Genomic DNA, 284,411 nt, shown 5'->3' on the forward strand with positions numbered 1-284,411 from the left:
AAGATGCCCTGGGCTAGGGCAGTCTTGGGAAGAGAGTGAGTCAAGAGGCTTGGTTTGGCTTTTTCTTTTGGCTCTTTTCTCTCTCTGCAATATTGATCAAGTCAAAACTCAAGAATAAGAAAGACCCAACTCTTCCAGACCTCCCTATGCCCTGCTCCTGCACCCCCCGAGCCAGCCTGCTGCCCTCTCAGGCTTTTTCTCTGTAAGAGGTGAAACTTTTGGCTGCTCTGAGCCACAGGCTGAGCTTTTTCGGCTGGCTAGGGGTGGGCAAGCCAAGCGCCAAGCTTACCCCGGGGGTGGCATCCCCCGAGCTCCCCCCGGGGGTGGCATCCCCCGGGGAAGAAAGCTGGGAGGTGCAGCCCAGCCCTTGCAGGGTGCTGCCTGTTTAGGTGACTTTTTCCTCCCAGAAGCAGGTCTCTGCTGGCTGGATTTAAGAGCCCCAGCAGCTGTCGCTTGCCTTGGCGCACAGGAGCCGGAGCAGGGCAGGGTGGGCGGCAGAGGGGCAATGGGTGTGAGTCGCCTGTGCGTCCCGCATGGGGCCCCGCTCCTGGGAAGGGCGCTGGGGCTGTGCTGCTGGAGACACCCTTGAGCAAGCGTTTGCTTGGCCGACAGCCCAGAGCAGCCAGCACCTCCCCGGGGCCCCCGGGCGTGCCCGGCCCGGCCCAGCCTGCCGGGCCACGGAGCCGCCGAGGCATTGCCTTGCCCCGACCGGGCTGGGGGGCACAGCTCTCGGCCGGGGCTGAGCTCCTGGGGAGGTGTGGGAGGTCTGGCTGCGGGGGCTAGGGGCACCCCTTGGGCGCTCCGTGTTCACAGCAGCCTGTGCTCGGCCTCCTTGGCCGTGCCCTGTGCCCGGGGGGTGTCCTTGGCAGGGCAGGCTGCGCCGCGGGCGGGGGCGCGGAGTGGCTGCGCTGCGGCACAGCTGCTCCCCGGCCCAGCTGCTCCCCGGCCCAGCTGCTCCCCGGCACTGCTGCTCCCCGGCACTGCTGCTCCCCTGCACTGCTGCTCCCCGGCACAGCTGCTCCCCGGCACTGCTGCTCCCCGGCACAGCTGCTCCCCGGCCCTGCTGCTCCCCGGCACTGCTGCTCCCCGGCACTGCTGCTCCCCTGCACTGCTGCTCCCTGGCACAGCTGCTCCCCGGCACTGCTGCTCCCCGGCCCAGCTGCTCCCCGGCCCTGCTGCTCCCCGGCACTGCTGCACCCCGGCACAGCTGCTCCCCGGCACTGCTGCTCCCCGGCACAGCTGCTCCCCTGCACTGCTGCTCCCCGGCACAGCTGCTCCCCGGCCCAGCTGCTCCCCGGCACTGCTGCTCCCCGGCACTACTGCACCCCGGCACAGCTGCTCCCCGGCACTGCTGCTCCCCGGCACAGCTGCTCCCCTGCACTGCTGCTCCCCGGCACTGCTGCTCCCCGGCACTGCTGCACCCCAGCACTGCTGCTCCCCGGCACTGCTGCTCCCCGGCACTGCTGCACCCCGGCCCAGCTGCTCCCCGGCACTGCTGCTCCCCGGCACAGCTGCTCCCCGGCACTGCTGCTCCCCGGCACTGCTGCTCCCCGGCACTGCTGCTCCCCGGCCCTGCTGCTCCCCGGCACTGCTGCTCCCCGGCACTGCTGCTCCCCGGCCCAGCTGCTCCCCGGCACTGCTGCTCCCCGGCCCTGCTGCTCCCCGGCCCTGCTGCTCCCCGGCACTGCTGCTCCCCGGCCCAGCTGCTCCCCGGCACTGCTGCTCCCCGGCCCTGCTGCTCCCCGGCACTGCTGCTCCCCGGCACTCCTGCTGCCTGGCACTGCTGCTCCCCGGCACTGCTGCTCCCCGGCACTGCTGCTCCCCGGCACAGCTGCTCCCCGGCACTGCTGCTCCCCGGCCCAGCTGCTCCCCGGCACTGCTGCTCCCCGGCCCTGCTGCTCCCCGGCCCAGCTGCTCCCCGGCCCTGCTGCTCCCCGGCACTACTGCACCCCGGCACAGCTGCTCCCCGGCACTGCTGCTCCCCGGCACAGCTGCTCCCCGGCACTGCTGCTCCCCGGCCCTGCTGCTCCCCGGCACTGCTGCTCCCCGGCACTGCTGCTGCCTGGCACTGCTGCTCCCCGGCACTGCTGCTCCCCGGCACTGCTGCTCCCCGGCCCAGCTGCTCCCCGGCACTGCTGCTCCCCGGCACTGCTGCTCCCCGGCCCTGCTGCTCTCCGGCATTGCTGCACCCCGGCACTGCTGCTCCCCGGCACTGCTGCTCCCCGGCACAGCTGCACCCCGGCACTGCTGCACCCCGGCACAGCTGCTCCCCGGCACTGCTGCTCCCCGGCACTGCTGCTCCCCGGCACACCGTATCACACAGTATCATCAGGGTTGGAAGAGACCTCACAGATCATCAAGTCCAACCCTTTAGCACAGAGCTCAAGGCCAGACCATGGCACCAAGTGCCACGTCCAACCTTGCCTTGAACTGCCCCAGGGACGGCGACTCCACCACCTCCCCGGCACTGCTAGGGACGGGATCCCCGGGCGCGGCTGGCTGAGACGCGGGCGCATCGCCCCAGCTCTCCGCTCCCCACCCCGGCCTGCCATCCCCTTCGCTGCGTTTCTGTGCTGCTGGGTCCCCCTCCCACCTCCCCGTTCCCACCCCTGCTGCCCTGCTGTTGCGTTTCTGCCCATCCCCCTGCCTTGCAGCACGAACACATCACAGCACTGCCTGCCCCAGCTGCTGTCCCTGGCTGCTCCCCAAGCCAGGTGGAGTGAACTGTTTGGTTTGTCCAGGCACTCTCCAGCCTGGCTTGAACTTCTCTGCTGAGGTGAAACCCCAGGCTCTGCTCACTGCTCCCTGGGATGGGACAAGGAGCAATGGGTGGAAGCTGCAGCACAGGAGGTTCCAGCTCAGCACAAGGGGGAATTGCTGGAAGGGTCCCACTGGCACAGGCTGCCTAGAGAGGCTGTAGAGTCTCCTTCTCCGGAGCCTTTCCAGGCCTGTGTGTGTATTCCTGTGTGCCCTGAGCTAGATTGTGTGGTCCTGCTGTGGCAGGGGGGTTGGTCTGGATGAGCTCTTTGGGTCCCTTCCACCCCCTGCTATCTTGTGAGGCTGTGAAATGCTCATGACCAAGCAACATCCACACCAGGTGCTACCGCCCTCATCTTGCACAGCTTGGTGGACTTCTCCTCTTCCCTTCTGCTTGCTTTCCTCTTCAGCTTCCATGACTGTTCCATTTCTCCTCCCCACCCCTCAAATAATGTTTCCCTTGGATGGCTACCATCCCTTCCCACTCTTCTTCAGGCCTCCCATAGGAGACATGTCCTGCACAAACAGTTCCTGAGTTGCCACTTCTCTGGGCTAACAGCTCTCAGCTCTTGATGGCAAACCTGTTGTCCTCTGCAGAGGCAGGAACTGTGAGCACCTGGAGACCCTCTGGGCTTGCTGAGACATGAAATCAGGTTCAGCAGGGTTAAAAAGGGGCTCAGTTCCTTTCTCTTCTCATGACCTTTGTTAATGACTTGGCAGCGTCGATTCTGTTGCTCCCTCAAGAGCTTCCAGATTTTGAATGTAGCTTCTAGAGAGCCTGAGAAGTGCTGGCTGCAAAGGTCATCTCCAGCTTCCTCAGGTGTTTGAGAGATGGATTCCCCACCAGGGCAGGACAGCCTTCCCTAGCCCCCTGTGTGCTCCTGCAGCAGGCAGGAGGCAGACTGGCCCAGGCTGTTAAGCTGTTCCTTTTTGGATGTCTCCTCCAGATTGGGCTTTGCTGCTATGCCAATAAAAACTTGCCCTTGTTTGTTAGGTTTCTACCTTGTTAGATTTCACCGCTCAGCAGCTCAAGCCCTGCGTTGGGGATTTCCCTCCATCTGCATCTGGTGGTGTCCCACTGCCCTGTGCCACCCCCTGGGCATGTCCTTGGCACGTCGCAGCGTGAGGTGGTGGAGTCCCAGCGCAGCAGGGGCTATTTATACCTCCCCAACACTCACCACAACAAAAACCCCTTTCCTGAAAGGAGCCTCAAGTCCCAAACACACCAACAAGGTCACATCCTGTAGCACCTCCCATGCCTGGCCCTGTGCGCTCAGAGCGTGTTGGCACCCTGCAGAGCCTTGCAGCAGGGCTCCCTTTTGCTCCCTACCTGCTTGCTCTGCCTTCCAGCGGGCAGGGATCCCTCGCAGGGAATGGAAAACAGCCTCCACTCCCATGGGTGTGGGGTTTTGCCTGCTGCCATGCCAGCAGCAGACTGTCTATGGGAACACGGATGGTGCCCAGCACAAGCTCCAGGTAATTAATGGTGTTTCTTTGAGCTCAGGTAGCATTTATACCCTTGATTGGTATCACCAGTGATGAAGATAACAGTCCCTGCCACAACTGCATGAGAGTTAAAGCTAGGATATATTTTGCTCCTTGGCTGAACATGGACCTAAACTGCTCACACTTGCTCTCCCCAGACTAAACCATCCTCTTCTCCTGACCTCAGGAGAGGCCCTTACATGCTCACCTCTGGGCTTCTGTGCCTGGGTACACTCCAGACCTCCCTCCCCAGAGCAGCTGATGGGAGCAGAAGCTCAGCTATGACACAGAAAAGTCCACCACGATGATCCAAGGCTTGTCCACCACCCCCAGTGTGGCTGCAGTGGGGCACACATCATTTTCCTGCTGCTCCATGAGGAGCAAAGTCCTCTCCCACTCTGTCCTGCCCCAAGGCAAAACAAAAGGAGGAGAGGAGCTGCTCCAACCCACCGTGGTTATTTTGGCCTCTAAAGTTGTGGGGGGGGATTTTTTTTTTCCCTTGCTGTTATTTAGTGAGTTTAATAAGCTGAGGGTTTGCCACGGGGAGCAACTCCCCTCACCCCCGAGCAGTTTAATTCGTGTAGAGGAGAGCGAAAAGGGGGGGAAAGCAAGAACACCTCTGGGGGAAATACAGGGTTGGGAAATGACTCTGAAGTGCAAGCAGAGGATTGCCAAACCCACACGTTTCAAAAAGCATGAATCAGTTCTGCAGGAATCACAAGACTGGTGGTCTGAGTTTCAACTGGGAAATCTGGGCAGTGACTGAAGGGTATTTCCCTGCCTGTTTGCAGTGCTCTGGGGGAAGCTGCATGCCTGCTGCGGGAGAAAGTGCTGACAGGCTGCAGCCCAGGCTGAAACGTGCTCAGAGGAGCTCATCCTCATGGCATCACAGAGTGGTAGGGGTTGGAAGGGACCTCTGGAGATCATCTAGTCCAAGCCTCTAGCCAAAGCAGGCTCACCTAGAGAAGGTCACGCAGGAATGCACCCAGGTGGGTTTTGAATGACTCTGGAGATGGAGGCTCCACCACTGCCTGGAGAAGAGGAGGCTCAGGGGTGATCTTATTACTGTCTACCATTACCTGAAAGGGCATTGTAGCCAGGTGGGGGTGGCCTCTTCTCCCAGGCAACCAGCAATAGAACAAGGGGACACAGTCTCAAGTTGTGCCAGGGTAGGTCTAGGCTGGATGTTAGGAGGAAGTTCTTCACAGAGAGAGTGATTGGCATTGGAATGGGCTGCCCAGGGAGGTGGTGGAGGCACTGTCCCTGGGGGACTTCAATAAAAGCCTGGATGAGGCACTTAGTGCCATGGTCTGGTTGACTGGCTAGGGCTGGGTGCTAGGTTGGACTGGATGAGCTTGGAGGTCTCTTCCAACCTGGTTGATTCTATGATTCTATGGTTCTATGCTCTGGACAGCCTGCCCCAGGGCTCCAGCACCCTTAAATTAAAGAAGTTCCTCCTCATGTTTAGATGGAACTGCCTGTGTTCATGTTTGTGCCTGTTGCTGGGCACCACTGAAAAAAGCCTGGCCCCATCCTCCTGGTGCCCACCCTTGGAGTATTCATGAACAGTCTTTTCTTCTCTGGGCTAAACCCCCCAATTCTCTCAGTCTTTCCTCACCACAGAGCTGTTCCAGTCCCCTCAGCATCTTTGTAGCCCTTTGCTGTACCCTCTCCTTTTTGACTCAAGAGCCCAGAACTGGGCACAATACTCCAGATGTGGCCTCACCAGGGCAGAGCAGAGGTAGATGAGAACCTCCCTCAACCTGCTGGCCACGCTATTCTTGAAGCACCCCAGGATGCCATCAGCCTTCTTGGCCACAAAGGCACAGTGCTGGCTCATGGTCATTCTCCCCATGCCAGAGACAGTCATCCCTCCCTCCCAGTCCCCTAAGCTTGCCTCTTGGAAGTGTGTCCCCAGCAGCACTGCTGCTCCCTCACAGCCCAGCTGTGCTGCCTGGAGTGATGGCTGAGCCCCAGTGCCCATCTCACCACAGCCACTTGCAGCAGGGGCTGTCTTCTCCCCATGCATAGGTGCTGAGCAAGCAGCAGCTCTGCTTTGTCCTGCAGGCTTTAACAAGAGGGAACCACCACTTTGAACAGCTCAGAGATGTGCATAGCCTGGGCCAGCAAACCAAAGCAGCATTGCCCAGGACAGAAAGAGCTATCCACAATGCCTGTTTTAGAGGAACACAAATGGCTTTACACACTCTCCAAGAGCTCTCTATAGCACAGAGCTCAAGATATTTTATCTGGGGGCTTCCCAAAACCTGGAAAGGAGAGTGCCATGGCCACTTTCCTCAGTGCTAGGCTGAGTTGCCCAGTTTGTTGGTGCCTGAGCCCCCAGGCAGAGCACAACCCTTACCCACACCTCCAAATATGGCTGTGCTGGCAGGAGAGGGAAGCTTCCTCTGTCTCCTGCTTCACTTGAGGGCCTCTAGATCTGTAGCTGATCTAAACTGCTGTTGCCCAACCAAGCCTTGCAGAGTCAGCTTTGGTGCAAGTCCTTTCTTGCCTATCCCTCTGGAGTCCCTCAGCCACAGGCAGCACTGCTGTGTTGGTCCTTGCAAGCTCTTTGGTCATGGTGCAGCTGCTCAGCTGTAGCTGTCTAAAGTGGAGGACCAGCAGGATGATCTCCATGAGAGAGGACTCCCAAGGTTGATGGCCTGTGGACACCACGAGGTGGTCTTCCCAAGCCCAAGTGTTGCCTCCCTGCACTGGACCAACCCTTCTGCTTCAGCAAAGCCACTGCCATCCTCGAGTGTTGCAGGAGCACATCCACCAGGAGTCGTGGGGAAGCACGGGGAAGTCCCAGGCTGCCTGGCTCTTCCTGAGCTCCTGGCAGGCAGGCAAATGACCTGTGGCAGGGAGAGGATCCAGGAGACAGAGGGAATGGAAGAGCAACGAGAGAGACGCACTTGTCCCAGAGCTGCTGAGGCTGAAGTTGGCAGTGCACCTGCTTGGCTGCGGGGTGGAGCAGCGAGGATAACCTCCCAGCCTGTCTCCTTCAAAGCCTGCTGTGGTGTTTTGCTCCCCAGCACTGGCACCACCCGCCCGTGGCAGAGGAATGCAGGTGACTTCCAAGCCGCCGGGCAGGGACAGCAAGCAGCGGGCGGCGAAACCACTGCTGGTGTCGAACAGCTCTTGCAACGGTAGCTCATGAGCAGCAGCTGGCTGGCTTCCAGGGCAGGAGTGACTCACAGCTGCTTGATGGCTACCTGTGAGCCACCAAGCCCAGCTCCAAGCAACCTGGGGCTGGCTGCAGCAGTGTCTGCTTCCTGAGCTGGGAGAAAGGGAGAAGCTGCCTGGCTCCCTATTGATGAGCATCTCCTGTTCCACTCTCGCCTTAGGTTGGAGGTAATTCCAGTGGCACCACACACTTCCTCCTGCTGCTTAAGAAGCCAGTGTGGGAGTATCCTGGCCTGAAGGACCAGGCAATATCACCTTGACCTGCAAGTGAGGCATCTACTTCAAAGAAGAGGTGAGAACGAGGTGTACATGCACAGCCAGCAGCCGCAGCAGCACTGCTCAAGGTGCCTGCTTGCCTCCTTAGAGGCCCTTTATGTGGCAGCTGGTCTCCTCTGCCAGTAGAAATGCACCCTTGCTAGTGGCAGGCAAACACGGTGTGTGCAGCTCAGGACAAGCTGAAAGAGCACAATGAGCCCAGCACCTGTGGAGAGCCCAGGGAAGGAGCACCATGAGAGCCCAGGACAGACCCTGCCATACCCCAGCACAGCTCTCACTTTGATTCCTCTTCTCCCAAGTCTCTCTTCAGTCACAAATCTCTGATGGGGAGAGAGCAGACCAGGAGAAGTCCTTCCTAATGTTCCCTGGGTCACATATGGTACAGCAGCCAGCAGTTGATTGGAGCAAGGTGGTGAGACTTTGGCTGCTCCCAGACTGCCTCTGTGCTGCAGTGGCTGCAGAGGGGGACTCTTGGCTCCCTCTTCACTCTCAGTGCACAGTGGCTCTCACAACCCTCTCCTTCTTGCTACAACAGTGCAGCCCATGTGGGCCATGCTTCCTAGGAGGTCTGCCAACACACACACACACACACACACATGGGCTGTCCTGGTCCCTCATGGTGCTAGCTCCAGGGTTAGAGGATGTGGAGGTCCATGGCAAAGCCATGGCTGCTGTTCCTTGCCAGCAGAAGCTGTGCTACACCTGTCTCCATCCAGGTCAGCACAGTGAGCACGCTCCTGATCCATAGGGGGTTCCCACTCTGCCTTGGATTCAGGAGTGCACAGGGCAGGGTGCAAGGCTTAGCCTCCCAGATGTCTTAGCTCACATGGCCAAACCCTGCTTGCTCAGCTTCCTGATGTGACTTCCCACGTCCAGATGCTGCCTGCACCCTAGCTGGCGAGGTGCTCCCCACAGCCCCCTTAAGCACCTCTCCCAGCTGCCTTTCCCCTGGGAGCAGCACACAGTGCTCCTTCTGGGCCTGGGAAGATCAGCCCACGAGTGGTGCTTGAGTGCTTTTGCTCATCCCAAGCTCCCCATCAAACTCTTCAGTGTGTGCAGGCTCTGGGAGAGCTCTCAGGGTTGTTTGGATGAAGAAATACCTGTTTGGTTTTAGCTACATGTGCCTTTGACCTGCTGAACTCTCCTCTTTTGACAGGGAGGGATTTCCCTCCCCTTTCACTGTGAACTTCCACTGCTCACAGGGGTCATTTGGCTTGGGCAAGGTGGCCTTGGAGGAGGTGGCTCCATTCTTGAGTCCTCAGTAGGGCTGACTCTGTAAGACTGGATCTGCTGCTCAGTCCTGCTGCTGCAGCAGCCCTTACCCAGCTAAATTCAGCTGGGGGAATTCCACCTGTAAGACCTGCAAGTAAGGGCAGAGGCATCCTCTGCCTTGTCCCTGTCGAGTTTCTGCTCCCCAAGGCCTTGCTTTCCCCGTTGGTAGCTCCTGCATGCAGCAGCAAGCCTGCTCCCCATGTGTTTCACTGGAGCTGGGGTGCCCACACATTTTTTCCATTGTGAACCTGGCTAGGTCCCTGCCAGCTCATGCAAGCAGCTATTGTTAAGCTATTGAGTCATGCCCTGAGCCCACGCCCAGGCTTCAGCACATGGCAGAAACACCACTGCTGGTCTGGCTTTGGGGTGCTCTGCCTCTGCCCAGGAGGCTGGCAGCAGTAGAGATGCTCCAGATGGGATAAATGTGGCTGTTTTGGTGGGTTCCCAGCTCCCAGTAGGAGAAACTTAATGTGGTGCAGGGGAGCCAGCAGCTTGGTCCTGTGCTGGACCATAGGCTCACAGGATGTTAGGGGCTGGAAGGGACCCAAAGAGATCATCCAGTCCAACCCCCCTGCCAGAGCAGGACCATACAATCTAGCTCAGGTCACACAGGAACACATCCAGACAGGCCTGGAAAGGCTCCAGAGAAGGAGACTCCACAACCTCTCTGGGCAGCCTGTGCTAGGGCTCTGGGAACCTTCCAGCCAAGAGTTGATCTGGAACCTCCTGTGCTGCAGCTTCCATCCATTGCTCCTTGTCTCATCCCAGGGAGCAGTGAGCAGAGCCTGTCCCCCCCCCTCCTGACTCCCAGCCCTCAGATAGCTATACACATTGATTAAATCCCCTCTCAGTCTTCTCTTCTCCAAACTAAGCAGCCCCAGGTCCCTCAGCCTCTCCTCATCAGGCAGTGCTCCAGTCCCATCATCATCCTCATAGCTCTCTGCTGGACCTTCTCCAGCAGATCCCTGTCCCTCTGCAAATGGGGAGCCCAAAACTGAAGACAATCCTCAAGAAGAAGTCTCACCAGGGCAGAGTAGAGGCAGAGGAGAACCTCCCTCAATCTGTTTCTCTGCTGCTGGAGCTGGTTGCCTGCTGGTGCTGCTAGAACTGAGAACCCCAGAATCACAGTAACATTCCAGTTGGAGAAGCCCCTTGGGAATCATCAAGTCCAACTCTACTGTACAAACTTCACCCCTAAACTATATAGAATCAGTCAGGGTTGGAAGGGACCACAAGGAGCAGCCAGTTCCAACCCCCCTGCCATGCCCAGGGACACCCTACCCTAGAGCAGGCTGCACACAGCCTCAGCCAGCCTGGCCTCAAACACCTCCAGCCATGGGGCCTCAACCACCTCCCTGAGCAACCCATTCCAGCCTCTCACCACTCTCCTGCTCAACAACTTCCTCCTCACCTCCAGCCTCACTCTCCCCACCTCCAGCTTTGCTCCATTCCCCCCAGTCCTGGCACTCCCTGACAGCCTCAAAAGTCCCTCCCCAGCTTTTTTGTAGCCCCCTTCAGCTCCTGGAAGGCCACAAGAAGGTCACCTGGGAGCCTCCTTTTCTCCAGCCTGCACACCCCCAACTCTTTCAGTCTGTGCTCACAGCAGAGCTACTCCAGCTCTCTGCTCACCCCAGTGGCCCTAAGCACCACATCTGCCCCAGAAGTCTCCCTGCCTTTCCTCATGCACCTCACCATGAGCAGTGCAGCTATCAGAGCTGCTTCCCCCACCGCTGGTGCTGCCTCCTCCTGAGCCTCACCTGACAAGTGGGATTTAGGCTTCAGTTCCCCTTTAGGCAGGCTTGCTAAACTCCCAGACTTCAGCAATTAGGGGCTTGGAGAAGTTGATTGTGGGGGGCCCTGGGGTTTTTTTTTTGTTCACATGGTCACTTTGGGCTGGCAGCAGCCTCTTCATTTTATCCTTCTTTGCAACCACCTCTTTTCCATAGGCAGCCAACACACCAGGCATGATTTCAGAGGAGGGAAAGATGAAAATGAAAACCAAAAACCCCCAAAAGGCAAAGAAAAAAAAGAAAGAAAGAAGCCCAAAGGAAAAAAAAAAAAAAATCAAACCCAAACCAACCCAAAGTGAATTACTTCAAGTTTCTAAGGCTAATACTTTCTGGGGCTAGTATGCACAGGCCTGGGGCCTTCAAGATAATATAATCTAATGCTTGGAGATCCCCTGATGAAAGGCACTATATATGCAAAGTGCTTTATAAACATTAATTAGTTAATGTTGAAAAGTTTGCCCAAGGCATAAAAAGAAGAAAAAAAAAAGAGAAAAAAGCTCCCCAAAATTCCCCCTTCCCTCCCTCCAGTCCCTAACTAGGCAAAGTTAATGATTCTGTGTGTGCAGGCTTAGAGCTTGGTTTAATTTCTGTTTAATTCTGGGGAGGTGGAAGCCTTGGATGTGTTTTCATAGACATTCAGGCTTCTGCAAGGCTTGGTGGTGTGGCTGCTCCTCCTCTTGCCTGGTGTAGACTTCATGGATGAGGACATCTCAGTGTAAACTTGGCCACTGTGCTGGCAGGAAAAGTGCTCAGGCTCTACTGGCTCATCCCTTTGTAATCATCACCCAACCAACTATCCAACCACCCACCCAACCAACTATCCAACCAACCAACTGCCCAACCAACCACCCACACAAGTATTCAACCAACTACCCAACCAACCACCCACCCAACCAACCAACTGTCCAACCAACCAAGTACCCAACCAACCACCCACCTAAGTATCCAACCAACTACCCAACCACCCACCCACCCACCCAACCAACTACCCAACCAACCACCCACCCACCCAAATATCCAACCACCTACCCAACCAACCACCCACCCACACAACCAACCAACTGTCCAACCAACTAACTACCCAACCAACCAAGTACCCACCCAACTATCCAACCAACCACCCAACCAACCAACCAACTATCCAACCAACTACCCAATAATCCAACCACCCAACCAACCTACTATCCAACCACTCACCCAACTATCTGACCATCCAACCAACCAACTACCCAACCCACCACCCAACCAAGCAAGTACCCAACCAACCAAGTACCCAAGCAATCAATTATCCAACCAATCAACTACCCAACCACCCAACTATCCAACCACCCAGCCATCCAACCAACTATCCAATTACCCAACCATCAAACCACCCAACCAACTATCCACCCACCCATCCAACTCATCAACCATCCAACCAAACATCCAAACAATCAATCAATCATAGAACCATAGAAGAGATCTTAAAGATCATCTAGTTCCAACCCCCTACCAAGACACTAGAAAAGGTTTCTCAAGGCCTTGTCCAACCTGCCCTTGAACAACACCAGGGAGGGAGTATCCATGACCTCCTTGGGCACCCTGTTCCACTGAACCATCCATCCACATGTCCAACCAACTAACCAACCATCAAACAATTCATCCATCCATCCACATGTCCAACCAACTAACCAACCAACCTTCCAACAATTCATCCATCCATCCATCCATCCATCCACATGTCCAACCAACTAACCAACCATCAAACAATTCATCCATCCATCCACATGTCCAACCAACTAACCAACCAACCAACCTTCCAACAATTCATCCATCCATCCATCCATTCACATGTCCAACCAACTAACCAACCAACCATCCAACAATTCATCCATCCATCCATCCATTCACATGTCCAACCAACTAACCAACCAACCTTCCAACAATTCATCCATCCATCCATCCATCCATCCACATGTCCAACCAATCATAGAATCATAGAATCAAGCAGGTTGGGAGAGACCTCCAAGCTCATCCAGTCCAACCTAGCACCCAGCCCTATCCAATCAACCAGACCATGGCACTAAGTGCCCCATCCAGTCTTTTCTTGTACACCTCCAGGGATGGTGACTCCACCACCTCCCAACCATCTATCCACATGTCCAACCATCCATATGTCCAGTCACCCATCCACATGTCCAACCAACCAACCATGCATCCATATGTCCAACCAACCATCCATCCATCCACATGTCCAACCAATCCACCAACCAATCCATGTGTGAAGGTCTCTGCAGTGATACTTTCATTCCAAGCCACCATTCCAAAGGCTGGGGATCCCTGAGCACAGGACAGCTGGTTTGAATGTTGTCACCACACCATGTGTCACCATGTAACCTAGGCACAGACAATGCCCTGGTTAGTCACTGCAGAAGGAGGGCAGCTGGGCAGTCTGAAAGGGGCAGCATGAGGTGGTGTATAAAAGGCAGCAAGTTCTGCATTCAGGGCTGTTTTATCTTCCCTTCATCAGCCTTGCTGGGGAGCATTCAGCTTCCAGACAAAGCTGCAGGGGCTGCTTTCTGCTCCCATCCCTGCTTGTCTGCTGGCTGCTGTGCTCCTGGCTGAGTGAGCAGAGCCAATGTTTCACCACAGTCCTTCCCACTCCTGTCAGAGCACCCTGCTCACCCCATGGTGTGCAGAGCATTGAAGGGCTTGGCTTGTAGGCAACCCTTTCCCCAAAAGAGCTCCTTTGCATTCCTTACAAAGCTCTTTCACACTCTGTTCAGTCCAAACCACTCTGCACCATGCATGCTCCTAGCAGCTTGTCTGACTCCCTGCTGTGTCCATCAGCAAAAGACCAGCAGGCCCCTTGACCTGTGGCCAGGATCTGTGACCACCTCTCACCACTCTCCTCTGAGGCTGCAGGGACAGCAGAGACCCTGAGGGGAGGAGAGCTGAAGACAAACCTCCTTGAAAGGAGCTCTTTGCCCCAATCTGTTGTCTTTGACTCCCAAACTCAATCTCCTTAACACTGGGCAAAGTCTTCATGGAGCTGGAGAAACTTTCAGCTGAGGGAACTGGGATTGCTTAGCCTGGAGAAGAGGAGGTTGAGAGGAGACCTCCTTGCTCTTTACAACTCCCTGAAAGCAGGTTGGGGAGAGGTGAGGTTTGGTCTCTTCTCCCTAGTATCAAGTGATAGGATGAGAGAAAAAGGCCTCAAGTTGCATCAGATGAGGTTTAGGTTGGACATTAGAAGAAACTTCTTCTCTGAAAGGGTTCTCAAAGACTGGCACAGGCTGCTCAGGGAGGTGGTTGAATCCCCATCCCTGGAGGGATTTCAGAGAGGCAGAGATGTGTTGCTGAGGGACATGGTTTAGCCCCAGCCTTGGTGGTGGTTGGACTGGATGTTGTTAAAGGTCTTTTCCAACCAGAAGGATGACTCTGTGAGCTGTTGAGCTTCCACTCTTGTTGGCAGCTCTCTGTGCTCAGCAGGTGAATGAGGAGGCCACGAGTCCAGTGCATTCCCAAGGACCCAGCATCAGTGACAGCCTATTTAGCATCAGTGACAACACTTGATGGACTCCTGGGGAAACCAAAGGCTGCAAAGGTTTGTCCTGGGCTAGTCCAGCTGCTGCCAGCTCCACGCACAGTTAGGATTGATCCAAGAAGATCCAAGTCAGACAAGCTGTGCTGGAAGAGCTTTGCCTGCACATGAATCCAAGACCAAGCTAGTGACTGACACAGGCAGAACCAAGTAAGCTCTGCTTTCATCTCCTGCAGTTAAGGATGCTTCATTTTAATCCTGTGTCAGTGGGGAGGAAAAAAACAGTGCTGTGAAGGCCTAGTAAATGAATCATGGCACTGGGCACTGTGATCAGCACATCCTGGCCAGGAGCAGGACAGACAAAGCAGCTTTCCAGCACTGCAGACTGCTTTGTGCCATCATTTCAGAGTGATGCTCCTGCCAGTCAGGCATGCAGCAGCGCAGTTGTGGTGACTCCAGATCGCCAAGCGCTTGCACCACTGAGGAAGAATCAAAACATGAAATATTCAGCTGGTTTTGATGAGTGACTTGAGAACTCCTGCAGACCTCTGATCTTCCAAAAGCAGCTCTCAGACAGCCTGGCTGCTTTCAGGTGCATCGTGCTGGGCAGCTGCCAAGGCAGCAGCTGCAATCACAAAGCTGCACGGAAAAGCTAGATGGGAGGCTGAGGTGGAGCAAACTGTCTCCAGTGCTCTTGCTCAAGTTACTCATCTTTACCTCCTCTGGTTTCAAATTGCTCTGCAGAACTGTTTGCTTCTCCAAGAGATAACTCAAGAGTCTGGAGAGCAGGTCCCATGAGCAGAGGCTGAGGGAGCTGGGGTTGTCTAGGCTGGAGAAGAGGCTGAGGGAAGACTTCCTTGCTCTCTACAGCTCCCTGGAAGGAGGTTGGAGCCAGGTGGTAGTTGGTCACTTCTCCCAGATATCAGGTGATGGAATCATAGAATCATAGAATCAACAAGGTTGGAAGAGACCTCCAAGCTCATCCAGTCCAACCTAGCACCCAGCCCTATCCAATCAACCAGACCATGGCACTAAGTGCCTCATCCAGTCCCTTCTTGAAGACCCCCAGGGACGGTGCCTCCACCACCTCCCTGGGCAGCCCATTCCAATGCCAATCACTCTCTCTGCCAACAACTTCCTCCTAACATCCAGCCTAGACCTCCCCTGGCACAACTTGAGACTGTGTCCCCTTGTTCTGTTGCTGGTTGCCTGGGAGAAGAGGCCACCCCCCACCTGGCTACAATGCCCCTTCAGGTAGTTGTAGACAGCAATAAGGTCACCCCTGAGCCTCCTTTTCTCCAGGCTAAACAGGCCCAGCTCCCTCAGCCTCTCCTTGTAGGGTTTGTGAAAAGGCCTGAAACTGTGGCAGAGGAGGCTTAGGTTGGGGATTAAGAAATACTTCTTTGCTGCAGGGGCTGGCAGAGGCTGCCCAGGGAGATGGTGGAGTCCCCATCCCTGGAGCTGTTCAAGTGGCCGTGGCACTTTGAGACGTGGTTTATTTGCCACGGTGCTGTTGGTTTGAAGGTTGGGCTTGATGACCTTAGAGGCCTTTTCCAACCTCTGTGATTCTATGAACAGGAAATGGAAACCATGAGAGACCTCTTTTGTAGTGCAGCAGGCAAAGCCTTGATTTTCCTGGGATTTCCTGAGCGCTCCAACCCTGCTTAGGCTCCCACGACAGCAGCCAGCACAGGGATCTGTTGTGTGCTCCCAATTCCACCCCAGCAAGGCATTTGCAATGTGTATTAGGACAAAGGCTCCTCGGTGAGCTTTTATGTGTAGAACCTCCCTTTCCCTCTGCACCGAAGCAGACATTTGCTTTGATTTAGTTATATGAACAGAAAAACCACCCAGCCAAAATACCTTAACTTTGCTTCGGGATATCTGGAGCCAAAACATGCAGAATTCTTGCAACACAAAGTCTGCTTCTCTGGGCTTTGCTGCTTTGAGAGGGGAAAGGAAAGGAGGAAAAAGGAGGGGGGGAAAGGGGGGCAAGGAAAAATGGTGACAAGAAGAAAGGGGGAAAGGAAAGAAGGAAAAAGGGAAAAAAGGGAGGGAAAGGGGAAATGGTGACGAGAGGAAAGAGGAAAAGGGAAGAAGGGAAAAGGAGGGGGAAGAAGAGGGGTAAAGAAAATGGTGAAAAGAAGAAAGGTGGAAAGGAAAGAAGGAAAAAGGAGGGGGGGAAAGAGATGCAAGGAAAAATGGTGACAAGAAGAAAGGGGGAAAGGAAAGAAGGAAAAAGGGGAAAAAGGGAGGGAAAGGGGAAATGGTGACGAGAGGAAAGAGGAAAAGGGAAGAAGGGAAAAGGAGGAGGAAAAAAGAGGGGTAAGGAAAAATGGTGAAAAGAAGAAAGGGGGAAAGGAAAGAAGGAAAAAGGAGGGGGGAAAAGGGGGCAAGGAAAAATCGTGGCAAGAAGAAAGAAGGAATGGAAAGAAGGAAAAAGGGAAAAAAAGGGAGGGAAAGGGAAAATGGTGACAAGAAGAAAGAGGAAAAGGAAAGAAGAAAAAAGGAGGGGGGAAAAAAGAGGGGCAAGGAAAAATGGTGAAAAGAAGAAAGGGGAAAAGGAAAGAAGGAAAAAGGAGAGGGGGAAAGGAGGGCAAGGAAAAATGGTGACAAGAAGAAAGAGGAAAAGGAAAGAAGGAAAAAGGAGGGGGGGAAAAGAGATGCAAGGAAAAATGGTGACAAGAAGAAAGGGGGAAAGGAAAGAAGGAAAAAGGGAAAAAAGTGAGGGAAAGGGAAAATGGTGACAAGAGGAAAAGGAAAGAAGGGAAAAGGAGGGGAGAAAAAGAGGGGCAAGGAAAAATGGTGACAAGAAGAAAGAGGAAAAGGAAAGAAGGAAAAAGGAAAAAAAAAGGGAGGGGAAGGAAAAATGGTGCCAAGAAGAAAGGGGAAAAATAAGGAGTGACAGAGAAAAAGGGAAAAGAGGAAAGAAAAAGAGAGAAAAAAATTTGAAAGAATAAAAGGAAAAAGAAAAAAGGAAAAACAAAAAAAGGAAAAAGATAAAGGGAAAATATGGAAGGGAAAAGAACAATGAAAGAAAAGGAAAAGGGAAAAGAAAGAAAAAGAACAAAAGGGAGAAAGGAGGGGGGAAGGGAAAAAAGAAAAAAGGAAATAAGAGGAAAAATATGGAAGGGAAAAGAACAAAAATGAAAGAAAAGAAAAAAGAAAAGAAAAGAAAAGAAAAGAAAAGAAAAGAAAAGAAAAGAAAAGAAAAGAAAAGAAAAGAAAAGAAAAGAAAAGAAAAGAAAAGAAAAGAAAAGAAAAGAAAAGAAAAGAAAAGAAAAGAAGAGAAAAGAAGAGAAAAGAAGAGAAAAGAAGAGAAAAGAAGAGAAAAGAAAAGAAAAGAAAAGAAAAGAAAAGAAAAGAAAAGAAAAGAAAAGAGAAAAGAGTTACAAAAGGGAAAATGAAAACAGGAAAAAAGGAAAAAAAGGGGGGAAAGAGGAAAAAGATAAAAGAAAAAAAAAAGATGAAAAATATGGAAGAGAAAAGAACAAAAATGAAAGAAAAGGCAGAGGGAAAAGAAATAAAAAGAACAAAGGGGGAAAAGCCAAAAGAAGAAAGGAAAAGGAAAAAAGGAAAAATAAGGGGGAAATAAAAGGAAAAGAAAAAGAAAATAAAAGAAAAAGGGAAAACAAAAGGAAGAAGAATTAAAGTGAGAAGAAAGTTATTAAGAAGACCTACAGCACTGTGGTGTCCCAGCATGGCCATGGCCTGCCCCAGCCTCCTGCTGCCAACTACGGCAGGCTCCAGGCAGCCTCTCCCTGCTGACACCACACAGGCTGAGCCCCACTGAAAGCAGAAACCAGCTCCTTCCTTTTCCCCATCTTCCTCTTTTCATCTCCATCTCCATCTCCCTCCTTTCAGCACCACCTCCCCTTTTCACAGGATGTCAGGGGTTGGAAGGACCCAAAGAGCTCATCCAGTTCAACTCCCCTGCCAGGACAGGACCACACAGTTTAGCTCAGGGCACACAGAACACATCCAGACAGGCCTTGAAAGGCTCCAGAGAAGGAGACTCCACAACCTGTGCCAGGGCTCTGGGACCCTTACACTCAAGAAGTTCCCCTTGTGTTGAGCTGGAACCTCCTGTGCTGCAGCTTCCATCCATTGCTGCTTGTCCTGGCCCAGGGAGCAGTGAGCAGAGCCTGTGCCCCCCCTCCTGACCCTCAGAGATGTATGAACATTTATTAAATCCCCTCTCAGTCTTCTCTTCTCCAGATTGTGCTGAGCTGGAACCTCCTGTGCTGCAGCTTCCATCCTTTCCCACCATCCCTGCCCCATTTTCCCCTTGCCCCCAAGCCCAGAGCACCTGGGTGCTGTTGGAGTCTCCTCCCGCCCCAGCTGTGGCCACTTTGCCCTCCCTGCCCACTCCCCTTTATAATCAGCTCAGGAGGGGCAGAAGCCCCAAGCTTGCCCAACTGGGCAGAGGGATCCTCCTCCTGGCATCGCTGGTGAGTGCCCCTGGTGCACACTGGGTGCATGGTGGAGGGCATCTAAAGGCTGGGGGGCCTGGTGGCCCCCCAGTGTTAGGGACCATAAAGACTTGCTGCTTGCTGTCACATCACCCATGGGTGCTGCTGGGTCTCCTGCCTTGGGCTGAGCTGCTCTCTGCTCAGCTGCTGCTCTCTGCTCACCTGTGCAAGCATAGAAATGCAGGAATGAACCTGGGGAATGTTCTGAGGAGCACTGAATGAGCACAGAGGGAATGCCTGAGAATCCCTAACGAGGAGAAGGGAGCAAAATGCAAATCTCCTTTGCACTCTTTGGTATCAGAGTGGCTAAAACTCTGCCTTGTTTTGTACCCAAGTTAAAGCTGGCTTTACTCAGCACCAGGTGAAATCCTGACTCAGTTACGCCAGGTCAGGGCGTTACAGAGTCATAGAATGGTTTAAGTTAGAAGGGATCTCAAAGCCCATCCAATTCCAACCCCCCTGCAGCAGGCAGGGACATCTCCCACTAGAACAGGTCACTCAAGGCCTCATCCAACCTGGCCTTGAACACCTCCCTGGGCAGCCTGTGCCAGTGTCTCACCACCCTCACTGCAAACAACTTCTTCCTAACATCCAGTTTCAGTCTCTGCTTTGCCAGTTCAAACCCATTCCTCCTCCTCCTGTCCTTAAAAGACCTTGGCAATAGTCCCTCCACAGCCCTCCTTTGGCCTCCTTCAGATACTGGAAGGCCACTCCAAGGTCACCTCAAAGCCTTCTTCTCTCCAGGCTGCAGACCTCCAGCTGTTGTAGCCTGTCCTCATAGCAGAGCTGCTGCAGCCCTCTCAGCATCTTCATGGCCTCCACTGCACTGGCTCCAACACTTCCATGTCCTGCTTGTGCTGGGGGCTCCAGAACTGCCCCCAGGACTGCAGGTGGGGTGTGAGGAGAGCAGAGCCAAGGGGCAGAATCCCCTCCCTTGCCCTGTGCCCACACTGCTCTTGCTGCAGCCCAGCACAGAGTTGTGTCTGGGCTGCACTCACACTGCAGGCTCCTGTGGAGCTTTTCATCAGCCCAGACCCCCAGGTCCTGTTCCTCAGGGCTGCTCTCAGCCATTGTGCACCCAGCCTGGAGTTGTGCTTGGGATTGCACCCACCCAGGTGTAGGACCTTACACTCAGGTTACTGTGATTCAGGATTTTACTTGATTAAGCTGCTTAGCAGCCAGAGGCTCTTACAAATTGTTGTCTGAAGCCATGTGTGCTTCAGCTTCCCCATTAGGCAGGGTGAGAGTTGATGGTCACTCTAACATCACCCATGGGTGCTGGCTGGACCACAGAGTCAGGTGATAGAAGAGGAAAGGACCTCAAAGTTGCACAGAGGGAGGTTTTGGTTGGAAATGATGAAAAACTTCTTTGTTGCAAGAGTGGTCAGGGATTGGCACAGACTGCCCAGGGAGGTGGTGGAGTCACTGTCATGGAGGTGTTCAAGAAATGTGTGGCCACAGCACTCTGGGGCTTGGCCTGATGGCCATGGTGGTGTTGGGTTGCTGGTTGGAGTGGATGATCTGGGAGGGCTGCTCTGACCAAAACGGTTCCATGGTTCTATGCACTCCTAAGGCAAAAGCTAAGGCCATTGAAGTGCTGCCAGCTAACAGCAGCCCTGCCCTTGCACATCACCTCTCAAACACATCCAACACCTTCACTGCTCCAACAGGCCAGAGCAAGAGCAGAGTGACAGAGCCCTGGATCCTCGTGCCCTGGTTCCTCGTGCCCTGCCCCATCAGGGGCAGCTGGCAGCTCTTGCTGGTAAGTGCTGGGGCAGGCAGAGCTGTAATTGCTGCCAGGTGAAGAGCAATGGCTGGAGCTGGAACACAGCAGCACAGCCTCTCTCCTCCCTCTGCCAGCTCCCCCTGCACCCAGGCTCATCCCCAAAGGCCAGGATGACATCAGAAGCCCTGTGGTGGTTTGCCTTTGGGCAGCAGCCAGTAAAACTGGTTGCACCTGGCGTGTGAGCTGAGGTAATTGGTGTGTTCTTTTCCTTATCTCATCCTGAATATTCCCAGAACCTCCCATTTTTTTCCAGCCCTTTTGTTTCTCAACAGCAACCAAAAAGATAATGTTTACATTGGAATCAAGAGTGGGAGCCTGCAGATCACATCCCAGAGAGACACAGGTGCCACAGAGTGACAGCTGCAGAAGGGATAAGCTGGAAATGGGAACCTTTTCCTAGTGGGACACTTCCTGCTGACCAGAAGAGCTTTGAACTGCCACCATTTGATAAGGGATCCTCATCAAACCCAGCTGCTGCTCCATCTTTTTTTTGTTCCCCACTCCTGAGATGGCTCTGGGGTCATTTGTCTGTGCTGGTTTGCAGCTGAAGAATTAAACCCCGTGGGAATGTGCTGGGAGCACAGTGTGGGAGTCTGCACACCAAGGCTGGACACAACCAGGGCTATTCCCAGGGCTGCTTTGCCAGGGTGGCCATCCCAGGTGTCGTGGAGGGGCCATGGGCTCAAAAATAGGCTTATTTATGCCTTACCTTGCCTGGATATGTTTTTCTGCTCACACCAGGGGTAAATGTATTGAACAAGCACAAAGGGGCACAACAGACCTGGTGCCATAAAGCCTGGCATGCCCAGGACCCCTGATTGTGTGAGCCCCCACACACCCAGCTCATGCCTGCCTAGTGTAAGGCTCCTGTGATTCCCACATTTGGAAGGTCCAGGCCTGTGGCTTTTGCCCATTATGGTGAGGTTTGGCTGCCTGCCAACCTGATTGGCCATTCTAGTGGCCAAGGGGCCAGAATTCATGGCCCACAGTTAATGAATGGGGGTGCACAGCTAAAGAAGGTGCTTGCTCCCCCACATTGCTTGCTGCCTGTCTGTGTGCTCACTTGCAGAGCTCACTTAAGCCTGCCTGTATGTTTGTGGAGCTCAGACTCCTGTGCAGCAGTGCACCCTGTTGCATGCCCACTGCCTCATTACCTGGTGGGTGCCACTGGCACGAGCTGCCAGGAGCAGACCCACTTGTGAGCAGCCAGCGTTAGAGCATGCTCAGACAGCACAGCATCCTGCCTCTGCACCTGAGCTCCTGCCTATGTACCCCTGGAGAGAGCATCCAGAAGAGTCCAGCAGCACAAGGTCAGAGACTGTTTCCCCTGAAGCCAGGAGGATTCCAGCCTCAAAGGCCACAGGCAGAGACCCTGAGGAATTGGACACTCACACAGGCTGTGGTGCAGCCCCGGAGGGTGATTATTGATCAAGCAGGAATTGTGAGCAAATGCTTTGATGCCTCTGTAATTTCTATTGCCTCCTGCCATAGAGCAGAAAGAGCTTTCAGCCCACCTGCTGGGCCAGCAGTATATGACCCCAAGTGGCATTAAGCCACAGGGAAGATCCTCTCTCTGTTTAATAGTTAGAATGCATGCTAGTCATTAACAAGTTGCTGTTTGAGGTATTCCTATAATGCCCTCCATGACTGTGTAGATCCATGTGAATATTAAAGTTCAGTGGTTGGGGGTGGTGAGAGTTGAAAATATTGAAGTTAATAAATATATGTTTTGATAAAATATCCTCTTGCATCAGTTAATTTCTCCCCTCCACCACGATTGGTGTAGATGGCAGAATACCTCTTCCCAACACCAGGTTATGCAGAGGTTGAGTGAACTTCCCTGTGGGCACCCCTTGCATTGGTCATAGAAGCACAGAATGGTTTGGGTTGGAAGGGACCTTCAAGATCAACCAGTTTGAAAGCCTCCCTCCAGCCCAGCTGGCTCAAGGCTGCCTCCAACCTGGCCTTGAACACCTCCAGGGAAGGAGCATCCACAGCCTCTTCTAGTGTCTCATCATCCTCACTCAAGTATTTAGAATGAGGAAGGCATTTCAGGATGTCCTTAGCCATTGCTGTGGTAGAATCACAGGATGGTTTGGGTTGGAAGGGACCTTAACAATCATCCAGTTCCAGCCCTGCTGCCATGGGCAGGGACACCTCCCACTCTAAACCTCATCCAAGCTGGCCTTGAATAGGTGTTCATCATTCATAGCACCCACAGCCTCCTCGGGCAGCCTGTGCCAGTCTCTCACCACCCTCACTCTAAAGAACTTAGAATGAGGAAGGCATTCCAGGATGTCCTTAGCCTATGGTAGAATCACACAATGGTTTGGGTGGGAAGGGATCTTAACCATCATCCAGTTCCAAACCCCCAGTCATGAGCAGGGACACTTCCCACTCTAGACCTCATCCAGCCTGGCCTTGAACACCTCCAGGGAGGGAGCATCCACAGGCTCCCTGGGCAGCCCCTGCCAGTGTCTCACCACCCTCACTGCAAAGAATTTCTTTCTAATCTCCAGTCTAAGTCTCCCCTCTCCCAGCTTCAATTCATTCCCTCTCATCCTATCACTCCCAGCCCTTTCCATATGTCCCTCCCAGCTCTCCTGGAGCCCTTTCATGTACTGGAAGGTTGCCTCAAGGTCTCCCCAGACCCCTCTCTTCTCCAGGCTCAGCAACCCCAACTGTCTCAGCTTGTCTCTACAGGAGAAGTTCTCCAGTTTTCAGATCATCTTCATGGCCTTCTCTGGGCTCTCCAACAATTCCATGTCTTTGTGCTGAGGTCACCACCAGTTCTCCAGGTGGGGTCTCATGAGAGCAGAGAGAACTTTGCTGGCTGTGGAAAGCAGAGCCACAGAATAAATCCTGCCAGCAAAAGCCATTTCCTGGCATATCACTGCCTGTACATGGTGGAGCTCTTGGCCATTAGCTGTGTGCATGAGTGGCTTCAGCCATCAGAGCTGTTGGGCTGGGCTGGCTGCAGCATGTCTGCAGGACACACATGCTCAGAACTGCCACCACAGCCAGGTGGAGGAGTCTGTAAGCTGGGTGATGGGACAGACACTGCTGTCTTGCCTGAACCAGCCAATGGCATCCTGGGCTGCATTAGGAGCAGTGTGGGCAGCAGGACAAGGGAGGTTCTTCTGCCCCTGTGGTCAGCACTGCTCAGGACACACCTTGAGTGCTGTGTCCAGTTCTGGGCTCCTCCATTCAAGAGAGATGTTGAGGTGCTGCAAGGTGCCCAGAGAAGGGCAACAAAGCTGGTGAGGGGCCTGGAACACAAACCCTATGAGGAGAGGCTGAGGGAGCTGGGGGTGTGCAGCCTGCAGCAGAGGAGGCTCAGGGCAGAGCTCATTGCTGTCTACAACTACCTGCAGGGAGGCTGTAGCTAGGTGGGGTTGGGCTCTGCTGCCAAGCACCCAGCAACAGAACAAGGGGACAGAGTCTCAAGTTGTGCCAGGGCAGGTCTAGGCTGGATGTTAGGAGGAAGTTGTTGTCAGAGAGAGTGATTGGCATTGGAATGGGCTGCCCAGGGAGGTGGTGGAGTGGCTGTGCCTGGAGGTGTTGAAGCCAAGCCTGGCTGGGGCACTTAGTGCCATGGTCTGGTTGACTGGCTAGGGCTGAATGCTAGGTTGGACTGGATGATCTTGGAGCTCTCTTCCAGCCTGGTTGATTCTATGAAAACATCTATGAGCTGCCCCTGGAAGGAAATTGGAAGGCACAAACTATGTTCCCTTTCCTTCCAAGCATACAGCTGATAAATACAAGCACAGCAGGACTGGCCATGGTGCCTGGCAGGGCCTCCTTGCTCCATGCTCTGACACACAGAAGGCAAGATGCTGCCTCTTTCATCTGTGCCCCAAGGGAAGGTGTCTGCAGTGCAGAAACATTGCTCTTCCCCACTTCTCTGGAGATGGGAGGTGCTGGAAGTGGGATGTTCAAACTGGAGGTGAGGTGGAAGTTGTTCAGCTCTGATATGGGGACAGGCTGAAAGAGTTGAGGCTGTGCAGGCTGGAGCAGAGGAGGCTCCCAGGTGACCTTCTTGTGGCCTGCCAGGATCTGAAGGGGGCTACAAAAAAGCTGGGGAGGGACTTTTTAGGCTCTCAGGGAGTGCCAGGACTGGGAGGAATGGAGCAAAGGTGGAGGTGAGGAGAGTGAGGCTGGAGGTGAGGAGGAAGTTGTTGAGCAGGAGAGTGGTGAGAGGCTGGAATAGGTTGCCCAGGGAGGTGGTTGAGGCCCCATGGCTGGAGGTGTTTGAGGCCAGGCTGGCTGAGGCTGTGTGCAGCCTGCTCTAGGGTAGGGTGTCCCTGGGCATGGCAGGAGGGTTGGGACTGGCTGATCCTTGTGGTCCCAACCCTGACTGGTTCTATGATTCTAAGTGCTTGTGGCCATGGTGGTCTTAGGCTGATGGCCAGACTCAATGATCTTAGAGGTCTTTTCCAACCAAGCCTGTTCTGTCACTCCTCTGCTTCTATGAGCAGCTTGGGAAATCTGGCCAGAGACAATCCCAGGCACTTCAGTTTAGGTCTCTCACTTTGGAAGGCTTTAAATGGATTTCTCCCTGCTCCTATGGAAATCACTGGTGAAGCTTCCCACTGAAGCTGAGCTGGATCCTCAGTCTGCAAATCCTCACATATTAAGAGAGAGAAGAAAATGCAGCACATGAAACAGAAAAGGGAGCCTTTAACCTGCTGAACAAGGCCAGGACACAAATCTGGTGGTTATGTTAAACAGCCCAAATGAGCATTATCCAAATGCACAGGATTAGAGGAGAAGAAAGAAAAGAGGTGACTGGAAAGAGGTGATGAAAAATGGGCTAAGGGAGGAGAAAGATGTGAAAGGTGGGAAAATGCATGGGAAAATCCACTCCAGGATGAGGGAGAAGCCAAAGAAGATGTGAAAGGAGGACACAAGGTTGGTTTGAAACGCCAACTGGGATGGGCAGTTGGTCATTGACACCAGGGTCTGAGCCCTACTGATCACAACAAGGGAGTCCCCAGGGGAGTACTGCCACATGCAGGGAGGCTGGAGAAGGTCTGAGCTGTTTCTGGTCTCTGTGGCAAAAGATGTGGGAGTAATGGGGGCAGGGAAGGGACAGAGGAAGAAGGTCACCTTGTCAGGGTCACCTTGCTAGATGTGCCCCAGGGACCAAGCCTGGGCAGGTGCTGCAGGAGCTCCTGCTTTTTTCTTGAGCTTTAGGATTTCCTGCAGGACTCAGGAGCACAGAGACCAGTGTGGACAGGGCAAACCCAGGTAGATCCATCCACCACGTCCCTGACACACATCCCCCTGCTGCTCCCAGCACGGGGGTTAGCGATGGCCTGGGCAGGTGGGTGAGGGGCTGCAGCGCTCTGCTCTCTCTCCACTGGGAGCCAGGGGGCTTGGGATGTAGCTGAGCTAATCCAGGAGGGCAGCTGTCCCCACAGCCCCAGAACTCTCAGGTACCCCACCCCATTTCCCCCTAGTTTTGCCACCTGTGTGACAGCACAAGTTGCCACTTGGTCATCAGGGTTTAAACCAGGGCCATGGACCAGGGGATTGAGTCCAGCATCAGTAAGTTTGCAGATGACACCAAGCTAGGAGCAGCTGTGGAGCTGTTGGAGGGTAGGAGAGCCCTGCAGAGGGACCTGGCCAGGCTGGATGGGTGGGCAGAGGCCAAGGGGATGAGATTGAACAAGGCCAAGTGCAGGGTTCTACACTTTGGCCACAACAACCCCAAGCAGCACTACAGGCTGGGGGCAGAGTGGCTGAGAGCAGCCAGGCAGAGAGGGGGCTGGGGATGCTGGGAGAGAGGAGCTGAAGAGGAGGCAGCAGTGCCCAGGTGGGCATCAGAGCCAATGGCATCCTGGGCTGGCTCAGGAGCAGTGTGGGCAGCAGGACAAGGGAGGTTCTTCTGCCCCTGTGCTCAGCACTGCTCAGGACACCCCTGGAGTGCTGTGTCCAGTTCTGGGCTCCTGAATTCAAGAGAGATGTTGAGGTGCTGGAAGGTGTTGAGAGAAGGGCAGCAAGGCTGGGGAGGAGCCTGGAGCACAGCCCTGTGAGGAGAGGCTGAGGGAGCTGGGGGTGTGCAGCCTGCAGAAGGATCTGAAGGGGGCTACAAAAAAGCTGGGGAGGGACTTTTTAGGCTCTCAGGGAGTGCCAGGAGTGGGGGGATGGAGCAAAGCTGGAGGTGGGGAGAGTGAGGCTGGAGGTGAGGAGGAAGCTGTTGAGCATGAGAGTGGTGAGAGGCTGGAATGGGTTGCCCAGGGAGGGGGTTGAGGCCCCATGGCTGGAGGTGTTTGAGGCCAGGCTGGCTGAGGCTGTGTGCAGCCTGCTCTAGGGTAGGGTGTCCCTGGGCATGGCAGGGGGTTGGGACTGTCTGCTCCTCGTGGTCCCTTCCAACCCTGACTGAATCTGTGATTCCAGCATTCATCAATAAACAATGGAGATGTGAACAAGGTTCTTTATCTTCTGTTTCTTCCCCTTTTAAATCAGAATGGCAATCCCAGACCTTTCCTACCCTAGAGCTGTGCCACTTCTTGAACCTGGCATCTTGCTGTGGCAGTAATCCATGGGCACCCACCATTGCATATGGATGCATAAAGAGCTTTCTGCTGCTGTTGGTGCTGCATTTGCTGCCTGCCAAAGCAATTATATACATTTGGCAATAAATTCTCCTCACTGAGCTGAGAACCTGCTGTGGAAATTGCTCACAGTTTCAGAGGTGGGGGTGGGGAAGTGGCCATGGAGTGGGATTTTCTTTTGAAGCATATTGAGAACACAGCAGAAGATGAGGTGGAGCCTTCACTTGTTCAGAGCTGGGATTAAAAAGAATCAATATTTAGCCCTCCAAGCAGTAAACCAAACCAAACAAATCAGGAAGAATGAACCTTGGGGAGAAGCTTTCGCTGGTGTCTTCTCAATGCTCTTCCTTTAGGGATCTGAAAAGGTCCTTAGGGATCTGAGAAACATAACCAGCAGAACGAGGCAGGAGATTCTCACCCTCTGCTCTGCTCTGCTCAGACCCCACCTGCACCACTGCCTCCAGTGTTGATGCTCCCAGCACAAGAAGGACATGGGACTGCTGGAGTAAGTCCCAAGGAGGCAGTGAAGGTGATCAGAGGGCTGGAGCATCTCCTCTGTGGGGACTGCCTGAACAAGAGAATGCTCTGGGAGACCTTAGAGCAACCTTGCAGTACCTGAAGGGGGCTACAGAAGAGCTGGGGAAGGACTTTTGGCAAGGGCTGGGAGTGATAGCATGAGAGGGAATGGCCTGAAGCTGGAAGAGAGGAGATTTAGACTGGAGATTAGAAAGAAATTCTTTGCAGTGAAGGTGATGAGACACTGGCAGGGGCTGCCCAGGGAGCCTGTGGATGCCCCCTCCCTGGAGGTGTTCAAGGCCAAGCTGGGCTAATGGGAGCTGTCTCTACCCATAGCAGGGGGATTGGAACTGGATGAAGCTGGGGTTGTTTAGCCTGGAGAGGAGGAGGCTCAGGGCAGAGCTCATTGCTGGCTACAACTACCTGAAGGGAGGCTGTAGCCAGGTGGGGTTGGGCTCTGCTGCCAGGCAAGCAGCAAGAGGACACAGCCTCAAGCTGTGGCAGGGCAGGTCTAGGCTGGATGTTAGGAGGAAGTTGTTGTCAGAGAGTGATTGGCATTGGAATGGGCTGCCCAGGGAGGTGGTGGAGTCTCTGTGGCAGGAGGTGTTGCAGCCAAGCCTGGCTGGGGCACTTAGTGCCATGGTCTGGTCAATTGTTTAGGGCTGGGTGCTAGGTTGGACTGGCTGAGCTTGGAGCTCTCTTCCAACCTGCTTGCTTCTATTCTATGATCTTTAAGGTCCCTTCCAACCCAAACCATTCTGTGATTCTACCATATCAGTGGCTAAGGACATCCTGAAGTGCCTTCCTAAATCAGGGCCCCAGAGGAGAGCTTTGATGCCCCCCAGGTCTGCCTTTCTTACAGCTCTGCCTGCTCTCCAGCCACACTGCCATGTAATGATGAGCTGCAGCTTCACTCTTGGTGAGTTCCTGTGAGTAATACTTTAAATATAGTTCACTACATCCAGCTCAGCTCTGGCCCTTGGTGGCTTTCAACCCCTGCCAGGGCTGATTCCCTGTTCCATTCCCTGCTGACAAACAATGCTGTAAAATTTCTCTCTTGCTTGATTGAAACAAGAGGGCAGGATTAAACCCCCAGCTACTGGAGCGAGGGGAGGAAAGCAGAACAAAGTGATGTCTTACTTCTGTGAAGCTGCAGGACAATTGTGGTGCTCCAGTGTAAACAGGGGAACTTCAGAGTGACACTTGGAGGAAGAAATGCATTTGTGGTCTCTCTGGATCTCTGAGCAGTGCAAGGAAGCATGAAAGCCCTCTCCCTGCTGTTTCTTATTCTTCAGGCAATGCAAGCAGTCTGTTCTCTTTCTGAAGCTGCTTGAGAGGCTCTGGTTTTATTTAGGCTTGTGTTTCATGAGAGTTCCTGGATGTCACTTGGGAGAAGAGCTCTTCCTGCAAGCCAGCATCAACCTGCCCTGTGAGGAGAGGCTGAGAGCTGGGGTTGTGCAGCCTGGAGAAGAGAAGGCTCAGGGCAGCACCATGCCCCAGTACATGAAAGGTGTGTGCCAGCAGGAGGGAGGCTCCCTTTGTGCAAAGAGTGCCATGGCAAAGCCAAGGGGTGATGGGGACAAGTTACTGCTGGGGACATTCCCCACGGGACTGCAGGGGAAAATGCTTCAGTTGGAGGTTGGGATCATCCCCCAAGGGAAGCAGTGGAGTCCCCTGCATGGACCAGCTGAAGGCACAGGGTGGTGGGACAGCTGAGGGCACAGGGTGCTGGGCTAGCTGAAGGCACAGGGTGCTGGGCCAGCTGAAGGCACAGGGTGCTGGGCCAGCTGAGGGCACAGGGTGCTGGGCTAGCTGAAGGCACAGGGTGCTGGGCCAGCTGAGGGCACAGGGTGCTGGGCCAGCTGAGGGCACAGGGTGCTGGGCCAGCTGAAGGCACAGGATGCTGAGCCAGCTGAGGGCACAGGGTGCTGGGCCAGCTGAGGGCACAGGGTGCTGGGCCAGCTGAAGGCACAGGATGCTGAGCCAGCTGAAGGCACAGGGTGCTGGGCCAGCTGAGGGCACAGGGTGCTGGGCCAGCTGAAGGCACAGGGTGCTGGGCTAGCTGAAGGCACAGGGTGCTGGGCTAGCTGAAGGCACAGGGTGCTGGGCCAGCTGAAGGCACAGGGTGCTGGGAGAGCTGAAGGCACAGGGTGCTGGGCCAGCTGAGGGCACAGGGTGCTGGGCTAGCTGAGGGCACAGGGTGCTGGGCTAGCTGAAGGCACAGGGTGCTGGGCTAGCTGAAGGCACAGGGTGCTGGGCCAGCTGAAGGCACAGGGTGCTGGGCCAGCTGAAGGCACAGGGTGCTGGGCCAGCTGAGGGCACAGGGTGCTGGGCCAGCTGAAGGCACAGGGTGCTGGGCCAGCTGAGGGCACAGGGTGCTGGGCCAGCTGAAGGCACAGGGTGCTGGGCCAGCTGAGGGCACAGGGTGCTGGGCCAGCTGAGGCACAGGGTGCTGAGCCAGCTGAAGGCACAGGGTGCTGGGCCAGCTGAAGGCACAGGGTGCTGGGCCAGCTGAGGGCACAGGGTGCTGGGAGAGCTGAGGGCACAGGGTGCTGGGCTAGCTGAGGGCACAGGGTGCTGGGAGAGCTGAGGGCACAGGGTGCTGGGCCAGCTGAAGGCACAGGGTGCTGGGCTAGCTGAAGGCACAGGGTGCTGGGCTAGCTGAGGGCACAGGGTGCTGGGAGAGCTGAGGGCACAGGGTGCTGGGCTAGCTGAGGGCACAGGGTGCTGGGAGAGCTGAAGGCACAGGGTGCTGGGCCAGCTGAAGGCACAGGGTGCTGGGAGAGCTGAAGGCACAGGGTGCTGGGCCAGCTGAGGGCACAGGGTGCTGGGCCAGCTGAAGGCACAGGGTGCTGGGCCAGCTGAAGGCACAGGGTGCTGGGAGAGCTGAAGGCACAGGGTGCTGGGCCAGCTGAGGGCACAGGGTGCTGGGCCAGCTGAAGGCACAGGGTGCTGGGCCAGCTGAAGGCACAGGGTGCTGGGCCAGCTGAGGGCACAGGGTGCTGGGCTAGCTGAAGGCACAGGGTGCTGGGCTAGCTGAAGGCACAGGGTGCTGGGCCAGCTGAGGGCACAGGGTGCTGGGCTAGCTGAAGGCACAGGGTGCTGGGCCAGCTGAAGGCACAGGGTGCTGGGCCAGCTGAAGGCACAGGGTGCTGGGCTAGCTGAAGGCACAGGGTGCTGGGCCAGCTGAAGGCACAGGGTGCTGGGCCAGCTGAAGGCACAGGGTGCTGAGCCAGCTGAAGGCACAGGGTGCTTGTATCAACACAGCTCTGCTGTGAGCCAGACTGAACCTGATGATCCTTGGGGTTCCCTTCCAACCTGGCATTCTGTGACTTTCCTTTCCTTCTCTTCCCAACACCAAGGTGTGCTCAGGCTCTGCCCTGCCCTGAGCTTCTCTCAGAACCCAAGGGGACCCCAAGGTAGGGGAGCAGGCAGACGTGGAGTGCATCTCATTTGATAGAGAGGCAGTCCTGTGTCAGTGCCAAAAAGGACTGTTTCTGAAAAGCTCTGCATTGTTTCTGGGGTTTGGGTCTTTCTCTTCCACCTTCCAGACATGTTAAGCAAGACAGAGGAAGTGCTGGCCAGCCAGAAGATGGGCTTTGGAAGGAATGTGCAGCTGATGGCAGGGTGAAGGAGCAGCTGTAACAAACCAGGCTTTGCAGCTTGTCTCTTCTGTTTAATTCCCCTGCACAACTACCTGAAGGGGCATTGTAGCCAGGTGGGGGGTGGCCTCTTCTCCCAGGCAACCAGCAGTAGAACAAGGGGACACAGTCTCAAGTTGTGCCAGGGGAGGTATAGGCTGGATGTTAGGAAGAAGTTCTTCACAGAGAGAGTGATTGGCATTGGAATGGGCTGCCCAGGGAGGTGGTGGAGGCACCGTGCCTGGGGGTCCTCAAGAAAAGCCTGGATGAGGCACTTAGTGCCATGGTCTGGTTGCTTGGCCAGGGCTGGGTGCTAGGTTGGGCTGGATGAGCTTGGAGCTCTCTTCCAACCTGGTTGATTCTATGATATGATATGCACACAAGGTGCCTGACCTGTGTGTGCTGCACCAGCAGCAGGCCCAGTTCAGTTGTGGTTGGTTAAAGAATGGGAGCAATGAAGATTATCTCCTCCTCCTCCACACCTTTGAACTCATGTTGCCATCCTTCTCTCACTCTGGCACACTCAGACCCATCTGCCAGTCACTGCCCCATAGGTATGCTTCGCTTGCCCTCATCTCATCATTCCAAGGGTTTGCCATCTCAAACCTGTATCACCAAGTGGCATACAGTGACAACAGAGGTGCTCCTGATCCTACATGCTTCACCTCTGACCCAGCTGGGAACTGATTCTGATGGCTTCCAGCTTTACTCTCCCACATTAGGACCCTTCCCTGTTCACATTGTGCTCTGTTCTTGCCTCTCTGTGTTGCTTTTGGAGATACCCAAGACCTGCCTGGATGTGTTCCTCTGTGATCTGCTCTGGGTGCTCCTGCTCTGGCAGGGGGTTGGGCTGGATGAGCTTTGGAGGTCCCTTCCAGCCCCTGCCAAATGCTCTGTTAGACCTAGGGGAAAGGCAGCTGTGTTTGTATGTGGTAGTGGGGAGGTGGTGAGGCTACACATGGCAGCTGAATGTGGTGGAATTGCTCTGTCAATGAGCCTGACAGTCACTGTCCAAAGAGGAGGATTTCTCCCTCTCTGGTCACAGAGTCACAGACTGCATCGAGTTGGAAGGGACCCTCAAAGTCATCTTGTCCCACCCCCCCTGAACTCAGCAGGGACACCTCCAGTTAAAGCAGGCTGCCCAGGGGCCAAGTCAAATATGACCTTGAATGTCTCCAGGGATGGAGCCTCAACCACATCCCTGGGCAGTCTGTTCCAGGCTTTCACCACTCTCATTGCTCAGAACTTCCTCCTGATGTCCAGCCTGAATCTGCCCTGCTCTAGTTTCAAACCTTTGCCCCTCATCCTATCACTCTAAACAGTCTCTCCTCAGCCTTTCTGCAGGTCCCTTTCATCTCCTATGAGAGACTGAGGGAGTTGGGGCTGTTTGGTTTGGAGAGGAGAAGGCTCTGAGGTGACCTTATTGTAGCCTTTCAGAATCTGAAGGGAGCTACAAGAAAGCTGTGGAGGGACTTTTTAGGCTCTCAGGTAGTGATAGGACTGGGAGGAATGGAGCAAAGCTGGGGGTGAGGAGATTCAGACTGGATGTTAGGAAGAAGTTCTTCAGCAGGGGGCTGGTGAGACCCTGGCACAGGTTGCCCATGGAGGTGGTGGAAGCCTCATCCCTGGAGGTGTTTGAGGCCAGGCTGGCTGAGGCTGTGTGCAGCCTGCTCTAGGGTAGGGTGTCCCTGGGCATGGCAGGGGGGTTGGAACTGGCTGCTCCTTGTGGTCCCTTCCAACCCTGACTGACTCTACAAAAGGAGCAATTCTATTCAGCTAAGGAAACACAGCTCTAAGGTCTCCCTGCAGCCTTCTCTTCTCCAGGATGAACAGCCCCAACTCTCCAAGCCTGTTCATAGCAGAGGTGCTCCAGCCCTCTGATCATCCCTGTGGCCTCCTCTGGACCCTCTCCCACCAGGACTGAACCAGAAGACACCACACCTGTCAAACCCTCCATGTCCCATGCACTGCATTTGATTATTGGGTGGATTTCCCCCCCCCTCTTAAACACAGTTTGCTTCATGCATCCTTGCCAGCCTTCAAAGTGCTGCAAGACCTCTGCTTGGAGGCAAACCAGCATGGCACTTGGCCTGAGCTGGGAAAATATGCTTCAAGTCTGCATTCAGAGGGCAGCTGCAACATCCTGAGGACAGTGCTTTGTGTTTGTAGCCTGAAAGTATGTCACAAACATGAATAGAATTAGCTGCTCGCTCTCCCCCCCTCCCCTCCCTTCCCCTCCCCTTTCCCTTTCCTTCACCCTCAGTCCTCTTTACCTTAGGAAAAAAATTATCCCCTTCCAATTACAGGGCCAGTTAAAATCAATACAAAGGTGGGAGCAAACAGATCATTTTTCTTATGGAAGTAACTGTTTTCATTAATTTTTCATTAGCCCTGCTTTTGCTGTGCTATCCATCACCGAAGGAGCTGGTATGCACTAGATTACATTGAGGTTATCTTCCATGCTTCCAGGATTTAGGAGATATTGCCTGATAAAGCTGTGAGCTTTGTGGCTTTAACTTGCAGCTATCAATAATGCATCAGAGGAGGGTTTGGTTTTTTTTTCTGCACAGCAGCTGCTCCTGAGCCAGGCAGCTCAGTGCCAGAATGCAGCCCAGCTCCGGAGCAGCTCGTCTGAGGGCTGCCACTGAGAGAAAGAGGAGCAGATCATAGAAACATGGAGTGAAGCAGGCTGGGAGAGACCTCCAAGCTCACCCAGCCCAACCTAGCACCCAGCCCTGGCCAAGCACCAGACCAGGGCACTGAGTGCCCCAGCCAGGCTTGGCTTCAACACCTCCAGGCACAACAACTCCACCACCTCCCTGGGCAGCCCATTCCAATGCCAATAACTCTCTCTGCCAACAACTTCCTCCTCACATCCAGCCTAGACCTGCCCTGGCACAGCTTGAGACTCTGTCGCCTTGTTCTGTTGCTGGCTGCCTGGCAGCAGAGCCCAACCCCACCTGGCTACAGCCTCCCTGCAGGTAGTTGCAGGCAGCAATGAGCTCTGCCCTGAGCCTCCTCTGCTGCAGGCTGCACACCCCCAGCTCCCTCAGCCTCTCCTCACAGGGCTGTGCTCCAGGCCCCTCCCCAGCCTTGCTGCCATTCTCCAAACACCTTCCAGCACCTCAACATCTCTCTTGAACTGAGGAGCCCAGAACTGGACACAGCACTCAAGGGGTGTCCTGAGCAGTGCTGAGCACAGGGGCAGAAACAGCTCCCTTGTCCTGCTGCCCACACTACTCCTGAGCCAGCCCAGGATGCCATTGGCTCTGCTGCCCACCTGGGCACACTGCTGCCTCCTCTTCAGCTCCCCTGCTGGCCACACTTCTGCTGCTGCAGCCCAGGCTCTGCTTGGCTTTCTGGGCTGCAAGTGCACACTGCTGGCTCCTGTTGAGCTTCTCCTCCAGCAGCACCCCCAAGTCCCTTTTCTCAGGGCTGCTCTCCAGCCTGGATTTGTGCTTGGCATTGCCTCATCCCAGCTGCAGGACCTTGCACTTGGTCTTGTTGAACCTCCTGAGCTTGGCTTGTGCCCACCTCTGCAGCCTGTGCAGCTCCCTCTGGATGGATCCCTGCCCTCCAGCCTGGCTGCTGCACCACACAGCTTGGTGTGGGCAGCAAACTTGCTGAGGCTGCACTCAGTGCCTCTGTCCATGGCACCCACAAGGATGCTGAACAAGACTGGTCCCAGGACTGACCCCTGAGGGACTGCACTTGTCACTGGCCTCCACCTGGCCATGGAGCCATTGGCAGCCACTCTTTGGGTGCAGCCATCAAGCCAGTTCTGTATCCATCCAGTGGTGCACCCATCAAACCCATCTGTCACCAGCTTGGAGACCAGGCTGTGGTGTGGGACAGTGCCAAAGTCCTTGCTCACGGCCAGGTAAATGCCATCAGCTGCTCACCCCTCATCTATTCATTACATCAATTAACACAGGAGAAGTGAAATGAATCTTGTTTCGTTTGTTCTTTCTCCCTTACTTGAGAAGAAAAAGAAATAATCCCAGAGGTCCATCAAGCCTAAGGTGGTTGTGGTGTTTCTTAAAAGCCAACTGACCCACCTCAGTGCCTTGGAGCTGCTGGGGTAGCTTGCAGCTCTCAGCTTAGTCCCCCACCTGCCAGCAGCACCTCTCTGAGGCACTGCAGGAGGAGCTGGAAAGGGGCTGGTGGTTGATGTGCCTCTGGAGGCACAGCTTGCCAGCCTGGTGGGTGGAAACTGAGCCTCTCCAGCCTCCCCACCTGCAAGATGAGCTTATTGCTACCTCCTTCCCTTACATGCTTTAATTGAGGGTTTGTACAATGCTTTGCTGAGGCCAAGCACTTCTTTAGGGCCAGAATTACCACACCTGAGCTACCCAGGCACAGCAGAAGCAAAACAAACCTCCGGCACTGGAGGAGGGGAGGGGAAAATGCCCAGCTGCTTCTGCTGTTTTCTGGGGGGTGCCTTTTGACTGTGAGCCACCCAGAGCTGAAGTGCAGGGAAGGGCAGCAGGGATGAGTGGAATCACAGCTGCAGATCTCCAGGACTTGTGGCCATGCTCTGCTTGTTTTGTCCTTTGGCTTAGTTCCTCGGAGGTTAATCAAACGAAGCAGCAAGCACCCACTGATGGTCCCTCCATAAGCCCTCTGGTTTGGACTGGTGCCAGAAATGAGTGCAGTTGCCCAAGTTTAGGGGACTTTAGCACATGCAGCTTTCATTGCAAGCCACTGCCCACCTGGCAGGTGTGGGATTAATGTAACAGTGGTCAATCAGTGGACCAGCTGCAAGACAACTAACTGCAGGGAGGCTGTAGCCTGGAGAAGAGGAGGCTCAGGGGAGACCTCATTGCTGTCTACAACTACCTGAGGGGAGGTTGTGGCCAGGGGGAGGTTGCTCTCTTCTCTCAGGTGGCCAGCACCAGAACGAGAGGACACAGCCTCAGGCTGTGCCAGGGGAGATTTAGGCTGGAGGTGAGGAGAAAGTTCTTCCCTGAGAGAGTCATTGGACACTGGAATGGGCTGCCCGGGGAGGTGGTGGAGTCGCCGTCCCTGGAGCTGTTCAAGGCAGGACTGGACGTGGCACTTGGTGCCATGGTCTGGCCTTGAGCTCTGTGCTAAAGGGTTGGACTTGATGATCTGTGAGGTCTCTTCCAACCCTGATGATACTGTGATACTGTGTGTGTGTGATACAAGCCCTTGGCCAAACTATCTGAGTCAGAGTGGACCTGAACATTGTGCAAGAGGAAAGAATGAGAATTTGCATATCAGAAGAAGCAAGGAGACAGGTCCTTTGCTAGCTGATGAATAGGCCAAGGCTGTCCTTCTTATCTGATGAACATGCTAACTGCTGCTCCACGGGAAGCAGATGTGGCAGACAAGAATTTAGATTGGAAGAAGAGTCGGGTTTTGCATGTGATAAAATGACTAATCAATATGTAAAGATGTTCAGCCTTCTGATGCCTTCTGACAAAGTATATAAGTCCTGTATGTTGCCTAATGAAGTCGGAACTTAGCTTGCACCAAGCTGCCTCCCCATCCCTTGGTGGCGGCAGGCAGGCTGCTGCCCTGCCCTCCAGACCGCATGCTGACAGCAGCAGGCGAGCCCAGCCTGTGCATGCTCCTCGGGACAGTTAATAGCAGCACTGTCAGGCCACAGCACAGAAGCTGGAAGAGCATTTGGGGTTGTAGATGAGATCATTTATCAGTCCAGAGACAAATCTCCCTCTTGCTATTTCTCCCCAGACCACTAAGCCAAAGATGCCCTCTAAGGACCAGGGGATGGAGTTTGCTGGGCTGGGGAAGGGAGCCAACTCCTCATGCACCTCAAAGGGCACAAACCCAACTTGTTCACAGGAGTGAGAGCCTCTCTGGCAAGAAAAGCTCATGGACACACAGTTCCAGTGGGACAGAGAGAGGAATCTAATCACACTTTCTACATGACAGGCTGAAGGAGCTGGGGTTGTTCAGCCTGGAGAAGAGGAGGCTCTGGGGAGACCTAATAGCAGCCTGCCAGTACCTGCAAGGGGCTACAAGAGAGATGGAGAGAAACTGTAAAGGCCTGCAGGGACAGGATGAGGACAATGGCTTCAAACTACAGAAGAGCAGATTTAGATTGGATGTTAGAAACAGGTTCTGCACCATGAAGGTGGTGGAACACTGCAACAGGTAGCCCAGGGGGGTGGTTGAGGCTCCATCCCTGGAGATATTCAAGGTGAGGGCATCTTGATCTAGTTGAGGATGTCCCTGATGACTACAGGAGGGGTTGGACTGGATGAGCTTTAGAGGTCTCTACCAGTCTGGACCATTCTATGCTGCTATGACTTTCTTAGATGATCTTTGAGATATCTTCCAACCCACTCCATGGTTCTTCCTAGGTGATCTTTAAGGTCCCTTTCAACCCAACCCATTCTGTGTTTCTTTCTAGATGATCTTTAAGGTCCTTTCCAACCCAACCCATTCTGTCTTTCTTCCTAGATGACCTTTAAGGTCCTTTCCAACCCAACCCATTCTGTCTTTCTTCCTAGATGATCTTTAAGATCCTTTCCAACCCAACCTATATTTCTTCCTAGATGATCTTTAAAGTCCTTTCCAACCCAACCCATTCTGTGTTTCTTTCTAGATGACCTTTAAGGTCCTTTCCAACCCAACCCATTCTGTCTTTCTTACTAGATGATCTTTAAGATCCTTTCCAACACAACCTATATTTCTTCCTAGATGATCTTTAAGGTCTTTTCCAACCCAAACCATTCAATATTTCTTCCTAGATGATCTTTAAGGTCCGTTACAACCCAAACAATTAAATATTTCTTCCTAGATGACCTTTAAGGTCCTTTCCAACCCAACCCATTATGTGTTTCTTCCTAGATGATCTGTAAGGTCCTCTCCAACCCAAACCATTCAATATTTCTTCCTAGATGATCTTTAAGGTCCTTTCCAACCCAAACCATTCAATATTTCTTCCTAGATGATCTTTAAGGTCCTCTCCAACCCAAACCATTCAATATTTCTTCCTAGATAACCTTTAAGGTCCTTTCCTACCCAACCCATTATGTGTTTCTTCCTAGATGATCTCTAAGGTCCTCTCCAACCCAAACCATTCAATATTTCTTCCTAGATGATCTTTAAGGTCCTCTTCATCCCAACCCATTCTATGTTTCTTCCTAGCTGATCTTTAAGGTCCTTTCCAACCCAACCCATTCTGTGTTTCTTCCTAGATAATCTTTAAGACCCTTTCCAACCTAACCTATGCTTCTTCCTAGATGACCTTTAAGGTCCCTTCCAACCCAACCCACTCTGTGATTCTTCCTAGATGATCCTTGAGGTCCCTTCCAACCCAACCCATTCCATGGCTCTATGATTCTTCAGACCTGCAGTAGAAATACTGTATTTGTCAGAAGCAAAGAGCAAGAGAGACAAGATTATCATAGCTGTCAGCTCAGTGACACTGGCAGCTGCTCACCACACCACACCACACCTCTTCTGAGCCTCCCTAAATCACATTAACCTAAAATTCAGCTCCTAACCTGGGTTTGGGCAAGTTCACCACGAATAAGGAGAGCAAAAGATGGGCTCTGGGCCAGGATGTCTGACTTTGGATGAGAATGCATTTCATTATTTTAGGGGCACAGGAGTCAAGAGCATCTTAAACCAAGAAATGTGAACCAAAAGCAACTAATCACAGCTTGAAGGAAACTTGGACTTTCCCCCATCTTTCAGGAGATATCTCCCTTCTGAAGCTCAAGCTTGCACAAACAGAAGACTCTTCAGCAGGCTGGCACTGGGCTTTACCCTCATCATTGATGTCAGCAGCCTGGTTACCAGCTGGCAGAGCCAGCTCAGCTAGCAAGAGGATGACCTTCTGTACTGTGTGCTCCCATCTTCTTTTGGGAATCATAGAATCACAGAATCATAGAATCAACCAGGTTGGAAGAGACCTCCAAGATCATCCAGTCCAACCTAGCACCCAGCCCTAGCCAATCAACCAGACCATGGCACTAAGTGCCCCAGCCAGGCTTGGCTTCAACACCTCCAGGGACGGTGCCTCCACCACCTCCCTGGGCAGCCCATTCCAATGCCAATCACTCTCTCTGCCAGGAACTTCCTCCTAACATCCAGTCTAGACCTTCCCTGGCACAACTTGAGACTGTGTCCCCTCGTTCTATTGCTGGTTGCCTGGGAGAAGAGGCCAACCCCCACCTGGCTACAATGTCCCTTCAGGTAGTTGTAGACAGCAATGAGGTCACCCCTGAGCCTCCTCCTCTCCAGGCTAAACAACCCCAGCTCCCTCAGCCTCTCCTCATAGGGTTTGTGTTCCAAGGGAAGGGCAGTAGGGATGCAATTTCAGCAGTCTGAGCCTCAAACAAGCCATCCCAAATGCTAAGTCAGTTTTGGGGTCTTCTGTATCCACCTCAATGAGGGTAGCAGCCAAAGCCAACAGAGGGACCTGAAGAAAGGCATTGATTTTTGGTGGGGGTGATCCCTCCAGACCCTCAAGAAAGAATAAACCCACTCCAGCTGAAGCCTGAGCAAAAGCAACTGGTCTGTGGGCCCTCAGGATGTCCTGGTTTCATTTCCTCTGTAAATAAACCTCAGGCAGCAGGGATGCTGCCATACAAATACCAGTTGTCCCTAGAAATAATTCATAATACAGGATTCTGCAGTCAAGAAATGACAGATAGAGAGGGGAAAAAATGTTCTTATTTCTCTGCAAAACTGACCACTGGTCAAGAAAAAATTGCTTTTCTCAGCACCCAACATCAAACCTTTACTCCTTCAAGGCCTCCCCATTAAAGGACAATGCACCTGACAAGTCATTTGGAGGAGGGTGAGGGGGAAACCTTTCATTAGTTTAGCAATCAAGATTTAAAGGTTGGTGCAAAATAAAGCAGGCAATGTTTTGCTGAGGAACAAAAGGTTTGATCTTCCAATTGAAACCAACTCTTCAGGAAGAAAAGGAGTTGAGCAGGTGGCTCAGCTTGTCCCTTGTCAGAGCACAGGAGGTTCTCCCCACTGGGATTTTAGGTTCATAGGTACATAGATTGGCTTGGGTTGGAAGGGACCCTAAAGATGATCCAGTTCCAACCTTCTGCCATGATCAGGGACACCTCCCACTAGAAAAGGTTGCTCAAGACCTCACCCAACCTGGACCTGAACACCTCCAGGGAGGTTGTGGAGCACAGAAGCACATCCCTGGGCTACTGTGTGGAGGTCCCAGAGGTGAGGCTCCACCTGGAAGCACAAGGAGGGTGTCAGCAGCAGTGTCTGAACCATCAGGGAGGTGGCTGAATCCCCATCCCTGGAGGTGCTGAAAAGGTGCAGAGCTGTGGTGCTGAGGGCCATGGTTTAGCTCCAGCCTTGGGTGGGCTGGGTGAGCTTAAAGGGCACTGCCAACCAAAACACTTCTGTGCCTCTATCCCAGCACCTTGCACTGGTACCCAGATGCTCTCAGCTCACAGGGGCAGGCATCTCTTCCAACATTCCAAACGTCATCCCACTTCCAGCCCTTCAAAGCTCTGTTACCATTATTTACATCCCAGGGTTTTAGCTTCCCATGGAAACTCCCCACCAAACTGTGGGCAGTGTGAGCAAGCCTTTGTTTGTTTGGGAAGAGGACCACTTGCTGCTAATTGAAAACAAAGCCCTTTCAAGAGGGCAGCTGTTTCAGCACTCCCAATAGACAAATCATCACATTGAAGGGCCAATGTCCCACTAATAAACCTTCACATTTTGGAGCCTCCCCCCCTCACCCATTTCCACAGCTCAGTCCTTTCAAAACCACTGAGATGTTGCTGCCACAGAGTTATTGAATCACAGAATCATGGAATCAAGCAGGTTGGGAGAGACCTCCAAGCTCATCCAGTCCAACCTAGCACCCAGCCCTGGCCAAGCAACCAGACCATGGCACTGAGTGCCCCAGCCAGGCTTGGCTTCAACACCTCCAGGGACAGAGACTCCACCACCTCCCTGGGCAGCCCATTCCAATGCCAATCACTCTCTCTGCCAACAACTTCCTCCTAACATCCAGCCTGGACCTGCCCTGGCACAGCTTGAGGCTGTGTCCCCTTGTTCTGTTGCTGGGTGCCTGGCAGCAGAGCCCAACCCCACCTGGCCTGGGAGCTGTAGACAGCAATGAGCTCTGCCCTGAGCCTCCTCTGCTGCAGGCTGCACCCCCCCAGCTCCCTCAGCCTCTCCTCACAGGGCTGTGCTCCAGGACCCTCCCCAGCCTTGCTGCCCTTCTCTCAACACCTTCCAGCACCTCAACATCTCTCTGCAATGGAGGAGCCCAGAACTGGACACAGCACTCAAAGTGTGTCCTGAGCAGTGCTGAGCACAGGGGCAGAAGAACCTCCCTTGTCCTGCTGCCCACACTGCTCCTGAGCCAGCCCAGGATGCCCTCTGCCACCTTTTATGAAAAGCCAGGAACAAATGGCAGCTGATGGTGGCTCTTGTTAGTTATCAGGCTCTAGTAAAAGCTTGTTACATGTCATTAACAGTTTCTTTTTATTTTTTCCTTTTTTCCTCCTCCTTTCTTACATAAAGAGCAAAGTGTCACCAAAACTGAGTGGCAGGTCAGCACCATTGTGTCAAGGGAGACTTCCACACCAGGAGGAACACACAGTCAGTGTCTGGAATATTGCATCAGAAAAGACTTTGGAGGCAAGGTGATGGTTGCTGGTGCATCTTAGGTGGTGAAAGCATCAACCTGTGATGGATCCATGCAGCAATATCCTGACGTGGTGCCTGTGGGCTGAGATCTCAGCAGCCCTGAAGCAGGCAGCTGCAGAGGTGGCCTCGGGGAGACACTGCAAGAGAACAACTGGCAGGACAACTGCCACAGGACATGCAAGGTCAGACTCGATGTGGCCCTGGGCAGCCTGCTCTAGTTGGAGGTGTCACTGCTGGCAGCAGGGAGATTGGCCAAGATGACCTTTGGGAGTCCCTTCCGCCCTGTGAATCTGTGCCATGGACTTACCGCCTGCTGCCAATGTGCAGCTGATGGCACAGCCCAGCCAGGGGCTGCCCATCTCACTCTTGGGCACAGGGATGATATAAGTTCAAACGAGGGAAAGGAACAACACTGACAACAGAAGTGCTGACACTCACCAGGCTGCAGGCTCGGGAAGCTGAAGCTGCCAACCCCTTGGTCAAGAGAGGGGCAGGCAGCGATTCACTGCTAGGCTGCAGGTTACAGAGCCAGCTGCTGCTCTTTGGTGAGTTTCCTTAGGCTGAGCTGGTGATATTTTAACCTCTGACCAACAGCCTCTCTCCAAACCAGGGCCCAGGTTAGCAAGGGCAGTGCTGAAGGAAGATCAGCAAGGTGCAGCACAGCAGAGAGCTCCCAGCATGGTGCCTGCTGCCTTCAACTCGCTCCACCACGCTCTGCCTGCTGGCGCGGCCACCGCTGCACCAACCAAGCATGGTGAGCTAAAGCCCAACCTCTCTGCTTCCCTCTTGGTTTAAACCAGACCCTCAGTATTTTAAACAGAGTTTATTGTATTTAATACATTATAAAACTGGGAAAAAAAAATGGTAGGAAAGCAGCAGATTCAAACCAGAGCATCTTTACCAAACAGTTGTTATTCTGGCCCCCTTGGAAACCAAACCAAACCAAACCCAAACATGAAACAACAGCAACACAAAAAACCAGAACAGAACAAAAAAAACCAAAGCAAGAAAACAAAACCCCAAGGAAACCCCAAGGAAACAAAGCCCCCAAGGAAACAAAGCCCCCAAGAGAACAAACCCTCAAGAAAACAGAAACCCAAAGAAAACAGAAACCCAAAGAGAACAGAAACCCAAGAAAACAAAACCCCCCCAACCCAAAAACTCCCAGAAAACAAACCCCCAAGAGAACAGAACCCCAAGAGAACAAAGAACCCTTGGAAACAAATGTCCAAAGAAAACAAAAACCCCCAGAGAACAAAACCCCCAAAACCCCCAAGAAAGCAGAAACCCAAGAAAAACAAAACTCCAAGAAAAGAGAAACCCAAGAAAACAAAACCCCCAAGAAAACAAATCCCCAAGAGAATAAAACCCCAAGAAGACAAAAAAAAAAACCCCAATAAAACCAAAATCCAAGAAAACTGAACTCCAAAAAAACCAAAAACCCCAAGAAAAAAAAAACACCAAGAGAACAAACAAAAGAAAACCCTCAAGAAAAGAACTTCTCAAGAAAAGAACTTCCCAAGAAAACAAAACTCCCAAGCAAATAAAACCCCAAGAAAACAAAACCCTAAGAAAACAACACCCCAAGAGAACAAATCTCTTTAAGGAAACAAACACTCCAAGAAGACAAAACCCCAAGAGGACAAATCCTCAAGAGAGCAAAACCCCAAGAAAACAAAAACTCCAAGAAAAGAAAACCCCAAAAGAACAAAACCCCAACAAAAAACAACAACAACAACAAAAATCCCCAACAAAACAAACCCCCCAGAAAACAACACCCCAAGAGAATAAAAACTCCAAGAAAAAAAAAAAAAAACCAAGAGAACAAAACCCCAAGAGAACAAAACCCCAAGAGAACAAACTCCCCCAAGGAAATAAAGCCCCAAGAAAACAAAAACTCCAAGAAAACAAAACCCCAAGAGAGCAAAGCCCCCAAGAAAACAAACCCCCCCAAGGAAATAAAACCCCAAGAAAACAAAAACCCCAAGAGAACAAAAACCCCAAGAGAACAAAACCCCCAAGGAAACAAAACCCCAAGAAAACAAAACCCCAAGAGAACAAATCCCCCAAGAGAACAAATCCCCCAAGAGAACAAAACCCCAAGAGAACAAATCCCCAAGAAAACAAAACCCCAAGAAAACAAAACCCCAAGAGAACAAATCCCCCAAGAGAACAAAACCCCCAAGGAAACAAAACCCCAAGGAAACAAAACCCCAAGAAAACATAAACCCCAAGAAAACAAAAACCCCAAGAGAGCAAAACCCCAAGAAAACAAAACCCCAAGAGAACAAATCCCCCAAGAGAACAAAACCCCCAAGAGAACAAAACCCCAAGAGAACAAAACCCCAGGAAAACAAACCCCCCAAGGAAACAAAACCCCAAGAAAACAAACCCCCCCAAGAAAACAAAACCCAAAGAGAACAAACCCCCAAGAGAACAAAAACTCCAAGAAAACAAATCCCCAAGAAAACAAATCTCCAAGAAAACAAAAACCCCACGAAAACAAAATCCCAAGAAAACAAAAACTCCAAGAAAACAAAACCCCAACAAAAAAAAAAAAAAACAAGAAAACAAAACCCCCAGAAAGCAACACCCCAAGAGAACAAAAACTCCAAGGAAACAAAACTCCAAGACAGCAAACCCCCCCAAGAAAACAAACACCCCCAAGAAAATAAAACCCCAAGAAAACAAACCCCCAAGAGAAAAACACCCCAAGAAAACAAAACCCCAAGAGAACAAACCCCCAAGAAAACAAAACTCCAAGAAAACAAAACCCCAAGAAAACAAAACCCCAAGAAAACAAAAACCCCAAGAAAACAAAACTCCAAGAAAACAAAACTCCAAGAAAACAAAACCCCAAGAAAACAAAACTCCAAGAAAACAAAACCCCAAGAGAACAAACCCCCCAAGAAAACAAAAACTCCAAGAAAACAAACCCCCAAGAAAACAAAACCCCAAGAAAACAAAAACTCCAAGAAAACAAAAACCCCGAGAAAACAAAACCCCAATAGAACAAATCCCCCCAAGAAAACAAACCCCCAAGAAAACAAAACCCCCAAGAGAGCAAAACCCCAATAGAACAAAACCCCCAAGAGAGCAAAACCCCAAGAAAACAAAACCCCAATAGAACAAAACCCCCAAGAGAGCAAAACCCCAAGAGAACAAATCCCCTCAAGAAAACAAAACTCCAAGAAAACAAAAACTCCAAGAAAACAAAACCCCAAGAAAAAAAACAACTCCCTCCCCAAACCCCCCAAACAAACAGACCAAAAAGCCCAACCAACCCAACCAACCCAAGCCCCAACCAAAGCACCTAAAGCCTCATTCCCAAGAGAAGTGAAGCGTTCACATCTGTGAGGGCAGACACAAAGTGTCTACGTTGCGAATCTCCGTGGCCTCACTCCCAGCTGTGGTGGATGGTGGTGGTGGTGGTGGTGGTGATGGTGGTGGCCTCCTGACCATCCACCTCCAAAGAAGACAGCCCCAAACCTCCCCAGGCACAGCGAGTCAAAAAGGGGGTGTGTGTGCACACAGCACAGAGTGGATGAGCTGCTCGAGGCGATGTGGGCTTCGCATCCCCCCACCAGTGGCGATGGCTTTGTACCTGAGGGGAGGTTGTGGCCAGGAGGAGGTTGCTCTCTTCTCTCAGGTGGCCAGCGCCAGAACAAGAGGACACAGCCTCAGGCTGTGCCAGGGGAGATTTAGGCTGGAGGTGAGGAGAAAGTTCTTCACTGAGAGAGTCATTGGACACTGGAATGGGCTGCCCGGGGAGGTGGTGGAGTCGCCGTCCCTGGAGCTGTTCAAGGCAGGACTGGACGTGGCACTTGGTGCCATGGTCTAGCCTTGAGCTCTGTGGTAAAGGGTTGGACTTGATGATCTATGAGGTCTCTTCCAACCCTGATGATACTGTGATACTGTGATACTGTACGCCCTTAAGTGGACCCCAAGTCAGGCCTAGGGCACTTCATGGCATCCAACTCACCTCCCACTTTGCTGTTCTTGCATCCCCTGCCCCTTGCCAACCACATACATATATATACCTATATATGTCCAGCCATACATAGACACCCTTAGCTTTTCTAGCTCCGTGTTTGTGTGTTCCCTTTCACACCTCGAGGCCACTAAGAATTATTACGACCCATTCATTACGATCCCTACGAGTTCTCAGCACCACTGCTCCAAATGCTCCCACACGAACTCAGGTGTGCTCTCTAGGTTTGATAGAAATGTGTCTTTTATTCAATTTTCATTCCAGGACTTGTTTGGAGTCCAAACTGCAAAGTGAAACGTGGTTCCCAACCCCACCCCTTTTCTTTTTGTCTTTTTATTTCTGTTTTTTCCTCCCTTTCTCCTCTTTTTTTTTTTTTTTCTCCTTTCCTTCCCTTAGTTTTTTTTTTTTTTTTAGCTTTTTTTTTTTTTTTGTACTTTTTTTTTTTCCTCTCTTTTTGTTGGGTTGTTGTGGTGGTGTTTTGTTTTTGTTTTTTGCATAAAGAAAACATGTCCATTTCAGTCCAGAGGCTCTTGCTTTATCCGAATGACGGAGGGTGCGCGAGACGTCCGTCTGAGTTCTCGCCTCAGTACGTATTCACTGAACTGGGAAGAGTCCACCCCACCTCCACAGGAGCCAACAATCTCAAACCCTCTTTGCTGTAACCTCTCAAGTACCTGCAAAAAAAAAAAAAAAAAAAAAAAAAACCAAACAAAAAACACACAAAAAAAAGAGGAAATCAGCATCTATGAATTGGTAACCAAACCGTTTCCCACCGGAGCGCGACGAATGGCCAAGGGCAGGGTTCTGCACTTTGGCCACAATAACCCCAAGCAGCACTACAGGCTGGGGACTGAGTGGCTGGAAAGCAGCCAAGAGGAAAGGGATCTGGGGGTACTGATAGATAGTAGGCTGAAGATGAGGCAGCAGTGTGTCCAGGTGGCCAAGAGAGCCAATGGCATCCTGGGCTGGCTCAGGAGCAGTGTGGCCAGTAGGACAAGGGAGGTTCTTCTGCCCCTGTGCTCAGCACTGCTCAGGACACACCTTGAGTGCTGTGTCCAGTTCTGGGCCACTCAATTCAACAGAGATGTTGAGGTGCTGGAAGGTGTTTGGAGAAGGGTGACAAAGCTGTTGAGGGGCCTGGAGCACAAAGCCTATGAGGAGAGGCTGAGGGAGCTGGGGGTGTGCAGCCTGCAGCAGAGGAGGCCCAGGGCAGAGCTCATTGCTCAGTGGCCCCAACCCTCCGCCTGTGCCCACGGGGAAGGTGCTGCATCCCTCTGCCCATGGCAGCGGCTGTTTCGCTGCAAGCCTGCAGCTGCCGTTGTGGGCCAGGCAGGCGCAGGGAGAGGACAGGTGCAGGGAGAGGGCAGGTGCAGGGAGAGGGCAGGCGCAGGGAGAGGGCAGGTGCAGGGAGAGGACAGGTGCAGGGAGAGGGCAGGTGCAGCCGGAGGACAGGCGCAGAGAGAGGGCAGGTGCAGGGAGAGGGCAGGCGCAGGGAGAGGGCAGGCGCAGGGAGAGGGCAGGCGCAGGGAGAGGGCAGGCGCAGGGAGAGGGCAGGTGCAGGGAGAGGACAGGCGCAGGGAGAGGGCAGGTGCAGGGAGAGGGCAGGTGCAGCCGGAGGACAGGCGTAGGGAGAGGGCAGACGCAGGGAGAGGGCAGGTGCAGCCGGAGGACAGGCGCAGGGAGAGGGCAGGCACAGGGAGAGGGCAGGTGCAGCCGGAGGACAGGCGCAGGGAGAGGACAGGCGCAGGGAGAGGGCAGGTGCAGGGAGAGGGCAGGCGCAGGGAGAGGGCAGGCGCAGGGAGAGGGCAGGTGCAGGGAGAGGGTAGGTGCAGCCGGAGGACAGGCGCAGAGAGAGGGCAGGTGCAGGGAGAGGACAGGCGCAGGGAGAGGACAGGTGCAGGGAGAGGACAGGCGCAGGGAGAGGGCAGGCGCAGGGAGAGGGCAGGCGCAGGGAGAGGGCAGGTGCAGGGAGAGGGCAGGTGCAGCCGGAGGACAGGCGCAGGGAGAGGGCAGGTGCAGCCAGAGGACAGGCGCAGGGAGAGGGCAGGTGCAGCCAGAGGACAGGCGCAGGGAGAGGGCAGGTGCAGCCGGAGGACAGGCGCAGGGAGAGGGCAGGTGCAGCCGGAGGACAGGCGCAGGGAGAGGACAGGCGCAGGGAGAGGGCAGGTGCAGGGAGAGGGCAGGCGCAGGGAGAGGGCAGGCGCAGGGAGAGGACAGGCGCAGGGAGAGGGCAGGTGCAGGGAGAGGGCAGGCGCAGGGAGAGGGCAGGCGCAGGGAGAGGGCAGGCGCAGGGAGAGGACAGGCGCAGGGAGAGGGCAGGTGCAGGGAGAGGACAGGCGCAGGGAGAGGGCAGGCGCAGGGAGAGGACAGGCGCAGGGAGAGGACAGGCGCAGGGAGAGGGCAGGCGCAGCGAGAGGGCAGGCGCAGGGAGAGGGCAGGCGCAGCCGGAGGGCAGGCGCAGGGAGAGGGCAGGTGCAGCTGAAGGACAGGCGCAGGGAGAGGGCAGGCGCAGGGAGAGGGCAGGCGTAGGGAGAGGGCAGGCGTAGGGAGAGGACAGGCGCAGGGAGAGGACAGGCGCAGGGAGAGGGCAGGCGCAGGGAGAAGGCAGGCGCAGGGAGAGGGCAGGCGCAGGGAGAGGGCAGGCGCCGGGCACAGCGCAGCCGGGCGGCAGCTCCCCCCCGAGCACGCCGAGCGCTGCCCTACCTGGACCGAGTTGAGGTGGCAGTAGCCGTTGAGCGGGAAGCGGATGACGTGCGTGGAGTCGTGGTTCCAGCCGGCGTTCACCGAGTTGCACATCACGTCCCCGATCTCCGGGAACACCTCCTCTATCAGCGACTTGTCCCCGCTCAGGGTGATCCTCTCGCCGAGGTCTGGGGCCACTCGCACCACCAGGCACTCACAAGACTTGGAGAAGCGACCACTCTCCCGGTCCTGTTTCCACCTCTCCATCTCTCCTAGCATGGGCTGCAGCTGGAAGTACTTCGCTTCTTCATATAGCAAACTGTAGTCCTGAAAGACACAGCAGCAATGAGGCAAGGGGCAAAAGCACTCAGGGGTGACCACATTGCTGTCTACAGCTACCTGAGGGGTGGTTATGGCCAGGAGGAGGTTGCTCTCTTCTCTCAGGTGGCCAGCACCAGAACGAGAGGACACAGCCTGAGGCTGTGCCAGGGGAGATTTAGGCTGGAGGTGAGGAGAAAGTTCTTCCCTGAGAGAGTCATTGGACACTGGAATGGGCTGCCCGGGGAGGTGGTGGAGTCGCCGTCCCTGGAGCTGTTCAAGGCAGGACTGGACGTGGCACTTGGTGCCATGGTCTGGCCTTGAGCTCTGTGGTAAAGGGTTGGACTGGATGATGTGTGAGGTCTCTTCCAACCTTGGTGATACTGTGATACTGTGACACTGTGATACTGTGATGCTGTGATACAGTGGCTGCAAACTGGAGCAGAGAAGGTTTCAGCTCAACATGAGGAGAAACTTCTTTACAGTGAGTGGGAGCAGGCTGCCCAGGGAGGTTTGTGGAGTCTCCTTCTCTGGAGACTTTCCCAACCCACCTGAATGCATTCCTGTGTGCACTACCCTGGGTGATGCTGCCGTGGCCAGGGAGGTTGAACAGGATGATCTCTGGATGGAGGTCCCTTCCCACCTCTAAAGTCCTGTGATTCTGTCATCCATTACTACGCACAGTGTGGTGGGGTCAGGAACTTCCCCTCCCCCACTATTGGTCCCCCAGACCAGCTCAGATGGCTTGGAACTAAGATGAAGCTCTGTTTACAGCAAAGTTAATTTACAAGCATATACAGAATCACTGAATCACAGAATCAAGCAGGTTGGAAGAGACCTCCAAGCTCATCCAGGCCAACCTAGCACCCAGCCCTGGCCAATCAACCAGACCATGGCACTAAGTGCTTATGAGGAGAGACTGAGGGAGCTGGGGTTGTGCAGCCTGGAGAAGAGGAGGCTCAGGGCAGAGCTCATTGCTGACTACAACTACCTGAAGGGAGGCTGTAGCCAGGTGGGGTTGAGCTCTTCTGCCAGGCACCCAGCAACAGAACAAGGGGACATAGTCTCAAGCTGTGCCAGGGCAGGTCTAGGCTGGATGTTAGGAGGAAGTTGTTGTCAGAGAGAGTGATTGGCATTGGAATGGGCTGCCCAGGGAGGTGGTGGAGTCGCTGTCTCTGGAGGTGTTGAAGCCAAGCCTGGATGAGGCACTTAGTGCCATGGTCTGGTTGACTGGCTAGGGCTGGGTGCTAGGCTGGACTGGATGAGCCTGGAGGTCTCTTCCAATCTGGTTGATTCTATGATTCTATGATCCCTTCCAACCTCCAAAGTTCTGTAATTCTGTGCTCTGTTAGCCAAGATTAGTGGAAGATTATTACAGCAGAGTGAAGAGGAAACAAATGGAGAAGCATCCCAGAGCAAAGTGGGACAAATCATTTCTATCTTGGCTTTTTATCCCTCTCAGCAAACCAATGGATGATACAGACTTCATTGTTATTTTCTTTTCACAGCATCTCATAAAATTATTCCAATCAGCCTCAAACCAGCACACACAGCTGAGACAGAGGCACTGCTAAGGCACAGCCTAATGCCAGCTGGGCACTCAGGCCCCTCCAGACCTGCAAGCCTTCAGCCATGCTTCCTAAGTGCTGTGGAGGGAGGTGTCACAAACTAACAGTGCAGGCAGCAATCGACCACCAGCCATGGTGAGCAGATTCCTCAGGGGAGGGGGAAGCTGTGCTTGCTCAACAGCCTCCTGCTTTGGAGGCTAAAATCTCTCTTTCCTCCAGATTTTCTCCCCAGGGTGATGTCACAGAATAATGACCTGACCGAGCAGATGGAACAGAATTCAATCAGCCTTCAGAAAATTCATCACCAGGATCCCTCTCTACTCCCAGCTAGGCCAGCAGGCACTGGAACAGGTATCAGCATGCAAATGAGGGAGCCTGAGATGGTTCTAAGTGTAAAATGATTCTGGTATTTGCATAATGAATTGCAGCTATGGCTGCAGTTTAAAAACGAAGGGTTTGGTATTTAATACCTCCTCGTTTGCCAACAGTATTGTTTACAACACTGCCTCCCCTGCCAGAGCAGACAGGACTCATTCTGAGCAGAGCCAGCACTGAGGTGCCTTAGAAGTGATTGGCTGCAAGCAGCATGGCTTCACCAGGGACAAATCCTGCCTGACAAAGTGATGACCTTCTATGAGCAGGTCACAACATCCATAGTTGAGGGGTGAGCAGCTGATGGCATTTACCTGGACCTGAGCAAGGCCTTTGGCACTGTCCCACACCACAGCCTGGTCTCCAAGCTGGTGACAGATGGGTTTGATGGGTGCTCCTCTGGATGAATACAGAACTGGCATGATGGCTGCACCCAAAGAGAGGCTGCCAATGACTCCCTGGCCAAGTAGAGGCCAGTGACAAGTGCAGTCCCTCAGGGGTCAGTCCTGGGACCAGTCTTGTTCAACATCTTTGTGGGTGCCATGGACAGAGGCACTGAGTGCAGCCTCAGCAAGTTTGCTGCCCACACCAAGCTGTGTGGTGCAGCAGCCAGGCTGGAGGGCAGGGATCCATCCAGAGGGACCTGCACAGGCTGCAGAGGTGGGCACAAGCCAAGCTCAGGAGGTACAACAAGACCAAATGCAAGGTCCTGCAGCTGGGTTGGGGCAATGCCAAGCACAAATGCAGGCTGAGCAGGGAGTGGCTGGAGAGCAGCCCTGAGGAGAGGGACTTGGGGGTGCTGCTGGAGGAGAAGCTCAGCAGGAGCCAGCAGTGTGCACTTGCAGCCCAGAAACACAACCAGAGCCTGGGCTGCAGCAGCAGAAGTGTGGCCAGCAGGGCCAGGGAGGGGATTCTCCCCCTCTGCTCTGCTCTGCTGAGACCCCACCTGGAGTACTGCATCCAGTTCTGGAGCCCCTGGGACAAGAGGGCTGTGGAGATGCTGGAGAGTGTCCAGAGCAGGGCCAGGAGGATGCTCAGAGGCTGCAGCAGCTCTGCTGTGAGCACAGACTGAAAGAGTTGGGGCTGTGCAGGCTGGAGCAGAGGAGGCTCCCAGGTGACCTTCTTGTGGCCTGCCAGGATCTGAAGGGGGCTACAGAAAAGCTGGGGAGGGACTTTTCAGCATATCAGGGAGTGCCAGGACTGGGGGGAATGGAGCAAAGCTGGAGGTGGGGACAGTCAGGCAGGAGGTGAGAAGGAAGTTGTTGAGCAGGAGAGTGGTGAGAGGCTGGAATGGGTTGCCCAGGGAGGTGGTTGAGGCCCCATGGCTGGAGGTGTTTGAGGCCAGGCTGGCTGAGGCTGTGTGCAGCCTGCTCTAGGGTAGGGTGTCCCTGGGCATGGCAGGGGGGTTGGAACTGGCTGCTCCTTGTGGTCCCTTCCAACCCTGACTGAATCCATGATTCTATGATGATCTGGGCTCTTGTCTGCTGTCATTAAAGGAAAATAATCATTAAAAGCTTTTTATCATCTTGGTTTTATCTGCTCTTAAAGATCATTTTGAAAAGGTTTTGGATAGAGAAAACCAATCCATGAGACTTAGGGAGGACAGAGGAGGAGAATGGTGAAAGGCTTGGAGCACAGCTCTGTGAGGAGAGGCTGAGGGAGCTGGGGATGTGCAGCCTGCAGAAGAGGAGGCTCAGGGCAGAGCTCATTGCTGTCTGCAGCTACCTGAAGGGAGGCTGTAGCCAGGTGGGGTTGGGCTCTTCTGCCAGGCAACCAGCAACAGAACAAGGGGACACAGTCTCAAGGTGTGCCAGGGGAAGTATAGGCTGGATGTTAGGAGGAAGTTGTTGACAGAGAGTGTGATTGGCACTGGAATGGGCTGCCCAGGGAGGTGGTGGAGTCTCTGTGGCTGGAGGTGTTGCAGCCAAGCCTGGCTGGGGCACTTAGTGCCATGGTCTGGTTGATTGGCCAGGGCTGGGTGCGAGGTTGGGCTGGCTGAGCTTGGAGCTCTCTTCCAACTTGCTTGATTCTATGATTCTATGACAGCAAAGGAAGGGCTCCTAGCAGTCACTGTGGCCCTAAACTACAAAGAATCACAGAATGGTTTGGGTTGGAAGGGGCCTTAAAGATCATCTAGTTCCAGCTCCCTGCCATGGGCATGGGCACCTTCCACTAGACCAGATTGCTCAAGGCCCTGCCCAACCTGGTCTTCAGCACCTGCAAGGAAGGGGCATCCACAGCCTCCCTGGGCAACCTGTTTTAGAGTCTCACCAACCTCCTACTGAAGAATCCACTCTACATAATCTTGTGCTTCTTTTTCATGGTTCACAGATTCATAGAATGGATTGGATTGGGAGAGATCTTAAAGCTCATCCAGTTCCAAGCCCCCTTCTACATAGGCAGGGACACCTCCCACTAGAAGAGGTGGCTCAAGGTCTCATCCAACCTGGTCCTGAACACTTCCAGGGTGGTTGTGGAACTTAGAGGAGATTGAAACTGGATGTTAGGAAGAAGTTGTTTGCAGTGAGGGTGGTGAGACACTGGCACAGGTTGCCCAGGGAGGTTGTGGTGCACAGAAGCACCCAATCTTTGATCACATTGGGTGCTTCTGTGCACCACAACCTCCCTGGAGGTGTTCAGGACCAGGCTGGATGAGGCCTTGAGTGACCTATTCTAGTGGGAAGTGTCTCTGCCTATGCCAGGGTGGGTTGGAACTGGCTGAGCTTTGAGCTCCCTTCCAACCTAAACTATAAAATCAAACCAAAAGTCCATCCCCCATCCCCACCCTCCCTCCTCTGGGGCTCTGCTCCGCCTGTGTGCCAGACACAGTCGGCAGGCACGCACAGAATCCCCCAGCTCCACGGAAATCTCACCTTGAAATCATCAGGAATGAGGAGTTTTGATGTCCTTAGGAAATTCAGGATGTATCTGAACATCTGCCCGTCTCTGTCGATGAAATAGTGCTGCTTGAGGCTGTCGAGGACGATGGGCTCCGTGCCGTCGAAGAGCCGCCCGATTCTGCAGGGGACACAAGAGGTGAGCAGCAGGCTCGGACCAGGCTTGGCTCAGCAGCTGCTCAGACAGCCCAGTGCTGCAGAATCTCCTCCTGCCCACCTTGCCAAAGCAGCTCTGGGACTCCTCTAGAGAATCATAGAATCAAGCAGGTTGGAAGAGACCTCCAAGCTCAGCCAGCCCAACCTAGCACCCAGCCCTGGCCAACCAACCAGACCATGGCACTAAGTGCCCCAGCCAGGCTTGGCTTCAACACCTCCAGGGACAGCAACTCCACCACCTCCCTGAGCAGCCCATTCCAATGCCAATCACTCTCTCTGACAACAACTTCCTCCTAACATCCAGCCTAGACCTGCCCTGGTACAACTTGAGACTCTGTCCCCTTGTTCTGGTGCTGGTTGCCTGGCAGCAGAGCCCAACCCCACCTGGCTACAGCCTCCCTTCAGGTAGTTGTAGTCAGCAATGAGCTCTGCCCTGAGCCTCCTCTTCTGCAGGCTGCACACCCCCAGCTCCCTCAGCCTCTCCTCATAGGGTTTGTTTTCCAGCCCTCCAACCAGCTTTGATGCCCTTCTCTGGACACCTTCCAGCACCTCAATATCTCTCTTGAACTGAGGAGCCCAGAACTGGACACAGCACTCAAGGTGTGGCAGCAGAGCTGCTGCAGCCCTCTGAGCATCCTCCTGGCCCTGCTCTGGACACACTCCAGCATCTCCACAGCCCTCTTGTCCCAGGGGCTCCAGAACTGGATGCAGTACTCCAGGTGGGGTCTCAGCAGAGCAGAGGAGGAGAATCACCTCCCTGGCCCTGCTGGCCACACTTCTGCTGCTGCAGCCCAGGCTCTGCTTGGCTCTCTGGGCTGCAAGTGCACACTGCTGGCTCCTGTTGAGCTTCTCCTCCAGCAGCACCCCCAAGTCCCTCTCCTCAGGGCTGTTCTCCAGACAATCCCTGCCCGGCCTGGATTTGTGCTTGGCATTGCCTCATCCCAGCTGCAGGACCTTGCACTTGGTCTTGTTGAACCTCCTGAGCTTGGCTTGTGCCCACCTCTGCAGCCTGTGCAGGTCCCTCTGGATGGATCCCTGCCCTCCAGCCTGGCTGCTGCACCACACAGCTTGGTGTGGGCAGCAAACTTGCTGAGGCTGCACTCAGTGCCTCTGTCCATGGCACCCACAAAGAGTGGTCCCAGGACTGACCCCTGAGGGACTGCACTTGTCACTGGCCTCCACCTGGCCATGGAGCCATTGACAGCCACTCTTTGGGTGCAGCCATCAAGCCAGTTCTGTATCCATCCAGCTGAGCACCCATCAAACCCACCTGTCACCAACTTGGAGACCAGGCTGTGGTGTGGGACAGATGTCCCTGCCCATGGCAGAGAGATTGGAAATTGATGATCTTCAAGACCCCTTCCAACCCAACCCAACCCAACCCAACCCACTCTGATACAATGCAAATACACTTTTCAAAGCCACCTCTCAGTACCACTCACTCTTTTCTCCTCAGATACTTGTTACTGCCTGCCCTGTGCCAGGCCATATAGCACAGATTCCTGCTCACTAGGTGGATGAGCAACGTTTCTGTCTAGCAGGGATGCAGCCAGCATTTAGAATGAATTTTCCCCTCTACTTAAGCATGCCAGCTAAGAATGCCAGGGAGCTCACACACCAAACACACGGATCAGGCTGACTCAGTCATTACTGCAATGGAGAGTGGTAATTGGTTTCTGCAGCATTTCCCTAGTTCTAAATTACTGCCATAATTACATATTTTAAACCTCTAGGCTTTTTGTCTTCGTTTTATTAATTGTTTAGGAGAGGAACAAGATAATATCAGAGGATGGAGCCTTCTGACAAAACCATCGTGCTGACAAGAGCGCAGAAGCATCCCAGGAGAGCTACCTGGGACCTGAAAGGCTGTGGCTTGGTGGCTGGAGCAGTGCTGCCTTAGCATTTAAACCCAAGGAACTGCAAAGTCCCAATCGATCTGCATCCCTCCCCAGCAGCACTTTGCATGGCACAGCAGCACTTTCACATGCTAAAAGAGCTTTGGAAGAGTAGAGCCTCAGCAGAGAGACTCCTGTAAGCAAAGGCTGGGGACAGAGTGGCTGAGAGCAGCCAGGAAGAAAGGGAGCTGGGGGTGCTGGGAGAGAGTAGCTGAAGAGGAGGCAGCAGTGTGCCCAGGTGGGCAGCAGAGCCAATGGCATCCTGGGCTGGCTCAGGAGCAGTGTGGGCAGCAGGACAAGGGAGGTTCTTCTGCCCCTGTGCTCAGCACTGCTCAGGACACCCCTGGAGTGCTGTGTCCAGTTCTGTGCTCCTCCATTCAAGAGAGATGTTGAGGTGCTGGAAGGTGTTGAGAGAAGGGCAGCAAGGCTGGGGAGGGGCCTGGGGCACAGCCCTGTGAGGAGAGGCTGAGGGAGCTGGGGGTGTGCAGCCTGCAGCAGAGGAGGCTCAGGGCAGAGCTCATTGCTGTCTGCAGCTCCCTGAAGGGAGGCTGTAGCCAGGTGGGGTTGGGCTCTGCTGCCAGGCACCCAGCACCAGAACAAGGGGACACAGCCTCAAGTTGTGCCAGGGCAGGTCTAGGCTGGATGTTAGGAGGAAGTTGTTGTCAGAGAGAGTGATTGGCATTGGAATGGGCTGCCCAGGGAGGTGGTGGAGTCACTGTGCCTGGAGGTGTTGAAGCCAAGCCTGGCTGGGGCACTTAGTGCCATTGTCTGGTTGGTTGGCCAGGGCTGGGTGCTAGGTTGGACTGGCTGAGCTTGGAGCTCTCTTCCAACCTGCTTGATTCTATGATTCTATGATTCTATGATTCTATGAAAATGAAATCCTTCTTCCTATTCAGAAGGGGAGAAAAATAATGTAGGTTCCATCTTCCTACACAGATTTGAGATAATATGGACTCAGATCTGGTGTCATTGTTCTTCTCCTAAGCTGCATTTGCTACACCCTTCAAGAGATGGGTTCTGGAGAACAGATCTGGTGAGGAGCAGCTGAGGGAATTGGGGTTGGTTAGTCTGGAGAAGAGGAGGCTGAGGGGAGACCTCATTGCTCTCTCCAGCTCCCTGAAAGGAGGTTGAAGTGAAGTGATTGCTGTCTTCTCCCTAATAACAAGCGATAGAGCAAGAGCAAACAGCCTTCAGCTGCACCAGGGGAGGTTTAGGTTGGGCATCAGAAGAAATTCCTCTGCTGAAAGGGATTTCAAACACTGGCAGAGGCTGCCCAGGCAGGGGTCTGAATCCCCATCACTGGAGGTGTTTCAGAGAGGCAGAGCTGTGGTGCTGAGGGACGTGGCTGAGCCCCAGCCTTGGCAGTTGGAGAATGGTTGGACTGGGGTGATCCTAGAGGTCTTTTCCAGTAGGGATGATTCTGAGAGGAGACCTGGGCTATGCCAGCACCTGGGCAAGGAAGGATCTGAGTCTTCACCCTCCAGCCCGCTCCCTGCACTCTCTGGGTGCACAGTGCCAAGCTTGGCAACTTTGATCTGCACTATGGTCTGAGTCAGTACCCTCCCTGTCACCCCCAGCTCTGCTGCCACTCCTGCTTGGGCTCACACTGCCAATGCAGATGCTTGAGAGGCACCAAGAGATGCTCTTAAGCCATGGTTATCATCATTTCACCTCCCAAGAAAGGCTGGAAAATGTTTTTCCCCATCTCCTTCTTGACAATGTTGCTCAATGCTTGGCAAGAAAGAACTCTTCCATTGAAAGCTAAACTAAATAAAACAAAACAAAGCAAAACAGAAGCAAAATACAACCAAATTAAAGGAAAATAAAGAAAATCAACCAAAGCAAAATGAAATGAAAGAAACCAAAATGAAATGAAAGAAAATAAGACCAAAGGAAAGCAAAAGAAATCAAACCAAAATAAAATGAAATGAAATAAAGCAAAATGAAAGAAAATAAGACCAAAAGAAAGCAAAATAAACCAAACCAAAATGAAATGAAAGAAAATAAGACCAAAAGAAAGCAAAATAAACCAAACCAAACCAAACTAAAATGAAATAAACCAAAATGAAATGAAAGAAAATAAGATCAAAAGAAAGCAAAAGAAAATAAACCAAACCAAAATGAAATGAAATAAAGCAAAATGAAATGAAATTAGAGCAAAAGAAAGCAAGATAAAATAAACTAAACCAAAATGAAATGAAATAAAGCAAAATGAAAGAAAATAAGACCAAAAGAAAGGAAAATAAAATAAACTAAACCAAAATGAAATGAAATAAAGCAAAATGAAAGAAAATAAGACCAAAAGAAAGCAAAATAAAATAAACCAAACCAAAATAAAATGAAATAAAACAAAATGAAATGAAAGAAAATAAGACCAAAGGAAAGCAAAATAAAATAAACTAAACCAAAATGAAATAAACCAAAATGAAATGAAAGAAAATAAAACCAAAGGAAAGCAAAACAAAATAAACCAAAATTAAATGAAATAAAGCAAAATGAAAGAAAATAAGACCAAAAGAAAGCAAAATCAAATAAACTAAACCAAAATGAAATGAAATAAAGCAAAATGAAAGAAAATAAGTCCAAAAGAAAGCAAAATCAAATAAACTAAACCAAAATGAAATGAAATAAAGCAAAATGAAAGAAAATTAGACCAAAAGAAAGCAAAATAAAATAAACCAAACCAAAATAAAATGAAATAAACCAAAATGAAATGAAAAATAAGATCAAAAGAAAGCAAAAGAAAATAAACCAAACCAAAATAAAATGAAATAAGCTAAAATGAAATGAAATTAAAGCAAAAGAAAGCAAATTACAATAAAGAAAATAAAACTAAACAAAATAAAATTAAATAAATCAAAATGAAATGAAAGAAAAGTAGAGAAAGCAAAATAAGATAAAGAAAATAAAGCAAACAAACAAAGGAAGAAAGAAAATTAAATGGAATGAAATAAAACAAAAGCAAAAGAAAGCAAAATAAAACAAACCAAATAAAACTAAACAAAATAAAATGGAATAAAACTAAATGGAATGAAATAAAAGAGAAAGCAAAATAAGATAAAGAAAATAAAACTAAAAATAAAATGAAATAAACCAAAATGAAATGAAATAAAAGAGAAAGCAAATTAAATAAAGAAAATAAAACTAAACCAAATAAAATGAAATAAAACTAAATAAAATGAAATGGAATTTAAAAAAATGAATTAAACAAAACTATTAAATTATTATTATAATTATAATTATAATTAAATAATTAATTGATATAATTAAATAATAGATTAAATAAACCAAAATGAAATGAAATAAGATAAAATAAAATGCAGTATAATAAAATAAACCAGAATGAAGTCAAATAAAATAAACCAAAAAGAAATAAAACAAAACAAAATTAAATAAACCAAAATAAACTAAAATACACCAACATGAAATAAAATAAAATAAACCAAAATGAAGTAAAATAAAATAAATCAAAATAAAATAACATAAAATAAACCTAAATGAAGTAAAATAAAATAAATAAAAATGAAGTGAAATAAAATAAACCAAAATGAAGTAAAATAAAATAAACCAAAATGAAGTAAAATAAAATAAATCAAAATGAAGTAAAATAAAATAAACCAAAATGAAGTAAAATAAAATAAACCAAAATAAAATAAAATAAACCAAAATGAAATAAAATAAAATAAACCTAAATGAAGTAAACTAAATTGAAATGAAGTGAAATAAAATAATCCAAAATAAAGTAAGATAAAATAAATCAAAATGAAACAAAATAAAATAAACCAAAACGAAGTAAAATAAAATAAATAAAAATGAAATAAAATAAAATAAATAAAAATGAAGTGAAATAAAATGAACCAAAATGAAGTAAAATAAAATAAATCAAAATGAAGTAAAATAAAATAAACCAAAATGAAGTAAAATAAAATAATCCAAAATGAAGTAAAATAAAATAAATCAAAATGAAGTGAAATAAAATGAAGCAAAATAAGATAAAATAAAATAAACCAAAATTAAATAAAATAAACCTAAATGAAGTTAAATAAATCAAAATGAAGTGAAATAAAATAATCCAAAATGAAGTAAAATAAAATAAACCAAAATGAAGTAAAATAAAATAAATCAAAATGAAGTAAAATAAAAGAAACCAAAATGAAGTAAAATAAAATAAATAAAAATAATATAAAATAAAATAAACCAAAATGAAATAAAACAAAATAAATACAAACAAAATAAAATAAACCAAAATGAAGTAAAATAAAAGAAATCAAAATGAAATAAAACAAATCAAAATGAAATAAAATAAACCAAAATGATGTAAAATAAAGTAAATCAAACTAAAATAAACCAAAATAAAGTAAAATAAAATAAACCAAAGTAAAATAAAATAAACCAAAATGAAATAAAACAAAATAAAGTAAAATAAAATAAAGTAAAATAAAATAAACCAAAATGAAATAAAATCAACCAAAATGAAGTAAAATAAAACAAACCAAAATGCAATAAACCAAAGCAAAGCAAAGCACAATAACATAAACCAGCAGGCAAATGGATTGCCAAGCAGAAAGTGCTTTGAAGGAGGCTTGTACAAAGGAGCTGGTAATTATATGCAAGATTGAGCTAAATATCAAGGGTAAAGGATAGGAAGCTGCAGTTCATTTGCAAGAAAATGAAGAAAAAGCACTCCTGAAATCTTTAATTAAAAGGAACAGGATGGAATTTTCTGTATATAAGGGGAAAATTAATGTCCCCTGGGTCGAATGTGTGACCTCCAATGGGTAATAATTAATGTCTATGGCTTTAAGTATAATATTCCACTGCCAGAAATGGAATGCTTCAAGGGCTGATAGAATCAGAGAATTGTTGCAGTTGGAAAGGGCTTCCAAGCTCATCCCAGCAGCACCATGGCCACCAAACCATGGCCCCAAGTGCCATGGCCACAGCCTTCTGCAGCACCTCCAGGGAGGAGGACTCCACCACCTCCCTGGGCAGCCTCTGCCAATCCCTGACCACTCTTGCAGCAAAGACATTTTTCCTCCTCTCCAACCTAACCCTCCCCTGGCACAATTTCAGGACATTTCTTCTCCTTCTGTCACCTGATACTAGGGAGCAGAGCCCAACCCTCACCTGGCTCCAGTCTGCTTTCAGGGAGCTGTAGACAGCAATGAGGTCTCCCTAGAATAAACCTCCCCAGCTGATATTAGGGAGCAGAGCCCAACCCTCACCTGGCTCCAGCCTGCTTTCAGGGAGCTGCAGAGAGCAATGAGGTCTCCCTAGAATAAACCTCCCCAGCTGATATTAGGGAGCAGAGCCCAACCCTCACCTGGCTCCAGCCTGCTTTCAGGGAGCTGCAGAGAGCAATGAGGTCTCCCTAGAATAAACCTCCCCAGCTGATATTAGGGAGCAGAGCCCAACCCTCACCTGGCTCCAACCTCCTTTCAGGGAGCTGCAGAGAGCAATGAGGTCTCCCCAGAATAAACCTCACCAGATGATATTAGGGAGCTGTGCCCAACCCTCACCTGGCTCCAGCCTGCTTTCAGGGAGCTGTAGAGAGCAATGAGGTCTCCCCAGAACAAACCTCCCCAGAACAAACCTCCCCAGCTGATATTAGTGATATTAGGGAGCAGAATCCAACCCTCACCTGGCTCCAGTCTGCTTTCAGGGAGCTGTAGAGAGCAATGAGGTCTCCCCAGAACAAACCTCCCCAGAACAAACCTCCCCAGCTGATATTAGTGATATTAGGGAGCAGAATCCAACCCTCACCTGGCTCCAGTCTGCTTTCAGGGAGCTGCAGAGAGCAATGAGGTCTCCCCAAAATAAACCTCACCAGCTGATATTAGGGAGCAGAGCCCAACCCTCACCTGGCTCCAGCCTGCTTTCAGGGAGCTGCAAAGAGCAATGAGGTCTCCCCAGAACAAACCTCCCCAGCTGATATTAGTGATATTAGGGAGCAGAATCCAACCCTCACCTGGCTCCAACCTCCTTTCAGGGAGCTGCAGAGAGCAATGAGGTCTCCCCAGGACAAACCTCCCCAGCTCCAATCAGCTGCTCCTCCTCAGCCCTGTTCTCCAGACCTTTCCTCAGCTTGGTTGCCCTTCTCTGGACACACCCCAGCCCCTCAATGTCCTTATTGTAGTGAGGGCCCCAAACCTGAACCCAGTATTCAAGGTATGGCCACACCAGTGCTGAGCACAGGGACACAGTCATGATACAAGCAGAGGGAAAGCCAACTGCCAGCCAAGGACTTGGTCTTAGTTTAAGGACACAAACCACAAGCTTGGCTTTATGGGGAGCAAACAGCTGGACATGGAAGAGATCTATGATTTACTTGCATAAAAATCTGTGGAGATGCTTCACTTTGCAGAGCAGCACTTCCAGAGCAGTGCTTCTGCACCAAAATGCTGACTTCATTGCTGTCTAGGTCTGCCTGAAGGGAGGTTGTAGCCAGGTGGGGTTGGTGAGACTCCTGGAGCACAGCCCTGTGAGGAGAGGCTGAGGGAGCTGGGGGTGTGCAGCCTGCAGAAGAGGAGGCTCAGGGCAGAGCTCATTGCTGTCTGCAGCTGCCTGCAGGGAGGCTGTAGCCAGGTGGGGTTGGGCTCTGCTGCCAGGCACCCAGCAACAGAAGAAGGGGACACAGCCTCAAGCTGTGCCAGGGGAGGTCTAGGCTGGATGTTAGGAGGAAGTTGTTGTCAGAGAGAGTGATTTGCATTGGAATGGGCTGCCCAGGGAGGTGGTGGAGTGGCTGTGCCTGGAGGTGTTGCAGCCAAGCCTGGCTGGGGCACTTAGTGCCATGGTCTGGTTGCTTGTGCAGGGCTGGGTGCTAGGTTGGGCTGGATGAGCTTGGAGCTCTCTTCCAACCTGGCTGATTCTATGATTCTAGGAAAATCAAGCATGGGGAGATGACATTGCTTGAAAGGATATTTCAGATCCCTCAGAAACAAAATCCTGCTTCTCAAGCATAAAGACACAGTGAGGCTGCAGCAAGCCCTGCACACAGTCTAAGTGTTTATCACTCTGCTCTCTCAGGGAATAAATATTTATCCATGTTATTATAGAGATAAAGAGAAAGACTTCCCTTCTGCATGTTCTGCCCCAGCTGAGAATGTGGGAAAGCAGCAGCAGTTAGGAACAAGATGGCAAATATTAATGGAACAAGTCTTGCACAACTTCCTTACCACTAGGAGAAAAAACCTGACCTGGTTCTGTAGATTCAGTGGGGAAGAGCTAAAAATTCTTCCCTTTTGTAATCAGAGGGATGCAAGGGACATGGAAACAAGCTGAGAGAGCTGGGGCTGTTCAGCATGGAGAAGAGAAGGCTTCAGGGAGACCTTAGAGCAGCCTTTCAGTACCTGAAGTGGGCTACAAGAAAGTCAGAACAGGACTTTTGACAAGGGCTTGTTGTGACAGGACATGGGGCAATGGCTTTGAGCTGGAAGAGGGAAGATTGGTTTGGGTTAGAAAGGACCTCAAAGCTCAGCCAGTTCCAATCCCCTGCCATGGGCAGGGGCACCTCCCACTAGAACAGGTTGCTCAAGGCTTCATGCAACCTGGTACTGAACACCTCCAGGGTGGTTGTGGAGCACAGAAGCACAGAATGTGATCAAAGATCACATTCTGTGCTTCTGTGCTCCACAACCACCCTGGGCAACCTGTGCCAGTGTCTCACCACCCTCAAGCTGTGCCAGTGCCTCACCACCCTCACAGGAAAGCTAAGTGAAGACACCCTGGAATGATCCATGAAATCCCTTAGGAAAACAGCAGCCAAATGAGCTCTGGATATGCACCCAGCAGATACCCCAATGAAGAAGCATGGAGGTGCTGCATAAGCAGCTCTATGGCATTGCTAACTCTGCCCCTTTCCAGCATGGTCCTTTGGCAAATGGGCAAAAAACTTCATGTCCCACTTCATCTATATCACAGAATCATGGAATGGGTTGGGTTGGAAGGGACCTTAAAGATCATCCAGTTCCAACTACCCTGCATGGGCAGGGACACCTCCCACCAGCCCAGCTTGCTCAAGCCTTCACCCAACCTGGCCTTGAACACCTCCAGGGAGGAGACATCCACAACCTCCCTGGGCAACCTGTGCCAGTGTCTCACCACCCTCATTGGAAAGAACTTCTTCCTAATCTTCAGTCTCCTCTTGAACACCTCCAAGGAAGGAGCATCCACAACCTCCCTGGGCAACCTGTGCCAGTGTCTCACCACCCTCATTGGAAAGAATTTCTTCCTAATCTTCAGTCTCCTCTTGAACACCTCCAAGGAAGGAGCATCCACAACCTCCCTGGGCAACCTGTGCCAGTGTCTCACCACCCTCACTGCAAAGAACTTCTTCCTAACATCCAGTTTAAATCCATTACTCCTCATCCTGTCATTGTCAATAGTCCCTCCCCAGACGTCCTGTAGCCCACTTTAGATACTGCAAGGCCACTCCATGGTCTCCTTGAAGCCTTCTCTTCTCCAGGCTGCAGAGCCCCAACTCTCTCAGCCTGTCCTCAGAGCAGAGCTGCTGCAGTCCTCAGAGATCACACTGGGTGCTTTTGTGCTCCACAACCTCCCTGGGCAACCTGTGCCAGTGTCTCACCACCCTCACTGCAAACAACTTCTTCCTAAGCTTCAGTCTCCTCTTGAACACCTCAAAGGAAGGAGCATCCACAACCTCCCTGGGCAACCTGTGCCAGTGTCTCACCACCCTCACTGCAAACAACTTCTTCCTAAGCTTCAGTCTCCTCTTGAACACCTCCAAGGAAGGAGCATCCACAACCTCCCTGGGCAACCTGTGCCAATGTCTCACCACCCTCACTGCAAAGAACTTCTTCCTAATCTTCAGTCTCTTCTTGAACACCTCCAAGGAAGGAGCATCCACAACCTCCCTGGGCAACCTGTGCCAGTGTCTCACCACCCTCTCTGCAAAGCTAAGTGAAGGCAGGTTCTGTTATGCCATCATTGCACTGCTGTGGCTATAGGAATGCCTGTTTAAGACTCTGGGTGTGAACAGACCCAGCTGGAATTGGCTTCTGCTTCTTTTTTTGGTCTGCAACTTTTTAGTCTACATTGTCCTTATTAATTTCTTTTCATTTTCTTTTCCCCAGCGCTCAGAGGCAATTTGCATAAGAGCCCATTATAAATTAGATCTCTTTAATGGTAGGGCTCATCTCATGGCTATTTAATTTTACTCCCTTGTATGTCTAAATTACATCATTTTGTACTGTCCCCTAGAAGCTAAGTACGGCTGAGGAGGTGCCCACACCAGGGAGAGCTGCTCTCCTATCTGTAAGGCTTGTGGTGATAGGACAAGGGGCAATGGTTTGAAACTAGATTTAGAGTGGACATTAGGGAGAAGTTCTTTACTATGAGGGTAGGGAGACACTGGAGTGGGTTGCCCAGAGAAGGTGTGGACACTTCACAGCATTGTACAGCATCTACAACTACCTGCAGGGAGGCTGTAGCCAGGTGGGGTTGGGCTCTGCTGCCAGGCACCCAGCAACAGAAGAAGGGGACACAGTCTCAAGCTGTGCCAGGGGAGGTGTGCTGTGTCCAGTTCTGGGCTCCTGAATTCAAGAGTGATGTTGAGGTGCTGGAAGGTGTCCAGAAAAGGGCAGCAAGGCTGGGGAGGGGCCTGGAGCACAGCCCTGTGAGGAGAGGCTGAGGGAGCTGGGGGTGTGCAGCCTGCAGCAGAGGAGGCTCAGGGCAGAGCTCATTGCTGGCTACAACTACCTGAAGGGAGGCTGTAGCCAGGTGGGGTTGGGCTCTGCTGCCAGGCAAGCAGCAACAGAACAAGGGGACACAGTCTCAAGCTGTGCCAGGGGAGGTCTAGGCTGAATGTTAGGAGGAAGTTGTTGTCAGAGAGAGTGATTGGCATTGGAAGGGCTGCCCAGGGAGCTGGTGGAGTCTCTGTGGCTGGAAGTGTTGAAGCCAAGGCTGGCTGGGGCACTTAGTGCCATGGTCTGGTTGCTTGTCCAGGGCTGGGTGCTAGGTTGGGCTGGATGAGCTTGGAGCTCTCTTCCCACCTGCTTGATTCTATGATTCTCTGATTCTATGACTGGGTTAGAAAAGACCTCTAAGAGTCCAACTGTCAACCTAACACTGCCATGGCCATAAAGCCATGTCCCAGAGTGACATGCCCACATGTTCCTGGTGAGGAATAGCAGCAGACAGCAGGACAGGTTGAGACTGTCCTGCTGGAAAGCAGCTCTGTAGAGAAAGACTTTGGGGTCTGCATGTTCTGCATGGGCAGCAATGTGCCCTTGTGGCCAAGAGAGCCAATGGTATCCTGGGGGGCATCAGGGAAAGTGTGGGCAGCAGGGTTAGGAAGGTTCTTCTCCCCCTCTACTCTGCCCTGGTGAGACCACACATGCAATACTGTGTCCAGTTTTGGGCTCCCCAGTTCAGGAGAGACAGGGACCTGCTGGGGAGGGTCCAGGGGAGAGCCACGAGGATGAGTGGGGACTTGAGCATCTTCCCTATGGAGAGAGGCTGAGAGCCCTGAGGCTGCTTGGTCTGGAGAAGAGAAGGCTGAGAGGAGATCTGATCAGTGTGCACAAATATCTGAGAGGTGGGGGTCAAGTAGCTGGGGCCAAGCTCTTTTTGATGGTCAGCAGCAATAAGCCAAGGAGCAGCAGCTACAAACTGGAACAGAGAAGGTTTCAGCTCAACATGAGGATAAATTTCTTTACAGTGATGGTGACAGAGCCCTGGGGCAGGCTGCCTAGAGAGGTTGTGGAGTCTCCTTCTCTGGAGACTTTCCAAACCCACCTGGGTGCATTCCTGTATGAACTACCCTGGGTGATGCTGCCTGGCAGGGGGGTTGGACTGGATGATCTCTGGAGGTGCCTTCCAACACCTAAGGTTCTGTGATGCTTGAACACCTCTAGGGATGGTGACTCCACCACCTCCCACTCTCTGACCACTCTTTTAGTACAGACATTTTTTGTAATCTCCAACCTGGACATGTTCAAGGTGAGGCTGGATGAGGCTTTCACAGGCTCACAGGATGTCAGAGGTTGGAAGGGACCCAAGGAGATCATCCAGTCCAAGCCCCCTGTCAGAGCAGGACCACACAATCTAGCTCAGGGCACACAGGAACACATCCAGACAGGCCTGGAAAGGCTCTAGAGAAGGAGACTCCACAACCTCTCTGTGCAGCCTGTGCCAGGGCTCTGGGACCCTTCCAGTCAAGAAGTTGCCCCTTGTGTTGAGCTGGAACCTCCTGTGCTGCAGCTTCCATCCATTGCTGCTTGTCCTATCCCAGGCAGCCCACAAGTAGTATCTGTCCCCCCACTCCTGACTCCCAGAGCAACTTGGTGTAGTGGTAGGTGTCCCTCCCCATGGCAGGGGGTAGGAACTAGATAATCTTGAAGCTCCCTTCCAACTCATTCCATGACTCCATGATTCTGTCCTCTGCAAGCACAGAACGAGCAGGCTCCTGTTCATTTTCCAGAGGCCAGTTTCAGCAGCAAGCAGCAAGCCACTCTTCCTTCTGGGAGTCCTGACATCCCTTGGATGGCAGAGCAGCTGAACACCTGAGCAATCCTCCTAGCCCTGCATTGCAGGAGCTGGCTCATAAACATGATCTACCAGAGCACATTTGCAATTTTCAGGAACATCCATTATGGAAGCCACATTTCAACCCTGTTGTAATCTCTTGCTCTCAGTGCTATTATAATTTGTTCTTATCTCTTCCTCCTTACATTTAATTTAAGGTTTCATGTCCATGAGTCTCAGGAATTTCTTGGCACAGGCAGTTCCTCCTTTGTATCAGGAAGAGGCATGAATACAATGGTTATAAAAGCAAAGGTAACAAGGAAAGGGGGAGGGGAAAGGTATTAAACCCTAAAATCTCATTAAAGCTTTAACAGCAAAGGTATTTAGACAGGAGCCAGGATGACACAGAGCAAGAGGGATGCAGGGGGTGGTGGTGGGGGGAGGTATTAAACCCCCATTCCCTAGGAGATTTAAAAGCCAATGTTAGGTGGGCATTGTAAAGAAGAGATAAATCCCAGATACCCAGCAGAAGCCTGTCAAACCTTTGTGCAAACGTTTGCTGAAGATTAAAGAACTGAATCATTTGCATGGAGATTGTCTGCAAAGGTCTGCAGGTTGGTTCTGGGGCACAGAAGGGAAAGGAAAGGTAAGGGGTGAGCTCAGAGGGCTGGTGAAGCATTTAGGAGGGATTGAGATGGAGGAGAGGTGGTGAATGGGCTCACGAGGAGTGTGTCCAGCAGATCTAGGGAGGTTCTCCTCCTCCTCTACTCTGCCCTGCTGAGACCTCATCTTGAATACTGTGTTCAGTTTTGGGCTCCCCAGTTGAAGAGGGACAGGGATCTGCTGGAGAGAGTCCAGTGGAGGACTATGAGGATGATGAGGGGACTGGAGGGCATGGCTGATGAGGAGAGGCTGAAGGACCTGGAGCTGCTTAGTCTGGAGAAGAGATTGAATCAATGTTTATAACCATCTCAGGGTTGGGGGTCAGGAGAGGGGATACGTTCTGCTCACTGCAGGAGGAGACTCCACAACCTCTCTGGGCAGCCTGTGCCAGTGCTCTGGGACCCTTACAGCAAGGAAGTTCCCCCTTGTGTTGAGCTGGAACCTCCTGTGCTGCAGCTTCCATCCATTCAGCCTGGAAATGAGGAGGAAGTTCTTCGCCATGAGAGTGGTGAGACCCTAGAACAGGTTGCCCAGGGAGGTGGTCAAAGCCCCATCCCTGGAGGTGTTTAAGGCCAGGCTGGATGGGGCTCTGGCCAGCCTGATCTGTGGTGGGGTGCCCTTGCCCATGGCAGGGAGGTTGGAACTAGATGATCCTTGTGGTCCCTTCCAACCCTGTCTGATTCTGTGATTCTATGCTTCTGTTGTTCCTTGTCCTATCCCAGGGAGCAGTGAGCAGAGCCTGTCCCACTCCTCCTGACCCCCAGCCCTCAGATAGTTATAGACATTGATTAAATCTCCTCTCAGTCTTCTCCAGACTAAGCAGCCCCAGGGCCCTCAGCCTCTCCTCACCAGGCAGTGCTCCAGTCCCATCATCATCCTCCTAGCCCTCCACTGGACCTTCTCCAGCAGATCCCTGTCCCTCTTAACCTGAGGAGCCCAAAACTGAAGGCAGTCCTCAAGATGAGGTCTCAGCAGGGCAGAGGTGGAGGAGAACCTCCCTGGCTCTGCTGGACACACTCTGCTTAATGCCCCCCAGGCTCCCATTGCCCTCTTGGCCACAAGGGCACATTGCTGTGCCATGGATGCTCTCCCCCAGCACTGCCAGCTCCCTCTCCACAGGGCTGCTCTCCAGCAGTCACCTCCCAGCCTGTACTGCTGAAGTTTATCCTCCCTCCCTAGGTGCAGGACTCTGCACTTGGCCTTGTTGAACCTCCTTAGGGGGATGTTCAATGCCTCACTCCCAAACTTGGGACCATCATTCAGGCAGACCCAAGCAGCCCCTGTAGAAGTGCTGACAGGTTAAAAAGGAGAGAAGGAACGAGCTAGCTGGGATGGGATGTCAGCAGCTGGTGAGTCATGGCCAGAAACCTACACACGTGGGCAGATGGCAACCATCTCCCACATCACAGCATGGCAGCAAGGGTGAGGCCAGCAGAGCACTACCCCCAGACTGTGGGTGACGGGCACAGAGTTTCTGTTTACCATATACCTCCTCTCTCTGCTCTGCTCTGCTCTGCTCTGCTCTACCAAAGAGATACAGACAGATAAGGGGAACAGACTGCAACCCAAAGCTGCATCTTTCCACAGGAGGCTGGCCAGGCTAAGTGCTTTCAAAGCCATTTCAACACCATGGCAGCCAAACCTCCAGAACCTCGAGGTTGCATTACAGGCTTCACAGGCTCACAGGATGTTAGGGGTTGGAAGGGACCCAAGGAGATCATCCAGTCCAACCCCCCTGCCAGAGCAGGACAATGCTATCTAACACAGATCACACAGGAATACATCCAGAGAGGACTTGAAAGGCTCCAGAGAAGGAGACTCCACAACCTCTCTGGGCAGCCTGTGGCAGGGCTCTGGGACCCTTACAGCCAAGAATTTCCTCCTTGTCTTGAGGTAGAACCTCCTGTGCTGCAACTTACACCCATAGCTCCTTGTCCTAGGCTTCAGATGTGGCTGTCTTCTTGTTCTCTCACCCCAAAGCAAGATCCTCATGCCCACAACTCCCATCATAGAAACTGAATCATAGAACCAACCAGGCTGGAAGAGACCTCCAAGCTCATCCAGTCCAACCTAGCATCCAGCCCTACCCAATCAACCAGCCCATGGCACTGAGTGCATCACTTTTGACAAGTGAGGTTCCTCCACCTGACATTGACACTTCCCAAGACATCACATCTGTCCCTGACCCTCACAGTGCTGCTGTCTCTGGATGCCAAGCACTCCCTCAAGCTCTCTGGCTACCACAGAGAGCTATCTCCAGAAAACCTAAGCCTTGCAATCACCAAATTGGCTCTTTCAACCAAGCCACTATCTAAGGTGCGCTATCACAGCCCCTCTCTTCCTCTAGGACCTAAGACACCTCCCTGACAGACCTACTTGGAATGCCAAGTCAAGGAGAGGTGGAGCAGGAGAGGATGCTGCAGGTACTTGTTGCTGTCTCTCATCCTGACAGGCAGTTTGCTTCAGCCACTCGTGAGGACATCAGGGAAGGAGCAGCTACATACCATGGGCTGTGTCCTCTTGTTCTCATAGAATCAAGCAGGTTGGTAGAGAGCTCCAAGCTCAGCCAGCCCAACCTAGCACCCAGCCCTGGCCAATCAACCAGACCATGGCACTAAGTGCCCCAGCCAGGCTTGGCTGCAACACCTCCAGCCACACAGACTCCACCACCTCCCTGGGCAGCCCATTCCAATGCCAATCACTCTCTCTGACAACAACTTCCTCCTAACATCCAGCCTGAACCTGCCCCAGCACAGCTTGAGGCTGTGTCCCCTTGTTCTGTTGCTGGTTGCCTGGCAGCAGAGCCCAACCCCACCTGGCTACAGCCTCCCTGCAGGCAGCTGCAGACAGCAATGAGCTCTGCCCTGAGCCTCCTCTGCTGCAGGCTGCACACCCCCAGCTCCCTCAGCCTCTCCTCACAGGGCTGTGCTCCAGGCCCCTCCCCAGCCTTGCTGCCCTTCTCTCAACACCTTCCAGCACCTCAACATCTCTATGGAATGGAGGAGCCCAGACCTGGGCACAGCACTCAAGGTGTAGCCTCACCAGCACCGAGTCAAGGAGAGCTGGAGCAGGAGAGGATGCTGCAGGTACTTGTTGCTGTTTCTCATCATGACACACATTTTGCTTCAGCCACTCATGAGGACATCAGGGAAGGAGCAGCTACATACCAGGGGCTCCCCTGCACACCCACAGTCCTATCTGCCTTACACTGCCCTCTCTCCTTGCTCTTCCTGGCCAGGCTCACTCAGTGCCAAGCAGAAGGCTGCAAGCTTTTAAAACCTCACATCTCCTACCCTGTTTGCCATCTTGCAGCTAAGCCCTTCAAACCTCCCTCATCTCCCAGAGCTTATCAAACCCACTGAAACCCACGGAACACTAAATCAATTCTCCACACAAACACTTTTTTCCCCCCTTCCCCCTTTCTTTCTTTCTTTTCACTTCCCCTTTTCCCAGCTCTGCTTTCTGTACCCAAATTTTCTTGGCAAAGATAACACAGGAGGGGGAAAAAAAAAAGAGGTGAATGAACAAATATTCTCTTTGCCTGCCAAGATAATTTCACTAAGCTGGAATCCGATTTCACTGAGGTATGTTATTTATGTCTTATCTTGAGGGAAGCTGCCTATTAAGTTAGCAGCAAGTGTGTCCTTTTGCTTCTGATATGCTTATTAGCCAGTGAGCAGCAGTCCCTCTAAGTTATTAGGGTGCAATGGGAAATTAATTGGCTAATAACTTTGGAGCTCTGTTTTAATCACGTTGAAGATGGTCAGGGCTGCTCTAAGTGCAGGTAATGGAGGATAGGAGCAGTGTTTAGTATCTGGTATCAGAAGGCAGAAAGGAGGCAAATTGGTGGATGCAGAGAATCCCAGAGGTCACCTGTGTGGGCAGCAGGACAAGGGAGGTTCTTCTGCCCCTGTGCTCAGCACTGCTCAGGACACACCTTGAGTGCTGTGTCCAGTTCTGGGCTCCTCCATTCCATAGAGATGTTGAGGTGCTGGAAGGTGTTGAGAGAAGGGCAGCAAGGCTGGGGAGGGGCCTGGAGCACAGCCCTGTGAGGAGAGGCTGAGGGAGCTGGGGGTGTGCAGCCTGCAGAAGAGGAGGCTCAGGGCAGAGCTCATTGCTGTCTGCAGCTGCCTGCAGGGAGGCTGTAGCCAGGTGGGGTTGGGCTCTGCTGCCAGGCAAGCAGCAACAGAACAAGGGGACACAGCCTCAGGTTGTGCCAGGGGAGGTCTAGGCTGGATGTTAGGAGGAAGTTGTTGTCAGAGAGAGTGATTGGCATTGGAATGGGCTGCCCAGGGAGGTGGTGGAGTCTGTGTACCTGACTTGGAACACCTCCAGGGAGGAGGCATCCACAACCTCCCTGTGCAATCTGTTCCAGTGTCTCACCACCCTCATTGGAAAGAACTTCTTCCTCAGTTCCAGTCCAAGGCTCCATCCAACTTGGCTTGGAACACCTCCAGGGAGGAGACATCCACAGCCTCCCTGTGCAATCTGTTCCAGTGTCTCACCACCCTCACTGGAAAGAACTTCCTAACACCCAGTCTAAATCTCCCCTCCTCCACCTTAAATGCATCCCCTCTTATCCCATCCCTACAAGCTCTTATTAAATGCAGAGAAAGGAAGTGCTGCTGAACCCCTTAGCTGCTAACTCCAGAGGCTGTGTCCCCAGAAAGCAGTCCCCAGAGCAGAAGGAATTACTCCCAAGCATCTCAACTAGGGGATGTTTAAGGTCCATTCTATGACTCTAGGAATCCCCACTCCCCTGCTCCAGGTAACCACCCACAAAAGCCATGTACAAAGTTGGTGCCCTCCTTCTCCAGTGCAGTTCACCTCAGAGAACAACAACCTGCTGCCCTTAGCTTCTGCAGCCAAGCCTGGAGAACAGACTGACAGGCTTCAACCCAGCTGCTGAACTGGGGCTTAGCCCATCACAAGAGAACCTGCCAAGGAGGGTGGAAAGGATGTTCAGGCTGCTTTTTGAAAGCCCTGCAAGAACAAACAAAGTGAAAACCCCAAAGCCAAAACCCATACAAAGGATGCCATTAAGGTAGTCAAAACAAGCTTCACAAGTTAATAAGATGTGGCAGATATTAAAGGTGCTCTTGCAACTTTCATTTGCAAGCCTCCCTCTGCATCAAACACTTCAAACTTGGTCTTTGATGACCTGCTGGTTTCCCACAGCACCCTCAACTCAGCAGCCAAGTTGCATGTGCACAGCAGCAGACTGTGCCCACAGGAGCTCTGTTTTGTCTTGGGGGAGTAGGAGAAGGTCTGATGCATGAAGGAGGAGTCACAGGAAGGGAACACAGGTAAGGCAGGTGGGAGCTGCCCTGGCTGAACTGAGTCTGTCCGAGGCAGTGCCAGATGTCCTCTGCAATGCCACCACCATGCATGCCTGCCCCACTGCTCTGAACTCCTCTGAGGGGAGCAAGGAGGTACTAGAGCAAGGAATGCTGCAGACAAAGCATGCAAGAACAGGACATGGGACTGCTGGAGCAGGTCCAGAGGAGGCCATGAAGCTGATGAGAGGGCTGGGAAACCTCCCCTATAGGACAGGCTGAGAGAATAGGGACTCTTCAGCCTGGAGAAGAGCAGGCTCCAGGGAGACCTTAGAGCAGCCTTCCACTTTGTACAATGGCTTTTTACAAGGGCTTGCAGGAATGGGCTGAAGCTTGAGTAGGACACATTTAGATTGGAGGTTAGGAAGAAATTCTTTTGAGTAAGAGTGGTGAGACACTGGCAGACACCTCCAGAGAGAGTGATTTGCACTGGAATGGGCTGCCCAGGGAGGTGGTGGAGTGGCTGTGCCTGGAGGTGCTGAAGCCAAGCCTGGCTGGGGCACTTAGTGCCATGGTCTGGTTGCTTGGCCAGGGCCGGGTGCTAGGTTGGACTGGAGGAGCTTGGAGCTCTCTTCCAACCTGCTTGATTCTATGATTCTATGATTCAGCTGCTGGCTACAGAGCACCTGAAGCCTGTTGACAAGACTCCTATGGGATCTTCCTTGTGGAAACATCAAGTTCTGCCTGCTCTGCAATAGCAGTGGGCTCTTACTCTCTGCTGGTGGCTTTGGCAATGAAGGTAGGGTTGGGTTTGGGTTACTTTTTAGCATCATTTCAGAATTCACACTCTAGGATTGCTCAGTCCAAACCATTTGCCAGATAAGCTGCTTGGCTCTGGACTGCTTCAGAGATAGGCTCTGAGCCCTTGGGATCTTCAGTCACAAGAGCACTCGAGAGAAGCCCTCAATGGTCTCCCCACAGCAAAGGCTGAGGTGTCAGCATCAGCAGCAAGATGCTGTTAGAGTCTCACCTGGGTTCCTCTGGAGGAATGGAGGGATGCAGCAGGCATTTTACACATCAACTCACAAACCAGTTTTGGGGATGTAAGAAAGGAATGATGGAAGTGTTGAAGCCAAGCCTGGCTGGGCACTTAGTGCCATGGTCTGGTTGACTGGCCAGAGCTGGGTGCTAGGTTGGCCTAGATGAGCTTGGAGGTCTTTTCCAACCTGGTTGGCTCTGTGATTCTGTGTGGGTATTGTGAGCACAGAATTTGCTCTGAGAAGCACAGGACCATGCACTGCTCTTGTCTGGGTTAACTCAAACCCACATCCATTACGATTGCACTGCTGCAATTCCTAGCGTGGACACACAACTGTGCCTACCTAGGCAGGCATGTTTGTACCTGCAGAAGTCTAGCCTGGAGAAGAGGAGGCTCAGGGGAGACCTCATTGCTGTCTACAGCTACCTGAGGGGTGGTTGTGGCCAGGAGGAGGTTGCTCTCTTCTCTCAGGTGGCCAGCACCAGAACAAGAGGACACAGCCTCAGGCTGTGCCAGGGGAGATTTAGGCTGGAGGTGAGGAGAAAGTTCTTCCCTGAGAGAGTCATTGGACACTGGAATGGGCTGCCCGGGGAGGTGGTGGAGTCGCCGTCCCTGGAGCTGTTCAAGGCAGGACTGGACGTGGCACTTGGTGCCATGGTCTGGCCTTGAGCTCTGTGCTAAAGGGTTGGACTTGATGATCTGTGAGGTCTCTTCCAACCTTGGTGATACTGTGATACTGTGAGACTGTGATACTGTGATAGTGTAAGTCATTCCCACACATTTACATGTGTAACTGCTGCCATGCTAGAGGTTGAAATGGTTTAAGCAGCTCAGTTCCTACCTCATTAACCAAATCACTTCACACAGAACCTGTGAGCTAATCAGTCAGGAGGACAGGAAAGTCCACCTGAAACAGCTCTGAGCAACATATACTGCTTGGTGCACGGGTCAGAAACGCTGCAGCCACACCTTGCACATTCTGGGGTGATAAAAAGCAGAGAGATAACATTATTTCCATCGATGAACTCTACCGTACACAAAGCAGCGGCTGCATTGTTCATCAAATGAGCTGCTGTCGTGGTGCAATCATCCCTGCAGCCATACCAAACCCAGCAGGGTGTCAGCTGCAGGAAAAGAGGGAGAGCAGGAAGGAAGAGAAGCCAGATGCAGCACAGAGGCCAGGCAGCCCCACAAAGCGTGGTGTAAGGAGCAATTCATCCCGGTTTGTGGGCACAGAGGCTGCCAAGTGCAGCCAGGGAAACCCCCAGGAACACCACAGGGCAGTGCTGTGTTACATCCTGGTGTCTCTTGCACACAAGGGCCAGGATGGCATTCAGCTGCCTAGACCCAGATGTCTGGTGCCACTCAGGATGCTTGAAGGGACTCCTGAGGGGCTGGAGGATGGCACAGGGACACTTACTGCAGGCTGATGCTCTCCTGGAGCAGCCAGAACTGGTTTGACAGGAGGGTTGGACTTGGTCTCCAAAGGTCCCTTCCAAACTCTACCATTCTGTGATTATGCTTAAACATTTCTGTTCCACTTTACTTCTGAGCTCATCTGCTCACAGCTTCCTCTATCTAGGCAGGAGCCACACATGGATACAGCTGCCTCTGCCTAGGTGATTGTATCCCCCCACAAGATGAGCAGAAACTGTACTGAAACCCATAGGACTGATTTGGTTTGGAAAGATCTCTAGGGTCACTGAGCTCAACCCAACACCACCACAGCCACTAAACCATATCCCCAAGTGCCATGGCCACAGGTTTCTTCAACACTTCCAGGGATGGAGACTCCACCACCTCCCTGGGCAGCCTCTTCCAACCCCTGACCACTCTTGCAGCCATGAAGTTTTTCCCCATCTCCAACCTATCCCTCCCATGGCACAATTTCAGGTCATTTCAGGAACACACCAAGCCCAAGCCAGCTGTGTGCTCCCCTGAGTAAAGAATCAGGTAGCTGTGCTAGGAGAGCTGCATGGTTGAACAAGGAGCTCCTGAAGGAATCTCAGGGAAGAAGGAATCTTACAATCATGGCAGAAGGGATTGGTCACTTGGGAGAACTATAGAGATGTAGTCAGGGCTTGTAGGAAAGCAAGAAGGGAGGCCAAAGCCCTCTTGGAACTGGCAAAGGAAGTACAAGAGAACAAGAAAGGCTTCTTCACATCCATCAGTAGCAAAAGGAAGCCCAGGGAAGGTGTGGGGCAGTGCTGAGCCAGGAGGCAGCCTGAGAGCTGAGGGTGCAGAGAAGGCAGAGCTGCTGAATGCCTTCTTTGCTTCAGTCTTTACACCTAAGGCTGAACTCCTCCATGGACTCCAGACCCTGGGTGAAGGAGAGGAAGCCTGGAGGAGGGAGTGCTCCCCACTGGTCATTGCAGACTGGGTTAGGATCAGTTACACACATTGAACATTCACAAGTCCATGGGCCCTGATGGGCTGCACCCAAGGGTGCTGAGAGAACTGCCTAAAGTTATTGCTCTGCCACTCTCCATCATCTTTGCCAACTGGTGGCAGGCAGGAGAGGTGCCTGAGGGCTGGAGCAGAGCCAATGGCACTGCAGTCTTCAGAAAGGGCAAGAAAGAGCTTCCAGGAAACTCTAGACCAGGCAGCCTCACCTCCAGCCCTGGAGAAATGGTGGAGTGGCTCCTGCTGGAGGGCATCTCAAGGCACTTGGAAGAGAAGAAGGTTATCAGCAGCAGTCAGCATGGATTTACCAAGGGGCAGTCCTGCTTGACTAACCTGAGAGCATTCTATGGTGCCATAACTGAATGGGTAGATGCAGGGAGAGCAGTGGATGTAGTCTACCTTGGCCTCAGCAAGGCCTTTGACACTGCCTGCCAAGGCATTTTAGTGAGCAAGCTGAGGCAGTGTGGGATGGAAGAGCAGACAGTGAGGTAGGTCAGGAACTGGTTACAAGATAGAGTTCAGAGGGTGGTGATCAATGGTGCCAGGTCCAGCTGGAGAGCTGTGACCAGTGGTGTCCCCCAGGGATCAGTGCTGGGGCCAGTCCTGTTCAACATCTTCATCAATGCCATTGATGAGGGCACAGACAGACAGACAGAGTCTGCTCAGCAAGTTTGCTGCTGACACCAAGCTGGGAGGCTTGGCAGAGACAGCTGCAGGCTGTGCTGCCATCCAGAGACCTGGGCAGAGAGAACTGGGAACAGAGGAACCAGATGAAGTTCAACAAGGACAAGGGCAGAGTCCTGCACCTGGGGAGGGACAATAAACTGCACCAGGACAGGCTGGGAGGTGACTGCTGGAGAGCAGCCCTGTAGAGAGGGTCCTGGAGGTCCTGGTGGCTAACAAGTTACCCATGGCACAGCAAAGTCCCTTGTGGCCAAGGAGGCCAAAGGGATCCTGGGGTGTATTAGGAGGAGTGTGTCCAGCAGATCAAGGGAGGTTCTCCTGCCCCTCTACTGTGTCCTGGTGAGTCCTCATCTTGGATACTGTGCTCAGTTTTGGGCTCCCCAGTTGCAGAGGGACAGGGATCTGCTGGAGAGAGTCCAGCAGAGGGCTGTGAGGATGATGATGGGACTGCAGCACAGCCTGATGAGGAGAGGCTGAGGGACCTGGGGCTGCTTAGTCTGGAGAAGAGAAGACTGAGAGGGGATTTGATAAATGTTTATAAGTATTTGAGGGCTTCCAGGATTGGGGGGTGGGGGGGCACAGGCTCTGCTCACTGCTCCCTAGGACAGGACAAGCAGCAATGGGTGCAAGTTGCAGCAAGAGATTCTGCCTCAACACAAGGGGGAACTTCTTTGCTGTAAGGGTCCCAGAGCCTGGCACAGGCTTCCCAGAGAGGTTGTGGAGTCTCCTTCTCTGGAGCCTCTCAAGGCCTGTCTGGATGTGTTCCTGTGTGATCTGTGTTAGATAGGATTGTCCTGCTCTGACAGGGGGGTTGGACTGGATGATCTCCTTGGGTGCCTTCCAACCCCTAACATCCTGTGAGCCTGTGATTTCCTCTTGACCTCATACTAGGGAGAAGGAACCAACACCCACCTCATTGCAACCTCCCTTCAGGGAGCTGTGAAGAGCAATGAGGTCTCCCCTCAGCCTCCTTTTCAGAGCAACCAGCCCCAGTTCCCTCAGCTGCTCCTCCCCAGCCCTGTTCTCCAGACTGTTCCCCAGTTTTGTGTCCAACAGACTCTACCAGTGCCCTTCCCTTGGTCTCACATCAAGAGAACATCAGCCTTCATTACAGGAGAAAAAACCACAACTGCTTCAGAAAGGAAACAGGGAGCAAGGGTTTGCAGTGCTGCTAAAGGTGTAGAACCTGTAACACTTTCACCTTCCAGCATTTTATGCAACTGAGGCTCCCCCCAGACAGAGGAGATGACTTCTGAAATGCAGCTTTACCAGACTCATAGACTGGTTTGGGTTGGAAAGGATCTCAAAGACCATCTAGATCCAATCTCCCTGCCATGGTCACTAAGAGCTCCTCAATCACTGAATTGCTTTGGTTGGCAAAGACCTCTAAGGTCATTAAGTCCAACCATCACCCCAACCCCACCATGGCCACCAAACCATGTCCCCAAGTGCCATGACCACACTTCTTTGCAACACCTTCATGTTTCAGGAGCAGTGTGGTCAGTAGGACAAGGGAGGTTCTTCTGCCCCTGTGCTCAGCACTGCTCAGGCCACACCTTGAGTGCTGTGTCCAGTTCTGGGCTCCTCCAAGCTCAGCCAGGCCAACCTAGCACCCAGCCCTGGCCAACCAACCAGACCATGGCACTAAGTGCCCCAGCCAGGCTTGGCTTCAACACCTCCAGGCACAGCCACTCCACCACCTCCCTGGGCAGCCCATTCCAATGCCAATCACTCTCTCTGACAACAACTTCCTCCTAACATCCAGCCTAGGCCTGCCCTGGCACAGCTTGAGGCTGTGTCCCCTTGTTCTGTTGCTGCTTGCCTGGCAGAAGAGCCCAACCCCACCTGGTTTGGCAGGGGAGTGGGACATGATAATCTTCGGGGGTACCTTCCAACCCCTCACCACTCTGTGACTCCCTGCACCTTTCACATCTGCCCTGCTTCCAGGACTGCCATTAGCCAAGAGAAGGAAGAAGGATTCACACCTCTGATTTTGCTACTTAGCATCTTCATAGGACACAAAGCAACCCCCACAGAAGCCAAACCCAAGAGAAAGTCACAGCTGCACCACCTCTGTTTCCACAGCAATGCTTTATGCCTTGCCAGGACACCAGACAAGCAGAGACTCCCAACAGCATCCACAGGCTCACAGGATGTTAGGGGTTGGAAGGGACCCAAGGAGATCATCCAGTCCAACCCCCCTGCCAGAGCAGGACCACACAATCTAACACAGATCACAGAGGAACACATCCAGACAGGCCTTGAAAGGCTCCAGAGAAGGAGACTCCACAACCTCTCTGGGCAGCCTTTTCACCCTTCCTTTTCTTGAGTATCTTGAAGGCAGAAGCCCAAACCCCACCTGACTGCTGCTTTTATTTCTACTTCTGAAGAGAGGAAGTCAACACTCACCTGGCCCCAGACCTTTGCAGCATCCATTCATCCTCAGAGCTCCCCTACAAACCCAGGGCAGAAGTGGGGAAGCACAACTGCAGCCCTCCTGATGAGTTTATCAGGGTTAACTCTTAAGCAAGTAAAGGCTGGGATGAAAGGCACAGCCCAAGGCCCAGCACAGCAAGACAGCAATATTAGGAAGTGGAAAAATGAGAGTGTGTGGAGCCTCCAAACATGCCTCAGCTACAGAAAAGCTGCAGGGTTTTCTCCTCTCCCTTTCCTGTGTCTTAGATCTTCCACGGGAGAAGAGAAGGAGTAAGGAGGCATCTGTCCTGCCACCAGTCCCCTCTTCCTAGCATAACATCTACCACCACTTCCCCCTTGTCTATCTCCTTCACATAGGATCACAGAAGGGTTTGGGTTGGAAAAGACCTTAAAGCTCATCCAGTTCCAACCCTGTGCCATAGGCAGAGACCCCTCCCACTAGAACAGCTCACTCGAGGTCTCATCCAACCTGGCCTTGAACACCTCCAGGGAGGTTGTGGAGCACAGAATCACCCAATGTGATCAAAGATCACATTGGGTGATTCTGTGCTCCACAACCTCCCTGGGCAACCTGTGCCAGTGTCTCACCACCTCTAACCTGTGCCAGTGTCTCACCACCCTCAACCTGTGCCAGTGTCTCACCACCCTCAACGTGTGCCAATGTCTCACCACCTCTAACCTGTGCCAGTGTCTCACCACCCTCGCTGCAAACAACTTCTTCCTAACATCCAGTCTAAATCTCTCCTCTGCCAGTTCAAACCCATTCCTCCTCATCCTCTCATTACAAGCCCTTGTCAACAATCCCTCCCAAGCCCTCCTGTAGCCCCCCTTCAGACTGAACCCCCTGAGAAGTTCCCAGGCTAACTGCTCAGCTGCTGGATAGCGCAGCTGTACCCACAGCACCAAACAGTTGTGGCAACAGCTCCAGAAGCTGAGCTCTGAGGCTAAAATATGGGAAATTAAGCCCCATTTTGTTAAAGCTGTGAGCAAAGCAGATTCTAAGAGCAAAAGTGAACCAACAATAGCTTTTGAGGCTGGGCTAAATTAGCATCGTGGCGTTATCTAATCTCTCCCCAGAAGTCAAGCATTATGACTAAACCCTTCCAACACAGAGCCTGAAATTTCGATGTCAGAAGTATGTCCAATTGCATTTGGCAAGCCTTAGCCATGAGAGAGGCTGATGATAATTGGATGAGTATTTGAAGTGCTTCATTATTCGTGGAGGAAGGCTAGGTAAAAAGGGTTGTGTTCGTCCCAAGACACTGCAGGGTGTGCGTGATTGGGTAATCACCAATTAGGAATGTTGACAGCACTCTGCCTTTAGGATCAGCCTGCCCAAGAAAGCACCTGGGTGGATGTTGTTGTGCAAAGGCACACACCCATTGCCTGCTGCTTAGTTTATTTAAGCAACCCTTTCAGCAGGGGAAAGGGAGGACACCCCCAAAGGATGGGCATTGATGGCTCAGGAAGTGCTGCTTCTTTGCTCTTCCCCCCCTGCCCTCCAACCCCACAGGGGGGTTTGTCTCAGTAACATTTCTGATGTGTTGGTGCTACTGGTTGTTGGAAACAGAGAGTGGCTCAGCTTGGAAGGGACCTCAGAGATCACACAGTATCACAGTATCACAGTATCACAGTATCACAGTATCATCAGGGTTGGAAGGGACCTCACAGCTCATCAAGTCCAACCCTTTAGCACAGAGCTCAAGGCCAGACCATGGCACCAAGTGCCACGTCCAGTCCTGCCTTGAACAGCTCCAGGGACGGCGACTCCACCACCTCCCCGGGCAGCCCATTCCAGTGCCCAATGACTCTCTCAGGGAAGAACTTTCTCCTCACCTCCAGCCTAAATCTCCCCTGGCTCGAGGTGAGGCTCATCTATTCCAACCTCCATGCCACGGGCAGGGACACCTCTCAATTAGATTCAGCTGCTGAAGGACTCATCCAATCTGGCCTTGAATGTCCCCTAGAGGAAGCATCCACAACCTCCCCAGGCAACCTACTCCTGAGTCTCACCAGCCTCATGCTGAAGGACTTTTTCTTCAGACCTTGCTCTCCTTCAGCTTCAAACCATTGCCCCTTGTCCTGTCTCTAGACACCCTTATGAAAAGTCCCTCTGCAGCCTTCCCACAGGATCCCTTCAGCTGTTGGCAGGTAGCTGTAAGGTCCCCCTTGAGTCTTCTCCTCTCCAGGCTGAGCTGAAATTGGATTTATTTCCTGGTTTACTGTATATAATCTACTGCAGGACAACATCCTTATGGTCCAGGATGGCAATCATAAGGATGTAAAGCAGCACCAACAGCAAAATATCAGCTCCTGGTCACATAGTCTGAGGGAAAAAAACCCACTCTGTCCTTAAACAAACACTGCAAACTCAGACCAACAGAAATCAAAGCTCTTCCCTTCCCTCTGCTCTAAACTGTTGGCACAGGCATGCAGGGAACTGAAAAACCTCAGTGCTTAAAACCTCACAGTTCTGACACCTGCTCACAACAACCAGAAACTCAACATGATAGAGCTCATGATAGAGCAAGGGAAACCTTCCCAACCTCCCCAGACAGGGCTAGATGATACAAACACTGAGTTCCCTTCCCTCCAAACAAGGCTAGAATGCACTGATGGTCCCAAACATTGATTCTCCTTCCCTCCAAACAAGGCTAGGATGCACTGATGGTCCCAACACTGACTTTACTCCCCTCCAAACAAGGCTAGGATGCACTGATGGTCCAAGCACTGCTTCTCCTTCCCTCCAAGCAAGGCTAGAATGCACTGATGGTCCCAACACTGACTTTACTCCCCTCCAAACAAGGCTAGGATGCACTGATGGTCCAAGCACTGCTTCTCCTTCCCTCCAAGCAAGGCTAGAATGCACTGATGGTCCCAACACTGACTTTACTCCCCTCCAAACAAGGCTAGGATGCACTGATGGTCCCAAACATTGATTCTCCTTCCCTCCAAACAAGGCTAGAATGCACTGATGGTCCCAACACTGACTTTACTCCCCTCCAAACAAGGCTAGGATGCACTGATGGTCCAAGCACTGCTTCTCCTTCCTTCCAAACAAGGCTAGAATGCACTGATGGTCCCAAACATTGATCTCCCTCCCCTCCAAACAAGGCTAGAATGCACTGATGGTCCCAACACTGCTTCTCCTTCCCTCCAAACAAGGCTAGGATGCACTGATGGTCCAAGCACTGATTTCCCTCCTCTCCAAACAAGGCTAGAATGCACTGATGGTCCCAACACTGAGTTCCCTTCCCTCCTTTTTATTTCCCTTATCATCACAACACAAAAGCCAACCTGAAAGTTTTGTCTTCTGCTAGAAACCAGAGCAATTTGGGAGGAGATGCCCAACAGGGCTTCCATACCTACAAAAGAACCACTCCAAACTCCTCTTGAACCACTTGCCTGTTCCAAACATGTGAAATATGAATTCAGTTTCTTATAAGCAGCAACACATCATTTTTTTTCCCCTGTTGTTTCTGCAGCTCTCATTTTCTGGCTTGTATCCTATTTAGCCTGTCCTGTGGCACTGAGAGCAGTGCAGCATTTCCTCTGAGCCCCCCCTCCCCCTTGCCTTGCCCTCTCCCCCTCCATGTATCACAGAGGATGATGTTTTGATGAAGCATCACACATGGCCCTCAAGATAATGGCTTCAATGGGAAACACTTAAAAGATCATTTTTCTCTCTTGTATTGACTGCTTGTGCTGCTCTGAGCCAGGAAGGGCTTTCATTTTTTATGTAAGCTTTAAGACCCTGAGGGCTCTCTGAACTGCTCACCAGGGATCGATTTTCAGGTGGGGAGAAGGGGCCTGGCAGACCCTTAGTGTTTGGAGCACCTGCAGTGTGTCCAGAGCAGGGCCAGGAGGATGCTCAGAGGCTGCAGCAGCTCTGCTATGGGGACAGGCTGAAAGAGTTGGGGCTGTGCAGGCTGGAGCAGAGGAGGCTCTCAGGTGACCTTCTTGTGGCCTTCCAGCATCTGCAGGGGGCTACAAAAAAGCTGGGGAGGGACTTTTTAGGCTCTCAGGGAGTGCCAGGACTGGGAGGAATGGAGCAAAGCTGGAGGTGGGGAGAGTGAGGCTGGAGGTGAGGAGGAAGTTGTTGAGCATGAGAGTGGTGAGAGGCTGGAATGGGTTGCCCAGGGAGGTGGTTGAGGCCCCATGGCTGGAGGTGTTTGAGGCCAGGCTGGCTGAGGCTGTGTGCAGCCTGCTCTAGGGTAGGGTGTCCCTGGGCATGGCAGGGGGGTTGGAACTGGCTGCTCCTTGTGGTCCCTTCCAACCCTGACTGATTCTATGATTCTATGCTTCTTCCCCTTGCACGGCTGACAAGGTTGGGCAAACCTACACCATGCTGCTTCCTACTTGCTTGGGATTTGTGGTGAGAATTCCCACACAGTGTGATAGAGCCAGTAAAATCAGGAGTGGGGGGGAAGGGTTTTCAGAAGCAGAATAATCACTGCTGCTACTGCTGGAGATAAACAGCACTGGGAGCTGCTAAGCAAAGCAGTCCCTGGCACTGGGGCAGGAAACCACTGCCCCGTGACAAGGGTTTAACACCCAGAGTTTGTTGCAATTACATCCAGGCAACCTAACAAAACAAAGCCATTGGATGGCACCAAATATTTCCAATTCAGCATTGCAACACTGATTTCCTAATGACAGCACAGAGGAGACTTGTGGGGTGTGGAAGGAGGCAATCCATCAGTTGCTCCCCAGTGACACACTCACGGCAAGCGCTGGGCACTGCACTTTCTGCGCCACCGCCAGTGACTGGGAGCCATTTCTTAGGCAAGGAATGCAAAGGGCTTGGGTGTGGTGCTGGGAGATGCTGCTTGTCTCTCCCCATCTTCCTCCTTGCAGCAGGAGCTGAAGGCAAGCCACAGGTTGCTGTGCTAGGACTTCAGTCCCCCCCTGACTGGCTAGGGCTGGGTGCTAGGTTGGACTGGATGAGCTTGGAGGTCTCTTCCAACCTGGTTGATTCTGTGATTCTATGATTCTGATCCATGCCTGTGTCATGTAGCTGGGGACAGCTCTACCTGCAAGGTGCCTCACATTAAAAGGGTTTTTACCCTTTGACCCTGGGCTGTGTGGGAGCACAAGCATGGGGTGTAATTAAGAGGAATGGGGTTTTTAATGGGTGACTTAAAGAACAATTAGATCCACGTTTGACTGCCAGTCACACTTAACATGAGAACCCCACTGGGGTCTAAGGGGGAGAATTAATCATAGAATCAAAATTGTTTCATCATCATCATAGAATCATCCTAGAACCATCACAGAATCAAGCAGGTTGGAAGAGACCTCCAAGCTCAGCCAGCCCAACCTAGCACCCAGCCCTGGCCAAGCAACCAGACCATGGCACTAAGTGCCTCATCCAGGCTTGGCAAGAACACCTCCTCTGGGCCACAGAGACTCCACCACCTCCCTGGGCAGCCCATTCCAATGCCAATCACTCTCTCTGACAACAACTTCCTCCTAACATCCAGCCTAGACCTCCCCTGGCACAAATTGAGACTCTGTCCCCTTGTTCTATTGCTGGGTGCCTGGCAGCAGAGCCCAACCCCACCTGGCTACAGCCTCCCTGCAGGTAGTTGCAGGCAGCAATGAGCTCTGCCCTGAGCCTCCTCTTCTGCAGGCTGCACACCCCCAGCTCCCTCAGCCTCTCCTCACAGGGCTCTGCTCCAGGCCCCTCCCCAGCTTCATTGCCCTTCTCTGGACACCTTCCAGCACCTCAACATCTCTCTGCAATGGAGGAGCCCAGAACTGGACACAGCACTCAAGGGGTGGCCTGAGCAGTGCTGAGCACAGGGGCAGAAGAACCTCCCTTGTCCTGCTGCCCACACTGCTCCTGAGCCAGCCCAGGATGCCATTGGCTCTGCTGCCCACCTGGACACTGCTGCCTCGTCCTCAGCTCCTCTCTCCCAGCACCCCCAGCTCCCTCTCTGCCTGGCTGCTCAAGTCCATCCCACTGCAGTTAACACAGCTGTGCTCATCTACCTCATCCTCATCTTATGAACACAACTGCTCTAATCTTTTCTCTTACCTTCACCTTTTGAGCCCCTCACAAAGGGAGAGGTGATTCATGGAAGCACAAGGGCCAGTGTCTCTCTCCTCCACTGAGTGCCTGCTTTGCAGAGCACAGCAGTGTGCAGAAACAGCAAAGACTGCTCCTCTGGAATGAGCCTGGGTACCAGATGGGCACAGCTGAGTTAGCTAGAAGCAGGATAAACGAGTCCAGGTGGAGCACTGCTGCAGATTGCTCTGAGCACCTGAGCCAGGCCAGTGTTTGCTGTACAGCACTGTGCAGTGCAAGGACAGGGTGGGAAGGTGACTGTGAGCCCACTGCTTTCCTAAAGGATGCACCCCTACAGAGCATGCCACAGTGAGTAACTACGAGCTCAGCTAATGCTCTCCAAGTGCTGCAGGAGCCCCTCGGGTCTCTGAGGCAGTCACTGAGGTGCTGGAGCAGCTCCAGAAATGGCAAATGAATCTGGTGAAGGGTCTGGAGCACAGGGCTGGTGAGGAGCAGCTGAGGGACCTGAGGTTGGTTAGTGTGGAGAAGAAGAGGCTGAGGGGAGACCTCATTGCTCGCTAAAGCTCCCTGAAAGGAGGTTGCATTGAGGTGGAAGTTGGCCTCTTCTCCCCATTGAGAAGTGACAGGACAGGGAGAAATGGCCTCAAGTCACACCAGGAGAGGTTTAGGTTGGACATCAGAAGACAAATCTCCCCCAAAAAGGTGCTCAAAGACTGGCACAGGCTGCCCAGGTTGATGGTTGAATCCCCATCCCTGCAGGTGTTCCAGAGCGGCAGAGATGTGGTGCTGAGGGACATGACTTGGCACCAGCCTTGGTATAGTTGGAGAGTGGCTGGATTGGATGACCTTGATGGGTTGTTTCCAACCAGAACAACTCTATGATTCTATGGCAGTGCCTAGAAAATTGTCCAGACAAGGTCAGAGACAACAGTGCTGGAGGAGTCCTACAGACCCAAGCTAATGCACACACCACAGCTGATTGGTGATTCAGAGACTCAGTGAGAGAGACCAACACCAGTGAGACTCAGAGCATCCTTTCCACTGATGTCAGGATGAGTGGAAGCATCATCTGAGACAGTTCTAAACTGTGCTGCCTGCTTAACTGCTCAAAAAGAGCTCCCCATAAACAGCAGGCAGAACCCCAAGGATGTATGGGGGGAAAGAGACAAGCAAGAAAGTAACATGGCTTGAACTGGACAGGTTAAAAATCACTTGTGAGCTCCTTCCAACAGGGACAGGGAAGTGTAGATGAAAAAGCAATGAAGACACAGCAATGAAAGAATCCAAGTGACAGGAGCAGAGTTGATGCTTTGAGCAGAATGGGTCCAGAAGAAATTTATTCAAGGACAGGAGTCAGAGTTGTAGAGTAGGGGGAAAGAAAGACTGAGAACAAAAGGCAAAGGCAAAATAGCTCTTGGCAGGTGACATCTCTCTGCTTATGGCATTTCAATGATCTGCAGCCCAGTGAGGTTAGAGATGTCCACACAAGAGGACCTGGTGGCACTCCCCTGGCCAACACCAAGTGCAGGTGTTACGTGCACTATGAGTGCAGATAACCTCTGGCTCCTAAACACTTCCCACCATGGGGCTCTTCAGCCTGGAGAATGCTTGGAGGAGACCTTGGAGTGGCCTTCCAGGATCTGAAGGAGGCTCCAGGAGGGCTGGGGAGGGACTATTGACAAGGTCTTGTAATGACAGGAGGAGGAGGAATGGGTTTGAACTGGCAGAGAGGAGATTGAAACTGGATGTTAGGAAGAAGTTGTTTGCAGTGAGGATGGTGAGACACTGGCACAGGTTAGAGGTGGTGAGACACTGGCACAGGTTGAGGGTGGTGAGACATTGGCACAGGTTAGAGGTGGTGAGACACTGGCACAGGTTAGAGGTGGTGAGACACTGGCACAGGTTGCCCAGGGAGGTTGTGGAGCACAGAAGCACCCAATGTGATCAAAGATCACATTGGGTGATTCTGTGCTCCACAACCTCCCTGGAGGTGTTCAAGGCCAGTTTGGATGAGCCTTTGAGTGGTCTGGGCTGGTGGGAGGTGTCCCTGTCCATGGCAGGACAGTTGGAACTGGATGATCTTCAAGATCCCTTCCAACCCAAACCATTCTGTGATTCTATGAATCCACTTTCTAAGTGATCAAAGATCACATTCTGTGCTTCTGTGCTCCACAACCACCCTGGAGGTGTTCAGGACCAGGCTGGATGAGGCCTTGAGCAACCTGTTCTAGTGGGAGATGTCCCTGCCTATGGCAGGGGGTTGGAACTGGCTGAGCTTTGAGGTCCCTTCCAACCTAAACCATTCAATGATTTCCTCTGCAGCCTTTGCAAACACATTTCTAAGTGCAAGCAGGCTTGCACACATGAAACCCAGCCAGAAAGCTGATCATTACCAGAAAGAAGCAAGCCAGAAATTGGAATCTATATCCTAAAGCTCCAAACACACCCAAGAGGTGGCCTGGTGTTGACAGTGAAACTAGGAGCCAAATGTTTACTCCTGCTCTCAGGTACGTGCTGGATGCCAATTTGCCTAGCAACTCCACTGCCATTTGTGAATGTAATGAAATACAAACAGTTTATGTGGGAGCAGCACCAGAACCTGCTGCTAACTGCTCCTGCGTGCAAGGTCTGAGCAGGGCAGAAGCTAAACCAAACCAGCTTCAAGGCTGTGGTTCAGAAATGGCTGCAGAGCTGTGCCCAGGCCAACCTCATGGCATTCAACAAGGCCAAGTGGAAGGTCCTGCACCTGGGTGGGTGCAATGCCAAGCATATCTCCAGGCTGGGTGGGGAACAGCTGACAGCAGCCTTTAGGAAAAGGACCTGAGGGTCTGGGCTGATGAAAAGCTCAGCAGGAGCCTGCAGTGTGAGTGCAGCCCAGACACAACCCTGTGCTGGGTGCAGCAAGAGCAGTGTGGGCACAGGGCAAGGGAGGGGATTCTGCCCCTTGGCTCTGCTCTCCTCACACCCCACCTGCAGTCCTGGGGGCAGTTCTGGAGCCCCCAGCACAAGCAGCACATGGAAGTGTTGGAGCCAGTGCAGAGGAGGCCACCAAGATGCTGAGAGGGCTGCAGCAGCTCTGCTGTGAGGACAGGCTGAGAGAGTTGGGGCTGTGCAGCCTGGAGAGGAGAAGGCTTGGAGGAGACCTTGGAGTGGCCTTGCAGGATCTGAAGGGGGCTGCAGGAGGGCTGGGGAGGGACCATTGACAAGGTCTTGTAATGACAGGAGGAGGAGGAATGGGTTTGGAGGGGCAGAGGGGAGATTGAAAATGTATGTTAGGAAGAAGTTGTTTGCAGTGAGGGTGGTGAGAGACTGGCGCAGGTTAGAGGTGGTGAGACACTGGCACAGGTTGCCCAGGGAGGCTGTGGAGCACAGAATCACCCAATGTGATCTCTGCTCACATTCTGTGCTTCTGTGCTCCACAACCTCCCTGGAGGTGTTCAGGACCAGGCTGGATGAGACCTTGGATGACCTGTTCTAATGGGAGATGTCCCTGGCTGTGGCAGGGGGGGCTGGAACTGGATGAGCTTTGAGGTCTTTTCCAATGCAAACCATTCCAGGGATCTCTGAGCCATACTGACAATATGGCTATGGATTCCCTTCTCACCCCTCAAGAAAACTGTTTGCTACTCCAGAGGACTACCAGCCTCAGAGACAAGGAACTGAAGCCTTCAGCTTTGTGCCATTCCTGAATGCAGACATTTATTCCCCTGAACATTTCCATCCACACTGTCATAGAATCATAGAATCATAGGCTGGAAAGCAGCTAGGAGGAAAGGGACCTGGGGGTACTGGTAGATAGTAGGCTGAAGATGAGCCAGCAGTGTGCCCAGGTGGCCAAGAGAGCCAATGGCATCCTGGGCTGGCTCAGGAGCAGTGTGGGCAGCAGGACAAGGGAGGTTATTCTGCCCCTGTGCTCAACACTGCTCAGGCCACACCTTGAGTGCTGTGTCCAGTTCTGGGCTCCTCCATTCAAGAGAGAAGTTGAGGTGCTGGAAGGTGTCCAGAGAAAGGCAACAAAGCTGGTGAGGGGCCTGGAACACAAACCCTATGAGGAGAGGCTGAGGGAGCTGGGGGTGTGCAGCCTGCAGCAGAGTAGGCTCAGGGCAGAGCTCATTGCTGTCTACAGCTACCTGAAGGGACATTGTAGCCAGGTGGGGTTGGGCTCTTCTCCCAGGCAACCATGAACCCCTGCAGTACAAAGTTAGCACATCCACTTTCTCCAGGGCAGTGCAGGTGCAGAGTACTCTCACAATCCTCTGCCTTGATTTTACTCTCATTTTGCACCTTCCACTGCAAAACCTTTGAATGAGTAGAAAACAGGTTTTATTTTCCAAGCAACTAATACCCAAACCCACTTCTGCTGAGACTTAGAAGAGGAAGACCTAACTCCATGGCCCCTTGCAGCTGTGACTCACCACCAGCTGCTGCTGATCAGACGATGGGAGAACCTGCTAATCTCATCGGGCTACTTCTTCCACCGAGTCACCAGCCACAAGCAGCAGCCACCACTTGCTGACCTTGCAGGCTAACCCTGCAGGACTGAGCTTCAGAATAGTGACAGCAACAGGACTGCAGCAAGCTTGCAAGAAAGCAGCTTGTTCAGAAGGATCCTCCTGGCTTCCAGTCTGTGCCCAAGGCACTTTGTTCTGTCACTGAGCATCACTGACAAGAGCCTGGTCACATCCTCTTGCTCCCAACCATAGAATCATAGAATCAACCAGGTTGGAAGAGATTTCCAAGCTCACCCAACCCAACCTAGCACCCAGCCCTAGACAATCAACCAGACCATGGCACTGAGTGCCCCAGCCAGGCTTGGATTCAACACCTCCTGGCACGGTGACTCCACCACCTCCCTGGGCAGCCCATTCCAATGCCAATCACTCTCTCTGACAACAATTTCTTCCTAACATCCAGCCTAGACCTGCCCTGACACAACTTAAGGCTGTGTCCCCTTGTTCTGTCCCTGGGTGCCTAAGAGCCCAACCCCAGCTGGCTACAGCCTCCCTGCAGGGAGCTGCAGACAGCAATGAGCTCTGCCCTGAGCCTCCTCTTCTCCTTCTGCTCTTGCTGAGCATTGATCAGATCCCCTCTCAGGCTACTCTTCTCCAGGCTAAACTGCCCTAGGTCTCCCAGGACATGCTCTTAGGGCATCCTTAAAGAGATGCTCCAGGCCCCTCAGCATCTCTGTGGCCTCTGCTGGACTCTATCAGTGTACTTCCCTGCTCCAAGCTCTCCCTTCTCCTTGCCACAAGACCCTGCAGCAATCAAGTGATGAAATAGAGAAGGTGAATAACTAGGTGAGCAAGCCAGGATAGGGAACAAAGATCAAGCTGAGGCTCTGCCAACTTCTTCTGCTTATTTCCCCCCCTCCCAGGAATGTCTCAACACATTAAAACCCTGTGTCTTGGGCCACTGAGGCTAACAGAGCTGGCCCAGCTGGTGCATACCATTGGCATCTGTGAGGGAAGCTTCCTCCTTGCAGCTGGCACACAATGTCTGCTCTCCAAGGGTGAAAGCCTGCTGTAGCCTGCACCTATTGCAGTGTCATGGTTACTTCAAGCAACCACCTCATTAGGCTTGCAGGTTGTTACTCTAGAAAGACCACCAACGACCTCCTGAGATGCCATTTGGGAAGGTGGATTCAAACAAAGAGGGTGGAAACCCTGGAGGTGTTCAAGCAAAACCTGGATGAGGCACTTAGTGCCATGGTGTAGTTGATTGGCCAGGGCTGGGTGCTAGGTTGGACTGGATGAGCTTGGAGCTCTCTTCCATCCTGGTTGATTCTATGATTCTATGAAATAAAGATGCCACAAGACCCACATGAAAAAAAAAAACCCTCCCAGTGCTCACTCATCAGAAAAGTTTGTGTTTATTTCTTTAAACACCACGTGGCAGCAGTCTGAGAGCTACTATCCAAGGTGAGGAGGGAACATGACAGAGCTGCCCTTGGAAAGATATCCCAGAGAGAGTCCTCAGAACTCCACAGCAGACCTCCAGCTGAACCAGAAAGCTCCAGCACAGAGTTGCAACCTGCAGAGGTCTGAACTAAAGGCCATGCTGGGGGTCTTGTTTTAGTCATAGAACAGTCATAGAATCAAGCAGGGTGGAAGAGAGCTCCAAGCTCAGCCAGTCCAACCTAGCCCTGGCCAATCAACCAGACCATGGCACTAAGTGCCCCAGCCAGGCTTTAAATTGTGGAGCTTTGGCAAAGCTCTGGAGCAGTTCAAGGCAAGGTTGGATGTGGCACTTGGTGCCATGGTCTAGCCTTGGGCACTGTGGTAAAGGGTTGGACTTGATGATCTGTGAGGTCTCTTCCAACCTTGGTGATACTGTGATACTGTGATACTGTAATCGGTGCTGACCCACCTTATTCATGGCACGTCCTTGGAGGTCTACCAAGGCTTACTCACAACTGCCAATAAAGGTCAAGGGCAGCCTGAGCATTCTCCTAACTAATTCTTTGCTCTTGATGCAAAAAAGAAACCCTCAGCAACCCCAAAAAAAGAAAGAATTAAAAAAGCCAGTGTCCTAACTGGATCCAAGTGTGTGAAATTTAATTTCCCTCAGGGCTGAGTGTGAAGATTGGGTAAGAAAACTGGGACACGAATGGATTGGTTCATATGAAAACCTGAAACAGCCCTGGGCAGAAATTTGGAAGTATTGTGAAATACTTTGTAAGAAGAATCCATCTTCATATGCAAGGGAGTAACTCGAGATGGGAGATGGAGCAATGCAAACAGATACCCCAGAAGGTTCTCCAAAGAAAGGTTTCTCCTGATACCCTTCCCAATCCCTGGAAGGCAAGGATCAGTGCTGGACCCAGTGCTGCTCAATATCTTTACTGATGATCTGAACCAGGGGATTGAGTCCAGCAGCACTAAGTTTGCAGATGACACCAAGCTAGGAGCAGGTGTGGAGCTGTTGGAGGGTAGGAGAGCCCTGCAGAGGGACCTGGCCAGGCTGGATGGGTGGGCAGAGGCCAAGGGGATGAGATTGAACAAGGCCAAGGGCAGGGTTCTGCACTTTGGCCACAACAACCCCAAGCAGCACTACAGGCTGGGGACTGAGTGGCTGAGAGCAGCCAGGCAGAGAGGGAGCTGAGGGTGCTGGTAGAGAGGAGCTGCAGAGGAGGCAGCAGTGCCCAGGTGGGCAGCAGAGCCAATGGCATCCTGGGCTGGCTCAGGAGCAGTGTGGGCAGCAGGACATGGGAGGTTCTTCTGTCCCTGTGCTCAGCACTGCTCAGGCCACCCCTGGAGTGCTGTGTCCAGTTCTGGGCTCCTCAATTCAAGAGAGATGTTGAGGTGCTGGAAGGTGTCCAGAGAAGGGCAATAAAGCTGGGGAGGAGCCTGGAACACAAACCCTATGAGGAGAGGCTGAGGGAGCTGGGGGTGTGCAGCCTGCAGCAGAGGAGGCTCAGGGCAGAGCTCATTGCTGTCTGCAGCTGCCTGCAGGGAGGCTGTAGCCAGGTGGGGTTGGGCTCTGCTGCCAGGCACCCAGCAACAGAACAAGGGGACACAGCCTCAAGTTGTGCCAGGGCAGGTTCAGGCTGGACGTTAGGAGGAAGTTGTTGTCAGAGAGAGTGATTGGCATTGGAATGGGCTGCCCAGGGAGGTGGTGGAGTGGCTGTGGCTGGAGGTGTTGAAGCCAAGCCTGGCTGGGGCACTTAGTGCCATGGTCTGGTTGGTTGGGCAGGGCTGGGTGCTAGGTTGGGCTGGAGGAGCTTGGAGGTCTCTTCTGGCCTGGTTGGTTCTGTGATTCTGTGAAATTCAGTGCCATGATGCCACAGTGACTTGGATAGAACTCACTAAGAGTCTGAGTGCTTTGAACCCATGAGAAAGACAACACTGCTGATACTGCTGATGGCAGAGATATCTGCCAGCTGATACCCACAGGATAAAAGCTGAACACCTTCCCATTTAGTTCTGCCAGTCAGCTGAGGATGTCTCTGCTGGGTGCACAATGGCTTTGGGTAGATACCACACAGACAGTGTGAAGGCTGAGAAGAGCCAGCAATGCTGACTCCAAGCAAAGAGTTCACCCTGCTGCAAGACAGGAGAGCAGGCTGCTCAGAGCCCAGCATCAGAACTAGCAAGCTTGTGCCACCTGCCCTTGTAAGCAGAAATCCTAAGCCCTCAACCCATTTTCCACAGCCTCTTTAGTGACTGCAGGGAACAAAGGGACAGCACAGATGTGCCTCAACTCTCAGGGGAGAAGGGTTTCATGGCACAGCTTTGTCTTCTATCTGTCTTCCCTGGAATTAAAAAGCTGAGCAGTGAAAAAGTGCCCAGAAAGGTCCTCCTTTGTCAACCTGCATTTGCAAATTAAAGTATGTTTTAGGATCTGGAGAACAGGTCTGGTGAGGAGCAGCTGAAGGAACTGAGAGTGCTTAGTCTGGAGAAAAGGAGGTCTGAGGGGAGACCTCACTGCTCTCTACAGCTCCCTGAAAGGAGGTTGCAGTGAGGTCGGGGTTTGGCTCTGCTCCCTGGTAAGAAGTGAGAGGACAAGAGGAAATGGCTTCAGTTTGCACCAGGGGAGCTTTAGGTTGTACAGTAGAAGAAACAACTTCTTCCTTGGATGGGTTCTCAAAGACCTGCACAGGCTGCTCAGGGAGGTAGTGGAATTCCCATCCCTGGAGGTGTTTCAAAGGGGCAGAGATGAGGGAGATGGTTTAGCCCCAGCCTTGGCAGCACTGAGAAGCATTGGACTTGGTGATGCTAAACAGCTTCTCCAACTGAACTTAGTCTACAAGTCTATGACAAGTCATTTGAAATGTACTCCACTGAGGCATTTAACAGCTAATGCCAACGTTTGCAGGCATCACCCTGCAGATCTAGTAACCCAAAGCAACCCAAAAGCTGTTGAAGAGGGCACAAGCTAGTTCCAAGCAGAACAAATTCCAAAGCCACAGAACTCCTCTCAATCTCTGGATGACTGACATGGACACATCAGTAACTACTGATCAATGCTGGTGAAACAGGAGGAACAATCTGTGCATGGGCAAATGCCTCAAGGTCCTAGAGTCCTGGTGAAGGCTGCCCAGAAGGACACCTGCCCCTTCCTCAGGCATTTAAAGACAATCACCATCTCTTTCAGCAGACTGAGCTTACAGCAGGCCTACCTGGTAGATAAACTGATCCTAATTTCCCTTCCTTGAAGCCTCATTCTGGCAAATAATGGTCAGGTCATACCTTGAGTGCTGCGTCCAGTTCTGGGCCCCTCAATTCAAGAGAGATGTTGAGGTCCTGGAAGGTGTTTGGAGAAGGGCAGCAAGGCTGGGGAGGGGCCTGGAGCACAGCCCTGTGAGGAGAGGCTGAGGGAGCTGGGGGTGTGCAGCCTGCAGAAGAGGAGGCTCAGGGCAGAGCTCATTGCTGTCTGCAGCTCCCTGCAGGGAGGCTGTAGCCAGGTGGGGTTGGGCTCTGCTGCCAGGCACCCAGTAGCAGAAGAAGGGGACACAGCCTGAAGCTGTGCCAGGGCAGGTCTAGGCTGGATGTTAGGAGGAAGTTGTTGTCAGAGAGAGTGATTGGCATTGGAATGGGTGCCCAGGGAGGTGGTGGAGTGGCTGTGCCTGGAGGTGTTGAAGCCAATCCTGGCTGAGGCACTTAGTGCCATGGTCTGGTTGATTGGCCAGGGCTGGGTGCTAGGTTGGGCTGGAGGAGCTTGGAGCTCTCTTCCAACCTGCTCAGTTCTATGATTCTATGATTCAGCTGCATGAGACCATCTCTGAGCCACAGTTTCACTGCTGGCTACAGAGCACCTGAAGCCTGTTGACAAGACTCCTATGGGATCTTCCTTGTGGAAACATCAAGTTCTGCCTGCTCTGCAATAGCAGTGGGCTCTTACTCTCTGCTGGTGGCTTTGGCAATGAAGGTAGGGTTGGGTTTGGGTTACTTTTCAGCATAATTTCAGAATTCACACTCTAGGATTGCTCAGTCCAAACCATTTGCCAGATAAGCTGCTTGGCTCTGGACTGCTTCAGAGACAGGCTCTGAGCCCTTGGGATCTTCAGTCACAAGAGCACTCGAGAGAAGCCCTCAATGGTCTCCCCACAGCAAAGGCTGAGGTGTCAGCATCAGCAGCACGATGCTGTTAGAGTCTCACCTGGGTTCCTCTGGAGGAATGGAGGGATGCAGCAGGCATTTTACACATCAAGTCACAAACCAGTTTTGGGGATGTAAGAAAGGAGTGATGGAAAATGATCCCTGCAAGCTACAAGTCGTTACCTGGTATCATTTAAGGAAGCTTTTTATTGCAGAGTACTCTTTCCAACTCCTACTCTACTACTGCTCAGGGAGGAGAAAACAGAGAGGTACAAGATGAGAGGCCACTGAAGCCAAAAGGAGAAGGAAGAGCACACATGCTGCAAAGCAGAGACTGCTCTGTCAGGATCGGTCTCCCTCACACCAACAGGTCACAGTGGCTCCAGAGCTGCTGGTTGGGATATCACCCTTCAAAATCTCACAAAGAAAGATGACTCTGGTACCTGGCCCACAGATGAAAGGTTCCTTTTAGGCTTCTGGCCCTCAGACTACATGTAATACGAGTCAGGAGCCTAATGACTTTCATGTCTCAACCTGTTAGATGCTGCAGCCTGCAACCTATCCCTTGACTCATCCCTGGAGCAGTGCTCTTTCAGGCAAGATAATCAAGACCTTCTTTTTCACAGGCAGAAAGCTTCAGGAAGCTTCAGCTCACCCCACGATGTCTATGAGACCCTGCCTTGGTCTTGATCTCCTTCACACATGTGGTATCAGTAGAAAAGAAAACAGAATCACTGAAAGGTTTGGGCTGGAAGGGACCTCTAAAGGTATCACAGTATCACAGTATCATCAGGGTTGGAAGAGACCTCACAGATCATCAAGTCCAACCCTTTTCCACAGAGCTCAAGGCTAGACCATGGCACCAAGTGCCACGTCCAGTCCTGCCTTGAACTGCCCCAGTCCAACCCCCTCTGCACTCAGCAGGGACATCCTCAATCAGATCAGGTTGCCCAGAGCCCTACTGAGCCTCACTTTGAATCCCTCCAGAGATGGGGCCCCAACCACCTCCCTGGGCAACCTGTTCCAGTGTTCCACTACCCTGGTGGTAAAGAACCTGTTCCTAACACCCAATCTAAAACCACTCTGCTCTAGTTTGAAGTCAAAACCATGGAGCAACACTGACCAATAACACTAACAAAGTCAGACTGTGGGTCCAGACTGACTGGGTCCAGCTTTGAGCAATCATTTATATTAAGGTCCAAATATTAGTGGAGAATTTGTACTCAGCACTCACCAGGCACTCACAGAATAAATGACAGAAGGGTTGGGAGCAACCTCCAGAGAAGGTCAAGCTCAATGCACTGTCAAAACAGGATCACCTAGGGCAGGTCACAGAATCATAGAACCAAGCAGGTTGGGAGAGACCTCCAAGCTCATCCAGTCCAACCTAGCACCCAGCCCTGGCCAACAAAGCAGACCATGGCACTAAGTGCCTCATCCAGGCTTGGCTTCAACACCTCCTGGCATGGTGACTCCAGCACCTCCCTGGGCAGCCCATTCCAGAGCCAATCACTCTCTCTGCCAACAACTTCCTCCTAACATCCAGCCTAGATCTCCCCTGGCACAGCTTGAGACTGTGTCCCCTTGTTCTGTTGCTGGTTGCCTGGGTCATAGAGGTCATAGAGGAACACATCCAGATGTGTCTTAAAGGTCCTTAGGAGGAGATCTCTCTGGGCAGCCTGCTCCAGTGCTCCAGCACCCACACAGCAAAGAAGCTTTTGCTGTCATATAGACACATACACAAACCTCAGTGGAAAAAAAAGAGTTATGGTGATATCTCAACAGACAAAACCCAAACTACTCTATCATGATTGCTTCCTGCCAGTGTCTTGACATCCAAAGGAGTTCACTGATTGCTATTTTTGAAGCTGCTCATGTTGATTCCAACACTGATTCTCCCAGGATGGGGACTCCATCACCTCCCTGGGCAGCCTCTTCCAATCCCAGACCACTCTTGCAGCAAAGACATTTTTCCTCATCTCACAGAATCATAGACTGACTGAATGGTTTAGGTTGGAAGAGATCACAAAACTCAGCCAATTCCAACTCCCCTGCCATAGGCAAGGACATCTCCCACTAGAACAGGTCACTCAAGGACTCATTCAACTTGGCCTTGAACACCTCCAGGGAGGTTGTGGAGCACAGAATCACCCATCAAAGATCAAAGATCACATTGGGTGATTCTGTGCTCCACAACCTCCCTGGGCAACCTGTGCCAGTGTCTCACCACCCTCACTGCAAACAACTTCCTCCTAACATCCACTTTCAATCTCCCCTCTGCCAGTTTAAACCCATTCCTCTTCCTCCTGTCATTACAAGACCTTGTCAATAGTCCCTCCCCAGCCCTCCTGGAGCCTCCTTCAGATCCTGGAAGGCCACTCCAAGGTCTCCTCCAAGCCCCTCCAACCTAACCCTCCCCTGGCACAATTTCAGGCCATTTGCTCTCATTCTATCACCTGATACTAGGAAGAAGAGCCCAACCCCCACCTTCCTGCAACCTCCTTTCAGGTAGTTGCTTCATGCCAGTGTCTTGACATCCAAAGGAGTTCAGTAATTGCTCTTTTTGAAGCTGCTCATGTTGGGGTGGGGGAAATCAAACAGTAAACCCTCAAGTTCTGTAAGGAGCTGGGAATTCCAGATCCTAATAGCTATGCTGGAACTATTCACTCATCAAGGGGTTCAAAAGACACCTCCCGTCAGAACCCAAACGCAAACGCATGTCAGGACAACTTGAAACAGGATGGCTGCAGCTCAAGAGTTTGGGTTTTGCTGTAAGTTGTGTCTGAAGAGCTTTACCATGTTGAATGTATTAAGCTGACTTTGGTACTACAGGCAGAGCTCCCACTTTCAAGTGCCACGCCAGTTCGATCGCGCACAGAATGCATTAGGCTGAAATCCCAGCTCCACCGTACACACTCAGGGAAGGCATTTCAAGTGTTTCTTCACTTCAAAACAACAGCAACAAAAAAGCAACGTGCTGCCCAAGTGAGCTTAGCATGGAAGCAGAGGCTGCACCTACTAACAGCCAAAGCCTCTCACGCTGCGCACACACCAGCGGCAGACATCATCACTGCTCCGGCTACCGAGAAAACACAAAGTAAGCACAACTCCAACAGCTCAACACAGGCAGGTCCTAAAATGAGCTCTCCAAAATAACAGACTGGGTGTTTGAAGAACAGCTCAAGTGTTTTCCAGACACTGTTTCAGTCTCTGCTGGCAGGCCTGCACTTTGGCACGGCTTATGTTCAGATGGAACTTCTTGTGTTCCAGCTCGCGCCCGCTTCTGCCTGGCTTCTACTTCCCTCTGCCTGGCTTTCCCTGAGGAAGCTGTCATCAGGCAGGCCATGTGCCCAGCTCCTTCTCTTTACTGTTCCTTTCTTTACTGTTCTCTTCCTGCAGCCTTGTCAGCTCCTGGTGTCACTACTCCAGTCCCACCTAAGGTTGTGCAGGCAGCACCACAGTAGTGCCAGTGGGACCCACGGCTTACAACACCACCGCATCTCACCCAGCGTGGAAGGGTAAAGCAGAGCTGTGGGATCAAGAAACTCCAAAGCTTCCTCCAAATGGAAAGGGCATGAAAGTCACACCACCCTCCTTCCAGAGCAGGGGCAGCTGCTGAAAGGCAAGGCACAGGCTAACATTGTGGACACACTCAACACCTGCTGGCTGACAAGCAGCTAAGCAGCTCTCGGAGTTGCAGTGTCCCTGCACTGTTTATCTGCTGTCACTGACACCCAATATCCACGCCTGCTGTGTTCAAGGCACTGCTGTGGAATGCTGCTGGCCTCCTAAAACTCCACTCTTAGTTCTAGATTCAGAGAATGGGTCAGGTTGGAAGGAACCTCAAAGATCACCCAGTTCCAATCCCCCTGTCCATGCACAGGGACACCTTCCACCAGCCCAGCTTGCTCAAGGCCTCATCCAACCTGGCCCTTGAACACCTCCAGGGAGGGAGCAGCCACAACCTTCCTGAGTAACCTGTGCCAGTGTCTTACAACCATCACTGTGAAGAATTCCTTCCCAATCTCCAGCCTAAATCTCCCCTCCTCAAGCTTCAATCCGTTTCCCCTCACCCTGTCACTACAAGCTCTTGTAGAAAGTCCCTCTCCAGCTCTCCTCTTGCCCTTTCAGGTACTGGAAGGCTGCTCCAAGGTTTCCCTGCAGCCTTCTCTTCTCCAGGCTGAACAAGCCCCAGCTTCCTCACTCTGTCCCCATACTCTACTCGGGCACGCAGAAGTTTTCCATCTGCTTGAGAGCAGTGAGGTAGCAGAGCCCCAAATGTTTCTCTCAGAAGGTGTGTGAGAGTTAAGAGCCTAATTACCCAAAAAGTCCTACCATTCTATAAAAAGCATTCAGTTAATGCTGTCCTCTATTATTTGCCACATACAACCTTGCCTTTACCTCAGGTGACTCCTCTGAGATCACACCTTGAGAGTCCAGGAGAGCAGCCACCGCTCCAAAAGAAACAACCCAAGTACCCCAACACCTCCACCTTTGGACCTAAAAGCAGTATTGCTACAGGTTCTGAATGGAATGAGCCCCAGAATGGGTGCCCTGGCAGGAAGCCAGAATTCTAGGTGGTGGGAAGTTAAGTGCTCTTCCTTCTCCACTTCATTTTTAGTACATCCACATGGGATTTGCAGAGGCGCCGCTCGCCTCCGGAGCAAGCCTCTGAGCTGCTGCGAACACAGAGAGACCTCATTCGCTTCTGAAACAACAGGCACTAGATTGATCACTCTAAGAGAGCCCCAGGACATCCCAGCACGAAGTGGAAGGAAAGGAGTTGCCAAAGACATGCAGAAGAAGCTTTTGAAAGTTACCTGGAGTCAGGGTATTTGGTAAGCGTGGCCAAGCTGCTGGTGTACATGTGCCCACCCACGTCAATGTGAACGGGTGCGTTGGATTTTGTGAGCTGGGCTGGAGTGGGGATGCCTTGATTGTTCAATGGAGATGCAGGGGATCTAGTGATCAGAGGTCTTGACATATTGGGCCGACTGTCCTGTGAAGAGATAGACCTGGGTTAATGATCTCCTTCAGAAACCTCACGGAAAGCCACAGTCTCCAGCCAACGGCGCTGCCTCATCGTCTCGGCTCATGATTTTTATCTTGGCAAAGCCCAGGCGAGTGTTTGGCAGTTTTAAAGCTCGATGCAGCTCTCAGAGTCTTGGCTGGCTGGGTTTGGAGTAGGCACCGGGAGGAAGAACGCCGGGAAAAGCCCCAGAAAGCAGAAAGCACCTTCAGTGGAGCGAGTCCCTCCTGAGCACTGCTGGGACAGAGAACCCACACAACGACCACAGCAAAAAAAAAGCTCATTCCTCTACTTAAGAGCAGCTAAAAGCTCTGACAGAAAGAGCTGCAGACAGAAAGACAGAGACCAGTTACTATTTCCCTTAATCAAGGCGACCCCAAGTAGACTTCCTGACCCTCTCCCAAGCCCTTGCTCGCTGCCATCCGATCAGGCCAGAAATACAAACCCTCAACTCCTCCATCCTGCACACTCTTCTCCGGGGTTCCCAATTCACATAGCACGGCAACGGAAGCAGAAACACCTGGACTAGCCAACTGCTCATGGACTGCAGACCACTGGACCTCGACAGCCTTTGAGAAAGACATTTTCCATTTAAAAGTTGTACGTCTGGCGAGGTGTGCCCAGGGAGCCCCGCGGAGCCTGCAGGTCCCACAGCCGGAGCCGATGCTCTGCTTGCCGGAGCCGACTTTTAGTCACAAAGGCAGAGATGGAAACGCCAGCAAAGAGCAGAGGCAGGCTGTGTGGAGCGGGTGGGGCAGGGCAGGGCAGGGCAGGGCAGGGCGAGCTGCTGGAGCCAGTAAGGCAGGCTGCTTTCAAAGCCAGGGATTAAAATAGCCCAAGCGCTTGAGAGCGGTTTGCAGACAACCCCGCTTTCCAACCGGAGCTACGCTCCGTGCGGCTGGGATCTTCCCGGGGATGCCCTGAGAACTCAAAAGGCCTTTGCAAATGACTTAAGTTTTACATTTAAAAGGTAAGCAAAGCAAGCGAGAAGTCAAGGTACACTTCAGCACAAAACTCTCTTTGTTCTCTCCACACGTTTTGGGTTGGTTTGGGTACGGTTGGCGTTGGGTTTGGAGTCAGCGGCGAAAGGCGATGCGTTGCTTGGGAACGTCACGGGATGGTAGGGGTTGGAAGGGATCTCTCCAAAGAGCATTCAGTTCAACCCCTCCCTGGCTGCTGCCAGAGCAGGAGCACCTAGAGCAGACCACACGGGAAGGCATCCAGGTGGGTTACGAACGTCTCCAGAGAAGGAGGCTCCACAACCTCTCTGGTCAACCAAGCCGGCAGGAGCAGAGCATGACCGCAGGGGGATGTTGAGTAGCAAAGTCCACCCCAAACCCCACTTCTCCGTTTTTCATGGCTGTTAAACCATAAAGGCAACAGGAGCCAGGTAGATGTCGAAGTGAAATGATTTACAGACCAAGGTTGCACAACAAATCCCAAGCAACACATAACAAGAGGCATCCATAAACCACAAGGTACTCAGCTCATTTTCTCTCGTACGCAAAAGCCGTCCTGAGCCCAAATGCTGACAAAAAACAAAAGGCATGGACTAAAAAAAACACCTAGTTCAGATGTTGTGGAAGGGAAGGGTTGGATTTCTCCTGCTTCTTTCTGAGCAGAAGTTAATATAAAGCTGCAGAAATACCATCCTGGCAATTGCCTGGGGAGCTGCCCGCAGCGCACTGCAGACAAGTCCAGGCAAACTAAGGTACACACGCTATGCAAAACTAATGTCTGCTGTAAATGCTCTGTGGTACAACCACCACCCAAGATGCTACTGATCTGCAGGGTGATATTTAGGAAAATAATGAAGAAGGAAAAAAAAAAAAACCCAAACAACAACTCAAAAAAAAAAAAAAAAAAGAAGGTGAAAATAAGAAGGCAAAGAACGGGACAAAGTGGGGAGGGGAGAAAAAGAACAGTGGATGATTAGCAGGAGGTAAGCAGTGGCTATGAATCATAGAATCAGCCAGGTTGGAAGAGACCTCCAAGCTCAGCCAGTCCAACCTAGCACCCAGCTCTGGCCAATCAACCAGACCATGGCACTAAGTGCCCCAGCCAGGCTTGGCTTCAACACCTCCAGCCACAGAGACTCCACCACCTCCCTGGGCAGCCCATTCCAATGCCAATCACTCTCTCTGCCAACAACTTCCTCCTAACATCCAGCCTAGACCTGCTCTGGCACAGCTTGAGGCTGTGTCCCCTTGTTCTGTTGCTGGGTGCCTGGCAGCAGAGCCCAACCCCACCTGGCTACAACCTCCCTGCAGGGAGCTGCAGGCAGCAATGAGCTCTGCCCTGAGCCTCCTCTGCTGCAGGCTGCACCCCCCCAGCTCCCTCAGCCTCTCCTCACAGGGCTGTGCTCCAGGCCCCTCCCCAGCCTTGCTGCCCTTCTCTGGACACCTTCCAGCACCTCAACATCTCTCTTGAATTGAGGAGCCCAGAACTGGACACGGCACTCAAGGAAGGGAACACATTTCAGTGCTTAAAAGCAGACAAGCAAGCCTGGAAAAGAAATGATCATCCCCAAAAGGTTGAAACCAAAGTGAAAAAGAATAAATTCTGTAACTTCTGTGAGGAAGACAGCAGCACCTTCCTCTGCAGGCTTCTCTCTGGCAGAACAGCCCAGCTGTGTTGCAATTGAGCAGACTGCAGCAGCACTGAGCCTGTAATAGTTTTTCAATTGGACACATTCTCCTCTACACCCTGCCTGGGGCTGCCAGGCAGCAAATGAACAGATTTGCAGGGTTAATATTGTAGTTAGGCTGGGACCTCATTCAGCAGAGCAGCGACAGCACTGCCTGCCTTCAACGCTCCAAGAATGTGTAGTATAAACACCACTGCCAGGGTGGGAGGTAGGTCAAAGGCAAAAAAAAGAGAGAGCCCCCAAGACCCTCAAAATAAACCACAAGAAAAGGGAACCAGTTTCTAAATCCAGCTCCTAACCCAGCTGCCCTTCACACTGCTCTTAAAACAGCCAAGCCACAGAAAAGGCTTTCCATTAAAAACTTCTGCTACCTTATTTCATCCTCTTTCAACATTCTCCCTTCAAGTCACCTGCATTTACTGTGCCTCGAGAAACAACACATCTGCTGGGTGCTTAGATATTAAATACCATGATGCCAGCCTTGCTCCAGCCTTAGCACATTTCCCTGGGTACAGCCAGCTCACTCCTGCCTTGCAGACCACTTTGAAATGAAGCATCTGCTCTTCCTGCTGCAGTCACCTCAGATAAATGAAAGCAGGAATGGGATGCAGAGAGCTGGGCTTAAGAAAATCCCAGTTTCTTTGGTGTGCTGCATGCCACTAGTGGAAGCACAGCCCAGATGATCACCATCATCCAATTGTTTGGGTTAGAAAAGACCTTTCAGATCCTTGGAGTCCAACCTTTCCCCAGCTCTACCAACGTGAGGAGTGCTCTGGCATTTAGCAGATCAGAGCTGAATCACTGCATTAGTTAAATCACTGCATGGGTCAGCTATGGGAAGGCTAAGAGAGGGGCAGAGAAGTCTGAAGAGAAGCTTGTGCAGGGTTACTGTAGAGGTGGAAGTGAAGAAGCTTAGGTATAAAGCAGTCAGAACAAGGCACTGCTGGTAAATCAAGCTGCTAGCACCCAAAGTCATCAGAAAATACAACAATGACAGAAGACAGGAACCATGGAAGGAGAGAAGGGAACCGTGGAAGGAGAGAAGGGAATCACAGAAGGAGAGAAGGGAACCATGAAAGGAGAGAAAGGAATCACAGAAAGAGAGAAGGGAACCATGAAAGGAGAGAAAGGAATCACAGAATGAGAGAAGGGAACCAGGGAAGGAGAGAAAGGAATCACAGAAGGAGAGAAGGGAATCACATAAAAGAGAGAAAGGAACCAGCGAAGGTGAGAAGGAAACCATGGAAAGAGAGAAGGGAATCATGGAAGGAGAGAAGAGAGTGACAGAAGGAGAGAAGTGAACCACAGAAGGAGAAAAAAGAATCATGGAAGGAGAGAAGGGAACCACAGAAAGAGAGAAGGGAACCATGGAAGGAGAGAAAGGAATCACAGAATGAGAGAAGGGAACCACAGAAGGAGAGAAAGGAATCACAGAAGGAGAGAATGGAATCACATAAAGGAGAGAAAGGAACTAGAGAAGGTGAGAAGGTAACCATGGAAGGAGAGAAGGGAATCATGGAAAGAGAGAAAGGAATCATGGAAGGAGAGAAGAGAGTGACAGAAGGAGAGAAGGGAACCACAGAAGGAGAGAAAGGAATCATGGAAGGAGAGAAGGCAATCATGGAGGGGAATTACGGCAGGAGAGAAGGGAGCCACAGGAGAAAAGGGAACCACAGGAGTGAAAGGAATCATGGAACAAGAGAAGGGAATCACATGAAGGAGAGAAAGGAACCAGAGAAGGTGAGAAGGAAACCATGGAAGGAGAGAAGAGAATCACAGAAAGAGAGAAGGGAGTCATAGAAACTAATCTTGAGAGGATCCAGCAGGCTACAGAGAAGAGCTGATGACAAAAACCTCTTCAGAAGCCTTCCTTGGTGTGTGTGGTGCCAAGCAGGTGAGACCTGCACCACGGAAGGGTTTACAGCACCAAGGTTTACAGCTCAGCCATGCCTGTTCCCACATGGGGGACAAGAGAGGTTGCCATCTGCCTCAGGAAGCTCCCCAGCTCTGTTCATGAGTGGGACACAAAGCACAGGCTGGAAGAGCAGCAACCTTCTGATCCATCAGCAGCTCCTTTTGATCTTGCTGCCTTTCACTCTCAAACATTTTGATGTCTAACCTATAAAAAGAGAAAATAAGCAAGGACAGGAAATCCCAGGGTTTATACCACAGCTCTTGTGGACCCAAAGACATCCAATAATACCCTGCCATACATTTTTTTTTCATTATTAGTGCTCAAAGATATTTTGTTAGAACAAAAAAGGAGTCCAGAATGAATTTGTTACTGGAACTATGTACTCAGAAGTGCTCACACCTGCACAGGTCAAAGGCATTTAGGTCACCTAAAATGGGTCAGTTTTGGCCCAGCATGCAAAGCCATTGCTCTGTCAGAGCAGTTTGGGGCTCCTCTACTTTCTCACTGCATTTGAAGGATTCTTTCAACAGCAAATAGGTGCTAGGCCCAGGTCTTCTGAGTGTGTCTGAACCTGCTTCTCATGCTCTGCTCTAGGCTCCTGTGAGCTCCACAGAAGCCAACACAGCCCTGCCTGCAGTCCTGCTCCCTGGGATTCACCCAAATCCTCACTCCATTCTGCTAAAGGAGGGTTCAGGATCATGGGGGAGAGCTTTCAGATCACTTCTTCACCCTTTTTCTCCTACACCATCTTCTCCCTAACTCCACTCCAGAAGATTGCTTCCACTCCAGAGTAAGCCTTTACATCTAGTTTGAAAATCCACAGCAGCTCTAGGGCAGATGTGCCCCCAGGCAACTGGTCTGCCAAAGCAAAGCAACACAGGAACCATGGCACTCTGCTGGCAGCAAGTGGGAGAAGCAAGAGCTCTCTGCACAGCAAAAGCAAGAGCTCTCTGCAGAGCAAAAGCAAGAGCTCTCTGCACAGCAAGAGCTCTCTGAGGAGCAAGAGCTCTCTGCAGAGCAAAAGCAAGAGCTCTCTTCAGAGCAAAAGCAAGAGCTCTCTGCAGAGCAAGAGCTCTCTGCAAAGCAAAAGCAAGAGCTCTCTGCACAGCAAAAGCAAGAGCTTTCTGCACAGCAAGAGCTCTCTGAGGAGCAAGAGCTCTCTGAGGAGCAACAGCAAGAGCTCTCTGCAGAGCAAAAGCTCTCTGAGGAGCAAGAGCTCTCTGCAGAGCAACAGCAAGAGCTCTCTGCAGAGCAAAAGCTCTCTTCAGAGCAAAAGCAAGAGCTCTCTGCAGAGCAAGAGCTGTTAGTGTGCCGCTAAGTGTGCGAAAATCAAAGAGACAGGAGGCTTCCTCCTCCCCTCAAAGTGTTTGCTCACCTCAGCCTGGTGTGATTAGCAGTGGCTTCGGAAGTGTTATTTAGCCTCTGTGGTCAACTAAAGTCATTCCAGTTCCCTCCTTAAGCCAGCAACCCTTGACAAAGGCCAGGCCAGTACAAGACAACCTGAGCTGGCTCACAGAGGGACCGACAGTCAAGTACAAACCCTCTACTTGACTCACTGGGCTGTGAGGATCATTTCAGGTGGCAGGTCAGGACATTGCTGGCTTGGGTTATTACAGCCAACCTCTCCCCTGGGGGCCAGCTCAGCTCAAGCAGCAATATGGACACATATATATGGCTGTAGCCTTGTACCAAATTCTCAGATGTTTCTTGTCCAAGGAACATTTACTGCTGAGAAACTGAAAGCTACACATATCAAACTCTCTTGGATTACAGCATCACAGAATGGGAGGGGTTGGAAGGGAGCTCTGGAGATCATTGAGTCCAATCCCCCTGCCAAAGCAGGATCACTTAGGGCAGGCTCCACAGGAACGTGTCCAGGTGGGCTTTGGAAGGCTCCAGAGTGACCTTTCTGGGCAGCCTGCTCCAAGGCTCCATCATTCTTCAAGAAATTCCTCCTCATGTTTAGATGGAGCTTTCTGTGTTCAAGTTAGTGCCTGTTAGCCCTTGTCCTGTCACTGGGGCACCACTGAATAAAGACTGGCCCTGTCCTCTGGACAGACATCCTGGAAGTATTGATCAGCACTGATGAGATCCCCTCCCTCAGTCTGTCCTTCTCCAGACTTCAAAAGCCACAATCCACTTAGTCTTTCCTTGTAAGAGAGATGAAGGCTCTGAGGTGACCTTTTTGTGGCCTTCCAGTATCTGAAGTGGGCTACAAGAAAGTTGGAGAGGGACTTTTTAGGCTGTCAGGTAGTGATAGGACTGGGGGGAATGCAGCAAAACTAGAAGTGAGTAGATTCAGATTGGATGTTAGGAAGAAATTCTTCCCCATGAAGGTGGTGAGAGCCTGGCACAGGTTGCTCAGGGAGCTGGTGGAAGCCTCATCCCTGGCTGTTTTTAAGGCCAGGCTGGATGTGGCTCTGAGCAACCTGCTCTAGTGTGAGGTGTCCCTGCCCACAGCAAGGAGGGTTGGAACTGGATAATCCTTGAGGTCCCTTCCAGCCCTGACAATTCTGTGGTTCTGTTTCAGTCCCCTCAGTATCACAGTGGTCCTGTGCTGGACTCTTTCCAGCAGCTCCCTGTCCTTCTTGAGCTGAGGTGCCCAGACCTGGATGCAGTACTCCAGGTGTGGTCTCACCTGGGCAGAGTAGAGGGGAAGGAGAACCTTCCTCAACTTGCTGGCCATACTCCTGATGCACCCCAGGATGCCTTCTTGGCCATCAGGGCACATTGCTGGCTCCTGGTGCTCCTGTTGTCCACATTCTCTAAGGACAGATGGGGACAAGCTTATCTTATCTAGTCCAGACCTCAGAAGTGATAACCACGCAGTGACTTCTCCTAAAGCCTCCAATCTGGCTGTACTCAGCATCTTTCCCAACAGATAGCCACAGAAGAGACAGCAACAGCTGGCACAGCAGCCAGCACACACCACCAGGAAAGCCTCCTCTGAACACATACAACCCAGAATGAAGAATGAATGCAAATAAACTTCAGAAGCTGGAGACAAATCCCTTTCCCTTCAGCACGAAGAAGAAACCATGGACAGCCACAGGACCAGCTCTGAAATAAACAGGAGGTTGATGCTTGGGGGTGGTGCCTGTGGGATATGAAAAATTCCAGACCAAGTCCCTCACCCAAACCAGGCCTCAGATGTGTCTCCTGCATCAGTGCTGCCATTCTAAGGATGCACTTTCTCAAACCCAACATTTCAGTATGAGCAGGCAAAACCCAATCGCGACCATGTCTCACCACAAGGCTTAAACCAGGTCACCCCTAGCTTCTGTTTGACTCAGCAAAAACAGGCACCACAACAAAGAGGCTGGAGAAAGCCTTTATTCACCATCAACAATATCAGTACAGCAAAACCAGCACTTCTGGAGGCTGCAGGCAGAGGCAGGTGTTCGGGAAGGCCAAGTGCTCAGCAGGGGAAAATCCCCCCCCAGGCACCTCTATGGGCTGGCGATGTCCTCACACAGGATGCTCTGGCTCTGGCACGCTGCATCCACTGATGACATGAGGTTGTGCTGGTCCCTCAGAGCACTGCAGGGAGGTCAAAGATGACCACATGCACCACACAGAGTGTGCAAGCTGCATCTTGGTCCCTCATGTTGCGTGTGCCTTTGCGGTGCCTTCTCTTCACCTTCGCTCTGAAGAAGCCAGAAGCACAAAGAAGCTGCAGGAGCTCCTCAGGTGTGAGCACATCCATGTGCTTTGGCTTCTTCACCCTTAGGCTGATGGCTGGCTGCTGTCTGAGGATGTGGTTGTGCTGTACTGGTGCCACTGGGCCTGCAAAACAAAGCAGCAGCACATCATTTTCCCCACTGACCAGCTCCTCACGTTCTGCCTTTCCCCACCACAGCCCACCTGCTCTAACCCTCACAGCTGGGAGCTTTATGACTGCTGACTCTGACCATCACCAACAACGTTTGTGAAGCAAAAATCCAATGCAATTGTGTTTGAGTGCCACAGGAGACACAGGCCCAGACCACTGGCAGCTGCCATCTGGTGCCACAGTAAGCTGAGATACCAGGTCTCCTGAGGCTCAGCAGCAGCACTTCAACTGTTACTTTGGAGGAAAAGCCTCACTTGAAATCCAGAATCTCTGCCAACATGTGACAAAAGGTCCAATTATCCTGTGGCAGACAGGCAAATGCAATGCAGAGCTTGAGAAGCAGAAAGGTATCACAGAATCACAGAATGCATCAGGTTGGAAGGGACCCTCAAAGGCCATCTCCTCCAACCCCCCCTGCAGTCAGCAGGGACAGCCCCAACTAGATCAGGTTACTCAGGGCCCCATCAAGTTTTGCCCTTGAATGCCTCCAGGGATGGAGCCTCCACCACCTCTTTGGGCAACCTGTTCCAGTATTTCACTACCTTCATTGTGCAGAACTTCCTCCTGATGCCCAACCTAAGTCTGCCCTGCTCCAGTTTCTTCCTAATCTCCAGTCTCAGTCCCTCCTCTTCCAGCTTCAAGCCATTGCCTCTCATCCTATCACTCCAAGCCCTTCTCAACAGCCCCTTCCCAGCTTTCTTTTCCTTTCAGGCAGTGAAATGCTGCTCTAATGCTGATTTCCTGAGAGGCTGAGGCCCTCAGGCCAGCAGAGCACCTACCCAGCAGCTGCTCCATGCTCCTAGCACATGTGCCATACTTGCAGCACTCAGCACCATTTGCAGCAATGCCTTTTAGAAAGGAGCATGTCTCAAGGCCACAGAGACACACAGAGGGGTCCATCACAGCCAGGGTGTGAGGTACAGGCCAATCCCCTCCCTGGAGCTGCCAGGAGCTGTGTCAGGATGGCTCCTGTATGCTGCAAGAGCCCACATACAGACCAAGCCTGCCAAGGCGACAGTGAACCTCTTGTCACACCAGAGAGACTACAGCAGGGGTGCCTGGAGCACTTACCTGATGGGACAGTTTGAACTGCTCCATCCTCCTTGTCCAAGGGCACTGAGCCCAGGCCCTTGAGAGGGAGGTCTCCAGCTCCACATCCTGCTTGCAGCCTCCTCCTCGAGATGCTGGAGTTGCTGAGCACATGCACCTGCTCAGTGCTCAAGTGCTGGAGCGTTTGTGGTTGTGTTTCCTGGGCAGAAGGAGCCTTGATGGGATTTCATCAGAGCTGAGCAGGACCTAGGATAAATGCCACAGGTGCAGAGAACCAAAGGGAAGGCAAGGGGCTGAAGGAAGCCAGGTGGTTGAGCTGGATGGAGAGAGCTGCCTACCTGGAGATGCAGGGCAGTTAATAACACCCTTGGACAAGAGCTTGAAGACACTTTGAGGCTTCCAGTGTCCTGTAGCTGAGTCTGCAGCACACAACAAACTTCAGCAGAACAGCTCTAACCACACCTCCATCAGAAACTGGCCACTGGGACCTTGGGAAATGTCTCAACTGGATTAAAAGGATGTAGAGCTCAGGGCAGGAGTGAAAAGAGGACATTTGCCTCTACTGCTGTGGCACTAAAGACGAGTCCAAAACCTGGGAAAGGTCAAGTCTGCAGAGGCAGGATCTTGCCCTAAGCCTGGAAGCTGCAGCCAAAAGTGAAACACCTCCCTGGAGACATCCTGTACATCTGAATTCCTTAGGGAAGATTCACTCAGCCCTCTGCTTCTTCGGGTAAGCAGTGCTGAGGCCAGCCCCAGTGCTTTCATTCACCACCTTCAGGCCCTGCAAGTGAAGCTTTGCTCTTCTGCACTGCCTACCCATCTCTTGCTTGGGCCAACTCAGTGGTAAATGCAGCTGCCAGGACTCAACTCGAGCCCCTAACTCCAGGAAGGTCTTTGGCATCCATTCCACTGCCCACCCCACTGAACAGAAGCCCACACATCACTTGGGGGTCCAGCCCAGACTCACTCTCCCCAGCACCACACACTTCCCCTAGCCATGTCAGCTTTCCTGGGGGAGGTAGACAGCTTCTATGGTCTTCAGATGTGCTGATTCCATCCCTGCTCAGTACAGCAACTGTTTCATCTACATGCAAAACTGGATTTGAGAGCTGCTCCCAGTTCCTGCACGGCACAGCACTGCCCACCTGGCACTGGGTAATCACAGGCTGCTCAGCCCAGCAGGCAGCAGGCACAAACATCCCCTAGCCACGCTGGAGGATGTAGGGTTTAGGCACAGGACATTGGACTGAAGGTCAACAGAGCTGCTGTAACTGCTTATTAGGAAGAAGTTCTTTCCAGTGAGGGCAGGGAGACACTGGCACAGGTTAGAGGTGGTGAGACACTGGCACAGGTTGCCCAGGGAGGTTGTGGAGCACAGAATCACCCAATGTGATCACACTGGGTGATTCTGTGCTCCACAACCTCCCTGGAGGTGTTCAAGGCCAGGTTGGATGAGCCTTTGAGCAGTCTAGGCTGGTGGGAAAGAAAGACTGAGAACAAAAGGCAAAGGCAAAATAGCTCTTGGCAGGTGACATCTCTCTGCTTATGGCATTTCAATGATCTGCAGCCCAGTGAGGTTAGAGATGTCCACACAAGAGGACCTGGTGGCACTCCCCTGGCCAACACCAAGTGCAGGTGTTACGTGCACTATGAGTGCAGATAACCTCTGGCTCCTAAACACTTCCCACCATGGGGCTCTTCAGCCTGGAGAAGGCTTGGAGGAGACCTTGGAGTGGCCTTCCAGGATCTGAAGGAGGCTCCAGGAGGGCTGGGGAGGGACTATTGACAAGGTCTTGTAATGACAGGAGGAGGAGGAGGAATGGGTTTGGAGGGGCAGAGGGGAGATTGGAACTGGATGTTAGGAAGAAGTTGTTTGCAGTGAGGATGGTGAGACACTGGCACAGGTTGAGGGTGGAGAGACACTGGCACAGGTTAGAGGTGGTGAGACACTGGCACAGGTTAAAAGTGGTGAGACACTGGCACAGGTTGCCCAGGGAGGTTGTGGAGCACAGAAGCACCCAATGTGATCTCTGATCACATTGGGTGCTTCTGTGCTCCACAACCTCCCTGGAGGTGTTCAAGGCCAGCTTGGATGAGCCTTTGAGTGGTCTGGGCTGGTGGGAGGTGTCCCTGTCCATGGCAGGACAGTTGGAACTGGATGATCTTCAAGGTCCCTTCCAACCCAAACTATCTTATGTCTCTAATGGAGTCCTATGAGAGGAGCCCTTCCAGGCCACTTGTTCCACCAGAAGCTTGTTGATTCTGCATCAGCTGCTACCCAAACCAGCAAGAAAACTGACTTAGGAGCAACCAAAAAGAAGCAGAACACCCCAGCCTGAGCCTTCTCTAACTGGACAAGCCCAGCACAAAGTATTTCATGGCATGCATGGAGAAGCACCTGAGTGACCTTCACTCAGCCTTCTTTGTTCTCACAGGTTTAAGGAAGCCTCTGCCAGATGCTTCAGGAACTACTGCAAGCCAGTAAGTGCCAAGAGATCCTTCAGCCTCAGCAGAGAAAGGCTGCAGCCATTGTGGGCACTGCCTCCAAAAAATAAAGGAATACAAAGCAAAACCAACAGAAATGCTATTAAAAGGGTGAGCAGTCTTGGGGAAAGAGGCTGCCAGCTCTGAAGAGCCTGCAGCAGCTGAGAGAAAAGTCTTTGCTGCTGCTGCTGCTGCTGCTGCCCTGAGGACAGCTTCATTTACTCGCCTTAAACCTGAAAATAGGTCACTTTTCCTTCTCTTCCCTCTCAGGTAGCAGAGACAACACGAATTTACCTGCAATTCACAGCAAAGCCAAGCACACACAGGGGCCTTCACCTCTTGGCAAAGGACAGAGGTGACAGAGCAGCCCTCCTCTGCAAAAGGCTCCATTCATTGCAGCCAGCAGCACCGCTCCAGATGCCCTGGACCATCTCATCCCTGCTCCAGCTCCTTTGCAGGCAGCTTGCCTGTGTACTCACAGTATCACACAGTATCACAGTATCACAGTATCATCAGGGTTGGAAGAGACCTCACAGATCATCAAGTCCAACCCTTTACCACAGAGCTCAAGGCCAGACCATGGCACCAAGTGCCACGTCCAGTCCTGCCTTGAACAGCTCCAGGGACGGCGACTCCACCACCTCCCCGGGCAGCCCATTCCAGTGTCCAATGACTCTCTCAGGGAAGAACTTTCTCCTCACCTCCAGCCTAAATCTCCCCTGGCACAGCCTGAGGCTGTGTCCTCTTGTTCTGGTGCTGGCCACCTGAGAGAAGAGAGCAACCTCCTCCTGGCCACAACCTCCCCTCAGGTAGTTGTAGACAGCAATAAGGTCTGCCCTGAGCCTCCTCTTCTCCAGGCTAACCAATCCCAGCTCCCTCAGCCTCTCCTCGTAGGGCTGTGCTCAAGGCCTCTCCCCAGCCTCGTTGCCCTTCTCTGGACACGCTCAAGCATCTCAATGTCCCTCCTAAACTGGGGGGCCCAGAACTGAACACAGCACTCAAGGTGTGGTCTAAGCAGTGCAGAGGACAGGGGCAGAATGACCTCCCTGCTCCTGCTGGCCACACCATTGCTGATGCAGGCCAGGATGCCACTGGCTCTCCTGGCCACCTGGGCACACTGCTGGCTCATGTTCAGGTGGGTATCAATCAGCACCCCCAGATCCCTCTCTGTCTGGCTGCTCTCAGCCACTCCAACCCCAGCCTGTATCTCTGCATGGGGTTGTTGTGGCCAAAGTGCAGCACCCTGCACTTGGAGCTATTGAACCCCATCCCATTGGACTCTGCCCATCTGTCCAGGCGGTCAAGGGCTCCATCCAGAGCTGAGACCTACTCCCTAAAAGAGGCAGCTGCTCAAGCAGCTCTCTCCAGTCCCTGGAAACAGTCCAGCATAGAGCTGCCAACAGCTCCTGCTGCCACCATGAGGGATGGAGGATGTCCCAGCTCAGCTGCACCAGTAAATACAGGCATGCAACAGCCACCTCCACCCCATGCATGCTACGTGGGGGTCAGACCAGGAATGGACACAGGGCAGGGAAGCTCTACTGAATCCAGTTCTGGTGCCCTCAGCACAAGGACATGGAACTGCTGGAGAGGGTTCATAGCAAGCCATGAAGATGATCAGCAGGTTGCAGCACCTCCCCTATGGGACAGGCTGAGAGAGCTGGGGCTGCTCAGCCTGGAGAAGAGAAGGATCTGGGGAGACCTTAGAGCAGCCTTTCAGTACCTGAAGGGGCTCCAGGTGAGCTGAGGAAGGACCTTTGACAAAGGATAGTAGTGATAGGATGAAAGGCAACGGATTGAAGCTGGAAGAGGAGAGATTGAGACTGGAGATTAGGAAGAAATTCTTTCCAGTGAGGGTGGTGAGACACTGGCACAGGTTAAAGGTGGTGAGATACTGGCACAGGTTGCCCAGGGAGGTTGTGGAGCACAGAATCACCCAATGTGATCTTTGATCTCCCTGAAGGTGTTCAAGGCCAGCTTGGATGAGCCTTTGAGCAGTCTGGGCTGGTGGGAGGTGTCCCTACCCATGGCAGGACAGTTGGAACTGGATGATCTTCAAGATCCCTTCCAACCCAAACCATTCTGTGGTTCTATGAATCCATCTTCTAAGTGTTCCCAGGTGGACACCTCAGAGGCTGAGCTGTAAGGCAGTGATTTGCTCAGGCTCCTCGCTCCAGCGTCGCTGCCTTCCATCCCCTTCTCACAGCCACTCTGCACATAACTCTGTCCAAGGTTTTTAACACAAGAAAAAGACCCTTCTGGGGTCCTCCTGGTCTGAGGAGGAAAGAATTTCTGCTTGCCAGAACCACACTGCTGCATCTGAATGCAAAATTAAACAGACCTTTAAGGATGGTGTCACAAATATGGAGTAGGGAAAAGCAACCAACTGGTTCCTGTCTTCTTGGACACAATTTGCAACCTGTTTGATCATCTGTCTGGTGAGCAGCACCAGCAGAACCCAAGCACTGCTAAGATCTGGCTGTCCTAAAAGCTGTCTGACCTCACTGCTGTCTACAACTACTTGCAGGGTGGAGAGGTAGAGGGAAGAGAGTCTACAACTACCTGAAGGGACATCATGGAGAGGCTGCTGCTGGGCTCTGCTCACAGGTCACTGGAGACAGACCAAGGGGGAATGGCCTCAAGCTGAGGCTGGGGAGGTTTGGATTGGACATTAGGAAAAGGTATTTCACAGAGAGAGTGGTCAGGGACTGGAATGAGCTGCCCAGGGAGGTGATGGAGTCACCCACCCTGTATGTGTTTAAGAGTGGTTTGGATGTGGTGCTTAAGGATATGGTTTGAGGTGAATCTTGCAGAGTAGGGTTCTAGGTTGGCCTGGGTGATCCTGAGGAGCTTTGCCAACCTGCATGTTGATGTGAGTCTATGATTCTGCTTTGTTTGCCAGTTAAGATCCTATCAGGAGTGCATCAACAAAGATTGCACATCTCAAATTGCAGTCCCAGCTGAAGATTTTAAAGACTCATTAGAAAAACACCCCAAGCAAAGTAACAAAACACCCCCAGACTTCAGTGGGGTAACTGAAAGAGCACCACAAACTGCAATGCCAAACACAAATGCAGGCTGGGCAGGGAGTGGCTGGAGAGCAGCCCTGAGGAGAGGGACTTGGGGGTGCTGCTGGAGGAGAAGCTCAACAGGAGCCAGCAGTGTGCACTTGCAGCCCAGAAACACAACCAGAGCCTGGGCTGCAGCAGCAGCAGTGTGGCCAGCAGGGCCAGGGAGGGGATTCTCCCCCTCTGCTCTGCTCTGCTGAGACCCCACCTGGAGTCCTGCATCCAGCTCTGGAGCCCCTGGGACAAGAGGGCTGTGGAGATGCTGGAGTGTGTCCAGAGCAGGCCCAGGAGGATGCTCAGAGGCTGCAGCAGCTCTGCTGTGAGCACAGACTGAAAAAGTTGGGGCTGTGCAGGCTGGAGCAGAGGAGGCTCCCAGGTGACCTTCTTGTGGCCTGCCAGGATCTGAAGTGGGCTACAAAAAAGCTGGGGAGGGACTTTTGAGGCTGTCAGGGAGTGCCAGGACTGGGGGGAATGGAGCAAAGCTGGAGGTGAGGAGAGTGAGGCTGGAGGTGAGGAGGAAGTTGTTGAGCAGGAGAGTGGTGAGAGGCTGGAATGGGTTGCCCAGGGAGGTGGTTGAGGCCCCATGGCTGGAGGTGTTTGAGGCCAGGCTGGCTGAGGCTGTGTGCAGCCTGCTCTAGGGTAGGGTGTCCCTGGGCATGGCAGGGGGGTTGGAACTGGCTGATCCTTGTGGTCCCTTCCAACTCTGACTGATTCTGTGATTCTATGAGTCTATGAGTCTCTGATTCTGTGACTCTGTGATTCTGAGTCCATGATTTCTATGTTCAGCATTTGAGGAATAGATTTATTTTTTTTTCACTTCTTCAGATTTGACTCAACAACCTGAACACAAACACCCCAAATAAAGAGAAATAAACCCCAGCCCTAACTCCCTGCACTGCCTTATGTGAAGTTAATTTACACTCCAGCCTGCAGAGCACCTGCCCCTGGCTACAATCCAGCAGAACATCTACCTTTCCACAAAGGGAGGCTAACACCCATTGTAAACCTTCCAGAGGCACATTAGATGTCTGTTCTCCAACATCCCCCCCCACCCCCTCCCAGCAACTTCACCCTTAGAAGCAGAAGGCACATTGCCAGTTACAGCCTGTGCTGAGGAAACCTGAGTTATAATTTCACCCTGGGAAAAGTGCTGAACTGGGAGCTTCTGGTGTGGCACAGGTCTTGCCTTTGCAATCCAATGGCTCTTTTGATTCAGAGAGGCTTTGAAAGGCTGGTGATGAAAAGCATAGCCTCTCCCTTTGAATCAGCCAGCCACCTGCTTCCCTCTGAGCCACTCTTAAAACTTGCTTTAGTAATTTGCCCAGCAGCTGAAAGAGATAAAACTGACCCCAGCCAGAGAAGATGCCTTACTGGACACATCCACAGGGTGTTATCTAACTCAGGCTGAACATGCAAACAACAAAACCCCACACCTCTGGGCTGCCTGGAGAGTTGGAATCATCTCACCAGGCTGAAGAAAAGCCCAGGAAAGTCTCTGTTAGCTCTTCCTGCCATATGGAGAGAGAAAAGATAAGGGACAAGTTCTAAGGATCCAATAAAAGCTGATTCTTTGAAATGACAGTCACAGAATGGGTTGGGTTGGAAGGGACCTTGAAGCTCATCTAGTTCCAACCCCCTGCCATGGGCAGGGATATCTTCCACTAGCTCAGGTTGCTCAAAGGCTCATCCATGAACACCTCCAGGGAGGCTGTGGAGCACAGACAGATTCATAGAGTCACAGAATGGTTTGTGTTGGAAGGGATCTTGAAGATCATCCAGTTCCAACTGTCCAGCCTGGCCTTGAACCCCTCCAGGGAGGGGGCATCAACAACCTCCCTGGGCAACTTCTTCCAGTGTCTCACCATCCTCTCAAGAATTTCCTCCCAATCTCCAGTCTCAACCTCTCCTCTTCCAGGTTCTACCCATTCCCCCTTGTCCTATCACTCCAAGCCCTTGTCAAAAGTCCCTTCCCAGCTTTCTTGCAGCCCCTTTCAGGCTATGTAAGGCCACTGTAGCACACAAGAGAGAGCTCTGAGCAGCCTCCAGATGCTGCTTGCAGCAAGCCATAACGAAGTATTCCCAGACAGAAGTGCAATTTTGAAGACATTACATCCACTCAGTAATTACAGGAGTAGACAATAAAACAGAGAGACAGCTTCATCTGTAACCCAGCTGCAGAGAAAGGGCACGAAAGGGCTTTAAAGGCACACATTGGTGATTGTCTCATTGATGATGAAGGTGGGAGCAGAGCTGCAGTTTCCCCATCAGGGAGAAGTGAGACCCCTGCTCTGGCATCGCTGGGGCACAAAGAGGACTGACTCCAAGGAGCCTTGCACCACTGCTGGGTTCTCCTCCCCTCACACAAGCACAGCAACAAGCAGGTTGGCAAAGCTCCTCAGCATCTAGGTCCAACCTAGAACCCTCCTCTACAAGATTCATCTTAAACCACAGCCCTAAGCACCACATCCAAACCACCTTTAAACACATCCAGGGTGGGTGACTGCACCACCTCCCTGGGCAGCTCATTCCAGTCCCTGACCACTCTCTCCATGAAAAACTTTTTCCTCATGTCCAATCTAAACCTCCTCAGCCTCAGCTTGAGGCCATTCCCCCTTGTTCTGTCTCCAGTGACCTGTGAGCCCAGCAGCAGCCTCTCCATAATGTCCCTTCATGTAGTTGCAGACTCTCTTAGAATCATTGACTCATAGAATCAAGCAGGTTGGAAGAGAGCTCCAAGCTCAGCCAGTCCAACCTAGCACCCAGCCCTGGCCAAGCAACCAGACCATGGCACTAAGTGCCCCAGCCAGGCTTGGCTTCAACACCTCCAGCCACAGAGACTCCACCGCCTCCCTGGGCAGCCCATTCCAATGCCAATCACTCTCTCTGACAACAACTTCCTACTAACAGCCAGCCTGAACCTGCCCTGGCACAACTTGACTCTGTGTCCCCTTGTTCTGTTGCTGGGTGCCTGGCAGCAGAGCCCAACCCCACCTGGCTACAGCCTCCCTGCAGGTAGTTGCAGGCAGCAACCCTGAGCCGCCTCTGGGTTAACCCCAGCTCCCTCAGCCTCTCCTCATATGGTTTGTGTTCCAGGCCTCTCATCCTCAGCATCTTCCATCCACCTCTCCACCCAGCAGGTCTTTGAAACTGAACTTTGCCAAGCAATGCCCAAAAAGAGACTCTGCTGAAACCCCACCAGAAGGAGAGAGACTGCCAAGAGGGAGGACAGAACGAGGGCAGGGTGAAAGCTGAACTTACTGAGGATGGGCTTTAGGGAAGTCCTTCTTAAGACAGGCTGCACCAGGGAGCCTTGACTGGTCTCCACCACAATCCCATGCATTTCCAGGGCCAGCTGAGACTTCTCCCTCTCCTCTTGTAACTCCCACTAAAATTATCAGCCCACAGATTTCATAACAAGTGGGAGAACCAAAAAGCCTCAACACTATCACGAGAGAAATCATATTGTCAGGAGCTATTTCAAAACACAAGTGGGTTGCCTAACACCTGGGGACAGGCAGCCCAACACCGCAGAGGTGCTTAGGGTGGAGGGACAGGGAACAGCTTCCTGCTCAAAACACACATCAGAGGCAGTGTGAAGCAAAAAAGCTCTCCAGAGCTCTGGGCTGTCCATGTGGCACCTGGATCTGAACCAAAAAGCATCAGTGGTTCCCTATCAGATGGCTCCTTACTCTCACCCCATCCTAGAATCTATCCATCTTTGGACTTCAAACCCCACAGAGGAGCAGGCATCCATTTTGATGGCTGCTAGGAAGGGGCTGAAGTCCTCAGTACAGCTGTGGTTAAATTCAGAAGGTTCCTTCAATCATAGCTCCATAGAAGTGATGAGGTTGGAAGAGAGCTTTGAGATCACAGCATCACAGAATAAACCAGGCTGGAAAAGACCTCTAGGAACATCCAGTCCAACCTAGCACCTAACCCTTCTAATTAACTAACCCATGGCACTAAGTACCTCATGCAGCCTCCTCTTAAACACTTCCAGGGGTGGTGAATCCACCACCACCTCCCTGGGCAGCCCATTCCAATGCCAATCACTCTCTGACAACAACTTCCTCCTAACATCCAGCCTAGACCTCCCCTGGCACAACTTGAGGCTGTGTCCCCTTGTTCTGTTGCTGCTTGCCTGGCAGCAGAGCCCAACCCCACCTGGCTACAGCCTCCTTTCAGGGAGCTGAAGACAGCAATGAGCTCTGCCCTGAGCCTCCTCTTCTGCAGGCTGCACACCCCCAGCTCCCTCAGCCTCTCCCTGAAAAGAGGCTGGACCTGGGTGGGAGCTGGGCTCTTCTCCCTAGTCTCAGGTGGCAAAATCATAGAATGGTTTAGGCTGGAAGGGAGCTCAAAGCTCATCCAGTTCCAACCCCCTGCCATAGGCAGGGACACCTCCCACTAGAACAGGTTGCTCAAGGCCTCTTCCAACCTGGTCCTGAACACCTCCAGGGAGGCTGTGGAGCACAGAAGCACAGAATGTGAGCAGAGATCACATTGGGTGATTCTGTGCTCCACAGCCTCCCTGGGCAACCTGTGCCAGTGTCTCACCACCCTCACTGCAAACAACTTCTTCCTAACACCCAGTTTCAATCTCCCCTCTGCCACTTCAAACCCATTCCTCCTCCTCCTGGCATTACAAGACCTTGTCAGTAGTCCCTCCCCAGCCCTCCTGTAGCCCCCTTCAGATCCTGGAAGGCCACTCCAAGGTCTCCTCCAAGCCTTCTCTTCTCCAGGCTGCAGAGTCCCAACTCTCTCAGCCTGTCCTCACAGCAGAGCTGCTGCAGCCCTCTCAGCATCTTGGTGGCCTCCTCTGGCCTGGCTCAGTTCCATGTCCTCCTTATGCTGGGGGCTCCAGAAGTGCACACAGAACTCCAGGTAGGCTCTGAGGAGAGCTCAGGGGTCTCAGGTGCTCAGAAGAGCACCTCCCTTGCCCTGCTGCCCACACTGCTCTTGCTGCAGCCCAGCACAGGGTTGCTGTCTGGGCTGCATGTGCACACATGAGAGGAAAGGAGCTGAACTTGTGCCAAGGGAGGTCTAGATTGGAGATCAGCAAAAATGTCTTTGCTGCAAGAGTGGTCAGGGATTGGAAGAGGCTGCCCAGGGAGGTGGTGGAGTCCCCAACCCTGGAGGTGTACTAAAAGCACAAAGATGTGGCCCTTTGGACACAGTTTATTTGGCACAGTAGATCTGATAGTTGGATTTGATAATCTTTGAGGTCTTTTCCAGCCATAATGATTCTGTATTTCTGTGATTCTCTACCACAGATTTGTCTCATGGCTCTCACCTTCCATCCCACTGCAGACAGACTCAACTTAGTGTTTGATTTCTGCTGACCACCACTCTGGAGCTAAAGAACTGAAGGGGATTAATCTGAGGAGAAGCTTTTCTGTGGGGAGAGGGAATGGAGAAGGAAGAGTCATAGAATCATAGAATCAAGCAGGTTGGAAGAGAGCTCCAAGCTCAGCCAGCCCAACCTGGCACCCAGCCCTGCCCAACCAACCAGACCATGGCACTAAGTGCCTCAGCCAGGCTTTTCTTGAGACATGGCAAGATTGCTGTGTGTTTCTCATCAGAAGCACTAAACCTCCTGATTTCCACCCTGCTGCCATGCACAGCAGGCAGAGCTTCATCCCAGGTGACACGAGGGGTGAGGGTATGTGTGCACCTCGTTCCTCATGTCTGACAAGCAGTCAGGAATGAGGTGTGGCCAGTGGAATTCTCAGCTCCAGCCCTGGACAGCAAAGGTGGCTGGATACCAAGCACACCATAAGTCTTGTCATCTAAACCTCAAGTCAGGTCCTGAGCTTCCCAACCCTTTCTCAGAGATGTGCCACAGTCACACAACAAATCCATGCTGCAGCTGTGCTGTTTGGTAGCCACAGGAACCTGCCCTGCCACACTTGCTCCAACTAAACCTCTGAATCCACCTCCCAGTGAGGGGCTCTCTGACAAGAAGCAAGCCTGGGAGCTTCCAGGAGGCTGGCACTCTGGTAGCACCTAGCATTAAGGATGGAGGCTCACCTAGTGCAGGCACAGTGAAGCAAACCAGGAGCTTCATCATCTGGGGCTGAGACTTCTGAATGCATGGCTGAGCTGGCACTCTGGTAGCATCTAGCAATAAGGATGGAGGCTCACCAAGCACAGGCACAGTGAAGCAAACCAGGAGCTTCATCATCTGGGGCTGAGACTTCTGAATGCATGGCTGAGCTGGCACTCTGGTAGCATCTAGCAATAAGGATGGAGGCTCACTAAGCACAGGCACAACCAGGAGCTTCAGCATCTGGGGCTAAGACATCTGAATGCATGGCTGAGCTGGCACTCTGGTAGCATCTAGCAATAAGGATGGAGGCTCACCAAGCACAGGCACAGTGAAGCAAACCAGGAGCTTCATCATCTGGGGCTGAGACTTCTGAATGCATGGCTGAGCTGGCACTCTGGTAGCATCTAGCAATAAGGATGGAGGCTCACTAAGCACAGGCACAACCAGGAGCTTCAGCATCTGGGGCTAAGACATCTGAATGCATGGCTGAGCTGGCACTGTGGTAGCACCTAGCAATAAGGATGGAGGCTCACCAAGCACAGGCACAGTGAAGCAAACCAGGAGCTTCAACATCTGGGGCTGAGACATCTGAATGCATGGCTGAGCTGGCACTCTGGTAGCACCTAGCAATAAGGATGGAGGCTCACCAAGCACAGGCACAGTGAAGCAAACCAGGAGCTTCATCATCTGGGGCTGAGACATCTGAATGCACAGCTGAGCTGGCACTGTGGTAGCACCTAGCAATAAGGATGGAGGCTCACCAAGCACAGGCACAGTGAAGCAAACCAGGAGCTTCATCATCTGGGGCTAAGACTTCTGAATGCATGGCTCAGCTTGGGCTGTAGCAGTTACAACAGAAGTGGTTCTAAACACTAAACTTCAAGTCAGGTCCTGAGGATCCCAACCCTTTCTCAGAGATGTGTCACAGTCACACAACAAATCCATGCTGCAGCTGTGCTGTTTGGTAGCCACAGGAACCTGCCCTGCCACACTTGCTCCAACTAAACCTCTGAATCCACCTCCCAGTGAGGGGCTCTCTGACAAGAAGCAAGCCTGGAAGCTTCCAGGAGGCTGGCACTCTGGTAGCACCTAGCAATAAGGATGGAGGCTCACCTAGTGCAGGCACAGTGAAGCAAACCAGGAGCTTCATCATCTGGGGCTGAGACTTCTGAATGCATGGCTGAGCTGGCACTGTGGTAGCACCTAGCAATAAGGATGGAGGCTCACCAAGCACAGGCACAGTGAAGCAAACCAGGAGCTTCAGCATCTGGGGCTGAGACATCTGAATGCATGGCTGAGCTGGCACTCTGGTAGCACCTAGCAATAAGGATGGAGGCTCACCAAGCACAGGCACAACCAGGAGGTTCATCATCTGGGGCTAAGACATCTGAATGCACAGCTGAGCTGGCACTCTGCTAGCACCTAGCAATAAGGATGGAGGCTCACCAAGCACAGGCACAGTGAAGCAAACCAGGAGCTTCATCATCTGGGGCTAAGACTTCTGAATGCATGGCTCAGCTTGGGCTGTAGCAGTTACAACAGAAGTGGTTCTAAACACTAAACTTCAAGTCAGGTCCTGAGGATCCCAACCCTTTCTCAGAGATGTGTCACAGTCACACAACAAATCCATGCTGCAGCTGTGCTGTTTGGTAGCCACAGGAACCTGCCCTGCCACACTTGCTCCAACTAAACCTCTGAATCCACCTCCCAGTGAGGGGCACCCTGACAAGAAGCAAGCCTGGAAGCTTCCAGGAGGCTGGCACTCTGGTAGCACCTAGCAATAAGGATGGAGGCTCACCTAGTGCAGGCACAGTGAAGCAAACCAGGAGCTTCAACATCTGGGGCTAAGACATCTGAATGCATGGCTGAGCTGGCACTCTGGTAGCATCTAGCAATAAGGATGGAGGCTCACCAAGCACAGGCACAGTGAAGCAAACCAGGAGCTTCATCATCTGGGGCTAGGATATTGGAATGCATGGCTGGGCTGGCACTCTGGTAGCACCTAGCAATAAGGATGGAGGCTCACCTAGTGCAGGCACAGTGAAGCAAACCAGGAGCTTCAACATCTGGGGCTAAGACATCTGAATGCACAGCTGAGCTGGCACTGTGGTAGCACCTAGCAATAAGGATGGAGGCTCACCAAGCACAGGCACAGTGAAGCAAACCAGGAGCTTCATCATCTGGGGCTAAGAAATCTGAATGCATGGCTGAGCTTGAGCTGCAGCAGTTACATCATGGTTTTAAAATGGTTTTAAACAGAAAAAGGGAACTGAAGACAACCTAGCATTGATGTGCAAACAAGAAGGCAGGATGCTGATTGATTTTCACAAAGGCTCTGGCAGTATGGTCCATACTACTCCCTCCCATCACATGCCTGGCACCATTTGGTCTACTGAGTTAAGGAAAAAAAGGCCCTGAGTGTGGTTTTTTCCTTCTTGCCCTTCTCCTGGCTCTTTTGCCACGCTGATGCTTGTTTGCATTAGGTCTGGTTTGAGCTAAATTAAATAGGAGCAGCAGAGTTCTGATTCAGTAGCAGCAATAAATGGGGTTAGGCTGGCATTGATCTGTGTAAAGGGGCCAAAGCTAGGAGTGCCAGAAGCAAAACGTGGTCAGTGAACTCTACAGCACCAAGAGTGACCCTGCAGCTGAATTCCTAGCCCTGATTACAACAGAAAGAGACTTGCTTTCCTGAACAAAGAGTGTTTCAGGCAGCAGATTAGCAAGAGAAAGTCTACTTGCTATGGCAGACACACCAAAAATAAGAACCACAGCACACTTCAGAGGGCTCAAAAAGCTTCTGAGCAGTGCAGAACAAATGCCTGCCTTGCTCTGTCTTTCCTCTAAGACACTTAGGTGCAAGTGCTGAAGAAGCAGTGGTTTTTCTTTTGCATCTCAGTGAAAGAAGCACAGAATTGTCAGGGTTGGAAGGCACCTCAAGGATCAGCCAGATCCAAACCCCCTGCCACGGGCAGGGACACCTCACACTAGAGCAGGTTGCTCAGAGCCACATCCAGCCTGGCCTTAAAGACCTCCAGGGATGAGGCTTTCATCACCTCCCTGGGCAATCTGTGCCAGGGTCTCATCACCCTTATGGTGGAGAACATCTTCCTAACATCTAATCCAAGTCTGCCCTCCTCTGGCTTGGATCCATTCCCCCCAGTCCTATCACTCCCTGACATCCTAAAAAGTCCTTCCCCAGCTTTCCTGTAGCCCACTTCAGATACTGGAAGGCCACAATAAGGTCTCCTTGGAGCCTTCTCTTCTCCAAACCGAACAGCCACAACTCTCAGTCTGTCTTCATAGGAGATTTTCTCCAGCCCTTTGATCATCCTCCTGGCCTTTCTCTGGACACATTCCAGCACCTTCAGATCTTTCTTGTCATGGGGACTCCAGAACTGAAATAGCTTCAGTTGGTAAGTGAGCAGCAGCCAAAACTCACATTATGGACAGTGTGAAGAATGACAGAATCATAGAACCAGTCAGAGTCCGAAGGGACCACAAGGATCATCCAATTCCAAGCCCCTGCCATGGGCAGGCACACCTCACACTAGATCAGGCTGCCCACAGCTTCATCCAGCCTGGCCTTAAACATCACCTACCTGGGCAACCCATTCCAGGCTCTCACCACCCTCATGGTGAAGAACTTCTTCCTAACATCCAGTCTGAATCTTGATGATCAGAGGGCTGGAGGACCTCTCCTATGAGGACAGACTGAGGGAGTTGAGGTTGTTCAGTCTGGAGAGGAGAAGGCTCTCAGGTGACCTTATTGTGGCCTTTCAGTATCTGAAGTGGGCTACAAGAAAGCTGGGGAGGGACTTTTTAGGCTGTCAGGCAGTGATAGGACTGGGGTGGGGGGGGAATGGAACAAAAATGTTGCCTTGCAAATCACAGAATCATAGAATCAAGCAAGTTGGAAGAGAGCTCCAAGCTCATCCAGTCCAACCTAGCACCCAGCCCTGGCCAATCAACCAGACCATGGCACTAAGTGCCCCATCCAGGCTTGGCTTCAACACCTCCAGAGACTGCAACTCCACCACCTCCCTGGGCAGCCCATTCCAATGCCAATCACTCTCTCTGCCAACAACTTCCTCCTCACATCCAGCCTAGACCTGCTCTGGCACAGCTTGAGACCATGTTACAGTAATGATGAAAAAAAGGGTACATTTGTCTTACAGCCCTGCAGAAAGGGAAATCATGTTCCCTGTAGAAGGAAAGGCCTCTTTGATAAACCACTTAAAATCCAGCAAGAAGTTTCCAGGGAAGGAGGATTTCACAGTGCTCAGGAAGCACAGCTCAGATTTGCTCATGCTCTGTGTGTCTGAGCCCTTGTGCAACGCCAACCAGCCTGAGCCCAGCAGTAAATCCAGCCTCATGACTATCCAGTTTAACTGCAGTGTATCTACCATGGAGAACAAAGTGGCTCTTATTCCCACTGCACCATGATCCCACTGGATCTCAAGCCAAGCAGGGTCAGCTCAGGCCAGCAGTTGGGTAGAGGCAGGCTGGAAGTGGTGGTCCAGGCTGAAGCGAGCTTACACCTTGCTCCCCATCAGGCCACTTCACACAGCAGGACACATAAGGTGTTGGAAGCTCACAGACCTCTGCCAGCACCTTCAACCACTGCTCCACTGGCAGCTCCATCAGCTGTTCACAGGTCCTGCACAGAGCATGAAGCTGTCAAGAAGCTCAGCCCTGCCAAGTGATCTGAGGCTGCTGAGCAGCAACACCTCCTACCATCATTCCTTAATCCAGAATGCTTGGGTGGCACCAGGGGCATGGCCAAAGCCCTGAGATGGCCCAGCTCCTAGTGGTGTGACCCTGCAACCATCAACCCAACACCACAGTGGCCATTAAACCCTGTCCCAGGGTGCCATGGCCACAGGTATCTTCAACACCTCCAGGGATGGGGACTCCACTTCCTCCTTGGGCAGCCTCTGCCAATCCCTGGCCACTCCTGAACCAAAGACATTTTTCTTCACCTCCAAACTAAACCTCCTGTGGCACAATTTCAGGTCATGTCCTCTCATTCTGTCACCTGATATTAGGGAGAAAAGACTGACCCCCAGTAGTGGGGACCTCAGCACCCCAGAGGGAAAAAACCACATCATCATCACTTGGACTATTAAGCTAATTCCTTCCCATATTTAACACTCAACATTCATTAACAGAAACATTTCACAGGCTCACAGGATGCTAGGAGACGGAAGGGACCTAAGGAGATCATCTAGTCCAGCCCCCCTGCCAGAGCAGGGCAACACAATCTAGCTCAAGTCACACAGGAACTTTTGAAAGTCACAAAGGAACCTTGAAAGGCTCCAGAGAAGGAGACTCCACAACCTCTCTGGGCAGCCTGTGCCAGGGCTCTGAGACCCTTACAGGAAAGAAGTTCTCCCTTGTGTTGAGCTGGAACCTCCTGTGCTGCAGCTTCCATTCATTGCTGCTTGTCCTATCCCAGGGAGCAGTGAGCAGAGCCTGTCCCCCCCTCCTGCCCCCCAGACCTCAGAGAGTTATAGACATTTATTAAATCCTCTCTCTGTCTTCTCTTCTCCAGACTAAGCAGCCCCAGGTCCCTCAGCCTCTCCTCATCAGGCAGTGCTCCAGTGCCATCATCATCCTCCTAGCCCTTTGCTGGACCCTCTCCAGCAGATCCCTCTTAACCTGTGGAGCCCCAAACTGAAAGCATTATTCAAGATGAGGTCTCAGCAGGGCAGAGTAGAGGGGGGAGGAGAACCTCCCTTGATCTGCTGGACACACTCAATACACCCCAGGAACTTCTTGGCTGCAAAGGCACATTGCTGTGCCATGGATGTTCTCCATCAGCACTGCCAGCTCCCTCTCCTCAGGGCTGCTCTCCAGCAGTCACCTCCCACCCTGTCCTGCTGCAGTTTATTATTGCCTTAAACCCAAGGTTCACACAACCCTCACCTATGTCACATCCTCACGAATGAGCCATCAAAGCTCTTCAGCCCATCCACAAAGTCCCACAAAGCATTTTTGTTTGCTGCTTCACCAAGTTGTCAAAGGGCAAGGTGTGGGACAGACAGAGCAAAGAGAGTTAAAGAGTCTGCTGGTACTGACAGCCTGCAAAACTGAAGTCAGAAAGCTGCAAGCCAGCACTAGGATTTTTTAATGCCACTCATTTGGCCTGCAGCCTTCATTAGGGGTTGATTGCACCTTCCCTTGAGTCTTGCAGTGGCAGAGCATGGCACATGTGCTTGTCACAACTGGGAACTTGATGACTGCTCTATGGGAACTCACAAACCCACAAAACCCAAAGATGGGTTTTTTTTACTCACATTCTGAATGTTCCTTTCACTTCTCACTGAATAAATCTGGGGCAAGTGAAAGCTTATTTCAAGCTCCAAATTCAGTTTCCCTTCTGGAGATGAGAATCAAAGCATAGTGTGCCCTGAAGATCTTGAGGTCAATATACCTACATCATAGGATCACAGGCTCACAGGATGTTAGGGGTTGGAAGGGACCTAAGGAGATCATCCAGTCCAACCCCCCCCTGCCACAGCAGGGCCATACAATCTAGCTCAGGGCACACAGGAACACATCCAGACAGGCCTTAAAAGGCTCCAGAGAAGGAGACTCCACAACCTCTCTGAGCAGCCTGTGCCAGTGCTCTGGGACCCTTACAGGAAAGAAGTTCCCCCTTGTGCTGAGCTGGAACCTCCTGTGCTGCAGCTTACATCCATTGCTGCTTGTCCTATCCCAGGGAGCAGTGAGCAGAGCCTGTCCCCCCCTCCTGACCCACAGCCCTCAGATAGTTATAGACATTGATCAAATCCCCTCTCAGTCTTCTCTTCTCCAGACTGAGCAGCCCCAGGTCCCTCAGCCTCTCCTCATCAGGCAGTGCTCCAGTCCCCTCATCATCTTCCTAGCCCTCCACTGAACCCTCTCCAGCAGATCCCTGTCCCTCTGCAAATGGGGAGCCCAAAACTGAAGGCAGTACTCAAGATGAGGACTCACCAGGACAGAGTAGAGGTGGAAGAGAACCTCCCTTGATCTGCTGGACACACTCTGCTAAATGCCTCCCAGGATCCCATTGGCCCTCTTGGCCACAAGGGCACACTGCTGTGCCATGGGCAACTTATCCCAGAACTGTTCTGCTTGGAAAAGGCCTCCAGGATCACTGAGTCCAACTGTCAGCTCAACACTACCATGGCCATCAAACCATGTCCCAGAGTGCCACGTGTTTTCTAACACCTCCAGGGCTGGGCACTCCACCACCTCCCTGGGCAGCCTCTGCCAGTCCCTGACCACTCTTGCAGCCAAGACACTTTTCCTGAGGTGCTAAACCTAAACCTCCCCTGGTGCAACTTGAGGCCATTTCCTCTTGTTCTACCACTTGTTCCTTGGGAGAAGAGCACAACCCCCACACCTCACTCCAACCTCTTTTCATGGAGTTGTAGAGAGCAATGAGGTCTCCTCAGCCTCCTCTTCTCCAGGCTAACTCAATTCCCTCAGCTGCTCGCCTCCAGCTCTGCTCTCCAGACCCTTCACCAGCTCTGTTGCCCACTAAAGCATCTCGAAATGAAGTTGCCACTGTAACTGTTCAGTGGGCATTGAGACATGTCAAGCAGAGCAGCTCATTAGTAAAAGCAGCAATTACTGTAAACTCCACTCTCCACAAGCTTAGGCTCTAACCACATTATGATGCCTGCCTGACCACTGCCTTTCAAGGTGGATGGCTGAGGGCTCAGACTCACCATCATGCAGCACACAGCTGTGCAATTCAGGGCTGCCCTTTTCTAACCACTCCTCTGCCCATGCTGGCATCTCCACCACAGCACCCAGAAAACAACAATCATGCCCTGGCCAAGCTTTGCTGCAGCTGCTGGAGCACAGGCACAAGGTACCTTCTGCTGACGCTGCAAGGGAGCAAAAGCCTCCTGCCAAGGAGGAGGGCAGCTGAGGGCAAGAACATCAAGCTAAGATCTGCCAGGGCTTGCCTGGTGGAGCACAAAGTCTTGCATTTTAACCATTTTTGGCACATTCCACATTCAGTATTTTCAGCTTTCTAAGATGTTTATGAAAGCACTGAAGGGTAGGCAAGTAGATTGATGGTGGCATGAGGAATGTCTTCCCACGTTCCTCTCTCCCATGCTCTGCTGCTGGAGTAAATGAAGAGGTAGCTTATGGTGCTGTAATTACTGTTTGTTGAAAGGAGAACAGGTTGATAAGGAGTCCCCTGAGCCTCCATCATGCTTTGAACACCACAGCCACACACATTTCACCCAGCCAACAGACCAGTCGAAACGTTGCTCAGAAGGAACCCGTGCTCTGAGAGCAGCCAGCATAAAACCACCTACCTTAAACCAGCCACCTCCATCATAGAACAACCAGGTTGGAAGAGACCTCCAAGTTCAGCCAGTCCAACCTAGCACCCAGCCCTAGCCAATCAACCAGACCATGGCACTAAGGGTCTCATACATCAAACCAATCAATCTGCAAACTGTTCTTATGAGAGCTGTTTAAACACAGGTGACATTGAGAGCAGCTTAATATCAAATACACAACAGGTGGCACTGCAGCTGATGACATTTTTGTATCACACATCACAGAATCACAGAATGGTAGGGGTTAGAAGGGACCTTAGAGGTCAGAGTCTAACCCTCCTGCCAGAGCAGGACCACCTAGGGCAGGTCACACAGGAACATATGCAGGTGGGTCTTGAAAGTCTGCAGAGAAGGAGACTCCACAGCCTCTCTGGGCAGCCTGCTCCAGGGCTCCAGCACCCTTACACTAACAAAGTTTCCCCTCGTGTTGAGATAGAGCTTCCTGTACTCCAGTTTATACCTCTTCTTCTTTGTCCTATCCCTGGGCACCACCAGAAGAGCCTGGCACCTTCCTCTTGACACCCACCTCTCATGTAGAGGTCAAACATCTTGTGTTCCAGTTGGTATCCATTGCCCCTTGTCCTACTGAAAAGAGCCTGGCACCTTCTTCTTGATATCCACCCTGCAGATACTTAGACATTGTAGTAAGACCTCCTCTCAGTCTTCTCTTCTCCAGACTGCACCTGGGTGGGTGCAATGCCAAGCACAGCTCCAGGCTGGGTGCACAATGGCTGAGAGCAGCCCTGAGGAACAGGCCCTGGGGGTCTGGGGTGATGAAAAGCTCCACAGGAGCCTGCAGTGTGAGTGCAGCCCAGACACAACCCTGTGCTGGGCTGCAGCAAGAGCAGTGTGGGCAGCAGGGCAAGGGAGGGGATTCTGCCCCTTGGCTCTGCTCTCCTCACACCCCACCTGCAGTCCTGGGTGCAGTTCTGGAGCCCCTAGCACAAGCAGGACATGGAAGTGTTGGAGCCAGTGCAGAGGAGGCCACCAAGATGCTGAGAGGGCTGCAGCAGCTCTGCTGTGAGGACAGGCTGAGAGAGTTGGGGCTGTGCAGCCTGGAGAAGGCTTTGAGGTGACCTTATAGTGGCGTTGCAGGATCTGAAGGGGGCTCCAGGAAGGCTGGGGAGGGACTACTGATAAGGTCTTGTAATGCCAGGAGGAGGAGGAATGGTTTTGAACTGGCAAAGGGGAGACTGAAATTGGATGTTAGAAAGGGTTCTTTGCAGTGAGGGTGGTGAGACACTGGCACAGGTTGCCCAGGGAGGCTGTGGAGCACGGAATCACAGAGTGTGATCTTTGATCACACTCTGGAGGTGTTCAGGACCAGGCTGGATGAGGCCTTGAGCAACCTGTTCTAGTGGGAGATGTCCCTGCCTATGGCAGGGGGCTTGGAACTGGCTGCGCTTTGAGGTCCCTTCCAAGCTAAACCATTCTGTGACTAACCAGCCCCAGGTCTCCTAGCCTTTGCACACCAGAAGGAGCCTCCAGTCCCTTCATCTTCCTTGCAGCCTCCATTGGACACTCTCTAGTACAAGCCTAGAACTGGACACAATAATCCAGATGTGGTCAGGAGAGCCCCCTTGTCCTGCTGGCCACTGTGTCCGTTTGAGCTGACTTCTAGCTCAGACATAAAAGTATTCACAACAGAGAAACTTAGAAGTAGAAGCTCTGAGTGGAGAGGTGAACATTCTAGGGATAGGCCATAGAATCCAACAATGGGTAAGTTAAATCATTTCCTTGGAAGTACAGGCTGGATGTTAGGAAGAAGTTCTTCACAGAGAGAGTGATTTCCCATTGGAATGGGCTGCCCAGGGAGGTGGTGGAGTTGCTGTCCCTGGAGGTGTTCAGGAAAAGACTGGATGAGGCTCTTAGTGCCATGATCTAGTGGACTGGGTAGGGCTGGGGGATAGGTTGGACTGGATGAGCTTGGAGGTCTCTTCCAACCTGGCTGATCCTATGATTCTAAGAGCTTGAAGTCTGGAAGCACAGCTTGGACCTTCCCCTTGCTGCTTCTGCTGCTTCAGCTGTGCTCGCTGCTATCTTCCCCCGCTGCTGTTCTGGCTGCTGCTGCTTCACCACCACTTGACCCCTTCCCCATCCTCCTTAAGCTTATTCTACTTCTCTAGCAGTTCATTTCTCCTTATACTGCTGTATTTAAACTGTAAGAAATCCCATTTCATTTTCCCCTGACTCTCCACAACAACCCATGTTATGGTGAGTTTATTCTACCGGGGCAGGGATCCACCCTAACCCAGGACAGACACACACTTCTAGAGGCATCCCAGGATACCACAAAGGCCACATTGCTATCCCATGGATAACCTGCTGTCCACCAGCATTCCAAGGTCCTTCTCCAGGGAGCTGCTGCCCAGCAAATCAAGCCCTAAGCTGTAGTGGTGCCTGGTGTTGTTCCTCCCCAGGTGCGAGACTCTGCACTTGTTCCTTGCCCAGCTCCCAAGTCTGTCCAGACCTCTGCTCATCTGCTGTTTGCTCATAATCCTGCCTTTCCCCCATTAAATCCTCACAGGGTTTATACAGCCCAGTAAAAGCCCAGTCTAAAGGAGTAAGAAAGAGGAACTTTTCCCCATGCATTACTTCCCCGCTCCATTATGTAATGCAAAGTGAAAGGTTTATGCACGCCAGCTGCATCTCGTTACAGGGAGCTCTCTGCCTTTCCAAAGTGCTTCAGCTGGAACACACAAGTCACTAAAGCCTGCACTCCAGTGTCTGCTGAGCTGGCACACACTCCAGCTGGTGGAATCCATGCAATCATAGAACCACCAAGGTAGGAAAAGACCTCCAAGATCATCCAGCCCACCCATCGACCCAACCACCATGACCACTGAACCATGTCCCAAAGGGCCATGGCCACAGGTTTCTTGCACACCTCCAGGGATGGGCACTCCACCACCTTCCCTGGGCAGCCTCTTCCAACCCCTGACCACTCTTGCAGCAAAGAAATGTTTCCTAATTGCCAACTTAAACCTTCTCTGGCACAATTTCAGGTCATTTCCTCTCCTTCTGTCACCTGACACTAGGGAGCAGATCCCAACCCCCACCTCACTGCAGCCTCCTTTCAGGGAGCTGTAGACAGCAATGAGGTCTCCTCAGCCTCATCTTCTCCACACTAAATACCCCCAGGTCCCTCAGCTGCTCCTCACAAGGCCTGATCTCCAGACCCTTCCCCATCTTCCTGGATGCACTCCAGCACCTCAATGTCTGTCCTGTAGCAAGGGGCCCAAAACTGGATCCAGTGCTCCAGCTGTGGCCTCAGCAGTGTAGTGTACTCAGGTACAGGGGCACAATCACTCCCCTGAAGTGATGCTTTGTGCCAGCTCATGAAATAGGTCTGAAAGAGGTCGAGTCTGTGGGTACCTATTTCTGAAGTTTAAAATGCAGCAGTTAAATTTAAACACTTGAAGCCAGCCCTGGATTACGAACTGAACACCTCAGCCTAATTCAGCCTTGCCCTCCTCAGCACCACAGCAACCTGGGAGGTGCTACAACAAGGAAGCTGGCAAAAAGAAGCAAGAAAGAAGTTTCCAGACATCATTGCTATCCTGTCCCTACTGATCTGATTCAGAGGTGTGCCAGCTTTATGTCACAGAATCCCAGAATGGTTTGCATTGGAAGGGACCTTTCAAGGTCATGTAGGTTCAACCTCCCTGCAGCCAGCAGGGACATCTTCATAGAGTCAAAGAATCAGTCAGGGTTGGAACAGACCACAAGGAGCAGCCAGTTCCAACCTCCCTGCCATGGGCAGGGACACCTCACACTAGATCAGGCTGTCTAGAGTCTCATTCAGCCTGGCCCTAAACACCTCCAGGGATGAGGCTTCCACTACCTCCCTGGGCAACCTGTGCCAGGCTCTCACCACTCTCATGCTGAACAACTTCTTCCTAACATCCAGTCTGAATCTCTCCATTTCCAGCTTTGTTCCATTCCCCCCAGTCCTATCACTACCTGACAGCCCAAAACGTCTCTCCCCAGCTTTCTTGTAGCCCACTTAAGACTCTGAAAGGACACAATAAGGTCACCTGGGAGCCTTCTCCTCTCCAGACTGAACAGCCCCAACTCCCTCAGTCTCTCCTCAGAGAGCAGCTCCAGCCCTCTGCTCATCCTCGTGGCCCTTCTCTGGACACCTTCCAGCACATCCATATCCTTAACAGGGGCTCCAGAACTGGATGTAGTAACTAGAGCAAGTTGCTCAGAGCCCCAAACAGTCTCTCCTCACAGCAGAGCAGCTCCAGCCCTCTGCTCATCCTCGTGGCCCTTCTCTGGACACCTCCCAGCACATCCATATCCTTCTTTTAACAGGGGCTCCAGAACTGGATGTAGTAACTAGAGCAAGATGCTCAGAGCCCCAAACAGTCTCTCCTCACAGCAGAGCAGCTCCAGCCCTCTGCTCATCCTCGTGGCCCTTCTCTGGACACCTTTCAGCACATCCATATCCTTAACAGGGGCTCCAGAACTGGATGTAGTAACTAGAGCAAGTTGCTCAGAGCCCCAAACAGTCTCACTTGGACTGGCTTCAGGGATTGGGCATCTGCCAGCTTTTTTGGGCAACTCATTCCAGGGCTTCATCACCTTCCTTTTTCTCATGCTGCATCTAGGAGCATGCTGCTCTTCACAGGTTGCACATGCTTTGCAGAGCAGCTCCTTATGGTTTTGATGGAACACCTCCACTTTTGATGGGCAGGAAGAACAAGAACCCATCAGCTGTTTGTAGTGCCATGGAAATGAAAAGAAAATCAAAAAGATCTATTTAAAAAATCAGGAGTTTGGGAAGAATTCAAAACTAAGAATATCAAAGAGGTTATTAAGCTGCAGCAAAGCAAACTCATCCCAGACTGTGGTGTTACCAGCTGAGAGATTCCTGTGCACTCATGAGGCAAGAATTGTGGTTTAATAAGCACAGAGAACAAAACCAAGCAGAAAAAAAAAAAGGAATCATGTGCAGTGATTTCATTTTTGTTGTCTATTTGACTGTAATTACTGTCTTAAGGACTTTAATTGCCTGGCATCTCCTCAAGTGCCTTGCCTGTGGGGAGGGGAGGCAGGGACAGTTTATAGTTTGCCTTTAATGAATGAAGTACAAACAAGTTTACCTTGTCTGTAATCAACGTTCCCATCAAAACAGCCAGAGATGAAGATGCAAAGAGGTCTCCTTCCCCTCACAGACTCTGCCTGCCTTTTAATGTCACTGACACCTCAGAGCAGGACCTGGAAAACACCTCTGTAAGATCCATCTCCTGCCCTCTCACTCCTCTTTGGGATATGCAATCATAGAGCTGGTTCAGTCGGAAAAGGTCTCTAAAATCATTGAGCCCTAAGGTCGACCCAACACCACCATGGCACAACAGCCACATGGTTCTTGGTTCCACCACCTCCCTGAGCAGCCTCTTCCAACCTCTGACCACTCTTCCAGTAAAGAAATTTTTCCTGATTTCCAACCTAAACCTCCCCTGGTGCAACTTGAGGCTGCTGCTTCTTGTTTATCACCTGATACTAGGGAGCAGAGCCCAACCCCCACCTCACTGCAACCTCCTCTCGGGGAGCTCTAGAGAGCAATGAGGTCTCCCCTCAGCCTCCTCTTCTCCACATTGAACAATCCTAGATCACTCAACCACTCCTCCCCAGCCCTGTTCTCCTCCCCAGCCCTGTTCTCCTCCCCAGCCCTGTTCTCCAAACCTTCCCCAGCTTTGTTGCCCTTCTCTGGACCTGCTCCAGCATCTCAATGTCCTCCTTCTAGTGAGGGGCCCAAAACTGAATCCAGTCCTCAAGGTGTGGCCTCACCAGTGCTGAGTCCAGGGGGACAATCACTGCCCTGGTCCTGCTGGCCACACTATTGCTGATCCAAGACATGATGCTGTTGGCTTTCTTGGCCACCTGGGCACACCCTGGCTCATGTTCAGCCAGCTTTCAAACAACCCCACCCCAGGTCCTCTCCTGATGGACAGTTTCCATCCACTCTGCCCCAAGCCTGGAGTGTCCATGGGGTTGTTGTGACCAAAGTGCAGGACCTAGCACTTGCCCTTACTGAACCTCACACAGCAGACTGTGGTCCATCAATCCAGCCTGTGCAGAGCCCTCTGCAGAGCCTTCCTACTCTCCAACAGATCAGTACACCCAGCTTCAATGTCATCTGCAAACTACTGAGGGTGCTTCAATCCCCTCATCCAGACCATTGATTTAGACATGAAAGAGAAGTGTCCCCAAAACCACTCGTGGCCATTTGCTAAGTGCATTTCACTCCATTCCCCACTACATTTTGGGCCCAGACATCCAGACAGTTTTTAACTCAATAAACATGGTTTAGTGAACATGGTGGTGCTGGGTTGATCATAGAATCAAGCAGGTTGGAAGAGAGCTCCAAGCTCAGCCAGTCCAACCTAGCACCCAGCCCTGGCCAAGCAACCAGACCATGGCACTAAGTGCCCCAGCCAGGCTTGGCTTCAACACCTCCAGGAACAGTGACTCCACCACCTCCCTGGGCAGCCCATTCCAATGCCAATCACTCTGTGAGGAACTTCTTCCTAGCATCCAGCCTGAACCTGCCCTGGCACAACTTGAGGCTGTGTCCCCTTGTTCTGTTGCTGGGTGCCTGGCAGCAGAGCCCAACCCCACCTGGCTACAGCCTCCCTGCAGGCAGCTGCAGGCAGCAATGAGCTCTGCCCTGAGCCTCCTCTGCTGCAGGCTGCACACCCCCAGCTCCCTCAGCCTCTCCTCACAGAGCTGTGCTCCAGGCTCCTCCCCAGCCTTGCTGCCCTTCTCTCAACACCTTTCAGCACCTCCACATCTCTCTTGAATGGAGGAGCCCAGAACTGGACACAGCACTCAAGGTGTGGCCTGAGCAGTGCTGAGTACCAGGGAAGAATAATCTGCCTTGTCCTGCTGGCCATACTACAGTCCAGGATTGCACGGTTGGACTTGATGATCTTGAAGGTCTCTTCCAACCTTAATGATTCTATGATCCTATTCTTCCTAAACTCCACTCTCATTCTCCCCTCTCCCATCTCAAAGCCATTGCCCTTCATCCTGTCGCTACAAGTCCTTGTCAAAAGTCCCTTTCCAGCTCTCCTGTACCCCCCCCTTCAGGTACTGGAAGACAGACAGCTCTTGGATTTGGCCCTGCATGACCTCTCCTGCATGCATTCTAAGGTGAGAACAGGGGGTGAGCACCGAGGGGAAATATGTTCTGCTTTCTGCAGGCAGCTCTGCAGGGTCATTTCCAATCGCTCTGGAATGACACGCATCCAGCCCCTCTCAGCTGGAAATAATCTTTGCCTGGAGTGGAAATGGAGTGGAGGGAAACCAAAAAAAAGTGAGTGGCTAAAAAAAAAACAAGAAGAAGCCCATGCAGGATGAAACAAACAAACAACAAAAAGAAACCCACCCCAATTGCCTGCTTCAGCAGGAATTGATGAGCCCCCCAGAAGCCATCGGCAAAAGTCGACGCAGTTAAGACGAAGATCCTAGAATCATGGAATGGTTTTGGTTGGAAGGGACATCAAAGGTCATCCAGTTTCAATCCTCTGCCATAGGCAGGGACATCTCTCACTGGAATAAGTTGCTCAAGGTCTCATGCAAACTGGCTTTGAATATCTCCAGGGAGGTTGTGGGGCACAGAATCACCCAATGTGATCTTCGATCACATTGGGTGATTCTGTGCCCCACAACCTCCCTGGGCAACCTGTGCCAGTGTCTCACCACCTTTAACCTGTGCCAGTGTCTCACCACCCTCAACCTGTGCCACTGTCTCACCACCCTCAACCTGTGCCAGTGTCTCATCACCCTCAACCTGTGCCAGTGTCTCACCTCCCTGGGCAACCTGTGCCAGTGTCTCAGCACCCTCAACCTGTGCCAGTGTCTCACCTCCCTGGGCAACCTGTGCCAGTGTCTCACCTCCCTGGGCAACCTGTGCCAGTGTCTCACCACCCTCAACCTGTGCCAGTGTCTCATCACCCTCAACCTGTGCCAGTGTCTCACCTCCCTGGGCAACCTGTGCCAGTGTCTCACCACCCTCAACCTTTGCCAGTGTCTCACTACCCTCAACCTGTGCCACTGTCTCACCACCCTCAACCTGTGCCACTGTCTCACCACCCTTAATCTGTGCCAGTGTCTCACCACCCTCACTATGCAAAACTGATAGAAGAGAGATCTGAAAAGAGTCTGCCCAGGAATTTCAAATGCATTTATGAGAGAAGAGTGGAGCAGAACCTGACAGCAGCTGAACCTCTCAAGCAAGGGCTTCTGAAAGTGAGCATCCAGCCCTCTACCACCAGAACCAGCAGGAAATTCCTAACTTCTCAGAGCTATGACCCTGCATTTGTTTCCTTAGGGAACACAACACCTTTTGAGGCACTTAAGGTTGTGATACACAACCAGAGCTGACTGCATCACAAAAATTAACACAGGCATTAACATAGGGAACAGACTAGAACACAAAACTCATTTGGGATGCAGACAGCTACTCGTGGTAAGAACTCTACAACTCCAGCATTCCACTAGGAAACTGCCAGGCAGAGAAACAGGGGGAAAACAAGACTCTCCCAAGCTCTCTAGTCCTTCTGTGTGTGTCCCCACATCTACCCTCCCATCACACCATGGAGCTGCTTCCTCTCTCTGGGCAGCATCCAGAGGAAACAAATCATAGAATCATAGAATCAAGCAGGTTGGAAGAGACCTCCAAGCTCAGCCAGTCCAACCTAGCGCCCGGCCCTATCCAGTCAACCAGACCATGGCACTAAGTGCCCCAGCCAGGCTTGGCTTCAACACCTCCAGGGATGGCGACTCCACCACCTCCCTGGGCAGCCCATTCCAGTGCCAATCACTCTCTCTGCCAACAACTTCCTCCTAACATCCAGCCTGAACCTGCCCTGGCACAACTTGAGGTTGTGTCCCCTTGTTCTGTTGCTGCTTGCCTGGCAGCAGAGCCCAACCCCACCTGGCTACAGCCTCCCTGCAGGCAGCTGCAGACAGCAATGAGCTCTGCCCTGAGCCTCCTCTGCTGCAGGCTGCACACCCCCAGCTCCCTCAGCCTCTCCTCACAGGACTCTGCTCCAGGCCCCTCCCCAGCCTTGCTGCCCTTTCTGGACACCTTCCAGCACCTCAGCATCTCTCTTGAATTGAGTAGCCCAGAACTGGACACAGCACTCAAGGTGTGTCCTGAGCAGTGCTGAGCACAGGGGCAGAAGAACCTCCTTTGTCCTGCTGCCCACACTGCTCCTGAGCCAGCCCAGGATGCCATTGGCTCTGCTGCCCACCTGGGCACTGCTGCCTCCTCTTCAGCTCCTCTCTGCCAGCACCCCCAGCTCCCTCTCTTTCTGGCTGCAGCCTCTCCTCCCAGGGCTGTGTTCCAGGCCCCTCACTAGTTTCCAAGCTGGCTCAGAAAGCAGAGACCTCACCAGGTTTTTTCCTCTGGGATTTTATGAAGTAGCTTAAAGATTAATGGAGTAGATGACAACTTTACACGGTGCTTTGAGCAAAACCAAGCTGTCTTAACTCCCCAACTGAGTTTTAATAAGACGTGAAGGAGACACTGATCCAGACACTTTAGTTTACAAGGGGTATTTCAAGCAGCTTCTAGAAGCTAATTTATTCTCCAGGAGGCATAAACCCAGCACAAAGCTTACAGGCCACTTTGCAGTGGCTTTCCTTTGGGATACACACCTAAGTGTGCATGTCTAGTGTGTAAGTCTAGTGGGAGGTGTCCCTGCCTATGGCAGGGGGTTGGAACTAGATGATCCCTTCCAACTTAAACCATTCTATGGTTGCTTAAGAACCAATGCTGAGTCTGAAACAAAAGCCTGTAGGAAGCCACTGGTTTAAATGGACAGAGGCACTGAGTGCAGCCTCAGCAAGTTTGCTGCCCACACCAAGCTGTGTGGTGCAGCAGCCAGGCTGGAGGGCAGGGATCCATCCAGAGGGACCTGCACAGGCTGCAGAGGTAGGCACAAGCCAAGCTCAGGAGGTTCAACAAGACCAAGTGTAAGGTCCTGCAGCTGGGTCAAGGCAATGCCAAGCACAAATGCAGGCTGGGCAGGGACTGGCTGGAAAGCAGCCCTGAGGAGAGGGACTTGGGGGTGCTGCTGGAGGAGAAGCTCAACAGGAGCCAGCAGTGTGCACTTGCAGCCCAGAAACACAACCAGAGCCTGGGCTGCAGCAGCAGAAGTGTGGCCAGCAGGGCCAGGGAGGGGATTCTGCTCTGCTGAGACCCCACCTGGAGTACTGCATCCAGTTCTGGAGCCCCTGGGACAAGAGGGATGTGGAGATGCTGGAGAGTGTCCAGAGCAGGGCCAGGAGGATGCTCAGAGGCTGCAGCAGCTCTGCTGTGAGCACAGACTGAAAGAGTTGGGGCTGTGCAGGCTGGAGCAGAGGAGGCTCCCAGGTGACCTTCTTGTGGCCTTCCAGGAGCTGAAGGGGGCTACAGAAAAGCTGGGGAGGGACTTTTTAGGCTGCCAGGGAGTGCCAGGACTGGGGGGAATGGAGCAAAGCTGGAGGTGGGGAGAGTGAGGCTGGAGGTGAGGAGGAAGTTGTTGAGCAGGAGAGTGGTGAGAGGCTGGAATGGGTTGCCCAGGGAGGTGGTTGAGGCCCCATGGCTGGAGGTGTTTGAGGCCAGGCTGGCTGAGGCTGTGTGCAGCCTGCTCTAGGGTAGGGTGTCCCTGGGCATGGCAGGGGGGTTGGAACTGGCTGCTCCTTGTGGTCCCTTCCAACCCTGACTGATTCTCTGATTCTATGATATGCTCCATTTTGAAGGTGAAGGCCCAAGACCTTTACATTTCTGTTGCCATAAGAGGCAAGAACACTCCCAACTATGCTCATTTTCTTTTAACTAACTTGAAGGTTGAAGAAAAATCAAACTTTTCTCTCCACACTTCACTGTTCTTTTACATTTCCCTCCAGCATTTTTACTTTCAAGTAGAAAACCCCTCTGGGTCTATCTCTTTTCTTGATCAAATCTTGCTTCAGTGCCTACTACATTTGCTACTTAGTGCTAGAAGAGAAGGATCTCATTTTCTTTTTCAATCCTAATTTCCTCCTCCAGTTTCAGCCCCTCTTCAGACAGAAGCATTATTCCCCCACACCTTGAACCCATCCAATGAATCCAGCAGAAGCACACCAGGATACAGAAATCCACCTAGTTCCCAAGCTGATGTGCTGTGACAGGACAGTTGGTAACATCTTCTCACCTTTCCTTTCCTTCTCCTCCTTACTTACCAATTCACTTTCCCCCCCCACACCTTTTTTCTTCTTACACAACTCTTATGTTCTGCCTTCAAATCCTTGCCAGCAGCTTTATTTAACCCCTGCTTCCTGACCTCCAGAGAGGTTGCTCAGCTCACCTCTGCTCTCCATCCCTCCTAAACATCCAGTCCCTTCAGGTAAGGAAGGAAACAGGCAACTATCATTAGTCACAGAATGGTTTAGGTTGGAAGGGACCCCAAGGATCATCCAGTTCTATCCCACTGCTATGGGCAGGGACACCTCCCACTAGAACAGGTTGCTCAAGGCTTCATCCAAAGTGGTCCTGAACACCTCCAGGGAGGTTGTGGAACACAGAATCACACAATGTGATCACATTCTGTGCTTCTGTGCTCCACAACCTCCCTGGGCAACCTGGGCCAGTGTCTCACCACCCTCAACCTGTGCCAGTGTCTCACCATCCTCACTGCAAACAAGATCCAGTTTCAATCTCCCCTCTGCCAGTTCAAACCCATTCCTCCTCATCCTGGCATTACAAGACCTTGGCCATAGTCCTTCCCCAGCTCTCCTCTAACCCCCTTCAGATCCTGGAAGGCCACTCCAAGGTCTCCTGGAAGCCTTCTCCAGGCTACACAGCCCCAACTCTCTCAGCCTGTCCTCACAGCAGAGCTGCTGCAGCCCTCTCAGCATCTTGGTGGCCTCCTCTGGACTGGTTCTAACAGTTCCATGTCCTTCAGCTCCTTGTCCATTCTATGAAATGGTGAATTTATGAAGCTTTGAAAAAGAAGTAGTGAATTCCCCTCCTTTCAACCCAGGGGATTGATTCATTGCATCTGGATGATCTTTGAGTTCCCTTCAAACCCAAACCATTCCATGCTTTCCACGGCTGTGTCCAGACACCAATCTGTTAGAATTTCAATTAAGGCCAGATTGGATGAGGCCTTGGGCAACTAAATCTAGTTGAGAGGTGTCCCTGACCATGGCATGGGGGTTGGAGTAGATGATGTCTGAGGGCTCTTCCAACCTAATCTATTCTATGACTCTCTCATTGAGTTGCTGTACTCTTAAACTCCATACCCATTCTGACACATTTCTAACTTGCTTGATGGAATGAACCTGGGATTGTCCTTAGCTTCCTTAGATAGTTTTTTCTTTTTATCCTTACTTAGAATCATAGAACCAAGCAGGTTGGAAGAGACCTCCAAGCTCATCCAGTCCAACCTAGCACTCAGCCCTGGCCAATCTACCAGACCATGGCACTAAGTGCCCCAGCCAGGCTTGGCTTCAACACCTCCAGCCACAGAGACTCCACCACCTCCCTGGGCAGCCCATTCCAGTGCCAATCACTCTCTCTGCCAACAACTTCCTCCTAACATCCAGCCTGAACTTCCCCCAGCACAACTTGAGACTGTGTCCCCTTGTTCTGTTGCTGCTTGCCTGGCAGCAGAGCCCAACCCCACCTGGCTACAGCCTCCCTGCAGGCAGCTGTAGACAGCAATGAGCTCTGCCCTGAGCCTCCTCTGCTGCAGGCTGCACACCCCCAGCTCCCTCAGCCTCTCCTCACAGGGATGTGCTCCAGGCCCCTCCCCAGCCTTGCTGCCCTTCTCTGGACACCTTCCAGCACCTCAACATCTCTCTTGAATGGAGGAGCCCAGAACTGGACACAGGACTCCTCTTTTCCAGGCTAACAGCTGAGTACAGGGGCAGAAGAACCTCCCTTGTCCTGCTGGCCTCCTCTTTTCCAGGTTACCAACCCCAGTGCTGAGTAAGGGGCAGAATAACCTCCCTTGTCCTGCTGGCCTCCTCTCTTCTAGGTTACCAACCTCAGTTTCTGCTATTTCCCAAAGCCTCATAGCGAGGGGCACAGCTTCTATCTAAAAAGTACTCCCAGCAGAAACATTTGTTCTGGGGCCCTACTTAAGATATCTTAAGAGCAAAAACAAAGCCTCAGAAAGTTTTCTTTCAAAGCAGCAATTTGAAAGCCTTTTTTAATTTGAAATTGGCTAAGGCAGGTTGCAGCTCCAAAAGGAGGCATCTGAACAGCCAAAGCAGACAGAAACGAAAGAAGGGAAACTTGCAAAGACTTCCAAAGAGATCAAACCTGAAAGGAAGCTGCTTTAGAAGTGTGTCAAATGCCCTCCCTCCCCCCCCCAAAAAAAAGAAGGCAAAGCTACAAATGTTCTGACAGGGTATGAAGGTTGTTTCTGCTCTGTGAAGATGAAGCCATGAGTGTGTTACTCTCCCTGCCTGGCATTGGCAGCAGCTTCAGAAAGCACTTTTGAGGCGGCTCAGGTCTGACACCCAAACCACATTAGTCTCACTCTGCCTGCTTTGTTTTCTAACAGAATTTGGGCAAAAAGAACCCAAAGCCAAAGGCTGAGGGATCTGCATTGCCACCCCTGCTAAAGAACAAACATTTCTCAAGTGTTTGTGCTGGAAAGAAATTCCTGCCAAGGCCAGGCAAGCTGAGAGAACTTAGTTCTCCTCTCACGCAGCTTCACGGAGCCCAGAGCTTTGTATGATCCCTTCTGCCTCCAAGAATCATGGAATCAGCCAGGTTGGAAGAGAGCTCCAAGCTCATCCAGTCCAACCTAGCACCCAGCCCTATCCAGTCAACCAGACCATGGCACTAAGTGCTCCAGCCAGGCTTGGCTGCAACACCTCCAGCCACAGAGACTCCACCACCTCCCTGGGCAGCCCATTCCAATGCCAATCACTCTCTCTGACAACAACTTCCTCCTAACATCCAGCCTAGACCTGCTCTGCCACAACTTGAGTCTGTGTCCCCTTCTTCTGTTGCTGCTTGCCTGGCAGCAGAGCCCAACCCCACCTGGCTACAGCCTCCCTTCAGGGAGCTGCAGACAGCAATGAGCTCTGCCCTGAGCCTCCTCTGCTGCAGGCTGCACACCCCCAGCTCCCTCAGCCTCCCCTCATAGGGTTTCTGTTCCAGGCCCCTCCCCAGCCTTTCTGCCCTTCTCTGGACACCTTCCAGCACCTCAACAGCTCTCTTGAATGGAGGAGCCCAGAACTGGACACAGCACTCAAGGTGTGGCCTGAGCAGTGTTGAGCACAGGGGCAGAAGAACCTCCCTTGTCCTGCTGCCCACACTGCTCCTGATGCCATTGGCTCTCTTGCCCACCTGGGCACACTGCTGCCTCATCTTCAGCTACTATCTATCAGTACCCCCAGGTCCCTTTCCTCCTGGCTGCTCTCAGCCACTCTGTCCCCAGCCTGTAGTGCTGCTTGGGGTTGTTGTGGCCAAAGTGCAGAACCCTGCACTTGGCCTTGTTCAATCTCATCCCCTTGGCCTCTGCCCACCCATCCAGCCTGGCCAGGTCTCTCTGCAGGGCTCTCCCCCTCCCAGTCCCTGAGGAGTGTGCATCTTCAGAGAGACACCTTGGGGTTTCTTCAGAGAAACTCTGTTTTTACAGAGAGCCTGACAATCAGTGTCCTGCCTTTGGCTACTGCCAAGATCCATACTTCAGCACTACCAAAACCAAAGACAAAAAGAAAGTGTAAAATGTGCTGAGAGGCCAAACAGCTCTTTCTGCACTGGTTACTTTTAGAATCACAGCATTGTTTGGGTTGGAAAAGCCCTCTAAGCTCACCCAGTTCAACCACCAAGCCAACACCACCATGGACATTAAACCACGTCTCACAGTGCTGCTTCTTGGACACCTCCAGGCATGGGGACTCCACCACCAACCTGGGCAGCCTGTTCTGATCCCTGATCATTGCTGCAGCAAAGACATTTTCCTCATCTTCAACCTAAACCTTCCCTGGCACAATTTTAGGCCATTTCCTCTTGCTCTATCACCTGATACTAGGGAGAAGACCCCAACCCCCACCCCACTGCAACCTCCTTTCAGGGCACTGTCAAGAGCAATGAGGTCTCCCCTCAGCCTCCTCTTCTCCAGACTAAACAGCTCCAGTTCCCTCCATATGCTTAGAGCATCTTATTAGTTTTCCCCCCTCTAAAAGCATTACAAAGAATCAGATCTGGTCTAGGGTAGGATGTCCCTGCCCATGGCAGGGGGGTTGGAACTAGATGATCCCTGTGGTCCCTTCCAACCCTGATTGATTCTGTGATTCTGTGATCTGGTCTGGCAAATCAAGAATCTGATCTTGCAGCTGTTTGGAGAGAGCTTCCAGAAACTAGTGCTATGATGACAGGGAAAAGCCAGCATGTTTTCAAACCTTAACATGGAAACCAGCCCTGATAAAGATGATAAAAGCCTACTTAAGGCCCTACCTCCTGATAACCACAGTGTTGTGATGAGCACTGCAGTTGGCATCACTCTCACCTCTGAGATGAGGAGGAAGAGCACACAAGCACCCTTTACACGAGCACTGCTATCAGAAACACTGAGAACCTCTCCAAAAGGCAACAATTCCAGCAGGTTCCCTCTTTATCTGAGGTTCACACACCATCTGGACTACAGCTGGTGGGCTTGTCTCCTGCTATCTGTGCTCCCAGTTACCCTCTCCAACTTGTCAGCCTCACCCTCACACTCAGGTCCTCCTAATTTGGCATCAAAACAATGTTGGGCTAATTGCAGCACTTCAGATGTCTTCTGTACTGCTGGTCAGGGAGACTGCAATACAAGGGAAGGAATTTATCTGGCATGTCCCAGCCCTTGGAAGAAGAGAGGAAAGTAGAAAGCTATTCAAGCTCACTTCAGCTTCCTCACTCCTCCTCTTCCTCGTGTTTCGGGCACAAGGAGGAAACAGTCTCAGCTCACCCCAAGCAGAACAGAGCTGAGGAGGACAGGGTGAGAGAATTTCCCCTTCTCTGCCAGGCTAAACCCACATACTCAGTGCTCCAACCCTGCCTTGGGCAGACACACCACAGGCATCCTGTGCTGCTTCTCCAGAGCAGCTTTAGGACAGAGGATGCCCAGTAAGTAACCACTGATGGCTTCCTATTGCACCCAAGAGCTTCAGTGCTGCTCCTTCAGGTGCACTGCAGACACCTCACCCAACAAGAGCTCCCACCAGTGAGGTCAGGGCAGGGTTTGCAGCCACCCATACAAGAGCACAGGACAACACTGGACCTTAATAACTCACAGACAATAATAACTCATCATGAACTCCTTATTCCAGACCAACTTGTCTCTGTCACTTTAGAAGCCTACTGGAAATACATGGAGAGAAATGCACAGCAGCAAAAGCAGCAGCTAAATATCACAGAATGGGCTTAAAGATCATTTAGTTCCAAACTCCTCATATACCAAGGGTCATATCTATAACTATGCCTCTTTCTATCTCACTGCAGTGAAGAAAAAACTCTGGAGTCAGCTGAAGGATGTTGAGAAATCACTCTTGAAACTTCTCCAGCCATCCTCAAACACACATAGACAGACACACAGATGAAAGAAAGAGGAGTGTAAATACAGTGGGGTTTTAGGGAAGTCATTCACATCCCATTTCAGAGCTACACAGGTGCCAACACACAGGGAAGCCCAAGCTCTTTCATCAGCACAACAGTCACAACCACGCAGCCTCCTCTTCCTCTCGCTGCCTGTACTGCAAAACAAATGCAAACATCACCATCACAGGATCAGGCAGGACCACAGCACCAGCCAGTTCCAACCCCCCTGCCATGCCCAGGGACACCTCACACTAGAGCAGGCTGGCCAGAGTCTCATCCAGCCTGGCCTTAAACACCTCCAGGCATGAGGCTTCCACCACCTCCATATATAATTATCACAGCATTAATAAATCTTTCCCACATTAGATATCTTTATATATATACATATATATGTATTTTTATATATATATATATATATATATATATATATATATATATATATATATATATACACATATATGTATTTATATATATATATATATATACACATACACATATATGTATTATATACATATTTTTTTATATATATATAAAATATATATAGAATATATATATACAATTATATATATAAAAACTTTCCCCACATCAGATATCATTTATATATATATTATATATATATATTATATATATATATTATTCTCACAGCACTAGTAAATCCTTCCCACATCAGATATTATTTTTATACATATATATATAAAAAATATATATAATTTTATATATATATAAAATCTTTCCCACATCAGATATCATTTATATATATATATATATATTATATATACATATATATATATTATTCTCACAGCACTAATAAATCCTTCCCACATCAGATATTATATATATAAAACATATAATTTTATATGTATATAAAATCTTTCCCATATGAGATATCATTTATATATATTATATATATATATTATATATATGTATATTATTCTCACAGCACTAGTAAATCCTTCCCACATCAGATAGTATATATAAGTATTATATATATAAGATCTTTCCCATATCAGATATCATTTACATATATATATTATATATATATTATTCTCACAGCACTAATAAATCCTTCCCACATCAGATATCATTATATATATATATATATAAAATCTTTCCCACATCAGATATCATTTTTATTTATATAAATATATTATTTATTTATTTATTTAGTCTCACAGCCCTAATAAAACTTCCCTACACCAGATATCATTTATATATATGTATATATATATACATATGATATATATATTATTATCACAGCACTAATAAATCCTTCCCACATCAGATATCATTTATATATATATATATATAATCATCACAGCACTAATAAATCCTGTCCACATCAGATGTCATTATATATATATATATAAAAATATAGAATTTTATATATGTATAAAATCTTTCCCACATCAGATATCATTTTTATTTATATAAATATATTATTTATTTATTTATTTATTTAGTCTCACAGCCCTAATAAAACTTCCCTACACCAGATATCATTTATATATATATATATATATATATATATATATATATATATACACACATATTATATATATATTATCACAGCACTAATAAATCCTTCCCACATCAGATATCATTTTATATATATTATATATATATATTATCATCACAGCCCTAATAAATCCTTTCCACATCAGATGTCATTATATATATATATAAACAGAATTTTATATATGTATAAAATCTTTCCCACATCAGATATCATTTTTATATATATTATATATATATATATTACCATCACAGCACTAATAAATCCTTTCCACATCAGATGTCATTATATATACATATATAAATATAGAATTTTATATATGCATAAAATCTTTCCCACATCAGATATCATTTTTATATATATATTATATATATATATATATTATCATCACAGCACTAATAAATCCTTTCCACATCAGATGTCATTATATATATATAAATATATAATTTTATATATGTATAAAATCTTTCCCAAATCAGATATCATTTTTATCTATATAAATATATATATATATAAAAAATATTTATTTCTTTAGCATCACAGCACTAATAAATCTTCCCCACATCAGACACTATGCAGCAACCAACACTTGTCCCTTGACTCGTGATGAAGAATTATCTTGCACACACATATTTGGCTCCATGCCCTTAAAGATTTCCTCCCTTGCTTCAGCAATAGAAAAGCAAAATAATAAGAAAGAAAGGGCATGAGGAAGAGGGGGGGGGAGGTGGGAGAGGAGGGGGAAATGAACAGAAGGGCTTGGAAAGTGACTGCAAATCTACAACCTCACTAATTGGGTTCCAGCTTCTAACACAATAGTGGGTGTACCATGGTCTGTTATCAAGTTTATAGCCGGGGGCACAAGACAATACAACCCCACACTGGATTTAATTACAGCCCGTGGCTTTTGCAGGAGTGGTGTGTTTCAAAGGGTTTAAGCACTCATTTATTCCTGCACCACGCATGAAATAGGGCAGCTCGCTGTCATGCAGGCTCCCCCAATTAAGACTGAGCGGTTTCTGATCTCTCTTGCAGAAGGAGAACAGTGGGCAATGGGAAATCTCTTCCAGGAGAATCACAGAAGACCTTTTGGTTGGAAGGGAAAAATAAAATACCCCCCCAAAAAACCAAACAAAACAACCCAACCCCATCCCAAACCACCAAAAACCTCACTGCTGCCTTGCAGTTTTGTGCATTTTGCCTTTGATGAGCACGGAGGAAGGAGAGCAAACGGAGTCATTTCAGACTGTGCACAAGTGAGAAAGTGTCAAACCGCAGCAGCGCTTCAGTGATGTTGGGTGTCCTAATTGTACTCGTAAAAGTCATCCTTCTAGGGCAGCAAAGCTGGTGAAAGGGATGGAGAGTAAGTCTGATGAGCTTAGTCTGGAGAAGAGGAGGATGAGGAGCCCAGAACTGGACACAGCACTCAAGGGGTGGCCTGAGCAGTGCTGAGCACAGGGGCAGAAGAACCTCCCTTGTCCTGCTGCCCACACTGCTCCTGAGCCAGCCCAGGATGCCATTGGCTCTGCTGCCCACCTGGGCACTGCTGCCTCCTCTTCAGCTCCTCTCTGCCAGCACTCCCAGGTCCCTCCCTGCCTGGCTGCTCTCAGCCACTCTAGCCCCAGCCTGTAGTGCTGCTTGAAGGGCGTTGTGGCCAAAGTGCAGAACCCTGCCCTTGGATCTGGCAGCTCAGGAGGCCAGTTCTTCTCCCTAGTGTCAGGTGATAAGAGGAGAGGAAATGGCCTGAGATTGTGCCAGGGAAGGATTAGGATGGAGATTAGGAAAAAATTCTTTGCTGCAAGAGTGGTCAGGGACTGGAACAGCCATCCCTGGAGGAGTTCAAGAAACCTGAAGTTTCAAGAACCTGAAGTTCAAGAAACCTGGAGGAGTTCAAGAAACTCTGGGACATGGCTTAATGGCCACGGTGGTTTGGGTTGATGGCTGGGCTTGAGGTCTTTTCCAGTCTTAAACAATTCCATGGTTCTATGATTCTGCAAGATGGAAACCTTCCCCATCCAAAACCAAACCAACACAAACAAACAAAACCCCCTCAAAACACAAACAGCCACCAAGAAGCAAACAGCAGCCTCTAAGGTAGGCAAAGTTCCTTTAACTGTAGATAATCCTCACACTTGGAAGATTTTAACCTCTCGGTGCTCCCTTTAAAAAAGACACCAAGCAAATCCTGGATCTCCTCAGGACCTGGAATAATCCATTCATTGGAGGGGATGGCACTAACCAGGGCAGCAGGGCAGCCAGGATTCACCTCTGAAACCAGATCAACAGAAGTGCTGCCACAAGAACTAGCAAAGGTACTTAGGACTTAGCAGTCTTAATCACTACAGCACTTCAAGCCTTTAAGAAAGGGATACTGCACTCGATGATCTCCTTGGGTCCCTTCCAACCTGTGATCCTGTGATCTATTACCTGCAGAGAAATAAAGCCCAGCAGCCTAGCACTGTCCTAAGCACCCTTCCCTGAAGCTGTCTGATAAGCTCTCCTAACCTACACGCTCAGAAAGCACCCAGAGATGGTTCTAGTTAGAGTCCTACAAATATTTATACAGAACAGAAGCCTTTTTGTGGCTGTTTTATGGAAGTGCAGGATGTTTCCAGATCAAACATCAAGCAGAAAGATTCCTATCCACCTCCACAAAGAAAGGCTGAGATGATGTAGACAAACTAATTAGCTGCTTTGATTTGTTCTCAGTTGTGCCTGCTGCCTGCTTCAGTTTGTCATGTGTTACTGTTTTGCTTCTTCTGCCAAACCTGCAGTCAGAGCTCGATTTCTGGTTCTGGTCAAAGCAAACCCTTCAAAGAGAATGTAAAACAACCAAAGACATGTGCCAGATCAAAAGAAAACAAAAAGGGCAGCTCTGGATACAAGGCAGGAGGAGAAAACGTTTAAGGATTCCCCAGAACAGCCAAGCCAAATGCACTTGGGTCATGTTTTAATGACTGCTTGATAAATATCTTGATAGCTGATTAAACTCTTCACAAGCAGCCTAAAGAAATCAGGGTTGAGCTAGAGACCCAACTTCATTTTCAAGCAGCAAGCAACTCCCCTCATCCACAGCAGAAGCCACTCTGTTGGGGCTGGACTAGATGATCTCCAGAGGTCACTTCCAAGCCCTAGCATTTTATGATTCTATTATTTTCCTACACCTATTTTTAGGTATTACTACTGTACTGAGCTCTGTGTCTACCAGCTCTATAAATCTCAACAGCTACCACCACAGCTGTAGCATCAAAAGCTTCAACTTCAGCTATTGTTCATCTTTCAGTAACACTGGAGACGAGCAGCAGCCAAATTACATCCCTCTGCCATCAACTTGAACTGAAGTACTGCTGGCAGTGGCAAGAAAATTGCTACACTTTAGAGCAAATAAGGGCTGAAAAGAAAGTTGTGCCACAGTGGCACGGAGCTGTACACTTAAAATACACCCTTTGAATGCTGCTCTCAAGGCTGCAACCTAAAGCAATAGCTGGATCAAGAGGAACGTTTCTTGTACCTTTCCCTAACTCTGGAACAGGCTCTCAAGGCTGCAACCTAAAGCAACACCTGGATCAAAAGGAACATTTCTTGCACCCTCCCCCAACTCTGGAAGAGGCTCCTACAAACCCAGAGTTGAAAAGACATCATGGAGCTAAAACAAAAGGTGGGAACAACCATGACAGGCAACCCAAAAAGCATCATTCTGGCTCAGATTCTTACTCAGAGATACTTCAAACTTGCTTCAAATGTAAGAGTTTGTAGTCAGTGCACACTGGAGCCATCCCACTTCGTGCCTTCATTTAACCCTTCTCAGACCCTTGCTTAGTGCTTAAAACACACCCTCTAAATGCTGCTCTCAAGGCTGCAACCTAAAGCTGGATCAAGAGGAACATTTCTTGCACCCTTCCCCAACTCTGGAAGAGGCTCCTACAAACCCAGAGTTGAAAAGACATCATGGAGCTAAAACAAAAGGTGAGAAGCAACCATGACAGGCAACCCTAAAGTCAACATTCTGGCTCAGATTCTTACTCAGAGATACTTCAAGCTTGCTTCAATCTTAAAACATAATTGAAACTTAAAAGTTTGTAGTCAGTGCACAATGAAGCCATCCCAGTTCATGCCTTCATTTAATCCTTCTCAGACCCTTGCTTAATGCTTAAAGTACATCCTCTAAATGCTGCTCTCAAGGCTGCAACCTAAAGCAACACCTGGATCAAGAGGAACATTTCTTGTACCTTTCCCCAACTCTGGAAGAGGCTCCAACAAACCCAGAGTTGAAAAGACATCATGGGGCTAAAACAAAAGGTGGGAGCAACCATGATAGACAAAGCTAAAAGCATCATTCTGGCTCAGGTTCTTACTCAGAGATACTTCAAGCTTGCTTCAAACGTAAGAGTTTGTAGTCAGTGCACACTGGAGCCATCCCACTTCATGCCTTCATTTAACTCTTCTCAGACCCTTGCTTAATGCTTAAAATACATCCTCTCAAGGCTTCAACCCAAAGCAATAGCTGGATCAAGAGGAATACTTCTTGTACCTTTCCATAACTCTGGAACAGGCTCTCAAGGCTGCAACCTAAAGCAACACCTGGATCAAGAGGAACATTTCTTGTACCTTTCCCTAACTCTGGAAGAGGCTCCAACAAACCCAGAGTTGAAAAGACATCAAGGAGCTACAACAAAAGGTGGGAGCAACCATGACAGGCAACCCTAAAAGCATCATTCTGGCTCAGATTCTTACTCAGAGATACTTCAAGCTTGCTTCAAACTTAAAACATATTTGAAACTTAAAAGTTTGTAGTCAGTGCACAATGAAGCCATCCCAATTCATGCCTTCATTTAACCCTTCTCAGACCCTTGCTTAATGCTTAAAGTACATCCTCTAAATGCTGCTCTCAAGGCTGCAACCTAAAGCAACACCTGGATCAAGAGGAACATTTCTTGCACCCTTCCCCAACTCTGGAAGAGGCTCCTACAAACCCAGAGTTGAAAAGACATCATGGAGCTAAAACAAAAGGTGGGAGCAACCATGACAGGCAACCCGAAAAGCATCATTCTGGCTCAGATTCTTACTCAGAGATACTTCAAGCTTGCTTCAATCTTAAAATATACTTAAAACTTAAAAGTTTGTAGTCAGTGCACAATGAAGCCATCCCACTTCATGCCTTCATTCAACCCTTCTCAGACTCTTGCTTAATGCTTAAAATACACCCTCTCAAGGCTTCAACCCAAAGCAATAGCTGGATCAAGAGGAATACTTCTTGTACCTTTCCTTAACTCTGGAAGAGGCTCTCAAGGCTGCAACCTAAAGCAACACCTGGATCAAGAGGAACATTTCTTGCACCCTTCCCCAACTCTGGAAGAGGCTCCTACAAACCCAGAGTTGAAAAGACATCATGGAGTTAAAACAAAAGGTGGGAGCAACCATGACAGACAAACCTAAAAGCATCATTCTGGCTCAGATTCTTACTCAGAGATACTTCAAGCTTGCTTCATATGTAAGAGTTTGTAGTCAGTGCACACTGGAGCCATCCCATTTCATGCCTTCATTTAACCCTTCTCAGACCCTTCCTTAGTGCTTAAAGTACATCCTCTAAATGCTGCTCTCAAGGCTGCAACCTAAAGCAACACCTAGATCAAGAGGAACATTTCTTGTACCTTTCCCTAACTCTGGAAGAGTCTCCAACAAACCCAGAGTTGAAAAGACATCATGGAGCTAAAACAAAAAGTGGGAGCAACCATGACAGGCAACCCTAAAAGCATCATTCTGGCTCAGATTCTTACTCAGAGATACTTCAAGCTTGCTTCAATCTTAAAACATATTTGAAACTTAAAAGTTTGTAGTCAGTGCACAATGAAGCCATCCCATTTTGTACCTTCATTTAACCCTTCTCAGACCCTTGCTTAATGCTTAAAATACATCCTCTCAAGGTTTCAACCCAAAGCAATAGCTGGATCAAGAGGAATACTTCTTGTACCTTTCCATAACTCTGGAACAGGCTCTCAAGGCTGCAACCTAAAGCAACACCTAGATCAAGAGGAACATTTCTTGTACCTTTCCCTAACTCTGGAAGAGGCTCCTACAAACCCAGAGTTGAAAAGACATCATGGGGCTAAAACAAAAGGTGGGAGCAACCATGACAGGCAACCCTAAAAGCATCATTCTGGCTCAGATTCTTACTCAGAGATACTTCAAGCTTGCTTCAAATGTAAGAGTTTGTAGTCACAGTATCACAGTAGTATCACAGTATCATCAGGGTTGGAAAAGACCTCACAGATAGTCAGTGCACACTGGAGCCATCCCATTTCATGCCTTCATTTAACCCTTCTCAGACCCTTGCTTAATGCTATTGGTGCTATAAGAGCCTGTACACAGGCAACAGAAAGCAGCTAAGACACTCCACCCATCACACCATTGGTATTTCACCAGAGCATTGCACAGGTCTATCAGGACACCAAGGTCTGTCTTCTGGAAGCATCAGTACAAGATGACCAATAAACCACAAACTTCTGACCTTCACGTTTTCAAGGAATCAGGGCTATTTGTCAACAGAGGAATCCAGCCTCTCATTCCTTCAGGAGCTTTGCTCAGTGAGAAAAAAAAAAGGCCTGGAAGTCTTTGTTTATAATTAAGCAATAACGATTGAGGGCCAGGGCATTTCCTGGGGATTAATGACCGGCTGGGAGAGTCGATAGCTTAAGGCAATGCCTTGGGCCATTAACCTCAACCAGTCATCAATTTCCCCAGGAAATGCCCTGGCCCTCGATTAGCTCAGCTGTTATAAAAGGAGAAGAAAAGTTGAGCATTAGCATTCTCCCAAGGAAAAGTGCTCCACAGCCAGGACTTGGTCATTTTGTCACAGCTCTAAAGCGTCTACGTTATAAACCCACATGGGAAGAGCTGATAATTAGAAAGAGAGAATGAGAATGAGAGAGAATGTGAGAGGGAGAAAGAGAGGAGAGAGAGAGAGAGGAGAGAGAGAAGAGAGAGGAGAGAGGAGAGAGGAGAGAGGAGAGAGGAGAGAGGAGAGAGGAGAGAGGAGAGAGGAGAGAGGAGAGAGGAGAGAGGAGAGAGGAGAGAGGAGAGAGGAGAGAGAGAGTGAGCAAAGAGAGGAGGAGAGAGAGAGAAGAAGAGAGAGAGAGAAGAAGAGAGAGAGAGAAGAAGAGAGAGAGAGAAGAAGAGAGAGAGAGAAGAAGAGAGAGAGAGAAGAAGAGAGAGAGAGAAGAAGAGAGAGAGAGAAGAAGAGAGAGAGAAGGAGAGAGAGAGAAGGAGAGAGAGAGAAGGAGAGAGAGAGAAGGAGAGAGAGAAGGACAGAGAAGGACAGAGAGAGAGAGGGGAGAGAGAAGGAGAGAGAGAGAGAGGGGAGAGAGAAGGAGAGAGAGAGAGGGGAGAGAGAAGGATAGTAAAAGAAGAGACTGAGAGGAGAGAGAGAAGAGAGAGAGGGAGAGACGAGAGAGAGAGAAAGGGAGAGAGGAGAGGGAGAGAGGAGAGGGAGAGAGGAGAGAGAGAGAGGAGAAAGAGAGAGAGGAGAGAGAGAGAGAGGAGAGAGAGAGAGAGGAGAGAGAGAAGAAAGGGAGAGAGAAAGAGAACAGGAAGGGGGGGGGGGGGGGAAGAAAAAGACACTTCTCCTAAAGACTTAATGCGGTTTGCAGTGAGGACAAGACTCTGCTTCCGAAGAGGCTGGGCAACGTGAACGGAGATGAGCATTTCCATATAAATCCTGACACCCCCACACTGTCTCTCTTGCCCTTGCTAGTTGCTCCCTCTTCCCCGATGCACTCAAGGAACCAGCAGATGCCTGTGTGCTGGCATCTCCCTTCTCCCCGCAGCCCTCCGCTAACGAGAATGGCAGCTCCGCACGCCCGGCGCAGGAAGCGCAGCACTCAGCTGGGCTTCTCCTCGCTTAAGCTTTATGCAAGCGTGAAGAGATTTGTGGACCGGAGCAGGGATCACTTTCTCCAGCCTGGTGACTGAAGGTACAGGACACCTCACTGAACAGGATAAGGACACTCATAGCTCGTTATCGCCAACCGCATCAGAAGTGCTCTGCCCAGTGCCAGCTCTCCACTTTTCCTGCACTCGCATGAGCTGCTGCTCCAAAGCAGCTGAACTGCCACCTCGAGTTTCAAAACTACTTTCAAGGTCATTAAAAGCAAGGGAAAGAGAAGCGTAGGGTTAAACACAACGAAGCCCATTAAGCTTATACCCGAAACAACGAGCCAGAACAAAAACATTATCTGCACACAATCAAGCCTCTAAGCCATTCAGAGACACCAGATCCACGCAGCAGGAGATCAAACTGCAGCACTCCACTGAAACGGCCCGAAAAAAAACCCACCCTGCTAGGAAGGAGAGGTCACAGGTATGTTAAAGAACTAGACGCTGATGCAGGCATTCAATGGAAGCCCCTCTCCCTCTCTCCCCCTCCCAATTAGCCTCCAGGCTGGTTGATTAGCTGGCAAAGCCTTTGAAAGGGTCACTCTGTCCAGAACTGGTATTTCCACTCGGGGAACAGCTCAGGCATGCCATGTACCTGCGCTCACCCAGCGCTGCGATTCTCCGACCCGGGTTGCCACCCCTGTTATTAGCTGAGAGAGGAATGTCAGAGGGGGTTTGGTAACCCCGCAGGGCAGCCAGCAGCAAAGATCCTGCCTGAAACACGGCAGGGTTTTTAAACGGGGCAAAAGAGGAACCGCACACACTTCACAGATCTGCTCAGCCTGACTTCCAAACTCCAAACCCATCGCAGAGGTCTTTAATCGAAGTCGTTTAGCTCCAGAGCTCAAACACCCGAAACGAAAAGTGCTTTTTGGAAGGAGATGAGGAGGGGAATCACACAGCACAAAGGCAGGCACAGCTCAAAGTTTTCTGACCAGGCTGTTTTTACCTCGACCGAAAGAAAAACCAAAACAACCCAAACCACCACATCTACCAAACTCAAGCTCATTCCACAGCTCAGAGGCACTTAAACCAGTTTAAACTGCGCTCGGTGTATTTCACCGCTCCGCTAAGTGACGCGACTGAAGGCAATTTGCCTTATTAAAGAAGAAACAAAACAAACCAAACCAAACCCAACCCAAAAAACAACACAACAAAACGAAGAGAGGGGGGAAAAAAATAAAAGAGAGAGGATGAGTGCCAGGAAACAGCTACTTTAAATAAACAAATACAAGATGAATGCAATTGCCGTATTAACCCTCTTGTTAACTTCTGAAGTTGAAAATTACACCCTCATTACTAGTGTGTAATTGAGTATTCTCCCGGCTGTTTCCTGCATTTGAGGTTATTCAAATAGTTCATTAGCACATCAAGAACACCACACACACTAATGATACCTGGATGCTCTTATCTACTCTTTCTTTTTTGGCCCAGCTTTCCTTAACTCGCATCTCCCAGGGAAAAAAAAAAAAAGGGGGGGGGGGGGGGGGGGGGAGGGAGAGGGAAAGAAAAAATAAAAGGGGAGGAAGGAAAGGAGGAATGAAAAAAAGAAGAAAGAAAAAATAAAAGGGGGGGAAGGAAAAGAGGAATGAAAAAAAAGAGAGAAAGAAAAAGGAGAGGAAGGAAAGGAGGAATGAAAAAAAAGAGAGAAAAAAATAAAGGGGGGGGAAGGAAAAGAGGAATGAAAAAAAGAAAGAAAAAATAAAAGGGGAGGAAGGAAAAGAGGAATGAAAAAGAGAAAGAAAAAATAAAAGGGGAGGAAGGAAAAGAGGAATGAAAAAGAGAAAGAAAAAATAAAAGGGGAGGAAGGAAAAGAGGAATGAAAAAAAAAGAAAGAAAAAATAAAAGGGGAGGAAGGAAAAGAGGAATGAAAAAAAAAGAAAGAAAAAATAAAAGGAGAGGAAGGAAAAGAGGAATTAAAAAAAAGAAAGAAAAAATAAAAGGGGAGGAAGGAAAAGAGGAATAAAAAAAAGAGAGAAAGAAAAAATAAATGGGGAGGAAGGAAAAGAGGAATGAAAAAAAAAGAAAGAAAAAATAAAAGGGGAGGAAGGAAAAGAGGAATTAAAAAAAAGAAAGAAAAAATAAAAGGGGAGGAAGGAAAAGAGGAATAAAAAAAGAGAGAAAGAAAAAATAAATGGGGAGGAAGGAAAAGAGGAATTAAAAAAAAGAAAGAAAAAATAAAAGGTGAGGAAGGAAAAGAGGAATAAAAAAAAGAGAGAAAGAAAAAATAAATGGGGAGGAAGGAAAAGAGGAATGAAAAAAAGAAGAAAGAAAAAATAAATGGGGGGGAAGGAAAAGAGGAATGAAAAAAAAAAAAGAAAGAAAAAATAAAAGGGGGGGGGAGGAAAAGAGGAATGAAAAAGAGGGAAAAGACAAGAGCCCCGCAGGGCTTGGGCTGCTGGGGCTGCTACCAAAGGGGAGTGTGGCAGCCCCCAGGCACCTCGCCACTCCAACCCGCAGGGAGCAGCCACCAGGCTGGTGGGGAGGGGAAGCTGAGGAAAGTGGGGGTAAGGAAGCTGGGTCTCGTTGGGTGCCTGAACAGTGGGAGTCATCCCCGGGAGTCAAGCCTGGGGGCTGGCAGTGTGCGTTGGTGCCCAGCTCTGGGGTAGACGGGGAAGAAAGAAGGGGTGCAGTGGGGGCTCTGTGGGACAGGGTGTGGAGCTGCCCCTCTTTTTCTTTCTTTTTTTTTCTCTTTCTTTTTTTTCTCTTTTTTTCCAGTTACCTGTGTGGGGGAAACAATAGCAGGTGAAACTACTGTGGGTGAGGTGGTGCTTCTGTGCCCATTGGCTTCGGGGAGGAGGTGAGGCAGGGGGTCGTGTTTCACTGAGACCACCACCACGGCGGGCACGGCAGTGTCCAGGGGCTCGGCAGGGCGGCGGCAGAGTCTTTTGGGGGAGGCAGAAGGCCCACAAGCATCACCACCGGCCGCAGCCCCCGCCGGGAACACCGCCTCATAGAGGGCTCGCTTGGCCGGGGCCACTGCGGCCGCTTCTGCCTTCACCGGCACGGCGTCACCGTCTTTGGGCAGCACGTAGGGGTTGGCGGCGGGCAGCCGTGGCCGTGGCCCGCCGTTGAGGGCGGCAGGGGTGTAGCAGCCCCCGCCGGCGGGGTGGTGGAGGAGGTGGTGGTGGTGGTGGTGGTGGGGAGAGGGGTGGTGGTGTGGCGGCTGTGGCCCTCCCAGCTTGGTGCCGATGCCGGCGATGCTGTTGAGGGTGGCGATGGAGACGGCACCGATGCAGTGGTTGGTGTAGGTCTTGGAGAGCTTGGCGGCCTTGGAGAGCATCTGCATGCGGGTGCCCAAGAGGTTCTTGCCGATGGCCTTGTTCTCGTACCAGGTGATGTCACCCTCGCTGCAGTGGTCCCGCGGGCGCTGGAAGAAGGCCTTGCAGAGAGGGTTGCGCTTGGAGAGGTACTTGACGAAGCTGGCGTAGGGGCAGAACTCGGTGCCAGTCTCATACATGCGGGGCAGGTTCTCCTCATCGCTGCTCTCCGCCCGCTTCTTGCTCCAGGAGGACGAGCGCGACTTGTGGTAGGGCCCCAGCGCCTTGAAGTAGACAAACTTGCGCCCATCCTCATCCACGGCCAGCCCAAAGGAGTCCTCCTCCAGCTCCCGCTGGTTCTCCCGGCCCCGGGTGCAGAAGTACATGCAGGTCTCGAACCAGACCTTGTTGAGGAGCCCGAAGGGGCTCTGGGTGCTGAAGACGCTGCAGGTGTAGAGCTTGCGGAGGTCGGCGCGGGTGATGGCCTGCTTCTGCACCACCGGCCCCGCGCCCTGCTCCTCCAGCTTGCGGATGACGGCGGCCAAGGTGAGGTTGGCAGCGCGCAGCTCGGGGTCCTTGGTGAGGTCGAGGGTGCGGCAGTAGGGCGGCTCGTTGAGGTAGCGGTTGAGGGAGCTGCGGATGCTGATGAGGGAGGACTTGGAGTAGAGCTGTCCGCTCTTGGAGCGCGCCTCGGCGTAGAAGGAGCGCAGGACGCGGCAGAGCGCTCCCTTGTCCATGGTCTCGAAGTCGGGGCTCTGCGCCTTCTCGCTCAGGTACTCGCGGAAGATGCGCACGGCGTAGCGGGTGGCCAGCCGCGTGTTCTCGCTCAGCCGCGCCCGCTCCGGCCGCTGCAGCAGCAGGGCCGCTTCCAGCTCCGCGTCCTCCGCCGCCCCCCCGGGGCCACCTCCTCCACCTCCCCCCGGGGCAACCACCGCGGCTCCCCCCGGGGCCGCCCCGACGCCGCTACCGCTCCCGCCTGGTGTACGGCCCGGGGCTGGCGGCAGCGCTTGGGTCTCCTCCTCGCCGTCCCACTCCAGACCCATCTCCTCTTCCTCCTCCTCCTCCTCGTCCAGCAGCAGCCCCCCATCGGCTCCGTCCTCCTCCTCCTCCTCCTCCTCGTCCCCCGTTATCTGCACCTCCTGAATCTCATCCTCCTCCTCGCCCTCCTCCTCCTCTCCAGCGCTGCAATAACGAGGCGGGCGGGGGGCAACGCAACGACCGGGCGGTCGGTCCCCGGTCTTGCTGTTGCCATTGCCGTTGCCAGCGCCGCTTCCTCCGCCTCCCCCTCCGCCGCCGCTCCACTCTCCTCCGCCGCCGCTGCCAGGCATTCTCGCCATATTGCCGTCTCCCTGCCAGTCCTGGGGCTGGGCGCATGCGCTATATTGGACCGCAGAAGCTGGAGAGCTTTTGTGTTTTAATGACCTTCAGCTACCGGGAGGCAAAGCCCGGGCTCTTAAAGGAACCGCGCACCCAGCGGAAGGGATGGGGAAAGAAACAGGAGGGGTGGGGAGGGGATGGGGAGGAGGCTGAGCTGCGCTAAAAAGGGGTTAGGTGGGGAATGGAGAGGTACTTACAGCGCCTGATGCTCACCTCGGGTCCGTCCCGTCGAGCAACGGGGATGGGAGCTGAGGGTGGCGGGGAGGGGGGGGGGAACCGTCGGGCCGGGGCGGACGACCCGGCCAAAAGGTTTCCCCCCTCATCCCTCAGCGTCTGTCCCGCCTCCCCATCCCCATCCCCGAAAAAAACCCATTCGGACCGAAGCAAGCCTCGCACCTTCTCAACCCTCTCAAATGTCTCATTTCGCAGCAACTTAAAAACATATGGGGAAAGAAAAATAAAAAGAAAAAAAAAAAGAGAGAGAAAGAACAAATCACAACACAAACAAACCCCAAACCGACCGAAAATAGGGGGGAAAATATAAAAGAAGAAGAAACCGAAACAACAAAACACACAAATAAAAATCAGCTCGAGTTGTGCTCGCTCGGCTCTGCCCTCGATGGGATGGATGATGCTAGGGATAAGGGACCACAGTGGCATCGCACCTTTAGCCGGGCGCTTTTCGGTGGAGGGGTTCGGGAGGAGATGGATGTTCCCTGGGATTTTGTATCCGTGAGGCTCGGAATCCGCCCGGGAAAAGCCGTTTGGAAGCAGCGATGCTCACTTGGCTTGCGGGAGCCCCGGCGAGGTTGGTTGGTTGCGGGGAGGGAGGAAGAAGGACTCGGGGGGTGATGGGCGAGCCGGGCCGCTCTCTAGGCTCGCTGGGAGGGCAGATTTGAGGGCTGCCGGGGGGAGTCTTTGGCCACCCGTGCCGCTGCTGCACGACTGTTTCCTCAGCTGCCCTCTCCAGCGACGGGACAAAGCCCGCGGGGACTCCCGCAGCCCACGGCAGAGAACACGGCGGGGGCAGAGCCGGACCCAAGGAGGCTTTGGCGGAGGGGAGCCCGCGGACGGCGGGTGCGGAGCCTCGGCCCCTCGCCCTCCTTAGCCCCGCGCCGCCGGCGGAGGATCCGAGGCTGGCAGCAGCCCCCGCTGCAACACTCCTCACACTTCCATCCCCTTGAAGGGACCTTCGCCGGGCTTGGCTCGGCCAGGGGGGCACAAGACGGGACGGGAGAGGAGAGGGTGGCCCCTCACTGTCTCCCCTCCGGTAGCACTTGCGCTACCCAAACCCAGCAGCCCCCCGAACCTCCCCGCGCCGCCCAGCAGGGCGATTTCTTTCATGTGTCAGGTTGAAATAAATATTCATAACTGCTGCTGGCTACACCTGAAATCAGAGCCCTAATTGCGGAGCTGCTGGCCTCAGCCACCGCATTTGCTGCTCACTCATCCACAGGCAACCGCTCAGCGCTGGGCTCCAGCCCTGGTGGGTACCTAGCGGGGGCAATGCCGGTGCTGGGCAACACCGAGCACCTCGTCCATCCCCCCCTCCCCCCCAGGCTGCTATCAGGTTTTGTCCCATCCAGGGCAGCCGCAGCTCTCTCTATCCAGGCATATGCAGGATGGCAAAGAAGGAATGCTCGAATAGGTGAGCAAATTAGGCCAATTGGAAACAAATAAAGCATTCCAGGAGGAGAGCCTGCCACTCCCAGAAAATAATTGAAAAGAAACCCAGCACTGCTATATTGATGTAAGCCTGGAGTAATTACACAGAGGTCAGAGTTGTTGCATGCACTGAAGTTGTGCTCACCCAGTAGCTGGAGAGCAGGTTATGTTGTTCCCTCTTAAGTCAATGGCATATATATACATTTGAGAGGATTTTTTCCTATGCACATAAAAAGGATATAAATATCTTTCCCCCTTGTCATATGCTAACTATAACCCAGCCCTGAAATAAAGTCTCAGAAGTATTTACAATGAGAAGGACCAGACAGCAAAACAGCTAAAAGCAGCAAGCCCTTGTGGTTAAACTCGAGATACTCCAGACAAGCTCCTTCTAGGAGCTGAAACATCCCAGGCTAGAAACCAGACAACAGCAGGGCATGCAGCATACACCTTTCCTGAAGAGGTCTTTTTGGGGTCTCCTTTATTGCTCCCTTAAATGCTAACAATGCTGTGACTAGTGTTGACCTTAAGACTTAGAAGAAATCACAGAATCATAGAATCAGTCAGGGTTGGAAGGGGCCACAAGCAGCAGCCAGTTCCAACTCCCCTGCCATGCCCAGGGACACCCTACCCTAGAGCAGGCTGCACACAGCCTCAGCCAGCCTGGCCTCAAACACCTCCAGCCATGGGGCCTCAACCACCTCCCTGGGCAACCCATTCCAGCCTCTCACCACTCTCCTGCTCAACAACTTCCTCCTCACCTCCAGCCTCACTCTCCCCACCTCCAGCTTTCACTCCATTCCCCCCAGTCCTGGCACTCCCTGATATGCTGAAAAGTCCCTCCCCATCTTTTCTGTAGCCCACTTCAGATCCTGAAAGGCCACAAGAAGGTCCCCTGGGAGCCTCCTTTTCTCCAGCCTGCACATCCCCAACTCTTTCAGCCTATCCCCATAGCAGAGCTGCTGCAGCCCTCTGATCAACCAAGAGATGAAGGCACTTTCTTTTTTATCATTCTTTTTATAAGAGCTTCTCAGAGCCACGAGTGCAAAAGGTAATGGAACATTTGGGTTTGTTTTGTGGTTGCTTTTTCATACATCTATATTTTTTTTAACTTAAAAAAAAAAAAAACAAAAAAAAGAAAAGATGAACACCAGGTTGACAGCTTCTGGACTTGGATGTTCATTTAATCACCATTTTCTGATTGCAGGAGGTGAACTGTGTTGACAGACTGGGAGATGAATATGGAGCCCCCTAGACTAATAGTAAGTGTAAAGGACATGAAGGACTCGCAGTCAGGTTGGAGGGGAAAAATGTATATGGAGCATCCATATTACACACATCAATTGGAAGCACCTCAGCAGCCAGGGGGAATTCAGAGAGCAGCAAGGGAGGTGGCTCAGAGGGCTGCAGACACCCATCACTGGGGAGACACCTGCACAAGGTGCAGAGCTGGATAACCTGCGTGTGTCTCTGTGCATGCATCCGTAGCTATCCGTAGCACCACCTGGCTACAACTCCCAAAGATAAAGTTTAGCCTTGCCAGTTCTATCCCAGGAGTTCAAAACCTATCGTTCAAAGTCTCCAGCTAGGTGAGGTGATCAAACTGCATTCCAAAACTGCCAGAGTTGCACAAGTTTTTCTAATGCAAGTTGGCACAATAACGTTCAACTCGCACCCACCCCACCCTGCCTGCCACTAACCAAGAGTTCTACCCTGCCAACAGCTCCATGCAGGCAGAGACAGAGTTCTCCCCTTAGACTCAGGGTTTGAGGCTGGTTCTCATAGAGGTCCTGTCTCCTCCTGGGCAATGGGGCTTATTCCAGCTGTCAGCTCAGTAGGGAAGATGTCATACCCAAATGACACCAGTAGCACACCTACCCCACTGAAGCTGCAGCTCCAGACTGGATTATACTTCCTTTTCCACATAGAATCATAGAATCAGTCAGGGTTGGAAGGGACCACAAGGAGCAGCCAGTTCCAACCCCCTGCCATGCCCAGGGACACCCTACCCTAGAGCAGGCTGCACACAGCCTCAGCCAGCCTGGCCTCAAACACCTCCAGCCATGGGGCCTCAACCACCTCCCTGGGCAACCCATTCCAGCCTCTCACCACTCTCATGCTCAACAACTTCCTTCTCACCTCCTGCCTGACTGTCCCCACCTCCAGCTTTGCTCCATTCCCCCCAGTCCTGGCACTCCCTGATATGCTGAAAAGTCCCTCCCCAGCTTTTCTGTAGCCCCCTGCAGATGCTGGAAGGCCACAAGAAGGTCACCTGGGAGCCTCCTCTGCTCCAGCCTGCACAGCCCCAACTCTTTCAGGCTGTGCTCACAGCAGAGCTGCTGCAGCCTCTGAGCATCCTCCTGGCCCTGCTCTGGACACTCTCCAGCATCTCCACAGCCCTCTTGTCCCAGGGGCTCCAGAGCTGGATGCAGTACTCCAGGTGGGGTCTCAGCAGAGCAGAGCAGAGGAGGAGAATCCCCTCCCTGGCCCTGCTGGCCACACTTCTGCTGATGCAGCAGCCCAGGCTCTGGTTGTGTTTCTGGGCTGCAAGTGCACACTGCTGGCTCCTGTTGAGCTTCTCCTCCAGCAGCACCCCCAAGTCCCTCTCCTCAGGGCTGCTCTCCAGCCACTCCCTGCCCAGCTTGCATTTGTGCTTGGGATCGCCTCGACACAGAGACACACCTGGAGATCAGTTCCTGTGCCCCAGAATTAGCATGCTGGGTTAAAAAGCAAAACCAAAACCACCTACTCCATGCCTCAGCCAGTTGGTTTATGCTTGTAACCATGCAACCAAATACTTTCAAGCCTTTCCTCACTTCTTTTATTAAGCTATTCTTTCTCCCCCTGGCCCCTGGTCCTGCTCCTGGCAAGCAGAGCCATGCTCTTTGACAATCCAACTATTGTGCTAAAGCTCTCCACAGCCTTATTCTCCTTCAGACCAGCACAGGCTGCTTCTCCTATTGCACCCAAAAGTGGTTATTTCACCTACAGCCTCCTAAGCCTTCCTGCTTTGGTGTTTCCTTGGCAGGTGTTTCATCATAAAGCATCACTGGGAACTAAAGCCCCAAAAGCCAAGAAGCAAAGAAAATCCATTAAACCCATTTTCTCCCCAGGATCCAGTCTAGGCATCTAGGAAAGATTTTGAAGGCACAGTGCTTAAAACAACCTTGTTGGTTAACCCTAAGGCTGGCACCACAGCACCTTGAGCAGACAGCTTTGTCTCCATCTACCCTGTTACTGTTAGTCTGAGCCCAACAAACGTGTTCCTAGAACGTGTTACTACGTTCTCTGATCACAGCCCAAAAGGAGGTTGGACTGAGGGGGGGGGGTGGATCTCTTTTCCCTTCTATCAGGTGACAGAATGAGGGAAAATGACCTGAAATTGTGCCAGAGGAGGTTTAGGTTGGAGATGAGGAAAAAAAAACCATTTCCCAAAGGAGTAGCCAGGGATTGGAAGAGGCTGCCCAGGGAGGTGGTAGAGTCCCCATCCCTGGAGGTGTTCATGAAACCTGTGGTGCTTTGAGACGTGGTTTAGTGGCCATGGTGGTGTTGAGTGGATGGTTGGACTGGATGATCTCAGAGGTGTTATCCTACCACAGTTCCCTGATTCTGTGACAAACTATTTCCACAGTCAGTATGAGAAATCCATACTGGCACTACAGAACTAGCAGGCAAATCATGCTTGAGCCTCCTGGACAATTCACTTAGGGAACAAGCATCTCCTAGAAATCCTTCTCCACCCTCCCCCCCCCCCCCCCAGGAACATGCAGATTTGAGGTAAGCTTTCTGAGCAGCTCAGAACTGTCACTTCAAAATGCTGATTTCATCTCATTTCACTCTTGTGTAAATGGAATTTCTCATGGCTTCATTACTTCTTGATGCAAGGTCCAGCAGGTCGAGGGAGGCTCTTCTCCCACTCTACTCTGCCCTAGTGAGGCCACACCTGGAGTACTGCATCCAGTACTGGGCTCCCCAGTTCAAGAAGGACAGGGAAATACTGGACAGAGTCCAAAGGAGGCCATGAGGATGGTGAAGGGACTGGAACATCTGTCTTAGGAGGAAAGGCTGAGAGCCCTGGGGCTGTTCAGCCTGGAGAAGAGAAGACTGAGAGAAGGTCTTATTATAATGGCTATAAATATCTGCAGGGTGGGTATCAAGGGGCCAGGCTCTTTTCAGTGGTGTCCTGTGATAAGGCAAGGGGCAATGGACACAAACTGGAACACAGGGCATTCCACCACAACATGAAGAGAAACTACTCTCCTCTGAGGGTGCTGGAGGCCTGGAGCAGGCTGCCCAGAGAGGTTGTGGAGTCTCCTCTGGAGATTTCCAAGACTCATCTGCATGCATTCCTAGGTGACCTTATTTTGCAGGGTGGTTGGTTGATCTCAGATCCATTCCAAGCCCTGTGATTCTGAGGGACACTTGCTGCTGGTCTATAATGTGCCTTAACAGAATTTAAATCTCTTTCATCCTAAACTTTCTCCTTCAGAGCAGCATCTCCTGTCTGTGTGACCATTAACTGGCTCTAACTTACCCAAACTGCCATTGGAATGGGCTGCCCAGGGAGGTGGTGGAGTCACCATCACTGGAGGTGTTCAAGGCAAGCCTGGATGAGGCACTTAGTGCCATGGTCTGGTTGAATGGACAGGGCTGGGTGCTAGGTTGGACTGGATGAGTTTGGAGCTCTTTTCCAACCTGCTTCATTCTATGATTCTACAACCAAAGAGACACAAGTTGTCCAGAGAGGTTGTTTCTGCTCCCTCCCTGGAGGTGCTCAAGGCCAGGTTGGATGAGGCCTTGAGCAACCTGTTCTAGTGGGAGGTGTCCCTGCCTATGGGGAGGTTGGAACTGGCTGAGCTTTGAGGTCCCTTCCAACCTGAACCATTCTATGATTCTATTCTAGATCCATCAGCAGTAAGCTGCAGCTGCTCTTAATGCATTTGAAAGCACAAAAGCTGTCTCACCTCTCAGACTGTCATATGATGAGGTGTTAGTGGCAGCTGCATGCAGCAAAGCATCAGCTACCTGCTGACACCTTGTGAAACGTGAAGGCACCACCAAACCATCCCACTCACAAAGCTCCATGGTGCCAGTCAAAGGTGTATTTCTGGAGCACACTCCTATTTTCCACCCCCATGATTTGTTTCCCCTCTGCTCCTTTTTTTTTGCTTCAAACCAGAGCACACCTGAGTCATCGTCTTCGTGAAGGCAGAAACGTGTTGAGTGCTTGGGAAACCAGAAGTCAAAGCTTGGTGAATCAGCTTCATTTTCAGTGATAAGCAGCTGGAGAGGATGATAAGCAGTGAGGAGAGGCTGAGGGAGCTGGGGGTGTGCAGCCTGCAGAAGAGGAGGCTCAGGGCAGAGCCCATTGCTGATTACAACTACCTGCAAGGAGGCTGTAGCCAGGTGGGGTTGGGCTCTGCTGCCAGGCAGCCAGCAACAGAACAAGGGGACACAGCCTCAAGCTGTGCCAGGGCAGGTCTAGTCTGGATGTTAGGAGGAAGTTGTTGTCAGAGAGAGTGATTGGCATTGGAATGGGCTACCCAGGGAGGTGGTGGAGTCACCATCCCTGGAGGTGTTCAAGAAAAGCCTGGCTGGGGCACTTAGTGCCATGGTCTGGTTGATTGTTTAGGGCTGGGTGCTAGGTTGGCCTGGCTGAGCTTGGAGCTCTCTTCCAACCTGGCTGATCCAAAGTTTTGCTTCAAAAAATACAGAAGAGTAATGTTGGCAGACTGCTTGTAGAGAGGCAGGTAATGAATTGCACTGCACTGCAGGAGGGTCTGAAAGGGCTTCTGTAAGGTCTTGTAATGCCAGGAGGAGGAGGAGGAATGGGTTTAAACTGGCAGAGGGAAGATGGAAACTGGATGTTAGGAAAGGGTTCTTTGCAGTGAGGGTGGTGAGACACTGGCACAGGTTGAGGGTGGTGAGACACTGGCACAGGTTGCCCAGGGAGGTTGTGGAGCACAGAAGCACAGAATGTGATCAAAGATCACATTCTGTGCTTCTGTGCTCCACAACCTCCCTGGAGGTGTTCAGGACCAAGATGGATGAGGCTTTGAGCAACCTATTCTAGCAGGAGGTGTCCCTGCCTATGGCAGGGGGTTGGAACTGGATGATCTCTGAGGTCCCTTCCAACCTAAACCATTCTATGACTCTATGATTCTAAAACCTGCTGCAGGTAGCTGCCAGGAGAAACATTAATGCTTCACAGGATCACGGAAACATTCAGGTTGGCAAAGCCCTTCAGGATCACCAAGTCCCACCCAGATCCCTACTCTACAAGGTGCACCCTACACCATAGCCCCAAGCACCACATCTGAATGACCTTTAAATGCATCCAGGGTTGGTGACTCCACCACCTCCCTGAGCAGCTCATTCCAATGTCATTCCAATGCGGGAAGGGCCAACTGGTTGTGTGCCAAGGGAAGGCTTCCTTGAGCATTCCTTTAAAAACAGAGGAAGGAACCCCCTGAGTCATAGAATCATAGAAGCAACCAGGTTGGAAGAGACCTCCAAGATCATCCAGTCCAACCTAGCACTCCTTCCAGTTTACCCAACATGAATTGTGGTGGCACTGAAGCAATGCACTTTTGTTTCTGTACCTCATGGGTTCTATCTTGTTCATTTTATCCATCCCTGCTGCACAACCTGAAGTTTCTGTCTTGCCATGAGACGTGCTGAGGGTTGATTTCCATGCAGGTCTGAAGGCAAGGGCTTTAAACCCCATGAAAATGACTCACACCCTCCAGGGACAGGGCAACATCTGGCCTTCAGCACAGCTAGCAAAGGGAATCTCTCCCCCTGACCGACAGCTGGTGGCTTTAAAGCCTCTTTATAGCATGAATTCCCTGTCAATATACTTTTGTTTTGACTTTGTGACTGAAATAAACTGATTATTCCCCTTTTCCACCAGTATTATGTCTGTGTCATAGTGAATTTGGAAATTCCCTTTCAGGTATTTATGTAGCAAAAAGCCCAGCACCAATGGCCTGTCTGCTTGGATTTTCTTCTCTCCATCGGGTTATCTCTGCTGGCTTGACACAAACCCAGTTAAAGCAACTCCCCCAAACTGGGTGAGTTCAAAGGAAGCCCACAGAGAGTGGCTGAGCAGGGTTAATGTCTCACTCAGGCTGTCACCCAGACCCACCTTTCTGAGGCTGAAAGAGTCATTTGTGGTTAAACACAGCTCTGGTTTTTCTATGTCTCTCCTTCACTCTCTCTTCTTGTGTTTGATAGGGTCTTAATTTGATCTGTAGACAGACAGAGAGTTGAGGTTGTTCAGTCTGGAGAAGAGAAAGCTCTCAGGAGACCTTATTGTGGCCTTCCAGGATCTGAAGGGGGCTACAAGAAAGCTGGGCAGGGACTCTTTAGGGTGTCAGGTAGTGACAGGACTGGGGGAAACAGAACAAAGCCAGAAGTGGGGAGATTCAGATTGGATGTTAGGAAGAAGTTCTTCCCTGTGAGGGTGGTGGGAGCCTGGAACAGGTTGCCTAGGGAGGTGGTGGAAGCCTCATCCCTGGAAGTTTCTAAGCTGGATGTGGCTCTGAGCAAATTGATCTAGTGTGAGGTGTGTCTGTCCATGGCAGGGGGGGCTGGAACTGGATGATCTTTGAGGTCCCTTCCAGCCCTGACAGTTCTGTGTTTGCAGATCTGACCTCTGCAGAGCTTGTACCTGTTTTCTTCTGAACCACTGTCCTGATGTTTTCAGACCCTAATAACAGAATTGCCACATTCCTTTTTCAGCAGGTGAGAAGCTGAAACACCTCTAAGTTGTCCCCTGAGATCTAAACACACAGAAACCATTTAAATGAGGTTTGGATCATGTATTACACTAACTTATAAAGATGCATTTGAGGCCACAAAGATGATCAGAGGCAACTCTCCTATGAAGACAGGTTGAAAGAGCTGGGACTGTTCAGCCTGGGGAAGAGAAGGCTGCAGGGAAACCTTAGAGCTGTGTTTCAGTGTCTGAAGGGGAGCTACAGGCAGGCTGGGGAGGGACTGTTTGGAAGGGTCTGTGAGGATAGGATGAGGAGCAATGGTTTGAAACCAGAATAAAACAGATCTAGGTTGGACATCAGGAGGAAGTTCTGCACAAGGAGAGTGGTGAAATACTGGAACAGGCTGCCCAGGGATGTGATTGAGGAGCAGTGGTTTGAAAGTGGAACAAGACAGATCTAGGTTGGACATCAGGAGGAAGTTCTGCACAAGGAGAGTGGTGAAATACTGGAACAGGCTGCCCAGGGATGTGATTGAGGAGCAGTGGTTTGAAAGTGGAACAAGACAGATCTAGGTTGGACATCAGGAAGAAGTTCTGCACAAGGAGAGTGGTGAAATAGTGGAACAGGCTGTCCAGGGATGTGATTGAGGAGCAGTGGTTTGAAAGTGGAACAAGACAGATCTAGGTTGGACATCAGGAGGAAGTTCTGCACAAGGAGAGTGGTGAAATAGTGGAACAGGCTTCCCAGGGATGTGATTGAGGAGCAGTGGTTTGAAAGTGGAACAAGACAGATCTAGGTTGGACATCAGGAAGAAGTTCTGCACAAGGAGAGTGGTGAAATACTGGAACAGGCTGCCCAGTTCTAATGTGGCCCTGGGCAGCCTGATCTGGTGGGAGGTGTCCCTGCTAAGTGCAGGGAGGTTGGACAAGATGACCTTTGAAGATCCCTTCCAACCCATCTGTGAACCTGTAAAATTCCTGGCTCATCCAGAAGAAGTGTACTGGGACAAAAACCACTACAGAATGTTTACTGCCAGCCCCCATCACATCCTTCATCAGGGCATGATTGGATTAATGTCAAGAGAAAAAAGGTGATAGAGCATGTGGTAGAATATTAAGAGCCAAGAAAAATCCATGTGCTGGTTTTGGTTTTCCCAGGCCTTTGTGCAAAAGCATTTCCACCAGCTAAAACTGGGGTAAAATCTGAAGGCTACTGTCAGGACTTTCATCTGAGGTTTAAAGCCAGAGGCTGTGAAGTAAGAGCAGTTCTTTTCAGCTTGCACCAGCATTCTGCTGTATTCTAAGTGTTAGGGGGTAAAGCCTGGAAAAGCCACAGAGCTGGAGAGGGAGCTGGGAGTGCTGGTGGAGAACATCCATGGCACAGCAATGTGCCCTTGTGGCCAAGAGGGCAATGGGATCCTGGGGTGTATTAAGCAGAGTGTGTACAGCAGATCAAGGGAGGTTCTCCTGTTCCACTACTCTGCCCTGCTGAGACCTCATCTTGAGTACTGCCTTCAGTTTTGGGCTCCCCAGTTGAAGAGAGACAGGGATCTGCTGGAGAGAGTCCAGCAGAGGGCTAGGAGGATGATGAGGGGACTGGAGCACTGCCTGGTGAGGAGAGGCTGAGAGACCTGGGGCTGCTCTTCTGCCAGACACCCAGCAACAGAACAAGGGGACACAGTCTCAAGCTGTGCCAGGGCAGGTCTAGGCTGGATGTTAGCAGGAAGTTGTTGTCAGAGAGAGTGATTGGCATTGGAATGGGCTGCCCAGGGAGGTGGTGGAGTCTCTGTCCCTGGAGGTGTTGAAGCCAAGCCTGGCTGGGGCACTTAGTGCCATGGTCTGGTTGATTGGCCAGGGCTGAGTGCTAGGTTGGGCTGGCTGAGCTTGGAGGTCTCTTCCAACCTGCTTGATTCTATGACTCTCAACATGAGGAGAAACTTCTTTGCTGTTCAGGTGCTGGAGCCCAGGAGCAGGCTGCCCAGAGAGGTTGTGGAGTCTCCTGTGGATGCTTTAAAGACCTGTCTGGATGTGTCCCTGTGTGGCCTGCACTAGGAGATCCTGCTTTGACAGGGGGATTGGTCTCTCTGTTCTCCAGACTTCTCTTCCAACCCTTGCCATTGTGTGATTCTGTGACTCTCTGACTGTCCCTTGGCCTGCTGGGCACTTGTCCCTGCAGTTCACTCTGCTTACCTGTGTACTGTCAGACTCATTGCTGGTTGGTGTCAAAGGATAGAAAAACCAGGCAGTTTCTCAAATCAAAGCTTCAGTGGGGAAGGCTATAAAGTGTGAAATCCAGATCCATTGCTTTCATTCTGGCTTTAGTGATCATAGAAACCTGCTGTAGGGCAGGACTAATCTGCCAGAAAATTATTATTGAGCCCTGGTAACTCAGATATATGTGCAGACATGAAAATGTTGCTCTTTGTGCCAACTCCAGGTCCTACAAGAACCTCTCACATGGCATCCTCCACCTGGCTCAGAAATAGGCAGCATTCCACCCTAAAGAGGAGGAAGTTTGCTAATTCCCAGGCAGCTGTGAACAATTTCAGCTCTTTCCAAACAGCTCTCATCCTCCTCCAGCTCCAAAGTATCTCAGGGGATGGAGAGTTTGGAGAGCTGGTGGGAGAAAAGAAGGCTTTACTTCAAGGTCATTCCTATGGATTTGGCCTTGACAGCAACATCTTGATAACAGGGTTGCCAAATCTCACAGCCTCCTGATACTTGGTGGGTTTGGAGGTTCTTCCTCCTCCTCCTCCTCCTCCTCCTCCTCCTCCTCCTCCTCCTCCTCCTCCTCCTCCTCCATATGTCGCAATGGAAAGGATGAAAATTAGTGTTTGGAAGGCAAGTTTGAGATTATGAACTCCTTGGCAATCAAATGGAGAGATACTTTGTGGGTTTGGAGTTTCCTCCTCCACACAATGGGATGGAAAACAAGTCCAAGTGCCAGGTTCTGCTCGTTGGCCACAACAACCCCAAGCAGTGCTACAGGATGGGGGCAGAGTAGCTGGAGAGCAGGCAGGCAGAGAGGGACCTGAGGGTGCTGGGAGAGAGTAGCTGAAGCTGAGGCAGCAGTGCCCAGGTGGGCAGCAGAGCCAATGGCATCCTGGGCTGGCTCAGGAGCAGTGTGGGCAGCAGGACAAGGGAGCTGCTTCTGCCCCTGTACTCAGCACTGCTCAGGCCACACCTTGAGTGCTGTGTCCAGTTCTGTGCCCCTCAATTTAAGAAAGATGTTGAGGTGCTGGAAGGTGTTGAGAGAAGGGCAGCAAGGCTGGGGAGGGGCCTGGAGCACAGCCCTGTGAGGAGAGGCTGAGGGAGCTGGGGGTGTGCAGCCTGCAGAAGAGGAGGCTCAGGGCAGAGCTCATTGCTGTCTGCAGCTTCCTGAAGGGAGGCTGTAGCCAGGTGGGGTTGGGCTCTGCTGCCAGGCAGCCAGCAACAGGACAAGGGGACACAGCCTCAAGCTGTGCCAGGGCATGTTCAGGCTGGATGCTTGGAAGAAGTTCCTCACAGGAAGAGTGATTGGCATTGGAATGGGCTGCCCAGGGAGGTGGTGGAGTCCCCATCCCTGGAGGTGTTTAAGAGGAGGCTGCATGAGGCACTCAGTGCCATGGGTTAGTTAATGAGAAGGTGTTAGCCTGGACTCAATGACCTCAGAGATCTTTTCCAACCTGGTTAATTCTGTGATTCTGTGAAAATTAATGTCTGGAAAACAGGTTGGTAATGATGAATGGATTGGGAATCAGGTAGGGACCCCTAGTTTTGTAATTACAGGAGGAAGAACTCCCTCTGGCTTTTAAGCTGGACTTCCCACACTGAAGAATGGTGGTTGGCACTCCTGAGGATTTCCCAGGTAAACCTGCCTATGAGAACCGAGCTGGGAATGTGCCTTGGCTTTCTCCAGTCCCTAAATTACTGACTGCCTCTCCAGAGCTCCAAACCCTGCACAAGGCCACTTTGGACACCTCTTTGCCAATATGTTTAGAAGAGTCACAAACTGCCAAGGATCTTGTTCTAGTTTGAGCCTAGCTGGGATATTTTAGTGAGAGGAATTAGATGCTAGGGCTGTGCAAAGGAAACAATGCTGATGTCTGCTGCACTCATAGAATCATAGAATCAACCAGGTTGGAAGAGACCTCCAAGATCATCCAGTCCAACCTATCACCCAGCCCTAAACAATCAACCAGACCATGGCACTAAGTGCCTCATCCAGGCTTTTCTTGAAGCCCCCCAGGGACGGTGCCTCCACCACCTCCCTGGGCAGCCCATTCCAATGCCAATCACTCTCTCTGTGAAGAACTTCTTCCTAACATCCAGCCTATACCTACCCTGGCACAACTTGAGACTGTGTCCCCTTGTTCTATTGCTGGTTGCCTGGGAGAAGAGGCCACCCCCCACCTGGCTACAATGCCCCTTCAGGTAGTTGTAGACAGTAATAAGATCACCCCTGAGCCTCCTCTTCTCCAGGCTAAACACCCCCAGCTCCCTCAACCTCTCCTCATAGGATTTGTGCTCCAGGCCCCTCAGCAGCCTTGTTGCCCTTCTCTGGACATGTTCCAGCACCTCAACATCTTTCTTGAGTTGAGGGGCCCAGAACTGGACACAGCACTCAAGGTGTGGTCTGACCAGTGCTGAGTACAGGGGCAGAAGAACCTCCCTTGTCCTACTGCCCACACTGTTCCTGAGCCAGCCCAGGATGCCATTGGCTCTCTTAGCCACCTGGGCACACTGCTGCCTCATCTTCAGCTTACTATCTATCAGTACCCCCAGGTCCCTTTCCTCCTGGCTGCTCTCCAGCCACTCAGTCCCCAGCCTATAGCGCTGGATTGCTGATGTGTATAAGACCAAGAACATAAATGTAGAGAACAGAGTTGCTCTCTGTCTCTGGCTGCCTCCCTTCTCTCCCTAACCTGCTGTCTGTGTCTAATCCCTTTGCCATTGGAATGGGCTGCCCAGGGAGGTGGTGGAGTCACCATCCCTGGAGATGTTCAAGCAAAGACTGGAGGAGGCACTTGGTGCCATGGTCTGGTTGACTGGATAGGGCTGGGGGATAGGTTGGACTGGATGAGCTTGGAGGTCTCTTCCAACCTGCTTGATTCTGTGATTCTAAGTAAGGATGAAAAAGAAAAAAACTATCTAAGGAAGCTAAGGACAATCCCAGGTTCATTGCATCAACCTGGATGATTCTATGATTCTAACCCCCCTGCCCAATCCTTCAAGCTCACTTTGAATGTAAGGCCAAGTCTGGGATAAGGTAGAGGGGTGGGAAGAAGGTGAAAGGGTGGTTTGGAGCCCCTCCTGGGGACTCTGGTTCCTAGGAGGGCTGTTGTGCTTCTGTGTTACTTTTTAACTTGCATATTCCTGTCTCTAGCTGCATAGATTGTAAATGTCTGCTTGTACCTTGTGCTAAGCTGTAAAAATAAAGCTTCATTCTAATTTCCAGCTTGGCTGAGTCTAGTCTGGGTGATTTCCTAAGAGTGGGGAGGTGAGTAACACCCAAACCATCACAGATCTGCTCCAAGAAATTCATATCCAGAGGTCTTGAAGTTCTCAGAACCAGTAAGTTTTACTGTGCTTAGAAGGTCTCTGCATTCATTCACAACCTGGTGTGCAGGTATTTAAACCAGCTGCACTTCCAAGCCTGCTTGCACCTGATATGGTTTCCATGGGAGCTGCTTGGTGCTTTGCCATTTGCAAACATGGTTGCTGATGTAGCTAATTAAATTACAGTTAGTGAACACAGTGTTCCTCTGCAAACCTGACCTTCACTCTTCCTGCCATGCTGAGTGAAGGAAACTACATCCTTCTTTGTGCTCTACACATTCTCTACTACCATTCCCCTCCCCCTCTTCTCTAAAATCAACTAAATGTGACTCCCAGGGCATTTCTACCCCAAGCTCCCAATAGCTCACTGCATTTTCAGCAGCTGCAGTTGGATTGCTCTGCCACACTCCAGATCCAGCATTTCACCAGCTTAGTTCTTCTGTTTGGGTTTTTTTTTTACCACTGGACTTCCTAATTTTTGAAGCTTTTCTTTTGTTCAGTAGGATATATTGGGCTTGGCTTACACTTGGGGGAAGAGGAGGCTCAGGGCAGAGCTCATTGCTGACTGCAACTACCTGCAGGGAGGCTGTAGCCAGGTGGGGTTGGGCTCTGCTGCCAGGCACCCAGAAACAGAACATGAGGACACAGTCTCAAGCTGTGCCAGGGCAGGTCTAGGCTGGATGTGAGGAGGAAGTTGTTGCCAGAGAGAGTGATTGGCATTGGAATGGGCTGCCCAGGGAGGTGGTGGAGTCACTGTTCCTGGAGGTGTTGAAGCCAAGCCTGGCTGGGGCACTTAGTGCCATGGTCTGGTTGATTGTTTAGGGCTGGGTGCTAGGTTGGCCTGGATGAGCTTGGGGGTCTCTTCCAACCTTCTTGATTCTAAACCATTTAGTAATAGCTTCTGAGAAGGAGTTTTATTCCAAGGGAGAGCACTGATGTTTAAGTACTTGGGAATCTCAGTCCTGCATGCAGCAGAGAGGCAGAATTATCAGAGCCTGCTTTGTGGAGCTAAAGGGATCAAAGTACCTGGACTGATTTGTAATGTTTTGGGGACAGGCACTGTATTTGAAAGGAAAAAATCTGGGTACAGATTGTTAACCCATCAGTTCAAGTCAGCTTGGCACATCCCAAACAGGGAGAGACAGGACATTGTTTTCTGAATCCCTGTTTGGCCACTGGTGCCTGGGTTAATTAGGGCCAGGAACAGAGAACTTCACACACTGCTGAATAAAGCAGAACAAGCCTGATGCCCTACTGAGCAGCACTCATGGACAGGATATCTGCTTGGCCCTACCTACTGTGCTTCCTGGCCTTGACCACATCCCAGATATGATGGGAAAATGACTCTGATGCTGTGTCATGGCTGAAGGACAGGATCAGAATAGTAGGAGTTGGAAGGGACCTTGAAAGATCATCCAGTCCAACCCCACTGCCAGAGCTCGATCACCCAGAGCAGGTGATGCAGGAATGAATCCAGGTGGGTTTGGAAAGTCTCCAGAGAAGGAGACTCCACAACCTCTCTGGGCAGCCTGTGCCAGGGCTCTGGGACCCTTACAGTCAAGAAGTTCCCCCTCGTGTTGAGCTGGAACCTCCTGTGCTGCAGCTTCCATCCATTGCTGCTTGTCCTATCCCAGGGAGCAGTGAGCAGAGCCTGTCCCTCCTCCTGACCCCCAGCCCTCAGATAGTTATTAATTTATTAAATCCCCTCTCAGTCTTCTGTTCTCCAGACTAAGCAGTCCCAGATCCCTCAGCTTCTCCTCATCATCCTCCTTGTAGCCCTCTGCTGGACCCACTCCAACAGTTCCTGTCTCTCTTCAACTGGGGAGCCCAAAACTGAAGGCAGTCCTCAAGACGAGGTCTCACCAGAACAGAGGTGGAGGAGAATCTCCCTTGATCTGCTGGACACACTCTGCTTAATGCCCCCCAGGATCCCATTGCCCTCTTGGCCACAAGGGCACATTGCTGTGCCATGGATGTTCTCCCCCAGCACTGCCAGCTCCCTCTCCTCAGGGCTGCTCTCCAGCAGTCACCTCCCAGCCTGTACTGCTGCAGCTTATTGTTCCTCCGGAGGTGCAGGACTCTGCACTTGGCCTTGTTGAACCTCATTTGGTTCCTCTGTGCCCAGCTCTCAGCCTGTCCAGGTGTCACTGGATGGCCACACAGCCTTCAGCTCTATCAGCCAAGCCTCCAGGTTGGTGTCATCAGAGAACCTGCTAAGCAGCTGAGCTGAGAAGCACAGAGAGGGCAGCTCCATGGTGGGCTGCTCGTGGTCTCAGCTGTCCACCTATGACTTTGTAATCATTCTCTCCTACTGGGGCTGCTGAAGTATTGCTGTATGGAAGGTGTAAGCCCAGAGGGGTTTTGGCTGCTCAGCACTACAACAGCTTTGCCCCTTGCAGGGATACCTCTCTGGTCACCTCTAAGACTGTGTGAGGTCTGAAGCTTGGTACCATACTGGGAAGTCACACTGAGAGTTTCATCTCTCAGCAGCACTACCAGTGCCACACAGAAGCTACACAACCACCTCCACGCTGGGGAAACCTGTCAGAGCTTAGTTTTTGTCATCCTTTCTCTTTTCCAGCCCTTTCCTGGGTGCTCTCCCTCATGCCACAGCCAAATGTGGCTCTACCCAGCCTACTCAAAGGACTAGCTGCTGAACTGTGGATTGGGCAGGGCTGGGGGCTAGGTTGGACTGGAAGAGCTTGGAGGTCTCTTCCAACCTGGTTCTATGATTCTAGGAATCTGGTTTTGCAGTCTCTGAAGGTTTGATCTTGTCTCTTAGGCTTGATTTAGAGCAAGTCAGCACTCTTAAAACAGCAGATACACCTAAAGCCCATATTTGTCAGCATCTCTGGAATGTTAGTTGAGTAAGACCAGCAAGCTTATAGGACTTTTAAGGTTTTTTATCTGCTGGTCTGCAGGAGAATTTTGAAACAAACTTAAGGGAGAAAAGTTTTCAGCCTTTGAAAGCTTGGGGGAAAGCCAAACAACATTTTTTCATCACAATTTCAAGATAAGCACTGTGCTCTTTGTGTTAGGCAAGTTTCCTCCATGCAGCACATCAGTAATAATACCTTTTCTTTTAATGAGAGGTGGTAAATTATGGCCCTAGAGTAGTTCCTCCAAGTCCTGGGTGTAAATGTCTGTTTGAATAGGCAGCAGGCAAGCCAGCACTTGCCTGTGTGAATGCTTCCCCCTTCACTTTAACTTTAGAGAAAGAACTGTGGATTCATAGAATTAGCCAGGTTGGAAGAGACCATGAAGATCATCCAGTTCAACCTAGCACCCAGCCCTGTCCAATCAACCTGTCCATGGCACTAAGTGTCCCACCCAGGCTTTGCTTGAACACCTAGAATCACAGAATCAGTCAGGGTTGGAAGGGACCACAAGGAGCAGCCAGTTCCAACCCCCCTGCCATGCCCAGGGACACCCTACCCTAGAGCAGGCTGCACACAGCCTCAGCCAGCCTGGCCTCAAACACCTCCAGCCATGGGGCCTCAACCACCTCCCTGGGCAACCCATTCCAGCCTCTCACCACTCTCCTGCTCAACAACTTCCTCCCCACCTCCAGCTTTGCTCCATTCCCCCCAGTCCAGGCACTCCCTGACATACTGAAAAGTCCCTTCCCAGCTTTTTTGTAGCCCCCTGCAGATGCTGGAAGGCCACAAGAAGGTCACCTGGGAGCCTCCTCTGCTCCAGCCTGCACAGCCCCAATTCTTTCATTCTGTGCTCACAGCAGAGCTGCTGTAGCCCTCTGAGCATCCTCCTGGCGCTTCCCTGGACACACTCCAGCACCTCCACATCCTCCCTGCATGGGGGCTCCAGAAGACTCGTTGGAGGTGTCCCTGCTGACTGCAGGGAGGTTGGACAAGATGACTTTTGGGGGTCCCTTCCAACTGATACATTCTTTTTGATTGCTTCCTGAATGCAAGGCACTGGGAAGTGAGGTGAGGGAAGAGATCTGGCAACCCAAGAAAGCCTGCATTAACTCAGTCATTTCTTTGCAGAGCATTAAACCCTACACCCTAGGGGCAATGGTCTTTATGACAGCCTAGTCAATGAGAAAAAGACTCAGGGAAGTGGAGGAGAAAGGTCCTGTGTTTCCAAGCTGATGCATGGACAAGGTGCCAAATGATTGCATTTCTTTCATTTGCCACAAACTGGGTTAGCTTTGAGCTCGAAGGAGAGAGAATAGCAGCTTTGTAACTACTGCTCCTGGGCCTGGCAGCAACCCTTGTGTTGCCAGAACGAGTCAGGCATCAGAGGCAATGCACACAAAAGGATGCAGGCCAGTGGCTGGGCAAATCCAAGTGGGAAAGAAGGGCTGGAACAGAGAGGAACATGGCAGGGAAGAAGGACTCCATCCCCACCCGCGTTGGGAAATTATAACCTCCAATGGCATCCTGGCCTGCATCAGGAGCAGTGTGGCCAGTAGGACAAGGGAGGTTATTCTGCCCCTGTACTCAGCACTGGTCAGACCACACCTTGAGTACTGTGTTCAGTTCTGGGCCCCTCAATTCAAGGATGTTGAGGTGCTGGAACATGTCCAGAGAAGGGCAACAAAGCTGGTGAGGGGCCTGGAGCACAAATCCTATGAGGAGAGGTTGAGGGAGCTGGGCCTGTTTAGCCTGGAGAAGAGGAGGCTCAGGGGTGATCTTATTGCTGTCTACAACTACCTGAAAGGAGGCTGTAGCCAGGTGGGGGGTGGCCTCTTCTCCCAGGTAACCAGGAATAGAACAAGGGGACACAGTCTCAAGTTGTGCCAGGGTAGGTCTAGGCTGGATGTTAGGAAGAAGTTCTTCACAGAGAGAGTGATTGGCATTGGAATGGGCTGCCCAGGGAGGTGGTGGAGGCACCGTCCCTAGGGGTCTTCAAGAAAAGCCTGGATGAGGCACTTAGTGCCATGGTCTGGTTGATTGGTTAGGGCTGGGTGCTAGGTTGGACTGGATGATCTTGGAGGTCTCTTCCAACCTGCTTGATTCTATGATTCTATGATTTCCTGCATGTCAGCAAATAAAGCACTGCAACACAAAACCAGTGTGTGTGGGGGGAAAAACCCCTCCAGAACCCTGTGTAAAGTCAATTTGCCAGAGGCAGGTCTTGTCCTGTTCATTGCCATTTGCCACGTACCAAAGCCACAGTCCCCAAATGCTCCTGCGCGGTTCCCATCGGGCGAGCAAACAGATGACTGGGGACATGTGGGCAGTCATCCTTGCAACTGTGAAAGAGACAAACCCTTCAGTGAAGGGAAATTAGTCTCCTCAGCCACAGAAAGCATGGCCTCAGATGCTCCTTTCCCTTGCCATCGTCTAGCAAAGCTCCTGAAGCTGGATGGCTGTGGGTAGATAACTGGCGCTGGGGATGGGATATGGGATGGAAAGAGCTCTGATGGAAACCTCAGCAGTCTAGAGACATGTGTTTGGTAGTTCTCACCTACCCCAGCTGCCAAGGAACTCCTTAGTTTGTTCTCTTCTGCCTCATACTTCCACTGTTCTGCCTGCCTTGTGTTTATTTGCAGATCATCCTTTTGAAGGGGGCTACAGAAAAGCTGGTGAGGGACTTCCTCTACAGGACAAAGAGCAATGGTTTGAAACTAGAGCAAGGTAGACTTAGATTGGACATTAGGAAGAAGTTCTTTACTATGAGGGTGGTGGAACACTGGAATGGGTTGCCCAGAGAAGCTGTAAATGTCTTATCCCTGAAATCACAGGCTCACAGCGTGTCAAGGGATGGAAGAGACGCAAGGAGATCATCAAGTCCAACCCCCCTGCCACAGCAGGACCATACAATCCAGCTCAGGTCACACAGGTACACATCCAGACAGGTCCTGAAAGGCTCCAGAGAAGGAGACTCCACAACCTCTCTGGGCAGCCTGTGCCAGGGCTCTGGGACCCTTACAGGAAAGAAGTTGCCCCTTGTGTTGAGCTGGAACCTCCTGTGCTGCAGCTTCCATCCATTGCTGCTTGTCCTATCCCAGGGAGCAGTGAGCAGAGCCTGTCCCCCCCCTCTCCTGACCCCAAGCCCTCAGAGAGTTATCAACAATCAAATTAAATCCCCTCTCAATCTTCTCTTCTCCAGACTAAGCAGACCCAGGTCCCTCAGCCTCTCCTCATAATGTTACAGACCAGGCTGGATAAGGCTTTGAGCAACCTGACCTAATGGGAGGTGTCCCTGCCCATGGCAGAAGGGTTGGAACCAGATGAACTTTAAGGTCCTTTCTGACCCGAACCATTCTGTGATTCTGTGATTCTTTGATTCTCTGATTCTGTGCTATGATTCTCTGACACTGTGAAGGGAGGCTGTAGCCAGGTGGGGTTGGGCTCTGCTGCCAGGCAACCAGCAACAGAACAAGGGGACACAGTCTCAAGCTGTGCCAGGGCAGGTCTAGTCTGGATGTTGTTAGGAAGTTGTTGTCAGAGAGAGTGATTGGCACTGGAATGGGCTGCCCAGGGAGGTGCTGGAGTCGCCATGCCTGGAGGTGTTGAAGCCAAGCCTGGCTGGGGCACTTAGTGCCATGGTCTGGTTGCTTGGCCAGGGCTGGGTGCTAGGTTGGCCTGGATGAGCTTGGAGCTCTCTTCCAACCTGGGTGATTCTATGAGTCTGTGACACAGGCTTGTTGGAGTGGATCCAGAGCATGGCCACAAAATGCTCAGAGGGCTGAAGCACCTCTCCTGTGGGGCAGGCTGGGGGAGCTGGGGCTGTTCAGCCTGCAGAAGAGAAGGCTGCAAGGGGACCTTAGGGCAGCCTGCCAGCAGCTGACGGTACAGAAGAGCTGGGGAGAGACTTCTGACAGGGGCCTGTGGTGATAGGACGAGGGGAAATGATGTGAAACTAGAGCAGAGTAGACTTAGTTTGGACATTAGGAAGAAGTTCTTTGCTATGTGGGTGGTGGAACACTGGAACAGGCTGCCCAGGGAGGTGGTGGAGGCCCCATCTCTGCAGACATTCATGGTCAGGCTTGCTGGGATTCTGAGCAACCTGATCTAGCTGAGGGTGTCCCTGCTTTCTGCAATGGGGCTGGACAAGCTGACCTCTGGAGGTCCCTTCCAACCCAGTGCACTCTGTGTTTGTATGAGTGTCAGGCCCTTAGCTGGCTGAGAACACAGAGCATGTTCCCTTTGGTGCCCACAAGCTTTCAACAACAGAAGAGAGTCAGGATCCATCCACAGATCAAAGCTTTCTCATGTCCATGCTGCCTCATCAGAGATTCATTGGATGGTTTGGGCTGGAAGGGAGCTTAATGACCATTCAGTTCCAACCCCTCCACCGTGGGCATGGAGTGTGTGGAGCCTCCAAACATGCCTCAGCTACAGAAAAGCAGCAGGTTTTTCTCCTCTCCCTTTCCTGTGTCTTAGGTCTTCCATGGGAGAAGAGAAGGAGCAAGGAGGCATCTGTCCTGCCACCAGTCCCCTCTTCCTAGCATAACATCTACCACCACTTCCCCTTTGTGTATCTCCTTCACATAGGATCACAGAAGGGTTTGGGTTGGAGGGGACCTTAAAGCTCATCCAGTTCCAACCCTGTGCCATAGCCAGGGACCCCTCCCACCAGCCCAGCTTGCTCATGACATCATCCAAGCTGGCCTTGAACACCTCCAGGGGAGCCACATCCACAACCTCCCTGGGCAACCTGTGCCAGTGCCTCCCCACCCTCACTGCACAGAGTTTCCTCCTGATCTCCAGGCTAAATCTGCCCTCCTCAAGCTTCAATCCCAATCATCTTCTGTTTCTTTGCAGGGTGCATGTGGGGTCACAGGAGCGAGATATGACCTGAACTACCAAAAGGCACTACAAGGGACATAAGGGCTGGTCCTGGGCAGCACACTCAGTAACTGTACCAGGTTTTAATAGCCTGTAAGAGCTTTGCTTCTTTACCACTATTTGTCTTAAGGACTAGAATCTATTCCCAGATCCCCACAGCCTACCCGTGTGCCCCTGAGTTTTACAAGCACCCTGATGCTGCCTCCAGAAAGCACAGGAGTTAATCCCTGCTAATCATTAACCCACTCCAGAACAATAAGCACCTGAATAGAAATCCTTTGTGGACGTTTGACTTCATTGCTGGGTTCCTGTGGGAGTGGTGACCTCACCCTTTTGGACTGCATCCTGCCACTGCTGCCCAACACCATGGAAATGGAGGTGCCAGAGGGTTTGCAGCAGGGCTGCTGAGCTCCCTGTGCTTTAGTAGAAGGGGTTTATGTCAGACAGTTTTGTGAGGCAGAACTTTGTAGCATGCCACTCTAAGTCCTGAGATGCAATGAGGTCTCCATGGCATGTACTCAGCTCTGGTGAGGCCACTGCTTCAGGGCTGGGTTCAGTTTTGAGCCCATCACTCTAAGAAGGACATTGATGTGCTGGAATGTGTTCAGAGAAGGTCAATGAAGCTGGTGAAGGGTCTGGAGATCAGGGCTAGTGAGGAGAGGCTGAGGTAACTGAGGGTGTCTAGTCTGGACAAAAGAAGGCTGAGGGGAGACCTATCTAAAATGTCACTGAGTCAACAGAAGAGGACACAGGAACGGGCAACAATTGCACTGTGTTGGCACAACCAGCTTGGAGCCTACATAAGGCTGAGAAGAGACCTCGTAGCTCCCTACAGCTCCCTGCAAGGAGGTTGCAGTGAGGTGGGGGTTGGGCTCTTCTCCCTGGTATTAGGTGATAGAAGGAGAGCAAATGGCCTGAAATTGTGCCAGGAGAGGGTTAGGTTGGAGATGAGGAAAAATGTCTCTGCTGCAAGAGTGGTCAGGCACTGGAACAGGCTGCCCAGGGAAGTGGTGGAGTCACCGTGGAGGTGTTCAAGAAACCTGTGCCCACAGCACTCTGGGATACAGTTTAGTGGCTGTGGTGGTCTTAGGCTGATGGTTGGACTCAATGATCCTAGAGCTGTTTTCCAGCCAATACATCCAAGATCCAAGAAGAGATGCCCACTTGCAGATGCACACTGGGAGGTGTCCCTGCCTATGGTGGGGGATTGGAACTAGATCATAGAATCATTGAATCAAGCAGGTTGGAAGAGACCTCCAAGCTCAGCCAGCCCAACCTAGCACCCAGCCCTAAACAATCAACCACACCATGGCACTAAGTGCCCCAGCCAGGATTGGCTGCAACACCTCCAGGCACAGCAACTCCACCACCTCCCTGGGCAGCCCATTCCAATGCCAATCACTCTCTCTGCCAACAACTTCCTCCTAACATCCAGCCTAGACCTCCCCTGGCACAACTTGAGACTGTGTCCCCTTGTTCTGTTGCTGCTTGCCTGGCAGCAGAGCCCAACCCCACCTGGCTACAGCCTCCCTTCAGGTTGTTGCAGACAGCAATGAGCTCTGCCCTGAGCCTCCTCTTCTCCAGACTGAACACCCCCAGCTCCCTCAGCCTCTCCTCACAGGGCTGTGCTCCAGGCCCCTCCCCAGCTTTGTCACCCTTCTCTGGACACCTTCCAGTGTCTCAACATCTCTTGAATGTGTCCTTCCAGTGTTGGGGGCTGTTATTGCTCACTAATGCTGTTGCCTGACATTGGATTCTTCCACACAGCCACCACTGAACGCGTTTGCCCCCTGGTTAGATTAAAGCCAGCATGGCTATGCTTCTTCTGCTGCTGCCACATTTTCTTCCTCACTTAATGATCTAATCACATCCTTTTTTTCTCTACAGGGCCTTTGCCTCACTCAGTGCCCAGGATGGATGGGACTCATTGAATAGGCATCTGTAGTCTGACAGTTTGTCTGCAGATCTGCCTGGAGCTGAAGATAGATCCTTTGATTCTATCCCTGGCTTTGCCACGAGGTTCCTGTCTTAAGCTACTGGACTAGCCACTTAAACTCAACCCAAGTGGGCACCCAGAGCTTCTTTCTTATGCTGTGGGCACCTGACTCCAATCACTTGAGATCTCATTTGTGCCAGAGCTCAGCACTCAGTGCATGCAACCGAGGCAGGCTGCTGACAAATGCTACAGGTTCTGAAGAAGACAAACACTCAGCAGCTCCAATGTCAAATTAGTCAACAGGTTTAGCCATCATCTTCCTGGGCTTCCTTTCTGGTATGTCAAACACTTCTCCCAGCACGGGCACAGAGGCAGAGTTACAAGTGTGTCTTTGGGAAGTGGCATTTCATAGAATCACAGACTTGTTTTGCTTGGAAAAGCCCTCTGAGATCAGCCAGTCCAACCATCAACTCAACCCCATCACGGCCACCAAACCACGTTCCCATGGCCACAGGTTCCTTGAACACCTCCACCACCTCCCTGGGCAGCCTCTTCCAATCCCTGATCACTCTTGCAGCAAAAAAAATTCTCCCTAATCCCCTACCTAACCCTCCCCTGGCACATGTTCAGGCCATTTCCCCTCCTTCTGGCATTTCAAACCCCCACGAGGAGAAGAAGAAAACCACTCAGTTCTGAGGGGAGGATCTCATAGATTCTCCAGGTGTTCAGGCTGTCCTGTGTAGCTGCTCAAGTCAGAAGACTTCTCATTTCTACACTGAAAAACCTCTTCCCCATCAGGATTTCATCAAAACTGAAAGTTTTCATTCCAAAGCTTCAGTTTTGACAGAACTTTTCTTGTCAGACAGCAGCTTGGTACATATTTGCTCTCTGGACTGCTGCTGACACTGGTGGAACACTGCAACAGGTTTACTCAGGGAGGTGATTGAAGCCTCATCCCTGGAGATATTCAAGGTCAGGCTCAACAAGGCTCTGAGCAACTTGATCTAGCAGAGGATGTCCCTGCTGACTACAGGGGATTGGACTGGATGACCTTTGGAGGTCTCTTCCAACCTAAACCATTCTGTGACTCTATGATTCCATGATTCTGTGGTTCTGAATCTCTGATTCTGTGGTTGTGATTCTGATTCTGTGATTCTATGATTCTGTGGTTGTGATTCTGGTTCTGTGATTCTCTGATTCTGATTCTGTGATTCTATGATTCTGTGGTTGTGATTCTGATTCTGTGATTCTCTGATTCTGTGGTTGTGATTCTGATTCTGTGGTTCTGTGATTCTGATTCTGTGATTCTCTGATTCTGTGGTTGTGATTCTGATTCTATGATTCTGTGATTCTGATTCTGTGGTTCTATGATTCTTTGATGCTGTGATTGTGATTCTGGTTCTATGATTCTATGATTCTGTGACTCTGTGATTCTATGACTATAGCAGGAATCTCTGGGAAGAGTCCACCAGTCCCAGTGTGCAGGTATCTGTTTCCAAAGCTTATTGCTCTGGTTGAAGTCAAAGTAGACTTGCAATGGCATCTCTTTCATCTGAACCCTGCTGTACCAACTGCAGCTGCTCCATTGCTCCAGGGGTGCTCAGCTGGCTCAGGTCATCATGCCATGCTACAGACACAGAGGGTGACCAATCTCCTTGGAAAGCTCTGCAACTCTGGGCCATCTATCCAACCTGCAAGGCCTTCAGATCTGTTCAGCAGGGTGCACTGCTTCTGACTTAAAGGTTGTCACTTGGAGTTCCAAGGTCCCTTCCCACCTAAGTCATTCTGTGGTTCTATGATTTGGATGAAGCTGCCAAAGCTTTATCATATAACCACAGAACCACAGAATGGTAGAGTTTGCAAGGGAACCCTGGAGATCATCTAGCCCACCCTCCCTGCCAAAGCAGGGTCCCCTAGGGCAGGCAATACCTTCTTCACATACATATGTCCCTGTTCGTGCTACATCTGCATGTCTCTATCCCTGTTCATGCCACATCTGAAAGTCTCCATCCCTGTTCATGTTCCATCTGAAGGTCTCCATCCTTCAGGAACTGTGTCTCAGAAGGCAGATCACCTGTCCTTTGAGGCCAGTATGAAAGAGTAGCAAGGAGCACCTTGAGCAGCCCTATTTACTGGGTGATCTTGGAGGTCTCTTCCAACCTGGTTGATTCTATGACTATAAGTGCAGCTATATTCAAAGCTGTTCCAGGGAAAGGAGACTGTCACCCCATCCCTCTTGGACTCCAGACAGCTATTTCTATGCCATTTTCCAGCAAATCTTTGGAAGATGGAACACAGCCCTGTGAGGAGAGGCTGAGTGAGCTAGGATTGTTTAGCCTGGAGAAGATGAGGAGAGGCTGAGGGAGCTGGGGGTGTTCAGTCTGGAGAAGAGGAGGCTCAGGGGTGACCTCACTGCTGTCTACAACTACCTGAAGGGAGGCTGTAGCCAAGTGGGGTTGGGCTCTTCTGCCAGGCAAGCAGCAACAGAACAAGGGGACACAGTCTCAAGCTGTGGCAGGGCAGGTCTAGGCTGGATGTTAGGAGGAAGTTGTTGTCAGAGAGAGTGATTGGCATTGGAATGGGCTGCCCAGGGAGGTGGTGGAGTTGCCATGCCTGGAGGTGTTGAAGCCAAGCCTGGCTGGGGCACTTAGTGCCATGGTCTGGTTGGGTGTCTAGGGCTGGGTGCTAGGTTGGGCTGGATGAGCTTGGAGCTCTCTTCCAACCTGCTTGATTCTGTGATTTGCCATGATTTAGGCAAAACTATTAAGAGAAATGGAAAGACCTCAGGAGGTTGTGGCAGCAGCTACAGGCTCTGCTGGCCAGGTTCTGTGCACATCACCTCTGAGAGGGATGGCTGCAATCTGGCACTTCAACGCAGCCACAGTGGGAGCAGCTCCTGTCTGCAGCACGATACAGTTCCCTGCACAGTGTCAAAGCTGGTATCATTCTGACATCTGGTCTGTGGCACTCTTCCATCTGTTGTAACTGAGTAGGTGTTGGGTGGGGTTGGCAGGAGAGGCTTGTTTAAGTGTTTGTTTTCATCCTGCAGAGCCAGCTCAGTAATCAATTAAATACTTATCTTGGAGCAAACACACAGACACACACACATGCACACACACCCCAAGTGTGTGCTGATACTCTAGAGAAAGGGTGAAGCAGGCAGCTGCTGCCTCTCACTGCTGCCATGTGGAGACTCTCTTCCCATTTCTCCTCAGTCCCATGTTGTTTTAGGAAGCCTTTCCTCATCGTGCTGGCAAACTGGGTTCTGTTCCTGCCTTAGCCAAATGCCTCCTGGCTGAATTTGGATAGGTCACTCCATCTTCTCTGCAGCAGCTCCCCTTGCTGCAAAGTGCATCCAAACCTAAACACCTCTTTTGTTAGGAGCTTTGAAAGGGGCTGATAAAAACATGCAATGGAAGTGGTGCCATTAGTGTGGTTACCTTGCTTTGAGACTGTGCTAGTCAAAAAATCATGGGTTCAAAGTAACTTCTGGTGTCATCTGCTCAGAGCAAAATTGGGGCTCTCCTGAGCACAGTGGAAGCATGGATTGAAGTTGGTGGAGGGCAGATTTAGATCAGAGATTAGCAAGAAATTCTCTCCAGTGAAAGTCAAACAGGTTGCCCAGGGAGGTTACGATCACAGCTCACAGGATGTCAGGAGTTGGAAAGGATCCAAAGAGATCATTGAGTCCAATCCCCCTGCCAGAGCAGGACCACACAATCTAGCTCAGGGCACACAGAGGAACACATCCAGACAGGCCTTGAAAGGCTCCAGAGAAGGAGACTCCACAGCCTCTCTGGGCAGCCTGTGGCAGGGCTCTGGGACCCTTACAGGAAAGAAGTTGCCCCTTGTGTTGAGCTGGAACCTCCTGTGCTGCAGCTTCCATCCATTACTCCTTGTCCTATCCCAGGGAGCAGTGAGCAGAGCCTGTCCCCCCCTCCTGAGCCCCAGCCCTCAGAGAGTTACAAACATTTATTAAGTCCCCTCTCAGTCTTCTCCAGACTAAGCAGCCCCAGGTCCCTCAGCCTCTCCTCATCAAGCAGTGCTCCAGTCCCATCATCATCCTCCTAGCCCTCTGCTGGACCTTCTCCAGCAGATCCCTGTCCCTCTTAACCTGAGGAGCCCAAAACTGAAGGCAGTACTCAAGATGGGGTCTCATCAGGGCAGAGTGGAGGGGGATGTCCTCTTCCTGGAGGTGTTCAAGGCCAGGTTGGATGATGGCTTGAGCAAGGTGGTCTAGAGTGGAAGATGTCCCTGCCCATAGCAGTGGGTTGGAATTGGATATCTTTATGGTCCCTTCCAACCCAAAGCATTCTGTGATCCTGTGACTCTGTGTTCCCATTTTCCACAGCTGCCTCTCCTGGTCGTTTGGGATCTTGTTTCTCTTGATTTACTCAGAAGCACAGAAGCACTTCCCTCTGTTTAACTGCCTGCCATGAACTTCCACGAGTACATGGTGCTCCAAGTAACCCTTTCCTCCTCCATGTGTGACTCATGAATGTTCCACCTTCTCAGTTTTAACTTCTGGACAGCCTCTGGTATTTGTTTCTTTGCCTCTGGAAGGTGACTCCTGTGCTTCTGGCTGCCAATCTAGCAGGACATAGTTGCACTTTTTATCCAGCAATGAGTTTTCTCCTGCTCTGTGACCAGTGTACAGATGGAAGGAGCTATTTTATATATAGCTCTATATATGTATATATGATGTTGAGGTGCTGGAAGGTGTCCAGAGAAGGGCAGCAAGGCTGAGGAGGGGTCTGGGAGGGGTCTGGAGCACAGCCCTGTGAGGAGAGGCTGAGGGAGCTGGGGGTGTGCAGCCTGCAGCAGAGGAGGCTCAGGGCAGACCTCATTGCTGCCTTCTTGGCCATCTGGGTGCTGCTAACTCATGTTCAGTGACCATCAAACAACATCCCCAGGTCCCTCTCCAAGTCACAGATTTCCAACCACACATCCCTAAGTCTGTAGCTCCCCACAGGGTTGTTGTGACCCAGGTGCAGGACTTGGCACCTGGCATTGCTGAACTTCATACAATGAGCCTTGGCCCACAGCTTTCACCTGCCCAGATCCCATAGTAAAGCTTCCCTGACCTCCAGCAGGTCACCACAGCCACCCAGCTTGGTGTCATCTGCAAACTTACTGGGGGTGCCCTCAGTGCCCTCAATTAAAGAGGACAAAATCTGCCTTTTTTTTTTTTTATTACTATTTTTTATTAGCTAAATAACAACAACAAAAAAAGCAGAATGGGCACTATCACCTTGAAGTCACCCACATTTTACCTGCACTGTCACTCTTTTCTGCCAAGCATAAGTGGCAGGATTCAGCTGATTTTATTTGTAGATCAGCTTAAGCAGAGAGATTTTTGCTATCGTTAGTTTTGAGCTTGCAGACCAAAGTAATCTATGCTGGAACAAAAAATTCATCTCTTGTTTTCTCTGCTGTGATTTGTGTCATAATAAACTTCTAGAGTCTTCTCTAAATTATTTCCCTCTCTAACTTCCTCTGGTGACTCTGCGACCCTGAAGTGCCACTACTCACAGAATTACAGACAGCAGTGTTTGGAACTCAAATAATTCACCAGGAACTCATAATCCTGACACCCCACAAACACTGTCGGATGAAAGGGGCTTGCTCTGTGCTTTAGCCATGCCCTACCCGTTTCCCTAAGCTACAATTTCTCCTCATTTAGGGAGCTGGGAGTGTTTAGGCTGGAGAAGAGGAGGCTCAGGGCAGAGCTCATTGCTGTCTGCAGCTGCCTGCAGGGAGGCTGTAGCCAGGTGGGGTTGGGCTCTGCTGCCAGGCACCCAGCAACAGAACAAGGGGACACAGTCTCAAGCTGTGCCAGGGCAGGTCTAGGCTGGATGTTAGTAGGAAGTTGTTGTCAGAGAGAGTGATTGGCATTGGAATGGGCTGCCCAGGGAGGTGGTGGAGTTGCCATGCCCTGGAGGTGTTGAAGCCAAGCCTGGCAGGGGCACTTAGTGCCATGGTCTGGTTGCTTGGCCAGGGCTGGGTGCTAGGTTGGCCTGGATGAGCTTGGAGCTCTCTTCCAACCTGCTTGATTCTATGAAATTCTAAAACCCTCCAAGCCCCACCAAAGGCCAAGGCACCCTTTTCCTCTTTGACAGCTGCAAAGACTTTCTGATGCCCCAAACCTCTGAGCATCTTTCTGTGTTACCTTTAGTCACACAAACAGGCCCACTGACATAGTTTGGGTTATCAGCAGAGTGCTGTAGGATTGACTCCTTCTCAAAGGGCATCAAACTTTCCAGGGCTTGCATGGGAATGTTCACAGAGGCTTGAGCCACTCAGGCAGGCAGTGCCACATGGAGTATTCATGGCAGCAGTAGCCTGGCTGGGGCACTTAGTGCCATGGTCTGGTTGCTTGGCCAGGGATGAGTGCTAGGTTGGGCTGGCTGAGCTTGGAGCTCTCTTCCAACCTGCTTGATTCTGTGATTCTATGAAGTGAATATTTCTTACTAATTTTATAACAGAATATGACTGCTGCAGGAGTCAGAGAAGGAAAATACACAAGAACAGTGAAAGGCACCTTCCAATGATAAGATTTAGCAAATGTTATGGATAAAAAGTACGAAGGGAGCAATACAGAGCCTTAAGAGTGGATCACAGCTCTGTTGTAGGGCCCTAAGCTCAGTCTTTGCACAGCCTTCCCTCCTGTGTCTCTCTTAAAGGCCAGCTCAAGAGAGCCTTCCTGTGCCAGGCCACACTGAGTGATATGCAATTTGCTATCAGTTATCACAGAATCACAGAATGTCAGGGGCTGGAAGGGACTCAGAAAGCTCATCCAGTCCAAACCTCCTGCAGAGCAGGACCACCTATGCCAGAACACATCCAGACAGGTCTTGAATAGCTCCATGGAGGGAGACTCCACAGCCCCCCTGGGCAGCCTGTTCCAGGGCTCTGTCACCCTCACAGGGAAAAAAATTCCTCCTCATGTTTCCATGAACCTTCCTATGCCTCAACTTCCACCACTGCCTCTTGTCCTGGCACTGGGTATCACCCAGCAGATCCTGGCTCCAGCCTCCTGGAGCCTTCACATATTGATAAACATGAAAGAGGTCACTTCTCAGCCTCCCCTTCTCCAAGCTGAAGAGTCCCAGCTCCTCAGTCTCTCCTTGTAACAGAGATCTTCCATTCCCTTCACCACCTTCGTGGCTCTGCACTGGTCTTTCTCAAGCAATTCTATGCCCTTCTCGAAGTGGGCAGCCCAGATCTGGATAGATGCTATGTGCTATGGGAGTTCCCATTTGGTATCAAAAGACAATTCCTCTCAGCAGCTTTAGAGTCACTGGCTTTATTTCTAGGCAACAGTGACACATGACACAGGAACACAGCACTGCTGATCCCTGTGAGAACACTGCCCTGCCTCTTACAGTCTGCAAAGGCTGGGAAGCACATGGCACTAGGTGGGAGTGCTGTGATGCTGCAGCCAGCTCTGGGCAGAGATTCTGCCAAGCTGAGCCTTCCAGGAACACCCCCAGTTTCTCTGTCACCAACAGTGCCAGGCAAACCTTCTCTCCTAATATTATGAAAGAGCAAAAGGAAACATGCAATTTCTTTCTTCAGCTGTATCCTTTTATGTTGTACTCTCTGCTTTCTCTCTAAACAAACCAGCTCACACACTGCAACAGGCTGCCCAGGGAGGTGGCTGAATCCCCATCCATGGGGGTGTTGGAAAGATGTGGTGCTGAGGGACATGGATTAGCCCCAGACTTGACAGAGGTAGAGAATGGTTGTCTTAAAGGTCTTTTCCAACCAAAAGAATTCCCTCTCCTCTCTCCTTCCCTCTCTTCTTTCCTCTCTCCTTCCCTCTTCCCTCTTCCCTCTCCCCTCTCTTTTCCCCTTCCCTTCCCTTCTCAGAATCACAGAATTCCTTAGATTGGAAAAGCCCTTCAAGCTCATCAAGTCAATCATCAGTTTCACACTGACAAGCCCTTGACTAAACCAAATCCCTCAGCATAACATCTCATCACTGTGAATCACTATGGTTGGAAAGGACCACCAGCATCATCCAGTCCAACCTTCATCCCAGCAGCCTTCATCACTAGACCATAGCCTCAAGCACCACAGCCACTTTCCTTTGAAACACCTTCAAGGATGGCAACTCCACCACCCCCCTGGGCAGCCTGTGCCAGTGCCTGACCACCTGCTCAGCAAAGAACTTCCTCCACCCTCAGGTGTAATTATCTAGTGTGCAGATTTTGCAACTCATAGATTCACAGAATGGTTTGTGCTGGAAGTGACCCAACCCCTTTGGTTCCAGCCCCTCTGCCAAGGGCAGGGACATCTTCCACTAGCCCAGGTTACCTAAGGCCTTGAACACCTCCAGGAGGGGGCATCCACAGCCTCCCTGGGCAGCCTGTGCTAGTGTCTCCCCACCCACACTGCAAAGAATTTCTTCCTAATCTCCAGTCTAAATCTTCACTCTTCCAGATTCAATCCATCCTCTCACCACAAGCCCTTGTCCAAAGTCCCTCCCCAGCTCTTCTGAAGCCACTTCAGGTACTGAAAGGCTGCTCTAAGGTCTCCCTGCAGCCTTCTCTTCTCCAGACTGAACAGCCCCAATTCTTTCAGCCTGCCCCCATAGGGGAGGTTCTCTATCCCTCTGATCATCTTCAAGGCCTCCTGTGGGCCCTCTGCAGCAGTTCACCCTCCTGTATTTCAACTTTCTTTCTTTTTCACGTGGCTGAGCTGATCTTGATTTTACAGGAAAACAAATACCACGTTCCATTGATTTGCTACAGCAGAGCAGGCTGCTTTGAGGAGAAACTTGCATGATTTTGTGAACAGCTATCAGCCTTGATTGATGCCAGCTGCTCTGGGAGGTTTGTTACTTTAGCACATCAATTTTGCTGCTTCTCTTCTGATGCCTCGATATTTGACAGCTCCCCCCCCCCCCCCTCCTTTAGTGATTGAATAATAGATGTAGAGAGTGGATGTATTTCCAATCAGTACAGACTGATGGCAGGATGTGGTGCAGCACTCCTGTCATTTTTAACTGCCCCTTGGATCCAGCTAATCCACCAGCAACCTCTCCCACGTATCTGTTCCTCAGAAATAACAATTTCTCTGGAGAAATGGCCCTGCTCTGGCAGGGGGGGGTTGGGCTGGCTGGTCTGTGGAGGTCCCTTCCAACCCCTAACACCCTGTGAGCCTGTGAAATGTGTCTGGCTGCACTCGAAATTTGCTCTCAGCCCTCCTGTTTCCCATCTTTCCCTTTTTTCCCCCCCAACCAGTTTCCTTTCTCTGGGGTTAGATTTCCTTTTCCTGAAGGTTACCTGCTTGGTTCATCATGCTGTGTTTGTTTTTTCTTGCCTTCCTGCTTCCTTTTTGGTTTCGGGGTATGCATACCTTCTGTGATGCAATTATGGTATGCTTAAGTAGTTCCATGTTGAGGCTAAGCATTGTAATGTCTTCACTTCTGACTCGTTTCCTCCCCTGTACCTCTCTCTAACCCTCTCCACCCTCCAAATCCAAGGCATTGAAAGGATTATGTTTTAATTGCAGTGCAGCTTAAGTGTTAGCTGGCTAGGAGATTTCTATCTCCACCCTAGAAGGCTCTGAATGATGATTTGTGTTGCTTGTGTTTTACAGGGTTGAGGGCTTGTTTGGTTTAGCTTCTTCTGCTGGCCCAGGCCCAAGTCTCTGCACTTCTAAACACCACATGAAACAAACAGGCAGTGAAGGCAACCTCAAATAAAGGTCCTGCCAAAGCAGTTTGAAGAGACATGACAAATCCAGGCTGCTCAGCCCATTGGAGGCTGGAGCATGATTGAGTGAGTTCAAGGGGGCCAGCAAAAAGCTGGATGTGCTCTCAGGCTGGTCCTCTCCAGGAAGGGAGGAGCTGCTTTGCTTTGTTTACACCATGATCCTGCTTTAACCGTGTTTGCTAAACAAGAAACTGGGGAGAAGAGTAATAAAAGCCCTGATCTGAACCCAGGAGACACACACGCTCTGCTCTGCTTTAGCATCTCCCTGCCACGGCAGGACAAACTGCTTTAATCAGCTTCAAAACACCCTGCGGAGCTCTGGGTCCTAGGGGAAGAAAAGAGGCACTTAAAGAAAATGCCAGGAGCGCTGAGAAGGGGGGAAATGAGGGGATCCAGGAGGGAAGAAGTGACATGTTGCCTTCTGCTCCCACGCTGAAAGCAGGAGTGTGATCCATGCAGGAGGTGAAAAGGAGGGAAAATGAGGCAAGGGTCAGACAAGGCTCTGAATACAAATGCTTTGCATGTGGAGCCAACAGATCACCACAGATCACTGGACTCAAAAGCTGCAACCAGATCCACACAGGTCCAGCTTGGAGTGGGAGACCTGGGAGAGTTTTAACTCTGGATGACTCATCCAGTCCAGGTCCAGCTGTGCTCTGCTCTTGTCTCCATTCCCTGCAAACTGGCATGGAAGCCAGGTGCTAAGGTTATGGGATCACAGAATGGTTGGGGTTGGAAGGCAGTTTAGTCCCCAGTTTAGGAGGGACATTGAGATGCTTGAGCGTGTCCAGAGAAGGGCAACGAGGCTGGGGAGAGGCCTTGAGCACAGCCCTACGAGGAGAGGCTGAGGGAGCTGGGATTGGTTAGCCTGGAGGAGGCTCAGGGGAGACCTTATTGCTGTCTACAACTACTTGAGGGGTGGTTGTGGCCAGGAGGAGGTTGCTCTCTTCTCTCAGGTGGCCAGCACCAGAACGAGAGGACACAGCCTCAAGCTACACCAGGGGAGATTTAGGCTGGAGGTGAGGAGAAAGTTCTTCCCTGAGAGAATCATTGGACACTGGAATGGGCTGCCTGGGGAGGTGGTGGAGTCGCCGTCCCTGGAGCTGTTCAAGGCAGGACTGGACGTGGCACTTGGTGCCATGGTCTGGCCTTGAGCTCTGTGGTAAAGGGTTGGACTTGATGATCTGTGAGGTCTCTTCCAATCCTAATAATACTGTGATACTGTGATCTCCAGTTTCCCATTCAGATCTCAGTGGCCTGGGCAGCAAAGCAGCATTATGCTCATTTCAGCTTTAAAAGGAGATGCATAAAAGAGCAAAATAGCACTAATACATTTTTAGGACACAGAACTTTTTCCTTCTTCTTTTTTTTTTTTTACTATATATATATATATTTGAAGCTGACCTTTGGCAGCCTGTTATAGAAAGAGCTTGAAACTATCTGAACTACACAAGGAAAAAAAAGAGAAGGGAGAAAAAAAAAACAACAGGAAAGGAAAACATGCCCAGGAGGGCTGCAAAATCACTTCAGTAATAGATGACTTTTAACTTTCCATCAGAAAATGTTTGGCAGGCACAATTTGAAAGTGTTAGGGAAATGTGTGTGATAAGTGCCTGGGTGAAAGAGCAAATGCAGTCCCCAGTGAGATTCATCCAATGCTCACAGGAGCAATCAGAATCTGGCAGTGCCAGCTGCCCGGGGAGGGGGGCAAGGAGGATCACAGCTCCAAACTTTGGAAATTCAATGAAGCCCTCTGATTTCTCACAGGGATTTCTTCTTTGAGCGTGTTGCTGTGCCATGGGAATGCTGGTGAGCAGGAGGCGCTGACAAAATGCCAGCTAGGAGGCAGGAGGGAAACAAGGGAGGGAGCTGGGGGTGAGCAGCCTGCAGAAGAGGAGGCTCAGGGTAGAGCTCATTGCTGCCTGCAGCTCCCTGCAGGGAGGCTGTAGCCAGGTGGGGTTGGACTCTTCTGCCAGGCAACCAGCAACAGAACAAGGGGACACAGCCTCAAGTTGTGCCAGGGCAGGTCTAGGCTGGATGTTAGGAGGAAGTTGTTGGCAGAGAGAGTGATTGGCATTGGAATGGGATGCCCAGGGAGGTGGTGGAGTTGCCATGCCTGGAGGTGTTGAAGAAAAGCCTGGCTGGGGCACTTAGTGCCATGGGCTGGTTGATTGGCCAGGGCTGGGTGCTAGGTTGGGCTGGATGATCTTGGAGGTCTCTTCCAACCTGCTTGATTCTATGAAATTCTAAAACCCTGCAAGCCCCACCAGAAGCCAAGGCACCCTTTTCCTCTTTGACAGCTGCAAAGACTTTCTGATGCCCCAAACCTCTGAGCATCTTCCTGTGTTACCTTTAGTCACACAAACAGGCCCACTGACATAGTTTGGGTTATCAGCAGAGTCCTGTAGGATTGACTCCTTCTCAAAGAGCATCAAACTTTCCAGGGCTTGCATGGGAATGTTCACAGAGGCTTGAGCCACTCAGGCAGGCAGTGCCACATGGAATATTCATGGCAGCAGTAGCTGACTGCTGTCTGAAGGACAGAGGGACATCAAGGCAAAACCAAGGAGATATGAGAAGGATAAAAAGCAGAGAACAAAATGTCATTTAAATAAGAATGTTGTTAGTTTTATGCTACAAATACCTAAGCAGTTTGCTTTTGCTGTTCTGCTGCAGCAGCATCCCCCCAAAGTGTGCCCCTGTAGCACCTCTGTGGCACAGGACACTTTAGAAACAAGCAGGGTTTGTAGTTCATACTGCTAGAATGAGAGAACGAAGACTGGAAAAGATCTTTAAGATCATGGAGGCCAACTGTAACCCAACTACCAAACCATATCCTGAAGTGCCACATCTATAGCTTCTTGAACAGCTCCAGGGATGGTAGCTCCACCAGTGCCCTGCAGAGCTTGTTCCAATGCCTGATCACTCCTGCAAGGATTTTTTTTACCCTAATATCCAACCTAAATCCTGCCTGGTGCAATCTGAGGCCATTTCTTCTTGTCCTATTGCTGCTTATTCAGGAAGAGAGACCAATGCCAGCCTCACTCCAACCTCCTTTCGGGGTGATACACAGAATCACAGAAGTGTCAGGCTTGGAAGGCACCTCAAGAATCATGCAGATCCAACCTCCCTGCCATGGGCAGGGACACCTCACACTAGACTAGGCTGCTCAGAGCCACATCCAGCCTGGCCTTTAAAACTTCCAGGGATGAGTCTTCCACCACCTCCCTGGGCAACCTGTGCCAGGGTCTCACCACCCTCATGCTGAAGAACATTTTCCTAACGTTTAATCTACATCTCCCCTTCTCTAGCTTGTATCCATTCCCCCCAGTCCTATCACTATGTGACATCCTACAAAGTACTCAGCTTCCAGCCTCTTTCAGATACTGAGAAGCCATAATAAGGTCCCCTGGAGCCTTCCTTCTCCAGACTGAACAGCCCAAACTCTCTCAGTCCATTCTCACGGGAGAGGAGCTGCAGCCCTCTGATCATCCTCGTGGCCCTTCTCTGGACATGTTCCAGCATGTCTATATCCTTCTTGTAATAGGAGTTCCTCTTAGACTTCTGTTCCCTGGACTAAACACCCCAGTTGCTTCAACTCTCACCTCAAAGATAACAGGCTCACTGGTTGCCAGGGGGTAGAAGGGACCCAAGGTGATCATCCAGTCCAACCTCCCTGCCACAGCAGGACCATACATTCTAGCTCAGGGCACACAGGAACACATCCAGACAGGCCTTAAAAGGCTCCAGAGAAGGAGACTCCACAACCTCTCTGGGCAGCCTGTGTCAGTACTCTGGGACCCTTCCAGGCAAGAAGTGCCCCCTTGTGTTGAGCTGGAACCTCCTGTGCTGCAGCTTCCATCCACTGCTCCTTGTCCTATTCCAGGGAGCAGTGAGCAGAGCCCTGACCCCTAGGCCTCAGATATAGACATTTATTCAGTCCCCTCTCAGTCTTCTCTTCTCCAGACTAAGCAGCCCCAGGTCCCTCAGCCTCTCCTCATCAGGCAGTGCTTCAGTCCCCTCATCCTCCCTGTAACCCTCCACTGGATCCTCTCCAGCAGATCCTTGTCCCTCTTAACCTGGGGAGCCCAAAGCTGAAGGCAGTACTCAAGATGAGGTATCCCCAGGGCAGAGTAGAGGGGGAGACGACCCTCCCTTGCTGTGCAATCTCCTACCCCAGTGCCTGAGCCAGGGCTGTTTTGCTGCTACCTGGCAAGGCGTGTGCCTGCGAGCAGCCCGGGAGCATGGGGTGCTGACAGCAGCGCACACCCAGCCGCAGAGCTGTGGGCTCCTGGGTGCCAGAAATGATGAGGCACCAGATGAGACCAAGGTGGTGAGGTGCTCCAGACCTGAGTGTGCTGTTGAAGAGCGATAATGCTGTTAACAGCCAGGCCTAGCTGAAAACATCAGAGGAGGGAACCAGATGGGTGAGTCTTAACGTTCCTTGCGAGAGCCTTGACAGGGCGTGGATAATGAGTTCATTTAGACTGGAGACAAGCCAGCAGTACCTTAGCCTTGATCCCACATGTGGGAAGTATGAGTGGCAGCGAGGGGTACCCAGTGCCTCCCAGGAACGGGTCTTGTCCTAGATGTAAAGGGTTGGAATTTGGTTCTGGTTTTCACTTCCAGCAGGACTGTGCTGGCTTTCCAAGTCCCCAAGGACACATGAAAGCCATGCGCCTGCTCGGTCCGAATCATTTGTAACTCATACTTTCCATATGAGCTTCACCATAAAATAACAAAGAGAAATCACTTAATTGAATTTGTTTGGAACCTAATATCAAGAGGAGTGTAACAAATAGAAACCAGCCCAGCGCTATACAATCAACCACTTAGGCAGAAGTTACAAATTTCAGCACACAGGCAGCTGCCTTCTGGAGAAAAATAAAACCCCACACAACAATTGAAATGACTACATTTGGTAGGGCTGAGCTCCTAGAATCCTTTCCATCCTGGCATGGAGAAATCCTTCCTATATTTCGCTCAAAATTTCCCTCTTTCTGTCTCCTGGGACTACAAAGGAACCTGTGGGATCTCAGTGATTAGCCCAAGGTGACAGGGCAGGAGGTCTGGAAGCAGGACTTTGGACTCTCAGTGATTTACTTGAACCACAAGACCATCTTTCAGTCTCCTTCACGCTGATGACTTTGGAAGTAGCTTTAAAATATCCAGTGAGACGCAGTGATGGGAGTGCTAGATAGCTACACCAGATAGCCAGAGGCACAAAAAATGATTAGAGACATGTGGGGGTATTTCTAAACAAAAAGATTAAGACCACAACTATTTCATTTAGGAAGAAAAAAACAGTGAGAGATGATAGAATGGAAGCAGAGAAAATAATGAGTGGCATGAAGGAGAAATCAGATGCCCTTCATAAAACAAGAGGGCACCTAATGGAATTTAAAATGGCATTAGCTTATAAATGGATAAGGATATCACTCTCCAGCTTATCTCTCAGGGACCTGTGGAAACTCTCACTTGCAGGACACTGATGGAAACAGTTCAAGAAGATTAAGGAAGAAAAGGAAAGACCTTATGTAGGCAGTGATAAATACAGATCCTTGAGCTAAAGAAAAGCCTTCCTCAAAGCTACAGTTTTCCCCTGGGCTGAGCCACCTCTTTCCCTGAGAAAGAGATAACTTTTTTTACTCCTGATTGAGTCTCACCTGCCCGAGAGCAGAAGGCCCAGCAAAAAACATGCAGCTGCTTTCTCATATGCCCTCCAAACAGGAACACTCCAGCCTACACGTTTTTCAGGAAGCATATTCCTCAGAGCAGCAGCCACAGCCTTGGAAATTCAGTTTGCTGCTAACAGCAAAAGTCACGTCCTCATTTTGCCTCCAGGAATCCCAAGCTGTCTTTGTGCCACAGAGGCCACCATAAGGAGAAGCTGGAGGCTATGGAAGGATGCACTGTCTCATTCTTTTCCCCTCAGCTCACATCTGCAGCTGCCTCTAAACTCTCCTGCCTCTTTCTCTCCCTTTCCCTCTTTGTCCAGACCCAGGCTGCAGATCCACGTGAGATCCTGCCTGGATCTCATCAGTGACCATCTCTTGGAGGTCCAGGGTAAATCCATCAGCTTTTTGCTTGCCTAAATAGAACAGAGCCCTAACTGTCCAGCTCTCCCTTCTGACTCTCTCTGCATCCCTCCATTGGTGCTGTTTGTGCATATTTTCACCAGTCTTCAAGGCTCTCCCTAACTCCCCACGTCTGAGAGCTCCCTTTGACAGTGAGAGTGTTAATTGCCCTTTTCTCATGTTCTCCTAGAGTAGTCTTTGTGTCCTCACCAACAGTCATCAGCTGGTACAGCTGCCTTGGCATCACCCCTCTGCAACAGGGCTGGAAAGCCCACCTAAGCCCTTGTCCCTTTTGCCACAGCTTGGAGTCAAACAGAGACATGGTCAAATAGGACTGCTACTGGAAAACTAGGAAGGGCTGTTAGCCATGTGTGAGAGGTCACAAGATCACAGAATTGTCAGGGCTGGAAAGGACCCCAAGGATCACCCAGTTCCAACCCTCCTGCCATGGGTAGGGATACCTCACACTAGGTCAGGTTGTCCAGAGCCACATCCAGCCTGGCCTTAAAACAGGGATGAGGCTTCCACCACCTCCCTGAGCAACCTGTGCCAGTGTCTCATCATCTTTATGGTGAAGAACTTCTTGCTAACATCCAATCTAAATCTCCCCTCCTCTAGCTTGGATCCATTCCCCCTGGTCCTGACACCCTAAGAAGTTCCTTCCTAACTTGCTTGTAGCCCACTTCAGATACTGGAAGGCCACAACAAGGTCTCCTCAGAGCCTTCTCTTCTGCAGACTGAACAACTCCAACTCTCTCAGCCTGTCCCCACGGGAGAGGAGCTCCAGCCTTCAGACCATCCTTGTGGCCCCTCTCTGGACATGTTCCAGGTCCCAGATGCATGGATTACCTCTCCCCTGGTGCAACTTGACACCATTCCTCCCATCCTGCCACTTATTACTAGGGAGCACACTGGGCAAGGAAAACCAGCTGAGTGAAAGCCACTAAACAGTTTGTCAAGATGAGTTGTCCTCAAGAAGCACTTCTAAAGTTTGTATCCCTCACCTTTAGACTCTGCTTACACTCAAACCACCTGCCAACCACATCAGACCAGTAACTTCCACCACCAGTGGGGGCAGCCCTCTAGACGAAGAGCTGTCAGAAGAAGGTTATCAGGTGAGCCACTCACTGCATAAACATGGCCTTTTATCACCACACAGGTAACAGCAGCAGCTTTGGTGCAGTTGGGTGCAAGGTGATATCTGGGTCAAAGGCATGATTAAAACACACACCAGAGAACCAGAGCTTATTAAAGCTACAACACACATCATCAATGTGGAATGCACTCATGGCTTCCACATGCATTAAGAGTGTTTTGGAAGGTGCTATCAGCTAGGATGAGAGCAGTCACTCTCTCCTCCCACCTCTAGGCATTCTCCAAACGTCGAATCAGAGAATTGTCTCTGCCTGCTCTAGTAGTAAAGGTGGACAAAATAAAAACGATGAGGTGTGTTTTCTATTTTTCTCCTTTGAACTAAAACCAAGCCCCAAGCTTCATTCTGTGGGAAGCAGAACAACAGAAATCTGTGTTTTAACACAGGAAGGCAAATTAATTCTTTGTGAAACAACACAGAAGTCAATGGCACAACACCAGAGATGGATTTTACCCAGGCGGTAAAAACAAAACAGAAGTGCAACGCAGATCAACAGAAGAGATTCCATTTCAAGTCAGAACTGTGTTTCTGTCAGTAAAAAAAAAACCCAAAACACAACAACTGACTAAATTTGTTTCCTGGAAGGAGATCCAACTTGGCTCTGCTGGAGCAGTGTAAAAGGATCCAAAATAAGTAACAGCAGGCATCTCCGCTACAAATTGCTTCTGATCAACATAATTTTTCCTCTGGTACCACAGAAGAGCTGAATGGTTACTGCAAGTGAGGCACCCTGTTTGACTGCACAGAGCACAAGAAAGGATGCTAAAGCACTGCCCTCACTAGAAGGAAGGCATTGAGGTGCTGAAGTGTGCCCACAGAAGGGCAGTGCAGCTGGTGAAGGGTCTGGAGAACAGGGATGGTGAGGAGCAGCTGAGGGCCCTGGGGGTGTTTAGTGTGGAAAAGATGAGGCTGAGAGAAGACCTTCTCATTCTCTCCAACTCCCTGAAAGAAGGCTATAGTGAGATGGAGGTTGGTCTTTTCTCCCTAGTAAGGAGTGATAGGACAAGGGGAAATGGCCTTAAAACAGGGATGAGGCTTCCACCACCTCCCTGAGCAACCTGTGCCAGTGTCTCATCATCTTTATGGTGAAGAACTTCTTCCTAACATCCAATCTAAATCTCCCCTCCTCTAGCTTGGATCCATTCCATTCAAGTTGCACCAGGCAAGGTTTAGGTTGGGCATTAGAAGAAACTTCTTCCAGGAAAGGGTCCTGAAAGACTGGAAGAGGCAACTCAGGGAGGTGGTTGAATCCTCATCCCTGGAGGTGTTTCAAAGCCACAGAGATGTGGTTCTGACGAAGCAGACATGGCAGACAATGGTTAGTCTTGATGCTCTTAAATGTCTTTTCCAACCCAAATGGGCACATGGATTCTATGATTCCAAATTTGCCTTACCCAGGGAGTCAGCCCATGGTCTTAAACACACCATGTACACTCTGCAAGGCCAACTGCTACCTAAATGCTTTCTCTTCCAGATACAGATGCTCTGAGAGGGTAGGGAATATTTCTCATCACATCCATGTTCTCTGCCTGCTTCCCCACACATGAAGATGTGGAGTCAGACCCCCTTTGGAGGGAGCGTTGCCACCACTGAGAGGCTATCTCCTCCCTGAAGTGTCAGCACCGTGCCAAACCCAGCTGAAGCCCACCCATGCCAAAGCAGGAACTTAGGGCTCTAGGTGTGGCAGCTTGCACATATCAGCACTCATTAATAAACAAACAGCGAGGCACCAGCACCACAATCTGTGCATCTGTGCCTCTTTTATGCTACGCTGAAACTGCTCCTAAACTAGCTGGAAGAGAGCAAGCAGCACTGATCACTCCTTCCCAGCTGGGCTCGCAGGAAAGGCTTGTCTGACTGTGACTGGCAGACCTGGTGCTTTGCTAATTGTGAGAGACCCCACTTTGAATAATCACCTCCCATTTGTTATAGGCAGCAAAGATTTTGTTGACACTGCATTTTCCCCACACATAAACTTATCATAAAGCAATAAAGTGCCTATGTGGGCAAGTCTCCTGCAGGCAGCCTCCCCTCCACGCAGGGGAAAAGCTGTTCTGTTGGTATCCCATACCCCAGGCAGTTACTCATTTCTGCCTCAGCGAGACCCACAATGAGTGAAGCCTTTCTCATTCGTTCCCAGGCTGTTCCAACCTAAAGCCGAAGGCTTCATTCAGAAACAAGGAGTACTGCTGAGAAACCAGCAACAAATCTACACCAGAGAAGGAAATGGTTTAAAACCCCCCAAAACTACACCCATGTGGCAAGCAAAAGTGCGAGGGAAAATATCTATCAAAAGCCTGAAGTTTGACAGTAATTCATCTGTAAAAATTAGATGCACACCAAATGTTCTCCCCCTCCCCCCCAAACCTTGCACCTCGTTCAGTCACATGAAATTTAGACGAGGGCAGCGCTCCTAAGGGACAGAGCAGCACCTAAAGTCTCAACCTGCCTTAAACCCAGAAGAATTCCACCGAAATCAATGGTTAGAGCAGCGCAAATCAGCGAGAGATCTAAATCTGTCCTAGCTGATTCCAGATCTATCTTTTATTTGCTATATGGCTTTAGGCAAGTCAGTGACCTTCTTTTTATTTTGCAGTTTCTCCATCCGTAAAATGGTGATAATGCTGCTTGCAGCACAGGAAGACTGAGGGGACTAGTTAGCTCCTTAACAAGCTCTGGGTATGAAAATTGCTGGGGATCAATCAGTTTTAGTTGCCTCCATCACCTTTATTGACTCTTTATGATCTCAGCATTCAGCTTTTTGCCTGCTTGTGCATCACGCTCTTTTAAAAACCATGAGCTATAGCCTGCAAATCCTTATTCTAGTTTTACACTGTCTACTTCCACGGCAGGATTCACACCAGGAAAAGTAAGTCGTTCCCAACATCAACCAACTGCGAGGTTATTTCAAGCAGGACTCATCTATCACTGCACGAAACGAAGCCTGTGGGTTTGGTTTGGGTTTATTTTCCCGAAGGAATATGTGTTTTAACCCACCCGTCGGTGCCCGGGCAACACAGCCACAAACAAAACCAACAAAAATTCCCTTTTCGCGTGGGTTGTTTTCACCCTGATTCGGTTACTCTGCGCTGATGCTTGCACCAAGAGGCGTTCAAACAGTGACCCGGAGGGGGGACGAGAGGGGAAGCCACCGTTACATCCAGAACAACCCAACCTGAGACCACCCGAGCGCCTGACAGCTCGCAGAGGGACCTCTAGTGTGTGCTAGAACATTTCGTGTCGTGCTGCGGGCCTCGTTAATACAACCAAAAAGCACCGCAGTCATTTCCAGGAGCCGCGGGGGGGGGAAGTTTTCGCCGAGTGCCTCCGACCTGCGGGGCCAGCATCCCCGCACGGCGGCTGCTGAGCACAATCCGCACCCCTTCGGCTCCCACTTCTTTTAATATTTACTTAAGTTTTTTTGCTCCCCTCCCCGCGATTCGGCAAGCAAAAAGCTCCAACTTCCTCGGACCCGAGCGGGAGTTTCCCCGCAGCTCCCCGGCCGCCTCCGCCGAGCCACCCCCACGCCGGGCTCTGGGGGGCGGAGGGGGCAAAAATGAAGATGAGAAAGTGGCGGATTTAGGCGCAGCTTTTTCCACCGACAACAAAAATCATCGCTCAAAACCACCAGCCCCCAAGCACCCGCACATCGAGCGCCGCCTGAGGAGCACCATGGGGGAGCTCTGCCCTTTTCCTTCCCTTCGCTCCCTGCCGGCCGGCGGCTAGAGCCCGGGGGTGTCCCGGGCAGCGCCGGCCGCTGAGAAGGGAGAAGCGTTGGGCCCGTTTTTAATGGACAACCCGAGGGCGCTGGGTGCCCCCCGGGCAGGTTCCAATAAACTTGTATCTCGCTGATTGGAAACAGAAGGGCAACGGCGGTTCGGCTCCTTTTTTTCTGGGGGGGGGGGTGTTAGACAGCGAAGGAAGCTTTGGCTCTTCCGGGACGGCGTCCGACACCGTGGGATGGGGCAGCGAGGTCGTGCCTGGGGTGTGGGAGTGGGACGCGGATACACCATCCCGCCGTTAGGGTGCCGGAGCCTCTGCCGCCTCAGCCCCCGCGCTTGGCGGCAACGGCAGCGGCGCCTCAGCCCCTCGCGGGCAGGCGGCGGCGGCGGCGCTGAGGGAACGGCAGCCGCTGCCCTGCGGCCTCACCCGCAGGGCCCCGAGGCGGAAAGGGCCTCAAGCGGCCGCCCTACGCTCCGCCGCCCCGGCAACAAAAGGCCGCCGCGGGGGGCTCCGGAATGGTATGCGAGGGGGTGAACGGTGAGGTGGGGGACGGCGGTTGCCTCCTGCTCGCTCCCTCTCTTCCACGCACAGACAATGGCGGCCCCCTCCTGCAAGCCCGCCGCAGAACAATGCCGGCCGCCGCGCACCCCCCGCGCAAAACGCGCCGCTCTGCACTCAACACCCGCTCCGCGCACACGCACCACCCCCGCGGCCCCGTGTGCGTGTCCCCCTCCTCAGACAGGCGGTAGGGAGAAAGGAGGAGTCCCCCACACACACACACCTCCGCCCCGCGTTTCCCTCCCTCCCCTCTCTCGCTCTCTCTCTCCCCCACCCTCCCTCCCCCCTCCGCCGCCTCCCCACAGCGCTGCGCGGGTTGCGCGGGGGAGCGCGGCGGGGCGAGGCAGGACCGCGCCGCGTCCCCGTGCGGGCTGCGAGCGCCCGGCACATGCGTGGAAGCTGCCGAGTCCCTCCGCACCCTGCGCTGCAAACAACAACAATCCCGAGCAGCCCTTACCTGGAACATCGGAGCCGGCAAAGTGTCCCTCTTTTTTTTTCCTCCTCTCTGGCTTTTTTTTCCCCTCTCCCTTTTATAACCTTTCCTTTCTTTTTCTTTCTCTCTTTTCCTTCTTTCTTTTTTTAAATGTATCCTTTTTTACCCCCTTTTTTTTTCCCCTCTTTTTTCCCCCCCTTTTTTCCCCCCCAGTCTTTTTCTCCCCTTTCCTCCCTCCCCCCCCACCCCCCAGCCCCAAACCTCCCACTTCCGATATTTCTCTCTCCCGGCAGCGGTCTGCTCTCCTCGCTACACCAGAGAGAAATGCAATAGCTTGGCTAAGGTAGACAGAGCAAAATACAGAGAATAGTTGCTCCAGGGCTTTGAAACCCCTCAAGGCAAGGATCAGGATACAATTAGCTCATGTCTCTACCTCCAGTCGGAATCAATCTCCCAAATAAAAGTTAAATTAAATTAACTGATCACACGGGCATAAAATTGATCTCCTTCGAAACGTGCATATAGATACATACATATATATATATATATATCGCGTGTATTTTTTTCCCCGATTTTTTTTTTGGGGGGGGTGGTGGTGGTGGAAAAAACAGTCTCATTCCAGCCTCCAACTTGCTTTTTACTCTCCTCTTGCACAGAAAAGCTGATTTTAATCGTTGTGATTAGTTTTGATGTAACGTTTCCGCGGGCGATTTCTGCAAATGGATGGAGTGTTTCTTTGCCAGAAGAGGGAAAAGCAGCAGATGATGATAATTATAAGGATTGTTGGTTGTTTCTTGCTTTTTTTTTTCTCTCTCTTTTCTTTCTTTCTTTCTCTTTCTCTCTCTCTTTTTTTTTTTTTTCAGTTTAATTTGTATTTCGATCTGTCTCCTCTCTTCCCGGGCTTGACCTGACATTGCCATGGCACTAAGGTCGCACAACTTGTTGATTAAGATCGCCTCCCGTTTTGATCGAGGGATACGCGCTAATTTGGCAGTGGAGCAACACATTTGCTGTTCCCTTGGCTATAGAACTTCCCAAATGACGTGTATAAAAATAAGCACATGGAGTCTGCTTTGCCCCAATCAAGTCTGAATCAATGCCTGGGGGTGATACACAAACTCATTTCAAATGTTCAACCATGCAGAATTGCAGAAAAGATTGAAGGAGTTGCACTGCGGTTTTTGTTGTTGTTGTTGTTTTATTTTAAAAGCAGCAAAAAAAAAAAAAAAAAAAAAAAAATTAATTAAATCCATGTAAGCAAATCCAGGAATTTACCACTTGGCTTCATGTGACATGGCTCACAAACGCTACTAACTTTTCCTGCTCCAGTTATTCAGCTGAACTGGAGCCTTGCCTTTTCCCTTCAGCTGGGAGTTCGCAGCTCCCTTCTCCCGATCAGAGCAAACCGGGAGGCAACCAAATCGTTTACAAATCGTATTCCTCATCAGTTTTCTCTTTTCTTTTTCCCCTCCTCTACCATTCTTCACCTCCCACTCCTCTACGCCTCGCTTTATGTGCGCAGCTCCCCGCGTATTGAGGCTGGATTAATTTGTTGGCGTTGCGGGGAGAGCGGACTGTTTTGTCGGGAGCCTATGGGTCACCTCCCATTAGTGTCACATCCTCGCAGTATACTTTTGTGAAACGCTATGTTTCTAAACACTTCACAGCCCATTAATTCAGAGGCTTTGCTGACATTTCCTATGAAAAAGACCAGGCTGTGAGGCCAAAACCGCCCAATAAAGACCCTGAATAGAGGCAGATGAATACCTACAATTACCTTTTTTTTTTGTTGTTGTTGTTTGTTTTATGATTCCTTTTCAGTGTTTTAAAGAAAGTGATGCAAAACGACACAATCTCGTCTGGACTTTTTTTTTCTCCCCCCCCCCCCCCCCCCCCCCCCTCTCTTCTTCCCCCTTTTTTTCCCTTTTATTATTTTTTTCCTTTTTTTTTTTCCTTTATTTTTATTGTCCCCCCTCCCCCAAGGCAGTTGCTATAGCCTAAGGAATTACTCTTGCTTAAAAATAGAATCATAGAATCAAGCAGGTTGGAAGAGATCTCTAAACTCATCCAGTCCAACCTAGCACCCAGCCCTAGACAATCAACCAGACCATGGCACTAAGTGCCTTATCCAGGTTTTTCTTGAACACCTCCAGGCATGGCAACTCCACCACCTCCCTGGACAGCCCATTCCAATGCCAATCACTCTCTCTGCCAACGACTTCCTCCTAACATCCAGCCTAGGCCTGCCCTGGCACAACTTGAGGCTGTGTCCTTTTGTTCTTTCTGTTGCTGGTTGCCTGGTAGAAGAGACCAACCTCACCTGGCTACAACCTCCTTCAGGTAGTTGTAAACAATCCATTCTTTTAGCCTTCTTTGCCAATGCTAAGGATGATAAGGTGCCAGGGCTTCTTAGGCAGGGATGGCACCATTTGCAAATCCTTTGTCATTGAGATGTAAGGAGCGCGAATGTGTTCGGTTAATTAATCAGGAAAGGTCACCACACCCTTAGATGCTCCAAGAAGTACTCAAAGTGGCTTCATCTCAAATTCTAGTGTTCAACATTCCTCCAAAAGCTAGGAGCACAGAAGAAGTGGGGTGGTGTGGGACAGTGTTACACAAAGTCACAGACTCACAGAACATTAAAGGTTGAAAGGGATCTCCAGACATCATCCAGTCCAACCTGCCAGCCAAGGCAGGATCACCCAGGGTAGTTCGCACAAGAATGCATCCAGGCAGAGTTTGAAAGTCTCCAGAGAAGGAGACTTCACAACCTTTCTGGGCAGCCTGTTCCAGGGCTCTGCCACCCTCACTGTGAAGAGGTTTCTCCTTATGTTAAGCTGAAACATTTTATGTTCCAATTTGTTGCCATTTTAAAGTACCTGAAGCTGGTTTTGTAACTTCAAGATTCATCTCAAATGTTATAATCATAGGATCAGTCAGGGTTCGAAGGGACCACAAGGAGCAGCCAATTCCAACACCCCCCTGCCATGCCCAGGGACACCCTACCCTAGAGCAGGCTGCACACAGCCTCAGCCAGCCTGGCCTCAAACACCTCCAGCCATGGGGCCTCAACCACCTCCCTGGGCAACCCATTCCAGCCTCTCACCACTCTCCTGCTCAACAACTTCCTCCCCATGTCCCGTCTGAATCTCCCCACCTCCAGCTTTCCTCCATTCCCCCCAGTCCTGGCACTCCCTGACAGCTTAAAAAGTCCCTCCCCAGCTTTTCTGTAGCCCCCTTCAGATGCTGAAAGGCCACAAGAAGATCACCTGGGAGCCTCCTCTGCTCCAGCCTGCACAGCCCCAACTCTTTCAGTCTGTGCTCACAGCAGAGCTGCTGCAGCCCTCTGGGCATCCTCCTGGCCCTGCTCTGGACACACTCCAGCATCTCCACAGCCCTTTTGTTATGCTTAAGATTCCCCCAAACACTAGGAGCACAAAAGAAGCAAAACTGCCCTTAACCACTCCCAGCTTCTCCAGCTGGGTTGGGGTCATTGAAACCTTTACCAAGGTTACACAAAGCCTTTTAAAAGTACCTGGAGTTGCCTTAATGACTTCCAAGATTCTCATAGCTTGTCAGCTAAGCCATGGCAAAGACAATTTTGGTTTCCATCCAGATGAGATGAAGAGTTACAACTTCAGGAGACCTTTGTCTTGACCTAACTTTATCTGTCTTGCAGTGTGTCACTGCAAACATTTTTCTGGCTCTTTGTATGTGGCTGGTTTAAATGCTTCACTGCTCTTCTCTTTCTAATAAATAAGCAAAGCAATGCCGGCAGCCTGGCACTCATTAGTGACCTGCATAATGCAGAAGGGGGAAAAAAAAAAACCACCCAAATATCAGGAAAGGAACCCATTTTAATTTCAAGCTTGCAATTGGCTCTGGTGGAGAAAGGTGAAGAAACTGAGCAATGTAGCATCCTTTGAAATTGTGGGAAATATCCTTGTGCTGCTATTTGACCTGCAGCAAGGAGTTTATTAAATGATGTGAGCACTAGATAGGAAAAGGTGTATTTTCTTAAGAAGTCAGAAAATTTATTACCTCAAGAAGTCTTATTTTGGTACAACTTTCAGCTGAGTAAAAAAGTCCTGGGCTTGAGTCTCGCATCACACATGTAGGACAAGGCAAATATCTGCAGCACAGGAGGTTCCAGCTCAACACAAGGGGCAACTTCTTGACTCTAAGGGTCCCAGAGCACTGCCACAGGCTGCCCAGAGAGGTTGTGGGGTCTTCTCTGGAGTCTTTCAAGGCCTGTCTGGATGTGTTCCTGTGTGACCTGGGCTAGATTGTATGGTCCTGCTGTGGCAGGGGGGTTGGACTCGATGATCTCTTTGAGTCCCTTCTATCCCCTGACATCCTGTGGGCCTGTGAACTTAAACCTCCCCAGCATCATTTCAGGCCATTTCCTCTTGTTCTATCCTTAGTTATTAGGGAGCAGAGCCCAACCCCCACCTAGCTCCAGCCTTCTTTTGCAGAGTTGTAGAGAGCAATGAGGTCTCCCCTCAGCCTACTCTTGTACTAACCAACCATACTAACCAACCTGAGCTCCCTCAGCTGCTCCTCCACAGCCCTGTTCTGATCTGGCAGGGATCTTGGACTCGGTGATCTCTTTAGGTCCCTCCCAACCCCTGACATCCTATGAGCCTGTGATATTCACTAGGGCAGCTACAGACCGTTTTGGGTAGGTATTTTTGCCTCCATTCATCCATTGTGGCATCGTGGTGAGGTGGTCAAAAATATAAACACAGTGAATGACAGAGTCGTAGAATGGTCTGAGTTAGAAGGGACCCCCCCCAAGAGTCATCTAGTCCAACCCCCTCTGCAGTAAGGTTGCCCAGGGTCCTGTCGAGCCTCACCTTGAATATAGGATCACAGAATCATAGAATCAGGCAGCTTGGAAGAGACCTCCAAGATCGTCCAGTCCAACCTAGCACCCAGCCCTAGCCAGTCAACCAGACCATGGAACTAAGTGCCTCATCCAGGCTGTTCTTGAACACCTCGAGGGATGCTGACTCCACCACCTCCCTGGGCAGCCCATTCCAATGGCAAATCAGTCTCTCTTGGGATGGGACCCCAGCCACCTCCTTGGGCAGCCTGTTCCAGTGTTCCACTACCCTCACGGTAGGGAACTTGTTCCTAACTGCTAATGGATCAAATGGAGGTGCTCTCAAAGAAGTCAGTGTTAACTGCTGGGGTGAGGTACCATCAGCATCTCTTTTCACATGCAAATGAAACGCTTCCATAGCACTTTCCCAGGAGAGAAGACCCTGGCTTTGCTTTATCCCCCTTCAGTATCCTCACTCTTCCTACCTTAACCCAGACCTACTGTGGCCATAACCTCTGCTCTTGGGATGAATTTTTGTCCTCCTGATGGTTCACCAGCAATCAATTCAACCTCAAAAGGCCTTGCCATACACCTAAACAAATTAGCAAGGTTTACCTTTTCTAACAGCTCAGGGTTGGTTTGCATGCAAAGCAGAACACCTTAAACCCAATTCTGTTCTGCTTTACTTGGTGTGATCTTTTTTTAAACAGCTTTACCTAAAACTCTCCATTGTGTTTGTGCAGTATGAATATTTTACTGGTGCCTTAATGAGCTCCCACTGAGCTCAATATTTGATTTCTGGATATTTTATATATATATATATACTCTCCCCCCCCCCCCTCCAAAAAAAATCATCACCTGCTCATAATTAGCCTCGGGGAAAGTGGAGTAGTTTTGTTGTATCACTGTGAATGTGAACAGGATGGAAAACTGCAGCTTTTGAAGTGTTAGGCTTTCCAACTGCTGCAGATAGTGTGTGTCCTCTTGCTAAAGGGCATCATTTGTGATTTAGCTGGAATCCCCCTCCCTAGAAACAACTCCAGAGGCTCTTCTCAGGAAGGCCTCCTCAGGGCAGCTTGATCTTCTTTTGAACGTTCCCTCCTGCAGTTCCATAGGTTCCATGTGTGTGCTGTGTTCCTCTTTCCAAAATAGCAGGAGGAGCAGCTAAGTGTGGAAGGAGAAGCTTGCAACTGTTGCCTGCATGAGATATTTTGTAATTGGCTCTTTTTTTTTTTTTTTGGGGGGGGGGAGAGGGCTTTTTTAGAGAAATAAAGAAGCATTTTGCATTGAGTTTATTTGAAGGGGGATAGAATCAGAATCATAGAATCATAGAATCATAGAATCATAGAATCATAGAATCATAGAATCATAGAATCATAGAATCGAGCAGGTTGGAAGAGACCTCCAAGCTCATCCAGCCCAACCTAGCACCCAGCCCTAGACAATCAACCAGACCATGGCACTAAGTGCCCCAGCCAGGCTTGGCTTCAGCACCTCCAGGGACGGTGCCTCCACCACCTCCCTGGGCAGCCCATTCCAATGCCAATCACTCTCTCTGCCAGGAACTTCCTCCTAACATCCAGCCTATACTTTCCCCAGCACAACTTAAGACTGTGTCCCCTTGTTCTATTGCTGGTTGCCTGGGAGAAGAGACCAACCCCACCTGGCTACAACTTCCCTTCAAGTAGTCAAGTAGGTATATGTGTGTGTAAGGAGAAAAATGAGTGTTTTTAAACCTGGTTTTGCTTGTTTATAATCCATAACTGCTATAATTTGCCTTATTCTCAGCTCTTCTAGTCACTCAGTTTTACTTCCTGGTCCTGTTGCCTGAGCCAGAGCTGCTCAGGAGAAGCTCTACAATACAATGCAAGTACCTTCAGGGCACTATAGAAGTTTATATTAGTGTATCTCTTTGAGCCTCCTTTGGGGGTCAGAATCTCTCTGCTTTCCTACCTAGAAAAATCATTCCTTGAGCACACCTTGGTACACAGAAGCAATGAGCAGAGGGGTTTTTTTTTGCTGTCCTTAGATAACAAAGCACACCAACAACCTTCCCTCCTGGATGTTAAACACTAAACCCACCACCCTCAGAAGTGCTGCTCAACTGTGCAGTGAGTTTTCAGAGAGAAAACTGATGTCATGGTGCTCTCTTTCAGCATTTCTAAACATACCCTTCCAGGAAGTGTGAGATGCCAGCAGAATCTGCTGATGCCTTGGGATGGACAAAAAGTTTGCTGTGAGCCAGCAATGGGCCAGTGGTCCCCTGGGTGCATTAAGAAGAGTGTGGCCAGCAGGTCAAGGGAGGTTCTCTTGCCCCTCTCTTCTGCCCTAGTGAGGCCAAATCTGGAGTATTGTGTCCAGTTCTGGGCTGCCCCAGTTCAAGATGGACAGAGAACTACTGGAGAGAGTCCAGGAGAGGATGCAAAGATGCTGAGGTGCCTGGAGCATCTCTGCAAGGAGGAAAAGCTGAGAGACCTGAGGCTGTTTAAACTGGAGAAGAGAACACTGAGAGAGGATCTTAATGCTGGTAAGCAGCTAAAGGGTAGGGGACAAGAGGATGGGACTGGACTCTTCAGATCATTGAGTCCAACCATCAACCTAGCACCACCATGGCCATTGAACCGTGTCCTAAAGTGCCATGGCCACACATTTCTTGAGCATCTCCAGGGATGGGGACTGCACCACCTCCCTGGGCAGCCTGTTCCAATCCCTAGCCACTCTTGCAGTAAGTAATCTTTCCTAATATCCAATCTAACCCTCCCCTGGCACAATTTCAGGCCATCACCTGATACCGAGGAGAAGAGCCAAACCCCCACCTTGCTCCAGCCTCCTTTCAGGGAGCTGTAGAGAGCAATGAGCTCTCCCCTCAGCCTCCTCTTCGCACTAACCCCATCCCCAGCTCCCTCAGCTGCTCCTCCCCAGCCCTCTCTAGACCCTTCCCCAGCTTTGTTGCCTTTCTCTGGACCTGCTGCAGCCCCTCAGTGTCCTTCTTGGAGTGAGGGGCCCAAAACTGAATCCGGTACTCAAAATGTGGCTCCAACAGTGCTGAGCCCAGGGGGACAGTCACTTCCCTGGTCCTGCTGGTCACACCGTTGCTGATGCACGCCAGGATGCTGCTCTTTGTGGAGCTAGGAACTCGCAGAGAGCAGCAGCCCTGTTCTGTTTGGAATAATTTGGAGAAATCCACTGTGAAATCAATGATGTTTTTCTCCAAGCCACTTCCTGAGAAGCAGGATTTTACATCACTGTCATTTTCCTGGCTTTGCAAGGAATTCTAGGGCTGGGCTGCTCTGGCCATACTTGATGGATGAGGTTATGCAGAGGAGGAAAGGTGCATAAATGTTTTGCTGTTACATGCTTTGTTCTTGGGTCCATGTGTCCATCACAGCTGCAGTCATAGAGGTGTTGTTTGAGCAGTGTCCCAGTTCCTTGTTTCAGACAATGAACTTGCAGACACTCAGCAGTGACAGACAACTGTATGTTTTCTTTGGGTGGTGGTAGCAAACAGGGGTATGAACCTTATGGCCTCATCACAATCCTTATCTGTTCATTTCCTGGTCAAAAAGCATTGACTTGTCAGAAGCTCATTGATATTTTAATCCATGCTCTGCTGGTCCTGTCACAGATGCTAGGGAGAACATGAAGAGACCTACAAGTTTAAAGAGGATTTTAGTTGACTGCTTGTGAAAACAGACACAGCCATCTCCTAAGGCAGAGGCTGAAAATGTCTGCCAAGGATAAACACCCATCTGGCAAAACTCTTCCTCTCGTGCCACAGCCACTGAAAATTGCTGTGCTACTTCATGCAACACTCTCATAGAGACCTCCAGGCAACCTTTCTCCATCCCAATCAGCATAAGGCAGATGTTGAGAGAAGTCCTAGCTTGTCAGCCAACCTCCTGCTAGCCTACTTTGGGTTTGGTTGATGTATTTCTTTCAGTCCTCTTGTGAGCAACTGGGCCATGGGAGAGGGGAGGGGAAAGGGGAGCCCCTAGAAAAGGAAGCCCACAATGAGCAGCGAGTGTAAACCCAAATTCAATTCAAGCAGGGTGGTACAAAAGAGGTATCTCACAAGTCCACATTGGAAAAGAAGTGTTGCTGCCAAGGCCACATCTCTGCTGGGAGCACTCCCCTGGCAGATGTAAGAGCAGAGAGTGCTGGCAAAGAGTCAGAGGTAGCTGCTTTAGCTGCTGGTGCGGAGGGAGGAACAGGGCTTTGTGACAAGGCAATTGACTGCCTCTGCTCTCTGCAGCTGCGTTACCTGCACGCACAAATAGCTACTCCGAGGTGAAAAATGACTCCTGCAGATGCACTCACACTGCCAGCAAAACTGGCTTGTCCCTCTGTGTCTTACACCTCTCCTCCCCAGCAGGAAATGCAGAGCTTTGCTAAAGCAGAGGCAGCCACCTTCACTCTCCTGGCATCAGCCAACAGAGAAAAGCAGTTTCCATAATGACCAGGGAAGGTTACAACTACTGAGAAGACAAGAAGACATCCCTCCATCCCTGCCTGGGGAGTTGCTGCCACTCTTCAATGGCCTGGCCATGGTAATGTCTCTCTTGATTTCTCTCACTTTTTAAGAGCTGTGTTTTCTACTTGCCTTTTTAACTCAGTGGTCAGATAAACCACCCAGGGTGATGCCTGGCACAGGTTCGACGTGCCCTCATGGCCAAGAAGGGCCATGGGGTGTGTTAAGAAGAATGTGGTCAGCAAGTTGAGGGAGGTTCTTCTTCCCATCTGCTCTGCTCTGGTGAGACTACATTTGGAGTGCTGTGTCCAGTTCTGGGCTCCCAGTTCAAGACAGAGAGGGATGCTCTAGAGAGAGTCCAGCGGGGGATGACAAAGATGCTGAGGGACTTGGAGCATCACCGTGAGGAGGAGCCTGGGAGAGCTGGGGCTGTTTAGCCTGGAGAAGAGCAGGCTAAGAGGGGATTTCTAAGTGCTCATCAGTCTCTAAAGGGTGGAGGTCAGTGGTGCCCAGTGACAGGACAAGGGGCAGCAGGTACAAACTAAAACACCCCCACTAAACAAAACCTTTGCTGTGGGGGTGGCAGAGCATTGGAGCTGGCTGCCCAGAGATGTTGTGGAGTCTCAGGCTGTGAAGCCTCTCAAAACCCACCTGGACATTTAGATGCTGGGCAAGCCTGCTCTGAGTGAACCTGTTCCAGCAGGGAGGGGTTGGACTTGGTGTTCTCCAGAGTTCCCTCCCAACCCCCAGTGCTCTGTCATCCTCTGATCCTCTCTGAGTTGTTTCTCTGTCTTGACTAGACATGGAGAGGTGGTGTTGAAGCCAAACAAAGTCACATCAACGATGTGACAGGGAGAGCTTTGCCAATGCTTATTACCTTATGCTCATCCAAGATAAATTTCATTTGCCCATCAGTCATCCCCAAACACAGGCTACACCCATGTTGGTTAATTCATCTCAGGCTTCTCACAATCCCCTTCGACTGCGTGGGACAATGAGTCCCATCAGCGAGTGTCACTCACTCGCTGTTTATTTCCTTCTGCCAACTCACTAGTGCAAACACTTGTGGAGAGAGCTCTCAGTGTCCCCTTCGGGAGGGCTCCATTCTCACCTCTTTTCTCACCAGCAGCCACAGCCCAAAATCTGAAGGGTGCCAAATTGCCCTGGGGAGGTTCTGGGCTCCTTTGACAGCTGCAGAAGGGGAGTTGGTGCATGCAGCCTTTTTCAGGAACAAGCTGAACTAAAGCAGGTGTCAAGGCTGGGCTTATTTTTCTCCTGGCATTTCTTTTCTGTAGCACTCCTCCAAATTTCTCCATCCTAACATCCCAAGGAGCTGTGTCCCTGCTTCTCTGGGAGAATGGGGTCAATACTCTTTTCAGCTGGCTGGCAAACATTGACTAGCTAATCCATGCAATACCCCCAAGGTAGGAAAACCAGGCTGGGAGATTATATGGCTTGCCCAAAGCCACAGGAGGAATAAGTGTCAGGCTTGTTATGAGCAGGGCAGGCAGATCAAAGGGAATACAATCAGAACTCAGGAGTTTCTGTCTCCCATTCTTCTTTTTTGCTGCACAGAACAACACTTTTAATCCACTGGACAGCTTTTATAGGAGTTTTTATTATTGTTGGGGTTTTTTTTTAGTGAGGGAATGTGTCAACAGCTTGAAGGAATCCAAATAAATCATCTTCCCTATCCCATATTGGTGTGGATGTTTGTGGAAGGAACTTGCATGCTTGACAGCTCTGAGAGAACCATGGGATGGTAGTGGCTGAGAAGGACCTTTGGAGATCATCCAGTCCAACCCCCCTGCTAGAGCAGGTGTTGCCTAGATCAGATGGCACAGAAACACATCCAAGTGGGGCTTGAAAGCCTTCAGAGAAGGAGACTCTCCAGCCTCTCTGGGCAGCCTGCTCTGTGCTAGTTTGAGCCTGGCTGGGATATTTTGGTGAGAAGAATTAGGCTGTAGGCTGTGAAGAGGAACCAATGCTGATGTCTGCTGCACTCATAGGCTTGCCGAGGTGTAGAAGAACAAGAACACAAACATAGATAACAGAGTTTGTCTTTGGGACTGCACTTCTCTCTTTCTAACTTGCTGCCTGACTAATACTTCTGCTTCCTAACCCCCCTGGCTGACCCTCCAAACTCACTTTGAATGTAAGGCAAAGTCTGGGGTAAGGTAGAGGGGTGGGAAGAAAGTGGAAGGGTGGTTGGGAGCCCCTCCTGGGGACTCTGGTTTCTGAGAGGGCTGCTGTGTTTCTGCACTGCCTTTTTAACTTGCATATTTCTGTCTCTAGCTGTAGAGATTGCAAATACCTGCTGGTATCTTGTGCTAAGCTGTAAGTATAAAGCTTCATTCCATTTCCAGCTCTTCTGAGTCTAGTCTGGGTGATTTTACTTAAGTGGGGGAGACAGGGAACACCCAAACCATCACACTGCTCCAAGGCTCCAGCCCCCTTGGATTAAAGAGGAATTAAAGGTGATTCAGGGCAAAGAATTCAAGCAGGACAAGACAAAGAATTTGAGACTAGACTAAAACATTTTGAAGCCTTTGGAATGAAGATCTCAGCTCAAACCAAAGCTTACACTGACTGCATTTCACTGTGTGTGCAAGATGTTGCTTCTAGTCTGGTTTCTCCTGCTGCTGTGTGCCCTCTTATTCTGAGATGGAACTTCCTGGCTTCCAGTTTGTATCCTTGCACCTCACCCTACCACTGGGCACCAGTAAAAAGAGTCTGGCCCCTTCTTGACACTCACCCTTAATGTATTTATAAACATTGCTCAGATTCCCCCCCCCCCCCCCCCCCCCCCCCCAGACCTTCTCTTCTCGGAGGGTGTTTCCTTAATTCAGCTTGCAAGATCCTGACATGTAGTGGGATTTGATGACTTTTTACTGTTCCTGTTTTCTGTGGGAGGTGCCAATCAGCTCCTCCTTTGAGAGACTGCTCATGACAGCAGCAGCCTTCATTCACCCTTCATTTGCCCTTCAAATCCCCTTGCACCCTTAAACTTTACACTCAGAAGCTGTTCCCCAGACACTGATTTCTGAAGTCTGTTTCCATCAGTGAACATTTAGTCCTCAGTTCCTGTATCAAGGAACATGGTTTGGCACCAGACTTGGCAGTTAGATAGTGGTTGGAGTAGATGACCTTAAAGGTCTTTCCCTGCCAAAATGATTCTGAGAGAGCAGCTCTGAGGACAAGTCCTGTGAGGAGAGGTTGAGGGAGCTGGGGGTGTGCAGCCTGACAAAGAGAAGGCTCAGGGGAGACCTTATTGCTACCTACAACTACCTGAAGGGAGGTTATAGCCAGGTGGGGTTGGGCTCTTCTGCCAGGCAATCAGTCCTGGTAGATAACAGGATCACCATGAGCCAGCAATGTGCCCTTGCTGCCAACAAGACCAATGGCATCCTTGGATGCATTCAGTGGAGTGTGGCCAACAGGTCAAGGGAAGTTCTCCTCTGCTTCTGATGAGGCCTCACGTGGAGTATTGTGTCTAGTTCTGGGAACCTCAGGTCAAGACAGGCAGAGAACTCAGGCTAAGACAGACAGGGAACTACTGGAGAGAGTTCAGTGCAGGGCCACTGAGATGATGAGGGGAAAAGCTGAGGCAGCTGTGGGTGGTTAACCTGGAGAAGAGGAGGCTGAGGGGGATCTTATCAGTGTTTACAAATACCTAAGGGGTGGGTGTCAGGAAGATGGGGCCAGACTCTTCTCAGTGGTCCCCAGTGACAAGACAAGAGGTAATAGGCATAGTCTTGAACAAAGGAAGTTCCACCTAAACGTCAGGAGGAGATTCTTTGTTTCCAGGGTAGTGGAGCGCTGGAGCAGGCTTCTCAGAGAGGTGGTGGAGTCTCCTCTAGAGCCTTTTAAAGCCTGTCTGGATGTGTTGCTGTGTGACCTGCTTTAGGTGATCCTGATCTGGCAGGGAGGTTGGACTTGATGATGGCCAGAAGTCTCTTCCAACCCCCTGATGCACAGAATCACAGAAAGAACCAGGTTGGAAAAGACCTCTAAGGTCATCAAGTCCAACCTATCACCTAACCCTTCTAATTAGCTAACCCATAGCACTAAGTGCCTCATCCAGCCTCCTCTTAAACACCTCCAGGGACAGCAACTCCACCACCTCCCTAGGCAGCCCATTCCAATGCCAATCACTCTCTCTGCCAGGAACTTCCTCCTAACATCCAGCCTGAACCTGCCCTGGCACAGCTTGAGGCTGTGTCCCCTTGTTCTGTTGCTGGCTGCCTGGCAGCAGAGCCCAACCCCACCTGGCTACAGCCTCCCTGCAGGCAGCTGCAGACAGCAATGAGCTCTGCCCTGAGCCTCCTCTGCTGCAGGCTGCACACCCCCAGCTTCCTCAGCCTCTCCTCACAGGGCTGTGCTCCAGGCCCCTCCCCAGCCTTGCTGCCCTTCTCTCAACACCTTCCAGCACCTCAACATCTCTCTTGAACTGAGGAGCCCAGAACTGGATGCAGCACTCAAGGTGTGTCCTGATCAGTGCTGAGTACAGGGGCAGAAGAACCTCCCTTGTCCTGCTGCCCACACTGCTCCTGAGCCAGCCCAGGATTCTGTGATTCTACCATTCTGAACTAACTAAACACTTAGGCAGAGACTTAAGTCTCATTAAGTGCAGTGATACTTAAGCACACATTTAAATGCTTTGCTGAACCGAAGCCTAAAGCCTCTCTGTGTTGTTATTACAGTAGATTAAGCCAGCAATTAAAATGTGCTGTTTGGGGCAAAATGGCTCATTTCTGACATTGCTGTTAGGATGAGCATTCATCTGAGCATCCATCTGAGCATCCTCACCACCACAGGACTTGACGGGGATGCATGTTTACATTCCCCCAGCTGAAAGGGAAAACAAACAGCAGCAGAAAAGAGGAGCCTCTTGCTCATGGGCATGCTGGTGTTTCCAGAAGAACTGGATTGTGAGGTTGGAGGAAAATGCCTCTCCCAGCCAGTCATGTATGAATGGGTCAAATAAGGGGTAGGTGAAATAGCTACTGTCGTTGGTGTACTGAGTTCTGTAGATAGCTTTGGCTGGCTGGAAGCAATTCCTCCTGATGGCATTTCACAGTATCACAGTATCACCAAGGTTGGAAGAGACCTCACAGATCATCAAGTCCAACCCTTTACCACAGAGCTCAAGGCCAGACCATGGCACCAAGTGCCACGTCCAGTCCTGCCTTGAACAGCTCCAGGGACGGCGACTCCACCACCTCCCCGGGCAGCCCATTCCAGTGTCCAATGACTCTCTCAGGGAAGAACTTTCTCCTCACCTCCAGCCTAAATCTCCCCTGGCACAGCCTGAGGCTGTGTCCTCTTGTTCTGGTGCTGGCCACCTGAGAGAAGAGAGCAACCTCCTCCTGGCTACAACCACCCCTCAGGTAGTTGTAGACAGCAATAAGGTCTCCCCTGAGCCTCCTCTTCTCCAGGCTAAATTTGCTACATCATCGAATCTTGGAATGGTTTGGATTGGAAGGGACCTCAAAGAGGATCCAGTTCCAACCTGCTGCCATGGGCAGGGACACCTCACACTTGCCCAGCTTGATCAAGGCCTCATCCAATCTGGCTTTGGACAGCTCAAGAGAGGGAGCATCCACAGCCTCCCTGGGCAGCCTGTGCCAGTGTCTCACCACCCTCACTGCAAAGAATTTCTTTCTGATTTCTGATCTAAATCTCCCATCCTCAAGCTCAAATCCATTGCCTCTCATCCTGTCACTAAAAGCTCTTATCAAAAAGTCCCTCCTCAGCTTTCTTGTAGGCTTCTTTCAAGCACTGGGAGGCTGCTCTAAGGTCTCCCTGCAGCCTCCTCTTCTCCAGGCTGAACAGCCCCAGCCTACTCAGCCTGTCCCCATAATGCAGGTGCTTCAGCTCTCTGATAATCTTTGTGTCCCTCTTCTGGACCCATCCAATGTGCTGGTACAGATCTTGTGGGAGCACCCTCTCATGGTTTGTAACATGCCTAGACTGATGAATCTCCTAGCTATGGTGTTCAAACACAGTCCCTGCCTTGTTTGGGGTTCTTTTCACTTTCTCAGTGCCTGGTCATACCCTGAGCTTTTACAGGGTGAGTGCCTAAAACCCTGTGCCTGTTCAGTTTTGAGTCTGCTGAGCTTCATTTCAGGAATCCAAAAGGTAGGTGATGCTGAGCTGCCCCAGGGACATTTTAGAAGCTGCTGGCACAGTTTTCCAAGACTCCTGGGACCTGGGCAGGCTTTTCAGTGCTTTCCATCTCACAAGGATGAGAGGTCAGCTGGCTTACCTCGTTTCCTAACCACATAATTCTTTGCTTCTCTGCTGTGCTTCCACTCTGGAGAGGGCTGGTTTCCATCACATAACTGAGTGTGCTAAGTGGTAGTCATTGCCTCTTTAGTTTGACCTTCCCCCTAAGGACAGCTAAAAGGTGGATCAACAGCTCTGAACTCCAATATAGAGAGGGAGGTGTTCATTCATCAGAGAGTTTGCTCCTGCTTTAAATAAACTCCACTGAACATTATTTGCACAGGCACAGTGTAAATGAATCACAGAACCACAGAATTAACCAGGTTGGAAAAGACCTCTAAGATCATCGAGTCCAACCTCTCACCTAACCCTTCTAATTAACTAAACCCTAGCACTCATCCAGCCTCCTCTCAAACACCTCCAGGGACGCTGACTCCACCACCTCCCCGGGCAGCCCATTCCAACGCCAATCACTCTTGCTGCGAAGAACTTCCCAATGAGCTGCAAATCTGGGCTGGTTTTCTTCATCTCAAGCTCTGGCCCAGGGTTACCTGCATTAACAAAAGTCAGCCTGGAAAGAACCCTCACAATTGCTGTCATTTCCCCAAACGCACTTAAGTGAAGAGGGGAAGAAAGGAAGAGTGACAATTTTGATAACCTTAACCTCCTCTTCCTCTGAACTACCTTTAACTTCACTCCTATTAGGGACAGTGCATCAGGAGCAGTGTGGGCAGCAGGACAAGGGAGGTTCTTCTTCTCAGGCCACCCCTTGAGTTCTGTGTCCAGTTCTGGGCTCCTCAATTCAAGAGAGATGTTGAGGTGCTGGAAGGTGTCCAGAGAAGGGTGACAAAGCTGGTGAGGGGCCTGGAACACAAACCCTATGAGGAGAGGCTGAGGGAGCTGGGGGTGTTTAGCCTAGAGAAGAGAAGGCTCAGGGCAGAGCTCATTGCTGTCTACAACTCTCTGAAGGGAGGCTGTAGCCAGGTGGGGTTGGTCTCTTCTCCCAGGCAACCAGCAATAGAACAAGGGGACACAGTCTCAAGTTGTGCTGGGGAAAGAATAGGCTGGATGTTAGGAGGAAGTTGTTGTCAGAGAGAGTGATTGGCATTGGAATGGGCTGCCCAGGGAGGTGGTGGAGTCACCATCCCTGGAGGTCTTCAAGAAAAGCCTGACTGGGGCACTTAGTGCCATGGTCTGGTTGCTTGGCCAGGGCTGGGTGCTAGGTTGGACTGGATGAGCTTGGAGGTCTCTTCCAACCTGCTGGATTCTATGATTCTATTAGAAGCCTGCCCCAACCACCCAGCAGAATTTGCTGCACTGAGCCCGTGTGGAGGTTCCTAGTGCAATCTGCAGCCTGGCCTTGTTCTGTCCTCGATTTCACAGCACAGAGATTGCTCGGAGGAATAACCCCTTTTGTTTGGCACATTGGAGCCCAGATTGCCACGGCCGTGGCTCATGTTTTGCTGATGTGTATACATATGTATGTGTCTTCACTTGTGCTCCTCTTCATTTCTCTCCGAGCACTCAGGCTTGGGGAGTCGCCGCTAGTTTGAAATGTCTGCAGCAAGGGAGAGCAGACTTTGATTTCTTTCTTTCTTTCTTTCTTTCTTTCTTTCTTTCTTTCTTTCTTTCTTTCTTTCTTTCTTTCTTTCTTTCTTTCTTTCTTTCTTTCTTTCTTTCTTTCTTTCTTTCTTTCTTTCTTTCTTTCTTTCTTTCTTTCTTTCTTTCTTTCTTTCTTTCTTTCTTTCCTTCTTTCCTTCTTTCCTTCTTTCTTTCCTTCTTTCTTTCTTTCCTTCTTTCTTTCTTTCTTTCTTTCTTTCTTTCTTTCTTTCTTTCTTTCTTTCTTTCTTTCTTTCTTTCTTTCTTTCCTTCTTTCTTTCCTTCTTTCTTTCTTTCCTTCTTTCTTTCCTTCTTTCTTTCTTTCCTTCTTTCTTTCTTTCCTTCTTTCTTTCTTTCCTTCTTTCTTTCTTTCCTTCTTTCTTTCTTTCCTTCTCTCTTCCTCTCTTCCTCTTTCTTTCTTTCTTTCTTTCTTTCTTTCTTTCTTTCTTTCTTTCTTTCTTTCTTTCTTTCTTTCTTTCTTTCTCTTTCTTTCTTTCTTTCTTTCTTTCTTTCTTTCTTTCTTTCTTTCTTTCTTTCTTTCTTTCTTTCTTTCTTTCTTTCTTTCTTTCTTTCTTTCTTTCTTTCTTTCTTTCTTTCTTTCTTTCTTTCCCCTGTGTGTATCTATGTCTGTGTGTACCTATCTCTGTGTGTATCTGTGTGAGTTTATCTACCTACCTACCCACCTACCTACCTATTTATCTTATCTACCTAACTACTTATTTATCTACCTACCTATTTATCTACCTATTTGTCCTATGTATGTATGTATCTATATATGTACCTACCTATTTATCTGTCTGTCTATCAATCAATCAATCAATCAATCAATCAATCATCTCTCTCTCTACCTGTTTATCCTCTCTCTCTATTCATCTGTCTGTCTGTCTATCTATCCATCCATCCTATCTACCTATCTATCTATCTATTTATCTTCTTTCTCTCTCTCTCTCTCTCTCTCTCTCTCTGTCTCTCTACCTACCTATCTTTCTACCTATTTATCCTCTCTCTTTCTTTCTCTCTGTCTGTCTGTCTGTCTCTACCTACCTACCTATCTACCTATTTATCTATCTGCCTATTTATCCCCTCTGTCTGTCTGTCTGTCTGTCTGTCCCTACCTACCTACCTACCTACCTACCTACCTACCTACCTACCTACCTACCTATTTATCTACCTATTAATCCCCTCTCTCTATCTGTCTGTCTGTCTCTCTACCTACCTACCTACCTACCTACCTACCTACCTACCTACCTACCTACCTATTTATCCCTTCTCTCTGTCTGTCTGTCTCTCTACCTACCTATCTACCTATTTATCCTCTCTCTCTATCTGTCTGTCCCTCCCTCCCTCCCTACCTACCTATCTACCTATTTATCTATCTACCTATTTATCCCCTCTCTCTATCTGTCTGTCTCTCTACCTACCTACCTACCTACCTACCTACCTACCTACCTACCTACCTACCTATCTACCTATTTATCTGTCTACCTATTTATCCCCTCTCTCTATCTGTCTGTCTGTCTCTCTACCTACCTATTTATCCCCTCTGTCTGTTTGTCTGTCTGTGTCTCTACCTACCTATCTACCTCTTTATCCTCTATCTGTCTGTCTGTCTTTCTGCCTGTCTCTCTCTGTCCACTTCTCTCTACCTACCTATCTACCTACCTATTTATGCTTTTTCTCTCTCTCTCTCTCTCCATCTATCTCCTTATCCTATTTATCTATGCTATTTATCTACCTACCTACCTACCTACCTACTCCTTGTTATTGTTTCATGTTTTAATGTTTTCATTTGTTTTTCCTTTTGTCCCCCAAACTCTTCTCTCAGTTTAACAAGTCAAATACACAGCAGGGAGGTGGGGGGAATAAACACCCCGATGATGGTAGTGTGCGTGGTAGCCGATCAGTGATTGGGTATACTGCATTGGAACATCACACAAAAGAGCCTGCAAGGAAAAAATGAAAAGCAAATTCAGTTGCCTGGAGCTTTGAGCTTTCAAATTAGGCTAAAGAGGTTCCCCTGATAACCAGCAGTGTCGAAGCTCTTGGTATGATTTAGCTGCCCAGGCTTCAGGAGCGGTTTGCAGATGGAAGGAGCCAGAGACCTAACACCCCAGTCAGGTAACCCACCTGCCTGCTCCATCCCCTGGCATCAAAAAGCCTATCCAAACCCTCCCCAGCTTAGCCAGCAGAACTGAGAGCCAATGCCACTCTCCCTTCTTCAACACTATCTCCTTCTGTGCAGCCTATTTTGCATCAAAAGATCCATTTGAAAGTAGAGATCCCTTAGAGCTAAATATTCTAAACTGACAGAAGAATTTCTAGTGGCACACCAGCCTAGAGCCATATTTTTATGAGGACATCACTTTCTATTTCTAAGCTTCAGCATGCACTCATGCTTCCCCATCGCCAGGAGCCACGCCACATCAAGTTGCCTCCTCCCAGCCTTTATGTTTTTTTAATGGGGTCCGGATTTCTGCCTAACTTATGGCTAGCTCCCTGACAAATTGGCAGGCACCTCTGCCACCAGGGTGAAGGTGTGCTGCTGCGGTACCAGATCAGAGAGGCTGTTGTAGGTAAAGTCAGTAAAAAAAAACCCCGACCAAACAACCCCAAATTCCCCAAACCAGGATGCTCTTTTGTACGTCTGATTGCTCTTGAAAGCTGGGAGGGGTTTAGGATCCCACAAATGAAAGCAGGGGTGGGGAGGAAAAAAGACAATAGCCAGGATTTAGTCCTTAGGTATAAATGTGAACTGGCAATAGAAAAAGCTTGGAGTTCCTGGACCTGATCCTGCGTTGCTTGCCACCTCCCAGCATTGCCATGAAGGGGAAACTAGGCTGGACCTTTGGCACCAGCACTGCTTTGCACAGCTGCCCTTGGGTTGCCACCTCCTTGGGGCAAGGCTCCTGACTCCTCGTTCCTCTTATTCAACACCGAGCAGACAGCTTGGACTTAAATAAACTGCAGTGGTTCCAGAGCCTGGCTAGAGCCTGCTGGCTTTAAAGAAACAGGAATGGACCTTCCTGGGTATCATAGCATGGGAAAGGCTCTGCTTTTACAGTCAGGAAGCCCATTTCCCTCTTGCTAAAAAGGCAGCAGGGTTTAGCCTCTCTCTTCAGAGTGTTGGGCAGTTTGCAGCAGGGTTTAGCCTCTCTCTTCATAGTTTTGGGGAGTTTGCAGCAGGGTTTAGCCTCTCTCTTCATAGTGCTGGGGAGTTTGCAGCAGGGTTTAGCCTCTCTCTTCATAGTGTTGGGCAGTTTGCAGCAGGGTTTAGCCTCTCTCTTCATAGTGTTGGGCAGTTTGCAGCAGGGTTTAGCCTCTGTCTTCACAGTGCTGGGCAGTTTGCAGCAGGGTTTAGCCTCTCTCTTCATAGTGTTGGGCAGTTTGCAGCAGGGTTTAGCCTCTCTCTTCACAGTGTTGGGCAGTTTGCAGCAGGGTTTAGCCTCTCTTCACAGCGCTGGGGAGTTTGCAGCAGGGTTTAGCCTCTCTCTTCATAGTGCTGGGGAGTTTGCAGCAGGGTTTAGCCTCTCTCTTCACAGTGTTGGGGAGTTTGCAGCAGGGTTTAGCCTCTCTCTTCACAGTGTTGGGCAGTTTGCAGCAGGGTTTAGCCTCTCTCTTCATAGTGTTGGGCAGTTTGCAGCAGGGTTTAGCCTCTCTCTTCATAGTGTTGGGCAGTTTGCAGCAGGGTTTAGCCTCTCTTCACAGCGCTGGGGAGTTTGCAGCAGGGTTTAGCCTCTCTCTTCACAGTGTTGGGCAGTTTGCAGCAGGATTTAGCCTCTCTCTTCACAGTGTTGGGGAGTTTGCAGCAGGGTTTAGCCTCTCTCTTCACAGTGTTGGGCAGTTTGCAGCAGGGTTTAGCCTCTCTTCACAGTGCTGGGGAGTTTGCAGCAGGGTTTAGCCTCTCTCTTCACAGTGCTGGGCAGTTTGCAGCAGGATTTAGCCTCTCTCTTCACAGTGCTGGGCAGTTTGCAGCAAGGTTTAGCCTCTCTCTTCTCAGTGTTGGGCAGTTTGCAGCAGGATTTAGCCTCTCTCTTCTCAGTGTTGGGGAGTTTGCAGCAGGGTTTAGCCTCTCTCTTCATAGTGTTGGGCAGTTTGCAGCAGGGTTTAGCCTCCCTCTTCACAGTGTTGGGGAGCTTAACATTCACTGAAATACTCCCAAGGACTAGCACAGGATTTCAGTCCTCCAAATTCTGCATCCTTCAAAGAAGGTAGGGATTTTTATGTTAAAAGAAGAAAGATGTGCTGTTATAAGTCAGCAACTTAAATGCCTTTATCTATACAGCCTGCAAGACATCTGCAGAACATTCAGCAATTAAATATGCCCCCAGCTGAACAATAATGTTGCTGCTTGGTCTGCATATAAATTAGAGTGAGTTAAGGGTGGGTGTGCAAGCTCTGAGCTCTGTTGTTGTCGATATCCTCGTGCCACAAACTGCCCTTGAGGTCACCCTCTAGTCTGCAAAGGGCACTTGTAAAGGTCCCAGCTACACACCTCTTGCCCCTTCATCCCAGTAAAACAGAGCCTATAGCCTTAAAAGAGGGATAAGAACTCATCATTCATCATCTCAGCTTTGATTGCTTCTCAGCCTGCCAAAGATGCCTCCTGGGGAGGGACAGAGGAGGAAGAAAGAGGGCATGGAGTGTTTTGCCTCCAGCTCTCTGCTCCTGCTGAGGACCAAGCCAGGCTGGAAGCTTCTGGAGAATCTCACCTTCCACTCCAGCATCCAGACTGGTTTTTAGGCTGCAGAGCTCACTGTGGCTTCCCCTTGCTTCACAAATTTAGAATCAGAGAATCTCAGAACCGTTTGGAAAAGACCTTGGGGGTCATCCAGTCCAACCATCATCTGCCTCTACCCAAGTCTGGTGCTAAACTGTGTCCCTCATCATCTCTGCCTCTTTTAACCACCTCTAACTCAGACTTTGGCTGAAGGGTCAACAGATTGTGTCTTCTGTCCCCAGTAGTGTCCTGTCCAGCTGTGATTTGTTGCTCACAGGCACCTGTATATGTGTGTGTGTGTTCAAGCTGGAGGGGTTGGAGAAGGCTGGCCAGAGAGGTGCTGCTTTGCTCGCACTGCATCATTTCTAAGGGTGGCCAGAGGAAGCCAATCTTTCCTCTAATGCCTCCTGCATAAGGATCCCGAAGCACTTGAGTGATTTGAAGGTATTTGATGCAACTGCTGTGTTGCCCTGCGGGGGCATGCAACTCAGGAAGGGAGCTATAGGAGCCCACTCAAGTGCACTGCAGCAACAAGCTGCAGTTGCTCCAAGGGGTAGCAGCCTTTACTCTGCCCTTCTCCTCTGCCCCCTTGTAGGAGCAGGGCTGGTGGGACAGACAACTGCCCCTGCCCCTGTGGCTGTGAGGACTGGTGCAATGGTGCACCAGGGAAGCACAGGGAGCTGGAGCAGGGAGGATGTGCTGGCACACAGTGCCTTCTGCAGCAAGGAGAATGGCCTGAGAGCTCCGGGGACAGACAGACAGACAGGGGTGAGATGTGCCAGAGTTCAGCTTTCAGGACCTCAAGGCATAAACTTCTCGGGTGATTTGCACCCTCCTTATGGCTGCAGCACCTCTTTTCTTACATTAAATTGCCTCGAGAGTAAAAAGAGGTGGGAAAAGAGGAGCATTCCACTCTGCCCCTTGAGGCTCTCCATCCAACAGAGGGAGGCTTACCCCTTGCTCCCAGTGTGGGTAACCTGAAGAGCACAGGAGAACACCCAGCTCTGTGGCACAGCACCTGGCACATCGACTGGGTTTAGAGGGGAAAATCCAGCTGGAGCTCTGTCTTCTGGGGACAGCTTCCCATGTTGCTTCAGCAGGAGACCTACTTCTTGTGTGCCTCTAACAACACCTTTCTGTGAAAGCACTGCAGAGAGGCTGCCTCCTTTCAGCAACTGAACCACAAGCACCTTGTACCTGTCCGTCCTTCCTTCCTTCCTTCCTTCCTTCCTTCCTTCCTTCCTTCCTTCCTTCCTTCCTTCCTTCCTTCCTTCCTTCCTTCCTTCCTTCCTTCCTTCCTCTCTTTCTCTGTCTCACTTTCTTTCTCTCTCTCTCTTTTCCTCCCTTCCCTTCCCTTCCCTTCCCTTCCCTTCCCTTCCCTTCCCTTCCCTTCCCTTCCCTTCCCTTCCCTTCCCTTCCCTTCCCTTCCCTTCCCTTCCCTTCCCTTCCCTTCCCTTCCCTTCCCTTCCCTTCCCTTCCCTTCCCTTCCCTTCCCTTCCCGCAGAAGTATCCAGGAGCAATAGATGGAGAGAGGCATGCACAGGGCAGCTGCAGAGCATGGACTGGGCACCCCTACTGGTGCACTGCCACCTTTGAGGCATTTCTGTTCCTACAGTTTCTCTGCCATCTGGATGGCAGCTCCCTTGCTGCTTCCTGGTGATTCCTTTTCACCTCCTGAGATTATCCCAGGATGCAATATGTAGAGGGGAGAGCCAATATTGCATGGCAAGCTTCACATAAAGGAGTTGTATAATCAATTGCTCTGGTGTCAGGCAAGTCACAGTCTGCTGGGCTGATGTCACCATGATGGATTGGGACTTTTAATGCTTCATCTATGGTGTTTGAGAAAGCAGGGGAAGGGTTGGTTCTGTCACAACAGACGCTCATGTGGCATTAAGGGAGTGAGATGGGACTTGGGGACACTTCTTTCTGTGACTGCAGAAGTGGGACCCAACTGCAGCACTACCAGCGTGAGCATGGCTGCTCTTGTGTGCTGGTGGAGACCACTGGAGGAGGGCCAGGAGCAAGGAATATTTACTCCAGCCGAGGATCTCCTCCCATGTTTGAGTTAATAGTGAGGGAAGTAAGGGCTCAGGGCTGGCTGTGCCCCAGGTCAGGGGCAGCACGTGGCTGTGCTATCCAAGGAGCAGCCTGGGGGGGCTGTGCTTGGTGGTGCTGCAGTCAGGTCCTGCTTCTCACATGCTTTTGGCAGAGGAAATAGCCCCAACTTGTCCTTCCTTTGCTTGCAGTAACTGGCACGTGATGAGAAGGAGAGGCAAGAACCCTAAGGTCACTGAATCCAACCATAACCTAACGTCTTTGCTGTCAATAACTGCCTGAAGGGAGGCTGCAGCCAGGTGGGGTTGGTCTCTTCTGCCAGACAACCAACAACAGAACAAGGGGACACAGTCTCAAGTTGTGCTTGGGGAAGTATAGGCTGGATGTTAGGAGGAAGTTGTTGTCAGAGAGAGTGATTGGCATTGGAATGGGCTGCCCAGGGAGGTGGTGGAGTCTGTGTGCCTGGAGGTGTTGAAGCCAAGCCTGGCTGGGGCACTTAATGCCATGGTCTAGATGACTGGATCTTGGAGGTCTCTTCCAACCTGCTTGATTCTATGATTCTATGACCTCCAAGCTCATCCAGCCCAACCTGTCACCCAGCCCTGGCCAACCAACCAGACCATGGCACTAAGTGCCCCAACCAGGCTTGGCTTCAACACCTCCAGGCACACAGACTCCACCACCTCCCTGGGCAGCCCATTCCTGTTGCCCAGCACATTTTCTCCTCCTCGAAGGTAAAGCTGGAATACAAACCAATGGCTCCATTCTAGCTACCTGCACTAGTCAATATATTTTCCCCCCCCAACATTTTTAAGGTATCATCCAGTCCCCTTCCTTCATCTTGAAAGCAGAGTAAAAGAACTCCAGTTCCATGCCCTCAGGCCCGAATAAAAGAATAAAAACAACACAACATTTGCATCTCTTTAACAGGCTCTGTTCTAGAAATCTCCATGCAGGAGAAAAAAAAAAAAGGGGGGGGGGGGGGTAAAAAACCCCAAAAACCCAGAGTAAGACAAATAACATCAAAATGAGGGGAAAAGCCCCATCCCTGCAGGTGAAACGGAGCCTTCCAGAGAGAACTGCAGGCAGGAAAAGCAGAGAGGAGAAAATCATTTGTCACAAATGACCCAAAGAATTCATGGCCTGACGACTGCAAACACAAAGTCTAAAAAGGTTACATTCTCTTGCTGCTCTGCCTAGCCCTGATATCAATGAGCATCAGCTAAAGGTGGCTGAAGAACCAATTTCATGCATCTACTGTAGAAGGAAATGAACTGAGCCAAGGGCAAAAATAAAATTATACAAATGTTATTATAGACTAGCCTGCTTCTGTCCTAGTTTAATTCAAATTTCAGTGCTGCAGGCTTGGCTGCTGGCAGTAGCCTTCCTGAATAAATCAACATTTGCTTACATCTAAATTATTAGAGGAACATGTGACTTTGTTTATTGTATAAATTATACGCAAGGTTAAAGCATTAACTGTGCAACTGGCTCCCTGCACTCACACAATTGCTCCCATCCCCCCCCCAAATATCTTTCTCCCCCCCCCCCAAACATCATCTGTGGAAGGTGGCTGGTAAGGGAGTAGCTAAAGGTACAATTTCAGAGCCTTTTTCTCTGCCCCCAGGAGAAAGAATTGAGTGTTGTCAGAGCACAAGGCATGTAAAGCGTCCTGCTGCTGGCTGGGTAAGAGCTTCAGAGCTCTGCAGGAGGGGATTTTGGCTGCAGGAGGTGCTGGGAAGAGTGGCCTGGACTTCAGTGCCTAGGCATGGGGACAGGGAGGAGGAAGAAATCTGATGCTACCATAGAATCCTAGAATCAAAGCATCAAAGAATCCCAGAATCATAGAATCATAGAACAAAATAATCACAGAATCATAGAATCAAAGAATAAAATAAGAATAGAATCAAAGAATAAAATAATTACAGAATCATAGAATCATAGAATCAGAGAATCAGAGAATTGAAGAAGCATAGAATCAAAGAATCACAGAATCAAAGAATCATAGAATTATAGAATCATAGAATCATAGAACCAAAGAATCACAGAATCATAGAATCAAAGAATCATAGAATAAAAGAGTCATAGAATTATAGAACCAAAGAAACACAGAATCATAGAATAAAAGAATCAAAGAATCATAGAACCAAAGAAACACAGAATCATAGAATAAAAGAATCATAGAATGAAAGAATAAAAGAATCACAGAATCATAGAATAAAAGAGTCATAGAATCATAGAATAAAAGAATCACAGAATCATAGAATAGAATAAAAGAATCACAGAATCATAGAATGAAAGAGTCAGAGAATCATAGAATAAAAGAATCACAGAATCATAGAATAGAATAAAAGAATCACAGAATCATAGAATAAAAGAGTCATAGAATCATAGAATAAAAGAATCACAGAATCATAGAATAAAAGAGTCATAGAATCATAGAATGAAAGAATCACAGAATCATAGAATGAAAGAGTCATTGAATCATAGAATAAAAGAATCACAGAATCATAGAATCAAAGAATGAAAGAATCATAGAATCACAGAATCAGTCAGGGTTGGAAGGGACCACAAGGAGCAGCCAGTTCCAGCCCCACTGCCATGCCCAGGGACACCTCACACTAGATCAGGCTGCCCACAGCCTCATCCAGCCTGGCCCTAAACCCCTTCAGCCTTGGGGTCTCAACCACCTCCCTGGGCAACCCATCCCAGCCTCTCACCACTCTCCTGCTCAACAACTTCCTCCTCACAGAATCACAGAATGTCAGGAGCTGGAAGGGACTTAGAAAGCTCATCCAGTCCAATCCCCCTGTCAGACTTCTATCAGGTCTGTGTAGTAACAACTCATCCTCCCAACTGGACTCATTCTCCTTGGCTGCTTTCCTTACTGCTCCCCAGGTGATCAAAAGCAGCAGGGTTCCAGCCCCATGGCAAAGCAAAGCACCACTGTGGCAGTCCTGAGTGCTGCAGCAGCACAGCTTCCAACTGTGCTATAGAGAACTGCAGAACTGGTGAGGTTGGAAGAGACCTTTGAGGTTATCAACTCCAACCACTTGGCTAAAGCTCACAATTCCACCAGTGCTGCTAAGCCACTGCTGCTAAACCACTGTCCCTCAGCACCACAGCCATGCATTGCAAACACCTGGGATGATTGCTGCTGAGGGATCCTCATTTCAAAAGAGAGCTAGCAAAAAACCCCAACCCCTCCCCCCAAAAAAAAACCCTCAACCCCCAAATCCCTTCTCCCACAAAGCCAGCTGCTTCTATGCTTTTGGTCACAAGTGCATCTTCTCTCTAGGACCAGGTGTTAGGTTGAAAGGAAATGGCCTAAGGTTGTGCCAAGGGAGGGTTAGGTTGGAGATTAGGCACAAGTTCTCTCCTACAAGAGTGGTCAGGGATTGGAAGAGGCTGCCCTGGGAGGTGGTGTTGGCTTCCCAGTTGGGCTCAATGATCTTAGATGTCTTTTCCAACCTTAATGATTCTACAAGAAGGCTGGGATGGGACTGTTCAGAAGGGCTTGGAGTCACAGGACAAGGGACAATGGTGTGAAACTGGAGCAGGGTAAATTTAGGTTGGACATCAGGAGGAAGCTCTGCCCAATGAAGGCTGTGAAATAGTAGAACAGGTTGCCCAGGGAGGTGGTGTTGGCTTCCCAGTTGGGCTCAGTGATCTTAGATGTCTTTTCCAACCTTAATGATTCTACAGGAAGGCTGGGGAGGGACTGTTCAGAAGGGCTTGGAGTCACAGGACAAGGGACAATGGTTTGAAGCTGGAGCAGGGTAAATTTAGGTTGGACATCAGGAGGAAGCTCTGCCCAATGAAGGTTGTGAAATAGTAGAACAGGTTGCCCAGGGAGGTGGTGTTGGCTTCCCAGTTGGGCTCAATGATCTTAGATGTCTTTTCCAACCTTAATGATTCTACAAGAAGGCTGGGAAGGGACTGTTCAGAAGAGCTTGGAGTCACAGGACAAGGGACAATGGTGTGAAGCTGGAGCAGGGTAAATTTAGGTTGGACATCAGGAGGAAGCTCTGCCCAATGAAGGTTGTGAAATAGTGGAACAAGCTGCCCAGGGAGGTGGTTGAAGCCCCATCTCTGGAGGTGTTTAAGAACTCTGTGGCTATGGCACTCTGTAACATGGTTTAGTGGCCATGGTGGTGTTGGATTGATGGTTGGACTGGATGAGCTTAGAGGTCTTTTCCAACTGTAACAATCAAATGCTCCTAACTCAGGGTCTAGGCTGTGGAATTCAGCTGGAAATCTTTCATAATGATATGACAACTTCTGAGAAGTAAATATATTTCCCCCACCTTTTGTCTTTGTTTTCTACACTGAGACCATCTCTTATTTTCTGTGTCTTTATCACTCCATGGTGCAGAGGTTTGAAGTGAAGATGTGGGGAAAGAAGGTTGTAGCAGGGTGGGTGTTGATCTCTTCTCTCTAGGAACAAGTGACAGGACAAAGGAAAATGGCCTCAAGCCCCACCAGAGGAGATTTAGGGTGGAGATTAGACAAGAACTTCTTCCCTAAAAGGGTTCTCTAAGACTGCCTGGCTTCTCTAAGACTCCCTGGCTGCCCAGGGAGGTGGTGGAGTCACCGTCCCTGGAGGTTTTCAAGCAAAGCCTGGATGAGACACTTAGTGCTATGGTCTAATTGACTGGATAGGGCTGGACTGCATGGGCTTGGAGGTCTCTTTGAGCCTGGTTGATTCTATGATCCTATGATTCCATGACTCTACGATTCTATGACTGGCACAGGCTGCCCAGGGAGGTGGTGGAGTCACCATCCCTGGAGGTGTTCAAGCAAAGCCTGGATGAGACACTTAGTGCCATGGTCTAGTTGACTGGCTAGGGCTGGACTGGATGGGCTTGGAGGTCTCTTTGAGCCTGGTTGATTCTATGATCCTATGATTCCATGATTCTATGATTCTATGACTGGCACAGGCTGCCCAGGGAGGTGGTGGAGTCATCGTCCCTGGAGGTGTTCAAGCAAAGCCTGGATGAGGCCCTTAGTGCCATGGTCTAGTTGACTGGCTAGGGCTGGACTGGATGGGCTTGGAGGTCTCTTTGAACTTGGTTGATACTATTATTCCATGATTCTATGATTCTATGACTGGCACAGGCTGCCCAGGGAGGTGATGGAATCCCCATCCCTGCAGGCATTTAAGAGCCACAGCGATGTGGTGCTGGGGGCCACAATTTAGCACCAGCCTTGGTAGAGCTAGAGAATGGTTGAACTGGATGAGCTTAGAGACCTTTTCCAGCTGCAACAGTTCTATGATTCTATATCTCCTGGGCTCCTGCACTGGGGTTCTGTGGCCACGCTGAACTGAAGCCTTGATTTCCATTCTCCTTTATGCTCCCAAGCAAATCCAGGGCTGAGCCATTGAGCAGAGCTGCAGTTTCCCATTCAGCATCAGGAGGTAATTTGCCTGTTGCTAGAAGTGGTGTTTGCTTTTTCTCTGCACTCCATTAGGATGGAAATTTCAGAGTTCCTCAGCTCCAGTGATGTGAAGTGAAATGAGCAGGCCACTTAGGTGGATTTTGTTATTTCAAGTGTCCTTCCTCTTTTCCCTTTCATGTTAATGTCATCTCATGCTAATAGCAGACTCTACTTTGCCATTAAAATGTGCCTGTGTTTTGAGAATGCTTGCTGGAAATGCTCTAACACAGTCAAAGCATCTCCATCAAGAGGATGGCTTTGCAGGAGGCTCTGCCTCCTCTCCCCTCAAACCAAAAGCTGAGAAATCCTTTCGACATCAATTAATTTCCCTCAGCCCTTTCCCTATTTTCCCTCTTTGTGAATGATAACTCACTGTGTAATTTAGCTGTGCTGCAAGGAGCTCTTCTTCCAAGAGGAATTTGGGAAGCACATATTGTTTATCTCAGCCTGTGAACGTGAGGTTTACAAATCCCATTACCAAATAATGGGATTGGAAGGCCCATTTAATTTCCCCCATGCACACATCCTCTTGCAAAAAAACGTGTGCTCCTGCTGCCTCCTGAGCAGCTGAGATCTTCCTTCTCCACCTGGCAGGGCTCTGTGTTGTTATAATCTGCCCTGGTTTCCTTGCTGGGGGTTGCCATAAAACTCTGCCCACGCAACTAGAGCATGGAAGAGTTTGAGGCCAGGCAGGCTGAGGCTCTGAGCAGCCTGCTCTAGTGGGAGGTGTCATTGCTCATGGCTGGAGGGTGGGAACCAGATGATCTTTAAGGTCCTTTCTAGTGAAAGCCATTCTTTGATTCAAGCTGTGATTCTCTCTGAGCAACCTGCTCTGGTGGGAGGTGTCCCTGCTCATGGCTTTGGGTATGGAACCAGATGATCTTTAAGGTCCTTTCTAGTGAAAGCCATTCTGTGATTCAAGCTGTGATACTCTCTGAGAACCTGCTCTAGTGGGAGGTGTCCCTGCTCTAGTAGGAGATGTCCCTGCTCATGGCTGGGGGAATGGAACCAGATGATATTTAAGGTTCTTTCTAGTGAAAGGCATTCTTTGATTCAAGCTATGATTCTCTCTGAGCAACCTGCTCTGGTGAGAGGTGTCTCTGCTCTAGTAGGAGGTGTCCCTGCTCTAGTAGGAGGTGTCCCTGCTCTTGGCTGGGGGTATGGAACCAGTGAATCTTTAAGGTCCTTTCTAGTGAAAGCCATTCTTTGATTCAAGCTATGATTCCCTCTGAGCAACCTGCTCTGGTGAGAGGTGTCCCTGCTCATGGAACCAGATGATCTTTAAGGTCCTTTCTAGTGAAAGCCATTCTTTGATTCAAGCTATGATTCTCTCTGAGCAACCTGCTCTGGTGGGAGGTGTCCCTGCTCTAGTGGGAGGTGTCCCTGCTCATGGCTGGGGGTATGGAACCAGATGGTCTTTAAGGTCCTTTCTAGTGAAAGCCATTCTTTGATTCAAGCTATGATTCTCTCTGAGCAACCTGCTCTGGTGGGAGGTGTTCCTGCCCTAGTAGGAGGTGTCCCTGCTCATGGCTGGGAGAATGGAACCAGATGATCTTTAAGGTCCTTTCTAGTGAAAGCCATTCTTAGATTCAAGCTGTGATACCCTCTGAGCAACCTGCTCTAGTGGGAGGTGTCCCTGCTCATGGAACCAGATGATCTTTAAGGTCCTGTCTAGTGAAAGCCATTCTTTGATTCAAGCTATGATTCTCTCTGAGCAACCTGCTCTGGTGGGAGGTGTCCCTGCTCTAGCAGGAGGTGTCCCTGCTCATGGCTGGGGAATTTGAACCAGATGATCTTTAAGGTCCTTTCTAATGAAAGCCATTCTTTGATTCAAGCTATGATTCTCTCTGAGCAACCTGCTCTAGTAGGAGGTGTCCCTGCTCATGGCTGGGGGTATGGAACCAGATGATCTTTAAGGTCCTATCTAGTGAAAGCCATTCTTTGATTCAAGCTATGATTCTCTCTGAGCAACCTGCTCTGGTGAGAGGTGTCTCTGCTCTAGTGGGAGGTGTCCCTGCTCATGGCTGGGGGTATGGAACCAGATGATCTTTAAGGTCCTGTCTAGTGAAAGCCATTCTTTGATTCAAGCTATGATTCTCTCTGAGCAACCTGCTCTGGTGAGAGGTGTCCCTGCTCTAGTGGGAGGTGTCCCTGCTCATGGCTGGGGAATTTGAACCAGATGATCTTTAAGGTCCTTTCTAATGAAAGCCATTCTTAGATTCTATGATTCTCTTCTACAGAGAAGAGAAGGCTCTGGGAAGACCTCAGATCAGCCTTCCTGTGCCTGAAGGGGCTACAAGAAAGCTGGAGGACTGTTCACAAGGGCTTGGAGTGATGGAACAAGGGGGAGTGGACTGAAGCTGGGAGAGGGGAGATTTAGGCTGAAGATTAGGAAGAAATTCTTTCAGGGAGGGTGGTGAGACACTAGTGGAGATTGCCCAGGAAGGTTGTGGATGTTCCCTACTTGGAGGTGTTCAAAGCCAAGTTGGATGAGGCCTTGAGCACCCTGGGCTAGTGGGAGGTGTCCCTGCCCATAGCAGGAGGATTAGAACTGGATGACCTTTGAGGTCACTTCCAACTCAAACCATTTTGTAATCCTTAAACATGAGATATTCACTCTCAGCCTGGAATGTAAACTAAAGGGAAGTTCAGCTCCAGCCCCTGAGGTTTAGATCAGATCCATGAGAGAATCACAGAATCATAAAATCAGCCAGGTTGGAAGAGAGCTCCAAACTCATCCAGCCCAACCTAGCACCCAGCCCTGGCCACTCAACTAGACCATGGCACTAAGTGCCCCAGCCAGGCTTGGCTTCAACACCTCCAGGCACAGCCACTCCACCACCTCCCTGGGCAGCCCATTCCAATGCCAATCACTCTCTCTGACAACAACTTCCTCCTAACATCCAGCCTAGACCTGCCCTGGCACAGCTTGAGACTGTGTCCCCTCGTTCTATTGTTGGTTGCCTGGCAGCAGAGCCCAACCCCACCTGGCTACAGCCTCCCTCCAGGTAGTTGTAGACAGCAATGAGGTCACCTCTGAGCCTCCTCTTCTGCAGGCTGAGAGGAATAGCTGATGGAAGAGACTCAGAGCAGAAAATGCCACTCACATTTGGGCACTCCTCTAGATTGTCTCCTACAGCTGCTCGATTCCTACCTACCTTCAGAGCCTCCCAACCCACCTAACACAGAGCTGAGGAAAAGGGGTTCAGATTCCTCACACACTGGGCAACGTACCCCCAAGTCCCACGGTTGTTTTGGGGGGAACATATCCCAGTGCAAGCTCAGCCTTCCTTAGGCTCACACTGCTGCCCTCCAGCTCTCACTCCAGGCACAAATCTGGCACGGAGATGTCTTCCCTGGGCTGGAAAATTTGCCTTGCCTGCCTGACAAGCCTGGGCAGCGAGGTCAGCTGGGAGGGCTGGCTGAACAGAAGGCTGTAATGAAGACATTTTCCCTCTCCTGGCTGACCTCCTACAGCAGACAGATTTGAATAGCCTCTTCTCCAGCTGACAGAATGAAATACAGGCCAGCAGAGATCAAAAGCACTTCCCCATCTCTCTATCTAGTTATTCAGAAAGTCCCCCCCCCCCCCCATCACCATGGCATCTGAAAGCCTCCAATGAACTAGGGAGAGGTCCCCAGGGCCAAACAGCCTCCAGTGCTTCCTCACAGCAATCAAAATTGCTTCCTGAGGTTTTTTTTTTTTTTTGGTGTGGTTTAGGTTTTTTTCTTTCCTCCTCCCTCCCCCTGCCTCTTTCCTGCTCAGAGTTTTTAATCCATTGCTATGGATCATTGCAAGGATTAAAGGGAAGATTGAATCAACTGGGCAAAAGGCTGTGGCTGAATTTGCATAGCCTGGGCTGGCTCCAGTGTTCTACCTGCTGATCAAAGCACTTCGAAGAGGCAAAAATAAAAGGTGGCTGAAGAGAGGCATTAAGTTTCCAACCACAGACTGACAGAAAGAGGACTACCCTTTTAAGCCCAAGACCAGATGTGCTTCACACTCTGGAAGGGCAGGCACGGGGGAAATGTTGCTAGCAAAAGCCAAATCCCTGTGGGATTTTGCTCTTTCCTTGTGATCTGTGCAGAGCTTTGACCTGTCACACAAACCAATATCTCCATGCCCTTGGGAAGCAAAATGCCTGTCAGGTGAGGGGCTTGGCAAATGAGCCTTGCTGGAGATGCAGGCAGGGGCAGGCTGGTGGTGGCAGGGAAAGGTGGAGAGATCAGCTGTTGTAACAAAGGATTTGAAACCCTTTCTGCTAGGAAAAGAACTGTCCCTGGTTGTGTTGCTGCCTTGGTTAGATATTGCCCTGTCCTGTACCTCTCTCAGGTACCAAATGAGGGTCATATGTCATGGTACAAGCAGACAGTGCTGGGATTAACACAGCTGTCTGAACACAATGGCAAGTGTGGACACCTTGTGCCATGGCAAGTGGAGAGCATTGCATGCCCCTTCCCCCTGCCTAGCTGCCACTCCAGGCTCCTGCTGGCCATACCCACTGGTTGCCTCAGCCACATAGAATCATAGAATCATAGAATCAAGCAGGTTGGAAGAGACCTCCAAGATCATTCAGTCCAACCTAGCATCCAGCCCTGGCCAATCAACCAGACCATGGCACTAAGTGCCTCAGCCAGTCCTTTCTTGAAGACCCCCAGGGACGGTGCTTCCACCACCTCCCTGGGCAGCCCATTCCAATGCCAATCACTCTCTCTGCCAACAACTTCCTCCTCACAGCCAGCCTAGACCTGCCCTGGCACAACTTGAGACTGTGTCCCCTTGTTCTATTGCTGGTTGCCTGGGAGAAGAGGCCACCCCCCACCTGGCTACAATGTCCCTTCAGGTAGTTGTAGACAGTAATAAGGTCACATCTAACCCTTAAGCACCTTGGAGGCATCAGCTCACCCTGAGCAGGCAGCTGCAGCATGTCACTGCCTCAGCCTCAGCCTCTCTCATTCAATGTCAGTGAGTGAAACACAGAGACCTTGGCATCTAGGTGCTTGCCCACAGGACCAGTAAACCCTGCTCTTCTCTTATTTGGAACACTAGCTTCAGAGCTAAAGACCTGAGAAGGCAAATAATATAGAATCATGGAGACACAGAACTGTTGAGGCTGGAAGAGACCTTTGAGAGCATAGAATCATAGAATCAGTCAGGGTTGGAAGGGACTACAAGGATCATCTAGCTCCAACCCCCCTGCCATGGACAGGGACACCTCACATTCTGTGATTCTCATCCAATCTGGTCCTGAACACCTCAGGGAGGTTGTGGAGCACAGAAGCACCCAATGTGATCAAAGATCACATTGGGTGCTTCTGTGCTCCACAACCTCCCTGGGCAACCTGTGCCAGTGTCTCACCACCCTCACTGCAAAGAACCTCTTCCTAACATCCAGTTCCAATCTCCCCTCTGCCACTTCAAACCCATTCCTCCTCCTCCTGTCATTACAAGACCTTGCCAATAGTCCCTCCCCAGCCCTCCTCTAGCCCTCTTCAGATCCTGCAAGGCCACTCCAAGGTCTCCTCCAAGCCTTCTCTTCTCCAGGCTGCAGAGCCCCAACTCTCTCAGCCTGTGCTCATAGCAGAGCTGCTGCAGCCCTCTCAGCATCTTGGTGGCCTCCTCTGCACTGGCTCCAACACTTCCATGTCCTTCTTGTGCTGGGGGCTCCAGAACTGCACCCAGGACCGCAGGTGGGGTGTGAGGAGAGCAGAGCAAAGGGGCCAACAAGCAACAGCTCAGTCCTATTGAAACTCAGTTTCAAATCTTCCTGTTCACCTACCCCCAGACTCTACGTGGCACAACCCTTTCTGCTGCCAGAATGGATCCTCTTGCACAGTCAGAGCCATTGAATAAATGTTGTGTCATAGAATCATAGGATCAGCCAGGTTGGAAGAGAGCTCCAAGCTCAGCCAGCCCAACCTAGCACCCAGCCCTGGCCAATCAACCAGACCATGACACTAAGTGCCCCAGCCAGGCTTGGCTTCAACACCTCCAGGCACAGCCACTCCACCACCTCCCTGGGCAGCCCATATCAACTCAAGGTGGTTCTTTCCCCCCCATAAGTTGTACCCCATTGAGTGTTTGTCTAAAACAGCTCCTGAAGGCATCATTAGATGTACATTTCAAGACCTATTTTTAAGGGCAAGTGTGAACAAAGAGGGAGAAAAAAAAGGGAACCAACCCAAAAAAAAAGAGAGCATTTGTTTAAAATCTTTCCTATCATCATCCAGGCAGCAGCCTTGGGATGCCTCCAGACCTGATTCCTGATTTCTGAGCCCTTGCTGCTAGCATTACCAAGAATATCTTGGCATGGATTTTTCTAAGCAGGGACTCCAGCTGTACACTACCCCAAATACGTGGCCAAGTATCTGCTGTCAAAAGCCAAACTGTAAAGCAAGTTTGGCTCTTTGTTTTCATCTGCAGCCTGTTCTTAGAGAATCACAGAGCTCTTTCTGCTGGGAAAGAACTCTAAGCTCATCCAGCCATCAACCCAACACCATCATGACCATTAAACCATGTCCCAAAGCACCACGTCCATATGGTTTTTGAACACCTCCAGGGATGGGGACTCCACCACCTCCCTGGGCAGCCCATTCCAATGCCAATCACTCTCTCTGACAACAACTTCCTCCTAACATCCAGACTAGACCTGCCCTGGCACAGCTTGAGGCTGTGTCCCCTTGTTCTGTTGCTGCTTGCCTGGCAGAAGAGCCCAACCCCACCTGGCTACAGCCTCCCTTCAGAGAGTTGTAGACAGCAATGAGCTCTGCCCTGAGCCTCCTCTGCTGCAGGCTGCACACCCCCAGCTCCCTCAGCCTCTCCTCACAGGGTTTGTGTTCCAGGCCCCTCACCAGCTTTGTTGCCCTTCTCTGGACACCTTCCAGCACCTCAACATCTCTCTTGAACTGAGGGGCCCAGAACTGGACACAGCACTCAAGGTGAGTACTACACTATGGTGAAGTGACCACTCCTGCAGGGATAAAACCATTTTCTAACCTCCAACCCAGACCTCCCCTAGCATAATTTCAGGCCATTTCCTTTTGTCCTGTCACCAATCTTGGGTAGAAGAGCCCAACCCCCACCTCACTTCAACCTCCTTTAAGGGAGTTGTAGAGGGCAGTGAGGTCTCCCCTCAGCCTCTTCTTTCTATAGGCTTCCAACCTACAGTTTCTCAGTCCCAAGAGACTGCAAAATGGTCATCAGATAAGAGCAGCTGGTAGAGAGCCTACAACACCTTGATGTTTTTGCCAGCAGTATCTTCTGAGCCTGCAGGCAAGGGTTTTTAATCAATCTTTATTCTCTTCCCTTCTTTCTAAGGCTCTTTTTATATCACTCTTCCACTTCTCATTGCTATCATGAGACTAAGTTACTGGTTGATTGAATATTGCTGGGATACCTCAGTGATGAACACCAGGAAAAGCATAATGCAGGGATGATGATGATTGCTGCTTCTGAGTCACATTAAGCAGCCAAGGATGCTCCCTCCATGGAAGGTCTTCAAGGCCAGGTTGGATGAGGTCTTGAGCAACCTGTTCTAGTGGGAGGTGTCCCTGCCTATGGCAGGGGGTTGGAACTGGATGATCCTTGAGGTTCCTTCCAACCTAAACCATTCTATTCTGTGAAAGGTCCTTTCCAGCCATTCTTTGATGCTATGAACCTCCAGGCTTGGGAGAGAAGCTGGGTGAAAAACATGACAAATGAGGATCCTTTGATGGTGGAATGTCCAAGTGGAAAATGTGCAGGCAGGACCTCACTGGTGAGGGGTCTGGAGAAGAAGTCTTGTGAGGAGCAGCTGAGAGCTAGGGTTAGGTTGTTTAGTCTGGAGAAAAGGAGGCTGAGGGGAGACCTCCTCATTGCTCTCTACAATTACCTGAAAGGAGGTTGCAGCCAGGTGGGTCTGGGTCTCTTCTCCCAAGGAACAAAGAGAAGTGAACAAGAGGAAACAGCCTCAAGCCACACCAAGGGAGATTTAGGTTGGAAGAAACTTCTTCCTTGAAAGAGTTCTCAAACATTGGCACAGGCTGCCCAGGGAGGCACTGGAATCTCCATTCCTGGAGGTGTTTCAGAGAGGCAGAGATGTGGAGCTGAGGGCTATGGTTTAGGAGAGTTTGGCAAGTTTGGCAGAGCTAGAGAATGGTTAGACTAGATCAGCTTAGAGGTCTTTTCCAACCAAAGCACTTCTATATGGTTCTGGATGGGGCTCTGGGCAACCTGATCTAGTGGGAAGTGTCCCTGCCTATGGCAGGGGGTTGGAACTGGCTGAGCTTTGAGGTCCCTTCCAACTGAAACCATTCTATGATTCTATGCTCATTAACAAACTGTTAATTAATAACGTGGCCAAACCAAACTGGTGATTAAAAAGAAACCCAAAGCAAGGGAAAGAGAGGAGGATCTCTACTTGGTTTATCTTACAGAGAACAAACTAGGACTATAAAAGCAGGCTAAAAATAAAACTAATATCTTCTTCCCTGACCCCAGGCAGCTGCAAGTGGATAAAGGACTCTTCTTCAGTCTGTTCCCAGCAGTTTTGTGCAGCTCTATGACAGGACTAGCAAGTGTGTTCTGCTTGGAGGAAGATTCAGCTCAGCTCTCTGTGTGTGTGGACTCTCAGGTCCCTCAGAAGAAGCATTTCTTTTTTCAGATGCCTACCATTTTATAAACACAGAGCCAGAGAGAAGTGGTTGCTGTCCTGGAAGTTGCTGCTGAGGGAGCTGGGGCTCTTTGGAGATGAGGAGCCCGAGGGGTGACCTTCAGGCATGTTTAGAATGATGTAAAGGTGAGTGCCAGGAGGCTGGAGCCAGGCTCTGCTGGGTGATGCTCAGTGTCAGGACAAGTGGCAATGGAAGTTGAGGCAAGGGAAACTTCATGAGGAAAACCCCTTTTCCCTGTGAGGGTGACAGAACCCTGGAACAGGCTGCCCAAAGCTCCAACATTTTCATAGAAAGCCAGGCTCTGCTTGGTGCCAGAGGAAAGGGAGCTGGGGGTACTGGTAGAGAGTAGGCTGAAGATGAGGCAGCAGTGCCCAGGTGGGCAGCAGAGCCAATGGCATCCTGGGCTGGCTCAGGAGCAGTGTGGGCAGCAGGACAAGGGATCTGCTTCTGCCCCTGTGCTCAGCACTGCTCAGGCCACACCTTGAGTCCTGTGTCCAGTTCTGGGCTCCTCAATGCAAAAGAGATGTTGAGGTGCTGGATGGTGTTTGGAGAAGGGCAGCAAGGCTGGGGAGGGTCCTGGAGCACAGCCCTGTGAGAAGAGGCTGAGGGAGCTGGGGGTGTGCAGCCTGCAGCAGAGGAGGCTCAGGGCAGAGCTCATTGCTGTCTGCAGCTGCCTGCAGGGAGGCTGTAGCCAGGTGGGGTTGGGCTCTGCTGCCAGGCACCCAGCAACAGAAGAAGGGGACACAGCCTCCAGCTGTGCCAGGGCAGGTCTAGTCTGGATGTTAGGAGGAAGTTGTTGTCAGAGAGAGTGATTGGCATTGGAATGGGCTGCCCAGGGAGGTGGTGGAGTGGCTGTGCCTGGAGGTGTTGAAGCCAAGGCTGGCTGGGGCACTTAGTGCCATGGTCTGGTTGGTTGGGCAGGGCTGGGTGCTAGGTTGGACTGGATGATCTTGGAGCTCTCTTCCAACCTGCTTGATTCTGTGATTCTTTAGTCTCATTAATGTGCAGAATTCAGTAATTCACAGGAAGGCCTCACTCTAGTGCCAGTTATCCAATTTCTGCCATATTCAGATTCAGATTGGATGTTAGGAAGAAGTTTTTTCACCATGAGACACTGGCACAGGTTGCTGAGGGAGATGGCAGAGGCTCCATCCTTGGAGGTCTTTAAGGCTGGGCTGGATGTGGCTCTGAGCAACCTGCCCTAGTGTGAGTTGTCCCTGCCCATGGCAGGGAGGTTGGAACTGGATGATCTGTGAGGTCCCTTCCAACCCTATCAATTCTGTGCTGTGTAAAAGCTGACTGGGAGGATATTTCCGAGCCACAGACTGTTCTGCCCACATCAAATATCCCCTAAGCTGTGCACAGAGCAATGCAGAGGGTAACAAGCTCCAGTGGCCTCTATGTATAAACAGCTTTGATTTTTCAGTTAGCAGCATAATGTCCTCTCACATGAGACACCTGAGCTGTGGTGTTAACCTCCCCTAGCTCTGAGTTTAGGAGCATCACAGAGGTGATATTTTCAGCCCTGGAGGGATAATGTATCATACTTGAGCACCTTGTTCACAGCAGTGCAGCAGTCCTGAAATAGGCTATCATCACTCCCTGGGGCTGCTGGCTTTGTGCTGCGAGGTACCAGCAGCACCTGATGCTGTGAGGTGTGGGGATGTGTGTGTGTGTGTAAGGACAGAAGGTAATGAGGAGCAGCAGCCCTTGAGATTCTGCAGGCTTTCTGTCCCACCGAGCTCTGGGGAAGTGAGCACAGGCACAGAGAGCTCCGACATGCACACTGGGAAAGGAAAGAGGAAGGGGAAGGGGAAAGGGAAGCGGAGAAGGGGAAGGGGAGAAAGGGAAGGGGAATGGGAAGGGAAGGGGGAAGGGGAGAAAGGGAAGGGAAAGGGGAAGGAGAGAAAAGGAATGGGAATAGGAGGGGGAAGGAGAGAAAAGGAATGGGAATGGGAGGGGGAAGGAGAAGGAAATGGGGAGAAGGGAAAGGAGAAGGGGAGAAAGGGAAGGGGAATGGGAAGGGGAGGGGGAAGGGGAAGGGAAAGTGGAAAGGAAAGGGAAAGCAAAAGGGAGAGGGGAAGAGGAAGAGAAAGGGAAAGGGGAAGAGAAAGAGAAAGGCAAAGGGGAAGAGAAAAGGGAAAGGGCAAGTGCAAGGGAAAGGGAAAGGGAAAGGGGATGAAAGCGAAAAAAAAAAGGAAAAGAAAAGCAAAAAATAAAAGCAAAAAGGAAACAGAAAAAGAAACAGAAAAGGAAAAGGGAAAGGGAAAGGAAAAGGGAAAGGAAAAGGAAAAGGAAAAGGGAAAGGAAAAGGGAAATGGAGGAAAATTTAAAAAAAAAGGAAAAGGAAAAGAAAAACAAAAAAGAAAAGCAAAAAGATGAAGGGAGAGGAAAAGAAAGAGGGAGAAAGGGAAAGGGAAAGGAAAGGGGATGAAAGTGAAAAAAAAAAGGAAAAGAAAAGCAAAAAATAAAAGCAAAAAGGAAACAGAAAAAGAAACAGAAAAGGAAAAGGGAAAGGGAAAGGAAAAGGGAAAGGAGAAGGAGAAAAAGGAAAAGAAGAAAAAGAAAAGGAAAAAAAAGGAAAAAGAAAAACAAAAAGGAGAATTAAAAAAAAAAAAAAGAGAGAGAAGAAAACTAAGAAGAAGCAAAGGAAAAGCCTGAGGAAAGGTGTGGCGCACAGAGGGGTTATTGTTTGTTGTGCCTCTGTGCCACGCAGAGCCAGGGAAGGGCTGGTGAAGGCAGCACCCCTGGGGGAAGGGATGGGGAGAGAATTGCCTGTTCAGCAGGGAAGTCAGAGAGCTGCAGACAAACACTGCCCAGGCTCTGCTGGAACTCACCACAGCTCTCAAGACAACTTCTGAGGTCGTCTATTAATAGGATTTATGCTCCTGAGCAAGCTGTCTGGAGAACACAATAGAAACCAGTTCCAGGGCACCTTTACCTCCTGATCCTTCTGCAAGCCAAACAGCAAACAAGTTTGCCATCTGTGCTCCTCTGAGTGCATCAACTGCAGTCTGCAGGTTGGCTGAGGGGAGGCAAATGCAGTCCAACTGCCTTGGTTCTTTCAGCCTGCTTAACAAACAGCACAAAGGATTCCTCCTTGGCTTTGATAAGGGTGGAGGGAAGGGGGTAGGGGAAGGTGGAAGCTGCCTTCCAGCTACCTCAGCCAAGCAGTTGGCTGCTGCCCAGGGCTGTGAGGTGTAGGCGCAGAAGGCAAAGCCCTGCTGATAGGATTCTCGGGATGCAGAGCTGTCTCCAAACTGCCCATGCTGCCTGGAATGCTGCTGGAGTCAGGACATTCCTCCCTGGCATCCCTGCCCTCCTCACTGCCTGCAGAGGAATGCTTCCATACAGACCTTTGCTACAGTTCAAGGGCTGCTGGGCACATCTCTTTGTTTTTTAACCCACCTGCATAAATCCTTCCTCTTCCTCCTCTCTTTCTCTTCTCCTACATCCTCAGCAACCACAGCAGATTCATCATCATCATCATTGGTGTAGCTGACAATGTCCTCTTTCTTTTCTCCTTGCTCTTTGCCACCATCTTCTTATCATAGAATGGGTTAGGTTGAAAGGGACCTCAAAGCTCAGCCAGTTCCTACCTCCTGCCATAGGCAGAGACACCTCCTGTTAGAACAGGTCACTCAAGGTCTCATCCAGCCTGGTCTTGAACACCTCCCTGGGCAACCTGTGCCAGTGTCTCATCAGTGTCTCACCATTCCAACGTCTCACTTCTTGTCTTCTTCTGTGCTGTCCTCTTTCTCTTCTTCACCATCCTCTGTTGTGTCAGACCCTTCTTTTTCTTTCCCTTTTTCTTCTTTGAGAGTGAACATTGTAGCATTGGAGAGGACAGGGTGGGCATGGTGAGAACATGGGAAGGACAGAGAGGAAGAAGATGGGGATGAAACAGAAGACAAAGAGCATAGAGGAGTGGGCATTGGGAGAAGCAGGGTGAGAGACTGGTCAGGCATGGGAAGGTGCTCAGGGAAATGGTGGAATCACCACCCCTGGAGGTGCTCCAGAAGCATGCAGCTGTGGTGCTTCAGGATGTAGTTCAGTGGTGATGGTAGCTGGGTTACAGTTGGAGTCAATGACCTTAAAGGTCTTCCCCGACCATCATGATGTTAATGGAATCCTGGGATTGGAGGGAAAGGGGAGGCCACATAAAGCAGCTCTGCTGTTTGTGCCCTGGGGATGTCTATGTGGTGTCCAGCAGGCAGATGTGGGCTTGCTGTGCCAGTTGTCTGAGGTCAACCAAAAGCCACACATATGTCACCTTGCTGCATGTCTTGGCTGCCTCCAGCTTGGAAGCTTGCTGTGAAGGACCCAGGGGCTTGAACTCCTGATCAAACCCAAGATTTGGTACTTGGTAGGATCACAGGATCATTTAGGTGGGAAAAAAACCTTCATGGGCATGAGCCAAACCTTTAATTCCTTCCAATAGATCAATCCTCAGCACCTCAGCTTCATAAGGAGGCCTCAGCACTGTCACTGAGTGGGGAACAGAAGTTGTGAGTTAGAATTTGGGGCTGACTCTTTCCACCTAGGAGGAAGAAACAGACACATAGCAGAAGGCACAGCTTCAGGACCTGCTGTAGGTGTGTTACTTTGGCCAAAGGACAGAATGAATTCCTGGATCACAGCCTGAAGGCTCCTGGAGAAGGTGTCCAAAGGAAACCAAACTGCATGTCACATCACTCTGACAAAGCTGCACCAGAGGAGCCTGCAAACACAGCTTGTGATCAAGAGGGGAAAGGAAACCAGGAGAGACTAAATGTGATGTTCTTTAACCTTTCCCTCAGCAGTCTGGAACTGCAGCATCACTGCTGGCAAAACGTGCAGGCATCTGAACAGCAGTGGGGACAATTCCATGGTGATGGAGACACCTTGGAAGGAATTCCCATGCTCAGGACACAAGCTGTAACTGAAGGGCATGGGATTGGTCCGTAGGAGAAGCAGAAAGTGCTCAGGACACAAGCTGTAACTGAAGGGCATGGGATTGGTCTGTAGGAGAAGCAGAAAGTGCTGAGGACACAAGCTGTAACTGAAGGGCATGGGATTGGTCCGTAGGAGAAGCAGAAAGTGCTCAGGACACAAGCTGTAACTGAAGGGCATGGGATTGGTCTGTAGGAGAAGCAGAAAGTGCTCAGGACACAAGCTGTAACTGAAGGGCATGGGATTGGTCTGTAGGAGAAGCAGAAAGTGCTCAGGACACAAGCTGTAACTGAAGGGCATGGGATTGGTCCGTAGGAGAGGCAGAAAGTGCTCAGGAGAGCAGTGGAACATTAACTCCCTGTGGGACTGTAGGGCTGCACAGGTAGGAGCAGGGAAGGAAGTCACAGAAACACAGAACCAAAGAGTCATTAAAGCTGAAAAAGACCTCCAGGAGCAGCGAGTCCAATTGTTAAGCAGACACTGCCCAGGTCCAGCACTAAGCCATGTGCTTAAGTGTCACATCAACACACTTTTGAGCACTTCCCAGGACAGCCTGTTCCACTACCTGACACCCTTTCAGTGCATCCAACCTAAAGCTCCTCTGGCACAATTTCAGGCCATTGCCTCTCACTCTGTCACTTGTTAGCTGGGAGAAGAGACCAAACCCCACCTTGCTCCAGTCTCATTCAGGGAGTTGTAGAAAGCAGGAGGTTTTCACAGGCTCACAGGATGTTAGGGGTTGGAAGGGAGCCAAGGAGATCATCCAGTCCAACCCCCCTGCCACAGCAGGACAATCCTATCTAACACAGATCACACAGGAACACATCCAGACAGGCCTTGAGAGGCTCCAGAGAAGGAGACTCCACAACCTCTCTGGGCAGCCTGTGCCAGTGCTCTGGGACCCTTACAGGAAAGAAGTTCCCCCTTGTATTGAGCTGGAACCTCCTGTGCTGCAGCTTCCATCCATTGTTCCTTGTCCTATCCCAGGGAGCAGTGAGCAGAGCCTGTGTCCCCCCTCCTGGCAGCCCTCAGGTAGTTATAGACATTTATCAAATGCCCTTTAAGTCTTCTCTTCTCCAGACTAAGCAGCCCCAGGTCCCTTAGCCTCTCCTCATCATCCTCCTTGTAGCCCTCTACTGGACTCTCTCCAGCAGATCCCTGTCCCTCTTCAACTGGGAAGCCCAAAACTGAACACAGTACTCAAGATGAGGTCTCAGCAGGACAGATTAGAGGGGGAGGAGAATCTCCCTTGATCTGCTGGACACACTCCTCCTAACACACCCCAGGATGCCATTGGCCTTCTTGGCCACAAGGGCACATTGCTGTACCATGGGTAACTTGTTAGCCACCAGGACCCCCAGATCCCTCTCCTTGGGGCTGATTTCCAGGGGGGACTAAACACCCCCAGCTCCCTCAGTTGTTCTCTTCAGCCCTGTTCTCCAGAGCCTTCCTGAGCTTGGCTGCTCTTCTCTGGACCTACCCCACCCCCTCAATGTCCTTCTTGCAGTGAAGGACCCAAACTGATCCCAATACTCAAAGTGTAACCTCCCCAGTGCTGAGTTGCTCTCTTCTCTCAGGTGGCCAGCACCAGAGCAAGAGGACACAGCCTCAAGCTATGCCAGGGGAAATTTAGGCTGGAGGTGAGGAGAAAGTTCTTCCCTGAGAGAGTCATTGGACACTGGAATGGGCTGCCTGGGGAGGTGGTGGAGTCGCCGTCCCTGGAGCTGTTCAAGGCAGGACTGGACGTGGCACTTGGTGCCATGGTCTGGCCTTGAGCTCTGTGGTAAAGGGTTGGACTTGATGATCTGTGAGGTCTCTTCCAACCCTGATGATACTGTGATACTGTGAGTCCAAGGGGACAATCACTTCCCTGGTCCTCCTGGCCACACTATCCTGGATCTGGCCCAGGGTGCTGCTGGCCCTGTTGGCCCCTCCTGGGACATGATGTTCTCTCAGCCACTATTACCATCTTTGCCACTCCACTCCCATGCCACAAACCCTGCACATGTGCTACGTGCCCTTAGGCACTCCTTGGTTAATTTCCTTGTGCAGAGCAAGGCAACAGAACAGTGCTAATAAATTACAAAGCAGAGTACAAGTGGAACAAAGATTCTGCTCCCAAAAAAAAGAGCCTTGCTGCTCCTTTTTTATCCCCCTGCTGTAGATAGAATCTCAAACTACAGGTGAAAGTACAGCCTGAGACATTAATAAATCTTATGAGAAAGACTAAATAATTCATTAAAACAAATTAACAAGTTAATAAGAGCAGAAAGTGAGTTAAAATACAATAAAATATTATTAATACATCCCAGCCTGTATCCAGAGCCTGTTTAAAGTGAATCAATGCACAATTAATGGGAAGCAGAGCTGCAGTCCCTGTCTGATTATGTATAGGGCACATCATGCAATATCATCCAATCTGCAAGGTGTTCAATCTCTTTAGCATGTCTGAAATGAAACGAAATCTGATCTGGACTCCAGGCTGCTCCCTCACTGCAGGCGTGGAGAGCTTAGAAGTAAAAGGAAGTGCTGCTCAGGAGAGGTTTTCTGAAGGGTTCTCCTGCAAAACTGGCTTGGGTTGGAGGGGAGCTTGTTCCAATCCCCTCTGCCATGGGCAGGGACACCTTCTGCAAGGTCAGGTTGCTCAAGGCTTCATCCAACCTGGCCTTGAGCACCCCCAGGGAGTGTGCCATGGTCACACGTTTGACTGTCTCCAGGGATAGGGATTCCACCAACTCCTTGGGCAGTCTGTTCCAGTCCCTGACCACAAAATGAAGTTGCTCAAGGCTTCATCCAACCTGGCCTTGAGCATCCCCAGGGAGTGTGCCATGGTCACACATTTGACTGTCTCCAGGAATTTGGCCTCCACCACCTCCCTGGGCAGCCTGTTCCAATCCCTGACCACAAAATGAGGCTGCTCAAGGCTTCATCCAACCTGGCTTTGAGCATCCCCAGGGAGTGTGCCATGGCCACACATTTGACTGTCTCCAGGGATTGGGACTCCACCACCTCCCTGGGCAGCCTGTTCCAATCCCTGACCACTCTTTCAGTCAAGAAAATGTTCCTGATCCTCAAGCTAAACTTCCTTTGGCACAACTTGAGGCCATTTGCTCTTGTTCTGTCACCATGGTGCTGTTAGGTCTTGTCCAACCAAACCAATTCTGTGATTCTGGGATCATACCAAGGAGAAGCTGCTGGGCAGTAGCCATTTCTTTGTGATGCTGCTATGACTGTGTGACAAATGAAGCATGTGGAGCATCTCAGGAGCAGTGCAGCCAGTAAGACAAGGGAGGTTCTTCTGGCCCTGTGCTCAGCACTGCTCAGGCCACACCTTGAGTGCTGTGCCCAGTTCTGGGCTCCTCCATTCAAGAGAGATGTTGAGGTGCTGGAAGGTGTTGAGAGAAGGGCAGCAAGGCTGGGGAGGAGCCTGGAGCACAGCCCTGTGAGGAGAGGCTGAGGGAGCTGGGGGTGTGCAGCCTGCAGCAGAGGAGGCTCAGGGCAGAGCTCATTGCTGCCTGCAACTACCTACAGGGAGGCTGTAGCCAGGTGGGGTTGGGGTCTTCTGCCAGGCAAGCAGCAACAGAACAGACTCAAGTTGCACCAGAGGAGTTCTAGGCTGGATGTTAGGAGGAAGTTGTTGACAGAGAGAGTGATTGGCATTGGAATGGGCTGCCCAGGGAGGTGGTGGAGTTGCTGTCCCTGGAGGTGTTGAAGCCAAGCCTGGCTGGGGCACTTAGTGCCATGGTCTGGTTGCTTGTGCAGGGCTGGGTGCTAGGTTGGCCTGGCTGAGCTTGGAGCTCTCTACCAACCTGCTTGCTTCTATGATTCTATGACCTAAAAGGCATTTGTGGCAGCAGAGAGAACTGGGGTTGCTGAGATCATTGAAATCATAGAGTTTCCACTGCTGCAGAAGAGGCAAGAAGGGGAAGGAAAGCAGAGCCCAAATCTTGGTTTCAAAGCAGGGGATAGTTCTCTCTTCTCCTTTCAGAAGCAATGACAGCTGCAAAGACATAGCCTGCCCTGCAATGGGACAGCTTGTTTGCCTGTCTCCTGGCCACAAGCATGGTCCTTCCTGACTGCCTGATGTTAAACAGCAGTAGCCCAGCCTGGAAGGAAGTGCAGCAGACACTTTTGGATGTAACCTTTAAGAGAAACATGTGGTTCAACTCGGTGAGGTGTGAGAAACAGACAGCTCCTGAGAGCAGAGATGCAGGGGTGAGGAGAGTGGGGACAGGAGTGTACAACTCACTTGGTACATGTCACCAACACCTTCAGCACCAGAAAGGTAGCATCCCCACCAGAGCTGATGCAGAGGAAAACCAGAAGCCAGAATGTTTTCCAGAGATATCTCCCAGCTTCCCTTCCCTACCTCCACCTTGCTTTTATGGGATGTGTTTGACAGCAATGTCAGCAGCTCTTCCATGACAAACCCCCAGATGCTACTCTGGGTGAAACTGGAGGTGTTGAAGCTAAGCCTGGATGAGGCACTTAGTGCCATGGTGTGGTTGATTGGCCAGGGCTGGGTGCTAGGTTGGACTGGCTGAGCTTGGAGCTCTCTTCCAACCTGCTTGATTCTATGATTCTATTCTATGATTCATCTCTGTGGAAGCTGAAGCTAGAGAGGGCTCATGTCTCCAGTGCCCTGAGCAGTTGTCATGCTGGAAGGAATGAGGTCACCTTCTGGGCAGCTGCCTGCAGTGGATGTGGCAACTCTGCTCTGAATGTGTCAATTTTTGGCCATACAGGACCTTGGATGTCTGACCTTGGACATCTGGGCAGTTCCCACCAAACCTCCTCAGCAACCTGGAGATCCTGAATACTGCCTCCCTCAACAGTGGTTGGCATTGGAATGGGCTGCCCAGGGAGGTGGTGGAGTGGCTGTGGCTGGAGGTGTTGAAGCCAAGCCTGGCTGGGGCACTTAGTGCCATGGTCTGGTTGGTTGGGCAGGGCTGGGTGCTAGGTTGGACTGGCTGAGCTTGGAGCTCTCTTCCAACCTGCTTGATTCTGTGATGTCCCTGGGAATGGCTCAGGGATGAAATGCTCTCATAGGATTAGAGTGGTTCTGCTTCTCACAGCAGTGAAAAGGATCTGGAAGAACTTCTGGATGGGATCAGATATCTCAGTACCAAAATGATTCTATGAACCTTGGCTCCTGTGGTGCAGATGCTCAGCAGCCTTCATTCCCTCAGAAATGAAGGCTTATTTGCAGGGCACCGATTGCCTTCATTTGCCAAAATCAAACCCCACAAAACAAAACAAACAAACCAAAATAAAACCCCACCCCAAAACCAAAACCAATCCCCCCCCAAAACCAACCTATCCTTGAAAAGAACGAAGCTGTGCCTCTGCTGCTCTGCCATCTCCCCACAGACACTGCTCTGAGGGTTAGAGGAGTGTCTCTGTCTCCTCCCCAAACGTCTTTATTAATAGCTTTCAAATATTGACCTCCTTAGGCCATGGGCAGATGCAGCTCTGGACAGGCTGGAGGCTGCATAGCACTCAAGGAGATAAGACAGTTTAGTTTAATACAGCACGAATGATTCCAGCCTGCAGTCCCAATCAAAGGGATTTACAGCTGTTTTAAAAAGACAGCAATGTTGACTCGACTGGTGAAAGAATGCATGAAACCACGCTCAATAAAAGGCCTGGTTTGAGCAAGTAAATGGGTGTCGGGGGCTCAGCATCCCTAACTTCATTACTGCGGTGATTATCTCTGTTGTCGCTGCCATGAGTCCGTTCAAAAGCAGCGTTGCAGCACATCAGCGGTGCTTGGGCGTTTGGAATGAGCAGGCACTGCCCCACGAGAGAGGCACATCCTTTAGTTAAAGCAATTAATGAAACAGACAGTGAGACAGATCTCCTCTGTCACCGCTTAGCAGAAACTTCCTGCGCTCTGCCCCTGATATCTGACCATGCCCCAACCCCGTTCTCTGATCCCCTTGCCCAGGGAACCCAAAGGGTTGTTAATTTCCTCTTTTCTGCTTCTTTAACGCAAGAGACCTTGCTCGGCACCTCTCCGGATCAAGGCCTGGGAGAGGCAGGAGCAGCCGAGAGCGAAGGGAACAAAGGCACAAAGGCGACCCCGCGCCCGGCGCTGCGCAAGTGACCATCTGCGATCCGCGGCGAGCCCTTCCCGGCTGCCTGCGCTGCCTGCGCTCCCTGCGCCGGCACAGCCTGGTGGGAGGCGCAGCCTGCGCTGAAGGCTGCTGGTGCCGCGGCCCCTGCGCAGGGGGCTGGGAGGGGCAGATCGTGTTTATCCCTTCACCACCAGGCACACAACCTGCTGAGCAGACAGGTGCTGGCCGCGCCGATGTCCATGGGCGATGAAGCCTGCTTGTCCTAGCAGCTGACATCTCTATCTAGATCTCTCCGGAGCTTTAAACTGATACAACATGAAGAATGTCACTCTCTGTTACTGGAGATGTGTATCTCGTGGACATCCTGGAAGCACAATGCCTTGACCACGTCTGCCCTGCTCTCTTCAGCTGATGGATTTGGCCCTTGTAGTCGGCGATTGTTTTCCCCAGCGCTTCTTTCGACTTCTCCTTCGGTTCAAATGCTTCTGGACATGATTAGAATTAGACTCAGCTCCTCCAGCACTCAAACGGCTCTATTGTTTCCAACTTGTGCTTGAAAAAAAACCCAACAACCTTTAAGCTTCATCTTAATAAAGCCCAGCAGTTGAAACCAACCTAAATTCTGCCTTAAGCTCCCCACAAAAGCTTCAGGAGGAGCCCACTGGGCTGGGCGTGCTTCAACCCTGCTGATGGCAGAGGCAGCAGCTCACGTTCCATGGGCTACAGCACTACAATAAGTTCAGTGCTTCCTTTTTTGGTCTTCTTTTTCCTGCCTCTCTGCTGCTATGAGAAATAGTTTGTTGCCTTTGCCCTTCTCTATTGGTACTTGAACTGCCTGCAGGGAGGCTGTAGCCAGGTGGGGTTGGGCTCTGCTGCCAGGCAAGCAGCAACAGAACAAGGGGACACAGTCTCAAGCTGTGGCAAGGGAGGTCTAGGCTGGATGTTAGAAGGGAGTTGTTGGCAGAGAGAGTGATTGGCATTGGAATGGGCTGCCCAGGGAGGTGGTGGAGTTGTCGTGCCTAGAAGTGTTGAAGCCAAGCCTGGCTGGGGCACTTAGTGCCATGGTCTGGTTGATTGGCCAGGGCTGGGTGTTAGGTTGAACTGGATGATCTTGGAGGTCTCTTTCAACCTGCTTGATTCTATGATCTCCCCTGGGAATGGCTCAGGGATGAAATGCTCTCATAGGATTAGAGTGGTTCTGCTCCTCACAGCAGCACAAAGGAGCTGGAAGAACTTCTAGGTGGGATTGGATGTCTCAGTACCAAAAATGATTTTATGAACCTATTGATTGGCCAGGGCTGGGTGCTAGGTTGGACTGGATGATCTTGGAGGTCTCTTTCAACCTGACTGATTCTATGGTTCTATGATTCTAGGATTAAAAAGTATTTTGTTGGCTTTGCTTGCTCTAAAGTTCAAGTGAAGCAAGAATGAGGCTTTGCAAACTCTGTCTCTGCAAACATGCCCTGTGAAGGCCAAGCATGGCAGAGATTTTTACATCAATGTGTTTTTTTCTGGTAGTGTTCAAGGTGTAGCCTCACTGGGGCTGGGTACAAGGCTACAGCCACCCAAATTAGCAGAGCTTTTAATGGCTGAAAGGTCTGAAAGTGATATATGAGGCAGGGGTTGTACGTCAGGGTGTCAGGCTTCAGAGGGTCCAGGAAGGATGGAGAAGCAATGAGATGAAAGAATAAAGAGAGCTGACAGGAATTTTGAGAGAATAAGGTTTTTTGGAGAGGAATAAACCTGAGCTAACCTGAATTTTGAGAGAGTGTTTATTTGGGGAGAAGTATACAGACCTAAACCATGAGAAAATAGTTTGGCCTCTCACATTCTAAGATAGGGTCATGTAGATGTGGTGCTTAGGGATATGGATTCTGCCACTTTGCTCTGCTCAGACATCACCTGCAGTATTGCATCCAAACTTGGAGCCCTCAATACAGGAAGGATGCAAACTTGATGGAGCAGGTCCAGAGGAGGGCCACAGAAATGATCAGGGCTTCTGCTATGAAGACAGGCTGGGGAAGCTGGGGGTGTTCAGCTTGGAGAAGAGAAAGCTCCAGGGAGACCTAATAATGACCTTCCAGATCCTGAAGGAAACCTACAAAGAAAGATGGAGAGGGACTGTTTGCAAAAGTGATAGGACAAAGGGGGATGGCTTCAAATGAGAACAGAGCAGATTTAGACTGAATGCTGGACACAAGTTCTTTACCATGAGGGTAGTGGAACCCTGCAACAGCTTGCCCAGGAAGTCACTTGGAGCCCCTGGAATATCCCTGGAGATATTCAAGGTAAAGCTTGACAGGGCTTTGGGCAATCTAATCTAGTTGAGGATGCTCCTACTGACTGCAGAGGGGGGTTGGACTAGATGACCTTTGGTGGCTCCTTCCAACCCAAACCATTCTGTGATTCTGTGCTTGGGGGTGAACTTTGTAAAGTAAGGTTAAAGGTTGGACTTGATAGTCCCAATCTGGGAGGCTTGGCTGATAGAGATGAAGGCTGTGCTGCCATCCAGCAAGAGATGGACAGGCTGAGAGATGGGCACAGAGGAACCAAATGAGGCTCAACAAGGACAAGTGCAGAGTCCTGCACCTGGAGAGGGACAATAAACTGCAGCAGTACAGGCTGGGAGGTGACTGCTGGAGAGCAGCCCTGAGGAGAGGGAGCTGGGAGTGCTGGGGGAGAACATCCATGGCACAGCAATGTGCCCTTGTGGTCAAGAGGGCAATGGGATCCTAGGGTGCATTAAGCAGAGTGTGTCCAGCAGATCAAGGGAGGTTCTCCTGCCCCTCTACTCAGCCCTGCTGAGTCCTCATCTTGAGGACTGCCTTCAGTTTTGGGCTCCCCAGTTTAAGAGGGACAGGAATCTGCTGGAGAAGGTCCAGTGGAGAGCTACAAAGATGATGATGGGACTGGAGCACTGCCTGATGAGGAGAGGCTGAGGGACCTGGGACTGCTTAGTCTGGAGAAGAGAAGACTGAGAGGGGATTTAATCAATGTCTATAACTATCTGAGGGCTGCCAGGAGGAGGGGACAGGCTCTGCTCACTGCTCCCTGGGATAGGACAAGCAGCAATGGATGGAAGCTGCAGCACAGGAGGTTCCAGCTCAACACAAGGGCAACTTCTTGACTGGAAGGGTCCCAGAGCCCTGGCACAGGCTGCCCAGAGAGGTTGTGGAGTCTCCTTCTCTGGAGCCTTTCCAGGCCTGTCTGGATGTGTTCCTGTGTGATCTGTGTTAGATAGTGTTGTCCTGCTCTGGCAGGGGGGTTGGACTGGATGATCTCCTTGGTTCCCTTCCAGCCCCTAACATCCTGTGAGCCTGTCAGCCTGTGATGCCAAGGGTCTTTTCCAGCTTGAATGATTCTGTGGCTCTGCTTGTTCATGACTGTATGGAGGTAAGACTTATGGTGTCAACCACTTGAAGACATGAGGACTTAGCTTTGAATCCTAATTTTTTTTGCCCTTTGTTTTGATTATTTTTTTTTTGGAAGACAAATATTTCATGATCATTAACAAAAGAGCTACACTTGAAGACTGATATCAGCCTGGAAAGATTTGTAAATCCTAATTAAATCCACTTGTATTAGTGGAAACATTTCCAGTGACTTCAGGATGCTGTGGATTAGGCTCTTGTTATGATACTTGTCTGATCAAGAGAGTTGTGCTGCAGGCACCACTCTGCAGCTAATCTTCATGTGGCCTTCTAGCAAATGGAATTATCATCACAGTGCTGGGCTGGGCAACCTAAATATTGTGTGGAGGAGTGGCTGCTGATTTAGGGTGCAAAGCAGCAGCCTAGCAGAGTGTTCACTGCTCTGAACCAGCATATATCAGGTGGAAGCAAAGCAGAGAGGAAGAAGCCAGGGAGTGGATTTGCTAGAAACTGGTTCCTCTGCTGGGCAGTGTGTGTTTGACACACTGAAGCTGGTTCCTCTGCTGGGCAGTGTGTGTTTGGCACACTGAAGCTGGTTCCTCTGCTGGGCAGTGTGTGTTTGGCACAGTGAAACTGGTTTCTCTGCTGGGCACTGTGTGTTTGGCACACTGAAACTGGTTCCTCTGCTGGGCACTGTGTGTTTGGCACACTGAAACTGGTTCCTCTGCTGGGCAGTGTGTGTTTGGCACACTGAAACTGGTTCCTCTGCTGGGCACTGTGTGTTTGGCACACTGAAACTGGTTCCTCTGCTGGGCAGTGTGTGTTTGACACACTGAAACTGGTTCCTCTGCTGGGCACTGTGTGTTTGGCACACTGAAACTGGTTCCTCTGCTGGGCAGTGTGTGTTTGACACACTGAAACTGGTTCCTCTGCTGGGCACTGTGTGTTTGGCACACTGAAACTGGTTCCTCTGCTGGGCACTGTGTGTTTGACACACTGAAACTGGTTCCTCTGCTGGGCACTGTGTGTTTGACACACTGAAACTGGTTCCTCTGCTGGGCAGTGTGTGTTTGGCACACTGAAACTGGTTCCTCTGCTGGGCAGTGTGTGCATTTTTTTCCACTATGATCATAAAACATGAGCTCTGTCTTGGAGCTGGGTGTGGGATTAGCTCCCTCAGATACTCGTGGCTGGTCTTTCTAGTTCTGAAAAAGAAAGAAAAAATGAAAAAGAAAAAGAGAAAAAGAAAAAAGAAAACAAGACAGAGAGAAAAATAAAAAGGAAAGGGAAAAGAAAGAAAGAAAAAAGGAAAAGGAAAGGAAAAAGGAAAGGAAAAAGGAAAGGAAAAAGAAAAAGAAAAGTAAAAAGAAAAAGAAAAAGAAAAAGAGAAAGAAAAAGAAAAAGAAAGAAAAAAGAAAAAGGAAAAGGAAAAAGGAAAAGGGTAAAGAAAGAAAAAGGAAAAGAAAAAAAATAGAAAGAGAAAGTGAAAGAGAAAAAGAAAAAGAAAAAGAAAAAGATAAAAGAAATAGAAAAAGAAAAGGGAGAAGAAAAGGAGGAAAAGGTGAAAAGGGAAGAAAAAATAATTAAAAAGGAAAAAAGTAAAAGAAAGATAAAAGGGAAAAAAGACAAAAGAGAAAGAAAAAAAAAAGGATTAAAAAGAAGAAAAAGAAAAAGGAAAAGGGAAAAAAAGAAAAAGAAAAAGAAAAAAGATAAAATATAAAGAAAGAAGTATTTTAAAAGAAAAAAAAGAAAAGAAAAATAAAAAAGAGAAAAAAGGAAAATAGAAAAGAAAAAGAGGAAGGGAGGAAAGGAAAAATGGAAAGGGCTGCTCCCTGGGCAAAGATCACATTGGGTGATTCTGTGCTCCACAACCTCCCTGGGCAACCTGTGCCAGTCTCTCACCACCCTCACTGCAAAGAACTCTTTCCTAACATCCAGTTCCAATCTCCCCTCTGCCACTTCAAACCCATTCCTCCTCCTCCTATCATTACAAGACCTTGTCAATAATCCCTCCCCAGCCCTCCTCTAGCCCCCTTCAGATCCTGGAAGGCCACTCCAAGGTCTCCTCCAATCCTTCTCTTCTCCAGGCTGCAGAGCCCCAACTCTCTCAGCCTGTGCTCAGAGCAGAGCTGCTGCAGCCCTCTCAGCATCTTGGTGGCCTCCTCTGGACTTGCTCCAACACTTCCATGTCCTTCTTGTGCTGGGGGCTCCAGAACTGCCCCCAGGACTCCAGAAAACAAGAGGCTGACTCCAGAGGGGAAAAAAACCCAACCCTGAAACAACCCACATGAACTTCTAACAACAATAGTAAAGGAACCAGAGAGTACCAGAAAGGGCTCACCTCTGGTTTATGCCTTTACAGCTTCCTCTAATGAGGTGCAGCATTGGGTAACTGGTGTCATGTGTCATGTCATGATGCATCATGTTCATATCAGGGTCTGTCATGTCACAGGGAGTAACAGGAGATGACAGACACAAGGAGAGACTGTCAGCCTAGACATCTTCTCTGGGAGCTCTTGATGTGCAAAGGTTTAAAACCATGCTAGTGGTAAGCTAAAAGCACACTGAGGAGAGAGAGGGGAGGGCATGAGAAATAGTTGTTACGAGGCAGAAAGCAGGACAGGTGTGGTGGTTTGAGGCTAACTGGGATATTTTAGTGAGAGAAATGGAATCATCCTCCTAGCCCTCTGCTGGACCCTCTCCAGCAGATCCCTGTCCCTCTTCAACTGGGGAGCCCAAAACTGAAGGCAGTGCTGTGCTAGTTTGAGCCTAGCTGGGATGTTTTGGTGAGAGGAATTAGATTATGGGCTGTGAAAAGGAGACAGTGCTGATGTCTGCTGCACTCGTAGGCTTGCTGAGGTGTGTGAAAACAGGAATGCAAAACATGGCTAAGACAGTGTCAGCCTGTGTGTCTCTGTTAGTGTCTGTGCTTCTCTCCCTGGGCTGCTTCTGTGTAACTAATCCATCTGCTTCCTAACCCCCCTGACTGATCCTCCAAACTCACCTTGCACGTAAGGCAAAGTCTGGGATAAGGTAGAGGGGTGGAAAGAAGGTGGAAGGGTGGTTGGGAGCTCCTCCTGGGGGCTCTGGTTTCTGGGAGGGCTGCTGTGCTTCTGTGTTACCTTTAACTTGTATATTTCTGTCTCTAGCTGTATAGATTGTAACTCTCTGCTGGTATCTTGTGCTAAGCTGTGAATACAAAGCTCCATTCCTTAGCTTCCAGCCAGCTGAGTCTAGTCTGGGTGATTTCGTAGGAGTCGAGGGGTGAGTAACTCCCAAACCATCACAACAGTTCTCAGAAGCATCACTCAGCAAGCCAGGCAAGCTGGATCCCTGTCACTTCAACCTGTAGGGTGAACTTAGCCATAATATTGGAGCTGCTCAGGACTATTTACAGATGTCCCCTCCCTGGAGGTGTTCAAGGCCAAGCTGGATGAGGCTTTGAGCAACCTGGGCAAGTGGGATGTGTCTCTGTCCGTGGCAAGGGATTGGAACTAGAAGACCTTTAAGATCATAGAATCATAGAATCATAGAATCATAGAATCAAGCAGGTTGGAAGAGAGCTCCAAGCTCAGCCAGTCCAACCTAGCACCCAGCCCTGGCCAAGCAACCAGACCATGGCACTAAGTGCCCCAGCCAGGCTTGGCTTCAACACCTCCAGGCACAACGACTCCAGCACCTCCCTGGGCAGCCCATTCCAATGCCAATCACTCTCTCTGACAACAACTTCCTCCTAATATCCAGCCTAGACTTCTCCCAGCACAACTTGAGGCTGTGTCCCCTTGTTCTGTTGCTGATTGCCTGGCAGCAGAGCCCAACCCCACCTGGCTACAGCCTCCCTTCATGCAGTTGTATTTCCAACCCAAACCATTCTGTGAGGTGAGTAGAAAACTGGCTCAGCACCAGAGTTCAGAGGGTTGTCATTGATGGCAGACTCAAATTGGAGGCCTGTAACCTGTGGTGTTCCCCAGGGATCAGTACTGGGCCCAGTTTTGTTCATTATCTTTATCAAGGACCTGGCTGAGGGCACTGAGTGCACCTTCAGCAAGTTCACTGCAGGGGTGGCTGACACCTGCCAGGCTGTGCTGCCATCCAACAGGATTTGGATGTGCTGAGAGCTGGACAAAGGCTAACCACATGAAGTTCAGTGGGGGTGGCCTCTTCTCCCAGGCAACCAGCAATAGAACAAGGGGACACAGTCTCAAGTTGTGCCAGGGTAGGTCTAGGCTGGATGTTAGGAAGAAGTTCTTCACAGAGAGAGTGATTGGCATTGGAATGGGCTGCCCAGGGAGGTGGTGGAGTCACCATCCCTGGGGGTCTTCAAGAAAAGCCTGGATGAGGCACTTAGTGCCATGGTCTGGTTGATTGGATAGGGCTGGGTGCTAGGTTGGACTGGATGATCTTGGAGGTCTCTTCCAACCTGGTTGATTCTATGATTCTATGATTCTATGACAAGTGCAGGGGCCTGTGTCTGGGGAGGAATAGCAGCAGGCACCAGTACAGGTTGGGGCTGCCCTCCTGGAGAGCAGCTCCAGAGAAAGACCTTGGAGTGCCGGTGGGCAGCAAGTTCTGCATGCACCAGCAATGTGCCCCTGGGGCCAACAGAGCCAATGGCATCCCAAGAGGCTTCAGGCAAAGTGTGGCCAGCAGGGCTAGGGAGGTTCTTCTCCCCCTCTACTCTGTCCTGCTCACATCACAGCTGGAATATTGAGTTCAGTTTTGGGCTCCCCTCTTCAGGAGAGACAGAGACCTGCTGGAGAGAGTGCAGAGCCATGAGGATGAGTGGAGGACTTGATTGTCTGCCCTATGTAGTGAGATTGAGAGCCCTGGGGCTGGTTAGTCTGGAGAGGAGGAGGCGGAGAGGAGATCTGATCAATGTGTACAGATAATCTGAGGGGTGAGGGTCAAGTGGCTGGGGCCAAGCTCTTTTGGGTGGTCAGCAGCAATAAGCCAAGGAGCAGCAGCTACAAACTGGAACAGAGAAGGTTTCAGGTCAACATGAGGAGAAACTCCTTTCCAGTGAGGGTGACAGAGCCCTGGAGCAGGCTGCCCAAAGAGGTTGTGGAGTCTCCTTCTCTGGAGACTTTCCAAACCCACCTGGATGCATTCCTGTATGAACTGCCCTGAGTGATGCTGCTTGGCAGGGGGACTGCACTATCTCTGGAGGTCCCTTCCATCCTCTAAAGTTCTGTGATTCTGTGATTCTGCAGCTGAAAACTGCACCTGCCTTTGGCATTGACTTGAATCCTGAGTCTTTTATAGCTGCTCTCTAAATGTGAGTTCAGCAGTGCACAGCTCATGCAGGGAATTCTGTTTGCTTTGTGATGGATTTTATTGCACCGAGGGCTGATGTTTTAATGAACTGCTCAGGATGTGGAACCATAATCATAAAGCTGTTTTCAAAGGTGTTTATAAATAAAACTAAATGTTGTGAGGAGCAGTAAAGAGGAGAAACAAATAACAAGGCAAAGCTGAAAGCTCTATCATCTCTACACTAAACATTTCAACAGGGTTTGGTTTTGGTTTGAGCTACTGAGTGTGAAGAAGCAAACATTTGCGTGGTTGAAATGATGTGCAGGATGCTCAGGAATGCTCTCTCTAAAGATTTGGGGATGATGAGGGAAGGATCTGCATCTTGTGGCAGAGTGAGGAAAATCTCTTGGAGTCATACTCAGTTTTCATTCTTTTTTTGGTACAGTCTGCAGCTATTTCTGAGCACTTTGCCAAGGAAGGTTCATTCTAGTCTCTGGAGGCACCCAAACCACCTCCCTGGGCAACCCATTCCAGCCTCTCACCACTCTCAGGCTCAACAACTTCCTCCTCACCTCCAGCCTCACTCTCCCCACCTCCAGCTTTGCTCCATTCTCCCCACTCCTGGCACCCCCTGACAGCCTAAAAAGTCCCTCCCCAGCTTTTTTGTAGCCCCCTGCAGCTCCTGGAAGGCCACAGGAAGGTCACCTGGGAGCCTCCTCTGCTCCAGCCTGCACAGCCCCAACTCTTTCAGTCTGTGTTTATAGAAGAGGTCCTTGACTAAACTTACCAGGAGTGCTCAAGACAAAATCACACCATGCCTTTATGTCTCAAGAACCATAGAATCAGTCAGGGTTGGAAGGGACCACAAGGATCATCCAGTTCCAACCCCCCTGACATGGGCAGGGACACCTCACACTAGATCAGGCTGTCCAGAGCCTCATCCAGCCTGGCCTTAAACACTTCCAGGGACAGGACTTCAACTAAGGATGCTCTTTGCTTTACTTTGAGTTCCTTTTCTAATCGTCCCCAATGCAGTGGTTGCCATTTCACTGCCATAGAGCTGACTTTTCAAAGCACTGTCTTGTGATGGTTTGGGTGTTCCCTGTCCCCCCACACTTAAGAAAATCACTCAGCCTAGACTCAGCTGCTGGAAATTGAATGAAGCTTTACACTTACAGCTTAGCACAAGATACAAGCAGATATTTGCAACCTGTACAGCTAGAGGCAGAAATAGACAAGTTAAAAAGGTAATACAGAAACACAGCAGCCCTCCCAGAAACCAGAGTCCCCAGGAGGGGCTTCCAACCACCCTTGACCTCCTTTCCACCTCTCTACCTTACCCCAGACTTTGCCTTACATTCAAGGTGAGTTTGGAGGGTTGCCCAGAGGGGTTAGGAAGCAGAAGGATTAGTCAGGCAGCAAGTTAGGTTAGAGAGAGAAAAAAAGTCCATCCCAGAAGCCAGAGAGAGACTCTGTTATCTATGTTTGTGTTCTTCTCATACACCTCAGCAAGCCTATGAGCGCAGCAGACATCAGCATTGGTTCCTTTTCACAGCCTACAGCCTAATTCTTCTCACCCAAATATCCCAGCTGGGCTCAAACTAGCTCAAGTCTACAAAGACTCCCAGCTCTGCTGCTGGATTGGCAGCAGCTAATACCCGTAGCTAATAGCTCATTTAGAGTTCAGCAGTGTGTGTATTGGCGTGCAGACAGTTGTCTCTTCTCCTCTGTGTGCCTCACTTGCCTTTATTGACTTTCCATTTGTGATTTTCATGGGATTTTATCTGTGATTTTATTGCCTCATCACTCAGCATTCTGATGTTCCTCCATGGCTGCTTGCAGTCAAGTGAGCCTTTTTCTGTCCCAAATAACTCCCTCCCTTCTGCAGAAATCCTTGTCTCACTTTTAACCTTCTTGCTCAGATTTTGAGGTGTCCAGAGCATAGATTCAGAGAATGGTTTGGGTTGGAAGGGACCTTAAAGAGCATCCAGTTCCAACCCCTCTGCCATGGGCAGGGACACCTCCCGCTAGATGAGCTTGCTCAAAGACTCACCCAAGCTGCATTAAATACTTCCTAGGAGGCAGGAAGTATCCCTGGGCAGCCTGTGCCAGTGTCTCTTCACCCTCACTGGAACGAATTTCTTCCTAATCTCCAGTCTAAATCTCCCCTCCTCAAGCTTCAATTCATTGCCCATTGTCCTATGACTAAAAGCCCTTCTACAAAGTCCCTCCCCAGCTCTCCTGGAGCACCTTCAGGTACTGGAAGGCTGCTTTGAGGTCTCCCTGAAGCCTTCTCTTATCCAGCCTGTACCATTCATATGAGACTCAACTGCATGAAAGTCAACACAGTTTAGAAGGAAGATAAATTGTTGCATGTGTTGAAAGTAACTCAAGACAATATGAATTACACATTGTAGCTGCTCTGGAGCTCTTTGCCAGTCTGCATCTGGCTCCAGAAACAGCAAGTCCTAGCTGCAGACCTGGCCAGGCTGGATGGGTGGGCAGAGGCCAATGGGATGAGGTTTAACAAGGGCAAGTGCAGGGTCCTACACTTTGGCCACAATAACCCCAAGCAGCACTCCAGGCTGGGGACAGAGTGGCTGAGAGCAGCCAGGCAGAGAGGGAGCTAAGGGTGCTGGGAGAGAGGAGCTGAAGAGGAGGCAGCAGTGCCCAGGTGGGCAGCAGAGCCAATGGCATCCTGGGCTGGCTCAGGAGCAGTGTGGGCAGCAGGACAAGGGAGGTTCTTCTGCCCCTGTGCTCAGCATTGCTCAGGCCACACCTTGAGTGCTGTGCCCAGTTCTGGGACCCTCAATTCAAGAGAGATGTTGAGGTGCTGGAAGGTGTTTGGAGAAGGGCAGCAAGGCTGGGGAGGGGCCTGGAGCACAGCCCTGTGAGGAGAGGCTGAGGGAGCTGGGGGTGTGCAGCCTGCAGCAGAGGAGGCTCAGGGCAGAGCTCATTGCTGTCTGCAGCTGCCTGCAGGGAGGCTGTAGCCAGGTGGGGTTGGGCTCTTCAGCCAGGCAGCCAGGAACAGAACAAGGGGACACAGCCTCCAGCTGTGCCAGGACAGGTCTAGGCTGGATGTTAGGAGGAAGTTGTTGGCAGAGAGAGTGATTGGCATTGGAAGGGCTGGAGCAAGCAGACATCTGCAGCAGGATCTGAGGGCAGCACCATGCCCCATGTCTTCACAAATAAATCCCTTCAGGACGATCTTAGATTGGGCTGGAATTTCCAAAGCCCTCTGATCACTTAGAGTTGCCTGCATGCATTAGCAAGGGAACATCCCTTCCAGATAGAACACAGCTGAGTGCTCTGCCCTGCTAACCTCTCACCCAGGCATGCTGGTACAGCTCAGAAACAGCCCTTCCTTCAAAGGACACAGTTTCCCATAGCTCTTTTCCCTCTGGGATCAGTGGGGTCAGAAGTGGTTGGAAATTACTGAAAGTGCTGTTGGTTTATTTCTTTTTCTCTTTTAAGGAGGAAAGTGGTCAGCAGTGCCAGGATGGGATTCCATTAGTGTGGTTTTCCCTCTTCTGCCTCCAGAAAGACATTAAAGCACTGAGTGGGTCCAGGGAATAGCAACACAGCTGAGGAAGGGTTTGATGAACAGGTCTGGAGAGGAGCAGCTGAGGGAGCTGGGGTTGGTTAGTGTGGAGAGGAGCAGCTGAGGGAGCTGGGGTTGGTTAGTGTGGAGAGGAGCAGGCTGAGGGAGCTGGGGTTGGTTAGTGTAGAGAGGAGCAGCTGAGGGAGCTGGGGTTGGTTAGTGTAGAGAGGAGCAGGCTGAGGGAGCTGGGGTTGGTTAGTGTGGAGAGGAGCAGCTGAGGGAGCTGGGGTTGGTTAGTGTAGAGAGGAGCAGCTGAGGGAGCTGGGGTTGGTTAGTGTGGAGAGGAGCAGCTGAGGGAGCTGGGGTTGGTTAGTGTGGAGAGGAGCAGCTGAGGGAGCTGGGGTTGGTTAGTGTGGAGAGGAGCAGCTGAGGGAGCTGGGGTTGGTTAGTGTAGAGAGGAGCAGGCTGAGGGGAGACTTTGTTCTCTCTACAACTCCATGAAAGAAGGCTGGAGCTAGGTGGGGGTTGGGCTCTGCTCCCTAGTAACTAGGGATAGAATCAAAGGGAAATGGGCTTGGGAGGTTTAGGTTCACAGGCTCACAGGATGTTAGGGGTTGGAAGGGATCCAAGGAGATCATAGAGTCCAACCTGCCAGAGCAGGACCATACAGTCTGGCTCAGGGCACACAGGAACACATCCAGACAGGCCTGGAAAGGCTCCAGAGAAGGAGACTCCACAACCTCTCTGGGCAGCCTGTGCCAGGGCTCTGAGACCCTGACAGTCAAGAAGTTCCCCCTTGTGTTGAGCTGGAACCTCCTGTGCTGCAGCTTCCATCCATTGCTGCTTGTCCTATCCCAGGGAGCAGTGAGCAGAGCCTGTCCCCTCCTCCTGACCCCCAGCCCTCAGATAGTTATAGACATTGATCAAATCCCCTCTCAGTCTTCTCTTCTCCAGACTAAGCAGCCCCAGGTCCCTCAGCCTCTCCTCACCAGGCAGTGCTCCAGTCCCATCATCATCCTCCTAGCCCTCTGCTGGACTCTCTCCAGCAGATCCCTGTCCCTCTTCAACTGTTAGCACATGTGGGGAAGCAGCTGAGGCCTCAGAGTGATTCCCAGCACCAAAGTGAATTAAATACTACCTACTATTAGTAATAAAGAAACATGTGGCTCTTGGGGCAAATCCCTGCTGCCCTCACACCAATTTAGAGCCCTCTCATCACCAGGCAACTGACCAGAGAGAGGAGCTCATCTGGAGTTTGAGTGGCTGCCTGAAGCAGCTCCTGGTTTCTGAGGAACACTGCTGTGGAAGGGATCTTGTCTAGGAAGGAGGGAGCTAATTTTTCACAGGCTTTGATTTAGGTGTTGTGTTTTGATGTATCTATCTAACTGACTGGGAATCAAACAAATCTGAGGCTGAACTGCTGGGAAGATTGGACTGAACTCCCTCGAGTTCAAGACCCAACCTAAGAGGCTGGTTTTCATTACTAGAGTGGAAATTGTGTGTCCTCTGGGTTTGACTCCACTTAACAACCTCTTCCCATATAGATTTCTTGCTAGAATCCTATGCCTGATATAACTTAGTCCTCCATCCACACCCTCCTGCAGCTGATGTATCCTGGGATGCACTCCAAAGAGCTGCACCTGCAGATGCACACAGTTTTGGTGGCTGTGAAGGCAATCAGCTCTTGCAACAGTGATGTACTTTGTGCTAAGGGAACACACAGAGAACAAGGCCACAGACCTGGGCTGTCATTGGGGTGCAGTGTCTGAAGAAAGGGAGGGTGAGGGAGGTGATTCTCCCTCTTTGCTCTGCTCCTGTGAGGTCCCACCTGCAGCACTACTGCCCCACCTGCAGCAGTGAATCCAGTTCTGGTGCCCCCAGCATAGGAAGGACATGGAACTGCTGGAGAGGGTCCAGAGGAGGCCAACAAGATGGTCAGAGGGCTGGAGAGCCTCCCCTGTGGGGACAGCCTGGGAGAGTTGGGGTTGTTCAGCCTGGAGGAGGGAGACAGCTACAGGGACACCTCAGAGCAGCCTTTCAGTACCTGAAGGAGCTACAGGAGAGCTGGGGAGGGACTTCTTATAAGGGCTTTTAGTGATAGGATGAGAAGCAATGGATTGAAGCTTGAGGAGGGGAGATTCAGTCTGGAGATTAGGAAGAAATTCATTCCAGAGAGGGTGGTGAGACACTGGCACAGGCTGCCCAGGAAGGTTGTGGGTGCCCCCTCCTAGCAGGTATTTAATACCAGCTTGGGTGAGGCTTTGAGCAAGCTCATTCTGTGGGAGGTGTCTCTGCCCATGGCAGAGGGATTGGAACTGGATGCTCTTTAAGATCCCTTCCAACCCAACCCATTCTACACATCTATGAAATGGAAGAGCAAAACAAGCACTGCTCCTGGCTGCAGAAGTGCAGACTACTTTGGCTCTCAGCCTTCCACCACAGGGTTCCCTTTTCTAGCAGTTCCTCTTCTCCTCAATCCAGGCTTTTGGTGAAGCCTGAAAGAAGCAGCAGCCAAACAGCCTCTCATTGAGAATGCCCTTGGAAATAGCAAGCCAGGACCCCCCAAAGATGATGTTTAAAAGTATGTTCCAGCTGTCTAGCATTTGGCCAAGTTCAAAGCTGGCCTGGACCCCAGAGACCTTTCTCTTTTTAGCCACACAGGCAGAACCGACAACTGTCCTGGAGCTGTGTGTCTGAACGGAGGCAGGAGGGAACTATTTCAGTCTCAGGCTGTGGTTTAAGGTGTTGCTGCCTCTGCCTGCCAGTGCAATGTACACCTTTCAGCTTGGCTAACTGTTCCTCCTATAAACAGATTAACACAAGCTCATCACCTCGCTGCAACAGACTTCACCACGCTTCCAAGCCCTTGCAATACTTTTGCCTCCAGCTTCCTGCCTCACCGATCCCTGCTTGCTTCCCACATTTTATTCAAATGCTCCTTTCCACACTCCCCCCCCCTTCAACCCCCTTTGCTTATAGCTGTTAATTTCTCTCTGTTATTTAATGCTGCCACTGTTGGGTTTTGCTGGGTGTTGCAAATCATGCGGCGTAAAAAACCTTCTGTGTAGGTTGGACCTAATCATTTATTGTCATCCTCAGGGGTGCTGGTGGGTTGTGTTTTTTTTCTTCCTGGAAACCTCTTTCTGCTCCTTTCATGTACAAGAAGTAATGTTCTTTTGTGGAGAAGACCTGGATATTAGGGAGGTTTGGATTTCTTTTAGACCCAGGCTGGTTCAGAGCCTGGATGTTGGTCCAAAGTGGTTCAGAGCCTGGATGTTGGTCCAAAGTGGGTGTGAAAATCCACTCTTCATGTGGTTGAGATGTGTGGGATGGGAAGCATTGGGCAAGTTCCTGGGGTAGCCACTGATTTCCTCCTGAAACCTGTTTATTGCAGGAACAAAGTCACAGGGTTTGGAAGGGACCTCCAGAGATCACCAAGTCCAATCCCCTGCCTAAGCAGGATCACCTAGGGCAGGTCACATAGGAACACATCCAGATGGGTCTTGGAAGACTCCAGAGAAGGAGACTCCACAAACTCTCTGGGCAGGCTGCTCCAGGCCTCTGTCACCCTCATGGGAAAGAAGTTTTTCCCCATATTGAGTTGGAATTTCCTGTGTTCCACTTTGTGTCCAATCACATCACACCACTGAGAAGAGCCTGGCTGCTTCTTGACACCCACCCTGCAGACATTCATAGACAAGAGTAAGATCCCCTCTCAGGGGGATCCTCTCCAGGCTGAACAGCCCCAGGGCTCTCAGTCTTTCCTCATCACACAGATGTTCCAGTCCTTTCATCATCCTTGCAGCCTCCCTTGAACACTCTCTAATATATCCCTGTCCTTCTTGAAGTGGAAATTCCAGAACTGGACACAGTACTCCAGATGTGGTCTCACCAAGGCAGAGTGGAGGGGGGAGGAGAAAGCATCCTTCACTTTCTGGCCACACTGTTCTTAATGCACCCCTGGATACCATTGCCCTTCATGGCCACGAGGGCACATTGCTGAATGGAGCCTTGTTTTAAAACCAGTTAAGAAGAGATTGAAGGGAATAAATGAAACAAAAGGGAGCTCAGAAACTGAAGGGCAACCCAAGCCAGTGGGGAGTGGCACCCAAATTTCAGCAGGTCTGAAGCAGTGCCAAGTGTTTGAAGTACATACTGCTGGAGGTCAAACACTCATTGCTGTCTACAACTACCTGCAGGGAGGCTGCAGCCAGGTGGGGTTGGGCTCTGCTGCCAGGCAGCCAGAAACAGAACAAGGGGACACAGCCTCAAGTTGTGCTGGGAAAGGTCTAGGCTGGATGTTAGGAGGAAGTTGTTGTCAGAGAGAGTGATTGGCATTGGAATGGGCTGCCCAGGGAGGTGGTGGAGTCTGTGTGCCTGGAGGTGTTGAAGCCAAGCCTGGCTGGGGCACTTAGTGCCATGGTCTGGTTGATTGGCTAGGGCTGGGTGCTAGGTTGGACTCCATGATCTTAGAGGTCTTTTCCACCCTGTGACTGTGTGATTCTGTGGAATGACCTGGCTGAGTCCTTCCCTGACTGCATGGAGGGAGGGCACCACCTCTGTGCATCTCTTTTCACCAGCAGGGCTCTATTTCCCTTCCGAGGCACTGCCATGGGGGAGTGTCTCTTCGGAAGACTGAGTGCTTAAACACCCCCAAAAGTGTAAATACTCTAATTCAGAGACCCATTGCTTTAATTAGCTGCATCTCCCTTTAGCTGAGCAGCCCTTTGGCTCTTCCTTCAGCTCTCTGGATGTTCAGTCTGCAACTATTCTAAGCATGTGTGTCCTTATCCTTACTTTAAGAGCTTGTTTGTGGCTCATTACAAGCTATTAGTGAGCACACATCCAGCGACTGTTTTGGCAGCAGCACAAGGATTGTCTCACAGTCTGGCAGGGACAATGCTCTCCTACCAAACACAATGCTTTGTGGTTGGATCTGCTGCTGCCTCCCTCCTCCTGAGCATGCTTACATCAGGAGAGTACCTCTTTGAGGGAGAATATGGCAAGAAGTCAGCCTCAGAGGGTCAACTGCAGCTTTGATGTGCTAGGTTATTTTTCCCTCACCCCAGATTTCCACGAATGGAATCATAGAGCCAGTCAGGGTTGGAAGGGACCACAAGGAGCAGCCAGGTCCAACCCCCCTGCCATGGGTAGGGACACCTCACACTAGGCCACTCCAAGCTCTCCTGGAAGCCTTCTCTTCTCCAGGCTGCAGAGCCCCAGCTCTCTCATCCTGTCCTCACAGCAGAGCTGCTGCAGCCCTCTGAGCATCTTGGCCTCAAGTTGTTCCAGAGGAGGTCTAGGCTGGATGTTAGGAGGAAGTTCTTGCCAGAGAGATTGGCATTGGAAGAAAAGCCTGGGTGAGGCACTTAGTGCCATGGTCTAGTTGACTGGACAGCACCGGGTGCTAGGCTGGACTGGAGGAGCTTGGAGATCTCTGGTTGATTCTCTGATTCTATGATCTGCATGCAAAAGCAGTTGTTGTAGCTCTCATAGAGCCCTCTTGCAGACTGGACAACCTCCAGAAAGCATGGAGCTTTGTCAGACAGCCACCATAAAATCTTAGGAGCTTTGGGCTCTGCTAACTCCTTTCTTGACCAATGTGCTCTATTCAGAGCAGAGGCAGCTTCTGCATCCCTCCTCATTCCCCCACTTCATTTGCTTTCTTGGTTATCCACCCTGCATCCAAGCAGAGGCTGAAGTTCCTCCCCTGAAGGTTGGTATGATGTGAAAGACTGGTCTGGCAGAGCAGAAAGTGCCATGCACCCTCCCTAATCATAAAATCTTAATTGCAAAACTACCCAGCAGAAAAGAGTGCAAATGTATGAAGTAGCCCAGGTATAAATTCCTGACAGGGAGCATCCTGAGGGCAGAGACAGTTTCAGTGCTGCATATATGGCTGGCAACCTGCCCAGCAGAGGGCTGATGCTCTGCTGAGATCCCCTAGCAAAGTGATAACTTCTTGGAAGGCACCAGACCATAAGAGTCCTGCTCCTAAAAAGTGTTCATCTCAATCCCGTTGCCTGAAGTGGAGACTAAGGATGTGGAGGATGCTGTTTGAGGTCACAGGCTCACAGGACCACAGGATGTCAGGGGGTGGAAGGGACCCAAAGAGCTCAGCCAGTCCAACCCCCCTGCCACAGCAGGACCATACAATCCAGCCCAGGTCACACAGGAACACATCCAGACAGGGCTGGAAAGGCTCCAGAGAGGGAGACTCCACAACCTCTCAGGGCAGCCTGTGCCAGGGCTCTGGGACCCTTCCAGGCAAGAAGTTCCCCCTTGTGTTGAGCTGGAACCTCCTGTGCTGCAGCTTCCATCCATTGCTGCTTGTCCTATCCCAGGAAGCAGTGAGCAGAGCCTGTCCCCCCCTCCTGACCCCCAGCCCTCAGAGATTTATAAGCACTTATTAAATCCCCTCTCAGTCTTCTCTTCTCCAGACTAAACAGCCCCAGGGATGAGACTGTGGATAGCACCACCAGCTCGAGCAGAGAGAGAAGTCACTCAGCAGTCCCAAGCCTGGGACAGGCTAAAGCCACCTGGGTGTGCATTGATCCTCTCTGATGGCTGAGAGGAACAAGAGGATGGAGCTTAGCTCTTTGTTGCTGCCCTGTAATGTGCTGTGACTGCAGCATCACAAATACCTGCAGGCTGTGTGCCAAGAGTGGGTGCCAGTCCCTTCTCAGTGGTGCCCTTTGACAGGACAAGGGGCAATGGATACAAACTGGAAGCCAGGGAGCTCCACCTCCACCTGAGGGAAAAGTTCTTCACTGGGAGAGCACTGGAGCCCTGCAGCAGGCTGCCCAGAGAGGTTGTGGAGTCTCCTCTGGAGACAGACTGCTGAATGACCTGCCCTAGGTGCCCCTGCTGTGGCTGCAGCACAGGAGGTTCCACCTCAACACAAGGGGCAACTTCTTTACTTGATGATATTTAAGATCCCTTCCAACCCCTACTATTCCACAGCTCTATCATTGTGGTTGGGAAAGAACTTTAAGCTCATCAAGTCCACAGTGTTCTGGAGGAGCTGTGTTGGGTGGTGGTGTCAGAACCCTGACTGTGGTTGATGACATTTAAGGTCCCTTCCAACCCCTACTATTCCACAGCTCTATCATTGTGGTTGGGAAAGAACTTTAAGCTCATCAAGACCATAATGTTCTGGAGGAGCTGTGTTGGGTGGTGGTGTCAGAACTCTGACTGTGCTTGATGATATTTAAGGTCCCTTCCAACCTCTACCATTGCACAGCTCTATCATTGTGGTTGGGAAAGAACTTTAAGACCATCAAGTCCACCCATTCACACCTTGTGCTGGAGGAGCTGTGTTGGGTGGTGGTGCCAGAACCCTGACTGTGCTTGATGACATTTAAGGTCCCTTCCAACCCCTACTATTCCACAGCTCTATCATTGTGGTTGGGAAAGAACTTTAAGACCATCAAGTCCACCTTGTTCTGGAGGAGCTGTGTTGGGTGGTGGTGCCAGAACCATGACTGTTCCTGGGCACGTTTTCACTGCCTGGGGAGCAGTGATGGTAGCAGCTGCTCCTCCAGGAAGCTGCCTAGGCTAGAGGACCCTCCACCTCCTACAGTCCAGACAAACACTGAGTAATGCAATAACTGCAGGTAATTCTGAACAAACTTTACAAATGCCCAGACCTGGACTGAAACTCACTTAAGCCAGTTCCTATTAACTTCAGCCAGATTGGAAGCAGGCACTCCAATATTATTTTTAACCCTATAAGAAAGTCATTTCAGCCTTAACCTTGTTACAGACCCAACAGAGAAAGGCACTAATGCCCTCAAAAGCTTCCAGGTAATTTGCAGAAGCTGTAAGCAAGGCAAGGAGCAGAGCCCTGAGAGGCAGATCTGATAGCTTGATGCAATTCAGGTTTGTATCTGCTAATCCTGCATGAGCTGCTGTGCTCTGCCAGGGATGGCTTCTGTGCAAACCCCTGCTGTGGCTTCTCTTTTTCATTGGAGAGGCATAGAATGGTTTAGGTTGGAAGGGAACTCAAAGCTCAGACAGTTCCAACCTCCTGCCATAGGCAGGGACACCTCCCACTAGAACAGGATGCTTAAGGTCTCATCTAAGCTGGTCCTGAACACCTTCAGGGAGGTTGTGGAGCACAGAATCACCCAATGTGATCTTTGATCACATTGGGTGATTCTGTGCTCCACAACCTCCCTGGGCAACCTGTGCCAGTGTCTCACCATCCTCAACCTGTGCCAGTGTCTCACCACCCTCACTGCAAAGAACCTCTTCCTAACATCCAGTTTCAATCTCCCCTCTGCCAGTTCAAACCCATTCTTCCTCCTCCTGTCATTACAAGACCTTGTCAGTAGTCCCTCCCCAGCCCTTCTCTAGCCCCCTTCAGATGCTGCAAGGCCACTCCAAGGTCTCCTCAAAGCCTTCTCTTCTCCAGCCTGCAGAGCCCCAACTCTCTCAGGCTGTCCTCACAGCAGAGCTGCTGCAGCCCTCTCAGCATCTTGGTGGCCTCCTCTGGACTGGCTCCAGCAGTTCCATGTCCTGCTTGTGCTGGGGGCTCCAGAACTGCACACAGGACTTCTGTGATCATAGAATCATAGAATTAGTCAGGGTTGGAAGGGACCACAAGGAGCAGCCAGTTCCAAGCCCCCTGCCATGCCCAGGGACACCCTACCCTAGAGCAGCCTCAGCCTCAGCCAGCCTGGCCTCAAACACCTCCAGCCATGGGGCCTCAACCACCTCCCTGGGCAACCCATTCCAGCCTCTCACCACTCTCCTGCTCAACAACTTCCTCCTCATGTCCAGCCTGAACCTACCCATCTCCACCTTCACTCCATTCCCCCCAGTCCTGGCACTCCCTGAGACAGCCTCAAAAGTCCCTCCCCAGCTCTTTTGTAGGTCCCCTTCAGATCCTGGAAGGCCACAATTCAATCTCTGCCTTTGTCCTGTGGCAGCATCTCAAAGGTAGAATCAATTTAAATTGATCTCATCTCCCCTCAGCACAGCTTCTGGTCCTTATGAGCCACTCCATTGTGGGAAGCAGTTGAAAAGAGCCTTGCTCCCTCTTCTGGGGCAACCTGGCAGCTTGGAAAAGGGAACTCAGAATGATGGCAACCTCCACTCAGGGTTGGACACTCTCAGGGTATGTAAAAAAGGGGAAAATATTTAGCTCAAATGAAAGGGAAAAAACCAAACCCAAGCCAAACCTCAAACAAAAAAACAACAGCTCAAACCTCAGGCAGCTTCTCAAGAGGATGAAAGGAGACATGAACCTGCTGGAAGAGTGCTTAGATGGAGTTGGGTATCATGCTGGTGAGCACACAGAGCCTGTTGTCACAGTGCCTCCCTGCCAGCAGAGACAACCCAGGCCAGATAATTGCACCTAAGCCCACACAGGTGTGTAAGCAGCAGCAAATAGAATCATAGACCTGTTTTGGTTGGAAAAACCCTCTGAGGTCATCCAGTCCAACCATCAATGCAACACCACCATGGCCACTAAACCAAAGTGCCACAGCCATACATTTCTGGAACAACTCCAGCAGTGGGGACTCCACCACCTCCCTGGGCAGCCTGCTCCAATCCATGACCACTTCTGCACCAAAGAAATTTGTCCTGATCTCCAACCAACCTCCCTCTGGTGCAATGTGAGGCTGTTTCCTCTCACCCTATCACTTGACACTAGGAAGAAGAGGTCAGCATCCACCTCACTACAACCTCCTTTTGGGGAGTTGCAGAGAGCAGGGAGGTCTCCTCTCAGCCTCCTCTGCTCCACACTAAAACCTCCCAGCACCCTCAGCTGCTCCTCCCCAGCCCTGTTCTCCAGACCCTTCACCATCTTCACTGCCCTTCTCTGGACCTGCTCCACCAATTCAAGGTCTTTCATGTAGTGAAGGGCCCAAAACTGAACCCAGGACTCAAGGGCTGCATTTCAGAGGGCAGAAGGATGCTTGTTCTCCAGACCTATCACCAGCTTGGTTGCACTTCTCTGGACACACTCCAACACTTCAATGTCCTTCTTGGAGTGAGGGGCCTAAAACTGAACCCAGGATTCAAGGTGTGGTCTCACCAGTGCTGAGTCCAGTGTGACAATCCCTTCCCAGGTCCTGCTGGTCACACTATTCCTGGTCCAGGTCTGAAAGCTATTGACCTTCTCGGTCACCTGGGCACACACTGGGTCATCTTCATCTGGCTGTCAATTAACCTCCCTCCTTCCTCCCCAGGTCTTTCTCTGATGGGCAGTTTCCAGCAGCTGTGCCCCAGATCTGGAGTGTTCATGGAGTTGTTGTGACCCCAGTGCAGGACTCAGCACTTGCCCTTGCTGATCCTTCTAACCCAGGTGCCTAAACTGCTCTGGAGTAGAACTGCAGATTAAACCCAAGGTAATCAGATGCTGAAATGTGTGCAAACAAATTCCTTTTGTCTGAAGATTTCAGACCAAAATCTTCTTTGAAACAGTGCTTGAGCCACTAGATGTTGCTGTTGGTCACCATCAGTGGTGCTCAGACTACCACCTCTGTGAATATTAGAGAATCATGGAATTGTTTTGGTTGGGAAAGCCCTCCAAGACCACTGTGTCCAATGATCAACCCAACCCAACACCACCATGGCCATTAAACCATGTGCCAGAGTGCCATGGCCACACCTTTCTTGAACACCTCCAGGGATGGGGAATCCACCACCTCCTTGGGCAGCCTCTTCCAATCCCTGACCAGGGATTTCTTGCAGCAAAGAAATTTCTCCTAATTTCCAATCTAAACCTTCCCTGGCACAATCATAGAATCATAGAATGAACCAGGTTGGAAGAGAGCTCCAAGCTCATCCAGCCCAACCTAGCACCCAGCCCTGGCCAAGCAACCAGACCATGGCACTAAGTGCCCCAGTCAGGCTTGGCTTCAACATCTCCAGGCACAGAGACTCCACCACCTCCCTGGGCAGCCCATTCCAATGCCAATCACTCTCTCTGCCAACAACTTCCTCCTAACATCCAGCCTTGAGGCTGTGTCCCCTTGTTCTGTTGCTGGGTGCCTGGCAGCAGAGTCCAACCCCACCTGGCTACAGCCTCCCTGCAGGTAGTTGCAGACAGCAATGAGCTCTGCCCTGAGCCTCCTCTTCTTCAGGCCAATGTCAGGCCATTTCCTCTCGCCCTATCACTTGACACTAGGAAGAAGATGTCAGCATCCACTTCACTGCAACCTCCTTTCAGGGCATTGCAGAGAGCAATGAGGTCTCCCCTCAGCCTTTTCTTCTCCACACTAAACCCCTCCAGCTCCATCAGCTGCTCCTCCCCAGCCCTGTTCTCCAGAGCCTTCACCATCTTGATTTCCCTTCTCTGAACATGCTCCAGCAATTCAAGGTCTTTCAGGCTGGATGGGTGGGCAGAGGCCAGTGGGATGAGATTTGACAAGGCCAAGTGCAGGGCACTTGGTGCCATGGTCTGGTTGCTTGGCCAGGGCTGGGTGCTAGGTTGGGCTGGATGAGCTTGGAGGTCTCTTCCAACCTGCTTGATTCTATGATTCTATGATTCATGTAGTGAAGGGCCCAAAACTGAACCCAGTACTCAAGGCCTGCATTTCAGAGGGCAGAAGGATGTTAGATGGGATGTTAGAGTGGAAGTTTCTTCCCCTTCAGCCTTTGGAGGCCAGCGGTGGTGCCAAGGATGGGGAAGATGTGCCCCATGCCTTGGTGCCGTTTTGAGCCTATTGCACTTCCTTCTGCCAGCCTCTCCTGCTGGAGCAAAGGCAGCAGAGAGGTAGGAGTGCAGGCAGAGGTTACCTGAAACAGCTTGGTCCCAAGAGGCAGTCTCCAGGGAAGGAGAACCCCCTGCTCCTCCAGGAATCTCAGGGAACCAAAGAATCTCTCTGCTCTTTCTGGTGTGGCTCACTGAAAATTCTGCCCCTCAGGGAAGCATAATGCAGGAGTTCCAAACCAATAGCAGTCCAGATGACCAAAATATAATCAGGCTTCAAGAGAACAATCCCACAGGATGTTTTGAGTGGAGGTTTGCCCTCCAAGCTTCCCAGTATTGATATTCCATTAGCAGATCTCTGAGGTTTCGAGCTGCTTACCCCCAGCTGATCGATGTCCAGGCTCTCTGGAGCAGCTCAGGAAGCACACACTGCTGGTCAGGTAAGTGATGGCTTTATTCTTTGTCCTTTCTTCTGCAGTAGGACAGGCCTGGGTAAGACTTTGTGTGAGCAGCAACATTTCAGTGGAGACTGAAGGTGACAGCAGTTAACATGCAGTGTGCTCAATCTATCAGTCACTGCCTCGGTCAGAGTAGAGGGAAGGTGGTGAGAGCCTGGCTCAGGTTGCCCAGAGAAGGGGGCAGATGCCCCATCCCTGGAAACATTCCAGATGCAGTTTGTTTGGGCTTTAAGCAACCTGCTCTGTTGCAGATGTTGCTGCTCATTGCAGAGAGGTTGAACTAGATGACTTTTAAAGGTGCCTTCCAGCCTAAACTATTCTATGTTGCATCATGGTTCAGGATAGAGTGATATCCCTATACGCTCCACCAAGCCAATGCCACCCTTTGCCAGTGCCACCACTACTAATGCTGGGCCACAGGACCCCTCAGGTGGAAATCTGGAGGCAGCCAAGGAGAAGCTGATTGAGGAAATGAGGCAGTAGTTGCTACAGGCTGCAGCATCTTCCTCTTTGCCTTGGTTGCTGAGGTGAGATTTTGTTTCAAAGTATAGCCACAAAGCTTCAGGACAGAGGCAGCATCATGCAGATCCACTTTCTTCTGCTGCTCTTCTGATCAAAACACGGTGTCTGGAAGTGGAGAAGCAGCACTGCCACCAAAGCAGCTTTGTCTCTGTGCCTCACCCCCAAGCCTGGGTATGGATGCTTCCCCACTGCTTTCCAACCTTCTCTTCCTGACAGTGTTTCCAGGAAGCAGACTGGAAGGTCTCACCTGCAGATCAGATGGACAGCAAAGACCCTGGGTCCCAGAGCCCTGGCACAGGCTGCACAGAGAGGTTGTGGAGTCTCCTTCTCTGGAAACTTTCAAGGCATGTGTGGATGTGTTGCTCTGTGATCTGTGTTAGATAGCATAGTCCTGCTCTGGCAGGGGGGTTGGACTCGATGATCTCTTTGGGTCCCTTCCAACCCCTAACATCCTAATCATAGAATCAAGCAGGTTGGAAGAGACCTCCAAGCTCAGCCACTCCAACCTAGCACCCAGTCCTGGCCAATCAACCAGACCATGGCACTAAGTGCCCCAGCCAGGCTTGGCTTCAACACCTCCAGGGATAGTGATTCCAGCACCTCCCTGGCACACTGGTGAGGGCACAACTCGAGTACTGGGCTCAGTTTTGTGTCCCTCACTCCAAGAAGGACATCATTGATTTCACAGTGGATTTCTCTAAATCGTTCCAAACAGAACAGGGCTCTACAAAGAGCAGCATCCTGGCCTGGATCAGCTATGCTGTGACCAGCAGGACCAGGGAAGTGACTGTCCCCCTGGGCTCAGCACTGTTTGGGTCACATCCTGAGTACTGGGTTCAGTTTTGGGCCCCTCACTCCAAGAAGGACACTGAGGGGCTGCAGCAGGTCCAGAGAAGGGCAACATAGCTGGGGAAGGGTCTGGAGAGCAGGGCTGGGGAGAAGTGGCTGAGGGAGCTTAGGCTGGAGGTGAGGAGAAAGTTCTTCCCTGAGAGAGTCATTGGACACTGGAATGGGCTGCCCGGGGAGGTGGTGGAGTCGCCGTCCCTGGAGCTGTTCAAGGCAGGACTGGACGTGGCACTTGGTGCCATGGTCTGGCCTTGAGCTCTGTGCTAAAGGGTTGGGCTTGATGAGCTGTGAGGTCTCTTCCAACCTTGGGGATACTGTGATACTGTGAGCTTCTGAGACGAGATTGCAGTGAGGTGAGGGTTGGGCTCTTCTTGATAGCATCAGAAGGCAGAAGGAGTCTTCCAGTTCCCTTGCACTGCTGTGAGAAGCAGAACCACCCTAATCCTCTGAGAGCTTTTCATCCCTGAGCCATTCCCAGGGCAGATGCTCCACATACTTCATTTGTCACACAGCCACAGCACCACTGCAAAGGAGTGCAATCTGGGCCAGTGTCTCACCACTCTCACTGCAAAGAACTCTTTCCTAACACCCAGTTTCAATCTCCCCTTTACCAGTTTAAACCCATTCCTCTTCGTCCTGTCATTACAGGACCTCAATACTCCCTCCCCAGCCCTCCTCTAGCCCACTGCAACCTGCATGTTTCTGTGTTTCTGTGATCTTTATCCATGATCTGGATGAGGAGATTGAGGCACCCTCAATAAGTTTGCAGATGACACATGACTTCTTGTGGCCTTCCAGTACCTGAAGGGGGCTACAAAAAAGCTGGGGAAGGACTTTTCAGGCTATCAGCCAACCTCAGGAGGTTCAACAAGAGCAAGTGCAAGGTCCTGCAGCTGGGTCGAGGCAATGCCAAGCACAAATGCAGGCTGGGCAGGGACTGGCTGGAGAGCAGCCCTGAGGAGAGGGACTTGGGGGTGCTGCTGGAGGAGAAGCTCAACAGGAGCCAGCAGTGTGCACTTGCAGCCCAGAAACACAACCAGAGCCTGGGCTGCAGCAGCAGAAGTGTGGCCAGCAGGGCCAGGGAGGGGATTCTCCCCCTCTGCTCTGCTCTGCTGAGACCCCACCTGGAGTCCTGCATCCAGTTCTGGAGCCCCTGGGACAAGAGGGCTGTGGAGATGCTGGAGAGTGTCCAGAGCAGGGCCAGGAGGATGCTCAGAGGCTGCAGCAGCTCTGCTGTGAGCACAGACTGAAAGAGTTGGGGCTGTGCAGGCTGGAGCAGAGGAGGCTCCCAGGTGACATTCTTGTGGCCTTCCAGCATCTGAAGGGGGCTACAAAAAAGCTGGGGAGGGACTTTTTAGGCTGTGAGGGAGTGCCAGGAGTGGGGGGATGGAGCAAAGCTGGAGGTGGGGAGAGTGAGGCTGGAGGTGAGGAGGAAGTTGTTGAGCAGGAGAGTGGTGAGAGGCTGGAATGGGTTGCCCAGGGAGGTGGTTGAGGCCCCATGGCTGGAGGTGTTTGAGGCCAGGCTGGCTGAGGCTGTGTGCAGCCTGCTCTAGGGTAGGGTGCTCCTGGGCATGGCAGGGGGTTGGAACTGGCTGCTCCTTGTGGTCTCTTCCAACCCTGACTGGTTCTGTGATGCTATGAAACTGGGAGGGAGGAAGGCTCTGCAGAGGGACATGGCCAGGCTGGCTCACCAGCTGGACTCAATGCTCTTAAAGGGCTTTTCCAACCAAATCACTTCTGTGATCCTGTGATTCCCTGTGCTCCTAAAGGCTGTAGCTGAGGATCCAGCAGATTTAACCCCAAGCCATTATGCACTAGCTGCCCTTTTGCTTGCATGAATCTTAGGAGAGCAATATACTTCTATCAGCCATTTATAGCATCCTAATGGTAGGAATTTAACTCCTTTGGGGTTTCTGTAAGATCTCTGCAAAAGCAAGTGGAAGAAAGTCTCTGGCTTCTGCCACAGGCCTTCAGTGGGTGTTATATGAACACAGGCAAACAGCTGACAGCCACCCACCCAAGCTGGCAGATCACAGGATCACAGAACTTTAGAGGCTGGAAGGAACCCCCAGAGATCATCCAGTCCAGTCCCCCTGCCAAGGCAGCATCACCCAGGGGAATTCACACAGGAATGCATCCAGGTGGGGTTGGAAAGCCTCCAGAGAAGGAGACTCCACAAACCTCTCTGTTTGGGATGGTGAAGCCCTTTAAGATCATCGAGTCCAGCCATTCTCTGAGTCTGCCAAGGCTGTGCTCCAGTGTGAACATGAGCAGGAACTTTGCTGTGAGGCTGCTGGAGCCCTGGAGCAGGCTGCCCAGAGAGGCTGTGGAGTCTCCTTCTCTGGAGACTTTCCAAACTCACCTGGATATTATGATCCTGGGCAACCTGCTTTAGTAAGAGGGTTGGACTGGATGATCTCCAAAGGTCCCTTCCAGCCCTTACCATTCTTTAATCATCACAAACTTTGCTGGGCTTTCTAGTTCTGACTCTTTAGACAGACCTTTATGCTGACCTATTCCATGAAACTTGCAGGACTTTCTGCTCTGAGTGACCTTCCTGCTGT

At 50.9% G+C, this 284,411-nt stretch overlaps 1 protein-coding gene and 2 long non-coding RNA genes across 5 annotated transcripts; 1 reads left to right on the top strand and 2 right to left on the bottom strand.

The window, feature by feature from the left end:
- The first annotated feature begins 17,768 nt into the window (after positions 1 to 17,768).
- Positions 17,769 to 22,287, top strand: LOC135189793 (uncharacterized). 2 transcript variants are annotated; one of them, XR_010308308.1, is made up of 3 exons: positions 17,769 to 18,740; positions 20,432 to 20,523; positions 20,781 to 22,287. It is a non-coding gene; the product is annotated as an uncharacterized LOC135189793 (long non-coding RNA). The 2 variants fall into 2 exon arrangements; XR_010308307.1 differs by having other exon boundaries at positions 20,801 to 22,287.
- Positions 22,288 to 46,121: 23,834 nt separating this feature from the next.
- KCTD1 (potassium channel tetramerization domain containing 1) lies at positions 46,122 to 207,369 on the bottom strand. 2 transcript variants are annotated; one of them, XM_064170532.1, is made up of 5 exons: positions 207,221 to 207,369; positions 100,658 to 100,836; positions 53,710 to 53,854; positions 48,600 to 48,905; positions 46,122 to 46,570 (listed from the first exon to the last, which is right to left on the bottom strand). In XM_064170532.1, the coding sequence occupies exons 1-5, from the start codon at positions 207,227 to 207,229 to the stop codon at positions 46,412 to 46,414; spliced, it is 798 nt and encodes a 265-aa protein (XP_064026602.1). In that variant the 5' UTR covers positions 207,230 to 207,369; the 3' UTR covers positions 46,122 to 46,411. The 2 variants fall into 2 exon arrangements, with proteins under 2 accessions (XP_064026602.1, XP_064026601.1); XM_064170531.1 differs by lacking the exon at positions 207,221 to 207,369 and adding an exon at positions 158,997 to 160,606.
- LOC135189807 (uncharacterized) lies at positions 110,480 to 154,995 on the bottom strand. Its single transcript, XR_010308321.1, has 3 exons — positions 154,851 to 154,995; positions 110,649 to 110,815; positions 110,480 to 110,556 (listed from the first exon to the last, which is right to left on the bottom strand). It is a non-coding gene; the product is annotated as an uncharacterized LOC135189807 (long non-coding RNA).
- Positions 207,370 to 284,411: the final 77,042 nt, after the last annotated feature.

This window comes from Pogoniulus pusillus, chromosome 34 (assembly GCF_015220805.1).
Source record: "Pogoniulus pusillus isolate bPogPus1 chromosome 34, bPogPus1.pri, whole genome shotgun sequence".
Classification (NCBI taxonomy): Eukaryota; Metazoa; Chordata; class Aves; order Piciformes; family Lybiidae; genus Pogoniulus; species Pogoniulus pusillus.

Coding starts and splice junctions, on each gene's coding strand:
- KCTD1 (XM_064170531.1), bottom strand. CDS start 160,577: ATGGGTCTGGAGTGGGACGGCGAGGAGGAGACCCAAGCGCTGCCGCCA. Junction 100,837..158,996: donor CTATTGTTTCCCCCACACAG/GTAACTGGAAAA, acceptor ATCTCTTCACAG/GACAGTCGGCCCAATATGTC. Junction 46,571..48,599: donor GCCACCTCAACTCGGTCCAG/GTAGGGCAGCGC, acceptor TTTTTTTTGCAG/GTACTTGAGAGGTTACAGCA.